Raw genomic sequence first — 288,358 nt, forward strand, 5'->3', positions numbered from 1 at the left:
TTACTTCATTGATATTATACTGGTCACATGAGGCCAGCCTTGGTTCATTGTGCAAAGTGACTACACACTACACACAGGCATGTAGTCCGGCAGTCGGAGATCCTTGGACGTCATCCTAGAGGCTGGCCACTGCATGCACGGTCGTCGTCTACACTTGAGGGGATAAGCTCATAATTTGGGTGAAAGGGAAGCATGGAGAATTCTCTTTTTCATCAAACAAGGAAGCAGGAACTGATTTCAAGAGTTCCTTGGATGAGAGGGAGGGAGTGAAGGGAAGAACATGAGACTTTCATGTCCCCCTGTAGCACACGAGAGAACATAAAAGCTAATGAAATGTGTAGGAAGCTGTTCTGAGAAGCACGGAAAGGATATACCAAGGAGGAATTGCTTCTTTTCTCTTTCTTATTGTTGTTAGTCACCAAATCATGTCTGACTCTTTTGAGACCCTATGGATTATAGCCTGCCAGGCTCCTCTGTCTGTGTTTCCCAGGCAAGAATATTGGTGTGGGTTGTCATTTCCTTCTCCAAAAGATCTTTACAACCCAGGAATTGGACCTGCATCTCCTGCATTACAGGCAGTTTTGTTTTGTTTTTTTTTAAAAAACCACTGAGCAACCAGGGAAGCCCTTTCTCTTTCTACTCTGTTTTAGCTATTTTTCATTCATTTCATTTTATCCACATTGCTATGGGAATGTCTGTTCCTTTGATTCTAATCACTGGATGGACTTTATTGCACATGTCCAACAGTTTTATGTCTCTCTTCTCCCAAGGATAAATACCCAGGTTGCCAGAGAAGTTTCTGAGGGAGAAAAGGCATTAGCAAGAAGCATCTCAGATGGACTGACAGCAACAATACCTTTCTTTATCCTTCCAAGATTATGGCGTGCAACCACATGTGTGTGAGGCAACAGGGGTTGGAAATGTTCTTTCCTCCATAAACATTTGAGCCAGGTTCAGTGCTAGGCATCGTGGGAGATGCAAAGATGATTGAGACACAGTCCCTGACCTCAGGAAACTTCTGGTTTAAAGACAAAGCTGATCAGCAGACAGCTAATTCTAGTACAAAATTAAAAACAAGCAGAAGTCAACAGAAGGGATACCCAGTAATTCTGACCAGGGGGTCAGAGAAGGATTCATGAAAGATGGAGCCTGAAGGAGTCTTGAAGAGTAGGCTATCCATGGGTGGAGGGAGGTGATGGGGGAACTAAGTGAGCAAAGAGTGCCCCTGGGGAACAGCTCAGGGAAGGGCACAGAGTCCTGAGTGGCTGCAGGGCATGGGTGGAGGTGTGGAGGACTGTGGATGGGGAGGAGTCTGGCAAGATGAGATGGACCAGATCCTGGGTGCCATGCAGGGAGCCTGAATCATTGGGCAATGATTCAGCAAGGGGAAGGAAGTGGAGCTTCCTGAGAAAGGAAATGCTGTGATCACAATCATGCAGAAAGAAGAGAATCATGCAGAAAGAAGAGAATTCAAGATACACTGAGACCAAAATGCATATTACTGGCTGGAGAAAGGACGGTTATTTTCATTTTCCCCTTTTGGGTCACCTGCGGTTGCTAATTTTCCTACAGTGAGTGTGGATTCTTGGTAAATTTTAAAATAGAACACATAATATAATTTTTATATGGTTAAATGCAAATGGGGTGAAGGAAGGAGGCCAATGAGAAGGATGTTCTGTAGTTGAAAGGAGAAAAGATGGAGGTGGGGCTGACCGGAGAGGGGCGGGGCTGGGAGGGGCCTTTGGGGCGGGGCTGGTCTGTGGGGCGGGGCTGCGAGGGGTGGGCCTTTGGGGCGGGGCTTCGAGGGGCGGGGCTGTGAGGGCGGGGCTAGCAGAGCAGGAAGGAACGCTGTCTTTCCCACGTTTTTTCCAACGTGTCCTTTGTAGGCTGGGCTTTGCTCCAGGAGGTGGATGGAGAAACAGGTCGGTAGTAGGGGGACAGAAGGATGAAAAGGGGGGTATCTTTTAGACTACCGGCGATTTGTGTAAGTTGTAGATGGCATCACTGACTCAATGGGCGTGAGCCTGAGTGAACTCCGGGAGTTGGTGATGGACAGGGAGGCCTGGCGTGCTGCAATTCATGGGGTCACAAAGAGTCGGACACGACTGAACGACTGAACTGAACTGAATTGAAGCTGAGGAAAAGGAGCATCTGGAGAATGAGATACAAAATGGCAGAGACAATTTAGTGCCTCAGAGGCAGGATCCTAGAGCAAATTAGAGTGAATAAGGTCAGTTTCCCAAGTGCAGTGTGAATGTGTGTGTGTGTGTGTGTGTATCTCTTAGAGAGGATACATATGAATCAGAGAATATAGGAATAAGAGACTGTGTCATTATGAATTTTGGATTTGAATACGCATGTATAGCAATCCCCGAAAATAAAGATTTGAATAGCATGTAGAGCAATCCCTGAAAATAAAGATTTGAGCCGTTTATTTCCTGCCATTTATAAAAGTGGCAAGGGCTATTCAGGAAGGGGAAAAAATATACAACACATCCAATAAACAAAGCAATTGAGGACATGTAGGTGGCTCTCTAATTTTGTTCATAAGAGCAGGAAATAGTGCAGAAAATCGGGCAGGAGAACAGGTACGCAGGAAAATGTACTGGCCCGAGGCTGCTCGACGAAAGGCGGCCAGTGTGCACGGCGCAGGTGTGGAGACCACGCGCTGGGCAGAGAGAACGCCTCAGAGGCTGGTTGGCACACGGGCAGGTATGCTCACAGCTCCTGGTGGAGTTGGCATTGACGAATGTGCGGCCCACACTCCCGAGATGCTCTTCGTCCCTTTCAAGGTTGCCTGTTTTGAAGAATTTGTATTTGGCCAGAGTTAAATAAACTGGTTTGCTTGGGATTTCCGTCCTGCCTGAGGGAGGTGCAGTTCCCCAGCCCGGAGAGGGACCGGTGGAAGAGGAGGGTCCCAGAGCCATTTCTCACCGTCATGCCGGGAAGAGCCACAGACCCTCTGAGGCCTGGGAGAGATGAGGCCCCCAGGACAGGAGCCTTGGGCCACTCCGCCTGTCCATCAGGCTGAGCTAATGACCCGTCAGGCCTGCCCCTCTGGTTTGCTTGCCTCGTCTCGCTTCCTTCTTAATCAAGACGAGACTCCCGCAGTGGTGTCTTGATGTCAACAAACCAATTTGTGACTTGATTAACCCAGACGGACAAGTGTGTCCTTTTCGCTCCTCTCCTCTTTAGCAGGTTTGGACTCGTCTACGGCGTTTCTCTCCATGTGGAAGGCAGTGCCTGCCTGTGGCTGCGTGGCTTTGCTTTTCCTCATGTTTCTCTTACTCACTTCCCATTCTAGACTCCCAGGGCAAGGGACTCATTCCAGGAATTCCACGGAGATTGGACCCACTTTGGCCTTCCCTGGTGGCTCGGCTGGTAAAGAATCCGCCTGCAATGTGGGAGACCTGGGTTCGATCCCTGGGTTGGGAAGACCCCCTGGAGAAGGGAAAGGCTACCCCCTCCAGTGTTCTAGCCTGGAGAGTTCCGTGGACTGTATAGTCCATGGGGTCGCAGAGAATCGGCCAGGACTGAGTGGCTTTCACTTTCACTTTCACCCACTTCCTTCTGTCCTCTAGGTCACATACAAAGTTGGAAACCCCACCACCATTAAAAAAGAAAAAAATCATCCCAATACCTGATTTTTCCAGGTGATAAGGTGTGTGGCTAAAATTAGATGCTGTGATTTATCAAGAGAATAACCACCTGGTGATGCGTTCATTTCACCGAAGTCCTGTCAAACCGTCTATCTCTGTACATGAACCTCTCATACCTGAGCAGGCCTGTGAGTGGCTGATACAGAAACTAGTAACTCACCGGCCTGTCTCCGAAATTCCCGGAGGAAAAGAAGGCTTTTGCAGCTAAAAGGGACACAAAATGGAGAAGATAAAGCTTCTGTACCAACGCATGGTAAAACGTCAGTGCAAGTTTTTGTTTGCTTGTCCTTTGAAACTCGGTCCCTAAAGTCTTCTTTCCTTCACGTGTGCCACTTCCACCAGGCTGCCACCATCCCATCCCCAGGTACCACCCAAAACTCAAAGAAGGGCCCTGAGCAGATCCCAGCAAGGGTTCTCTGGATATCTGTAACATAAAAAATCAGATTTGTATTGGATGGGAGGGGAGTGTGGGGGAGAATGGATACATGTATACATATGGCTGAGTCCCCTTGCTGTTCAACTGAAACTATCATTGTGAATAGACAATGCAAATAAAAAATTTAAATAAAATCCCCCCAAATTAGAATTTGTCTGACTCTTCTGTTTGCAGCTGTGACACATGACCATGAACTTGGTGGCTTGAACAATGCAAATCTCTAATCTCAGAGTTAGTGCTGAGGGCCAGAAGTCGGGCATGGATTTCACTGGTCTAACCTCACAGGGCTGCATGACTCTCTGAAGACTCCAGGCAAAAATCTGTTTCCTTGCCTTCTCCACTTTCCAGAGGCTGCTCAGATTCCTTGGATTGTGGGCACCTTCCTCCAACCTCAAAGTCAGCAAAGGTAAGTGGAGGCCTTCCTACATCCCCTGACCCTGCCCTCTTCTACTTCAAAGAACCCTCATGATAATATTGGTCCCTCAGGGGCAACCCAGGCTAACCTCCCTATTTTGCGGTCAACCCATTAGCAACCTATCTCAGTCTGCAGCATTTACTTTCCTCTGCCATGTAACTAACATTCACAGAATCCAAGGATTAGAACTCTTTTCAACGTCATTATTCTCCCTATCATAGAACTCCTGTTTCTTTCTTTCTTTTTTTTCACTTGTGCTATCTATCTCGCTCTTGGCTCAAAATAGTAATAGAAACAGCAAAGTGAAGTCTTAAAACAGGTTCCCGAAACAGATGAATGCTCACATTTCAGCTCTGCCTGCTGATTTGGGGCCAATTTCTAACCTCTCTCTAAACCTGTTCCTCATCTGTAAAGTGAGGAGAATGCAATCTCCTACAGAAATTAGTGCAAAAATGGGATGATGTTGGCAAAGCTTTAGCATAATGGTTAGCGTGTATTATGTACTCCATGAAAGTAAGTTAGATTTTTTAAGGAGCGAAACGGAGTAAGTGGGGAAGAGACAAGAGACAGTGTAACCCGGGTCTCTGTAGCCCCATCCTCCTGGTTTGCTCCCAGTTGGCCTCATCGGATGGAAAAGAGTTCAGCTGTCATTTTGGGGATGCCTCCCTTCCTCACTCTCCACGCCATACAGGCCAGGAGCTCCAGCCGTGGCACTGGCCCACGGATCCACGGGGGTCATGCCTTAGTGGAAGTGGCCGAGACCCCACTCCACCTGCCCTTGGTCCCTGGCCAAGGACAGCAGGATCCACACCCTCAGCTCCAGGAGGTGTGCCTATTAGATTAGCGAGAAAGTCAGCGGTTTCCAGGAACAATTAGGCCTGACTCTGCCCTTGCTAGAGGGAGGAGGACAGAAAGTTTAGCTGGACCTTCCCCACCAGTTGGGTGATGGTGGCGGTGGTGGCAATCAAGGCAGAGGGGGCCCAGAGCACCCAGTGCAGAGCTGCGAAGTGTGGCCTCCATGAAGCCACCGTTACCTACTGCGCTGACAGACCCAAAAAAGTGTTGACATACAGTGTTGATGAGGATGTGCGCGAACGAGCAATGTACTCTTTGGGAATGTAATGAAACATTAAAAAGATTAAAAATACATACACATTTAAAAATAAAAAATAAACACATATACATACCTTCTTGTTCAGCAATCCAAATTTGAGGGGATCTAATCTTCTGTGGGGGAGCCTGGTGGGCTGCCGTCTATGGGGTCACACAGAGTCGGACACGACTGAAGCAATTTAGCAGCAGCAGCAGCTGCAATCTGCTGTGTGGATCACAATAAACTGTGGAAAATTCTGAAAGAGCTGGGAATACCAGGCCACCTGACCTGCCTCTTGAGAAATCTGTATGCAGGTCAGGAAGCAACAGTTAGAACTGGACATGGAACAACAGACTGGTTCCAAAAGGGAAAAAGAGTACGTCAGGGCTGTATATTGTCACCCTGCTTATTTAACTTCTATGCAGAGTACATCATGAGAAACGCTGGGCTGGAAGAAGCTCAAGCTGGAATCAAGATTGCCGGGAGAAATATCAATAACCTCAGATGTGCAGATGACACCACCCTTATGGCAGAAAGTGAAGAGGAACTCAAAAGCCTCTTGATGAAAGTGAAAGAGGAGAGTGAAAACATTGGCTTAAAGCTCAGCATTCAGAAAACGAAGATCATGGCATCTGGTCCCATCACTTCATGGGAAATAGATGGGGAAACAGTGGAAACAGTGGCAGACTTAATTTTTGGGGGCTCCAAAATCACTGCAGATGGTGATTGCAGCCATGAAATTAAAAGACGCTTACTCCTTGGAAGAAAAGTTATGACCAATCTAGATAGCATATTCAAAAGCAGAGACATTACTTTGCCAACAAAGGTTTGTCTAGTCAAGGCTATGGTTTTTCCTGTGTTCATGTATGGATGTGAGAGTTGGACTGTGAAGAAATCTGAGCATAGAAGAATTGATGCTTTTGAACTGTGGTGTTGGAGAAGACTCTTGAGAGTCCCTTGGACTGCAAGGAGATGCAACCAGTCCATTCTAAAGGAGATCAGCCCTGGGATTTCTTTGGAAGGAATGATGCTAAAGCTGAAACTCCAGTACTTTGGCCACCTCATGTGAAGAGTTGACTCACTGGAAAAGACTCTGATGCTGGGAGGGATTGGGGGCAGGAGGAGAAGGGGACGACAGAGGATGAGATGGCTGGATGGCATCACCGACTCGATGGACATGAGTTTGAGTGAACTCTGGGAGATGGTGATGGACAGGGAGGCCTGGTGTGCTGTGACTCGTGGGGTTGCAAAGAGTCGGGCACGACTGAGTGACTGAACTGAACTGAACTGAATCTACTGAAGAAATAAAAATACTGGTAAGCAACATTGTTTCAACAGGAATCTTTATTACAACAATATTTGTAGGACACACAAATAAAACTGGAAAAGCCTGAATGTCCATTGATGGGTGGAAATAAATTGTAGTATGGTTGTCTAAGAAATATTGTGTAACTATTTAAAAGAAGGAGCTATAGGTTTAGCTGTTGATCTTGAAGGATTAGTAGAAGAGAAGTATATCATAATTCTGTAAAAGTGAAAAAAAAGCCCACCCTCCATATGAGTATATGTCAGGATGTGTTTTCACGAGCTGGGGAGAGGTGTATGAGAATATACTTGTTAACATTAGTGCAGGGTGGGTTAATATTCTTGGCTCTGTGTAGCACTGTATTACATGGCTGATTACAAGGAATGATTCCTTTTTCTGGTTTAATTTTGAGAGAGTGGTTTAATATAAATGGCGGGGGGCAGGAGTGGGGAGAGAAGCTGTGGGGGAGGCTTCTGGAGCAGACCCTTTAGTGTTGCAAGAACTAGGGACCCCAGATTGAGGGTTGGAAAGCAGTGAGGTCAGGGGGCTGGCCTGGGCTCCCATGCCAGGTGGGGCGGGGTAGGGTCTAGGGACACAGATCCTGTCCAGAGGCTGACAATTCAGGAAACTTATCTAGAGCTTCCTAAGAAGACCAGAGCAGGCTGGAGCACTGGGTACCCTGTAGCAAGAGGAAATTAAGCTGCTGGCCTATAAAGGAAGGGGCTTCTCAGGTGGCTCAGTGGAAAAGAACATGCCTGCCAATGCAGGAGGCGTGAGTTGGATCCCTGGGTTGAGAAGATCCCCTGGAGAAGGAAATGGCAACCCACTCCAGTATTCTTGCCTGGGAAATCCTGTGAACAGAGGAGCCTGGTGGGCAACAGTCCACGAAGTCACAAAGCATTGGACATGACTGAGCGCACGCGCGCGCGCGCGCGCGCACACACACACACACACACACACACACACAGCGCTATAAAGGAAAGGTGCCTCACAGTATTAAAGGCCGTAATGAAGCTCTCCACTCCAGATTATTTTAAAGAATTCATTAAGACCATGGGGTCAAGCCTGTGTGGAGGCAGGAGTAAACCAAGAATAATAACGTCTAACAGTAGGTAAGAGGCGTGTAGCAGGAAAGTGCTTCATCTACGTCATCACATTTGAGACAAAGTACAACCTCATGAGGCAGGTATGACCATCCCCAAGGAAACTGAGGTCTGGAGGGGTTGAGGAATCCAGCCTTGGTTATGTGGTTGGTGACAGGTCTTCTGGCTCCCTGAAGGCATGTCCTTCCAGGGTGAGAATCTGGATGCAGGGTTTACACTCCTCCTTCTCCCTGTCCTTCCTTCCCTGAACCGGGGCTGAGTGGGGGACATTGCCTTAGTCTGGCTAGGCAGCACAGCTCCCGGTTTCTTTCTTTCTTTCTTCCTGGCTCATTCTATTTATTTTTTAAAATTTCCTTCTACTGACGTATAGTTGATTTGTAATGTTGTGTTACTGCCGTACAGTGAAGTGATTCAGACATATCTGTATGCATGTATATACTCATTAGCATATTCTTTCCACAGTGGTTTATCACAGGATCCTGGATATAGTCCCCTGTGCTGTGCAGTGGGACCTCGTTGTTTATCCATCCTGTATGTAATAGTTTGCATCTGCTCATCCCAAACCTCCAGTCCACCTCCCCATCCCACCCCACCCCATCCCACCCCACCCCGCCCTCCCTCCCTCCCTCCTTGGCAATCACAAATCTATTCTCTATCGGCCCAGTTTTTTCCTTCTGGTATTTGGGTTTGGTACCCAGACTGCCATGGTCCCAGGAGATGCTGTTCTTCTCCTTCAGGGAAAGCTCCAAACTACATCATTGCATAGTTCCCTGCCACGCAGGCCTCGGCAGGCATGGACAGCGGCCACCAGTGACTCCTGGGAGAGCAAGTGTGTGCGTGGCTCCCGCCTCCCACTCTGTTTTCACTCGGGGCGAGGGGTGAGGCCACAGTCCTTTGATCTCCTTTGTTGGGAAGGAAGGGAGGGGTGGCCGGGAGCCCCCCTCAGGCCCCTGGGGACAGGGAGGTGGACTGTTCCAGAGTGTGGACCCCTCAGGTGCCCAGCTGGTCCTGCCAGGATGGAGCCCCTTGTGGGGGGCGGGGAGTGGGAGAGAGAGGAGGGCTGAAGACCTTCCGGAAGCAACTCTGCCAGGCTTGGAGGGAGTTTGGGGAGGGAGAAAAGGCTTCTCTGTCTCCTCTATCCATCCATCTGACTCTGGACTCCCGGTGCTTTCGCTCAGCCTGCCCCGCTCCCGCCCCCAAACCCGCCCCCCGCGCGGCCACTCGCCTCTCCCACAAAGAATCCGTCAGAGTGAAAGGATTTCCAGATACACAGAAAGAAAATCTCCGTGGGGAGCCTCGTGCAGATTCGCTTTTCGGAGGGACCTGAATGAGAACAGGCCGCAGGCTCATCTGTAGCCCCGCCTCTGGCCCACAGCTCTGGGGTCTCCAGCCCAAGGCGACTGCCTCTCTCCAGCCCCTCCAGCCCTACTCCTGGGTCAGGCCCCCCGTCTTTCTCCCAGGCCTGAGTCCTCAGTTTGCACGCCCTCGGCCTTCTCCTTCCCTTGCACTTTTCTGCGCCCCCCTATACATCCATCTCCCGAGGGCTCGGGCTGAGCGGGGACTCTGGAGCGGGCCTCTCAGAGGTTTTCCTGAAGATAACCAAGCATCACACTCAGGTGGGCGGACTCCTGTGTCTTGAGTCTACTTGGACAGGGGGTGGAGGGCAGGAGGCCCCTTCCCCTGTCCCAGGTCCTCCAGTGCAGTACCAGGCCCAGGTGGTCCGCACGGTAGACCCCATCCCCTTCCGGCTTGATCGTCACTCCTCACCGCCGCCCCCGCCCCCGCCCCGCCCCTCCGCCTTGGGACTGACTTGCGGCTCACCTTAGTTAATACCTCCCTGAGCTGGGATCAGGGCTTACCGCGATACTGCTTAAAAAAAAAAAAACAAAAACGGTAACACCAGCTAACATATGGAGATGTCATCCTGGTTAAACAAATTACAGTCGAAGACGGCGTGATAATAACTGAACAATCACCGCAGCTAGAAGGAGCGGCCTCTAACCCGCCAGGTGCGCCCCGCGAACCTGGGCTCCATCCAGGAGCACGTGAGGGTGGGCCCGGGGCCTGAGACAGGGCGAGGGAGCCCCTACGCGGCACCCAGCTTTCGGGAGGCTCCCGGGGAAGATCCGAGACAGGCCTCCCTCGAGGGCAGCCCCGCCTGGGAGGCCACAGGAGCACCAGGTCCTGCAGACGAGGGCGACGGAGGACCCTCCCTCCGCCTGGTCTCCTTGCAGACCTCGGAAGAGGTTGATTCCCAGGGGGGAAGCCCGCGCCGTGGCGGGAAGGGGCGCCTTCCGTGTATCCCAGGGGTCTCCGCCCTGCCCTCTCAAGCCTGGGGAGAACGTCGCGTGCGTTTTCCTTTGGCGAGCAAGGGGCCCAGTGGTGCGCGCTGGTTCGCCCCCGTTTTGGGGGCCGGAAGAGGCATGACTAGGAGGGAAAATGTTAAAGCAAGAATGGCCGGTGTAAGCCCTCTTTCTTTCCCTCCCTCCCTCATTAAGTAGATTCGTATTTAAAACAGGCTCAGACATTTTAATTTGAATTCCAGGCGCTGAGCTCAGGTTAGAATCATGCCATTTATACTGAGACCGAAAATTACCATTGAAACTAGAACCAAAGTCTATTTTGCCAAACAACCAGAGTTCCTCGGTGGGTGACCACTGCGCGCAGGCAGCTAGATCTTCTTGGGTTTGGCCTAAGACAAGGGATGGGCAGGAGAGCTGGCGGGTTGGGCAGGCGGCGGGGGAATATGCCCCGGAGGGGCGGGTGCGGCGCGTGCGTGGACCGGCCGCGCTAATAGATGCCGCAGTTCAGAATCCTCGCAGCTTCCCAGCGCTCGGGGCGCAGGGGCGCATGTGTTGCTGGAATTCAATCCGTGGGGGGAATGCAGATTGCGCTGCGACCCACTGGGTTTGATTTATGAACGGTTACTCCAGCGATTGTTTACACATTGCATTTCAGGGCCCCCGCTCACCCCTTTAGGAACCGGCGCCGGCACCGGCGGCCGCCTCCGCAGCCTCCGTTGCGGTCCGCCAGCTTCCGCACCCCACCCCCCCACCCCCCCCCGGCCACGACCTCCACCCTCACTTTGTCCAGGAAATCCGACTTCGCCGCCCTGGAACCCGGGGACCCACGTTCGGCTCTGCCTCCCGCAGCCTGCTCTCCTCCGGCCGTCCCAGACCCAGGGCTGCTCCGCCGAGTTTACTCGCGGGCCGTTACTTCTCCGTGAGACCAAGCCGGCCAAAAATAGGGGAGGTGGAAGCAGCTCGCCTGCGGGATCGATGGGGCCCTCGCCGTTTCAGCTGAGCTGTCTTATTAATTATGAAAGGACTCGCCCGATCCCTGCCAGGGACCACGCCTCTGGCCCCTCCGCTGGAGCCCTTAATGGTGGTTCCTCTGAGAGCTGCCTTCGGCCACCGCAGAGGAAGCGGCGAATCGCGAGCAGGGCTCGGCCGGCAGGCCGGTGCTCGGGCTTCCGACCCGCGTGGGTCCGCGTGTGCATTCTCAGAGGCGCGCAAGGCCAGCGCCCCCAAACCTCCCCTAGGAAGGACCCCTGCCTTTTGGCTTACAGAAGTAAAATATAGCTTCCCCTTTCTCTTAAGCAAACACGATTTCAGGGAAGTGGCAAGATGTTCTGGTAACCCACGGCTTGAGGACGGTAGGTTATCAGATGGCTGGTGAGCTGGTGAATTTACCACCTGGCATCCTGTGTCCCTTCAGGGAACCCCAAGAGAACTCGCCAAGAAAGTAGGCTTGGGGCAGGAAACAGAGGACACCCCTATTCAAACAATAACTTTTATTTTATACTTCTCTATACTTTGTAGCAAATCTTTTTTTTTTTGCTGAATTTAATTTATAATAAACTTTTTAAATTACATCTCTCTCTCTTTTTAAAATCAAGGCTCTTTTATGTCAAAATCTTTTTTTAACTATATTTTAGATTAACATTTAACATCCCCCCCCTTGTGATCTATACCGTTGGATATTCAGGTATTACTGTATGTGGAACAGCTAAAACAAGAGGGAAAACCAAGGCAGTGGACTTAGAAAGATGCATCAACACGAGCAGGTAAAGCTTAACCTTTCAGTGACGTCAGCAGCGTTGCTTCTGGCAGCCTGTACCTCTGACCCGAGGTTTCCTCAACTCCCTCCCTCTCCCCATCGTAGCCTTGAAACACAAGGCCAACCATCTGTCCTTTCACTTTTCTCGAGGAGAAATGTGCAGTGGAAATGATCAAAACAAGATTCTGTGTTAGAAAGACAGTGAGCGTGAATTATTCACGAGATGCTGCTCTCTTCAATGCATTTCCCTGGCCTTCTCCTCTCCTCTTTCCTGTTAGGAGGAGCCCATCATTGGTCATGTATTCACATGATTAATATAGTAGGCGGCCCAGGGCCGTTCCTGAGATTCTTGTGCCAAAAAAATAAAAATTAAAGAAAAAAAAAGAATGGGGTGGGTTTGCCGTTTTCGTATTTCTGTGTGAAGACGGACTGAAGCTGAGGTCCGAGTTTTGGCTGTGCTCGCTTGCTCACTGATCGGTAACATTTGGCAAATGAAACACAAGGAACCAAACGAAATCAGAAAGAGAATCAGGATTTCCCACAATTCCCATATGAGTGTTTTCAGCATCACAGAGAATCACAACGTCCCCAAAGAACGTATGGATCTTCCTCTCGGTTTCCGGGAGCATGGCGTGAGTGCGGGCGCGCGCGAGGGGAGCCGACCCGGCGCTCAGAAGGAAAGCCAGGTCGCTAAAGCTGCCGAGAGAGACACCAGGAGCACGGGCAGCGCAGGGAGCAGGGGCCCCGCCGCCCCGTTGCCGCCGCCGCAGAGTTCGAATAAGCTGCCTTGGATGTTGAGATTTTTGGATTCTTTTCTCAGTTTATCCCACATATCTTTCGCCCCTTCTTGGCAATCCGTAAGGGCCGTGACCGTGCAGCTGTGGAAATCCTCCCAGTATCTGGCGAGGAACAGAACAGAGCAGAAGGAGGTTCACTGTGGGCGCGGACAGGACCCCGGGCCTGCGCCCCCGCGAGTGTCCCCCTCGCGGCCCGGCCAAGCTCCCGGCGACCCTCCTCTCTGCAGCCCGGGGCGCCCCGTCTCTCTGCCCCTTACCCCCTCCCCCGGGACCTCGTCCCGTCCGGGGAGCCGCTGTCCAAGGTGGGGCCGCCCCTTCCCGGTCGGGTTCCGCGCCCACGGCGCCGCGCTGGCACCTGGGCCTGCGCTGACAGATTGCCGGCCTCGGCGGGCACAGCTAGGAAAACAGCGCTAAGCCGCGCAAGCTGCCGCCCATTAATGCCTCTTGGCTTGCAGGACGGCCGGCCGGCGCGGCGCGCGGCCCTCCCCGCGGCTCCGCGCCCCCCTCCCCTCGCCCTTCCTTCCCCTCCCTCCATCTCCAAGCCGCCGCGCCCGCTCGCCTCGGCCTTCCGTCTCCTCCGCTCCGCCTTTTGTCTCCCGCTTTCCTCGTCTCCCTTCTCTCCCCTTCTTTGTCTTCGTCCTTTTTCCTCCCCTCGGGTTTCCCCCCGGGTCCCTTCGTCGCACCCTCCTCTTCCTCGCTCGCTTCGGTCCTTCGCGGCCCCTCGCCTCACCCTCCCGGCTCGGATCCGGTGCGGAGACGGCCGCCCGCCTCTGCCTCCCCGGAGTCGGTGAGTGCCAGCGCCCGTGCCCCCGGGCCGGCTCCCTCTCTTCCTCCAGCTTCCTTAACCCCTAGAGCTCAGGCCCTGCGCCCCGGGTCCCTGCTCTCCCCGACCCCTCACCCCCAGGCCTTTCCGCGGCCCTGGACCCCCGCGACCTTCGGGAGGTGGTGCCAGCCCCCCGCCCCCAGGCGCAGGGCCCGTGGCCAGCGTAGAGCCCGCCGCGCCTGCCTTCGAGGGGCCGGGCTCCCAGTCCTCCCTGCTCGCCTCTTCCGGAGCCCGTGCCTTCCTCCGCCGCTCTATCCTCCCGGGCTCGGCTTCTAGCCCCGCCCCCACAACCTTCATCCAACTTGTCCTTTTTTTTTTTTATTGCCCCCCTTTTCCTCTGAAAACCCAAAATAGATCTCCAGACTAAATATAATTCCAACCCGTGATCGATTCCTGGGCCGCTGTCTCCTTTCGGGGCTGGGTCGATCCGTGCCGTCTTGCTAACTCCGGTCTGGCTCCCCCTTCCCCAGGGCCCTTGGTGTCAGGTCACCAGCGAGGGCCCTCCACGAAATCTGTGCGTTCTTTCCTCCTCTCCCTCCTTTCTGCTCACCGGCCTGGACTGTAAGCACGCTGAAGGCAGGCTTTGTCCTGGTTTCCAACTCCCACCCCGTCTTCTGGCTGACAGTCAAGTTATAAAGGCCTGTTGGACTGCCTCGAGCTCCGACTGCTTTCTAATGACCTCCGTGAGTCTCTGATTTATGAGGACTGCAGGGCCTGGGGCACAGGCCTTCCAAGTTCCTCAATTTGTAATAAATACTGAGATTTAGAGAAATGGAGAGGCGGCAGGACAGCTCTCTGCATAATTACACCTCCCAAAGGACGTTTCAATCTCTCCTTTCTTTATGCATGCCCAGATAGGGACCAGGTCTTCCTGGAAGAAAGATTGGTCAGGGGAGGACAGAATCCAGGTGGGTCTGAGAGGAGGTGGGCTTCCCTGGTGACTCAGATAGTAAAGAATCCGCCTGCAATGTGGGAGACCTGGGTTTGATCTCCAGGTTGGGAAGATCCCCTGGAGGAGGGCTTGGCAACCCACTCCAGTATTTTTGCCTGGAGAATCCCCACGGACAGAGGAGCCTGGCGGGCTGTAGTCCATGGAGTTGCAGAGTCGGACACGGCTGAGCGACTAAGCACCAGCACTGAGAGGAGGCGGCCTTCAGTGCCACCAACAGAGTGGCAGTCTCGGCCCATCTGTGGTCTGCCACCTCTGGGAGGGCCCCGCCCCCCGCCCCATTTCCATTTTCCTGGTAAGAAACCAACAGCTTGGAATAAGTAAATTCTGGCAAATGATGGAGGAACTGAGAGCTGATCTCTGTTTACGCTTTTGCCCATCTTTACAGGTACTTTCTTCCCTGTCATCAGACATTTAGGACTAAAGCAGGTGGGTGTGCATTCCAGACCCAGCCTTTTGTCCCTTTCCTGATAGGAAAGTAGCAGCCACTTGGCTGCTGTGGCTTCTGGTGGACACCAGGGTATTGAAGAAAGCGTGTAGCAAAATTCACTCCCATTGAACTACTCAGTGCTTAACAAATAACATGCCACCCCCAAGGAATTAGGGAGAGAGGAAGGACTTGAGAGTGTACAAAGGAGGGTGCAGAAAGTGGTCACTGCAACCTACGGGAAACAAGGAACACCTTTTACCTGGGCTTTACGGGAAGGGCTGTGATGGGGGTGGGAAGGGTTACAACTGTTTTGAAAAATAAAATGAAAGTGTGTGTGCATGTGTCTTGCAGAAAAGATGGGGGTATTTCTAAGGTCTGCCTTAGCTGAGATGTGACTGACCCTCCACAGTACTCTGCTACCCTTATTTGCCATTGGGAGCTGTGCTTTCTAGCCAGGCTCTGGGCAAACACCCCTGGGCCTTGTTGGGCCCTTAGCTGCCCTGGGCTGGGGACACCTTGCAGATGCAGGAAGTGGGGGGATAAGCGAGGAGGATAGCTACCCTAAAGCTCCAAATTGGCTATAAACTCCACAGAGATGGTTACTGGACATTTGGGCAAAGCCATCTGCACAAAATAAAATATTCTTTCAGTTTCTCTTCGAAAGAGAAAGAGGGATCTGCACTCACTTGCTGCCAGTGAAGTTTCTTGGCCTGTGCCAGAGGGGAATTTTATTAGAGGAAGGGGACAAAATAGGGGAGTTCCTTTCCTTTTAGGCAAACCTGATAGAACTACCTAAAACGCCCCTCAAGCCAAACCAACTGTTCTGGTTGAGGTGCTCCTTCCCGCAGCAGGAGAGGAAGAGGAAGAGGGAGAGGGAGAGGAAGAGGAAGAGGGAGAGGAAGAGGAAGAGGAAGAGGGAGAGGGAGAGGAAGAGGGAGAGGAAGAGGAAGAGGGAGAAGAAGAGGGAGAGGGAGAGGAAGAGGAAGAGGAAGAGGGAGAGGGCCTCAAAGCCTGGAGAGGGGCTGCCAGCAGCTCTCGGAGGTGCCCCCTTGCCCCTGGGTCTGGAGGTTCCAGGGTGCGGGTTGCGCGGGCCTCTGTACGCACGGTCAGGGTGCGGAGCGTGGGACTGAGCCCCAAGGAAAGGATCTTCCTCTGCCCATTCCAGGCCACAGGGTCCCCTTGGGCAGGGCAGGCCCCAGCCAAGGCCTGAGGGTGGGAGGCGAGGTGCCCTCCCACCTCCACAGTGCGCCCCCCAGCACCGAAACCTCGCGCAACAGAGAGGACACTTACGTGCACACGGTCTTGATGTTCGTCTTGTCGTCCAGGCCCTGCGGGTAGTTGGCCATGCTGTCGCCCAGCTTGAGCAAACAGTCTGAAAAGCCCTTAAAGACTGCATCGCACTTGCCCGCTGCTCTCACGGCCTGCACCAGGTACGCTGCGGGGAGCAGGGGACACTGGTCAGCGGTGCCACCACCCGGCCCCGGAGCCCCGCAGCCTGCCCCCCAGGACCCAGTGAGCATCGCCCCATCCAGCCGTGTCCAGTGGTGCCCAGGTTCGGGGCGCACCAGGGCCAAAGGTGAATGAACGGTGGGGCCCGAGAACGACCGAGCTGCACGCAACCCAGCGTCTTCTGCAGGTGGCCTATGTGCGCGCGTGTGGGGTTGGGGGAGTCCAGGCCTTTCCTATTTCCTACCGTGCGACCCCTGCCTGCATCGCTCTCCGCATCTTTTTCGGTTTCCTTCGCTCTGTCATCTCACCTCCCCCGCCTTTTTATTTCTTTCTCCTGGCTCTCTGCTTCGCTTCCCCAACACACCCTTAGCCGGCCCATCAAGGCTCTCGAAGGCTTCCCTTTTGTGAGGTGATGGAGGGGTGTGACGGCACAGTGCAGGGGTGAGGAAGGGGCTGGGAGGCTCAGAGCTGGGCGCAGCGGAGGGCCACGTCTGTGAACAATCCCTGGGCTTGGGGCCCGCTGCTTAGTGGGCGCTGGGCAAACACTGCTGAACGAATAAACAAATTCTCCGGAAGCCCCCAGCATCCACTGACTTGGATTGTTTCGTTATAACAGGGATTGTCTACCGTGGAGTTCCTAGTGAGGTCCTCGTCAGCAAGCCCTACACCCCTAGACTGGGAGGGGGAAGGGTGGTCCCGGGCAGTTAGGGCCTGCAGGGTCAGGATGTGTCCGAGCTACTGACCCTGGGTCACCTCCCCGGAGGCCAGATCCCCGAGGCCTGTCCCTTGCTTCCCTCTGCCTTGCTCAGCTCCTCGGGAAAAACCAGCCCGGCTCCGCCAGCTAGCGACGAGGCGCGACCCTTCCTCTTCAAGCCCCAGCTCTGCAGCTGGGGGCCGGGTTGGCTGCCGCCAGGGGATCTCGGCCTCTGGCTCGCGGCTCCCTCCAGAGGGGCCGGGGTCGCAGCCGGGGCGGTGGCAGCAGGTGGAGGAGGAAACCCAGGGGACACCGAGTCCTTGATGCTGGTCTCAGGTCGGCCAAGCCCCGAGGCACGGGACCCGAGAGATGGGCTCCGGGCGGCGGCTGCACTGCCGAGGCCCTTTCTCTCCATCCCAAGGCACGAACCGAGCTGAAGATGCCTAAGCCAGCGGCCAAAAGCACCCTGGGCGCCAGGAGTGCGCAGGCGAAGCGCAGATCTGCGCTGCCGGGCGAGGGAAGGGGAGAGAGGGGCCTCCAGGGTCCAGGCCCTGAGCGCCCGCCGCTTCCAGGCGGCGTTCAGGGCGCCACGGCTCGCGTGTGCCTCCCGGGAGGAACGGACACCTCACCGCCCCCAGCCGCCGGTCCTTGGGCCAGGAGCAGGCAAGTGGGAAGGTGACCGAACCCGCAGAGGCCTCCGAGAGCACACCATTTGCAAACTGCTGCAGGGAGAGCGGGGCGGGCCTTAAGCTTTCTAATCCGGAACGGGAAGCTCGGGCCGATACGTCAACCTTCGTCAATCTCCCGGTCCCCTCACGAAATAGCAAGAGCCCTTGGACTGCAGTATCAGCTAGAACACTGAGCTAGAATGAAAGAATAAACGAATTTTTGTTCTAACAGAACGAGGGCGGATGAAATGAGCCCTGCGCGGCGTCCCGTGTAAACCACACCGCAAGCGCTGCTTTGCAGCGAGTAAAGGAAATAAAATACAGTCCATCCTCTCTCCCCGGACCCCAATCTCTTCTCACCTTCACCCCTAAAACTTGGTGGCGAAAAAGCAGCACCTAAGATGCACTGACAATATTTTAAAGGGGAATTGGGTTCTCCGGGGTCGGGGAGCGGGCTGGGGGGACGCGGGAAGCGCTTCTGCCGTGGTATGTTTTCAGGGGCTGCTGGAAAACCTTCCACATCGCGCATGTGTGTGTGCGCGTGCGTGTAAAATAAGTCGTGAAAATTTCTGTCTTTTGCAACTCGGACTCCTCAGTCTCTAGTTGGCTGGGGAGGCCGGGGGCTTGCCCCCGGGCGCGTTTGGAAGGCTCCTGCAGCGGGGCAGATCTCAGTCCGGGCGACCCTGGCTGTCCTTCCTGAGCCCTGCTTCATCGAGGCTCGGGCGGGTGACCTGGGCTACTTCCCTGTCCTCCACCGTGTCCGTGTCTTGTGCCATCTCCTTCCGTTCATTCATTTGTTCGACCTCTCATTCATTCCAAACTTCCTCCCGCCTAGTCTTCATTCGCCTTCACCACCCCTCCACCTCCCCCTCTTTGCCCAACCCCCATTTTTCTTGCCAAATGTCAGTGATTTGGGACAGCTCCCAGCCATGAATTAATAAAGATCGCGCCTCCGGTTCGGGAAAGGGCAGGCATTCGGGAACAAACACGCTCAATTTCAATTCCACAGCCAACAAATGGTCATTTCCCGGCTGAGGTTAATGTGTTTCAAGCGTATTTCACATGCACAGTCTCTGTGTTTTTTACCCCGTTCAAAGTAAGGTTATTTCTCACAGGGAATGCAGAGTCCCAAACCTTTGCTGATTACAAGCCCTATATCAAAAACAACTGCTGTCTCCTGCTCTGTAAAAATCTGCAGTCATTGCAAAAACCACATCCACTTATTTCCAAGATCTAAGGGATTTGTTGCAATCAGAAATGTTCTTTATTTATTGCACCTCTTTGCATGAATGTCAAAGATTCAAAACATCAAATCATTTCTTGGAATTAAAGGAAATGCCGCCGACATCCTGCCTCTGTACACTCTAAAATCCCTAAAATGTTCATGCAAAAAGGAAAATCAGATTCTGAAAATCCTGTCAAATGCATAAAAACCTATTGCAAAGAATCCATGTTAATGTCTAGATAACTCCAAAGCCTGTTTGTTCCACATTTCTCATGAAGAAAAATGTTATTCATTTCATCTCTTGCCCCAACCAAACCAATTCCCTAAAGCACCCCCCTCCCGCAATACTGCAAGGATTTGTCTGCAAAGAATGCTACAGTCTCAAATGATAGGAGCCAACAATTCCCTCCTCTCCAGAAAACCCATTTGAAGAGTTTCTATTTTTTCTGTTGTCCATTCTATTAATAATCTGCTTCACTTTCACTTTGAGGCTACATTAATTAATGCTCTGACCCAGCAACAGAGAAGGGAGTTTTCTCGTGTTCCCTTCCATTACGCCTTCTTTATTTTGGATGGAAAAAAAATATGAACTTTCAAAAGCCCCAACGACAGTGGAACTAGGACTCAAGATTCCTTAACATAAAATGGGGACTATATAAATCCATCCATAATCAATCCCAAACTAGCAAAAATTACAAACACCCAACACCACATATTGCAAACACTTCTTAACCCTTTCCCGTATATAACATACAGATGCCTGTGTGGAAAAGAAGAGGCAAACGTGCATAGAAAATTATATCCATATATATTTAGCTGAACTCAAGCTCCTTAATGATAAGCGTATTAAAAGATATACTCTGGGGTTCCCTATCATTCTCAATTTGCCCCCCAGCCCTGTCTGAGGTGCCCGGTGTGAACGCTGCAGTTAGGATATGGGGTGGGGGGGGGCGGCGGGAGAATGACAAAGTTCTAAATGCAGCAGTCTGAGCCCCAGAATATCTTTGCATTCTGCACATAAACTTTCCAGTTCTAGCTACCTAGCCATCTTGTTCCTGCATTCACCTTTCGACCCTTCAAAATAAAGCCTTGCAGCATGGCAGGGAGCAGTGCATTTCCCCAAAGCGCACCAAACCTGGAGCACCCAAGAGAAAGAAGCAAATACGGACGTGCGCTTTGTAAAAAGAGAGGAAAGCCCCTCCAGAAAACAGCCCGCCGCACACACTTCCTGGCGAACATTTGGAGTCTCTTCTCTTTTTTTAGCAAAACCAACCCGGGACGCGCCAATCCCTAGGAGCCATGCCCCCATCCCCGGGGGTTTGCCGGCTTCTCCGCACCCCCGGGCGACCGCGGGCCAGTCGGTCCCCCCGGGTGCCTCGGGCCCTGCCGCCCGCCGCCCTCCTCCAGCCCGGCCCGCCGTCCACTTACCTATTTGCACCGCGAGGATCAGTGAAATATATCTGCCGTTCAACTTAAGTCCCATCCTACGTTTAGTCAAACCATTTGCGACCGCAGACCTTTAAATAGTTAGTTTGGAGAACGCGGGGGAAAGCTGAAAAATAGGCATTGCCAACAAGTTCCAGGAGCGACGGAGACTTTATGCACGGGGAAGGCAGAGGGAGGAGAGAAAGAGAGGGAGCGAGGAAGGGAGAGAAAGAGAGAGAGAGAGGCCGAGGGAGGGGGAGAGCTGGGAATGGTTCACTCCATTAGGAGGGGGCGGAGGAAGTACAGCCTCACGCCCACGAGCCGGCCTGACGTGGGGGATGACACGAAACGATTTTTTTTTTTTTTAAATAAAGACACCTTGGTAGAGAATCGCCATTTATAGTCATCAGAAGCTCGAATTAATCAGTTATCTCCAATTAATGCGCTGTCCGAAGAGTTCTCGCCTCTCGGGGGTGGGGTGGGGGGGACCACTTCCCCAGCTCGGCGGCCACCCCCGCCTCCTCGCTGTTCCCGGGGCCCCCCCAACCCCGCCCCCTCTCTGCGCAGAAGCGGGGCTCCCTCTCCCCTCCCCGCCTGCAGCCGGGTAGTCCTGGCGCGCCCACTCGATTGTTTCAGCCCGCTCCTCCACCAGCTCCTGGGCGAATCCAGCCCCCTCCCTACGTTGCAGCGGGGTTCAGAGGAGCAGGAGCTGGAGGGGAAAACAGCTCAGCTCTAAGAACCTGACACCCCCACCTGCCCCCTGCGCTGGCCTGCTCGCGTTCTCCAACCCTGCGGCTGGGCTCAGGGGCACGGCCTGGAGCGCGTGAGCGCACACTCACGCACACACACGCGCGTGCCCGCGAACCCAGCGGAGCGCCCCAGACCCTCCCGCACGCAGGGCCCGGAGCGCGCGCACACGGCGGGGCCCCGGGGTTTACTCTTCACCCTCGGGGCCCCTTAAATGTGCACCGCGTGCCCTCCGTGATGCCCGCGCGGGCAAGAGGCTGCTTCTAGAGACTCGGCATCACCTATCTTGGGGAGCGGGGAGAGCCGGCAGGAAGGAGCTCTGCAAAGGCGACTGTCGGATCAAGGGATTTACTAACTCTCAGACCTTTGGGAAATTTCCGAGGCGATCACTAGTGTGAGGGGTTCCTTCAGATCCTGATGCGCCTCTTGAGGTTTTTTTTGTTGTTATTGGGCCGCACAAACACGCGCACACGTACCTCACGTACGCACACGCACACCCGGATCCACACACACCTGCACTGTTTTGGTGCTCGGGCGCAAACCCTTGTAGACGCAGCCTTCTCTGCAACCAAGCGCTTCTGCAGCTGCGCCTGTGCTCCTGAGAGGTGCTGCTACCCAGCAGCGTGAGTTAAGGATGAGAAAGGAACAGAGCTATTTTCTTCCTAAACGCCGTTAAGCTTTGGTTTCCTTCCCTTTCTCTGCACCAAGAGAAGCCTAAACTCTAGCTTCTTTCATCACATGCTAAGGAAGCAGTCGGCCAACTTTAAGCGCATGAAGAGAAAAAAGAAATGAAAACGACCCCTTAAATCTCCCTAAATTACAGGAGAAAACGAGATGTTAAGTGAGCAGTATCTATGCAAGTGGTTAAAGTGACATCGAGTCGAATTCACTTTCCCCTGGAGCCGCGCCATCGGCGCTCTCGTCTCTTCGGGGATGCAGAGACGGGGAAAGGGGAAGAAGGGGCGAAAGGGGAGCACGGGGCCTGACTGCGGCACTGTGTGACCCGCACCCGCCGGATCCCGGACCCAGAGGTGGGGGCCTGGGGGCGGGGCCCCGTATCCCACCCTCCCTGACATCTCCAGGCCTACGGTCTGGGCGGCCGGGCGGTGGGGTCGGGGCTGCGCGCCTTTCCAGCGTCCCGGGGCCGTGTGGTCGCCCCGGGTGTTTCCTTTCCCTGCTCAGGGAAGGCGCCTGGAGGAGCCGAAAACGTGGGCGGCGGGGGGCGGGGCGGGGGCTGGTGGCGAGAGGGGGGTGTCCCTGGGACCCGCCCCCCACGCCCTCCAATGGCGAGGCGAGAGGTTGGCCCGATGGGTGGGGCCTCGGGGGAGCCGCCGCAGGCCCCGCCCACGGCTCCGCCCCACCCCCGGGGCCCCACGCGCGCGCCCCGGCCCCGCTTGGCCCAGACTTGGGGCTCCCGCGCCCAGCCCAGATTGCTGCGGGGCCCGCTGTTGGGGGCGGCGGGAAAAGGATGTATTTGTCCTCAACGTCCTTGCCTTTTTTCCTGTCCACCCACTCAGGAGCTTCCAAGAGTGCCCTGGGATTTCCCCCACCCTGCCCCCTGTCATCCGAACTTGGGGCACTGGGGGCGTACGAGCAGGCAGAGCTGAAGGCCTAAATAAAGCAGAGTGAAGTCGGGGGTGCGGGGGTGCGGGAGGTCTGCGCATGCGCACAGCCGCCAGCGTCAGGTGGGCGCGTGCTGAGGGGGGAGGGGCGCCGCCCCTGGGACCCCCGCAGGCCTTCTCTCCACTTTCGTCCACTTGCAGCCCAGCGTCCCCTCGCTGCTGTGGGTCGTTTGGAAAGTGAGAGTAGAGTCAGTACCACGCATAAATGATATGGGGTGAATGGCTGAAAGCAGATGCTGGTTTTTTTTTTTTTTTAATTATTTTTATTTTTAAAAGTCCAGGTCGTTCTGCAATTGGTACTGCTTTCGAGGTTGTTTTCCCCTAATCCCTTAGTTAAAGGATAATGAAATTCCTAGTTACCAACGCATGCTGGCTTTTTGCGAACATTGCGGGCAAAACCCATGGTTGAAGGTGGACTTGGAGAAAGTTTCCTCCTTTCTTTTTTTAATTTGAAACGTCCACTCCACACCATACTTGAGGCGAAAGAGCAGTGGACTAGAGTGGGAAGACGCAGGGAACCAGGCCTGTGTCGTCAGTGCTGTGATGACCGACCCTTGTCGGCCCCCCACCCCCGCTTCTCTGAGTTGCGGTCTGGTGATCTGAAAAACAGAGGAGATCGGACTAGGTGATCTCCAAGATGGTTTTCACCTTCGGGTTTTGTGAACAGGAGGTTTTCCAAAATACTCTGGAGGTGCCGCCCAAGGAATAAACGATGCTAGTTCCAGGCGTCTTCTTGCAGAGGACATGTTTCCTTTTGATAAATCATTTCATTTAAACTTAAAGAAACAAATACTATTCAGGATAAGAGAAAAAAAAGTCAGTGGTGCTGTTTGGATCTACATATCAAATTGAACCAGAGGTACCCCTGGAAGTTGGTCTGCATAATTAAGATGTGAATATACAAAACTCCTTGTCCCCAAGTCTACCAGGAAGAGACCATGGTCTCTAAGTCTGGTTGGCACTGCCTTTCTTTCTCAGTTGCTGGTTCTGAAGCCCCCGTCTCAGCGACAGGCAGTGTTCCACATACATGTAGGCGCCTGATGAGGGTTCGTGTGTTCTTGCATTGGCAACAGGGCAAAACATGGAGCAGTCCATTTCCCAACTCTCTCTACCAATCCATCGTAAGTGGGCCTTCAAGATGCTGCCACTTAAAACAACAAAAAAAAGCCTTTGAAATTATTTGCAAGAGCAATTGCCAGGGCTAACGAGGAAATTCTACCTTTTCTTGGGTCAGAAAAAAACCCACTGCTATACTAAAATGGATTGGTCTAACAATACATGCCACTCATAAATTTAGTCTGTCATATTTATGCTGTTTGTTGTTGCTTAGTCGCTAAGTCATGTCTGACTCTTTTGCAACCCTGTGGACTGTAGCCCGTCTCTGTCCATGGTATTTGTCTGTAGGCTCCTCTGTCCATGGGATTGATTCTCCAGGCAAGAATACTGGAGTGGGTTGCCATTCCCTTCTCCAGAGGATCTTCCTGACCCAGGGACTGAACCCCTGGTCTCCTGCATTAGCAGGTGGATTCTTTACCACTGAGCCACCAAGGAAGCTTTGTCATTTTTATACCTTCAACTAAAGTCCCTAATTAAAATACAACTATGAATGTATCGAAATAGGAAAAGGAGTACGTCAAGGCTGTATATTGTCACCCTGCTTATTTAACTTCTATGCAGAGTACATCATGAGAAACGCTGGGCTGGAAGAAGCACAAGCTGGAATCAAGCTTGCCGGGAGAAATATCAATAACCTCAGATATGCAGATGACACCACCCTTATGGCAGAAAGTGAAGAGGAACTCAAAAACCTCTTGATGAAAGTGAAAGTGGAGAGTGAAAAAGTTGGCTTAAAGCTCAACATTCAGAAAACAAAGATCATGGCATCTGGTCCCATCACTTCATGGGAAATAGATGGGGAAACAGTGTCAGGCTTTATTTTTTGGGGCTCCAAAATCACTGCAGATGGTGATTGCAGCCATGAAATTAAAAGACGCTTACTCCGTGGAAGGAAAGTTATGACCAACCTAGATAGCATATTCAAAAGCAGAGACATTACTTTGCCAACAAGGTTCGTCTAGTCAAGGCTATGGTTTTTCCTGTGGTCATGTATGGATGTGAGAAGTGGACTGTGAAGAAGGCTGAGCGCCGAAGAATTGATGCTTTTGAACTGTGGTGTTGGAGAGGACTCTTGAGAGTCCCTTGGACTGCAAGGAGATCCAACCAGTCCATTCTAAAGGAGATCAGCCCTGGGATTTCTTTGGAAGGACTGATGCTAAAGCTGAAACTCCAGTACTTTGGCCACCTCATACAAAGAGCTGACTCATTGGAAAAGACTCTGATGCTGGAAGGGATTGGGGGCAGGAGGAGAAGGGGATGACAGAGGATGAGATGGCTGGATGGCATCACTGACTCATTGGACGTGAGTCTGAGTGAACTCCGGGAGTTGGTGATGGACAGGGAGGCCTGGCGTGCTGCGATTCATGGGGTCGGTCACAAAGAGTCAGACACGACTGAGCGACTGAACTGAACCGAACTGATGAATGTATATGTCTTTTTTATTCAAAACGTCGACACCTACACCATATTGAAATATGCATATGAATTAAGAGGGGGAGGGAATTTTTGCAGTCTTCTGTTGCTAGGGGTCCTAATAAAAATCAGCTTTGAGAGGCTTGACTCTCCCTTTGCATCTACTGCTTGGTAAGGTGTTTTTTCATGTTTGATCACCACTTTAAAGTTAGTTGAAACTTCTAGGGCTTAAATATATGACCGGCTGAAGAAATTTGACTTTAGTGCAGAAATCTGAATCCCAAGAGCAAATGTTATGTTTGAAATGTATGCGTGTGATTAGCTTCATACTTAATAAGACATTTTATTTTTAAAAATCAACATTTTTATTATGAAATATACACACAGAGCCATGCACAAAACAAAGATGCAGAGGTCACAAAACAAAGGTGTGCCTGATCACAAATCGAATTATCTATGTGGTCCCCATTGACACCGAAACAGTACAGACAACCAAAATGCAAGCTGTCTTCCTAGGTACGATCCTAAGTCAAAAAAGTCAGAGACATTGTTGGGACAGTTAGCAACATTTGACTGCGGTTTGTGAATTGGACATCAGTTGGTACTGATGTTGACTTCCCAGTTGGAGAGTTGCGTGGTGATCACGGACAAGATCGTCCTCGCTTTGGGGGGTTCACGCTCTGGAGTACTTAGGGGAGATGAGACATCATATCTGTAGCTTGTTCTCTTAAGGTTCAGAAAAGGAATAGCGATAATGGGGATGAATAGACAGTCGTGGAAGAACACAGCGAAGTGTTAAACCCAGGGAATCTTTGGATGAAGGCATGTGGGAGCTTTTTGTAATGCTCTGGCAATTTTTCTTTATGTCTAAAGTTATTTCAAATTAGTTATTTAAAAAATCTATTCTAGATGGTTTAAGGACTTGAATAGTCTCCACCCCAATCTTTTAAAACTAAATGAAATATATAGATGAAAATTCTTAAATTTTTATTTATTTATTTAGCTGCATCAGGATCATAAGTTGCAGCATCTGAACTCTTAGTTGGAGCAAGTGAGATCTAATTCCCTGACCAGGGGTCAAACCTGTGCCCCCTGCACTGGAAGCGTGGGGTCTTAACCACTGGACCATCAGGAAAGTCGCTCTTAAACCTTAAATAAGCATACAAAGCATGACCTGGAAGAGATTAATACATTTGACCATAATAAATGAAAAACTTTTGTTCACAAAGTAACACCTTAAAGGAAATGAAAGGATACATTACCAAAATCATCAAGATTGGTATCAAGAACTAAAGAATTCCTTAAACCAGTTTTTCAAAGCCTGCGTGCGCTCACGTGCACGCGTGCACACACACACACACACCCCTTGAAATAAAACTGAGCAAAGGACATGAAAAGGCATTTCACAGAAGAGGAAGCCTGTATGGTTTATCGCAGGAATGTAAGCCAAACTGGCTTAATGTCCAGAGTGCTCAGTGTCTCTGGGCCTTTGGCCTCCTGAGAGCCCTTCCTTCTGGGATGACCTCACCCTGGTCCATCTGATGTTTTCTCACCACCGCACTTAAAAGAGGGGTTGCACCTCAGAAATGAGGGGCCTTCTTCTCAGCGAGTCTTCTTGGGGAGTGACAGAGTGTGACCCGTTCCATCCCCGGGGGATGTCAGCCTGGTTTGCCTGGCTGGCCAGGTGACTCTTCCTCAAATTCATTGCTCCCAATTTGTAACTGGTGAGTGTTTTGGGGGAAGCATTCTCAGAATACGTGGACTTCCTAGCCCTTCTCATGACTGCACAGGAAGGCCCTAGTGTCCACTGACCACTCCTGTCTAAGTCAGCCACCTGAGTGGTGGTCGGCAAATGGTGGGTCTCTATTTTCCTCATTTCTTCTACACTTGCTACTTGACGTTCTACAGTAGGAAGAGCTCCTTCCTTCCCTTCTTTCCTTGCACACTTTCTTTCCTCCTTCTTTCCTTTCTTCCCTCCTTCCCTCCCTCCTTCCTTATTTCCTTCAGTGGAATATGCTTTGGCTCCATTAATTTCTTTTACGTCTGGAGGAATGGTTGCAAGTGACAATTACAAGGTAGTTATTTGTCGTCAGAGAGTGAACGCTCCACCTGCCCGTCAGGACCTTGTGCCCAACACGAGAAAGGTCAGCTCTTTTCCCCAAGGCCTCTGGCTGTCACCTCTCCTCCTCTTAAAGTATTATCTGATTTTTAAAAACTGTGTTCAATTAATTCATCTGTTTAGAGTGTCATTTTACCAGATGCATATTTTTGCCAACTGTGCTTTTGAACAATGTGATTTCGTCAAGGGTTCAAACATGGAGACAGCCCTGACCTGGAGGCAAGGCTGGCTGCAAATGTCATCCGTTATTTTGTGAGCTCACTGGAGGGGTGCTTGGCTGGCAGCCTGCACAAGCATCCTCTCCTCGTCTCCATCCTGGTGAGAGGCTCCAGGACGCTGTTTATGAGCACACTTTTGGATAGACTTCCTTTCCGCTTGTGGGTATAAAGAGGCTCCTGGCGATAAGCTTTTCGACGTCAATCCGTCTCGCCCTGACAAACCAGCAAATCCAGCCTCATGGGTTTCAACCAGTAAGTTCCTGATGATCGTGAATCATTTATTAACAGAGTGGAAATGATCACACTGCAGGTCACTCTTGGAGTCAGACAGATCGACGTGGGATTTGCATTCTGGCTTCCTTCCTGAACTTATTTGCTGTAAAAATATGGTCCAGTAATTTACTTCCTTAGCTTCAGTTTCCTTATCTTTAAAATGGGTGTAAAAATATTGACCAGATGGGAGTTGTTGAGAAGAAAGCGCAGTGTTGTATTTAACCAGCTCACTGTGGGGAAGCGGGGCATGGAACCTTTTCTGCCTCCTGGGCTCCTGTTTTCAGACCATAGAGAGGGATCTTACCCTCCTCCCTTGGCAGGGGTGTGGTTTGGGGGGGGGGCGCGGATGCTCTGGAGTGGCACTGCGTCTCAATCTCCTCCTAGTTCTTCAGCGCCTGTTTTCCTGGAGTCACTTCTCCCGCGTGGCTCTAGTCACTGTGCTGTCTGTCACCTCTTACGCTGGACGACGGCCTTTGTTTCTAGGAGCCTCTCAAGTTGGTCTGCCTCTGGGAGGCTTGCTGTGTTCGTGGACTTGAAATCTGCTCTGCACTCTTCTTACCCCTCTCTCCTTCCAGAGGCACGTTGGCCCCAGGACCTAATTTGGAGAGGGAAGTGGGAGACCCATTTTACCCTCAAGATTAAGCCATCTTCGCGGCTACAGGGATGTATTGTACAGCACAGGAAATATAGCGAATATTTTGTAATTACTGTAAATAGAGCATAAACTTTAAAAATCGTGTAAAAGTTAAATAAATTTTTAAACAAAGCACTACATGCAGAAAAAAGAGATTATGCCATCTTCTCTACTCAAGTTTGACCTCTACTCAACTTAGAGGTTGGCACCCCACTCCAGTACTCTTGCCTGGAAAGTCCCATGGATGCAGGAGCCTGGTGGGCTGCAGTCCACGGGGTCACTGGGAGTCGGACATGACTGAGTGACTTCACTTTCACTTTTCACTTTCATGCGTTGGAGAAACAAATGGCAACCCACTCCAGTGTTCTTGCCTGGAGGATCCCAGGGACAGTGGAGCCTGGTGGACTGCCATCTATGGGGTCTCGCAGAGTCGGACACGACTGAAGCGACTTAGCAGCAGCAACTTAGAGGTTTGCTCTGAGATGTCAAGCATTTGCTCAGATGGATGAAGCTCTTCTCTGTTTCTCATCAGATTTGTGTTTCTGTGTGTGCTCTGCACAGAACCTCGGGCCAAGGGAGGGGTAACCAAACCCCTGATATGTTACAGATAATCACTGATCAAAGCATCATGTGTGTGTGTGTTAAACACATAACCCTGGGTTAACCTGGACCCCAAGCTTTCTTGAGGGAGACTGAAGAATTTGAATGAGCTTGAAGCAGACAAAGCTGGATTGTAGTTGATAAACCTTTACGTCAAAATGAATAACGCACAGTCTGAGATGGATGTTAAGCTGCTCTGTGGTTGCCTCATTGGGATTATAGGTTGTAAGTTAAATCGTGTTCTTCCAGAGAGATGTGTTGAAGTCTTAACCCCAGGACCTCAGAATGGGATCTTATTTATAGAGGTAATCAAGTTAAAGTGAGGTGGTTAGTGTGGGCCTTATTCTAATACCATCCTACCTTTATAGAAGGGAAAATTTAAATACAGCGACCGGCACGCCCAGAAAGAAGACGGTTTGAAGACAGCCATGCGACGATGGAGTCAGGATTAGATGTGACATCTTTAAAACAAGGAATTCCAAAGATTTCTGGAAAAACCTCCCGAAGCTACCACAGTCTGCCTCACAGACCCTTCCTCAGAAGGAACCACCCTGATGACACCATGAGCTTATGCTTCCAGCTTCCAGAGTGTTGAGACAATGAATCTCTGTCTTTCAAGCCACCCAGTCGGTGGCACTTGGTTATGGCAGCCTTAGCAAACTAACCCACAGGACCAGACCACACTGGTGGCGGTGGGGTGTTTCGCTAGAGGGAACAGAATTTGGGGCAGAATCAGCCTTGGATCAGCAGGTGAGGTGGGCCTTAGCCTGAGCTGAAGGAAGGGCTTCCCACCTTCTCTGGGACCAGAGGTCCACTGGGCGGAGATGCTGAGGCCTGGGGAAGCCTGGAGGGCTTCCTCTCCTGGTGGAAGTCCATCGGCTGCTCTGGCCGCAGGAACAGCTGGAGCCAGACAGAGCCCATGACAGTAGCTGGCGGGGCCATGGTTGCATATTGTTTTCTGTCTTGTATTTCCCTTCCATAACTCCTGATCCTAGGAGGGTGTCACAAGAGTCTACAGCTGTGTTGTGAGATACGATGCTCTACATCCAGGATGAAGGAGACAAGAGGTGCCCAGGAGGTACCACGAGAGGCACAATTGCTGTCCTGGGGCCCCGGCAGGCCCCTGGACGGGGTTTGAACAGGCAAGTTTGAAGGCCTTGTCCCTGGCCCATTGGGGGGTGGCCTTTTGGGAAATGCTCAGAAATATCTGGGGGAACTTTTTGAGGATGGATAATTCACAGCAAGAAATCTTGCCACATTTGAAGTGAATATAACTGGTAGTGGCGGTTTAGTCACTCAGTTGCTTTTGACTCTTTGCAACCTTCTGGACTGTAGCCCACCAGGCTCCTCCGTCCATGGGATTCTCCAGGCAAGAATACTGGAGTGGGTTGCCATTTCCTTCTCCAGGGGAACTTCCTGACCCAGGAATTGAACCTGGGTCTCCTGTATTTTAGGGAGTCTCCTGCACTGCAGGTGGATTCTTTACTGACTGAGCCACCAGGAAAGCCCGTATATAAATGGGACATATTCAGTTGAATGAGGGCATGTCGCGTGTCTTTGCTCAAATGATGTCCAAGGAGAATGATTACAGGCTTAAACTTCTATTATTCTAATTAAACAAAGCTGCCACCGAGCAGTGACTAGATTCTGCAGGTGAAGGAGGGCCACCTTCAGACCCTCAGGCAAGGAGGTCGGAGCCAGTCGAGGGTGGCTGCTCAGGAGCAGGAATCACTGGCCACTGTGAGGAGTGACAGCTGGCCGCACGTGCAGGAGGCCCAGTTTTCGCGTCTAAAAAATCCTTGGGGGCCGGTGGTGGTGGGGAGCTGGGTGATTTCTAAGATTCTTTCCAGCACTATAATTTCAAGCTTCTGGGAGGACAGAACTAGTAGATATCAGACCGAGAATCTGAGGCTATTCAATTTGAGGACAAACCACCCAAAACAGTAAAAGCCCAAAAGAGTATAAACATCCGTGGGTAAAGTCAGAGAGCCCTGGGGCTTCCCTGGTGGTGCAGTGGGTAAGAATCTGCCTGCCAGTGCAGAGGACACGGGGGCTCAGTCCCTGGTCCGGGACCCCCCACATGCCGCAGAGTGAGTAAGCGCGTGTGCCACAAAGAATCTGCCTGCCAGTGCAGAGGACACGGGGGTTCAATCCCTGGTCCGGGACCCCCCACATGCCTCAGAGTGAGTAAGTGCGTGTGCCACAACTCCTGAGCCCTAGTGCTGCAACTTCTCAAGTCCGTGCGCTTAGATCCTGCTGATTCTCCAGAAACAAGAGAAGCCACCACCTTGAGAAGCCCAAACACTGCAGAGAAGAGCGGCCCCTGCTCACAGCACCCAGAGCAAGCCCGCGTGGCAACAAAGACCCAGCCCAGCCAGAAGTAACTAAATAATGAAATAAAAAGTTATTTAAAAATATTTTCTGCTAAAAAAAAAAAATCACAGAGCCTTTACAGAGCATCTTCTATAAGACAGCTGCCCTCCAGGTGTAACAGGGGAGCAAAACGGACCTGGTTTCCAACCGCAGGTCTCTTAGGGTTTAGAAAGACACAGGCAAACACACTGAGGAATAATTCCAAGCTGTGAAAGGAGCTCACACTCCTGGTGTGGGAAAGAAGCAGTCACAGAAGGAACCTACTCTACACTGGGGAATGTATCAGTCCCCTAGGGCTGCGGTAAAAAACTACCACAAGCTTGGTGGATTAAAAGGACACACGTCTGTTGGCTCACGGTTCTGGAAGCTGGAGGCCTAACGTCACGGTGTCACGGGGCCATGCTCCCTCTAAGCCGAGAGCAGGTCCTTCCATGAGCTCTCCTGGCTCCCAGCGGTTGCGGCATCGTTGGCAGGCCTTGGCCGGTAGCTCCCCTCCACCTCTGTCTTCACGTGGTAGTCCTCCCTCTGTGTTGTCAAATCTCTCTTTTTTTATAAGGACTCTCATCATTAGATTTAGCAACCACCCTAATCCAGCACGAGGGCTACCCTGGTGGCTTAGATGGCAAAGAATCCACCTGCAGTGCAGGAGACCAGGGTTCGATCCCTGGATCAGGAAGATCCCCTGGAGAAGGGAAAGGCTCCAGTATTCTTGCCTGGAGAATCCCATGGACAGAGGAGCCTGGCGGGCTACAGTCCACGGGTTTGCAAAGAGTCAGACACAACTGAGTGACTAACTCTGACCCAGCACCACCTCATCTTATCTTGATTATATCTGCAAAGGCCGAATTTCCGCATCCATGAGTATCTGGGTTAGGACTTGAACAAACCCTTTCTTGAGACACTTCAGCGATCAAGGATGTTTTCTCTGAGGAGTTGATATTTAGGTTGAGACCTGAAAGAGAGACAGTGACAGCTGGGCAAAGAACCAGGATAGAAAATAGAACTTGAGGCAGGAAAGAGCTTGCATGTGTGAGTCTCGGTGAATCCAGCCGGGGAAGGTGGAGTAAAGTGAGGAGACAGCGGTACAAGGTGAGTTTGGACAGAGGTTGTGGCCATGTAGGCCACCTTCAGGAATTTGGATTTTATTCCAGACGTCCTGCGAAGCCACTGCAGGGTTTCAAAGGAGGGGAGTGTCCCAGGAGGGTGAGGTGGTGACCTGGTCTGGACAGGACCTGGTCTGTGCATCATAGAGTGAAAGGGGCCAGGAGGAGTGGGGACTCGGTGCAGGCAGCTCTCAAGGTGGCAGGTGAGACAAGATGGAAAGAAATGGATCCATTCTTGAGACTTTAGGAGAGCGAATCAACAGGATGGATCTGTATGGATTGACTTCTGATATAGGTCCTTGTCCAGAGGCATAAAGTGAGATTTTAGTGACTTGCACATAGGTTAAGTTAGGTCATCAACTTGACTTATAAAAATTAAGTAGTAGCCACATTAGAGCTTGAGTCCAATGCCTTTTACTTACTGTTGACAGAAGATGGTCTTGGGCCATCTCAGATGGTTTGACCTGAAACAATCTTTGTGTATATTCTGCACAGTGTGTGAATAGCGGGGATAGGTCACATGACCACCTAGAGCTCCAGTTGCTCTTGCAAAGTCAGGAAGCTGGCAGCAAAGGGGCTTGCAGACTTGCCTGGTCCAATGATCTGGAATTGAACACAGCATGCCCTTCAGAGAGACTGCTCTCGGGTCCCCCAGTCTGCCACTGGGTTCTGATATATAGCCAATGTTGTTGTTGTTCAGCCGCTGAGCTGCATCTGACCCTTTTACGATCCCATGGCCTATGGCCCGCCAGGCTCCTCCATCCATGGGATTTCCCTGGCAAGAATGCTGGAGTGGGTGGCCACTTCCTTCTCCAGGGGGTCTTCTCAATCCAGGGACAGAACCGGTATCTCCTGCACTAGAGGCAGATTCTCTACTGATGAGCCACCAGGGAAGCCCGTGCATCTTATGTCCTTCTCTTATTACCTCCCTGGCCTCTCTGGGGCTTGAGTTTGCTCCCCTGCCGATTATAATGTACAGAGTGGTTTTGCTTTGTGTGGCCCTTTGTGAGCTTGTATGGCAGTGGGCGGGTGGGTGATAGAGTATTTGGGATTCAGGCTCAACGTCTTCCTCTCTAGAGATGTTGTAAACTTGATGAGAAGCATGACAAATCCAGAAATTGGTCTGACTGATTCTCACATGAAGATTCAAGGACTGAATCTGATGACTCTCTTGCTTCTCCAGGTTGTAGTCCTCCCCCCAGTGCTATCTGGAATTGGTCATGCCAGCCTTTCAAATCACCAAGGACAGTAGACACATCGCCTTCTGTTTAAGAAAGCAGGCAAATGTATAATATATTTTGAGGGGATTTTCACAAACATAATGAAATCTTAAAAAAGAAAGCTTGTTTTCAACTCCAGTTTTCAAGGAGATTAATCTTTGTAGAACATGTTTTTTTTCCCGAGTATTATTGGAAAGAAGGCATTTCAGTAATTATAAGTGCCTTAGAAAATTAACTTGGACATCTCCCCCATGAACTGATTACTAAATTATGAAACCACGAGGGACTGCACATTGCTTAAAAGTTCAGCATGGGAACAAATGGCTTCTTAGCAAAGGCCACCCAAGGTCTAACATTTATTTCTTTGGAAATACGTCTAAAGCTGACGTGAGATGATCTCTTACCAGGCTTTTACAAGCATGCTGGCTGCATAGATAAGTGGGCTTTCATTCACAGGTGAGCAGCTAAAAGGGAATTCTTGTTTCTGCTCATGAAGAAATAACGACCATCTCCAGGAAAGTCGCAGAAAGGAAATCGGTGTTTCCTCTTACATGTCCTCCAAACAACAATAAAATATTTACCAGCTGCCAAATAAAAGGACAGATTATTCTTTAGATTCTGAGAACCTCACCGAGCTTTCCTCCCTGTACCCTTTGGCTTAATTGTTTAGTGTCTTGTCACATAACAGGATAAAAATGTTCCAGATACATATGACAGAGTGTTCCTAGTTCAAATATGCCTTGAATCGAGCCTGAAGTTGAGGTGACATTTATAGTCTCCATGAAATGAAGGCAAAAGTTGGAAGAAGTTGGAAGGTACTTGTTATTAATGTGTGTGTCTCAGTTTGGTTAGAAGCAGAACTCCTTCCTAATATTTATGTTGGAAGACAGGATCCGTCTGGTTGGAGTCCCTTACGTTTCTCAAGGAGTAACACGGACAGAAGGTGGAGATGGTATGACTTGCCCAGCGGTTTATCTAAGTGTCTTTCATTCTTTAAAAGCCAAGGAGTTGTTGACGATTCTGTTTCCAGCCTGAGTTGGTTTTAAGGAAAGGTTTTTCCTCCCTCCTTCCTCCTTACCTTCCTCCCGTGTTCTCTCCCTCCTCCTTCCCTTGCCTCCTTCCTTCCTTTAATATAATGCTTGAGTTTTATTATATTAAATACACACATAAATGAATGAATAAATACCAGCTACTGGGAAGACTCCCTATAACCTAGAAAGTTGTCTTTAGTAATACGTCATTAAATTCGGCAGCCGAAGAATAATTTATAATGGAGTTGACCAGTCAGTGAAGGTGCCACCTCAGGTTAGGCAGGGAAGAGAACATTCTTGGACTTGTCAGTGAAAAGTCGGTGTTCGCTTGACATTCAACTCAAAAGACCCACTTTGAGTGGCCAGAGATTCCCTCTCCTGCCTGTGGCATTCCTGTCTGAGTCCAGGCACCTACCCCGGCACGTTTCACTGGTCTCTCCCAACCACCATCACCCCATCTGCCGTCTGGAGGGCCAAAGAGATGATTTTGCATCAGTCTACAACCCCCGCCCCAACCAGTGCCAGAAAGTCGCTTGCACCCTAGGCGAGCTGCTAAGGCAGCGTGCAGTGTGGGTTTCCTGGGTCTTGGGTTTTCCATCACATCACATTGAATTTAACTGAATAAGAGAGATGGTCTGTTTTCTCTTGGATCCTGCCCACCGGTCACAGAATGGCCTTTGAAATGCTGCCGTCAAGCCATCTAGCACACCCTCAGAGTAGATTAGGGGTGGAGGGAGAAAAGGGGTGGTGAGCGCCGTGAGCCTTGCTCTTTTCCAGAGCTGAAGACAGACGGGGTTTACCTCCCCTTGGCAGTGTAGGTGTATGGATGTGTGGGACTCTTAAGCGATGTTTGGGGGTGTTGGGGAAGCCTGGTAAATGAGACTCAAGTTCACTCTTGTCTCTATTAACCAAAAGTGGACATGTATGCCTGCTAGCCTGAAAGCATGGACATCAGACTCAGCCCCACTACTGAGCATTTGCTCAGAGGCCATTATGAAACAACTGGAAAACGAGTGCACACCCCCTAGTCTGGGGGAGGAAGGCTGCTCGGACAACTTGTATTTACTGCACTCCTTTTTTTTCTGCACTTCACCTACTGCCCAGAATTTTTGATGTGTAGGAAAATGATGCTCTTTTCTTTCCTCCTTTTGGTGATGCTTAAGACTGACGTTTTACATTTTTTAAACTTTTCTGATTACTGGCAAAAATTAGCCATTAACAGGAGAAAGGGTGTAATTTAGATGATACAGAGTGTTTAATTCAGAAGAGAGAAAGCTCACAGTAGGCCCTTGGAGTTGGAAAGACCTTCTTCTCCAGATTTTTGTCTCCTCTCTTGCCACTTGCTGGATAAGATGCTTATCCTTTGGGCCCCAAAGTCGTCCCGGCTCATGACACCCCTCCACTTGCCGCATTTTGTAATGAGTGTAGGTAGGGTGACTGGACATCGTGATTTGTCCAGCACAGTCCTGATTTCTGTCTGCTATTCCAGAATAATTATAAACGGGTCTCCCTTTTACGTCCCAAGGTCCAAGTTAGTTTATAGATATCACTGAAATATAAACTGAGCACAACATAATCCAGGGTTTTTATGCCGTTGCAGTCAAATAAACATGATCTAGTAACTAAAAGTAATTTAAAATGTTTCTTGTGTCTCAGGAGGAACATGGAAGACTATCTGAATTGCAATCTACCACGACATTCTTCCGAAGTCACTCTCCCCTCTTCCCTAAGTGCCCCCAGGACAGTGCCTGCTCTAAAAATTTGCAAACAAAACAGCCCGGCTTTCCTAACACAAACGTGCACCTTTTATTTTATCTTCTCTCTCCCTCTCCATCTGTGTGGTTTCCCTTTTCTTTCTCCGTTCCCTTAATTCTGCTTCATGAAGCTGCCGAATGCAATGTGGCAAAGGGAGAACTCTCTTTCCTGGGTGAGGCGGGGTAAGATTCCTAACCGGCCAGAGCTGTCTTGAGCAGCTGGAAGTGAGAGGAGGGAAGGCTGAGAAATCTCGTCCGCGACTAGAGGTCGTCTCTGTCACAAGTTCTCTGAGAGGCTGGCTGAGTTCTGCATCCGTGCTCGGCACAGAGAGCTACTCGGGATGTATTTGATTTGTTGAAGTAGATCAAGGAGGACTTTACCTGGCTTTGAAGGAAGAGCAATATTTGAGTGGGGGTGGAGGCGGTAGGAAGAATTCCAGGGAAATAAGCATTAGGGTGTGTGGGGTTGCGGTTCATGTGTCGTGTGGTGGGATGTGACAAGATGAGAGATGGCATTGGATGCTCACGGGTGGTAAAGTGGAGAAGTCCATGGGCTCAGACAGCTCCGGAAGTGCTTTGGAAGTCTGGGGGAGAGCGGTGCTGCAGAGAGCCAGGTTAGGCTCACGAGCTAGGGCAAGACAAGGTGGAAATCATAGCTCAGATTAATCTGCCAGTTTCTTTTGGGGGTAGTTACTATGTTTGTCCTTTGGATGGCAAGGAGGCCAAACCAGTAGATCCTAAAGGAAACTAACCCTGAATATTCATTGGACGGACTGTTGCTGAAGCTGAAGCTCCAATCCTTTGGCCACCTGATGTGAAGAACCAACTCATTGGAAAAGACCCTGATGCTGGGAAAGATGTGAAGAACCAGCTTTTTGGAAAAGACCCTGACGCTGGGAAAGATTGAGGGCAGGAGGAGAAGGGGGTGACAGAGGATGAGATGGTTAGATAGTATCACCAACTCAAAGGAGATGAATTTGAGCAAACTGCAGAAGATAATGGAGGACAGAGGACCCTGGTGTGCTGCAGTCCATGGGGTCGCAAAGAGTTGGACACAACTTAGCAACTGAAGAACAACAACAGTTACTGTGTTTGGTACATTGGATTGCATTGTAATGGATAAAGACGAAAGTGAAAAGTGAAAGGGAAGTGGCTCAGTCATGTCTGACTCTTCACAACCCCATGAACTACAGCCTACCAGGCTCCTCCATCCACGGGATTTTCCAGGCAAGAGTACTGGAGTGGGGTGCCATCACCTTCTCCGAGCACATAGAAGGAACTCTATAAATGATGGTTAACACCATCACCGTCATCCTCATTGTCATCATCATCATCATCATAATCATTTTGATTATTGGGAAAGTTTTGAGGTAGGGAGACATGCTGGTGGATTAAGACAGGTGTTGTGGAAGGAAACAGGGGAGCTTCTCTGGGAAGAAAGGAGGCTCTGTGCATAAGGGCAGAGTAGTAGCAGAGGAGGAGATACTTTCCTCAGTGCCCCTTGGGTAAAGTTAGGACAGAAACTTATTTGTGCTCAGCATTAAAGATGTCCTCATATTCCAAGTGCCAACCATTAAAGAGACTGTGTCTCAAGGAAGTGAGCTCCTGGTGTCTGAAGAGACAAGCGAAATCCGGATGATCACCCGCCTGGGATGTTGTTGTTGTTCAGCTGCTCAGTCGTGTCCGACTCTTTGCAACTCCGTGGACTGCAGCATGCCAGGCTTCCCCGTCCTCTACCATCTTCCGGAATTTGCTCAAACTCATGTCTGTTGAGTTCATGATGCCAGCCTACCATCTCATTCTCTGTTGCCTTCTCCTCCTGCCCCAAGTCTTTCCCAGCATCAGGCTCTTCACATCAGGTGGCCAAAGTATTGGTGCTTCAGCTTCAGCCTCAGTCCTTCCAATGGTGGGAATGTTACAGGGGCTTTAATAAGCATGTGGAAGAGAGGAGTCATTTCCTTTGAGATCCTTCCTGCTGAAAGATTGAGGATTTGTACACCTTTAGAGCATGGGCCAAGTTAGTAGCAAATAAAATGGCACAGAGAGGTCGTGGTCTGCACCAGTGGTTCTCAATTGTGGGCCCTTTCATCCCCAGGGAACACTTAGCGATGGCTGGAGACGTTTTGGATCATTAAAACTCAGGGGAAGCTGCTATTGGCATCTAGTGAGTAGAGGTCAGGGAAGCTGTTAAACGCTATAATGCACAGGTCAGCCTCCCTCCAACAAAGGACTATCTGGCTCCAGTTTCGCTATTGGCGAGGTTGAGGAATGCTGGCCTGTAGTTTAACTTCTGTTGAAGAGTGGTGAGCGTTGCTGAATGGATAAACGCTGACTCTCATTCACCGGGTAGTATTTTCCTAAGTAATGAGCCAGAAATGCTGCCAAATATGCCCTTTCTGTTGTGGTTTTCACACACATCTCAAAGGTCCTTCTTTTTTCTTCAAAGCTTCTTTGAAGTCAGTGAAACTGGTTAAGAAATGCAGTGGGCGATAAGGACAAATGCTCTGTAAGAACTTGTTTGAAACTTAATTCTGGCTCCCATCCAGGAGGCTCTGTGGAGTGCAGTCTTGTATTCATCATACTTTCTGGAGGGTAAATGACTTCCCTGAAGGCTGAAGATGAATAAAGAAGGTTCAGGTTTCACAGATTTTTTTCTTGGTAACCTGGTCACTTCTTCATTTTGTACAAGGCTTACAAATGGCTGTGGTGACCATAGGTCCAGATTTGGTGGAAACAGTCATGGTTTGCCCATAATGTATTGGCGTGATTATTAATAGTACCTTTTTTTAAATCAACAAAAGTGTCCTGGTTTAGATAATAAATTAATATTAATATTATAAACGTAATATTAGTTAACCAATGGGTATTTTAACCATGCATCCACACCATTTTAAATAATATGCATTACTCAACTTTAGTGCTACCAGTTTAAAAATAACTCCTCAATAATGAGTAGTTTGATTATCACCATCATCATGATACCTACTTTGAATTACTTGTCTCAAATAGTGATGACCTCTGTCCTTCCAGCCACATTCCAGCCCACTTCCTGCTGTGATCCACTACCCACATGTATGACTTGCTTGGGCAGACCATGGACCCAGAATCAGTGGCCACTGGGGAAGGTAAGTCACTTGCAGAAGGCCAGCTGATCTTGCTCTGATCAACCCAGGAACATGTTTCTATAAGACACACATCCCTTCTCTAAGCTGTTAAGCAAATCCTTTCTAAATCGTGACCTCTCTGCATTAATTTTAAATCCGCTTTTGTTTTTTATGTCCACTTCTCAGCTCCATTTCCTAAACCACTGGCTCTTCCTCAACTCTGATTTCCAAAGAGCTGGTTCTGAAATGCAGTTTCATCGGTTTCCTGAAGAAGGTAGAAATGATGGATCCGATCAGGCAAATCTGTGTTTAACAAACGCAGTGCACAGAGTCTCCGCAGCGAAAACCTAAACAGAGAGTGATTTCTGCTCCGTGAAGCTTTCTGGCCAGAAAGACCACAAACCCCCTTCTACTCATCTAAGAGTGTATCTTTCCGGCATTGTTCTGTCCTATATTGTACTTCCGTCAGCTCTCTGGGGGAGAGGAATGCTTGTTCAGCAGGTGCTATGTATGTAAATTGCCAAATGCATTCACATTGCTGTATAAATAATGAACATTCCTGCATTCACAGACACTTTGATAGCAACAGTGATAATATATCTCCCTTATTTTAGCAAAAAAAAAAAAAAAAAAAAACCAAAACCATGTAGGTGAGAGTTTTACCTTGCTTCAGCATATAAGACATATTGGGCTGGCACAGGACCTTATTTTTCTCTGTCAAAACTCTTAGTGGAGCAGCCCATGAAACTGTTATCGAAAGGTGTGGGGTCTGCCTGCTCATTGCTCAAAAACCAATAAGCAGACCAAGCTGGTGGAAAGGAAACTGGCTTTATTTCAGATGCTGGCAACTGGGGTGGGGGACATCTGTCCCAGGGCCGACTGCCCCCACTCTGGCCACCACTGGGGCAAGAACATTTAGACACGGAGTCGGGGTACACGCAGAAACAGCACAGTCGTCTCTGCCGGTCGTCGGTGGTCTGCCGAGTCATCGTGGTTGTTTCAGGTTCAGTTACTCTCCAGGTCCACTGTCCATTTGTTCCATCTTTGAGGCCCGTTCTCAGAATTGTAGCAGCTCATGTCAGGGCTACAGTCTGGTCATCGTAGTTAACGTCTCCTTTTGATGTTTTAGTATCCATATGACAGCTCATAGGATATGGCTCTGACTATTATCTATAGCCCTTGAGAAGGAGCTAAATGTCCTTGTTTATGCTTAATGACTTGGAGAAGGCAATGGCACCCCACTCCAGTACTCTTGCCTGGAAAATCCCATGGATGGAGGAGCCTGGTAGGCTGCAGTCCATGGGGTCGCTAAGGGTTGGACACGACTGAGCGACTTCACTTTCCCTTTTCACTTTCATGCATTGGAGAAGGAAATGGCAACCCACTCCAGTGTTCTTGCCTGTAGAATCCTAGGGGCGGGGGAACCAAGTGGGCTGCCGTCTATGGGGTCGCACAGAGTTGGCCATGACTGAAGCGACTTAGCAGCAGCAGCATGCTTAATGACTACATTATTATTATTTGGTCTCCTTTGACTGTTTTCCCTTGTTTCTGCATTTCTTATTACTCTGATTAAGCTTATTCTTTGACTAAAGCTTTCCATAGACAAAAGGCAGGCAAAGGACGTTGAGGGGGCAAGGACCACAGGGTCCTGCTCTTTTTCGAGACTGCTCCTAAAATATGCCAATTGCTTAGAATGCGAAGTTCACTGGGCTCCATCTGAGCACAACCCATCCCCCTCCCAGTTGACTCTGCACTGTGGGATTCCCAGGTTAAGTTATCAGGGCGCTTCTTTTCCTGTGCCTTCCCCCTGCCCTCCCAGCCTAACGCGTTGCAGCACCTGTGTGGTCAGAAGCACGGACTTGCGGATCTGCTAGGAAACCAGACCTCCAGCTGTGTGGCCGCCGGCGAGTCCGCTCGTCTCTGCGGGTCCCGTACGCCCCACCGTTGTTGTCTAGTCGCTCAGTCGTGTCCCACTCTTTTCTATCGCGTGCGCTGTACCCGCCAGGCTCCTGCGTCCATGAGATTCTCCAGGCAAGAACACTGGAGTGGGTTGCCATTCCCTCCTTCAGGGGATCTTCCTGACCCAGGGATTGAACTCGGATCTCATGCATTGGCAGGCAGATTCTTTACCATGAGTCACCTGCTGCTGCTGCTGCTGTTAAGTCACTTCAGTCGTGTCTCTGTGCGACCCCATAGACAGCAGCCCACTAGGCTCCTCTGTCCCTGGGATTCTCCAGGGAAGAATACTGGACTGGGTTGTCATTTCCTTCTCCAATGCATGAAAGTGAAAAGTGAAAGTGAAGTCACCTGGGAAGCCCTCAAATGCTTTAGGCAAAAAAAAAAAGCTCATCTGATAGGGCCATTGTGGCAGTTACATGACAGTGTGTGTGTATGTCTCTAGCACCTGGAACAGAGTAACACAGAATAAGGCAGCGATTCTTCTCCTTTTCTGCCTCCTTCTTTCGTGTTGTTGTTGTCAGGTTTATTGAAAATATTACAGCACAGCTGCTGCTGCTGCTGCTAAGTCGCTTCAGTCGTGTCCGACTCTGTGTGACCCCATAGACGGCAGCCCACCCGGCTCCGCCGTCCTTGGGATTCTCCAGGCAAGAACACTGGAGTGGGTTGCCATTTCCTTTTCCAATGCATGAAAGTGAAAAGTGAAAGGGAAGTCGCTCAGTCGTATCAGACTCTTAGCGACCCCAAGGACTGCAGCCCACCAGGCTCCTCCATCCATGGGATTTTCCAGGCAAGAGTACTGGAGTGGGGTGCCATCACAGCACAGCAGAAAGACTCAGGCAGTTCCATGTGGTGTTTTGAGATTCATCCCACCTGTAGGCCAACTGACCTGCAGGTTGGACAGACTGCCCAAGTCCAAGGGCTTCAACGTTAGTGTCAGGACCTACGTCAGTGATTTCTTAATCCCGGGCTAGGGCCTCAGGCGTAATCGTCGCTCCTCTGTCCGGCCCCTCCTGCAGCTCGATGGAGACCCCTCTCACTGGGCTCTCTGAACCTGCGTCATCAGAGGTGGCTGTAGCCCATGCTCTTGCAGCAGAGCTTCTTGATGGAAATAATGGTGATCTCCTTGCACACGTGCTTGTTGGTGTGGAAGCCGTCGCTCAGGTGCGTGCAGTACTCCTCAGTGATAACCCCGGCTGACTTCTTCCCGGTGTTGTCGGAACGCAGCCCGTGTAGGCGGGTCCCTGGTACAAGAGCAAGGCGGCCATTCTCCCCTGTAGGTGCCCCCGCATCCTTGCCATCACACATCTCCAAGTCAACAGTCATCATCTGTTCCCATGGCCACCCTCCCAAGAGACGGCAAGCAACTTAGGGCAGGGGCAAGGCTTCTTCATCTCTACAGCTCCACACTCAGCTTAGAAGATAGTAGGCACTCAGTACATATTTTCTGAATCAATAAACTCAGGGAAGAACTTGACAGCTTCCAAGGGTAGCAGTTTATTGTTACCCGGTCTTCCTACTTAAAAAAAATCCCTCATAAGATTCCCAACTGGAAAGTGGTGTGGCTCTCCCGTGAGTTTGAGCACAGGGCTCATGCTGGCCTTGGGAGGACGGTCCCTCTGTCCCCACAGCCCCGGAGGAGATTGGTGGCAGCCCCTCTGGCGCGGAGGCATTGGGGCTCTGCCCAGGTCATGGTACCTGGCAGGGCCTCCAGCCCCTGTCGTCTGCTGATGGCCACGGCTACAGCCTCGTCTGGAGCCTTCCCTCCACTGACAGGAGCCCCTTGTCCACAGATTAGGGACAGCATGTCCACCCTCCCTGCCAACTAACCTGCTGCTGCCAATGACTGGCTGATGCTACTGTTGTTCAGTTGCCAAGTCGTATCTGACTCTTGGCATGCCAGGCTTCCCTGTCCTTCACTATCTCCTGGAGTTTGCTCAAATTCATGTCCACTGAGTCAGTGAAGCTATCTAACCATCTCATCCTCTGCTGCCCTCTTCTCCTGCCCTCTGTCTTTCCCAGCATCAGGGTCTTTTCCAAGGAGTCGGGTCTTTGCATCAGATGGCCCAAGTGCCTCAGCAACAGTCCTTTCAGTGAATATGCAGGGTTGGTTTTCTTTAGCATTGACTGGTTTGATCTCCTTGCTGTCCAAGGACTCTCGAGATACAGGGATGCAAAAGCATGGTGCCTTTGGGATCATAATTATGTGAAAACCAAGTCTGATTGATGGCATTGTAGATCTGGTCAGTTATAAGACTGTCAATGAGGGGGTTGTACGGCTCAGTCTTCAATCAATACACATATAACAGGATAGAATCAAAGCCTTTCTGAAGAGTTTTTCTTTTTTTAATTTAATTTTTTTCTCATGAAGCATGTGAGATCTTAGTTCCCCTGTCAGGGATCAAAACCAAACCGCCTGCCTTGGAAGCAGAGAGTCTTAACCACTGGACCACCAGGGAAGACCCCAGAGCTTGTTTATAAGGGGCCTGTCCAGTGAGAGTCTTCAGACCCTTTGCAACTTTTGGCAGGTTCCCACTGCTTTTTTTAGTACTTTGTTCACATTTGTAAAAGATAGGTCATATTTTAGTATTTCAGATTTGAAGCTTATTAGACTTATCAAAATTTACCAGTTTATGGCAAAGGATCAAAATGAATTTCCTGTGTATGTTTAATAATTCTTGACATTTGATAGGGAAAAGCTTATTATCAAAAAGTAGTCTTAAAGACCTAATTCCAGAATGCCAAAATGTTCTAATTGCATCACTGATAGAAGTACAGGTTAACTTATTTGTGGAACTAGCTGTTTTCCAGAATGCTTAAAATAAAGCATCCTGATAGTATAAAGAAGACAGAACTGATCTTCCAAGGACCATATTCAAGTCTAACAAAACTAAACTGAATGTATCTTCCCTCTGACCATGTCAAGATTTTGTCATGCTTCAAGTTGGAAATTTTGAACATTTGTTAACTTCCCATTAGAGATATGTAGGAAAAAACCCCTAATAATAGAGATTGTTTACTTATCACGATGGAGAGCTTGAGGGCAACACGTAAGCTAAGTTGACTTGGTTTGCACGTTGTCCAGAAGTTTCCAGAAATGGGTCCTGTGACCACACACAGCATCTTCACTCACAAAAAGGTCCGTGTGGGTGGTGTTGGAAATGGTATTAAAGATCATTTATTCTATTCACTTATTTTATTTTTCAGAGGAAGAAACTGGGGACTGGGAAATGGAGTGGTCACAATTGTAGTTGGCCCTCAACTTCAAGGGTGTGAGTCAACTTCTAGGTGGAGTTTTTCCAGTAGTAAACACCGTGTGCAATACCGTGTGGTCTGGGGTTGCTAGAGTCTGTGGGTGCTGAGCTGTGGATACCAGGGCCTTCTAGAAGGTGCATGCAGAGTTCTGACAGCATGGGGGGTCGGCGCCTCTAAGCTTGGCAGTGTTCAAAGGTCAACTGTATACATTTAAAAAACGTGTAGCAGCTCCTTTCACTGTGCCCTTGAGCTGGAAAGGCTGCCGCGGCCCCTTGCCGCCAGTCGTCCTGCACTGGTCAGCCTGAGAACGAGCCAGAGGGGGCAGCAGGGTATGAGGGCAGCGAGGGGCATGTTTTTGCCCGTCTCTGCAGCTGGAGGGAGCAGCTGTTCTGCAGTCATGGCCAATGAGAGGGGAAGTGGGCTGTGACCTGACCTGCTGGCAGGGAGCCCCCTCCCCCTGCACCCCAGCACCCCGGGCTGGTTCTGGATATTCTAGGGCCACCTGTGGCTGCTGGTGTTTCCATTAGCCCATACGAGGCCGGAAGTGGTCTGCAGTAGAGGGAGAAGCTTGTGCATGGGTCACGAACCCCTCCGGGAGGTGTGGGGGTGTCACATTTTCCCCTCCTTTCAGTCTCAGGGGAGCCTATCATTATTTCAGAAATAAGGAAATGAGGAAAAGGTGCAGAATTGGGGTTTTTAAGGGGGCCCTGTGCAAGGAAACTGGGCATCTTGAGTGACTCCAAGTGGATGTTCAAACCGACTGAAGACTTGAAGAGGTGGGGACCAAAGCCGGGTGGGATTCACCGGACCCTGTGGGTGGACCCTGAGCAGAACATGGGCACTGGAGCATCACTGTACCGAGTCATAGACCACCAGGCGCTGCTCAGACCTCCAGCGCAGCCCACACCAATGATCAAATTATTTTGGAGGACTCAGAACATTCAGGGATTATTGACAAAGCCGGGCGAGGCAAGGCGATGAAGACAGAGGAAGACAAAACTGAAGGCCAGTGTGGTTGTGTGTGCAGACTGGATCCTAAACTTGCCGCACCCCCCTCCCCGTCCCCCCCCCACACACCGTTTGCTTTTGCTATCTGTAGAGCTGCTGACCGAAGTGCATCTATCAGGAGATCTGAGATACTGCAGAGAAGCAGTCTCCAATGGCTCTGGCACCAGGGACGGTTTTGTGGAAGACAATTTTGCCATGGACTGGGGAGGGGGTGCGATGGCTTGGGGATGATCCAAGCACATTGCATGTATTATACACTTTATTTCTATTATTATTGCATCAGCTGCACCTCAGATCATCAGGCATTAGATGGCGGAGGTTGGGGACCCCTGCTACAGAGGGCTGTTCAAACAGGCAACACGTGTGTCACAGGGGAGCTGAAAGGAAGGGCAAAAGAGTAACCGATAAATAAATAACCCCCAAGCAAAGAAACAAATTCCCCCGTCACCACTGCTTGAAATGGCCTCATTTTTAAAAACAACAAACACAGACGTGAAAAAACAAAACAAACTCTTCCTGTGCCATTTTTCTCTCAGGAGCGCTAAGCAGCTGGAGGAGATGGAAAATAGATTGTGTTGGTAACAAAACAATTGCCCATGACATTTTCAGGAGGAATGGAATATTAGCTGAGATATGATAGAGACGGTGGTGAGAAAACAGTGCTTAACGTCTTACGTTTATTTCATAAACTTACTTTTAATCCCAGCAGAATGCTCAGTTGATTTAGTCATGTCTGACTCTTTGTGACTCCCATGGACTGTAGTCCATCAGGCTTCTCTGTCCGTGGGGATTTCTTGGCAAGAATATTGGAGTGGGTTGTCATCCCCTCTTCCAGGAGATCTTCCAAGGATCGAACTCGCACCTTCTGCATTGCAGGCAGATCCTTTACTGCTAAGCCACTGGGGAAGCCCTATACCAGCAGGCAGAGATTTAACAAAAATGGCTCTACCCTTCCTAAGCTCTGAAGTCATCCTGCTTAGGATTTACGGCTATTGGTGATCAGGACGATCACTGTTGCCACTGTGGGTATTTGGACGGGAGGCAGGTGGCACATGGACCCATGGTGCCTTTTCCCCAAGTCTACAGGGAGCTGTTCCACCACCAGATTCATAACTAAGGTCAGATCAAGGGCTCCCTCTGGGCACAAGCCTCCAGTCTCTGTAGGCAAAAACCCAATGTGTGTGTAGTCCTTTAGAGGATCTTTAAAGCAACTGCTTTGATGCTGCAATGTTGGCATTATGACCATATATTGATGGAGGGAAAAGAACTGTAGAATTTCAGCTTTCCAGAAGTCAGTCATGGAACTGGTACCAAGGTCAAGATGCCAGATGTGTAGCTTTGACCTCTGCTTGTTAGACTAGCAGTTCTGAACCCCCTCCCCTTCTCGGCTGTGTATATGTGATGGCGATGGCACGCATTGCCATGTATCCTTCTGGATCTTGATGAATCCCCACAGAATGTTGCAGAGAAGTAAAGCAAATGACATCACGTTTCTATGGCCTTCGTAAAATGTGTTGTATAAGCATGTGAGTAATGAATCAGTCTTTTCAAGATCTCAAAACTTGTCCTTTTACAAAGAAAATATGGCTTATCTAATTTTGAAAACAGGACTGAATTTCTAAAAAGAGACTTTAAGCTTCCAGATTGTCTCACTCCGTAAGTAATTTTAACAAAATAGAAAGTATGTGTCATTAAAGAATAAGAACAAGTAAGAATTATTTCATGCAAAAGTTGCCTGAGAATTTATTAATTTTCAGAATGCTCTTATGATGATGATGTCACTGACCATTTCATTCATTTCATCGTTTGTCTGCCTTTGACTCTGAAATAAGAGCTGGCGTGTGGCTGGCCAGAGTGCGGGTGGGACACTTCTCCCTGGTGTGCTCTGAAGAGGTGGGCGCAACTGTCAAGCCTGTTTCTTTACCTACAGCTGCATCCCTTCCTCCTCAGGCCAACAGAAAAACCTAACAGCATGAACTGTGAAACTGCAGCCTGGAAGCACCACAAAACTGCAGAATCTAAATGCATTTTATATGGGATTAAATGTTGTCTTTATTACAAAACATGGTACATGTTTATTGTATAATCTAAGGACAGTATATAATGAAGAAAAATGATTCCCCCCTACAGAAACACATCCACAAAGAAAACACAATTAACAGTTTGGAGACTCTCAGATATATACTATATACTATGTAATAGCATATACCATAAAATATAATATGCAGCATATAAAATATAACATATACTATACATTACCTATCATATAACATATAATACATTATACATTATCTATCTCTCTAAATCTTTTTTTCCAATGGGATCATCCTGTTCAGTTCAGTTCAGTCGCTCAGTCATGTCCGACTCTTCGACCCATGGACTGCAGCACGCCAGGCTTCCCTGTCCATCACCAGCTCCTGGAGCCTGCTCAAATTCATGTCCATTGAGTTGGTAATGCCATCCAACCATCTCATCCTCTGTGGTCCCCTTCTCCCACCCTCAATCTTTCCCAGCATCAGGGTCTTTTCAAATGAGTCAGCCCTTTGCATCAAGTGGCCAAAGTATTGGAGTTTCAGCTTCAGCATCAGTCCTTCCAATGAACATTCAGGACTGATCTCCTTTAGGATGGACTGGTTGGATCTTTTCGCTGTCCAAGGGACTCTCAAGAGTCTTATCCAAAAGTAACCTGCTTTTAAAACTTGGAATCAGTACGAATCAGTCTCTGTATCAATATATACAGAGCTACCACATCCTTTGACTCAGCTCCAAGCACAGCAGTTTGAGAGGAGGCCACAGCGGCAGGTGGGGACCAGCTCCCACAGGGCCTGGTAGCACGTCTGGATTCTACTCTAAGAACAATGAGAAGCCACAGGAGGAATTCAATCAGAGGAGGCACAGGATCAGATCTACATTCCTAAAGCTGAGGGCCACCATGTGAAGACTGCGTGGACAGAAGACAAGAAGGAATCTGGGGAATGAATGGGGCTCCGGGTGTTTCCACAGCTTAGACCAGCTGTTCCTTGCTGATTTGAAATGCAAAAATGCCTATCTGAACTCAAGTTCTCTAAGGCTCTGAGCGTTGTTTGGTTTATTTTTTAGAGAATGCATTGTTTGTACATTTTGCTTGTGTTTTTTCCTTCTCTTCAGGTGTTTATTTTTCCTCTTCTTTAGTATAGAGAGATTCATGCATATTGAGTTAAACTCTTTGTCATCCAGGGGATGTTTTCTCTTCTGCCATTTGTTTATTCAATTTGTTTATAATATGTTATGAAAATATTTTTTCATGCATTTACTTCTCTAATTTTTGAGATGAGCAATACACTGATGGAATTCAAAAATTAAAAACAAAGTGAAATTGTAGAGTGAAAAATCTTTCTCCCGGTCCTGTCATCCCCTATTCAGAACCTATTCACAACTCCCCAGTTGTGACAGATACTATTATTAGTACCTTAAGTATTTTTCCAGAGTTTATTTTTGTGTATAGAAATGAATGGGCTTCCTGGGTGATACAGTGATAAGAATCCACCTGACAATGCAGGAGATGCAGGTTTGATCCTGGGTGGAGGAGGAAATGGCAACCCACTCCAGTATTCTTGCCTAGATCCCAAGGACAGAGAAGGGCTATAGTTCATTGGGTTGCAAAGAGTCAGACATGACTAAGTGACTTAGCACACATAGAACCAAACAAATATAGATAATAGAGATGTCTATTTTCCTCTTTTTATACACAAATGGTAGTAAGTTATATACATTATTCTGTACCTTTTTTTTTTAAATTAACAGTACATCTTGGAGTTCTTTCCATACCAGTACATAGAACCTTAAAGCTGCAGAGTGTCTTGGTGAGAAAAGATTTCCATCTTTTAGAATTATAAAAATAACTTCTCATATTTTGAGAGTTTTAACTTTTGTATTTGTATATTTAATGTCTGGAAATTATTTTTGCAGAGGATTGAATTTAACATTATTTCTTTCTCAAAAGGAGATCCAGTGGTACCAACAGGGCTTATTGAATAATCCATCCTTTTTTCACTGATTTGAAATGCCATCTTTACTCTATAATAAATTCTTATAAATGACCGTGTCTCTTTCCAAAATCTCTGCTCTATTTCACTGATTGATTTGTCTAGGCCAAAACAGCACAGCACCATTCTAATTTCTCCAATATTGCAATGTATTTTGTTAACTGGTAATTCAAATATTCTTTCTTCTTAATTCTTTTCCAAAAATTTCTCCTCATTTTATCTTTTATTTTATAGGTGAACTTTATAACTAATTGGTCCAGTTCAAAAAATCTAGTTAAATATTGATTGGAGTTGTATTACATTTATAGATACATTTGTGGAAAAATCTTTAAATGGTGACATCCCATTTGGAGCATAAAATGTCTCTTTATTGATTAAGCTCTTCTATATTTTTCCCTCATAGGTCTTTTCTACTTCTTAAGTTAATTTCTAGATATTATATATATCTATATATATATATAGATATATATCTATATTGCTGCTACTAAGATGGCTGCCTCCCTTTCTCATAATATTACCCAAATGATAATTTGTGGATTAGTATTTGTCTCTGATTTTTAAGAATTTATCTATTTTTGTTTTTCTGATTGCTTTTAACATGGAAAATTCCAAACATTCACAGAACCCAAGTGGCTCAAAGTATAAAGACTCCACCTGCCATACAAGAGATGCAGGAGACGTGGGTTTGATCCCTGGGTCGGGAAGATCCCCTGGAGAAGGGCATGGCAACCCACTCCAGTATTCTTGCCTGGAGAATCCCATGGACAGAGCATCCTGGTGGTCTACAGTCCATGGGGTCGCAAACAGTGAAACACGACTGAAGTGACTTAGCACACATGCAATTTCAACACGTGGTGATTATCTGGTGTTTTTTAATCTATAGGTTCACCCCCACTTCTTTTTTTGTTTGTTCCTGTTGACAAATTCACCCCCTTTTCTATAGAGTTCCCTGTATGTTGATTTTTATGTTTGAATCCAATGGTGTCATTTACCATGTTCCTCTGTTGCCTGTATCCCTTCCAGTCCCATCATCAAGGTCTCATGAGTCATTTTTGGTTGATTGTAGCTCATTGTCCTGTGTGTTTCTAGGGAGGGATCATGGGAAACATACCAGAGTTCCCAAATGTGCACAACAGCTTCTCTGCAGACTTTATGCTTGAAGGCCAGTGTGAATGAGGGCAAGTTCTTGGTGGCTGTGGTGCGTTCTTCTGTTCTGAGGCTGGTGGACACTGTCCCCTCCCTCTGCGTCCTTCCACACAGTTGCTGATGCCACGTGGATCTTGAGGGCCCTATGTGTTCCCAGTGGCTCCTGCTGGAGGTTCTTGGGGGTATCATATCATCTAGTTTTGTTGCAGACGTTATCACTGTCTTCTTCGTTATGTGATCCTTGTTTCTCTTTTTCTGTGGTGGTGGGGAGGTGGGATTCAGGGAGATTTAAAAAGCTCTATAATCACCTCTACTCAACAATTTGCCAAAACATGTGACTTTAAAAAGTTTTTTCCAGCTAGCCTTTATGATTCTTCTAGGTGGAAAGTCATACCATCTGTTTTTCATTGTCTTCCGAAGACTTTGTTCTTGTTCTCACATTGTTCCTCTGTTGATCTTGTTTCATCTTCCCAACTTCCCAAGTCTCACTGTGGGTTCCATCTGGACTCTTTCAGAAGTTGTGTCCATCACTGCTTTAGTTCAGCTTTGGAGGGAGCCAATTGTCTCCATGACTCAGATGTTTGAGTTTTAAAGATTATCATCTAGGTTGGCAAGTTTTGGAAGATGGCATGTTCTCTGTCAGTAGTTATGGGGACGACTGTCTGTTTCCCAAAGGGCTTCCTTCCCTTCCACATGCCCAGCAGTGGCAGGCAGCACCTTGAGCCTGAGGTTGGCGTCTCCCTCAGATGTAGGGGCTGTGAGAGCAGCTGGGAGCTGCTTTCCTTTGGGGCATACCAGCAAGGACCAGCAGGTGAGAGATGGCCTCCTGGATGAGATGGTAATTAGAGGACCTCATGTGAAAGTATTATTGGAGGCAATTACAATGGTCGCTGACCATTAGTTATACTCCATTTTGACTCAATAGTTATTTCTCCAATGTCACTCTTTTCTCTCTTTTTTGAGCAATTTGAAGGGAATATGTATGGGAGTAGTGGCATTAGAGATGCATACACGCACACACACGGTAATTTATAAACATGGCCAATATACAAGGCAAATTACTTAAAAACCCAACTACTTCAATAATCAAAATCACAGCATCTTGCATGAACATAAGTGATTTCATACAACACAGTGCACTTCCCATAACACATTTTATGCGTTGTGTTGCAACACATTGACATAAATGCCATCAATTAAAGAACGCTTGAGATTCTTCTGTGGAACTTGGGTCTAGTCAACATTAAGTAAAAGTTATAAGTGTTATACCTCATGACTGACTTATCTAACAGCTTGCTAGTTGGTTTGCTTTGAATTTGATCAAATATGATTAATCACTAAATCCTCTTTATTCATGCTATGCATGCAAAGTTGAACTAGGAGGAAATATCTTTATGGCTTTTGTGCCATCTTTGTGACTTAGTGACTTTTGTGGGGAGGACACTTTTAAGGACAGAGCTCATTTTAAATGAATCTATTACAATGAATGACAATCAAGTTTATTCTCTGTAAAATTAGGAAAGACCTAGTTAAGGCTTTTGGCTGTAGAAATTCTCTCAGCTTTAACTTGGTGTTATAACCTCGAATTATGATCCACATTAGTTAGAGTATTTAGAGGCCACGGTGGAAATCGGATCTAAAAATAGCTTAGTAGGTGTTCTCAAAGCCAAGTGGGAGATTATTTCACAGGCAAAGGCAGAGGAGGGGAGTGTACCCGTGCTGCTTCTAGATAAACTGATTTTCCAGTGACCCATGAGAAGGACACATTCTGACCATCAGCTCTTTCTCTGGAAAGGCTGCTGAAATGAGGACACTTTATTTGCTTTTTAACCAGACAGCATGCCAAGCGCCGTTAAAGATGGTTCTGCTCCTGAATCATTAAAGGGCAGTGGAGAAGCAGCCGTGAAATATGCCGTTTGCTGACATTCCATAGCACTGCCCTTCAAGGCAGCTGCCAACGGCAAGCAGCTGCCTCTCACATTCCCCTGCCACTTCCTCGCTTTGCTGAAAGAGGTCAGCTCTGTTTCCTCATTAACGATCTTTCTTCTGGCTGGACATCTGGATCCACAGTCCTCGTGTATCCTAATTCAATATTTTCTTGGCTTCATAAATGACATGGTGGACAGCTTGGGCAACCTATGGCAAGAAGCATCTTTAGTTTGGTCCCAGTGACTCGGCCCCAGCGAGTTAAGGTGAGAGATCCAGCCCACGTGATGCAAGAATCGCTGTACTTTTCCACTGAGCTGAGTCGGAGGAGTGCTCTGGAGGACACGGAGAGAAGGAAGGTGAGGGAACAGAGGGCAGCTATGTGTCCCTGCTTCCCCAAGCCTGCGCACCTTTGGCAAAAGTCAAGCACTTAAAGATGAAGAATAAACAGAGGGCCTTCCTTTCGGTTGTAGCAAAATCTGACGTTCTAGAGTTAGAAGATTTCATGTAGAGGGATTTCCTCTAGATTAGGGATTTCCTCTAATTCCCTCTAGAGGGATTACCAGGCAACTTGGTAAACATAAGTAAATAAATTTGAGATTGAAAATTCCCATCCTAAATGGGATGAATTTATTTGGGTTGAATGACAGGCATAGACCCTGGAAAAGACCCTGATGCTGGGAAAGACTGAGGGCAGGAGGAGAAAGGGGCAACAGAGGATGAGATGGTTGGATGGCATCACCAACTCGATGGACATGAGTCTGAGCAAACTCTGGGAAATAGTGAAACACAGGGAAGCCTGGCGTGCTGCAGTCCATGGGATTGCAAAGAGCTGGACATGACTGAGTGACTGAACAACAACAAACAGAAATATAACATCCAAGAAGGCATTAGATGTCCTCAAAAAACAAACCCTGAGTTGGCCTGGGGTCTGCTTGGACCATGGTGACCAGCAGCCAGGTTCTGGGACACTCTGGGGCAGAGGCTTCTTCTGGGGTAGGTGTGAGGGCTTCTACACTGCAGGAGAGTCTAGAAGGAGACTGAGAGATGCTGGGATGGACGTTCCCCGGACCACTGCTCCCCTCTGGATGGGGTTTGGAATCTCTACCACTAGAGACACATGCTCTTGACTTAGCTAACATCTTCTTAGGCTGTCATTATTGACATGTGAGTGAGTTAGATTTTTATCCTGGAAGATGTTTTTGTGGGGTTGGGGGTCGGGGATCAGAATTGGAGAGGGTTCAGATGAAGGACAGGGGCAAGGCTGAGGGGCACAGATGATGCAGAGGAGGGGATGGGCACCATGAGACAAGGAAAGGGTGCCCAATACGAGTGAGTTCAATGCTCTAAGTAAACTCCTTTTTTATCAGTTTGCTTATGGGTAGCCTTGGTGAGAATCCAAAATAAGATTTGCTTGAACAATTGTGTAAGAAACTGTGATGATCTGTAACCCACACGTGGGTCTAAGAGAATGCGTGCATGCTCAGTTGTGTCTGACTCTTTGTGACCTCATGGACTGTAGCCCTCCAGGTTCCTCTGTCCGTGGGATCTTCCAGGCAAGAATATTGGAGTGGGTTGCCATTCCCTTCTCCAGGGGATCTTCCTGACCCAGGGATCAAACCCGTATCTCCTGCATTGGCAGGCTGATTCTTTACCACTTGAGCCTGAGAGATGTTGGGGACAAAAGGAGATCACCACACATCTCAGACACTCCAGGATGATTCAACATCTTAATTCTCCTGGCTTGACGTCTCTGTCACCACTGAGGCATCTCAGAAACACTGCCGTTTCAGTTTCTGAGTATGTTCTAAGGCCCTGGGGCCCCAAGTGTGGCCTGTGGGCCCACAGCACAGGCCTCACTGAGAAGCCTGTTGGAGACGCTCAGGCCCCATCCCAGACCTAGTGAGTGCATGTAAACAAGACCCCCTGCTTTCCAGAGCGCCTCTCAGGGAGGGCTGCATGGACATGACTTGTCAGAGTAGGACTGGGTAACCTTTGTAGAGAGATCCAGAGGCAGTTGTAATTCTCACTACCAGAGTTGAACTCCTTCCTGACATGGCCCTGAGCGGGCTCTGGCTGATGTGGTTCATTTAGGCTACATCTGGCCTCCCTGGTAGAGGGATTAAGAGCTTCAGAAGGGAAACAACATCACAATGTATCCGCTATGGAGACTCCTTAGTGCTTGGATAAAGATACTTCCCTCTAAATCCCGGAGCAAACCCAAATACTTGTTTCATTTGTGATGTTTTTGTTCAGGAGCAGAAAAATGACTGGGCGCATTTGGCAGCTGGGAGGTCCTAGCCCAGCCCAGCAATGACTCACAGCCCCCTTTCCCAGCCAGAACAGCTGGGAACTGACCCTTCCACTGGCTCCCTTGATGATGCCGATGACTTTAGGTGAGTGCCTATCAGGGTCCCATGACAGTCTACTGCAGAACTTAATATGAAGTGCAGAACCTTTTCATAAACATATCAGGATTTCCTTGTACCTCAAAAAATCACAACACACCTTGTGTCTTTAAGATCTTAGTAACTCAGTCCGTTTCATCATTTAACACTGAAGAAGAAAAAAAAAGGTTGATCAGGTAAGCATTGTGGTCAATATCATAAACAATACCTTGAAAGATTACATCTTGCCTTTCAAGAAGCTACTATTTTGGTTTGAGCTTTTTATTTTGTTTTGAGGGTATAGCCAACTAACAATGCTGTGATAGTTTCAGGAGAACAGTGAAGGGACTCAGCCATATATATACATGTATGCATTCTCCTCCAAACCCCTCTGTCATCCAGGAGGCCACATAACACTGAGGAGAGTTCCCTGTGCTGTACAGCAGGTCCTTGTTGGTTACCCATTTTAAATACTGCAGTGTGTACATGTCCATCTGAAATTCCCTAACTATCCCTTCCCCGATGGCAACCATCAGTTCGTTCTCTAAGACTGTGAGTCTCTTTCTGTCTTGAAAGTAAGTTCATGTGTATAATTTCTTTTTAGATTTCACATATAAGGGATGTCATATTTCTCCTTTCTGTCTGACTTACTTCACTCAGTATAACACTCTCTAGGTCCATCTGTGTTGCTGCAAATGGCATTATTTCATTCTTTTTAATGGCTGAGTAATAATATATATATGTGTGTGCACACACCACATCGTCTTTACCATTCTGCTGTCAACAGACAGTTAGGTGGCTTCCATGCCTTAGCTCTTGTAAACAGCGCTGCAATGAGCATTGACATGCATGTATCCTTTCGGGTCATCTTTTTCTCCAGATACAGGCCCAGGAGTGGGATTGCTGGGTCATATGGTAGCCCGATTTTTAGTTTTTAAAGGAACCTCCATCCTGTTCTCCATGGTGGCTGTACCAATTTACATTCCCACCAACAGTGTAAGAGAGTTCCTTTCCCTCCACACGCTCTTCAGCATTTACTGTTTGTGAGTTTTCTGATGATAACCATTCTGGCTGGTGTGATGTCTCATTTAGTTCTGATTTGCATTTCTGTAATAATTAGCAACTTGAAGGTCTTTTCATGAACCTATTGGCCATCTGTATGATTTTCAAGAAGCTATTATGGTTTAAATTGAGGAACCACCTGGGAGAAGAAAAGAACTTAGTGTATCTGAGTTTTGCCCCCAAGTAGTTGGACTCACAGTGTTTAAATTCAAAGTGGGTGAAGCTCTTAAGATGAAGACTTTCTCACCAAGAGGAGGAAGATACGAGTCAAGGAACCGTCCACCTGAGCCGGGACACCCTGTGGTCAGAGAGGTCATCTTTCTGGGTTGTCCTGGACACACCAGGCTTGTGTGTGCTATACTGGAGTAATAATTATGAGGCCCATCTCTTCTTTCTACCAACTTGGGATGGACCTTAAATTTTTTAATAGCCATAATTGATTTAGTCACATTTCCAAAGACTTTTAACGGAAATGCTTTAATAAAGAAAACAGATTTGTAGTGAGAAAATGACTCATGTCCAAGCTGGGATGATGCTGAGTGCTAGGATGCTTCAGATTATATGACCAGAATGTATATAGATATTTTGAGTATTGTCTGTGTTTCAAATATAAATTAAAATTTACTAAATTTTAGACTTATAAAATTGCGAGTTTTGTAGCTTTTGAAAGTCTCAGTGGTCATTTCTACATGGTTTATAAGATAGTCACTCTTTGACCCACATGGTCCTTCATGAGCTGGTCCTGCCTACCAGTCCAGTCTAATTTCCGGGAACTCCTTCTCAGAAGAGGGCGTGCTTTATTCTCTGAGGCTTTGTGTGGGGCTCTTCTCTCCTCTGAAGGGAGTTTATTTCCCTAACAATCTGCTCAGCTGATCGTCCTTTCTTCCAGTCTCTTCTCATGCTAACCCTCGGTGAAGCCTCACTTGGAAACCTCCATTCTTTGATGTGGCCCCAGCACTTTGATGCGTTTGTGGAGTACGTGGGCAGTGTGCCCTCAAGCCCAGAGTGCCACGCTGTACAAGCGCGATCCAGGGAGAGGGGGACGGAGTGAGGAAGACGGAAAGAAGGGAAAGGCGAAGGAAGGAAGGGAAGAAGGAAGGGGTAACACAGGTATAGAGTCAACAGGTGATCAAGAGAAAAGCTGGATTGGGAGGTAAATTTATATGAAGCTGAGATTTCTCTCTAGTTCTAAGTCCATATTTATCCCCCCTGTCTTTTCCTCAGTGTTACTTGCTATAAACCTTCAAGGAAAGCCTGTGACGTCTTGTGCACTTTTTCAGGGACATTATCCGGTGGGAAGGACCCACGTGCTTTCTTCCTCTGCAGCACTGCCGGGAGAGGACTCTGGTCAGAAGGAATAGGTGGAGACAGTTTTAAGGAAGGAGCAGAAAACCCAGTTCCTGAAACTGGTGCATAAAATAAAAGGGGCTAGTCGAGGGCTCAGAAGGTTTCAGGGGTGTCTACATGCTCGTGCATACCGTCATAAGGTTGAATCTCAAACTAATTGCTACATTTATTATAACACTGCTTATGTAAGGACAAAAATGAGTCCGAGAGGGTTCTTATTCCACGAGGATCTCATTAAAAGATGGATGCTCGTAAGCAGAAGGTCTTAAGATGTCCGTGCATTTGGCTAACTGTACGTTTCCTCACTCCCCGAGACAGTGTTTCTAACGTGTGGTCCAGGGACTGCTTGTACCAGAGTCACCTGGGCTGCTTGCTAAAATGCAGAGTCTTGGGTGTTTCTTCAGACTCACTGAACCAGAGTGAGGGGGCAGCTTTGGACTTTCCCGGGGCAGCTGTGGACTCCAGATTTTTCCACCGGTCCACCAGGGGATCCCTATACTCATGGGAAGGTGAGAACACAACCCTGGGAGGGGGTCGTGGCCTGTCCTCACTGTTTCTGACCTTGGACAGAACTGAGTTTCCTAGGAGAGTAAACACTTTGATGTGATGGCTGGAGTAAAGCTAAAAATAACCCATGTGGCTGCCTGAGCCTCCCTGGGAAGCCTGGGTGGGTAGGGGGCAACCTCACCACCAGCCATGGATCTTCTTTTGGGCCCAGTCTTCTCCTCTGTGTTACTAACAGGTCCTCTCCCATGTTTCTGAGCATCAGAGGTTGAAAGCTATCTACTTGGCGGTGGTGGCGGTGTTCAGTCGATAAGTCGTGTCCGACTCTGCGACCCCATGGACTGACGCACGCCAGGCTCCCCTTTCCTTCACTATCTCCTGGAGTCTGCTTAAATTCATGCCCACTGAGTCAGTGATGGACATCTTTTCCTCTGCCATGCCTTTCTCCTTTGCCTTCAATCTTTCCCAGAGTGGTATCTTTTCTTTAAATGTCCTGCATCTAGTTTTCCAGCTAGCTTATTCTGGCTGGGTTTTGAACTTCCATAACAAGCTCTGTCCAGCTTCTGAATATCTGCAGAGGGTTAACCGTATGGAGCTTTGCCCCCGGTGGCCAGGAGATGAGATTCAGGTCAGGACAAGGGTCTCCTCCAGAAAAGGAAATGTTGGCAGTGGAGACTCTTATAGGGCAATTGTAGCCCCTGTGTTTTAAGAATCCTTCTACATCCAGCTGGTCCTCAATGTTGCATGCATGTTAAATTGTGGAGTTTTTGAAACTATTCTTATTTTAAAATAATCTTTCTGTGATTTTTAATGATTTCCCACAAACTTCTAAACCCATCATTAGTCTCAATTTTCAAAAATCCATATAAGAGATTGGATTGCTAGTTTTGAGGAGCAGATGTGTCTTACCATGGGGTCTCTGTGCTACTCAAGAACAAATTATTCAAAATTATGATTTCTGTATTATTTAAGCTGTCTGGATAATGTTGCTTTTAAACCAGTACTTCTCAATTTGCCTAATGTCTTGAGTTGTTCAACTTTTAAAAACATTTATTTTTTTCCACGTTTTAGAGTCTATTCCAGTAGAAGTCATTACAGAATATTGAGTAGAGTTCCCCGTGCTATGCAGTGGGTCCTGTTATCTGTTTTATATTTTGTAGTGTGTATATGTGGAGAAGGCGATGGCACCCCACTCCAGTACTCTTGCCTGGAAAATCCCATGGATGGAGGAGCCTGGTGGGCTGCAGTCCATGGGGTCGCTAAGAGTCGAACACGACTGAGCAACTTCACTTTCACTTTTCACTTTCATGCATTGGAGAAGGAAATGGCAGCCCACTCCAGTGTTCTTGCCTGGAGAATCCCAGGGACAGGGGAGCCTGGTGGGCTGCCGTCTATGGGGTCGCACAGAGTCAGACACGACTGAAGCGACTTAGCAGCAGCAGCAGCAGCAGTGTGTATATGCCCATCCCAACCTCCTGTTTACCCCTCCCCACCATCCAGCATTTTGGACATGGACACTGTGCTTGAACCCCTCTCTGTCTGGTTCTTAAAGTTACATCTGATTAGTTCAAGTAGCACACACTAAAGAAAGCTTGTATTTGGTTTGAGACTCACAGAGCCTGGATTATCTGCTTAGGTGACTCAAATCAATTATCAGATTTTCCCTGGCTTTGTCTTGTGCACTGTTCTGTAGACGTCAGAGAGAGTGACCCAAATACACCTTTAGCATGAATTTGAATACCCTTTGTGAACCTAAGGCGTTGGGACACAAAGCCTGGTCAGCAAGCATCGTTAAGACAAGCAGCATGTGAAAAGGCAGTTTTCTTGTTGCTAGTATAAGCCAGGGAGGAACTGCCAGACATGAAGAATCACTAACATTAGGGTTTATATTCTGGTGTTGATAGTCACTTGGAGGAAAAGTTACATTAACCATTTCAAGGGAGGGGTTAACCTAGTTGAATTTGATCCAGTAGAGGGCACTGTATCTCTGTCCTTATGTATATACATTTACGTGAATATTATATACTATTAAATATGCCCTATATTGCAATAATGTAAGATAATATGGGGCATATATGTATATTTTACATTCCTTTAAGAACCTCTTTCCCCAAAGGATGAGAGACTGCTAAGACATGAAAACATGGCTTGTAGATGAGTGGTACATGGTGAAGCATTTAAATGAAAAGCGGGCACTGCAGTACTGTATGTATCTTTACCATCCTTATTAACGCACTTCTGGAGTCATATATTTTTTCCTTTTAGAATCACTGTTTTTCTTGATTCTGGCTTTTAAGGGAAGGGATGACTACATTTTCTTTATCTTCAAGGAGAAGGTTAATTTCTTGAAAACGACTTCATGGCTGAACATGTCAGGATAACTGCTGATTTTAAGCTTTGTTTTTCGCTTGTTGCGGCCCTTAGAGCGGTCAGTCTGGGCGCAGGCGCGGGAGGTCCGCGGTGCAGCGCTCCCCGGCTTGTGCGCAGTGCAGGTGCGCTGACAGGTGCTGGCGAGGCCCCGGAAGACATCGCAGGGAGATGCTGCGGCGGAAGAACGCCCCCCGCCCCTGCTCAGGCTCTTTGTCTTGGCGATCCCTGCTCCCCCCTCCTCCTTTCCAATCATTCCTGTTCAAATGCGCAGGCTGCCCAGCAAGTTGAAACAGCCAGAGTACTCCGCCCAGCCAAGCAGCTCCTTAGAGTTGAGGACTGGCTTGTAAAAGCAGGGCAAGAAGGCTTTGCAGTGCTGGGCTCATTTAGCAGCAGGCAGCACGGAAGGGAACGGTCCTTTCTCTCCAGTTAACCTGGAACAGGCGTTATTGCTCGCCCGGTGGTAAACATTATGGTTTCTGGAGAATAGGATTCTGAATTTCAGCCCCACTGGAAAATGAAGATGTCTTCTGTCTTTGTTAAAGGCGAGCTTGCTTTTTAATTCTTCAGGAAGAGTTTGCTAGAGAAATCTGCTGCTGCAGAAAGGGCTATCCATTGTGACAGTGTCCTAAAGTGTAACAAGATACAGGAAAATATTGGATGTCACCGATCTTGATATGTGTTGAGGGATATTTTGTCGCCAAAATTCTCCTGGCCAGAGGGCATTGAGGGAAGGCCTGGGAGAGACAGGAAAGATGCAGGCTGGACTCCATGGAATGCTAGATATTCCAGAAAGTCTGCAGAAGGGCACTCTCCTTCTTGGAAAACTGCCAGCTTTTAAAAGAAGCATCCCCCCTCGTTTCTTCTTACTTTATAAGGAATAAAGCTTCGATTAGTTACCAGTATACTTTTTCTTCCCGTTTTATTGAGATACAGTTGACATACAGCACTCTGTAAGGCTCACAGCAACATGATTTGACTTATGAACATCGTGAAATAATTACCATGATGTGTCTAGTGAACATCCATGACCTTATGTAGATAAAAAAAGAAAAATTTTTTTCTTGTGATAAGAACTTAGAATTTACTCTTAACCACCTTCATGTATAACATACAGCAGAGTTAATCGTCCTAATCACGATGTGTATTATATCCCTAGTAATTATTTATCTTACAGCTGGAAGTTTGTACCCTTTGACCACCTTCATCCAGTTCCCCTTCCCCCACCCCCTACTTTTGGCCACCGCAAATCTGATCTCTTTTCCTATGAGTTTGTTTGGGTTTTTTTTTAAGTTTAATGGATTGACCTATAACACTGTTAGTTCCCGGTGCACAACATAGTGATTTGATATTTCTGTACATTACAAAATGATCACCAAGACAAGTCTAGTTACCATCTGTCACCATGCAAACACATTATATTGTTATTGACTATTTCCCCCCGTGCTGTACATTCCATCCTGTGACTCATTTATTTTGTAAGCTACAAATATATTTTTAACTAATGCCATTAATATCCATTTAAATACAGAGGCTCTGGGCAAATAAATATTTGCTAAATGAGTGAGCTCTGGTAACACAGGACTAGAGAAATAAGATCATTTTCCTACCTCTGTGCCTTTGGTGCTGTTTCTGTGGCCTTAAGGGACCTCCCCCCTTGACCAAGCCAGGTTCAGTCCTATTTATCTTTCTACATCACACTTATAAGAGGTTATTTTAAAAGACAACAACCCCGTGTTGGCTAAAGTTGTGTGTGGTGAAAAAGGCACGTTGCCAGCTACTGGACAGAATGTACCTGGTCTTGTATTCTTGCTCAGCCACTCGGTCATGTGTGACTCTGTGAGATTCCATGGACGGTAGCTCTCCAAGCTCCTCTGTCCATGGGATTTCCCAGGCAAGAATACCAGAGTGGGTTGCCATTTCCTACTCTAGGGGATTTCCCCAGGTTTTACCTTTCTGAAAAAAAATCAGTATGAGCAAGGAAGTACCCTTAAATAAACTTATTGTACCAAGAAGCACAGACAAAGATTTAGGTACCAGTGAATTAACTGAAATGCTAGTTTTATAATGGGTTTTGGCTGGACTCCACCTAGACTAGGAAATGAGTGGAGCTTGGCCCAAGTAAGCAAGCCCTGTCTTGGTGTCTATTTAGCATCTGATGAAATGGAAATTGAGAGATTTTTCTGAAGGAGCAGTGTGCATAGAATTAAAGAAAGTCATCATGAAAAATTTCAAACACACACAGAAGTAGAGTAATAGAATAAACTTCCATATATCTCTCACCCAGATTTAACAACTCTCAGAATTTTGCAACTTTTGTGCCTATTCCTTCATGTTTTTGCTGAAGTATCTTCAAGCAAATCCCATTTATCATGCCATTTCTCCCAGCGCAAACTTAATATCTTTCATATTTTATTGAGCTTTCATATTATTTACCTTTGTATAGCCTTATTATAAACCATTTGGCAATATCTATCAAGACAGAAATTCATATGTCCTTCGAACAGCAATTCTACTTCCAGAAACTTCTTTGGAAGAAGTACTCATGTGCGTAAGAAACATATGTACATCTTTTTGTTCACTGCAGCATTATTTGTAATAGTGAAAAATAAAAAGTGTTCATTAGTGACTACTCCATGCTATGGAGTAATGCTAAGCAATCATTAAAAAGAACGAGTAGGCCTGCATGTCCTGGCTTAGAATGATCTCCAAGAGTTATAGATAGATGGGAAAAAATAAAGAAAAAAGAACTTAGCTCTTCAATGTAACTTCTAATTTTCAAATTTTGTTTTTGATGTCTCAAAACATTCTTAATAGAGTAGTAGTAGCTATATTATATGCCCAAAATAATAAAAAATAATAATTTGCTCTGCTGAATGCCTTTCATCTCTAGATTTCAAAGAGCATATATTATCATACCATTGAAGCCTTAATAGACTAAATATTTATTATATGCACAAGATAAGATCATTTAAAAATTTGAAACTAGACTATTAATTTTATAAAGGGATTTTTGAACCAAAATCTATCTAATCTTTCAGAATTTTTTGAGGGTTAGATAATTTCATCCACTGCAATATTTTCCCTAAAGTCCTCAGAGACTATATACTTTTTACAAAGGACTTTAATTTTGCCTAGCATTATGGCTAACTTTTAAGTGACTACACTAGAATAATTTCTTCTGCTAAACATTTTAAGATTATTAGCATAGTGAAATCCAGATGCCATATTATACCTACTGGGAGGAAATGATATTTAGTTAGGTAGGTAGGTTAGGTATTTAGTTAGGTAGGTATTTAGTTAGTTAGGTAGGTAGATAGTTAGGTAACTAACACTTGGAAGGAGACAAACAATCTCTGTTCTCTAGGTAATTGTCATGTAACTAAAGGAAGTCATCATGAAGTATGTAGGAAATTTTGTGAAACAGTTTGATTTAAAAGAGAAAGAAATGGGAAAAGATGCAATCATCTTGATTTTTGTTGTTGTTGTTCACTCATTAAGTCGTATACATCTCATTGCAATCCCATGCTGCTGCTGCTAAGTCACTTCAGTCGTGTCCGACTCTGTGCGACCCCATAGACAGCAGCCCACCAGGCTCCCCCGTCCCTGGAGGGCAAGAACACTGGAGTGGGTTGCCATTTCCTTCTCCAATGCATGAAAGTGAAAAGTGAAAGTGAAGTTGCTCAGTCGTGTTCGACTCTTAGCGACCCCATGGACTGCAGCCTACCAGGCTCCTCTGCCCATGGGATTTTCCAGGCAAGAGTACTGGAGTGGGGTGCCATCACCTTCTCCGATTCTAATTCCTGCTGCTGCTGCTGCTAAGTCGCTTCAGTCATGTCCGACTCTGTGGGACCCCATAGACGGCAGCCCACCAGGCTCCCTTGTCCCTGGGATTCTCCAGGCAAGAACACTGGAGTGGGTTGCCATTTCCTTCTCCCAGGTATGAAAGTGAAAAGTGAAAGTGAAGTCACTCAGTCGTGTCCGACCCCTAGTGACCCCATGGACTGCAGCCTTCCAGGCTCCTCCTTCCATGGGATTTTCCAGGCAAGAGTACTGGAGTGGGGTGCCATTGCCTTCTCTGTGCAACCCCATGGACTGCAGCATACCAGGCTTCTCTGTCCCTCATTATCTCCCAGAGTTTGTTCAGACTCGTGTTCATTGAATCGGTGACGCCATCCAGCCATCTCATCCTCTGTTGTCCCCTTCTCCTCCTGCCTTCAATCTTTCCCAGAATCAGGGTCTTTTCCAATGAGTCGGCTCTTCGCATCAGGTGGCCAAGGTATTGCAGCTTCAGCTTCAGTATCAGTCCTTCCAATGAATATTCAGGATTGATTTCTTTAGGATTGACAATCTTGATTAATCACCTTTGAACAGATAAAACTAAATATTTTAACTAGACACCCAGAACTTCTGATAATAAGAAAGGAAAAAACCACTAGATTGCTATTATTATGAGAGAGAAACTAACAGTTTTGGAATGAATATAAATTTGAACCAATCTGTCCTTCACTGAAAGTCGTATTGAACAGTCCCTTCCTTAATGCGTCATGTGAAACACTATCAACCTGAAAAGTGCAGAACCCTAATGAAAGTTCCGTTTACACCTGAGTGGGACTCAGTGCTCAAGAGTGAGAGCAGCGTTATCAGAAAGAGTTAAGAAACTCTCAACCTAGTAATAACACAGGCTGATAATAACTCTGTGACACTTCCATGAGTGATTTGTATAGAATAATACTGGCACCACATACATCAGAATATACTAACAATATTGTCCATATTAAGTTTAGTTTTATAGCTTCTCGAGTCTCTAGCTTTTGAAACCATTTGGAGTGTCCCCTTTTGACTTTTCTAGGCTCAAAAACTGCTTATATAGTTTGGGAATTTTACTTCTTAAACATTTGAAAAACTTAATTGTCAAACATTCTGAGTCTGAAGTCTTTTGAGGAGATGCTTCCTTTTCCCAGATATCCCCAAAGCTCCTAAGTTATGCTGGTTTCGACGTCTTCTTGTGCCATTTTGGCAGCTTTCATTTTTTGCATAAAGTGGTTTATTTTGTTGTGATTTTAATTTTTTAAGCAAAAATTCTACATTGTGCTCCATTATACTTTTAGTCTCTTCCGTACCTCTGTTTTGTGTTTATTTATTTACAGTTTTGTTGGGGTTTTTTTTTGACACTTTCGCAGAATTTTTATTTAAATATAAGTAAGGGATAGTGAGGCTTCCCTGGTGGCTCAGAGGGTAAAGAGTCTGCCTGAAATGCGGGAGACCCAGCTTTGATCCCTGTGTTGGGAAGATCCCCTGGAGAAGGAAATGGCACCCCACTCCAGTACTCTTGCCTGGAAAATCCCATGGACAGAGGAGCCTGGAGGGCTCCAGTTCATAGGGATGCAAAGAGTCAGACACAACTGAGCGACTTCACTTTCTCTCACCTTTCAAGGGATAGTGCAAATACCTGGGCAGGTATCCCTGGGTTGTTGGATTATGAATGAGTCCTTCTTTGCTCATATTTTCAATGCATTATGAATGCATTAATTTTTTTCAGACTTCACATTTTATTAGCCCCCTTTCAAATTAAAAAGGGAAGTCCCAGACTTTGAAATGATTGCTTTGGAGATTCATTCAATCATTTTATATGATAAAGCTATGCACTCCGCCTATTATCCTGGGCACTTTTCTCTTGTCAGAGGTGTGGATTTTCACGGAACTGAAATTCTTCAGTAAACTTTACTTGTATCAGATTTGAGCAGTTCCTCATGAGACTGGCATGAGGGAAAAGTGCTCCAGACCCCAGGAGCCAGCCTGTGCTTCTGCAACATTCTCTTAGAGGTGGCCTCTCGTGGAGTCTCCTTCAAGAGTTCCTTTCAACTACATTTAGAAATATTATCATTATCCATTATTATTTATTATCCATTTCATTAACTCTATCTTCATAATGGTCATAATTATTATTTTACATATACAAAGAGGGTTTTTTAATTAAATGGCTATATCATTAAATTCTAGAACTTGAATTAGTACCTTTGCAAATCTGCGTATTCACTTCTCAAGAACCGATAGTTTTTTCATGTCTTTTACTATTTTGTGCAAGTGTGCTCAGTTGTCTCTGACTCTTTGTGACCCTGTAGCCTCCCAGGCTCCTCTGTCCATGGCATCGTCCCACAAGAAAACTGGAGCGGGTTACTATTGCCTCCTCCAGGGGATTTCCCCTACCCAGGGATCGAACCTGCTTATTTAATGTATATTTTTTCTTGCTGCTGCTAAGTCACTTCAGTCGTGTCCGACTCTGTGCGACCCCATAGAGGGAAGCCCACCAGGCTTCCCCGTCCCTGGGATTCTCCAGGCAAGAACACTGGAGTGGGTTGCCATTTCCTTCTCCAATGCATGAAAGTGAAAAGTGAAAGTGAAGTCGCTCAGTTGTGTCTGACTTCTAGCAACCCCATGGACTGCAGCCTGCCAGGCTCCTCCATCCATGGGGTTTTCCAGGCAAGAATGCTGGAGTGTGGTGCCATTGCCTTCTCCGATATTCTTTCTTAGATAATCTATTATCTTATATGCTTGGGAGTTCTAAACCTACTGTCTATGTCTGCTGACTCTTGGCCATGATGAATTACTTTCTCATCAGCTTTGTAACTTTTATGTGGACTTATTTTATTTGGACTTTTTTCCCTGTGAAACACCCCGTGGTCTGGACTATGGATGCACCCTTCCAGAGTGATTTTTGGTTTTGGCTCTGGCATAACTTGAGGGGTATCTGTATCCCAAGATGAATTTTGTCTTATTATATCTTGGTTTGGCCTGAGGTTCTGACCACAAGAGTAGTGAAACTGGAGTCTTGTGTGGTACTCAAGGTTGGGTTTTAGAAATCTCAGAGAAGACTTTTTTTTTTCAGTTGGAACCCGTTATGTGCAAACAAGTTTTATTTTCCTGTTCTAATTCACACTTTAACTGAGGCTGCAAATCTTCAAAAGCTCTAACTCAGGCAAAAGAAGTTGAATCCAACAGTTAGGGGTGGTGTGCAAGAGCAAAGATAAGTAAATGGAAAACACAGGGTTAAACGTGGTCTGTCTCCACCACAATAGCGATATCAGACGTGTCTCGGTGGCGGGATACGGTCGTCGGCTATCACTCTGTCTACCGAATGTTAACTGAAGGTCATTACCAAGCAGTGAGGCTGGACACTGGAATACAACACATAAAGGCTGAAAAGGAAGAAGGAAACTGTTATTTTTGTTTTTTGCTGATAACAAATTTCTATGAAAATTCAAGAAACTCTACAGGTAAACTCTGGGAACTCATAAAAGCATTTGGCAAAGTTGTTAGATATTGATCAATATACAGAAATCAATAGTGTTCTTCAACAGCTCTACCAACTGATTGACAATGTGAATTTAAGAAAGACAACATTTACCTATTATCCCAAACTGTAAGGCTACCAGGATACAACTCCAAAACATATGACATTGTCATGCAGAACATGAAAAACATTTACTATAAGACATAAAGGAAGGTATAAATAAATGTCAGAACACAGTACATCTCTGGGTGAAAAGATAATGTTGCAGGAGCTTTAATTCTTCCCAATTTATAAATTCAATATAATTCCAATAAAAATCTAACTCAACAATAAAACTCTCTTAAATTATTTGTGAAATTCAATATGCTTTTCCTAAAATTCATGTGAGAAAGTAAAGAGTTAAGAACAGTAATTTTTTTTTTTTGAAAAGCAGTAGCATCAGTGGTAAAAGTGAAAGCAGAAGCTGAGAAAGGAGGATGGAGAAGCAAGAGAAATGGAGATGCTATATGACCATAATAATTAACATGGACACAAGGCTTCCCTGGCGGCCCAGTGGTGAAGACGTCCCCTTCCAAGGCAAGGGGTGCAGGTTCGATCCCTGGTGGGGGAACCAAGATCCCACATGCCTCGGGGCCAAAAAGCCAAAGCATAAAGCAGAAGCAGTATTGTAGCAAATTCAATAAAGACCTCAAAAAAAAAAAAAGGTTCACATCAAAAGACTCTTTAAAAAAATAAAATGGACAGTTATGTAAGGGGGTGTCTTGAGACAAAACAATCTAGAAACAGGCACACAGGTATTAGGTAACTTAAAGGACAAAGATGGTATTACAAATCACTGGGAGAAAAGATGGATCCTTAATACATGGCATAGCTACCATGGATTACTTATATGAAAAACGATGCAATTAGATTTTAACTCCTTACCAGGCAGAAAAACTACACAGAAAAAAAAAAAAATTCCTTGTGGGTTAAAGACCTATTGTGAAAAATAAGCTGTAAGCCTTCTAGAAAGAAACCCAAGATGTCTGTTATTTTTAGTACTTTTCTATAAGCTTAAGATATTTCATAGTTACACATTATTTAAGAAAGAAGTAAGTAAACCAGATATTTGGAGAATTACACTATTTGTGGGGGGAGGTTTCAGAAAATTTAAGGGGCAAAATATTTATGATGACCATAAAATAAACATTTTCCAATTTCTCTTGATTTAAATGGCCCTGAAGGCCAACCCGAATATTCTGGACTGCCAAAGAATATTACTTGGCTTCACTAACTCCCTATAAAATGGAGGAAAATAAAGCCTGCAGTGCAGGGCTGTGTCTTTTATGCCTTTTATGATCTTTATAGCCAGGTCTTTTATGGAGAGAGGAAAAGAACCCAACTCAAATTTCCTTCAGCAAATAGAGGAAGTTTGGCTCACGGAGCTGGGAGGTTCAGGGGTCATGAGAGCAAACCCATGCAGGGCCAGACATTGGTCTGAGGGCGTCACACCCGTCTACCCACTTAAGCCTCATGACAACCGCAGTGAAATGGGTTCTGTTCCTGCTCTCATTTTGCAGATGAGCAAAGGGACGCAGAGAAGTAAACAGATCGTTGAGTGATAACTTGTGTCTTCATGGCCATGGCCTAGAAAGGAGCTGGGAAACACAGTTCTAATACAAATTTCCATATATTTGTTCAAGGGTGTGCAGGGTTATCTGTCGTTCCAAGTCTATGAAACCCTCAAGGTCTGAATTGCTCAATAACACTTTGGAATGTTTGGAGAAGATTCCAAAGAAGGGCTAAACGTTTAACCTGGTTTGATCCAGAGCAAACAGAGAGACTGCCTATCTGGAGGAAAGAACCCACGGGAAATGGGCAGGATGGCCTCTGGGTCACATAGCGGTCTGGAGCGTACTCTGTGGTTAGGGAGCCCACCTCAAGTTTATGAGCAGAGGCTAATACTAAAACAGCGAAAAAAGCCTGGTGGGCATTTTAAGTGATAAGCCCAGGAAATGAAAGGTGGAAAAGCTGACGGCAGGGCCAGCAGTTAGAGCACTGTGTGGTGCCTGAGGATGACCCTGGATAAAGTTAGACCAGCTCAGAAGCACAGGATCGTGGCCATAAAAGTAACAAGAAGAGACAGAGGAGGAGGGTATCATCATAGAACAACCAAACTGCACCTGATGACACGGTGGCGCAGGACAGCAGGCCCAGGGAGGGGCAGTTCTGCAGGTTCAGGCCAGGCGATGGAGAGAGTGATGCCACTGGAAAGACGAGTTCCAATAAATAACAGGTTCTAGGGGGAAAAGGCCAGAATTCAATTTTAGACAAGTTGAATTCGAGATGATGGATAAGAAACTGTATCAGTTAGGATTCTTCCTTGGAAGCAACCAAAATCAATTCTGACTTAAGTGGCCAAGGAACTTTCCAGAGTAGGTTTGGGTAGTTTTCGGAGTCTTCAGGAGATCTACAGAACCAGGCTGAGGGCCACCCTGGGACAACGCCCCAATTCAGGGTCCCTGTGGCACTGCCGCTGAGCCCTGCGGGTCACTGACGCTGGGTTCTGCTTTCCTTAGTCTCTTTGCCACCGTTTCAGTCACTAGTGTGGCCTGCTTCTCAGCCCCTACCTCCCTACACCCCAGGCTCCTAACTCAAGGGCAGCTGGGAGAGCAAGCATCTGGGTTTTCCAGCTTAAGTGGATGTAGCCTCTGTCCCCTACTGAAGCTCATTAGGTCTTGCAAGTTTCCCAAGGTATTAATAGGAAAAGAGTCATATGCTAGAAACCAAGAGAGCAAACAGGTACAAGTTCCTATAAGGCAGTGGTCCTCAATCTTTTGGGCAGCAGGGAATAGTTTTACGGAAGACAAATTTTCCGCGGGTAGGAGATGTTCAGGGGATGCAAGCAATGGGGAGTGATGGGGAGTGGCAGATGAAGCTTCACTTGCTTGCCCACAGCTCCTCTCCTGCTGTGCACCCCCATTCCTAACAAGCTGGAGACTGGCACCAGTCCATGGCAGACTGGGGGTTGAGGACCCCTGCTATAAGGGGTTCAATAAGTTTGGACTGGAGCTCAGGGGAGAGGCTAGGGTTAGTGATATAGCACTGGGTTTTTCCCCAGAGTAGAGCATCTTGGGCATGATGTATTAGATAGATAGAAGAAAGAAAGAAAGCTGAGCATGGAAAAATTGATGCTTTTGAACTGTGGTATTGGAGAAGACTCTTGAGCATCCCTTGGACTGCAAGGAGATCCAACCAGTCCTGAGCATTCATTGGAAGGACAGATGCTGAAGCTGAAACTCCAATACTTTGGCCACCTGATGCAAAGAACTGACTCATTGGAAAAGACCCTGATGCTGGGAAAGATTGAGAGCAGGAGGAGAAGGGGATGACAGAGGATGAGATGGTTGGATGGCATCACTGACTCAATGGACCTGAGTTTAAGTAAACTCTGGGAGTTGGTGATGGACAGGGAGGCCTGGCGTGCTGCAGTCCCTGGGGTCACAAAGAGTCGGACACGACTGAGTGACTGAACTGAACTGAACTGAGATAGATATATGATAGATAAATAGATAGATGATAGATAACTAGATAGATGGATGATAGATAGAAAATAGATGATAAATAGATGATAGGTAGATAGATGGTAGATAGAAGATGGCTGAGAACTGAAACTTGGAGAAACTTTGGAGGTGGCTGGAGGAGGGAGAAAAAGAGGTATCAGCTAAGTTGGAAAATTCATCAAAGGGAGAGAGAGCCTCTGTGGAGTGGAGTGTGCTAAGCAAGTGTGGCACAAGGTGATAACCACCGCTCCCTGGGAAAATATCCAAATCTTTTCTAAAGATGTCAGAGTTGGCTATCCCAGCCATTGAAACAGCTACAGAGAAGTAGTGAGTGGGTGGGAAAGAAAGAAGTAAGGGAGTGTGGTCAGCCCATTAGTCAGCCCTATTGCGTACACATTGCACAATCCCAGACCATGCTATTTGTGCTGTAAAATGATTCACATGGAGAGCCCGGCTCTGGAGTGCTGCTTAGAATTAGCTTTATGCACTTTCCTGAATTCTTAATGGTTTTTGGCCAGGGCCTGGGCAATGAGGGGGCAGCCTCTATCAATATATGTGATCTCTGGTTAAGTATAGAACTTCTGCATGAGCTTCTGCTGATGTCTGCCTGTTGGTAAACCCTGATCGTGGCTTGTTGGAGGCTGGTTCCCAGGGGAGGCACCTGACATGCAGTCAGGCGGATGGACTTCTTCAGGGTCCAAGGAACTGGGTCTAGTTCTCCTGGATTCTGGTTGAGTCAGAAATTTCATTTGAACCCAAGATGTGGCAGTTAGCTGTGCTCTCTGGAATGGGCCAGAAAGGGGATGAGGTCCTGGGGACAGATTTCGATCCTCTAGGGGTTTTCTGTTCATAGGACAGAGGGTGTGTCTGGGTCTGAGGTTTGGCCAGGATTTTGACCCTTAACTTGATATTTGAAGACTGTTCCTCTAACAAAAGTGGACTAAAATCTTTCTGTTATCTAAGAGGACCTGGAGAGGTGCTGAGTCCTGCAGGAGATTTCATCCAGGGGCCAGGAACACACTGCTGCTGCTGCTAAGTCGCTTCAGTCGTGTCTGACTCTGTGCGACCCCATAGACGGCAGCCCACCAGACTCCCCCGTCCCTGGGATTCTCCAGGCAAGAACACTGGAGTGGGTTGCCATTGCCTTCTCCAATGCATGAAAGTGAAAAGTGAAAGTGAAGTTGCTCAGTCGTGTCCGACTCTTCCTGACCCCATGGACTGCAGCCTACCAGGCTCCTCTGCCCATGGGATTTTCCAGGCAAGAGTACTGGAGTGGGTTGCCATTGCCTTCTCCGAGGAACACACTAGCCCAGGGTTAGATTTGAGCTGCCCTTCAAGGCAAAGTGGGAGAAGGAAATGCCTACCCACTCCAGTACCCTTGCCTGGAAAATCCCATGGACAGAGGAGCCTGGCAGGCTGCAGTCCATGGGGTCGCTAAGAGTCGGGCACGACTGAGCAACTAGCACTTACGCCTACTAACTTAAAGGCACGGTGGGAGGAAGAATACGGTTTTCTGAGGGGACCCTATAAAAGTGCCACTGGCTGAGACAAGTGGTTGCCACGGACTCCTCAAGGGCGGGCAGCATGTCAGAGTCAGCTTTCTATTCTTCATTGCCAGAAGGGAGAGCTCTTTTTCTAAAATTATTTAATGTGTTTATTCAGCTGGGGTCTTAGCTGCAGAGCTCAAGGGCTCAGTAGCTGTGGCGTGAGGGCTTCGTTGCCTCTCGACACGTGGGGTCTTAGTGTCCGGGCCAGGGCTGGGACGCATGTCCCCTGCGTTGCGTGGCAGATTCTCTACCACTGAGCCACCAGGGAAGTCCCGAGAGTGGGTAGTTCTTGAGGGGAAGATCTCGTGGCTGAGCCCCGGGCTTTGCATGGAGCGTGTAGGGGGCACAGAGAATGCAGCTCCGCTGGGCCCGCGCTCAGACCTGCGGATTCCGCTGGTCTGTTGAGCTTGAGGAGGGGCCTCTTGTAATGGACACACTCTCAGCTGATGCCGATGCTGCTGCTCCGGGGACCACACTCGGAAAACCCTGGCCTAAAGGAAAGAGACCAGGGAGGGAAGGGAGGTTCGTCAATGAATGTGTCCATCCACAGTTTGTGAACTAGCTCGGCCAGTGCTCGTGGCAGCCAGTCGTGTGCTCTGGGCCCGGGACCACCCGTGTACCTGATTTGCTGGGTGACCCGCAGCATTCCTGCCCGGCAGGAGGCAAACGCTCCTCTGTCACCCTCACCTCCATCTTGCGGGGTGGTTTAGGTTTCCTCGCTTGGCCTAGTTCTGGTTGGAATTGAAGCCCTGCTTCATATTTAATAGAGGCTTCTGTTCTCCCTTCATGAAATATATTGATTCTTATAATTGGGCCTTTTTGCTTTCTCCCAAACTACATTACCCGCATTAACAGCTGGCTTAAAATGCCATTAGAAAACCATACGGGCCTTAGTGGAGGAGAAAAAAGGGAAATGCAGCTCGGAGAGCGCCAGCCCTTCCCGTAAGACACTCACGGATGGGGAAGTCGGCAGGGCTGGCTTTTCTGCCTCTCGCTGGCTGCCACCCCCCAGAGCTCTCTATCCAGCAGGCCAGCTGCTTATTCAGCTCTGCTCTACAGACCAGGACAGTCAGGATGCAGTCAGGGAGGGGGTCCCCCTATGTTCTTAGTCTACTCTTGCTAGTGAGACGGCCATCCTGTGAGTCTGGGTGCACATCTGTGTACCACCCTGGGCCTTAGCTCATTGCATTGCAAAGTCAGAAAGGCTACACAGCCCTGTGGAAATTCTCGGGCTCGCAAGTCAGATCTCATTTTAGTAGCTCTCTTGTTATTCAGCCTCCCTGGACTTACTTGTGGTTTAGTCGCTCAGTCGTGTCTGACTCTGCAACCCCATGGACTGTAAACCTGTCAGGCGCGTTTGTTCATGGGATTTCCCAGACAAGAATACTGGAGCAGGTTGCCATTTCCTTTTCCAGGGGATCTTCCCGACCCAGGGATTGAACCCACCTCTCCTGCTTTATGGGCTTCCCTGATAGTTCAGTTGGTAAAGAATCCACCTGTAATGCAGGAGACCCCAGTTTGATTCCTGGGTTGGGAAGATCTGCTGGAGAAGGATAGGCTAGCCATTCCAGTATTCCGGCCTGGAGAATTCCGTGGACTATACAGTCCATGGGGTCCCAGAGAGTCTGACATGACTGAGCGACTTCCACTCCCTCCTGCCTTATAGAAGGTCCCCACTCGCTATCTACTTTGCACACTGTGGTGTATGGACATCAGTCCTACGCTCCTTATTTGTCTGACCCTCACCTTCCCTCCTTGGTGTCCATACGTTTGTTCCCTATGTCTGTGTCTCTATTCCTGCCCTGCAAATAGGTTCATCTATACCATCTTTTCTAGATTCCACATTTATGCATTAATATAAAAGATTTGTTTTTCTCTTTCTGACTTACTTCACTCTGTATGACAGACTCTAGGTCCATCCACATTTCTATAATAAATAAATAAATAATCTTCAAACTAGAAAACAATAAAAGCCCCTGGATGACTCTAAAGTGAAGCCCTGGTTGAGGCCCATCGCTTTAGACCTCTGCTGTCCAGTTTGGGAGCTGGACATGTAGCTGTGGGACAGCTGGTATGTGGCTGGTTGGAACTGAGATGTGCTCTAAGTGCAAAATACACTTCGAATTTTGGAGTAGGAAAGCAAGACTGTAGAATAATATCTCATGGATGAATAAATGGTCAGAGGTCATTCTCAGTGACAGTTTCCCAAGGTTGTAGACACTATGAAATAGGCCCATTCAAATAAATTATAGAGTTTTTGTGAGAAATAAACATGGATTAGCATACCTGTTTGCTGTGTGTGTGTGTTAGTCGCTCAGTCGTGTCTGACTCTTTGCGACCTCATGGACTGTAGCCCACCAGGCTCCTCTGTCCATGGGATTCTCCAGGCAAGAATACTGGAGTGGGTTGCCATGCCCTCCTCCAGGGGATCTTTCTGACCCAGAGATTGAACCCAGGTCTCCTGCATTGCAGGCAGATTCTTTACCATCTGAGCCACCAGGGATAATAAATTTCATATTTAGATAATAAAGATGGTGGCTGTTGCTTTTAGCAAACACATGAAAAGTCAACCTACCGTCTCTATAAGGGGAGAGATTAGGAGTAAAATCAGAGGAACAGCAAGGCTTGATTCCTTAGCACCCTGTCCTGGCAAGAGAGAGGCAAAGGGCCTGCACAGAGACGTGAGAGTCATGCCAAGATGGAAACAGCAGGGCACACGGGTCCTCCTCACCCTCAAGCACCCAGGGGACACTTTGAAAGAAAACCGGGGGGAGTTGACACCCTGAGGCAAAGAGCCTCCACGTTTTCATTTGTCACGAAATAATGGTTGCTTCGGAAGATGCAAACCTAGAGAGCTGCAGAGGTAGTAATAGCACTGAGCCTTCACAACAGCGTTACTGCTTCTGGAGAGTCTAATGCCAACGCTTGGAGCCATTTCGTGAGTCGAAGGATTTAGTCCCGGGGAAAACAATCCCCAACACATGTGAAGTGCATAGTGCGAAATGATCACGCCCCTGGGAGTGAGGAGCTGGCGTGGGGAGCACCAACTCTGTAAGGCTCCGCCCTCGGGGGGCTACTCAGAATGCCTACTAGCGCCCTGCAATTGGATGGAATCTGGGAAACGAGTCTTCCAGTTTCAGCTTTCCCCCGTCCTGATTGTGCCGTGTGAAACGGTGAAGCAGGGCAAGAGCACAGTCTGCATCGTCCCCCATAGCCACGTGCCAGGACACAACACCCTCACGCCACGTACTGTACGTTCCTGGCCAACCCCTGCAGTCCACTTCCAATAGATTTCTGAGCCGCCCTCAGGGTGGGTGCCCTGCTTCCAGCACCCGCAGTGACAGACGTGTCCTCCACGGGTAATGAAAGCAGCAAGGTGATCGGGACTGTCTTCGTAGGAGCTCTTTTGATGAGCAGTCACCATACCAGGGACAGGAGAGATCTGATGGTCTCAAGCCCTAAAGGCATCTCTCCAGCGCGGGGAAAGGTACCTACGATGAATGAATGGCTTCTCCCCTAGAGACTTCTGCCCGCGTGTCTCTTGCTCGTTTTGTGTAAGATCACAGCGTTGCACCTACTGGGTATCCGCGGCGCTTTAATTTCCCAGCTTCAAGACGCCACCCAAACTCGAAGGGCTTTTCACGGACATAATGTTGAGCTTGATTACCTTCCAGCAGTTTTCTCTCCCTTTCCTTGTAGCTAATGGATCAGTGCTGCTCACAAAGCCCAGCTCGTCTAGGGTCAGCTTCCTAATGGAACTGAGTCATAGGATTTCCTTTCATCCTTCTACACCCTTCTGGGAACATCTCTCCTACTTTATAAGTCACCTTCTTGACTCCCTTTGGTTAATTTTAGGAAACTTTTCTCTCCTTCTGAATTCATGGGTCCAGAGGAGGCCAGTGGAGTCCCGCCCATCACTGAATCATTCCTCCGCCTCCCCGACCGTCATGTGTGAAGAAAGAAGTGCTGCATGTAGGTGCCTGTGGGCTGTTCGGCTAAAAAGAGAAGTAAAGGTGAAGCCATGATTCTTCACATTTTCTTTTTCTGCTTATCCTTCTCATTTTTGCATGACTTCTTGCCAAGAAACAAGGTAGACTTGCTTCGATTTTTTTTTTTTTTAGTTATTTCCTTCTTATGATAATTTCTTAACTGATGTGTATAAACTTGAGGGCCAGAGGCTGAAGCAATGACATCTCCAGTCAAACCACACACTCTCATTGCATTTGATGAGCCATCATTGGTCTTCCTGCATCATAAAGAGGTTATTCTGAGGAATTATATGCCAAAAAATTACACAACCTAGAAGAAATGGATAAATTCCTATAAACATACAATCTATCAAGGATGAGTCATAAAGCAACAGAAAACTTGAACAGACCACCAGGAGTTAATAAGAAAAAAAGAGAAGCATATCTTTGCCACTGAACTTTGAAATAGCTTTTCACTCATCTTTTTTATGTCTTTTCTTTCTCTCCATATATGAGACAGAATTATATATAATAGAATCAGAGGGAAATGATCATAAAAGTCAATGAAATTAGGTCCTGTAAGAGGGACTGCAGGCTTCCCAGGTGGCATGAGTGGTAAAGAACCCACTTGCCAGTACAAGAGACACGGAGATGTGGGTTCAATCCCTGGATCCCGAAGATCTCCTGGAGGAGGGGAGGCCATGGCAACCCACTCCAGTATTCTTGCCTGGAGAATCCCATGGACAAAGGAGCCTGGTGGGCTACAGTCCATGAGGTCACAAAGAGTCAGACACGACTGAAATGACTTAGCACACACACAAGATGGACTACATTTCCAGTTCAGTTCAGTTCAGTTCAGTCGCTCATTCGTGTCCGACGCTTTGCTATCCCACGGACTGCAGTACGCCAGGCCTCCCTGTCTATCACCAACTCCCAGAGTTCACCGAAACTCATGTCCATTGAGTTGGTAATGCCATCCAACCATCTCATCCTCTGTCGTCCCCTTCTCCTCCCACCTTCAATGTTTCCCAGCATCAGGGTCTTTTCCAATGAGTCAGTTCTTTGCATCAGGTGGCCAAAGTATTGGAGTTTCAGCTTCAACAGCTCCAGAGAGAAGGACTATTGTCTTTATCTTAATCCCTAAACTTGGGATCCTTTCGGTGACCTCTGAAGCTGAGATGCTTTGGTGTTCACACTGCCCACAGTTTAATTTGGATACCAGAACACCTGACCTGCCTCTTGAGAAACCTATATGCAGGTCAGGAAGCAACAGTTAGAACTAGACATGCAAAAATAGACTGGTTCCAAATAGGAAAAGGAGTATGTCAAGGCTCTATATTGTCACCCTGCTTATTTAACTTCTATGGAGAGTACATCATGAGAAACACTGGGCTGGAAGAAGCACAAGCTGGAATCAAGATTGCCGGGAGAAATATCAATAACCTCAGATATGCAGATGACACCACCCTTATGGCAGAAAGTGAAGAGGAACTCAAAAGCCTCTTGGTGAAAGTGAAAGTGGAGAGTGAAAACGTTGGCTTAAAGTTCAACATTCAGAAAACGAAGATCATGGCATCCGGTCCCATCACTTCATGGGAAATAGATGGGGAAACAGTGGAAACAGTGGCAGACTTTATTTTTCTGGGCTCCAAAATCACTGCAGATGGTGATGGCAGCCATGAAATTAAAAGACGCTTACTCCTTGGAAGGAAAGTTATGACCAACCTAGATGGCATATTCAAAAGCAGAGACATTACTTTGCCAACAAATGTCCGTCTAGTCAAGGCTATGGTTTTTCCTGTGGTCATGTATGGATGTGAGAGTTGGACTGTGAAGAAAGCTGAGCACCGAAGAATTGATGTTTTTGAACTGTAGTGTTGGAGAAGACTCTTGAGAGTCCCTTGGACTGCAAGGAGATCCAACCGGTCCATTCTGAAGGACATCAGCCCTGGGATTTCTTTGGAAGGAATGATGCTAAAGCTGAAACTCCAGTACTTTGGCTACCTCATGTGAAGAGTTGACTCATTGGAAAAGACCCTGATGCTGGGAGGGATTGGGGGCAGGAGGAGAAGGGGACGACAGAGGATGAGATGGCTGGATGGCATCACTGACTCGATGGACATGAGTCTGAGTGAACTCCGGGAGTTGGTGATGGACAGGGAGGCCTGGCGTGCTGCGATTCATGGGGTCACGAAGAGTTGGACACAACTGAGCGACTGAACTGAACTGAAGGATCAGCCGCCGAGAGACCTTCCATCTACTTTCATCATCCTTTCCTAGAATTTGAGCTCTAATGTCGTGTGCACCTGTAAATGAGCCAGAGTAGGGAGGGGATGAGCAGGCAGGCGAGGATGCTGAGGGCCTCCGAGGGCCCATGGGGGAGAGGGGAGAGGGCCACGTGAGCCTGGGGTGGGGTCTGCAGAGGGCCCAGAGTAGTTGTGGGTCAGTTCTCAAGCCCTCCCATCCTTTCTGATGAGTTGGTGCCAAAGCTATAATTTTACTATCAGGAGACATGGTGTCAGCACTGATCTTTTTCAGATCTAACACATTTCGTTTTTTCATAGCATCATTTCTTTTAATTCATATTTCTCTGAGGACGTAGTGGTTCTCATACATGTAAAGCCCTAAGAATTTGGAAGTGATCAACACCTGTATTTCATTCTAAATCGGAGCTCCACGTACCTGGAATGACAGGCTTTTTCTTTCCCGGAAAAATACTTCAGGGGAGGCAAAGAGACACAAGAATGGAGTTTGAACATCACTCTTTTTTGTGGAGCTGGTGTGTTTCCTGTGCCCTGTTAAGATGAGTGACGCAGAAAGTGGGAATCTGATCTTTGCAGAACAGATCATCCTTGTTTTCTGCCCCCTTTGCTGGGACTGTAGATGGTGGGGACTGAACCACTTCGGACCAAGAGCCCAGCCCAGCGCCGCAGCATGGGAGACTCTTTACCGCCCCCTGGTGGATGAAGTAAGAGGAACATGGTCTCTAAGGGCTAAGGATGAAGAACCGACAAATGGGTTAACTGGTCCCCGGGTTGAGGCTGGGACGCTGGGAGGAGGGGCATTATGGGGTGGACGGGGCGCAAGGAAGTAGGGGGTAAAGTGGGTCCCTCCCTTGTTGGGCCCAGGTCCTTCACAGTCGTGTTCACTCCTTTGGCCTTCCACTTTGGCATACCCTTCCTATCCCAGGGTCCCCGGCATGGCTCACGTCAAAGGATGGGTTCCTCTCCCAGTTAACCCATGCGGGATAAGCCTCCAGCTCGTCACACACGGTCCAGCTGTCTTGCTCCCGACAGCATCGCCTCCCAGGCCTGTCTTCCCACTCCCAGCCACCTCGCAGCTTATCCGTCTTCTGGATGGTGGTTGGCTAGGGGAGTCAATGAGCTTTCCAATGAATTCATGTCTCTCTCTATATATGCAGTGTTTCTTGAAAATTTGATCTCTTCCAACCTTCTGATATAATTGTCATTTTTGGAGCCTAGATTACTCATTGCTGAGTCCTGAACATATCTTTGCTTCCAGATCTTTATTTACCTGCTTTTATAATATCCCATTGATGTTAACTGGAAGGCAATTGACATTAAAAATTGGACCTCGGGTGCTGTGGAAAAGCCTGGGATTCCAGCTAATAAATTGGTAAACCTCTCTCTTTTTTGGCACTTTTACCCTCTTTCATTACTGGCAGGCAGTCCAAGAGTGTATTGTCTTTATCTGATAAAAAGCATTGGCTAGAACAGTGTCCCGATGAGGCTCAAGTTATGGGCTAAGAATGAAGTAGTGACATTTTTATCTATGGACACACTGCTACACACAATGCATATAACTATCTCGGTCACAGGAAGGACAATGGCACAGTGAGTGTTTCAGAGTAGTTTATGGGGAAAGTCAGGTGCTACATCAAACACAGATCTTATAATATAGATGCTTAGATTTGGAACTAACTTTAGAAATTGCAGGGCTTCCCTAGTGGCTGAAACAGTAAAGAATCCGCCTGCAATGCAGGAGACCCGGGTTCAGTCTCTGGGTTAGGAAGATCCCCTGGAGAAGGGAATAGCAATCCATTCTAGTATTCTTGCCTGGAGAATCCCATGGACACAGCAGCCTGGCAGGCTACAGCCCGTGGGGTTGCAGTCAGATCCTACTGAGCGATATCACTTTCACGTTTTAGTAATCACCTTATCTATTCTCATGTCTAGTTTAGGACCTCATGCAACTCTTCCTGGTTGGTGGTCTGGCTACCCAACCTCCACTTTGGGGACCAAGTTGAGGACTCACTTCCTTGCCTGGTTGTTTGGTCCATGGTGGGAAATTGTATTTTAGGGAAGGAAGTGGAAACCCACTCCAGTATTCTTGCCTGGAAAACCCCATGGACAGAGGAGCCTGGTGAGCTATAGTCCATGGGGTCACAAGAAGTTGGACACGACTGAGCAACTGAACATGTTCAGCCCATGGGGCCTCATTTTGAGACAGAAAGCAAAAGCTCATCTTTTTCTTGCTTCTGTAACCATCATGTCTGAATTCCCTAAACCCAGCCTCATCCTGAACTCCAGCAGCGGAAGGCACTGTAGGGCGACTGATACTTTCCAGAGTTGTTTCAAGTCACTTTGGCAGTAAGAGGAAGAGGGAATGGGGCTATTTCTGACTCTCTGATTATTGTCTTGAAGGCGCTTGTGTACGGGAAAATGGGAGGCGGTTTCTGGGAAAACTAGGTTAGGGCAACTCAGGTTTGAATGCTTCAGATGCTTCATTCCCAGGAAGAGCAGACAGACAACAGGCTATGCTCAAACAGGCTGTGTCCAACGGCCGAGTTCTAAGCCCTGCTCCCTTTGATGTTATTTTGGCTTAATGCTTAGGTCAACTCCAGAAGGTGAAATGGCGAGAAGCAAACGGACTGCCTGGAGACAAAGCACGTTAGGATTTTACTGGCAGGAAAAATGAATAGGAGTAACAGAGATGAGAGGGGAGCCCGAACCCTGAGTATCAGGGAGGGTAGCTCTGCCTCCTTCCTCTGCTGGGTGGCCATTGTCGTCATTCATTCATTCAACAATGCTTATTGACAGATTATTCTGAACGAGGTACACAGCGATGTATGCCACGGAGTCACAGAGCTCCTTTTATAAGATGAAAGTGGACGATTGCCTAGATGGGATCTATTTTAATCATTTGAAACTGTTAGTCATTTTTGGCAAAGGAAATCGTCGTGATGGGTCAGCCAGATACTACAGCGTCTTTCAACATTTGGTAGAAATTGTCAAGGAAGCCATGCCAAGGCACAACAGAGATGGAGAGAGAGAAAAATCTACTTTAAGCTTAAAGGTTATTCTTTTCCCACGTGTTAACATATGGTCTGCCATGCGATCTCTACTGTATCTGTTGCCTTCTGTGTACAATGACGTGAACCCCAATTGAGGTGGCCCAAATATTAACTGTGAAGGATGTTGGTTTTCCAGGTTATTTTCTAAGCTCTGTCTGCAATGTGAGATTGAAGTGAAAATAGCAACTCCCCTGTCTCTGGCATCCAGATCTTGCCTTTGCAGCTAGAGAAGGAGATGAGTGAGCAGGTTAAAGGTGCTCATTTGAGGGATTTCCCTGGTGGTCCAGTGGTTCATGCTTCTACTGCAGGGGGTGTGGGTTCAATCCCTGGTCAGGGAACTAATATCCTGCGTGCTGCATGGTATGGCCAAAGAAAGTTAAAAAAAAAAAAAAGATGTTCATTTGGGTCTGATCAGATAGTGCTCTGTCAAGAAGTAAATCTGGAAGCTTGAAGTCTTCCGTTAAGCAGGAAAAAATAAAAAAAACAAAAAAAAAAACCTAAAAAGCTGAGTTAGAATGTAAGAAGTATTCATGGACAGCTTCTTAGGCCAAATAAAAAAGACAGCATGAAACCAAAAACCTTGTGTATTCCAGACCCTGTGACTCCACCTGGCAGTTCTAAGAATAGTTGTTTTTTTTTTTTATCATAAATTATAGCATTAGATGGTCCCAGTGATCCTTACTTTCCAATAGTTACGTTCTGTGGGATTCCCTCCCCTTGACCTTCGGCTGGACCCAGTGAATTGCTTTCTACAGATGTGACAGAAATGGTGGGTGTCTCTTCAGAGGTTAGGTTCCAAGGAGAGTCAGACTTCTGCCTTGCTCTCTCGTGTTCTCATCACTGTGGAAGCCAGACGTCCAGGTGTGAGCCTCCCTGCAGATGGCCCAACGTAATGAGGAGCCAAGGGAGGCCAATGGCCAGCTAGGAACTAAGGTCCGCAGGCTGGCGTCTGTGAGGGGCGCCCACACGAGCTCGAAACCAGAGCCTCTGGGCTGAGTCTTCGGATAAGACCTGAGCCCTGGCCGACTTTGACGGCAGCCGGTCCTGAGCCGAAGCGCCCAGCTAAGCCTTGCCTGCCTGCTGAAGTTATATGGTTCTGTGACTGCTGTGGGCATTTTTGAGCACTCATCTTTTGGTGAATATACGCATCCTGTCTCTGCTCAATACGTACCTGTGGATGGAATTGCCGGCTCACGGCGTGTATTCAGATTCAGGAGACGCTGCCCAAAGCTTTCCAAGGGGCCAGCGGTGCCCAGGGCCAGGCTCTCGTCTCACTGTTTCGGCAGGACTCTGCTGCATGTCGGTTCAGTGCAGGGCCAGGTGTGCCGTGAGATTTTAATGGCATTTTTTATTAATAGTGATACTAATGGGAAGAATAATAACAGCAAAGGTAACCTTTTGCATACCTAATTATCTGATGTTTTAATTTTCAAAAAGCAATATATTTCCAGGGCTTCATTATGCATTATCACTTTATGTGTAGTTAACACTAATAGAACAAAATATTAAGCACTGCTGAGAATGCAGAGGTGCTATGGCTGTCCTTAAATTAGATTTCTTAGGGGATAACCAGGATTAACGGAGAGAACTGGTTGAAGTAGAACACTTTTATATTATGCTTTCAATATTTAGGCTATTTAAGTGAGCTTGGGCTTTTTTTTTTTTAAGCTTAAATTTCCCAGATAATGGCCTTCATTTTCTGCTTAACACTGCTAGTCAGGAGATCCTGGAAGCCTATTGTTTCTCATCACAGAGAGCACTGTTCTCACATTATACCTGTTTTTCAATTTTATATCAGTAATAACATTTTGTTGATCTATATGAGTTTTTAGCATTGTATACTCGATAAAGCTAATTGGGATATTATCGAAGATATCTAGCATTTCTTTTAATGATCTGCGTAAAAGCAGATTTCTTTATTAGAGTCATATTTTGTGGATTCACAAGCCAAGAAAAAGAATTACACTCATGAGCACAGCCTTAATAAAAGCAGTGCACAGAAAATAAAGTTTGGCAGCGGTGGTCAAACACTGCGGGCACTTCAGCCTGGACAGGCCTCATCCGAGCACCGAAACACTTGGTGGGCGTGTGAACCTGTCACTGAACAGTCCCCGGGCGAGGGGACTGCCCTGGTGGTCCAGTGGTAAGACTTCACCTTCCAATGCAGGGGGTGTGAGTTTGATCCCCGGTTGGGGTGCCTTGTGGCCAAAAAGCCGAAACAGAAAACAGAAGCAATATTGTAACAAATTCTATAAAGACTTAAAAAAAAAAAAAACAACCCTGCAAAACATAGATGTTCAAATTCTAAATACGGCAATGTAAGCCATGAGAAACTAGCCCCAGAAAACAGTAAAGGAGAGGTAAATGATAAAATATCACTAAAATATCACTAAAAGCAGGAGCACATTAAAAGTCAAAGTGTCGGTCATGTCGGACTCTTTGTGACCCTTTGGGCTGCAGCCTGTCCGGTTCCTCGGTCCATGGGATTTTTTTGGGCAAGAATACTGGAGTGGATTTCCCCATTTCCTTCTCCAGGGGACTCTTTCCAACCTAGGGATTGAAACTGCGTCTCCTGTGTCTCCTGAACTGGAGGCAGATTCTTACCCATTGAGCCATCAGGGAAGCCCCTCCACAAAATGTAAAGGATAAGCAAATGATAAAAAATCATCAAAAGTAGGAGACTAAGCATGTCATTATGGTAGGAAAATATTCAAAATCCATATTAATGCCATGGTTTGTAACATAAGGGCATGCTCTGATAAGTTTAGGAATCTTTTCTGGGGAAAGGTATACACAGAGATGCAGCGACGTCCTCTGCTTTCTGAGGAAGTGGTCGTGTGGGGCTGGGGAACGCGGCTAGGACCTCCCGGACTGTCCCACCAGGGACCCTGAGGAGTCACCTGCATATGGCTGGGTTTTGGATGGTGCTTTGATGCAAGATTCTGCACAAAAACCCGGCACACAGCTATGGTGCAAAGGCCTTTGCAAACAAGAGTCTGGGCAGGAGGAAGGCTACCCATTATGACCACTGATGGAGTCCTCAGGACACAGCTCTGGAAGGCAAGAACGGTCCAGAGCCACTTCCATCAGCTGTGGCAAGAGAGGGACATTCCTTTCTTCATGGATAATTTCCAGCTCATCTTGGACCAGATACTCCAGGTTTTAAGCCGTTACTGGACTTAAACCTGTAACAGTGGCCACAAATATAGCTGGAGAAGGAAATGGCAACCCTCTCCAGTATTCTTGCCTGGAAAATTCCATGGGCAGAGGAGCCTGGCTGTAAATGGTGGGACAAGACTGAGAAACTAAGCACATAGCTAACAGAAAAATGAGTTACTTTATTCCACGTAGTTAGAGATAAATCAGTATAGATCTGTGGGCAAATCAAGGCATTTTTGAATGTTCAAGGGGAAAAAATGGCATGTAGTTTCATGATCAGGCTATTAACTGTCCCTGGTGCTTCATGGGAAAGATGGGTTAGGGGATGATAGGGAACTGATGTCTCTTTGATGTTCTCCGTGGAATCATCTTATTTCCCAAATTTTTGAGAAAGAGCAACGCCATCCTCACCGTCGTGACTTCTCTCTCAACTTCAAGTTATCCCTAATGGCATCCAACCAAATGCTGATGGGATGAGGGTGAGGAAGGGCCTAGAAAACCATAGCTTGAAAGTCCAGGTCACCTGCAATGCAGCATCACATAAGCAGAGCACTTAGTCCAACAGTCCAACAGTCCAACAGTCTCAGAAAGGAGAGCAATCAACGCTCTTCCTGCTGGAAGGAAATGCTCGGTGCTAGAACTTCATCTTTTCTACCTGAAAATTGTGTAGAGTTGCACAGTGTGTTGTTAACAACCTCTGTATATTTGAAGAGATCTAGCATGTGTCCTCCCAGGTCTAATAGGTTAAATATTGCCGATTCCTTTAACTCTTCCTTTTAGGATATGATGCCTTTGTTTTCATGTCTAAGGCTTCGGTGGAAGGACCTGGAAGCTGAATCCAGCTAGGACGGTTGACAGAAACATCTGCTTGTGGCTTCTCCAGTTCGGCAGTCCCAAAGAAGCTGAGCTTTTATACAGAAGCTCACGACTTCTGTGGAAAGGATTTCAAGAGACAATGAGTGAAAGCTGCCCATCTCCCTGGGTCTGAGAACCGATAGAGCTCTTACTACCACATTCCATTGGTCAGAGCACCAGAGAGCTAGCCTAGAATCAAGGGAAGAGAAGGAAAGATGACCAGCTTTAATGAAAGAAGCGACAGTGATCTTATGGCTATTCATAGTCCACTGCCTTAACATAAGAAATTCTAAGTCTGATTGTAATTTTTATCATGCAATACTTTCTACTGTCCAAACTTGCTCAAACCAGAAAGAAGAGGAAAAGAACCCTTTCTTGGGTGTTCTAGGCACATGCTTTGGTAATAGGAAGTACTCATTAGTACTCCTTACTTTTGAATTAGTTTTGGGGTGGTAAAACATTGCTTAGATAATTACTGAAGTCCTAGAACCATGATTAGCTTGAAAATTAACGGGAGTTCATGAATTGTATTAGCAGCACGCTTACCAACCATCTTCTAAAAACGTCCATTGTCTTTAAAGCTAAAAAATGCTCCCGAGCTCTTGACAAGAGGTAAACACAGTCTCCTAGGAACTTTTCTTGTTGCAACTGAGGTGCTTTGTCTTTCTTCTCACTTATTTATGTGTTGTGGGTTTCTTGTTTTCGTGCTTCTGAAGAGATTTACAAAGGCAAAACCAAGTCCAAATGAGGTGGAGAGCTTTGCCGGTAAGAGAGAGATGAGCACAGCGCTAGGAGTAAGCTCCTGGGTCTTTAGCAGTCCCTGCCCATGGTAGTCAGATTCTCAAAGTTGAGTTTCTGGGAGCTTGTCTGTGCCCCACTGGTATCTGTTTCTGTGATAGATGGCTCCCCTGACCTGCTTCCTCTCCCATTTTATCTCCTGGGAACTTGTTGTTAGATCACTGAGTTGTGTCCAACTCTTTGTGACCCCATGGGCTGCAGCTCACCAGGCTTCCCTGTCCTTCACTATCTCCGGAGCTTGCTTAAATTCATGTCCATCGCGTCAGTGATACTATCTAACCATCTCATCATCTGCTGCCCCCTTCTCCTCCTGCCTTCAATCTTTCCCAGCATCAGGGTCTTTTCCAAAGAGTCAGTTCTTCACATCAGGTGGTCAAGGCACTGGAGCTTTGGCTTAAGCATCAGTCCTTCCAATGAATATTCAGGACTGATTTCCTTTAGGATTAATTGCTTTGATCTCCTTGCAGGCCAAGGGACTCTCAGGAGTCTTCTCCTGGGCCATAAAACATTTCATTTCCCATCCCTGAACCAACCATAGGCCTACCCTGATCATCTATCCTGAGACTCAACCCCTGAGTTAGGCACACTACCCCACACTCTCTTGTCCCTCCCGGATCTGCCTGTAGTTTTCAGTTCTGGATCCAGTTTTTAAATCAGCAGCCACTTTTAGCCTTTCTCCACCATACAGCCTAGAAGAAACAAATTCTTGTTCCTGGAAGTGCTCCAGCTCTGACTCATACCTGCACTTCTGTGGCTAAAGTCTCCATAGATACTTTCAATGAATGATCCCACGAATCATTCTGATGGGGAATACGAAGAGCCGCCCCTCCTTGCTGAATACTCACCATCTCCTCAGGCCACATCAACTGCAGTTGCCCAGGAGGGCTGGCCTTTCTCTCCCTACGCGAGCTCGTCTCTGTCAGATGTTCTCCCCCTTACCTCCCAGTCTCTTCTTCAAGATGCACCTTAAATCTTCCCTCCAGTATGCTTGGAGAATTACGAGGGGCTTTTCCAGGCATCTTTTTCTTTTTATTTCCATGGTACTCTGGACATACTTCTATTAACATACCTATCCCCATCTAATTGCAGATTTATAAATACATACTTTATGCATACTTTATTTATATATCTGGCTCTGCGTCTGGCTTGTGAACAGGGAGCATAGACTTTTTATCTTTGAATCTCTACTATGATGCTTAATGGCCAATAAATACTTGCTGAATTCATGCTTGCATACAATCATTAATTAATGAATAATGGATGGTTAAACAAATGGCTGGAATAAAGGATGGATAGATGGTTGGAAGGCTGGCTGGATATTGAGAGAATGGAGGGGGTAGAAAAGCTGAATAAGTGATTGTGTGGACTATTACTTTTTAAAAATAACATTGGAAGGATATTCATAAATGATGAACTTATATGTGGAATTTTATGACTTTTGATTGCCAGTGAGTCTAGCACAAACTCCACTTTCCCTCATATTCTTATCATAAATTTGTGTATTTTTTGTTACTATACTGCACCTATACTGATACTATATATATAGTATAGTATATACTGTACTATACTGTGGAAAATTCTGAAAGAGATGGGAATACCAGACCACCTGATCTGCCTCTTGAGAAATTTGTATGCAGGTCAGGAAGCAACAGTTAGAACTGGACATGGAACAACAGACTGGTTCCAAATAGGAAAAGGAGTACGTCAAGGCTGTATATTGTCATCCTGCTTATTTAACTTACATACAGAGTACATCATGAGAAACACTGGGCTGGAAGAAGCACAAGCTGGAATCAAGATTGCCGGGAGAAATATCAATAACCTCAGATATGCAGATGACACCACCCTTATGGCAGAAAGTGAAGAGGAACTCAAAAGCCTCTTGATGAAAGTGAAAGAGGAGAGTGAAAAAGTTGGCTTAAAGCTCAACATTCAGAAAACGAAGATCATGGCATCCGGTCCCATCACTTCATGGGAAATAGATGGGGAAACAGTGGAAACAGTCTCAGACTTTATTTTTTTGGGCTCCAAAATCACTGCAGATGGTGACTGCAGCCATGAAATTAAAAGACGCTTACTCCTTGGAAGGAGAGTTATGACCAATCTAGATAGCATATTCAAAAGCAGAGACATTACTTTGCCAACAAAGGTTTGTCTAGTCAAGGCCATGGTTTTTCCTGTGGTCATGTATGGATGTGAGAGTTAGGACTGTGAAGAAGGCTGAGTGCCGAAGAATTGATGCTTTTGAACTGTGGTGTTGGAGAAGACTCTTGAGAGTCCCTTGGACTGCAAGGAGATCCAACCAGTCCATTCTGAAGGAGATTAGCCCTGGGATTTCTTTGGAAGGAATGATGCTGAAGCCGAAACTCCAGTACTTTGGCCACCTCATACGAAGAGTCGACTCATTGGAAAAGACTCTGATGCTGGGAGGGATTGAGGGCAGGAGGAGAAGGGGATGACAGAGGATGAGATGGCTGGATGGCATCACTGACTCGATGGACGTGAGTCTGAGTGAACTCCGGGAGTTGGTGATGGACAGGGAGGCCTGGCGTGCTGTGATTCATGGGGTCGCAAAGAGTCGGACACGACTGAGCGATTGAACTGAACTGAACTGAACTGAACTGATACTACACCTCGTCAAAGAGTCTTGAAAATAAAATGAAAGTTGCTCAGTCGTGTCCAACTCTTTGTGACCTCATGGACTCTACAGTCCATGGAATTCTCCAGGCCAGAATACAGGAGTGGGTAGCCTTTCCCTTCTCCAGGGGATCTTCCAACCCAGGGATCAAACCCAGTTCTCCCGTATTGCAGGCAGATTCTTTACCAGTTGAGCCACAAGGGAAGCTCTCGAAGAGTCTTGAGTTGGTTTTAATTCAGCATTCTTTAATCTGAGAGACATAATGAGATTTAAAGAATGCACAGCAAAGCAGAGATTGACTTCACTTTCAACTCCTACCCACTTGATTTACCCTGATGTGTGGCTACGAGGTCCCTTTAGTTTCTTCATCAAAGGTTGGAAATGATTATTTATGTTAAAGGGTTGATAGAGTAAAATTATTTGAAATACTCATATTTATACAGTCTCTTTCATCTCTTCCTCTCTTGCTCAACTGTCATATCTCTCTATCATCTGTCTATATATCTATCTATTATCTATCTCTTTGCATGTGTTGTTATGTCTTGCTTGAAATATCCCCAGAAGAACCTTGTGGAAATAAAAGTATTGTTACCCCTCTTTAGTCATCAAAGATTAACACCTATAAACACAAATGAGGATTTGTTCAAAGCATAGAGGGCCTGCACAGGTGAAAACTGGACTTCAGAGTCTCTGCTGCTGCCTGGGAAGTTGCTGTTTCTTGTTGTTCGGTCACTCAGTCGTGTCCGATTCTTTTTGACCCGATGGATGTCGCCCGCCAGGCTCCTCTGTCCATGGGATTCTCCAGGCAAGAATCCCAGAGTGGATTGCCCTTTCCTTTTCCAGGGGATCTTCCTGATCCAGGGAGTGAACCTGAGCCTTCTGCACCTCCTGCATTGGCAGGTGGCTTCTTTACCACTGAGCCAGCGTGGAAGCCCACGTTGTTTGTTACCAGTGCTAAACTATGATTTTTTAGAGCCATGGCATTATAGCACAGTCTAGAGTCTCAGCTGTCAACGGGGGTGGGCTGACTCGAACGTAGGTAGAATAGGTTTTATTCTGAATGCCAAGTCCATATCAGTTTGTAACAGCTGGTTAGAGTTCTTCGTGGAGAAGGATTGTGAGGCCCTAAGATGCAGTTGCTCAGTGATGTCAGCCATGAATATAGGACCTCCTATACATATTTTTCATATAGTTTCCATCTCTGTTCTAAGACCACAAAAGGTGTTCATCATGATAGGTGTTCATGCTGGCTTGTCCACTGAGTCATCATAATGATTCATGAGATTACTCATGAAAAAAGTGTCTGCAGAGATTTTGAAGTTTCTGGAAGCTGATTTTTGAACCAACCTTCCTCCTTAGTTGAGTGAGGTTAATAAAATGTAGAGAGAGCCACGAGGAAGGCTAACTGTAATGTCATTGCCCATTTGAGTTATTTTCCCTCAAGGAGAGATGCTTGTTTCACTCTCCAGGGTGAACCTCCTGCTGCCAAGGAAGGGTGGTTTCTCAAGCAGCTGTGGTTAGTAGTATACTGTATTGAAAAGCAAAAGCCTTCACTTCTGTACAGGTGCAAATACAATCAGATTAGCTTTATTTTAAGCTTTGATTACATTCTAGTTAATAAGAATATACTACAGTAAGCCAGTTTAACAGTCCAGAAAAATGCATTTCATTTTAGAACTGAGTATTGGAAGCCCTGGCAAATGCTGGGAGATTACTTAGTAGAGTTAGGTATGAGGCGTCTGTGAAGGGGACTGGCTAACCCTCATGGATTCCAGTGCCGAAGGCTCCGGAACCATCTCAAAGGCCTAGAAATGTGGTTGTAGAGACCATATATAATTCCATTCTGGCGTTCCCCCTGGTTCCTTCTCACTATTAATCTTTTCTTTCTTCTGCTAAGAATCACAATTTACTGACCTAAATCACACTCTAGGCATATCAATTTGGTAATTTGGACAAAAAAATCAGCCTTGCAGATAAATCTTTGGTCGCCTTGCCTGTTGGAACCTTAGAGCCGAATTCCAGTGCTATCCGTGTCCTCTGTCATCGGCTGCACAGAAGCAGTGGCTGTTTGCAGGGTGGAGTCTGTATCAGCTTCTAGTACTTGTGTGCTGAGCTGAGGTCTCAACGTGGGTGACGTGAAGCAAGAGAGAAGTAGTGGCTGCCCTTCCACATCTGGTCACTAAATCTGCCAGCTTCTCCAACTTGTTGGGTTTATTCTGTCTCTAAAACTGTACCTGGACCTGGGTCATTGTGCCAAAGAGATGCTTCCAGGGAGACAGGTGAAGTATAATCACTAATAAAGGAGGTTAATTCCTCATCCCCACTGTCCTAAGTCTGTCTGGTTAATTTCTAATACTACAGCTCCCAAAGGGTTAAAGTTAGGGCCATTGGTTCCTCCCGTTTGGGCCATGGTGTGACGCCTCCTAAAAAAGGCACTATAAAACTACATTATTTAATAGATCTGAGTATTGCACCTGCTTTCTTATCTCGTCTTCGGGGATTAAGTTCCCCGCAAATGCAATTTGTTAATATGGAGTCACCTCTTCTCACTACGTAAATCTGTGAAATTTGGCAGGCGGTCGCTTTGCCGCAGGTGCAAGATGGAAGACCTTTCTCTGGCTTTGCCAAGAAGAAAAATGATGCTGCACTCAATTCCTGGGGAAAATATTCTGATATGGAGGCTAAAACCTGATTCCAAGAAAGGGGAATAGAATTCTAGGGCCCAAATCATGTCCTTCCCTCCCATTTGGGGAGTATGTGATCCCCAAAAGGCTGAGTAGGGGGATGAGAAGCCCTGTTTTACATGAGGCCACGTATTGAGCAAATCCCCAGGCAAGGGAAGTCCTCTGATGTTGGAGCTGCAGCCATTTGAGATGATAAATGATGACTTTTACTCTTATGAGCTCCGAGAGCCTAATTAGGGCTTAATTAAAGCTAATGCTCAGAATCCTTTGGAAGGTGGGGTGATTAAAAACTACCTTGCGCATTGAATAGCCGCACTGAAAAGCGTGCCTTTGAAATACATGCCGTCACCACGCTGGGACCCTAGCCAGTCCTGTCCAGGGCTTCACAGCTAAGTTAAAGCAAGAGCTGACTATTTTTGCATTAGAACTTCCTCAGCCAAGACTACAAGAGGCCAGGTGCCTGGGTCCAGCTTGGCCCCCCGTGCATCTACATCGAAGGTCGTCTCTGAATCTGCAAGTCCAGCTCGCCGTACACGTGCCTCAGGGAGTCGCTGGTCAGGCTGGCGATCAGCTTCCTCGGGCCGGAGACCCAGGGCCGACACAGCTCTTCCCACTGCACGGTGGAGTTGGGCCGGATTTCCCTGAAAGGATGGAAGAGGCAGGAAAGGTTTTATGCCCCAGAGAGGCAGATCACATTTCCCACTGTGATGGTCTGGGTCACCAGCGCTCTTTCTCTCAGTTGATGGTGATTGGAAGACAGAAGGGCCTGGTCGGCCGGTTTCCCAGTCACCACCCGATCAGGGCTCCTATCCGAGGCTCGGTCAGCCACAGCCCCTTGGGTCATGGTTCCTTCCACTTGGATGCATCAGCCTGCCTCCTGGTGGACATGGCCCATGCCGAGAACCCCCAGGCCTCCGCAATAGCCTCATGAACATGACTGATCTATCCCAGCTCATGTGGGGGCTAAAGGTCCCTCCTGGGATCAGACTTCTATCTGAATCCGCAGCTTCCTATACTGAGGTCGTGATGCTCTTCACTCGTTCTGGCCAATCCCCTTGGGACAGACCTGTTCTTAGGCTCGGGATCTGGAGCATCGCCCTGCCCGCCCTGTTATTCACGACCCTGCCTCACCCAGTGTGGGTCAGTTGCCCACGCACCTTGCTGCTGTGTGTTTGTCATCTGTCGCCGGTGACCTGGGAAATGCCTCTGAGGCTTGGGGGCGTCTCTCTCTGGGGCTCCTCTAGGCATTGGTTTTGAGAATCTTGGTGTCTCCATTAATCTGGCATTTGTTCTTTAGAAATGTGGCTATATACATGATCTCACTGAGTTACAGAAAAGCCATATTATGTGACCAGTGCACACCTATAGCCTACATATGGGAGAATTTTTCAAACTCGGTAAATTGATTTTATGATTGAAGCTTTGAAACACACCAACCTCACCATGGGCTTCTTCACCTGTAAACGGTGGGCACTGTGAAATATCGAAGAGGATGTGGAGAGGGCGAGTGAGCTGGTACTCATGTTGCACTTGGAACGATGGCAAGATATGGCTAAATGCCACATATTAGATATATGCTGCTGCTGCCGTGTAATTACTGTTTTATTATTTACCATCAGCTTTGGTCATCGTTTGCAATGCCTGAACTCTTTGTAACATAACTGAGGATGGTTCTTCCTGCCTAGATGCAGAGAAACAGTTCTCTACCCTTAACTGAAATAGTCGTTTCAATACGATACAGGTTTTTAGATATTTGTTTCTCAAGAGCAAACCCTGATTCATTCATTCCCTTTTCCTTTGCTTCCCCTCAGTGATCCATCAGGAACATTTTGTGAAATAGCTATCTGGTTTAAGGATCTGGCCGACAGCCATAGAAGGAAGGTAACTCCCTCAGACAGAAACTGTACCCCCGAGCTTTACTTCATTGAATGAATTGTTGAACGTTAGTCACTCAGTCGTGTGCAACTCTTTGCGACCCCGTGGACTGTAGCCCGCCAGGCTCCTCTGTCCGTGGGATTTCCCAGGCAAGAATAGTGGAGTGGGTTCATTATTTGCTCTAATTCATCAGCTCACCCCCATAATGGTATTCATCCATGTATCCATGCCCGATCATGAGTATCATCCAAGATATGCACAAAGAGACACATCCGTGTCGAAGTATGCATTTTTTCTACAGATAAAGGCCTGCACGCAGAAAGAAAAGCATCATCTCCCCGTCTGGGTGAGTGGAGTAATACTGGAAGAGCTCTGTATTCCCAGGGATAGGTGTGGTGATAAATGATTCTCAGTAATGTGCTGAGCTATCAGGATGTGCTGGCCATTTATCATCCTGAACGCAGGCGGGCTTAGGGGATTATGATTACAGTAAGCTGCAACTTTCTGTGCTCGTCCTCCATGTGTCCAGCCCCCTGTCCTACTTGAGAGACTCAAAATCTCAAACAACAGCCCAAAGTTGGGGAACTTTTCCCTTAAGATAACTTACTGAACCTGATCATTTTTTAAAGAGAAAAAATATATGCATCTGGAAGAGGAATTATTTGATGTTCTGGAATTATCAAGAGCAGAAACTTGACAGCTGTAGGTCTCAGGGGGCAGCACCACTGAGCATCCAAGGACGGCAGGAGGAAGCACAGAGAGAGCGGTAAGGTGAATCGTCTCAGAGTAGAGTCAGCTGTGCTAAGTGGGCCACGGACATGGCACCACCTATTCCCTGTTCAGCTCCCTGCTCGCCAGCACCCGCCTACCAGAGCCTCTGCTTGGAGCTCCAGATTCCCTGCCGCCTAGGGCCCTGGCAGGTGTGTGGATGCCGAGTGGAGTGGGCATTCCTTTGACTATTTAAGGTGTGTATCTGAGAAAAGAATACAGCCCCGTGAAGGGTTCTGGTTGGTCCCAAAGAATTGCACTTGAAGAGTCCAAGTTGTTACATGGACCTGCCACTCTTTGATCGGGTTTTCACAGGACAGGGTACACAGCTGTGTATCAGTCATCTGACAAGATGGACGTGGGTGCTGGCTGGCTCCTGTCTTGCTTGTGAAGGTGTGAGGAGGAGGAATCAGGAGGAAACAGGGAAAGCAGTGGTCTCCCTAAAGTCCCAAGCCCAGCCTGGATCATAAAACACTTCCTGTGTTAACTTATTTCCAATTCCTGGCAGTCTCTGAGAAACAGAGCTTCCCTTGCTTTGCAGAGATCCACCCTCTGGACCTGTACCCCCACGAGAGACTGTGGACCGGGCTCTGTTACTGATGTGCTGGAGATCTGTGTGTTGAAGCGATTACTGATGGAGCCTAAGGCAGAGTGTGGGTGGGACACTGCCTTGCGTCCACCATGTAGGGAATGGCCTCCTCCGTCCTTGCCCCAATTCAGCTCCTTTTACCCTTCCCCAATGTCAGGTACTAACCATAAGCAATGCACCTGGATTTCCCAGGTGGCTCAGTAAGAAGAAAGAATCTCAAAAAAAAAAAAAGAAGAAGAAAGAATCTGCCTGCCAACGCAGGAGACCCAGGAGACAGGGATTAGACTGCTGGGGTGGGAAGATCCCCTGGAGGAGGGCATGGCTACCCCCTCCAGTATTCTTGCCTGGAAAGTCCCATGGAAGAGGAGCCTGGTGGGCCACAGTCCATGGGGTGGCGAAGAGTCAGACACGACTGAGCACACATACACACCTAACGCCCCTGGACACTCAGCCCTCCGAGTCGTGTGTCTCCCCAGTGCTGGGTCTTTGCTTGGTGTGGGGAGTCACCTTTTCCTCTAATGCACAGGTTGCCTCTTTCCTTGCATTGGCTTGAGACCAAGGTGGGATTATTGCACAGCCACGGTGTCAAGGTGGCAGGAGGTTCTGGTACCCTCAGATGAAGCTTGTGGGGTTACTGTTGGAGGAGGAAAAATTGGCTCCAGCAGGGGGCTGCTTTGAAGAAGAAACGTGTTTCACTTCTCCTGAGCGATTCTTGCATCTGAGTCGAGTGGGAAGGTGTGAGAACGGGTGAGCGAGACTGTCGTTTCTGACGAAAGTGGGGCACGCTCCTCTGACCTCTTCCGCTAGCTGGAGTTGATTTCTAATTTAATTCCTTTTTTTTTTTTTTTTTTTCCCGGGAGCTTCCCTATTAGCATAGAAGTGTTATATTTTGTGCTTGTGTGTTTTTGTTTTTTTTTTATTAAAGCACTCAAACTATTTTCTCTGTTGTTTCTTGCATCTGCCAGCATCAGGCCCTTCTTAAATGCTCAGATGCAGAAGCTGTGAGAGCTGGGTTTCGACGGAAATGCCGTCTTCAGGGGGCACGTCGTCTTAAAGACGTCTCAGAGAGGGTGAAGGAGGGCCTTGCTCTTGTCTTACAGACTCAGAGTCCTCCACAAAGGGTGCTGGGGAAATTCCTAACATATCTGGGTCACAAGGCAGTTTCCACATACCTCCCCCTCTTTCTCTGTGTCTTAGAAGGTCACCCCACAGGAAATACGCTGGGCTGATTGATGCTGACAGGGTCTTATTTGCGGTAGAAATGAAAGTGATAAACCTCCGAGATTGGGATCCATTCTGGGTGTCACACTTTAAGAGGAGCCCTGACAAATTGGAGGATGTGGGCGAGGGAGGGAGTTGAAACCGCATTAGGGGTGAGGGGAATGAAGCTGGGGAGGAGTAGGGAAGACGCGGGAAGATCAGACAGCGGTTTGCAGACATTTGCAAGCCATCAGGTGGGAGACAAATGTACCTTCTTCTCTGTACGGGTCCAGGTGACAGACTAGGTCCACTGGTGGGACTGAAAGGTGGAATTGTTTTCTAGCCACCAGAACTATCTGACCATGGAGTGGGCTGTCTTGTCTGTGACACTCTTTGTCACTAGAAGTCACAGAAGCTGAGAGCTGTAAGCACAGTCTGATGGTGTGAGGTGAGCCAAAAGCAGACCTTCAAGCAACAAGCCGGGGGCAGCTGTTGGTCCCCTAAATAGGAAACCAAGTCTAGAACTTTCTGCTGTTGTTCAGTTGATAAGTCGTGTCCGACTCTTTGTGACCTCATGGACTGCAGCAGGCCAGGCTCCTCTGTCCTCCACTCTCTCCTGGAGTTTGCTCAAATTCATGTCCATTGAGTTGGTGATGCTATCTAATCATCTCATCCTCTGCCGCCCCTGTCTCCTTTTGCCTTCAATCTTTCCCAGCATCAGGGTCTTTCCCGGCATCAGAACTCTCTAGGCTCACCTTTTTTTTTCCTCCTGAAAGCAACAGTTCTAGACAGTGCTCGGATTGGTAAGATCTTGGAGTAGGGTTGGAAAGAAAGGATTCCTGCCAGGGTCCTAACTCATGACACCTGACTCATAGTGGGTACCCTGTAAATACTAGAAGAACAAGGCAGTTTGCAAAACTCTTGACTTTGGGGATCTGGAATCAGCCAGCCTACTTCTGGATGCAGGCTTTTTTCTACACACTGTACAACTTGGGACAAACCAGTCAGTCTCTCAAAGCTTCAGATTTCTCCACTGCCAAAGGGAGCTAATAATAGTACCCATCCCATTAGAGTGGTTTTAAGAATTGATGGTGCTGGTCAAACCAACACCCCAAGCCCCAGAGACTTGTAAATAAGGAGGTAGCAGCTTCTCAGACATGTTTACCGGAGGCTAGATGTGAGTTAGGAAAAGATGGAGAAAGATGAACTTCCCACAGTCCTACCCCAGGTCCCCACCTCCCCCAGTGCTCACCGGAACATCTTCCTCAAGGGTTTCGTCACTCCAGGACCATCCAGGCGGATCCAGACATTGCGAAGCGTCTCTTTTAAAGGATTGGTGAACTCAACCATCACCACCATGTCGGAACCCACGACCTGAGCACCACGGACCTGAGGAGTGAGTTGGAGGAGAAAGAAGCATGTTAGCTGCACACAAAGCCTCTTTCTGCACCCTTGTATCTTTACCCATCTTTGCTTTTCCTTCTGTTTTACAGCGTGGCCATTTTTTGGCAAAGGAGCCAATGTGATGAGGATATTGCTTTGACTGGGGGATACTTGTTGAGAAAAAGATGGAAAATTGCTAATTAGAATCACAGTCTTTTCCTCATTATGAAAACCACCCTAATTAGAGTTCAGGTTATCAACCTCAGCCACTGGCTGTTCCCAGCAGCAGGAGGTGGAAGTGCATTCAGGGTAGCAACAGCTTTCCGCGGCCAGGGAGGACAGGTGGACTCTGCTCCTGGAAAGGATTCAGGTTTCCTGCCAGGACAGAAGGGATCCCTGAGTTCAAGAGGAAGAAAACACTCCTGGAGGTACTTGAGAAAGAAATACATCCAAGGAGGGAGTCCTCGTCATTGAAGAAGAGGAATCTGAATGCTAAAATAGGCAAAAAAAGACTTTTCCTCCCCAGTCTGGATATCTGAAGCTAGAAGGCTGTTTGGGGTGAGTTTACGTATCACAAGCCTCAGATGTACTGGGTGTGTTCCAGACATGTACGCGCTGCTATATTCAAAATGGAGAACCAACAAGGACCTACGGTATAGCACCGGGAACTCAATGCTATGTGGCGGCCTGGATGGGAGGGGAGTTTGGGGGAGAATGGATGCATGTACATACATGTATGTACATACATGTCATGTACATGTATGGCTGAGAGTCCCTTCACTGCTCACCTGAAAGCATCACAACATTGTTAACTGGCTACATGTCAATACAGAATAAAAAGTTTAAAAAGAAGCAGCATTGGGTATGCGGCAAAGCGGCCAGAGTTCAATGACAGCTTCATGCCTTACTAGCTGTGAGGTCTTGTAAGGTCTCAACCTTTCTGAGACTCAGTTTTCTGAAACAAGGTGGATGTTCCTATGGGGTAATCATTGTAGAACACTATTATTAGGGTTGCTGTTAGTATTATTTTGGTTCTTATGCTGTTCACAATGTATAATGCTGCACACTTGGGACTATCTGCTTTCCCAATACAGACACCAGGTGCTAGGAAATGGCTAGGAGCATTTGTTTGTTGGTTTTGGGGCTTGGTATGCCAGACGGATGGATCTGTGCAAACTCTAAATTACTGGGGAACAAGATAATAAAACTAGTCCTTCCCTCCTAGGAAAGGATCAGGATGAGACAATACGTATAAAGCAGCTAACACAATGCATGGCTCAAGACATCACAGGCTCAACTACATCATTTGGATTAGCAATACTTGGGGTATTTTCATTTACTCACTTCGTTTTAGCCCACTTTCAACTCCAGCATCTAGCTGGTGTCCAGTAAATATGTGCTATATTAAATAGACTGCTTAAAAAGGAAATGTATTGGTTGTTTGAGTTTTCCATGTAGCAACCCAGCCATTATACTACATTATTTTTTTAAGCAGTGTATAACATCAGATCAGATCAGATCAGTTGCTCAGTCGTGTCCGACTCTTTGTGACCCCATGAATTGCAGCACGCCAGGCCTCCCTGTCCATCACCAACGCCCGGAGTTCACTCAGACTCACGTCCATCGAGTCAGTGATGCCATCCAGCCATCTCATCCTCTGTTGTCCCCTTCTCCTCCTGCCCCCAATCCCTCCCAGCATCAGAGTCTTTTCCAATGAGTCGACTCTTCGCATGAGGTGGCCAAAGTACTGGAAGTTCAGCTTTAGCATCATTCCTTCCAAAGAACACCCAGGGCTGATCTCCTTTAGAATGGACTGGTTGGCTCTCCTTGCAGTCCAAGGGACTCTCAAGAGTCTTCTCCAACACCACAGTTCAAAAGCATCAATTCTTTGGCACTCAGCCTTCTTCACAGTCTAACTCTCACATCCATACATGACAACAGGAAAAACCATAGCCTTGACTAGACGAACCTTTGTTGGCAAAGTAATGTCTCTGCTTTTGAATATGCTATCTAGGTTGGTCTAACTTTCCTTCCAAGGAGTAAGCGTCTTTTAATTTCATGGCTGCAGTCACCATCTGTAGTGATTTTGGAGCCCAGAAAAATAAAGTCTGACACTGTTTCCACTGTTTCCCCATCTATTTCCCATGAAGTGGTGGGACCGGATGCCATGATCTTCGTTTTCTGAATGTTGAGCTTTAAGCCAACTTTTTCACTCTCCACTTTCACTTTCACCAAGAGGCTTTTGAGTTCCTCTTCACTTTCTGCCATAAGGGTGGTGTCATCTGCATATCTGAGGTTATTGATATTTCTCCCAGCAATCTTGATTCCAGTTTGTGTTTCTTCCAGTCCAGCATTTCTCATGATGTACTCTGCATAGAAGTTAAATAAACAGGGTGACAATATACAGCCTTGACGAACTCCTTTTCCTATTTGGAACCAGTCTGTTGTTCCATGTTCAGTTCTAACTGTTGCTTCCTGACCTGCATACAGATTTCTCAAGAGGCAGATCAGGTGGTCTGGTATTCCCATCTCTTTCAGAATTTTCCACAGTTTATTGTGATCCACACAGTCAAAGGCTTTGGCATAGTCAATAAAGCAGAAATAGATGTTTTTCTGGAACTCTCTTGCTTTTTTGATGATCCAGCGGATGCTGGCAATTTGATCTCTGGTTCCTCTGCCTTTTCTAAAACCAGCTTGAACATCAGGAAGTTCACGGTTCACATATTGCTGAAGCCTGGCTTGGAGAATTTTGAGCATTACTTTACTAGCGTGTGAGATGAGTGCAATTATGCGGTAGTTTGAGCATTCTTTGGCATTGCCTTTCTTTGGGATTGGAATGAAAACTGATCTTTTCCAGTCCTGTGGCCACAATGAGCCTTGCTAGAACAGAGAGAAAAAGGAGGGACTTTGCCCCAAGAAGATTCTCCCTTATTGACTCTGCTGCTGCTGCTGCTAAGTCGCTTCAGTCGTGTTCAACTCCGTGCGACCCCATAGATGGCAGCCCACTAGGCTTCTCTGTCCCTGGGATTCTCCAGGCAAGAATACTGGAGTGGGTTTCCATTTCCTTCTCCAATGCATGAAAGTGAAAAGTGAAAGTGAAGTCACTCAGTCTAGTGAGTAGTAATAGTGAAAGTGTTAGTCGTTCAGTCATGTACGACTCTTCTGTGACCCCGTGGACTGTAGCCTGCCAGGCTCCTCTGTCCATGGAAATTCTCAGGCAAGGATCCTGGAGTGGGTTGCCATTCCTTTCTCCAGGGGATCTTCCCAACCCAGGGATTGAACCTGGGAGACTCTAGAGTGAAGGGTAAAACCTTATGACTTTACTCTTTGGGACGCATTGATAACTAAAACCATAACTAAAAATCTATAAGAAAAAGGAAAATTGTAGCCAATTGTCCATGGTTATTACTGTCAAATCTCGACCCCCTAAGGTGGGATGGGTGGAGAGCTGGAAAGAGGAGTCAGGGGTGGAGCGGGCGTGGATGACGGTGGAGAGGACAGCAGGCGGTGTCACCTACGAAGCAAGGACTGTGTGCCAAGCAGTGTCTCCTCAGTGGTCCTCAACCTGGCGTGCACAGCAGAATGCAAAGCTGGTCACATCTGGGGATGCTGAACCTGTAGATATGGATTTTGGTCTCTGCAGGAGTCCTGGAGCCAATCCCCATGGTACACAAGGGATGGATGTATAAAAGTGCATTATTGGAATACTTTACATAGAATCTTTGGTTTAATTCTCAAGTTCATCCAACATATTTTTCCTAAGGAAAAAAAAAAAATCTCAGAACACTTTTTGGTTTCTAAAAATAGAGGATAAAGATAACATTTACAAAAGCTGTCTAAATTGAAGCAAGTAGAACTGCTTCAGAGACACTACTGGCGAAAGCATTTGCTATGATCACTTTGATTTTGGAGGAAAAATATTTTGGAGCCATCTGCTTTCTTCATGGCTTTCTATTGCAATTACAGGAACCTTAGAAAAACCTGATAGCAGCTACTGACCTTTCCTTCTACAGACAAACACAGTGACCAATGCAGGATGCATACACACCTTGCATGTGGCTTCAGGGGGTTCATTCAGGCCAGGACGCCTGTGGCCCTCAGGGGCCTGGTGGTTAAGGATCCTTTACATACGGATAGGCTAGCTCTACAGGAAGACCCTTCTGCTGTGGAAAGTGGGTCACAGGTGACTGATGGCAGAGATACGGGGATTTACTATTTGAAAGATTGGCCCGGTGTCTGGGCCTTCAGAGACGGGCTGTAGGTGTGAGTATGATTAGGATATGAAGTCTTAGATACTTTCATGTATTGTGCCTAATCAGTTTGCTCCTAGATATGGTCTCTGTTACTAGCCGCTGGAGGGGTACATAAATAAGTACTTCTCAGCCCTCCTTAATACTGGAGCAGGGAGCAGGCTGCGATGAAAGGAGGGGCCCTTCTCAGATTGTGGAGAGTTTCTTCTGCAATTAACAAAGATCCAGCATCCCTTTCCTGACATTTGTCTCCTGCCCCTGGAGTTTAAACGTCCTTGGCCTGACTGCTGAGAAGACAATGAAATTTAGAAACTCAAACCAAACTGAACATTAAAAACCCAACATTCAACATCACCGTCTTCTGCTTAAGCAATATTTCCTCCTCCTTTTGAGGAAAATGGAGAATATACGTAGGATCTTCATAGTATGTGTTGGTTTACACGATGCGCCATGCACAGCGTATACTCACTGAACAGACGACCAGCCGTTACTTGGACCAGGGGACAGGATGAAACATACGTCATCCTCAGGGACAGCAAACACTTCTGCGCTCCGATTTTCCCCAATATTCCATTTAAAGTATTTCCGTTTTTTTTATGTTGACATAAAATATGATACTTTTTCAAGTTAAATACCATTCACCAATATTGACATACTGAGTCCTTCTTTTCTTTTTTTCATGATAAAGATCAATATTCTGATTCTTTGGTAAACAAGAAAAGTTACTAACACACACACACACATACACACACAAACTTTTGGGAAAGAACTACTTTTTAAGATCTCTTCCATGGAGTATATGCTTTATAATATATATATAGCTATATTCAAAATCAAAACTTAAATGAAGGAAAAGTTTGACAAAGAATGAGCTTAGTTGTCAATATAATTCACATGATTTATTAGTTCACCTCACAGTGCTTATTTCAGGGGCTGCCAGTCATGTCTTCTGTGACTTATCACTGGAAAATGAACTTTTCCCTCCTCCCACTATGGGGAGCATTATCACTGCTGGTAACGAGCGGTTGCTTGTTTGTGAATCATACTCACCAACACCACCACGGCTGTTTCTCTCTAGCCCAGCTGAATTGGCATAGACTAAATAATGCAAATGGTTTTACAACAGTCAGCCACGGCTCCAAGACTGTCCAGTATGGTATCTGCCAGCCCCATGGGGCTATTTAAATGTTTAAATGAATTTAAATTAAATTAAGTAAAAACTCAGTTCCTCACTTGTACGAGCCGCAGTTCAAGTACTCAGCAGCTACATGTGTCCAGTGGCTCTCGTACTGAACGGTGCGTATTTAGGGTATTCCAGTAATTAGGGAACATCCTACTGGGCTTCCCTTGTAGCTCAGTTGGTAAAGAATCTGCCTACAAGGCAGGAGACCCAGGTTCGATTCTTGGGTTGGGAAGATCTCCTGGAGAAGGAAATGGCAACCCACTCCAGTGTTCTTGCCTGGAGAATCCCATGGACTGCAGCCTGCCAGGTCCTCTGCCCATGGGATCGCAAGAGTTGGACACAACTTAGCGAGTACCACCACCACCTCCTCCTGGACAATGGTGATGTAAGGGATTTACTTACATTAACTCATTTAATCCTCACAACCCTATGAAGTAGATGAGGAAAGTGAGGCCCAGAGTGAGCTGTTCCAGGTCACACGGCAAGTGGGGGAAGGGAGACCACAGACAGCCTGGTGCCAGAGTCCCCGCCTCCCGCCCTCAGCGCCGACCCTGACTAGTAATGACAGGGACAGCAGGTCACGGCGCGTTCAGTGTCCGCACAGTGATGCAGGCGCCCTGCTCACCGCTTCGCTCCCTTCATCTTGGGTGATCCTCCATGGACTTGGCGGTGGGCAGTAACATCATCCTCATTCTACTGACACGTAATGAAACATTGAAGATAAACAAAATGCCCACATTACAGACCCTGGATGTCGGCAGGATCCAGATAGGAATCTAGGTCTTTCTGACTCCAGGGCATTCATCTTTAAACGCTGCACACCCTGTCATCTCTGACAGCAGAGAGGCAAAAATAGTAACTTCCTTTTTCGCTGAAAGGAGTCTATTTCCTGAAATCCACTGAAGAGTCATCTGCAGTATTAGCTTGTGCCGTCGCTGAACGACCAGTGGAGCTCAGTGACTACAACTTGGTCCTGAACTAAATTTGAAAACATGTATACAACTCAACTCCTTCTTTCCGACTTTACAGGGAAAGAATCAGATCTCTATGCCAGAGTCAAACGTGGCAAGGTAACCCTGGGGCTCTGACACAGCTGTCTTACTTGACGATAACAGTCTTCTCTAAGTGGGGTAAAGAGAGAGTTATCGTTTCAAAGAAGGTCTAGTAGCTCAAGCACAGCGTGATCATATGACGAGGTAGACGAGATTCGTTATCCTTGATGTTCTACTTTGCCTGTGTGTTTGTTTTTAAGAATAGAAAATAGCAAGTAGGAATGCAGAGGGAACAGGTCTGAGGCAGCCCAATTACCCGTGACTCTCACTTTCCTTCCCACACCTACGCCGAGAGGGAGGTGGAGAGGCACGCCTCACAGTGGAGCCCTCGGGGTGCGCGCTCCTGGCCGTGGGGTGCCGACGGCCTGATCCTCCGGGACCGGCAGAGGATGGAGAGAGACGCAGCTACCTGAGCAGGTGAAGCCACGGCTGGTCTGGACCCTCCCGGGTCCCAGAATAGTGATCAATCAGAATATTGATCTGGGCTTCACCTGCTCGGAGCCCGTCAGGATGGGCCCTCACGTGGACTTTGATCTCTCTCTACAGGGGGTTCAGGGTAGTGCTGAGGAGACCCCTGCCAGGGATGAGCCAGAGACAGTGACCACAGTGGGCAAGCTGAGGGGAAGGCGGGCTGCCCCCAGCATCTGAAGCCCGGTGGCCACCGCTGTGTGTCCCTGGGCCAGTCACTTGACTTCTCTGGGCCTCGGTTTCTTACGAGGATCCTGGGAGGATTCCGCCTGATACCTTGTGCGGCACAGCATCCGAAATGCAGCCTTTCTTGACTCTAAATGTTGTGGAGGTTCAAAGGGAGACCGCGCTGCCGGGGTGACCAGGAGAACTTTCTCATCTGCACGTTCCCCCGTGGGGAGTGACGTGGGTTTGGGTTCTCAGGGGCTGAAGCTGAGAAGCACACGGGAGAGAAGCCAGCAGCTTCCACCAGCGCCTTCCAAAGAGACGCGGGGAAGCCCATCCCAGCCGCCTCGCCCTGCCGCCCACTGCAGGGCCATGGACTCGGCAGGGCTGCGTCCTGGTGACCGGGACCCATACTGACAGAGTCGCGGAGAAACCTTGGGAGGCTGGGAGGGGAGAAGGTTTAGGGTTTGGGGTTGGGAATAACTGGAGCTCAGAATTTTGCTCTTGTTTTTTTTTTTTTTTTTCTTTTTTTGTCTTGATGGAAATTTCTAGGTATTTGGGCTCTCACAAGCAAAAGAGACACTGATGTATAGAACAGTCTTATGGACTCTGTGAGAGAGGGAGAGGGTGGGAAGATTTGGGAGAATGGCATTGAAACATGTAAAATATCATGTATGAAACGAAAAAAAAAAAAAAAAAAGAACAAAGTGAAACCGCAGTTGAGTCTCACAATTTGCCTGGTGGCCGTCCAGCATCTGGGGGACACTTGTTAGTCCTCAGGGGGCTCCCCAGTTTGGACAAAGGTTATGAACTGGGATGTCGGGGTGTCAGCCTCAGCAGCCACCACGGCCCCCAGACCCCCCCAGCTCTTCTCTGGTTACAATCGGGGCTTCCTGGAGCGCCGGCAGGAGGCAGGCGAGGAGGATGCTACAGGTGACCTTAGGTGAGTGGTGGGCCCCAGGGGGAGCACAAGGGTTGTTAAGAGAAGCCAAGAAAGCATCTTGATTCAGGAGCCATCTGGGCGAGCAGCCAGCCCCGAGCTTCTGTGCTTGTTAGGAGAGGGAGCCCCGCTCCCCTGGCAAACGTGTTCCTCATTCACAGGAGGAAACAGGTTCTGCTGGTGTTTGAGGATGTTCTACAGCAGCTGCAGGACACTCCTACGAGATGGACGCTCCTACGAGATGGACGCTCCTACGAGATGATCCTAAGGAGGCGGTGGGACCTGAGCTGTTTTCAATGGCACTGGCAGGGGTTTGTTTCCCAGATACTGAGAGGAGGTCTTAGTAGGAGGTCTGAGATGTGTGACCACCTCTCCTCACCCACCCCCCTCCCCAAGGCTCCTCCAGGCTCTTCGGGACGGGCCTCCCTCTCAGGACGGTCCCACAGGGAACCGCGCACATGCTCAACACCCAGGGCACAGGTCCGATGCTGCCAGGTGAGCATTGCCTTCCCTCTAGCCCGTGGGCCCTGCTGCCTGGAGTACTTCTCTGTGCAGGATCCCAGTGCAGAGAGGATGGGGCGGGGCAGGAGTGGACTCTTGCCTGCAAACACCAGGTCCTGGGCCAGGCTGAGTGCTCGGACACAGCATACATTCAGTCCCCAACAATGCGTTGTTTTACACATGATTACAATTAATAACGGGGCGAGTATTACGATTGTTGTTCAGTCGCTCAGTCGTGTCAGATTCTTGGCGACCCCAGGGACTGTAGCCCGCCAAGCTCCTCTGTCCATGGGATTTCCCAGGCAAGAATACTGGAGTGGGTTGCCGTTTCCACCTCCAGCGGATCTTCCCAGGGATCAAACCTACGTCTCCTACCTTGGCAGGTGGGTTCTTTACCACTGGGCCAGCCCATTGGGCATTCACCATGACAGAGGTACTATGTTCAGTTCTTTGTGAGAGTTATTTCTATTATCTCTCCCAGTAGCCTATAGGTCAGCGATATTACTGGACCATTGTACAGCCGAGGTGTTGAGGAACTGACCCAAAGCTGCCCAGGTAGGATGAGGAACCCAGGGGGCCCGGCCATCCAAGCCCCTGTGCTCTGGGGCTTCTCTACAAAAGGTGTTCTTGCTCTGGTTGACCTGGGTGAGGACATGAACCTTGGGACCCTTCTCTGCTCTCTGAGACTGGGGGGAAAGCCTCTGGCATAGTGGTCCAGGTCCCACACCAGCCTCTACCCTGTGGGCCAGCTGAATCCCTGTGTTGTCCTCTCCTCTCCCCCAAATAGCCCTTCATTAACCATCAAGATCATCAGGGCTTCCCTGGTGGCTCAGCTGGTAGAGAATCCGCCTGTAATGCGGGAGACCTGGGTTCGATCCCTGGGTTGGGAAGATCCCCCAGAGAAGGGAAAGGCTACCCACTCCAGTGTTCTGGCCTGGAGAATTCCCTGGACTGTATAGTCAGTCCATAGGGTCACAAATAGTTGGACATGACTGAGTGACTTTCATTTCAACCATCAAAATGCTGAAGAATCTTTTCCTGACTTAAAGCCTCTTACAACAATCAACACATGGGAAGGCAGAGAAAAATTCTACATCCAATTTTAATAAAATATACTTTTCTCATCAAAATATTTTGATAGCCTGGGAAAAGAGATATGTGCTCATTAAAGTTTAATGACTGTCTCTCCTGCCGTTTTCCATATGAGGCTCACACACTGTGACTCACGCATGGTGGGTGCAGGGAACAGTTAACTGGGAGCACAATTTAACCCAGTTCCCATCTCTGTGGTCACAGGAGACATGCGAGATATGGTCACATGTGAGATGGGGTTCTTAGGCGGCAAGGACGTGTCCACTGGCCTGAGCACTTTGGTTGACTTGATGTGGATCCAGACAGGTGGGCCCCATCGTGGTCCAGGTTGGTCTCTATTCACTCCAGAAAGGAGGGGGAGGCCAAGAACAGCTGCAAACTCGCACTCAGGCAGCTCCAGCCCTGAGGCTGAGCCAGGGTGCCCAGAAGACAGAGCTCTGGGCGCAGGCTTGAAGGGAAAAGAGAAAGGCAGGAGTCTCTGGGACCTCAGCCAGGCAGCCCGTTTCTGCAGTCAGGGCCTCTCACAGCTCAGGGACCCCTGGTGGCTTTCAGGGCGCCAGGCACCTCATCCAGGAGCACCTCTTTACCTGCTCCCGCTGAGCTCATCCTCAGGGCTAATGTGGTCAGTGAGGTTAGTGGTTAGGGAACCACGTACATGATCAGGCTCCTGCCTCCTTTCCTGAACACACCTGAACAGAGGCCAGGCTTTCTCTCTCTCTCCTGCTCGAGTCCAGCCAAGTGGCCCTGTTGTTGCTGTTTAGTCACTCAGTCGTGTCCAATGCTTTGCAACCCTATGGACCGTAGCCCTCCAGGCTCCTCTGTCCATGGGATTCTCCAGGCAAGAATACTGGAGTGGGTTGCCACACCCTCCTCCAGGGAATCTTCCTGACCCAGGGATTGAACCTGTTTCTCCTGCATTGGCAGGTGGATTTTTCACCACTGAGCCACTGGGGAAGTCCTACCTCTAAATAAATTTCCTCTAAGAACTGCATTCCTGATGTGCTTATAGAGATAAAAGACAAAACAAAAATAAGGACAAGCCCCCCCTGCAGCTCTTGGTCAACTATACCATCCTGGCCCAGGTCACTCGAGCTGGAGGAGAAGGGATTTGGGTTCTGCCCCTGGGGAATTGAGCTGCCGTCTAAGTACACTCGGAAGACGACTCACCAATAATCCTTCAATTAATAATGTCTAAGAGATGAAAGTTATCAGCTTCCTTTATATACCCAGTTTATTATCAGCGGTGCAATTAAATTCTATTTTGTGCTGCGGTTTGAGCACTTCCCATCTGGGAAGCCTCTCTCCTGAGCCCTCCATGGGGACAAGCTGTCGGTGCCTAATTAGGTGAGCACGCGGGCCTTGCCTCTGGTGGGCAAGGTTCGGAGGTGGAGTTCTGAACAGGAGTGGGAAGGGAAGCCTCCCCGACCCCTGGGAGGGGCCTGCAGGGGACCGTGTGGCTTCTGAGAGAGCTCGCAAGGAGGGGGGTGCCCCGTGTGTGGTGAGCAGGCCCCGGTCACAGCGCCCCTGAGTTTCTGTTCTCAGGGGAGTGGCGGCGTCTCTGGAGGACCCCCAACACCACCCCTCCATTTTGTATATTCTCCTGCTCTGCCTGCAGAGCCTGCAGTCCTCATTTCTGTTCTGTGTCTTCAGGCCTCTGGTGGGATGCTGCTGTGATGGGCCCAGAAGAAGGGGCTGAGGTGGAAGAACCAAGGAGGTATCAGGATTCCAGCCTTTCTAGAAAAGGAGGGTCCAGGGTTCTCTGCCTCTGGGGGCCCAAGTTTCAGCCTAGTGGCACCCATCGCAGGGTAGCCCTCGGATAGATTACCATGCACAGGGCATGGACACAGGGAAGGCTGCCATTCTGAGCGCTGCAGTGACCAGCTTTACAAGTGACTCAGAGCAGGAATTTGTAAGACACGGGGCTTCATTGCCCCTCCCTGCCTGCCCCCTCTAAAGGCTTTAAAATACGGGTGACTCTAAGACTTTAATTACCCACCACATTAGAGGAATGTGCCTTGATTTGTGCTCATCACTCTTAATCGCTTGGGAAAGTCTCTGAGCCCTGGACAAGGCTGACATGAGATGTCACGCCCAAGGACCCAGCTGGAGGCCCAGGCTTCTGCTCCCAGGGCAGGATGGGTCTCCGGGATGTGGGTGCTGAAGCTGCTGATGCTCCTGAGATGTGGGAACAACAGGCCGCCACATTTATGTCTCCTCCCACCCGTGCCCAGCGCCCCTCTGCCAAGTGCCTTTAAGTCATCTGGGCAGAGGTTTCCGCTGAGACAGACATTAAATGGTGAAAATGGAGAGGCAAATGTTACAGCTACCGGTGGGACTTCCCTGGCGGCCCAGTGGTGGAGAGTCTGCACTTCCAATGCAGGAGCTGTGGGTTTGAACTAAGATCCCACATGCCATGTGGCAAGGCCAAAACCACACATAAATAAAATAAATAAAAATAAAAGAAAAAGGGACTAAGAGCTAAATTAAAAATTATTTTAAAAAATGAACTACTAGCCAAACAGGCAATACATGGGAAAGTCAGAAGAGCGGTTGTCCTGGTGATGGGGGAGTAATTGACGGGAAGAGGCGTGAGGGAGCTTCCTAGGGAGCTGTGTGGTGAAATACTCTGTGTCTGCCTCTGGCCGGTGGTGGCCAGGTGTATCACACACGAAACGCCGTGGTCGCCAGGCTGACGTTTCGGTCTGTGCATTCTGCTGTACGCAGCGAGCACTCCATGGGCAGCAGCACATGTGGGAGTGGATCCAGGCAGCTGCTGTCTGAGGCCACGCCTGACCCACTTGATTCTGGAGACACTGAGTTCTATCTGTACCCTTTACACATCTCCATCTTCCTCCACAAGTGTGTTTATACCCACAGGTTATATTTATATCTGCAGCCACATCTATATATTTAAATCTGGAGAGGAGAGATAAGTGTTACATGTGCACATCTATTTATAGGGCAGTTCACTTCTTTCAAAGAACAGGAGGATCCTAGTTCCTTTTCTCTGCAGGGGGAGCAGGACACAAGACACACGCTCGCACACGCACATTCACAAGCACTAAGGCCGGGGGCCTCAGCAGCAGCCTCGCCTTCCTGCTCGGCTGAGATACAGCAACTGACCTTGATGATGACCTTGGGGACCGTCAGCGCAATGGACTTCTGCTTGGCCAGAACGTCTTTGGTCTCGTTGACTCGAGCCGTGACAAAGAAGTGCAGGAAGGCCTGCTCCAGCAGCTGGCCCATGTACTCGCCCGCTCCGATCAGCACCTCCTCTCTCTTGACTGGAGAGAAGAAACACAAACGTGCCAGTGTCAGAACCGGGGAGGAGATGCTCCCTGCTTCCCCGTGGGCCCTGTCTTCTCCCCGTTGGCACAGCCTCCACCAGGGGAGGGCGAGCGGAACACAGAGTCCATCAGGGACAAGGAGCACTCCGGCTTCTGGGGTAAAGAACGTGCTGGAAATGGAACACTCAGTCAAGCCTTCCTAGAGAAAACGTGTCCCATTTTCCCAGCAGTGTTTTTGCTCTTGTATTAATAAAACGCAGCATGACAAAGAGGTTTAAAACCAAGGACCGGAAGGCTTTAGCTGCGGCTGCTTGGACCTGTGCACAAACAGCTCCGGGACAGCAGTTGGGGCGGGGATGCCCACGGCCCTGGTGCCCAGCGCCCTCCTGAGACAGGAAACGTCTCACGGCAGCCACGGGCCACGCTTCAGCGCAGCTGCTGACTACTTGAACATTTTCCTTGTTTCCTTGGCACCACACTTTTTCTCCAACTCTTGCCATTCCAACCTAATTTGAGTTTTCTATTTAAGAGAAAGAAGCGGTGGAAACCTATTTCACACACACGTTCAACTGTCTCCCACCCCCTCTGCTATCTGCAACTTAAAAGACCTCTGTGCCAAATGTGTGTGAGCTCTTGGGGATAAGCCAGGGAGGATGGCATCTGCATCTGGACAGCGGGGTGCCGGGAGCCAGCGTGAGGAACTCCGCCCGTGGCAAAGGTCATGAGGAAGGAGGCTCGGCATACGAAAAGGTGGGATCGAGCCTCAGGAGTCCCCCTGGGTATTCTCGAGCATCTATCCCCAAAACCAGAGTTTGCCTACTTTACTGCTTTGTGCTTTCACCTACACTTCTGACTTTACGGGGGGCTGTCCCCCACCACCTCTCTCTGAAAAAGAGTTAACTTACAGCTCCAGTTAATAAAGTTCCTGGGCGTGACAAGACTGTTTAAACTGTCTAAATACAGATTCCCTTGAGCAGTTAAAAGATTGATTAGAAATTGTATTGGTGAAGGGTTTTTCACTTGTTGGGCCAATGTTTGCTCCTAAGTTTCCATATCCCTTACCTGCTGTGTCCCTGGGAGTGTATTGATTAATATAATTGGTGTATAGGAATGTACATAGTAGCTTTAATGTTTGTAACCTTGGACCCTTGAGTTAATTCTTTTCTTGTTACAGCCCACCACACCTTTGCCCTATAGGAATGCAACTTTATCTAATGCTTTCGGAGGGTGGCTCCTGACTTTAGAATAATCACCTTTAGAGAAAAATAAGTTTTAAGAAAGGATCTTAAAATGTTGACAGGCCCCCTGGCCAGAAGATGATGTAAATCACCTAAACTTTTTCATATGATAAGTTTGGAGGAAGAAAGCCTGGCTTACTACATGACTCTACCCCTTCCCCCATTATCCTCTATGCATAACTTAGGTATAAAAACTACTTTGGAAAATAAAGTGTGGGCTTTGTTCACCAAAACTTGGTCTCCCCATGTCGTTCTTTCTCTCACCTTCTGGCTGAATTTCCATTTGGGGCGTGGAGGCTTGTCAAGCCAACTAATTATGCCTGGGCTTCTAAGATCTGACTGGGGAGGCCTTAGTGTCTCCTCTCCTTCGGGAGAACGGGAGGACGCCTGCGGCCTATGTTGGTGACGTAAATTCCTAGCCTTGGAATTTTATTAGCTTTCCATGTAAACCAAGTTATTCAGCCTCTTTTCTCCACTGAATTTCCTCACTGAGCTATCCTTATTTAACCACTCTTTATATCCTTAATTAACGTTTAATTAAGCAATTGTTTCCTGATCCTCACTGACGCTGTCCCCGCTTCAAATTCCCTGGATCCACTGAGGCTGGACCCCGGCGGTGGGGAGTTGGTCCCGGCTCCCCTGCGCTCACCATCTGGGCCGAGGAGGGGGCTTCTGTCCTGTGGCTCTGACTGCTGTGGTGGGCTTCTGCCTGCTGCCCTGCCCACTTCCTCTCACTCTCGTTTCCAGAGCACAGGATTTCAGGGGGCCAAGGGCCGTTGTCCTGCAGGCCAAGCCCGCGCTGGGCAGAGCCAGTGCCCCTGCTGTGTGGTCAGCCACCAGGGCACGGGGCACTCATGCCTCCTTCCCCCTGCACGGAGTTGAATGTCTCCGCCATAGCTGGCCTGCTCACTGTCTGCTTTTGGCCAAAGAGTCCTCCACTCAGTGGAAGTTGTCAAAGGAAACAATCCCCAAGTGGAGAGTGTTGTACGTGCATGTCTGCATTATGTATATACGTGCATGTCTCTAGTATATATGTGTGTGAATCTTCTCATTGGCCCCCCGTTGTGAGCGGGTGAACTGGACCTGGGGCCGGAAGGCTGTGTGGGGTGAGCACCGATCAGGGCACAGGGAGGCCTCCTGCCTTGCGGGCGCCCAGGTGATGGAGCGCCAGGCTGTGCCTACCAGCTGCTTCAAGATCTCTACACAGAGGACTGGGTGTTGAGACGGCCCGGTCTTGGCTCCACCTTGAAGTCACTGGGGGACATTTAAGAACCTACCCTGCTGGATCTCACCCCAGACCAACTCAATCAGAGTCTTGGAGGTTTGGGGTCTAGGTCTTGTTTGACCACTCTGTAGCTGACCCTTATGTACAGCGGGCCTGAGAAGCACTGCTTGACCCCCAGAGGGCCCTTCACCCGCTGGAATCAGCCCTCTAAGAACCTCAGTTCAGTGGAAGGTTGGGCCCTCCCAACCCAGGTCCCTGCAGCTAGGCTGTGGCCTGCAGACTAGCAGGAGCTCTGCCGCCTGGGAGCTGGTTGCAGATACTGGTTGTTGGCCCCGCCCTCGTCTAGGGAATCAGAATCTACATTTGAATACAATGATGAGATGATGCATATTCTAGGCTGAAAGGCTCCTGAAGTCCCAGGAGGGGTTCTACAGGAGATGGGGTGGTGTTAGGGCAGACCTGAGTGGACTTGGATGGTCTCAGTTTTGAAACTGAAAGTCCTGTCCCCGGAACATGTGCAGTTCCTGGTGAAATGGGAAGGATGGTCTTCTGGACCAGTGGTTGTCAATGGTGTGTGTGTTGGGGGGCGCGTTTTGACCCCAGGGAATGTTTGATAATGACTGGAGACCTTTTAGGGTGTCACCGCTGGGTGGGAGATGCTGGTATCTCCTGCGTAGAGGCCAGGTGCTTAGCTGCTCATGTTCAGTGTCCGACTCTTTGCAACCCCACAGACTGTAGCCCGCCAGGCTCCTCTGTCCATGGGATTTCCCAGGTGAGAATACTGGAGTGGGTTGTCATGCCTTCTTTAGGGGATCTTCCTGACCCAGGGATCGAACCTGTGTCTCCTGCATTGGCAGGTGGGTTCTTTACCATCTGAGCCACCAGGGAAGCCCATCTATGCTGGTAAACATCCTACCACTCACCCAACAGCCCCGCAACAATGGTCAGGCCTGAAAGAGAACAGTGCCTGGGCTGGGAGTCAGCCATGGGCTACACAGAGTTATTAGAAGGTACTGGTCTGCCCTGGACAAGCACTCAACAACTCAGCCTGCTTCCTGGAGCCGTCCTATCCTACTGAGGGCTGCCTTTTGAATCCGTGATCTTGCCTTGACTTTGACCCTCGAATTCTGCCTTTTTGGGTGACACACACCTATTGCGTTCTTTGCATCTGAGCATGGACCCTGCTTCCCCCATGGCTCCCAGAGCAGTGACTTGTCCAGAAGACTAAAACTCTGTCCCTCAATTGGAGACAATCTCAGAGGAGCACGTGCGACCTGTGGCCAGATGGGCCAGATGGGGTGGCAAAGTGAGCGGCCTTCAACATGCATTTTGCCTCTAGCAGCCTCCCATAATAACAGTAATAATAATGCATATCCTCTGGTATTTCTAGAGGGCCATGTTTGACCACGGGGATGTCTAGGGCTGCTGAGATGTGCCTGACAACTTTACAGAGACTTGCTCTACCTTGATCCTGTTGGCCTCGGGTCTCTTTATTCTCTGAGGTGGAATATCCTCTAAATCTTAGAACTGAAGAAACTGGGCTGTGTTTCTGAGCCCCAGAGACCAGGCTCCTAAAATAGTACGTTATGTAAGTGCTGTGTTTTGCCACTGTACAAGAAATTGTTCTAGATAAAGTTTATTAAATGTGGCAAGAGAAAGAAGAATAGGTTTTCATTCTCTGAGTGGTGGAGCTGGGATCCTGCCAGCACCATTGACGGTGTCTGGGGAAAGCCAAGGGAGACACAGGCAGGGGCTGCCTTGTCTCTTTTTCCAAAAATGCAAAGAAAACTAAATATAGCCGAGTGGAAGGCATAGCACCCTGGAAGACACTGAAAGGTTTAAGTTATTCACATCTTCCCAGCTGATTCTAGCTCACACATCCCCTTTAATCATCAATCTGGAAAATATGCTCCTGTTTGACTTGGAAAACTTTCTCTGCAACAGACCCTCCGACAATAGACCCTGACCTGCTTGATCAAGGTCTAGAATCCTGTGGCTTTTTGCAGTACACTGCAATGTATTTTCAGTTGCAACGGGCAGTTTATTGCATGCAGTTAGTGCCACCTGCTTGCAGGGTAAAGCAAAAAACAGTCTCCAATTCCCTTCAGGTTATTCAGGACAAGCCTAGGGTGGGCTGAGTGGTGGGAGCTGTGTTGACACTGAGTCGGGCCCCACCTCCCAGGGTGGATGACTGAGATGGCTAAGGTCTCATGCCGTTCTAGTCTGCTAGCTCAGGTGAGCTCATGCTTTTGCTGGATCAGGGAGAGGAGGGGAAGAAGTCTGAGATGGAACTCTAGTGGTCAGGAGAGGATGGTGTACAGTTCCTAGTCTGGGGGATTGAGGGGCTGCGGGACCCCAGGTAACAGGAACTAGCCCCCTTAGGGCCCAAGGATGCCTGGAGCTGGCTCACCACCCCTACCTGAATGGCATGAGGCTTCTGGTACCCACTTTACTTCTAACTGCTACGTGTGGCCTTAAACACGTCAGCTCACCCTTTCTGGTCTCAGTTTCCCCAAGTGTGAACATGTTGAAAGGTAGCATGTACTGACAGCCTACCCACGGGAAGCCTTCCGTATATATTATCTCGTTTAGTTTCCTCCACAGCCTCCTTCTCTCAGGTCGCACACCCAACCGGTCAGCCGGTCCTGAGAGCTCGGCCTTCCGAACACGCCCAGACCGGACGGCTCACTATCGCAAGAGCGTCGTAACTTCTCCGAAAGCTCAGCTCCATGGCCCCCATGGTCTGTTCTCAACACCGCAGCCAGAGTGATCTTTCAAACCCAAGTCGGACCAGGGCACGCTTGTGCTCACAACCCCCTCGTGGCCCTGCAGCTCGCTGGAATCAGAACAAAGTCCTCACAGAGTCCTCTAGGCTTGTCCTGGCCGGTACCCCCATCCTTCTCTAGACGCCTTTGTTTCTGACCCTGGCCCCCTTGCTGCTCATGAACACGTCGCACAAGCCCTGGCCTCAGGGCCTTCCCTCTTTTTTTTTTTTCTTCTGGCTGGAAAGCTCTTTCCCTTCTGTTAGTTTTCCGTGAAACGTCACCCTGTCAGAGAGGTTTTCCCTGGCCACCCCGCCCCTTACCGGCGCCTCTTGTCTTCCTTACCCTGCTTCGTGTTTTCCTATTCCACGCAGAGCCGTGTATATTCGCTTGTTCAGTTGTTTCCTGCCCAGCCCCCATCTTTCCTCCAGGAGACCATCAACTCCATGAGCAACTCTGCTGTGTCTCTAGCACAAAATAATATCTGGAGTCGTAGGCACTAAATAAAGGCTTGTGTGTGTGTGAGGGGGTGGATCAACAGTCTAGTGGTGTGTGCGGTGTTCTTCCCACATCCTGGAGGGAGCAGACCCCCCGTCAACTTACAGGACAAGGGCTCCAGGGTCACTTCGAAGGTCTCGTTCTTGAATTCCGCCTTGGAGACCCCGGTGTAGAAGCTGATGTTTCCGGAGAGGTAGGCTGCGACAGTGTAGCGGGTGGAGCCGTTGTTCCGGAAGGTGATGATGACCTTCAAGTCCCTGCCCAGCACGGCGTTCTCCACCTCGAAGTTCATGCGGACATCAGACCTCGATTTGAGGACGCCCTCTGTGTTGAGGGCCTTTTTGGCCCCATACATCAGGGCGGTTTCCAGGGCCAGCCTCTCTTCTTCTTGACCTAGGAGAGGTGCAGAGATGAGGACAAAGGCACGCCAGCCACCCACGAGAAAGTCACCCTAATGAACAGAGGGCTGTGGGTGCACATGTGGGACTTGCTGGGTTGCCTCTGCAAGCCACACGGCTTCCCTTTATGGGCATCTTCACCATCCTATGTTATGGATTCTGCAAAGTCAAGTTCCCGGAGAGTCAACCTGCCCAGGCTGCTGGGTTCGATCTACCTGAACAGGGGTTGCTCCAGAGCTTCCTCTACAGGTTGTTTTTCCACAGCCACTGTTTCAGGGCTCATCAGGCAGAACTGACAAAACCTAACTCTCTCACACTGTGGAATCCATTTGCTTCCCTCCCAGATTCCTAGCCACGCCGCTGGAGGACTTGCATCTTGCCTCTCACCGTCTACAACGTGAGTTTTCTCCCATTCGTGGGTCTGCCTGGCGAGATCTCTCTTCCTCGCATCTCCTTCCATCTGGGCTTGCCCCACGTGCTCCCGCTGACCCGCCCCCTGGCCGATACTGCCCACCCCGCTCTCCTTTCTCTGCTGTCACGTGCCTCCATCAGGGTGCAGAGGTCATGCTCCCCGGGCAGCACCCGGCTCATACAGTCAGCTCAGTGAGAACAAGCCTCCCCTGCAGAAGGCTAAGAGGTCACGTCCCCACAGGGAGCTATGCTGTGGTGTCTCCTGGGTGCCCACAGCTTTCACTAACCTGGCCAAGGTTCTGAGATGGAGCCCAACTGTGGCAAGACTTGATTACTTTTATTTTAAGGCTATTTTTTTTTAATGTGGACCCCTTTTAAAGTCTTTATTGAATTTCTTACAATATTGCTTCTGTTTAATTAATTAATGTTTAATCAAAAATCTGTTTTGATTTTTGGTCCCGAGGCATGTGAGATCTCAGCTCCCTGACCAAGGATCGAACCCTCACCCCTGCATTGGAAGGCAGAGTCTTAACCCACTGGACCACCAGGGACATCTTGAGAATTATTTACTTTCACATAAGGTTTCCCAAACTCATATGACACTGAACACATCTTTTTTGAGGGACACCTTTTGGTATCTGGTGGGAGAGTTTGAGACGTGTGTGCTGTTTTTAGGAAAATGTCTTAAGTAGGGTTTCCAAAGTGGTGGTGGTGGGAGAGATGGGAAGAAAGTGAGAGATGGAAGAATCAAAAAGTGACTCTATGCACATGGGGAGCTGAGAAGGTACAAGTCGGGGCTCAGAGCCTGCTGCTGGTGACTCTCGGCTGGGCTGACCCTCCTCAATAGTCTTTACTGTCTGACTTCCTCTGGATGTATCTTAGTGCATGTGTGACACAGAGGCAAATTCTTTGGCTTGTAGAAACTCATCCTGAGTCTTCCCTGCTGGCTCAGTGGATAAGAATTCACATGCCAGTGCAGAAGACGTGAGTTCGATCCCTGGGTTAGGAGGATTCCACATGCCTTGGAGCAACTAAGCCTATGTGCCACAACTGCTGAATCCATGAGCCTAGAGCCTCCGCTTCAGAACAGGAGAAGCCACAACTAAGAGAGGAGCCCCTGCTCTCTGCAACTAGAGAAAGCTGTGCCCAGCAATGAAGATGCAGTAAATATATAAATAATATAAACCTACAAAAAACAAACAAACAAAAAGCTAGTCCTGCCAGTGGCTAGCAAAAGAAGAATCACTTTGAAATAAAAATGCTGACTTTTATAGTTACATTAATTTTTAAGCTGTTTTCTCCCACTTTACTTAACAACGAAATGCAACAGAGATGAAGAGGTCAATGATGATAACAGTTATCATTAAGAGCTAACTCTGTGATAGGTAGCAGAGACAGCACTTTGCTGACAAAGATCCGTCTAGTCAAAGCTACGGTTTTTCCAGTAGTCATGTATGGATGTGAGAGCTGGGCCATGAAGAAGCTGAGTGTTGAAGAATTGATGCTTTTGAACTGTGGTGTTGGAGAAGACTCTTGAGAGTTCCTTGGACTGCAAGGAGATCAAATCAGTCAATCCTAAAGGAGATCAACTCTGAATATTCACTGGAAGGACCAATGCTGAAGCTGAAGCTCCAACCCCTTGGCCACCTGATGTGAAGAGCCAACTCATTGGAAAAGACCCTGATGCTGGGAAAGATTGAGGGCAGGAGGAGAAGGGGACAACAGAGGGTGAGATGGTTGGATGGCATCACCAACTCGATGGGCATGAGCTTGAGCAAACTCCGGGAGATGGTGAGGGACAGGGAGGTCTGCATGCTGCAGTCCGTGGGGTCACAAAGAGTCAGGCACGACTTAGTGCCTGTGACGGGTGTCGTGGCAAGTGCATGTTGTGCACTATCTCATCTAATCCTCAGAACGACTCTGCAGAGCAGGCGCTATCACTGCCATCGGTTTCCTTGTGTGGCAGGGTTGGTAGGTGGTTTAGAGGTAGGACGTGCATAAGAATTGGAAGCTTCCAGGACCTTTCAGAGACAGAGAAAATGCCAGCAGGTGTTGCCAACCAAGTGAATGTGTATTTCTCTCCGTGTGTGTGTGTGTGTGTGTATTAGCAATTTCCCTGCTTGTCAAGACTACAAGAATGAGCCAGAAACAACTGGTCCAGGACAAGCATTGGCTAGGCCACATGTTTACAATCGATTAGAGGGAGATAATTCTGAAGGGAAGGGGGGGCTGTGGCAAGCAAAGTGCAGTGAAATATTTTAGCAGAAAGCATCTGGCAGAGAGCTCCCCAAGACAGAGAGCATTAATGATTATCGCTTTGGACGGGCACCAAATACGCATTTAGGCAGGATGCAGGAGGTGAACACCAGCAGTGGGAGCATGGTCATGGGCAGAGGGAGGTGCCTCCATGGGCAAAGGCTGAGCTGACCGAGTAGGGGAGGGGCGGTGGAAGCTTCTGGCACCAGGAGGGACTTCACTGTGGGTCACGGATGGAGGAAGCTCTGGCTTCTTTCTGGGGACCAGCTCATCCCCATGAGCAGCGAGGCAGGCTGGGGTTGCCAGGAAGCGCAGGCCCAGGGAGGAGGCAGGAGCCACAGGGCCTCCCCAGTTGGGCAGAACGCCTGCTCTCTGCAGTTCTGTTCTGTGCTCTGATGTCATACATAAGCAGGGCCATGAACTGGGGGCTGAGGGAATGATTTAAAGCCAGGTCACATTTCCTACAGCTCCTCTGTGGCTCAGAACCAAGGTCAAAACCACCTTCTCATGACCTGGGTGTCATGAGAGTCCCCTTTATGTCTGACGAAGCCTCTTCTCATCGTTTGGATCTTAGCTCAAATGTCAGCTTCTCAGGGTGTCCCCCAGTTCCATGACCCTGGTCCCCTCACTCTCACTAACACATGACCTGGTCGTCTCATCTCTCACTAACAATGACCTGGTCCCCTCGTCTCTCACTAACACATGACCTGGTCTTCTTTCCTTTTCCCAGTACTTGTTGCTTTGTGACAACAAGGAAGGGGAGGGGCAGCGTGGAGCAGGGGATTAACAAGTCCAAACCGTTATGTGTAAAATAAGCTACAAGGATATACGTACAACACAAGGAATATAGTCCACTGCTGACGTCCTCCATGCTCCCCAGGCATCTGTTCATGACCCCTGTCCTGGGCACCCACCACCCGGCAAGCTGAGGGCTCACTGCCTGCCCGTCTCTCCCTTAGATGGCGAGGCAGGGCTGTGGGAGTCTCCGGGTGGACAGTGTTGGGAATGCGGCGGGTGGCTAACAGCAAGTTGTTGCAAGGATGAATGAATGCATGAGTGGATGTTGCAGCCGGTTTCTTTCACTTCTTTCGTGGGCTGCTTTTCCTTTCCAAACCTTTTCGCCTGACACTCTATCACAAAAGGGCATTGTTCATCTGTTCTGTTTCACTGTGTTTATGTTTTTTAAAAACACTCTTTTTAGAAAAAAAAAGTCAAAAAGAAAAGAAATCTTTTGTATCTGTTGTGCAGTGAATGATAAGCCAACGGAAGAGAAGAACTAACCACTTCAGGAGCACAGCACAGCTTCACTGCTTCAGGTGACACAGATCCTGAATTTCTAATGCTATGCAGAAGAGTTCTCAGTTCAGCAAACTTTCTCTTTATAGTGCAAATTGCTTTTGTAAACAAGAGTAGGGAGCCAATCTAAAATATTTAAAACGCATTCTGCACTCAGCATTTCAGGAATACTGATGAATATTTAGGTGTATGCTAATTACTCTTCATTTTATATCCATTCACTAAAATAAATGCCATTCCTAAGAAACTCTGGTGGTGAATCATTTGTAACATATATTCCATGTCCCCATCAAGACCCCCAAGCTCCTTCACCTCCTGTCCACGACCGACCTTGGGGAACCTCCACTCCAGCCTCTGGGTGCTCGGAGCCTGGTGCATTCGTAATGCCTTGTTGTTCAATTGCTAAGTCATGTCAACTCTTTTGCAACCCCATGGACTGTGGCCCGCCACGCTCCCTTGTCCATGAGATTTTCCAGGCAAGAATACTGGCGTGGGTTGCCATTTCCTTCTCCAGGAGATCTTCCTGATCCAGGGATCGAACCCGAGTCACCTGCATTGTGGGTGGATTCTTTATCTGCAGGACCCTAAACACACTTGCTGCTTCACACCCCATGCCTTTATCATGTTCCCATCTTCTAGAAGCCTGAGTCCAGCTTCCTTTAACTGAGGTCTGTGACTTCTCTGATCGGGCTTTGCTTTTTCTGAATCTCCTGGTTGGACTGAGCGTCCCTTTTCGTTTTCAAAGCCCCTTCAGCAGAATGAACCTATTCCTTGGCCAGAAACAGAAAGTGGGTCCTTCTCACTGTGGGGATGCCCAGCACCAAACTAGCTTCAGGCGGACAGTAGACACTCAGCAGTGACTGAGATGGGGCTGAACCCAGCAGCGCTGCGTGAAACACTCCACACTCCAAAGGTGAACAAAACCACCTCAGCGTTGTTTTATGGTTGAAGCAGGACTTCAACCTAATTGGCCTGAATCAGTGAAGTTGTCATGTCCTATTCATTTTATATTATCTACCTCCATTTATATTCCCTATACTTCCTATCAAGGAATTTCCAAGTCAATGGAACAAAGCATATGAAAAAAGCTCGCAAGGTTCTAAACAAATGTGAGGGCTTCCCAGGTGGCTCAGTGGTAAAGAATCTGCCTGCCAATGCAGGAGACATGGGTTCCATCCCTGGGTCGGGAAGATCCCCTGGAGAAGGAAATGGCTACTCACTCCAGTCTTCTTGCCTGGAGAATCCCATGGACAGAGGACTCTGGTGGGCTACAGTCCACGGGGTTGCAAAGAGACATGACTTAGCGACTAAACAACATCAAGAGCAAACAACTGTGAATAGTTATTTAAAATTCATCATTGAACTAAAATTACATTAGTTATGTAATGTTTTCTATTAAGATTAAAATTAAGATTCTTTCATATTTTTATGAATAAGAACACATTCTATATTCTGTTAAAATAGATGCGACTTTAAACCAATTATTTCAGAAGCCATGTAAAGGGGAATTCTGCTCAAAGCAAACAAACAAGTAAAACTAAAACGAAATGGAGAATTGTGGGTGTGAGGCGTAGCTGCTCGAGTTCTAACTTTCGGATGCCACAGAAGGCCACGCCTCCTCCGGAACGTGTTTCACGGTGACGGTGACTTTCAGTGACACGGACAGAGGGACCCTCATGCGACTGCAGCCGCTTACCTTCCTGGAATTTGTAGGTGTCCGTGATGTCCTTTATGCCATCTCCTCCAATTTCTTTGGTCACAATTAATTTCCCAATGTGGGTGGTATCAAGGGCTTCAACCACATGAGTGCCATCTTTCTTAGCTGTAATGTAAACAAGGTCACTGTTGACCTAAAAACAGGAGAGGAGGCCGTTAGCTATCGTCAAATGTCCTTGTCCCCAAAATCTCTAACTCAGAATAGTGTAGCGTCTAAGAGCCTGCAGATGACATTATCCACCGTGCTGTCATTCAAGCACCAACCATTTCTTTCATTCCTTTTTCTTGCTGGCAAATTCTACCTCCTAAGGCAGAACGGAAAGCACCCTGTCTATTACTCTCTTCCTCAGGCTTCTTTTAAGCTGACAGTAACAGAGTGACCTACTTCTAGAGAGAAGAGGCAGTATGCTGGGTGGCTTCTGGGAAATATTTTTTTTCCAGGTATATGCATATGCTCAAACCCATCAAGATGTATACACTAAATGTCTGCATTCTGAATATCAATTTTACCCCATTAAAGCTTAAAATAATTAAATAAATGGAGAGAAGGAAGCCCGTGATAGGCAGAGAGACCAGCAGCTACAATGCATGGGATCAACTGCAGAGAACGTGGGCTCTGATCTTGGGTGTGCGCTGTTAGAAAGTACACGCCGTATCCTCGGAACCTCATTCCTGCTTCCAGAAAATGAAAATAATTACACTTGCTCTGCCAGTTTCGTAGGAACACTTTGGGTCTGAGCGAGGTAAAATCTATGTGGATATGATTCTCACTTAGATTAGTAAACATCAAAATCAAGTAAAATGCAACAATCATTACCAGGTGCTGGGAAAACTTGATGAGGTTAAAGGTAAGGTTTAAGAGGGCAACTTTTCTCTACTTTCTCACAAATATCTGAATTTACAAGAAGTCTGACTTCTGCTCAGGGGAAGGTAAGCAATCAACATTTATTGACCCATAATGTTTCAGGACGTTTTAAATGATTTAATTTAAACCCCACCACAACAATCCTGTGAGTAGGTACTATTATCTCTGTTTTATATACGAGGCACTACGAGTCAGAGGGTCAGCAGAGTGTTTGTGCTCACAGGGTGGGGAGGTGGTGGAGAAGAAGTGCAGACGTGGGCAGGTGCAGGCCCACAGCACACGCCCCGACTCTTTCCCTGGGTGGGCATCGCACAGGCCCTGATCTTCACCCAGGGTGGTCTGAACACACAGCCTGACCTTCCTGCTGGGTGGCCCATATCTGTTCGCTGGATTATCACAGGACACCGCCTCTCCTGCCTGACCCCCAAGGACCACCGTACCACGCAGTGGGGGGTCCCAGGCTGGGGTCCGGGTGGTCCTGCACTGCCTCAGATTTCTGAGGATGAAGGCATGGGCCCTGCTCCTCTGTGTGGTGCCCAGGGCTTGGTGGTACTCGGGACATGGTGTGAAAGCTAAATGTTGAATCAGGAATCAGGACGGGAGCAGACAGAGCAGACACCTGAGTAGTATTTCTCATTTTGGGCAAAAACGTTGAAGGAAAGTTTCAGTGAGCTTCCTGAGAGCTTCAAGGTCCCCCTGGAGGAGGCCATGCAGGCACAGACCGCTCCCTCCTCCGTGCAAGCGACAGCAAAAATGACGACAAAGCCCTTCTTAATAAACAGCCCTCACGGCCGCTTCCAGTTTTCCAGGGAGACAAGGCTGCACGTGCAAGTGGCTAGATCCTTGTCTTCCCTTGAGCAAAGCTTAGGAAATTTTTCATTGTTGTTCAGTCGCTAAGTCATGTCCAACTCTTTGTGACCCCATGGACTGCAACACACCAGGCTTCCCCGTCTTCCACCATCTCTTGCTTGCCTTCAAACGTTCCCAGCATCGGGGTCTTTTCCAATGAGCAGGCTCTTCCCATCAAGCAGTCAAAGTATTGGAGCTTCAGCTTCAGCATCAGTCCTTCCAATGAATATTCGGGGTTGATTTCCTTTGGGATTGACTGGCTTAATCTCCTTGCTGTTCAAGGGACTCTCAAGAGTCTTCTCCAGCACCACAGTTCAAAAGCATCAATTTTTTGGTGCTCAGCCTTCTTTATAGTCCAACTTTCACATTTGTACATGACTATGGGAAAAATCATAGCTTTGACTATATGTACCTTTGTCAGCAATGTGATGTCTCTGCCTTTTAATACACTGTCTGTAAAAAGCCTATGTCATAGTTTTCCTCCCAAGGAACAAGCATCTTTTAATTTTGTGGCTGAAGTCATGGTCAGCAGTGATTATATCAGCTGAAACCTCAGGCCGGCCCACCACACTGTCCCTTGTGGGAAGAGGAGAGGAGAAACACACACACGAAGTGACTTCTGCACATGTAGGGAGGGGGTGGGTTGGAGGGAAAGGATTCTTTCCAGGAGACATGTGCAAGCTTTCTTCTCAGTTTTAGCCACTAGAGTGGTGGCTCTCCATCCTGACTGCATATGAGAAGCACCGAGGAGCCTAGAAAGTTTGTCCAAGACCAGTTGCATCTCCATGGTAGGACAGTCACAAGTGGAAGAAATATTGGACCTAGGCTGTGTGATTTCGGGCAAGTTACTGAACGTCTCTGAGCCTGGGTTTAATTATACCTTCCTTGCAAGGTTGGCAAGTAGACCAGAACCACCTGTGAATGTCCTATGTTTAATTTCTTCTGAGTGGAAAGGATTCTTAGAGACCATCTAGTCCTGCACATAGATTTGAAGGGCGATGGTCACACAACACAGGCACTTCCAAAGTGGAGTGGGGAATAATGGGAGAGCTTTCCTGGTGGCTCAGATGGTAAAGCATCTGCGTGCAATGCAGGAGACCTGGGTTCGATTCCTGGGTCAGGAAGATCCCCTGGAGAAGGAAATGGTTACCCACTCCAGTATTCTTGCCTGGAAAATTCCATGGACAGAGGAGCCTGGCAGGCTCTATATCTATATCTATATATCTATATCTATCAGCCTGGGGTCTGAAAGAGTCAGACATGACTGAGTGACTAACACCTGACTTTCCTAGTAGGAGGAGCAGTGTGTGTAAGACCAATACGAGGATGTATTTGGATGTTTCAGCACCCCGGGGGGCTCAGCTAGGGTGGGCCGGGTCCTCAGGCTAGAGGGCCCCTCTGCAAACCCCCGCCTGTGCCCACGGACTGTAAACGTGTGTCACTGTTCACCGCTCACGGTGGAGGCCCTTGTTTTCAGGACCCAGGACAGAGTCTGCTCTGTTTGTTCCCAAGTGGAGGTGGCTGCATCACAGGTGGTGCAGGGAAGGCGGTGCTGCTCCCACGGCTCACGGGTTTGGGGGCAGTGGATGCCTGCCTGTCTGGGAGCCTTCCTGGCACAACGCCGGACGTCCACCCTGTGCTTGCCTTCCTTCATCCCGTAGGGGCTCCTGTGTGTGTGCCCCGCGGCTGCATAAGTGAGCTCATCTCGCACCAGGACTGCCCGTGCGTGAAGGTGCCATCTGGCCCCCGTCTCGCTGAGATCCTCTTCTCAGCAGTGCATCGTGCACACGCTCTTGCTTCTATTATTCACTCATGTATTTACTGGTGGCTTCTGTGTGCCAGGACCTGCTTTCAGCGATGAGAGTCCAGCAGACCCTATCTCCGAGGAACTTATGTTATAGAAGGGAGGGAAATGATAACACTAAGTCAGAGAAGAACAGAAACAGCGGGATGGGTAGGGATGCTTCATGTGGGAGATGCGGGGAGTGGAGGTCTCTTTATGGAGGTGGGCTGAGCAGAGACCTGGATGCAGCGAGGGTGAAAAACATGCAAAGAGAGGTAGAGGGGGGGACAAGAGCTTTCATGGCCAAAGGAACGGTCTGTGTAAAGACTGACAAAAGAATGTGTTCGATGTTTCCAGAAGAGCACGGGGGTCTATGTGGCCGTAGAGAAACGAGCAAGGGATGGGGGCGGAGGGTCAACCAGGGGCCAGATCACACAGAATCTTGAAAAGATTTATGCTTAATTGTAAAGGTGATGGGCATTCAAAGGTTTGGGGCAGGGGAGTGGCATGTTTTTATTTACATTTTAGAGGGTAATTCTGGCTGCTCTGTGGAGAGTAAACTGGAGAGGGGCAAGCAAGGAGGAAGAAATGACTTAGGACATGATGTCCCAGATCTCAGAGCTGTGCAGAGCTCAGAGGGTCATGATGGAGGCACAGGCATGCCTGGATCTGGGATAATTGGAAGGTATTTCTGGCAAAATGCTTAGGGGAGGTTAGAAAGAGAAACCAAGATTATTCCAGAGTTTTATATGTGATTTGAATGAACGGGTGAATTATTTTGAGATATCCCCAAATGGACTGCATCTAATAACTGGTAGAGAAATAAACAATCTTGGACTGAGACCAAAGAATTGGCAGAGGAGCTGGTGGGCAGTTTGAGTCCAGAGAACTGCCAGCCCCAGACTATGGAGGGTGCGGCTGCTGGAGCCATGGGGCGGCGACGGTGACCCCAAGGGGCCCGTCACTTCTGCTGCGAGAACCAGCTCAGTGCCAGGAGGGAAGGTGTGTCTGTGTGTGAGACAGTGTGTCTGTGTGTGAGTGTGAGTGTGTGAGAGAGTATATATCAATGCGTCTGTGTGTGTGTGTGAGTGTGTGAGAAAGTGTGTGTGTCTGTGTGAGAGTGTGTGAGTGTGTGTAAGAGAGTATTGTGAATGTGTCTGTGTGTGTAAGTGTGTGAGCATGTGAATGTGTGTGAGAGTATGTGTGAGTGTGTGTGTGTATGTATCTGTGTAAGTGTGTATGTGAGAGTGTGTCTGTGTGTGTGTGTGATAGAGTGTGTGAGTGTGTGTGTATGTGTGTGTGAGAAACTGTATGTGTCTGTGTATGTGAGAGAGTATGTGTGAATGTGTCTCTGTGTGTGAGTGGGTGTGTGAGAGAGTGTGTCTGTGGGTGTGTGAGAGTGTGTCTTTGTGTGTGTGTGTGTCTGTGTGTGAGTGTGTGTAAGTGTGTTAGCATGTGAATGTGTGTGAGAGAGTACGTGTGTGTATATGTGTAAGTGTGTTAGTGTGTGTGAGAGTGTGTCTGTGTGAGTGTGTGTGTCAGTAACTGTGTGTGAGAGTATGTGTGAATGTCTCTGTGTGTGAGTGTGTGTGAGAGAGTGTGTGTCTGTGTGTGTGTGTGTCTGTGTCTGTGTGAGAATGTGTGACTGTGAGTGTGTGAATGTGTGTGTGTGTAAGTGTGTGAGCATGTGAATGTGTGTGAGTATATGTGAGTGTGTGAGAGTATGAGTGTGTGTGTGAGAGAGAGCATGTGTGTGTGTATGTGAGTGTGTGTGTGTGTGAGAGTATGTGTGTCTGTGTGTGTGAGTATGTATGAGTGTGTGAGAGTATGTATGTGTGCGTGTGAGTGTGTGTCTGTGTGTGTGAGTGTGTGTAGGTGTGTAAGCATATAAATGTGTGAAAGTATGTGTAAGTGTGTCTGTGTGTGTCTGTGAGTGTAAGTACGCAAGCATGTGAATGTGTATGAGTATGTGTGTATGTGTGAGAGTATGTGTGTGTGTGTGTGTGAGTGTGTGAGCATGTGAATGTGTGTGTGTGTCTGTGAGTGTGTGTGTGAGAGTATGTGTGTCTGTGTGTATCTGTGTGTGTGTGAGTGTGTGAATGTGTCTGTGTGTGTAAGTGTGCAAGCATGTGAATGTGTGTGAGAAAGTATGTGTGTGTGTATGTGTGAATGTGTCTCTGTGTGTGTGTGTCTGTTGTGTGTGTGTGAATGTGTCTCTGTGTGTGTGTGTGTAAGTGTGTGAGCATGAATGTGTGAGTGTGTGTGTGTGTGAGAGTATGTGTGAGTGTGTCTGTGTATGAGTGTGTGTGTGTCTGTGTGTGTGTCTGTGAGAGTGTGTGAATGTGTGAATGTCTGTGAGTGTTCATAGTGTGTGAGCATGTGAATGTGTGAAAGTATGTGTGTGTCTGTGAGTGTGTGTGAGTGTAAGTGTGCGAGCATGTGAATTGTGTGAGTGTGAGTGTGAGAGAGTATGTGTGAGTGTGTGCGTGTGAGAGAGTATGTGTGAGTGTGTGTGTGTGTGTGTGAGTGTGTGTGAGTTTGGCAGGATGATGTGAAGGGGACAACAGTTAGAAGAAGCTGAGACAGAAGAGAAGCAGCAGCTCCTGAGTGCTTAGTGACCCGGGAACCGGGAAGGGAACTCCAGACGCTGAGACCTCTTCTCTCTTTGGGAACCTCCAGAGCAGGCCGAAGCAGCCCACTGCTGGGCTGAGGGCAAGAGGATGGAGGAGGGCAGAGAAAGAAGCCCAGATCCCAGGAAGGAATCTGGAGATGGGAAAAGCGCAGCGGTGGGCGCTTCCTGTGCACAGCTCTCGTCTCGGCTTCTGCTTTCACTCAGAGAGGAAACCAAAAGCCAGTCCGCGAGCATGAGGCCTGATCCGGCCCGGAAATGAGTCAAGAGTGACCAAGAAAGTCAGCCTGCTGGGAGGCGAGAGCAGGCACGTTCCGGCTGACGTAGCGGGGGTGGCGGGAAGCAGGCTGACGTAGCAAGGAGGCGGGAAGAGACGAGCACAGTGGTCTGGGACCTGAGCCATGCAGGCGCTCATTAAAGTCACAGACAACGCCCCCCATGGAGCCCTGCTTCAGGACCCTTGAGAAGAAAGCGTGCTCACTCCTCACGTACTTTTAAGCCATTGGAGCATCTTTTACAAAGGGCTCAGCCCCAGAGCCCAGCCCAAACCAAAGCAACAAATCCCATGCTCTGTCAGACAAGTCTGCATCGAGTGGCAGAGGAGTCGTTACCATCTGCGGTCCCGATGACACTCACAACACCCCGATCTGTATTTAATAACAGCGGAAAGCGTTTGCATTAGCAGCTATTAGGCGTTTTCCTCCTGGAGGGAGTCTGTTCCTCTCTCCTCCGCGGCAACAAAGCATAATAAAACTACAAAAGCAAGGCTTGGTGAGTTTTAGAATGATTTTCCATTAAGAAGTCCTCGTGGCATCAGAAACGATCAGATGGCAGTTGGGGAGGAACACACAAATCTTGAAATCTCAAAATGAAATCCAGCAGGTGAAAATTCCAAATACAGTCTGCCTGTTCTCCCAAGGCTTCTAGAAACTGCGACGGCAGGTACAGCGGAGGAGGCATTGTCCCTTTCATGTAACTCACGTGTTCGGTCTTGGGGTCTGCGTGTTTATTCTTATTTTATTTCTGAGACATTTCCCAAGCTGGCCTTCTCCTCTGCCTGTCGTCCTTCAACTGGTTCAGGAGAGGAGTGAAGTCACAGCCGCCCCGGGGCTTCCGCCCAGAGGCCTTCCCCTCCAGCCTGGGCTGAACAGGCTCCGTTCCTTTTCCTTCCCCTTGGGAAGCCTCTCGTGTCCACTCTCAGGTCAGAACATCCCACGTCTTGGTTCTTCAGCTGTCATCATCTGACACCTCCCAACACATCCCTGTTCGTGAGCCTCGGTGGTTTTCATTTTTATTTATTCATTGTGTATGTTTTCTTGGCCATGCTGCAGGGCATGTGGGATCTTAGCTGCCTGACCAAGGATCAGACTCACACCCCCTCGCACTGGAAGCTCCGAGTCTTAACCACTGGACTGCCAGGCAAGCTCCTGAACAGTTTTTAATTGTCTGCACGTACCTTTTGGAAGCTCAAGTTTTCTCCTCTGTCTGAAGTTCATCCCTTCCTCTGGCTTTTTTTTTTTTTTTTTTTTCTTACCTCTTTCGCCTGAATACTGTCTTGTCTGCTCGTGCTCAGTCACTCAGTTTTGTGACCCCATGGACTGTAAAGCCCACCACGCTCCTCTGTCCATGAGATTTCCCAGGCAAGAATACTGGCGTGGGTTGCCATTTCCTTCTCCAGAGGCTCTTCCTGACCCAGGGATCGAACCCATATCTCCTGCATTGCAGGTGGATACCACTGAGCTCCCAGGAAAGCTGAATAACTACTAGTCATGCGTCCAGACTCGGTTAGGGCTCCACTCCCTCCAGGGAGTATCCCCGGCCCTCCCCTCCGTGGGCTCCGTGATGCTCCGCTGGACCTGCTGTGGCCGTCGCACAGCTGTGCCCGTGTCTATTCCCAGCCACCCTCTCTCCCAGGACAGGGTCTGGTGGCCTCTGCTGTCCTGCCGCAGCCTGAGCTCATAGCTCTCGATTAACAAAATGCCAGTCATTTATCACCTACATCACTCGTTTGACCTTTGGTTCCATAGCAACACTTGCATCGTTGTTTTTTAAATGCTGCTGTGTTTATGTACTACTACCTCCATCTGGAATCAAGTTTCTTAAGGACTCGGGCTTCTGAATTCCCACAGTGCTAGATGCATGCTAATAATACATACGTATTCATTCTGGAACAGTAGCAGAATGTGGTGGTTACTAGCGTGAGGTTGGGTGCCTACGTGTGTGTTCCTTCGCTCAGTCGCTTCTGACTTTTTGCGACCCTATGGACTGTAGCCCACCAGGCTCCTCTGTCCATGGAGTTTTCCAGGCAAGAATACTGGATGGGTTGCCACCTGCTTCTCCAGGGGATCTTCCCACCCCAAGGATTGAACCTGGTGCTCGCTCACCTGGCTTTAAATCTTACCACTAGTCTTTATTGGTTAGATGATCATGGAAAGGTTCTTTAATCACTGTTTGCCTCACTTTTCTTTTCTGTAAAATGGGAAGAATTACAACACCCATTTTAAAGGGTTGCTGAGAGCATCAAATGGTAGGCAAAGTGATTACCTAGTGATAGACATTATTTCACCGCGTTTACTGGTGAAATCATACCCGGGGTAAGTCCCGCCTGTCAACCTCTCTTGTTTCTCTGCTCCTCCCCCTTGCCCCCAGCAGCCTCCCACCTGGCCTTCTCCATTACCTGGTACTTCTTACATTTACTCTGACTTTCAGGGCTCCTTTTGGAGCACCGTTGAACTGCCCTCTTTGCTTCTAGCCTACACCCAGTTCTTCCAGAATTTCAGCCTCTTCCCAAAGTGTCCCCAGCCACCTATCAGTGAGCTGTGTTCCACATCTGTTTTCTCCCATCCGTACTGTAACAGCTTACTCAGTCCCCTCTGGTAGAGGATGGCTTGGAATAGCAGGAAATGGACTGGAGTTCCCGGACTAAGATTACAGTTGGGGTGTGTTTGGATTTTATGCTGTGTGGGCCACTGGGCTAGTCTCAGTGCAGTAGGGCACTCTCCCGTGTCAGTTCATGGATGGTCTCCACCAATTTTTAGTTGAGTGATTCACTTAGTCACTTAATTTCTTGGGAGCAGTTGGTACCTACTTCCTGGGTACAGAGACCTAAGCTAAGGTGACTAGAGCAATTGCTTTCAGGCGGGGAAATCTCAGAGCATCAAGGGAAGAAAAATGTTAAGTAAGAGCTGCCTTTAGCATGTAGCACCCGGAGGTTGGAACCATGTCTGCCATGTTTAACTTTGTAAACATGAAGCACACACCATGTTCCTGGGAAATTGAGACCCAACAGCCCAGTGCCTTATTCTCTGATGAGTTCAGAGCTTGGGGAGGAAGGAGGCTCTTTCCCGCAGCTCTCCACTTACCTCTGCAAAAACGAAGGGTGAGTCAAACTGGAAGCAGACGTGGCCGTGCTTGATGGCTTGAACAGAGGCGGGGCCGCACCGATACATCCCTGGACCACACAGAGGAAGGAGAGTGTGAGTTCCCCATCTTTGGGTCTTTCCAGTTACAGAACTGGTCTGCATACAGGTCACAGCCCTGAGCGGGCTGTAGGGGCAACCGCTCCTCAAGGTCATCATCAATGCGGCCCCAGTTCTTTCCACGGCCAGAGAGGGTGTCACCCACATGCGCCATCAACAGGGAGGGACATGGTGGAAATACTTCTGCAAGCCCCAAACCAAAGTCGTGAAAAGAGCAAAGGGCACACCATTCCTGCATCTACTCTTCCAACTATAAACAGCCTCGAGCGTGTGGGGGCCGAGCTGTGGGCTGACGCAGGGCTCATCCTGTTACAAGTGGCATCTGGAATGCTGGAAACGGTGACATGTCCCAGGACTTGTGGTGCTTATTTGTTTTCATTTTTGGACATTGTGGACATATGTCAAGTTTAACCGGAGAATCTGGACACTAGCCACGCCACACGGACCGCGTGCTTTTGGGAAGTTAGCAGGCCCACGCTGACTTTTACAAAATATTTTGAATTTTAGTCAGCTCTCTCTCTTGTTACTAAGAGGCTAGCTGTCATTAGTCACTCAGATACCTCGTCATGACATATAATCCAGAACACCAGGAAGTATTGAACTTTCTCTCAAAACCCAGTATTGTAATAATGTTCCCTCATGAGTATGTAATGAATGTTTGTGTATATCTGGATATGCACACATCAATATCTTTTTTTAAAGAAAGAAATGGAAAATTCCATTTGAGCCTCATTTGAGGACTATAACCCAGGAAGGTCATCTCAGCTCTAAGAACTGTCCCATCCACTAGAGGCCAGGACACAGTTATGTAAGTTTTTTGAGACAGAGGGCTGTACATCAAAGGATGTATTATTAACACTTCATGCATTCCAGATCTAATTGCCAATTCATCAATATCTTACATCAATACCTGGGGAAATAAAAATAATGTCCCAGAGCGCTGGTTCTTACCATCACATTAAAGAAGGACAGTGGAGGCTATGTCCCAGAGCACTGGTTCTTACCATCACATTAAAGGACAGTGGAGGCTATGTCCCAGAGCACTGGTTCTTACCATCACATTAAAGGACAGTGGAGGCTTATGAAGAATCTGGGGGTGAGGGGGCATCATAGCTGCCACTACTTGGCCAGGTTTGCAAGTTAGAAGATGAGTATTCACATACTCAAGCTTTGAAAGAAATCACACAACCTGGAAAGAAATCAGGTTCTGAAAAGATAGCAATTTAAAGAACGATCCGTAATTAGTTTCTGAGTTCTTTATTTTCTTCACCGCTTTCTATCTTAGCACTGCGTGTCGGGCAGGGCTGAAATATACTTTATAGCCAAGTGAAAGTGCTTACAGAGATAGTTTTCCTCTTGTCTTCAAAACTGCTGATCAAAGCAATAGTCGATGAATTATATATGTTAAGTTTTATGCTTTTTTCTCCCCCCTAAAAGTTACAAAGTAATCAGAGTAAAGACAGCCATTGAAATGAAATTAAACCCGACTGGCGGGCAGTCGAAGCTGTGCGTGTCCAGGAAGCACACGGCTGGTGCTGGTTCCCACCAGGCGGGCGCGCTTCCCACACATCAGATGCAATCATAAAAGCAAAGTATAAAGATCAGGAATATAAAGAGAGGATGCGGCTTTACCATCGCTGTTTTCCTGGGGGGTGCTGTCCACGACTTGCCAACCTCCAAACCCAACGGGAAGGTCCGGCCTTGTCATCCAGGCTTCATTCCAGCAGTGGTAGTTCCTTAGAAAACACCACCCAGGCGAGTTAGACTTCCCGTCAATCAGTGCTCCAGGAAATCAAAGAGGGACCAAAATTCCTGTGGATATGCTATCTATAAAGAAATTGGAAATCCCAGCAAGAATACTGGGATGGGTTGCCATTTCTTTCTTTCTTTCTTTTTTTAATTATTTTTTTTACTGAAGGATAATTGCTGTACTAGTTGCCATTTCTTCCTCCAGGGGATCTTCCCAACCCAGGGATCAAACCCGTGTCTCTTTCGTCTCCTGCATTGCAGGCGGGTTCTTTACCACGGAGCCACCAGGGAAGCCTATAAATTATTGGAATGGCTTAAGCTAAATGGAAGCCTCCCAGAGACATACAGAGGATCTGGACGCAAGTTTCCTGGGCAGGTCCATTTCCACTGGTACCCCCGGGGGGCACTTGCATGGTGGCACATGGCTCTCCCCCCAGCTTTAAGGCCACCCAGAGAGGGTCTAATCAATCTAATCAATGCCTTAACAGTTTCAATCTTACCCATTGCCTGCTGCCTAGTGAAACAGAATTTACTATGGCCTCAAGGGATATGGTAGAGAAGACAAGTTAATTAAAATCGAAACACATATATCTTTGAATTCCATATACATGTATATATATATTAGACTTATAAAAAGCACAGCCTTTTGTAACAATTAAGCAATAAAATGCTTTTCTTTATGGGCTTAGACTATCGGCCTAGAAACTATAACATTGTGGTGAATTTCCATTTCCTGTCCAATAAGAAAAAAAGGTTGCCGAGGTGCGTGTCTCTCTACGTTTTGTCAAAGGTGAGCGACCCATGAGCTCAGGGCCCTGCAAGACTTTCAGACTTAGCATGGGACCCATGAAGCGAGGACACGGGATAAACTATCATCAGGATTCGCATGATTATGTCCTTGGGAAGACCTGAAATTATACGACGCTACGGGAACAAATGAGAGCACATTAACCTGTCACACCACAGCAGATATTCAGATAGTAATAGCAGTTTAGCGGTGGCGTGAGGCAATTACAGCCATCTCTGTTTATAGCACTGATGAATTTCAGATCCGGCTACCAGCCTTCCTATCCTCAGTGTCCTTCAACGTCAGGGATTCGTGCACGTTCCCATGCCTCTCCAAGTCCTGCTCATCTTTGATTGACTCAGCTCAGAAGCATTTATTTAACTATGCATCACCCACCGTGCACTGGCTTCCCAGGTGGAGCTAGTGGTAAAGAATCCTGCTGCCAATGCAGCAAACACAAAAGACCCTGGTCCGATCCCTGGGTTAAGAAGAACCTGCACCAGTATTCTTGCCTGAGGAATCCCATGGACAGAGGGACCTGGCTGGCTAGAGTCCATGGGGTCACAGAGTCGGACACGACTGAGCGACTGAACACATGCGTGCGTGCACACACACACATCCTGCACCAGGCACCATGCTGGACCCCCACCCTGATCAAAGCACAGGTTCCTGTCCGTAAGGAACCCCACGATCAAGGAGGACAGACAAACACAGAAACCAACTGTTAGAGCATTTCATAGGTTCTCTATGAAGCTTAAGGCACTTGGAACAAGACCTGGCGTAGGATGAGCGCTCAAACATGGTAACTCTCTGACTTTAACAATAATTGACTGAGGGGAAGTTCAGGTGGGGTCAATGGGGTCTTAGTGGGGAAGCCCTGGGTGCAGGAGGGACAACTTCATGGCCGAAGTGATGCTTGAACTGAGTCCCCCAGACAAATGAGAGCTCTGCAGGTCAAAAAAGGACTAAGAACCAAGTTGTGGAGGCATGGAGTGTTTGGCAACCTGTATGCTGTTCGTTGTGGTGGATGGGTAGCATGTTTGCGTATCTGGGGGAAGAAGGGTTGGCAGGTAGCGGTGGGCAGTGCATGACAAGACTGACAAGTACACACAGCACTTCCTGTGCGCCCAGCACTGTTTTAAAGCCTCTGTGTACACGAGCACACCTGATGTACCCAGCATGCCAGGAGAAAGGTGCTGTTATTATTAACCCCTGTTTACAAGGCGGGAAACGGAAGCACAGAGAGGTTAAGAATCTTGCCTGAGGTCACACAGCGAGTTAGAGCAACAGGATCCACACTTTGAAGCACTGAGCTATGGTTTGGTGAGAATGAGATTGCGAGATCCTTTTATCCCAAGTTAAATATTTGGGATTTATCCTTAGATCAGTTACATCTGCAAGTCTGTACTTGAGAGAGCTGGGTGAGGACTGGGGACTGAGCTTCCCATTACTGTAGAGAAGGAGAGGAACCGTCAGGAAGGGACTGCATGTGAGGAAGCTTCCCAGTTTCTAGGGAGAGTGATGGTTCCATTTACCAAGACCCCTGGAGGAGGAAGAGAAGATTTGTGTTGGGGGCGGGGGCGGGGTGCTAGGTGGGTGACAGGTTCGTTTGGGAGATGATGGACTCGGCCTGTGAGAAACCCTAAGGATGAAACCCAAGAGGCATCTTTATACACACAGGTGACACTCGGGATTTGACAAGGAGGGAGCCACTGGTGTCTTTACTGTTGACGGAGGGGAGTGAGGAGGAAAAGGCCAGGTGGGGAGGGTGTGGGTGGGGAGATGCGCTGAGATGAGTTCTACCCCAAGAGTGATTCGGGTTGTAAGTGGAAGACGAGAAGACAGGCCAGTGCCTGGAGAACAATGCAACACAGGAAGATTGTTCTGATTATTTTTGCATTAGGAGAGAGTGTCGTGTCTACGGAGGAGGAGCCAGTGGGGAGAGAGAGAGCGAGAGTAAGGCAGAATGAAGGGAGAGATGGAACCAAAAGAGGCTCAGATACCAAAGGCGCAGGGGGCGTAGGTCAAGAGCAGCGCCGTGGACAAATACAGGGAGCGCATCACTGCCTGCCGGGGAGGGACGCACAGATGGAGGTCGCAGTCCCGGTGTGGGGTGTCGGGCGGGGGCCTGGGGTCAGCTCTCACCTGAGAGCCCCTGTCTTTGCTCCGAAGCTGGAAGGAAGGTCACCGTGATCACATATTAAACAACGCGAGCCTCCGTCCAGATGGTGAAGGTTACACCAGCAGGCCGAGAATGAGCAGAAAAAGCAGCAAGGAAGTGTTTGCGATCCTGCGTCCCTCACAGCCTGCAGCATTTAGCAAGCAGGCTCTCCCCAGCACCGCCCTAGGTTAATAGGCCCCAGACCTCCTTCTTTAAACTCAAATACCAGGGCCAGGTTAGCCTTGAACAAGATAAGTGTTGTTCTCAAACCTCAGGTAAAGACTTTGCCTTGAGGATTTTCTTTCTTTTCAAATAACCAGGAAACAGGGGAAAAGTTTCTCTTCTCTGAGTAAAATATTTAATTAGCTACTCAACATCTCTTCCAGTTTCAGGACGGAAGGCGGAAGTTTAAGGTGTATTTAAGGTGGAAGAGTTTAATAAGAGGCCAGGGACTTGTAGCAGTGGCCGAGGTAAAGATACCTTGCTATGTTCCGGAGGTGCTGGGCCTTGGTCAGCAGGCGGCAACGCTAGTAGCTGGGCTCCCAGAGTGGACACGGGCAGGCGGCAGGGCTGCACCCTCTGCAGCCGCAGGGCTTGTCCCACCACGCCTCTTTCTCTGCTCAGGAATGGCCAGAGGAAACGCAACCTGGGCCACCACGCCATGATGGTCCCCTTTTTGTCTGGGTGGTCAGTATTTCTGGGTACATGTGCCTGCCTTTTACATCTGAAGTTCCTCTGTGAAAGGAACTAATATTTACAGACATGGCCGAATTCCATTTACCTCTATCCAGGTTGGAAATAGATATGCTTCCTAGAAAGTCTTTTTTTTTTTTTTTTTTTTTAAATTTAGAGCTTTTTAACCTAGATCTCTATCTAGATGAATACACCTTTCAGTTTCATCATGCGCTCTCAGAGTGCTGGATTCATTCTGGGGCTGCCGCTTGCCTGTTCACCATCACGTTCCCGGCACCAGATCTGGCCCTTAGCAGCTGCTTACCAGGTACTGTTTTCTTGAAAGGCAAGAGGATCTCTCAGCAAGGCAGGCATAATTAAATCTTTGTTTGTTTTTAAGATTCACGGTTTTGTATTTTCTCAAAGCCTTCACTTGGAACCCGACTTCCCACTATACTATCGAAATATGCAGTGTCCTTTTAAAGTTAAAAAGATTATAAACCTTCTCTGTGAACTAATATCCGTGTTACATCTTTCTAAAGAAGCAGTGTAGATGTTAACATAAAGCCCCTGTTTTGTTGGGAATTATTTAATCAAATTGAAAAGGACTTCTTTGGGCAGATAATAATGGAAGTGAGAAGTGAAAAGCACATCGTTTCTTTATGTCACTTCCTGTATGTTTCCTGCAGTGGCAGCTAGTAATTTCTAGAACTCCTTTCAAGGATGCTATCAATAATGATTCAGTGGTATATGTGCAAAGGACGCAGAGGTCTTCCCCTGAGGCAGAACCTCACCAGCAAAGCAGCACTGTGCCCTGCTGGAGGACCCTGGAAGGGACAGCACGGCATTGGCTGAGTTTATCCTCTGATTTGGTAAATCCCTTTCCTTAGAATTGAAATAATCATGCAGAAATAATCACAGGAAATAATCATGCAGATGCAAAGACATGTATACAAGGATGTTCATCTGTCCATAATTTTTAAGAAGGAAAATCAGAAACCATCCAATATGCAATTAACTATTTTAAATCACAAAGTAGAATACTCTCCAGCCTTAAAAATCTGATCTGTATTTATTAGGTAGGAAAAAAATAACCAGGGCATATCCATTTTAAAAATCACACTACAGAACAAAGAAAAGTGTTCACTGTGGATGTCCATTTGTGTGGAAGGCAGAGTTTCAATGAGCCCCACTCTTGTATGAATCCCTCCCCCTTGAATATGGGTGATGTCTATGAATCAGATGGGTTGTCACTCCTGGGCTTATGTTACTTTACCTGGCAAAGAGGATTTTGCAGATGTAATTAAGCTAATTAATCTGCTGATTTTGAGTTAATTAAAAAGGAGATTATCATGTGGACCTGACCTAATCACGTGAGCCTTTAAATCTGGGTCTAGAGGTCTGAGACAGAGCAAACCAGAGATCTGAAGCAGCAAATACGTTCCCCTGCTGGCCTGGAAGAAAATGGCAGCTTCCGCGAGTTCTGCAGTGGGAAGGAGCTGGATTCTTCCAGAAATCAGCGTGAACTTGGAAGAGAGCACTGGGCATCAGAGGGGCCCATAGTCACCACCTTGATCGCCACCGTTTGAGACCCTAAGCAGACGACCAGCTACACTGTGCCCAAACTCCTCACCTACAGAGCCTGCTGGATAATACATGTGTGCCGCTCTAGCTGCCAAGGTTCTGGCAATTTGTTATGCAACAATAAAAAATGAATACAGTGCACAAAGGGACCTGTTAAAGAATGCTTAACAAAATGTTGCAAATATTCTGAATAGCTAGAAAGGGGATGACTCTTATTTTTATACTTTCTTCTGCAACATTTGAAATTTTTGTAATAAATATATACAGAAAAAAAAAAACATTTAAGAGAAGTACATTTTATTAAAGAAGAAAGAGCACAGTTCAGAATCTGTCCTGGTTCCAACTGGCTAAGGTCACATCTAGAGTGACAAGAGCTCATGGGAGGGTGCAGAAGTGGACCAAAAAGACAGCTGAGACCAAGATGGGCTTCTGAGCTCTGCATGCTGTTTGTTCGAATGGAGTGAATCATTTAAGCAAGGTGTCCTTTACTGCCTTTAACTTGGCTAACTGCTTAAACATTCCACAGGGTCATCTTTTCTGCAATCTGTGCAGAGAGGTTTCCTTCCCTAAAAAGAAGGAGATGTGGGATTGCGATTCTTTTCTGCAGCTTTATTAGGGCTCAAGGGAGAGCACAAATAAGATCGGGAGAAAGCCCTGGAAGAGCTGTCTTGGACCGACTTCAAATGTAAACCAAGTACTCGAATTCATTTGAAAAATGGCAGGGGGGTGGAAAAAGCTACTGGTCTGTCTTGCAAACTACTTGTGTTTGTAGGAGACAGGTGTACCCTCGTCTCTTCCCTGGTGGCTCAAACTGTGAAGAATCTGCCTGCAACGTGGGACACCCAGGTTCAGTCTCTGGGTTGGGAAGATGCCCTGGAGGAGGGCATTGCAGCCCACTCCAGTATTCTTGCCTGGAGAGTACCATGAGTCCATGGGATTGCAAAGAGTCGGACAGGACTTAGGGAATAACACACACGCCGCCCTCTGGCCCTGCTGATACACTCCCAACACAGGCAGCGACACTGGTGGCTGTAATGGCAGCATGTCTTGGACTTGCTGACATCTGGGCTTCCCAATAATGAAGGCGTGGGGTGCGCTGGGGCTTGTGGGAGAGAAGTAGAGACAAGCTGGTGGACTCTGAGGCTTGTCTACAAGACATTCCAAAGCAGAGATAAGGGTCTGGACCAAGAAAGTCCTTGTCAGTTGGGAAAGGTAATGAAGCCAGACAACAGAGGGGAGTTATTCAGAGGAAGGGGCATGCTTCAGGGATCGTCTGTGGAGCTGGGGGAACCGCGCTTCTTCAAATGCAGCTATTCATGCTTAGGGGATGCTGGAGTGCTGAAACCAAGAGGGGCATTTTGAGTTTCTCTGGGGTCTTGTCCACCAAAGGCTCCCAAAGGTCCAACTGGGTGGAGGTCAAGCCAATATCCCCAGGAGGAACAAATCGCCCATCAAGAAAAGAGAGAAGTAATGAAGGTGTTTGTTTTTGCTTGTTTTACACAGGGAAGGAATCCTACAATGCTCATGAAGAAGCTGCAGTTTAAGCACCATCTGATGTAGCATGAAGTAAAGTGAAAGTCACTCTGTCGTGTCCGACTCTTTGCTACCCCATGGACTGTGCAGTCCATGAAATTCTCCAGGCCAGAATACTGGAGTGGGTAGCCTTTCCCTTCTCCAGGGGATCTTCCCAACCCAGAGATGGAACCCGGGTCTCCTGCATCGCAGGCAGATTTTTTACCAGCTGAGCCACCAGGGAACCCTTAATGTAGCATGAGAGACCCCAGTCAAGGGGGCTGAGGATGGCATGGCCTTGGGGATGTGCTGTAACTCCCAAAACGAAATTATGAAGTGCATTTATAGTAAGGGTGATAATTAAAATAGTTAATAATTGCTCAGACACAGACATAAGCCAGTTGGAAGCTGCAACCGATCAGAATGTTGTTGTTGTTGTTCAGTCACTAAGTTATGTCCAACTCTCTGTGCCCCATGGACTGCAGGATGCTAGGTCTCCCTGTCCTCCACTGTCTCCTGAGAATCTGATCACTGGAAAAGACCCTGATGCTGGGAAAGATTGAAGGCAAAAGGAGAAGAGGGCAGCAGAAGATGAGATGGTTAGATAGCATCACCAACTCAATGGAAGTGAACTTGAACCAATCAGAAAGTTGGTATGGTCTAAACACTGGTACGGTCCTCCCAGGCTCTCCTGGATAAATGCCAGCCTAGATGTATTCAGTTACACATACAGTATGCTAATACTTAGCAAGTTTGCTTCTGCTTACAACTTTTCCTGGAAATGTGTTTTGCCTAAGTCCTGAAAGTATATAGCCTTTCCCCTCTCTTCTCAAGATTACCTTCTCAATCCCAGGTATTGAGATCTTGAATATTTATGGAGAGAATTTTACAGCAGCTTTATTAGCAACGATTTTTAGGACATTAGGAGATAATCATGTAAAATTTATTTTTTCTCCTCTTGTGATAGTTTTCCCTCTTTTGATTATCTGTTTTATTTTTTAACTGTGGCACCAGAAATGGAAGAGACCAAATGATACCTCCCAAATGTTCAGGAGGTAGACACCACCCACTCAGGAGCCACATCTGACATGACTACTTCGCAGGAGGTCCTCTGTCATTGTGCTGAATTCCCCCTGCTGGATTCACTGTGACAGTATGACCCTGGACGCCTTTACCGCTCTCTTGAATAGCAAATTATCAATTAATATTCCTGCCGAAAATGGAGAAGAGATTGGATTTTGAGAATAATTTTAATATCCAAAAAGCTTTTTATAATAAATTCTGACCAAGCTTATCCATAATTATTGAGAGGAGTTTTAAAAAATACAGCCAACTCAAAATTACTTTTTTCCATTACACAGCTGTTTATGAGTATGCTATACTGAAAACTCTTATTTATATGAAGTTTTTCAAGAGGTCTTATTAATTATCAAAAGAAATTAAATTTCATTCAGTGTAGCTTAGGTGGTACATATTGTATTAGCTTTTAATTATTTGAAAACTGGTAACCTTTGGTTTCTGTATAAGATGACTCTCTTAAGCAGAATTTATGACTAATCAAGACATGACATTTTTCTTGTTGTGAAAGATACCTTAGTACTTTCTACGTGGTTTATCAGATGCTTCCGTCTTCTTCTTTCACTCTAATCTCATGAGAAGTATTTGTGATGATCTCTCATTTTTTACCTCCCAAAGTCCCTCTTTGTCACTCTTACGTGGGACCTGAGTAGAACAAGTATTTGGGAGATAACTTTGGAGACATTATTGCTGCAGGACTAGGATAGAAATATGAAAGGAAGGGGGGGAGAGTCCTGTGCAGTGATTTTCAACCTTCAAAAATTAGTGTCCCTTCGTAGTTTTAAAACAAATGTTTCGTAACACCCCATTTATTGTACTGAAACGAAGTCCACCGATTTCTATACACAATTCCTAAAAGATAATATAATGCCTTATAATGTACAGAAGACTTGATGAAATAAAAAATACATAATATAATTTGTATTTCAGCAGATGTATGTCAGGAAGATGATATTAGATCCCAAACTATTCCTGTGCTGTGCTTACTTGCTCAGTCATGTCCGATTCTTTGTGATTACATGGCCTACATGCAGCCCGCCAGGCTCCTCTATTCATGGAATTCTCCAGGCAAAAATGCCATACGAGTTGCCATGCCCTCCTACAAACTATTCCTACAGAACGTAAAACCCTCCGGGGGTCTGGTATGCCCCAAATTTCTAACTACTTGTATAGTGGTTAAAAGTGTGCTCTGGAGAAAAACTCCCAGAATGGCAAAGGAAGGGCTCCCAAAAATCTACTCCTTCATGAAAATAGTGAGAATCCTAACAAACATGATCAAAACCAATTTCTCCAGAACTCTGGAAATGAACCAAAGATTTGCAACAATATAAGGAGGATTTACTCAACAAAAACAAAACAATCTCAGTAAGAACTGCGAGCTTGGGGGCCTGTTAATTTCCCTTATTTCTACTCCTCTCTCTGTAGCTCCATGGTAGTCTTGAAAATGAACAACCTTACAACCACGGTGGCTATAAAAACATGCAGCTTATCAAAGAACAAAGAAGAGAAAATGGGCTTGGCACTCCCTAAACTTCAGCAAATGAATTATCACTATTAACCCATTTGGCAGCCCTTTGAAAGCAATGTCTAACCAAACAGGGAATATCAATGAGGAGATAGAAATTATGGATAGGAATCAAACAGAATTTCTGGAGCTGAAAAGTATAATGGCTGGAATAAAAATTTCAAAAATTCACTAAAGGGTCTCCAAAGCAGATTTGAGCAGGTAGAAAGAGTAAAGAACTGGTGAACTTGAAGAGAAGTTAACTGAAATGATCTAGTCTGAAAAACAGAAGAAATACATGAAGAAAAATGAACAGAGCCCTGAGGCACGTGGGACACACACATAATGGGCCTCTCTGAAGGAAACGAAAGAGGGAAAAGAAGCAGAAAGAGTATTTGAAGAATAGCTGATAACTTTTCCAAATTTGATGATAGATAGTAATATACACACCTTAGAAGTTAAAAGACCCAAAGAGAATGAATTCAAAGGGATATGTACCTAAATGCCTCATAGTCAAACTGTCAAAAGCTGAAGACAAACAGACGGTTCGGAATACAGCACACGAAAGAGTGATTTATTATGTACCATGGATTACCAATAGAATTAAACATGATTTCCAATCAGAAATCATGAAGCTAAAGGCTGATGACCATGGTTAAGTTACTGTGCCTCGATTTGTTCCTCTAGAAGTGGGGACAATAACAGCTATTACCTTATTGGGTTGTCAAAAGGATTAAATGAGTTAATAGCGATACATGTCACCCACTTAGCTTAAGTCCTGGCACAAAGAAAGCGTTCCCTAAGCAGGAGCTATTTTGATTCTTGGAGGTGGCAGATAAGTTTCTCAATCCTTCCTTCAAGACTTTGGAGTGGATTCACAGCATATATTCTTAGGTCTCTAATGACAGCTCTCACGATCTAGCTCCAGGTAATTTTCCCAAAAATAATTTGGCTGACAAGAGTATGCTTAACTCGATAAGTTATTTGAAAATAAATGTCTTTGGTAGCTGTTCAAGTTTGGTAACTTGGATACATCACAAGATAATTTTGTGAACTCTAAGCATCGTAAACAGTTTGGCTTATATTCAGAATTTTTCTTCTGTTTTTCTTGGAATTCATTTTTGGATAATTCTTTTTGCGTATCATGATTAAAACTCAACTACAATATAACATGTGAAAGTCCAACTATTAGAACACACTGAGCTTCTAAAAACAACATGCAAAGTGGATCAGTCTGCAGAGATTTTCTTTTTCTTTTTTAAAAATTTGATTTTATTTTTTAGCCATGTAACATGTGGGATTTAGTTCCCCAAACAGGGGTCAAAACCAGACTTACTTACAGAAAGAGACTCACAGACTTAGACAGCAAATTTATGGTTGTCGGGGGAAGGATGGGGGAAAGAGATAGGGAGTCTGGGATGGACAGGTACATGCTGTATTTAGACTGGATAACCGACTGGAATTATACAGCAATAGGAACTGTGCTCAGTGTTATGTGGCAGCCTAGGTGGGCGGGAAGCTGGGGGGATGCATTTACATACACGGCTGGATTCCTTCACTGTGCACCTGAGGCTGTCTCAACCTTGTAAAGCTATACCTCAATGCAAAGTAAAAAGTATTTTTTTTAAAGTGTATCAGTCTGAACATCAAAAATGCACCTATGATGGGCACACCAGCATAAGCACAAGACCGCAATGAGACTAGGCTCTGTGGGGTGTGACATCCAGGGCTGGCTCCCCAGCATGCAAGCTGCTGAATTTCTGCTCTTAAACTTGCTTAGAAAGAGCTTTATTTATAGATTCGACACTATCCATTGCAGTAGAGGTGTTTTTTTTTTTTTTTTCTTTTTTGCATTTGAAGTGAAAAACAAACAATAACAACTGTGCTCTTTCCAAAAAGTACTGAGCGAAGTTAGGATTTTTTTATTTTTTAAGAAGCAGATGCATTGAGACCAGCCAAAGAATTACAGAAATTTTCTGTGGCATGCTTGATTTCTGTGTCTTTTTTTCCTGGGGAGCCAGTTTGCAGAGCAGCACCTGCACGTGGGTGAGTGGAGCCCAGCCTGGCCTGTGCAGATGAGCAGGGTTCCTGTGGCAGAAACCACTGACCGAGGGAAGAAAGGCCTGGCTAGAAGAACAGTGACGTTCATTTAAAAAGTATTCATTTTGGAGCTGGTGGCGGCGGAGGTTTAATTGCTAAGTCCCGTCTGAATCTTGTGACCCCATGGATGGTAGCCCACCAGGCTCTTCTGTCCATGGAATTTTCCAGGCTAGAATACTGGAGGTGACCCTATACCTTGTTAAATTCAAAGTCATATGAGAAAATTAAGGCCCAGAGAATTCAAGCAACTTGCCCAAAGTCACTCAGCTAATTGGTGGCAGAGCTAATCATATTGCCTTGAATCATGGAGAGAAAGAGAGGAAAGAAAATTATAAGAGAAGTTTGACTTGATCTGGTGTTTTTCCATGAGATCCTAAGGAAAAGCAAAATAAAACTATACTTTCTTTCCACGTGAGTCACTGACTAGTTCTTAGATTGTCCCAACTTTGAGCTGAAATTGATAAATACAAATTTGCTAACTCACAATTCTTTTAAAAAGTTAAATTGAGAAAGCCAGTTTCATCAAACCTGCTTAATTTCAAATGAAAAGGCAATAAAGGAAAGACTCTTGCTAATGTTTTAGCATTCATCATCTTTCCAGTCATCTTTAATATCATGAGATGCTTAACCTCTGAGCTATGCCATTTTCTACATCTGACAGCTGGTCCATCAGCTGGCCTCTGGGAAGCAGATGGGTGGGCTCATGGGCCTAGGTGAGCACACAGGTACACAGACCCTTCTCTTCGCATCCCGAGGGCATGAATAGCTCGTGCTTTAACCAACCCCACCTGGAACTCACTGTTTAGAGATGAAGACCTTCCCCCAGGAATGTGAGTAGAATGGAAGGGGACGCCTGAGGCAGAGGCTCAGATGGGCTGGAAGGAGTCCCAGGGTCTAGAAAGCTGTTGTCTCCAAGAGGGCCTCTGGACACCGGTGACTGTTGGGATCTCTGCAACTCCGAGTGAGGGGTGAGCTAGTCTTAAAGGAGCTAGCACCTGGGGTTAGACAGTGCCTGGCAGGTGGAGAAGTGGGAGAGGTGCTGATGGTAAAGGCAACCCACCCCCGTCCCCAGAGAGTAGTGAGTCCATCAGTCTCTCATGAATGTGCAGCCTTGGGGGCATTCGCCCCTTCGGGGGCAAATGGGTCAGAGGTTCTTGAGATTGTCCATGAAAGAGTGGTGAGGGGCTGGACATATGGAGAGTGAGTTTCAATTTTCAACAACCATAGTCATAATATATGTGTGCATACGTGTTCAGTTGCTTCAGTCGTGTCTGACTTTTTACAACCCTATGGACAGCAACCCGCCAGGCTCCTCTGTCCACGGGATTCTCCAGGCAAGAATACTGGAGTGGGTTGCCATTCCCTCCTCAAGGGGCTCTTCCTGACCCAGGGATCAAACCTGTCTCTTGTGGCCCCTGCACTGCAGGCGATGTCTTTACCTACTGAGCCACCTTCTACTCCTTCCCACTTGACCCTGAAGCAAATTGATCTCCGGTTGTCTCACATTAGCCCCTGAGACTTTTACCTTGAGTTTCAACTGTGGGTCAAGGGCATTTCCTGGGCATTTCATCTTTGAAGAGCACGACCGGAAGACTGCAAGGGGACAACAGCTTTGTCCACTGACCATGTGAACACCTTCTCCTCCACCCCTGGGTTTAGGATGGAAGCCCCTTCCCTCCGTCTCCAGGACTCCTGGCTCACGCTGCCACCCACCTCACATTTCTAGTGTGTACTGTGTGTGGTTGTCTTGCTGGTGAACACCTGACGGAGCGCCTTGAGGGCAGCGACCTGATTAACTCCCCCTGAATCCTTAGCATCTGACATTTGGTCGTATTCGTGTATAATAACATTTGTGGAATGGATTCAATGAGATTAATCAGCTAAATGAGTACTTAAAATGTTTTCCAACCAGTTCCATGCCCTGCACTGTGTTGGCAAAGCAAAAGTAAAATATCCCAGACATGGTTCCCCTGCTGAGGGCTACATTCTGATGGAGACAAGTCTAGAGGTGGGCAAAGACCCTTTACCCAGAATCATCCTGTCTGACCACTTCCTCTCCAGCAGTGGGACACTGGATCACACTTCCATTTGGAAGGAGAGGAGCCTCCTACTGAAATGCCTTTCATGACCCTAATCAGCACCACCATCCCTTTCTTTTAAAATTGTTTCATTTTGATGTTTGGCAAAACTAATACAATTATGTAAAGTTTAAAAATAAAATAAAATTAAAAAAAAAAAAGAAAAGGAAAAAATAAATAAATAAATAAAATTGTTTCCATTTCCGATACATGTATATGTATGGCCGAGTCCCTTTGCTGTTCCCCTGAAACTGCCACAACATTGTTTGTTAATCAACTATACCTCAAAAGAAAATAAAAAGTTTTTTTTACAAAAGTGGCATCATGTAATTACCTCAAATCCATGAGAACTGATTGGAAGCCAAACTATTATACATTCACCCTTTACTATGTTGGAGCCCTAATTCCCGTAAAAAAATTGTTTCCATTTATACTGTGACTGCGGTATGATGAGGTGAGCAAGCTGAGCTCGTTCAGGATGTGGACAAATGGTCACTTTACTCCTGCCCAGCGTGAGCCCCTCGTCCCTGCTCACTGCCTGGATTGCAGCCGGATGTGGCACCAGCATCTTCATTAAGCTGTCCTCGGTGATACATGGATGCCTTCCCCCAGAGCTTAGGCATAATTCCGACCCATCTACACACTGGGGGCAGGGGGCTTAAACCGCTTCTTCCAGGATATGTTACCTTGCCTTGGCCCTCCCGGAATTTCATTTGTGAGCCAAGGTCCAATTACTCCGCCCAGCTGTGCCCTTGTAAGGGCCCCTCCCTCTCCTGAATCCCCAAGAAGCCCACTCTTCCCTCCGGGGCATCAAGAGGAAGTCCACTCAGTGCCAAACTGCTGCCCCTGGCGAGCTGAGGCTCTCTGGGAGGGGGATCCCCACGCAGGGACCTAGGCTGGCAGAGCAGGAAGCCGGCAGGTGAGCGGTCAGCGCTGGGTGGTCTGCGGGGGTAAACGAGCCCAGGGAAAGCCCGACTGCAGCCCTCTTGGCTCTGAACCGCACAACACGCCTTCACACCGGTCTTCCACTCTCCCTCTGACCCCCCATCTGGGCGTATTTCTACTTCGGGCATGTGGGACTCGACAGCCACGGAGAAGAGTCAGCTGGACCAGCTGGACCAGCTGGACCCTGATTCGCCACCATCAGCACCTCGGTGGTGGAGAGATGGTGGAGGCGCTGAGAAAACCAGGCAGTCATTCTCGTGGTCGCCGTTAGAAAGAGGGCGCGGGGCAACGGACAAACCTGCAGCCTGTCTGAGAGGAGCCGGAGGAGGGAAGCGAGGCTGGCGGCTCGGGGTGGCCGACGGCTGCGAGACCCCCACTCGGAAGTCCATCGGGCCGCATGCGGCGCGCCCTGCAGCCCTGGCCTCTCGGGGTCGGCGGGCCGCGGGCTCCTCCCTGCCTGGGCTCTGCCTCTGTCAGCCTCCTGCCCCCACCCTTCCCCGGCTTGCCGACCCTGCAGGTGGGCCCTGCTTCTCACCAGCGGGCCATCGCCAGTCCCATCGGCAGGCGCCCGCCGAGCCCTGTGGGGAGCACTTTACTTGCCTCGCTACATTGTCGTTTAATCGGTAACTACTAAGTTAGGCTCAGTCTACGGATGAGGAAGCTCAGCGAGGTGAAGCTGTCTTCTCAAGGTCCCGTGGCTGGTGACTGCCCATGTCAGAGCTTGACTCAGGGGTGACCATGGTGACCCCGTGCTGGTGGACGTGTCCAGGGACCGTCTCCACCAGCCTCCTCGACCAAAGAGGGTCTCAGAAATACTTCTGGCTTTCCAGAACGTTTATCACTTCTAGGGTTCACTGGTGTTTGTACTGAGGAGGCAGTTTCTGGCTTTCATTTAAAAAAAAAAAAAAAAAACACAAAAAACCTAGAGTGACAGAAATAGCAAGTCATCATAGAACACTGGGCACCCCGTCTTCCTGGCTACTTCAGTGTGCCCAGGTCAATGGCAACATATTGCCTCCACGAAATTCCAGCTGTGCGACTAGTAATGAACGCAGTCACAGCAGCTAACTCTCATTAAGCACCTGTTATGCTTGGAAATGTTGTCAGCGCCACCCTAGGGGGCAAGAGAGACACAGAGAGGGTGTGCGGTGCCCAAGGTCACACAGCCTGACCCAGGGCTGACTGGACCCCTTTAATCCCTGCACTCCACAATCTGGCATGTTCCGAGCTGGGTGAGCAGCAGCCGTTCAGTTAGTCAGACTGTGAGCCAAGCAGAGGGGAGACGGGGAGACTGGGGTGGTGGTCTGCTCGTGGAGGAGGCGGGAGGGTCCCAGACCAGAGAACATGGTCCCATGGTAGTGGCATCTTCGGGGACGACAATGAAGGAGCGAAAAGCCCAGGAACACCCGGGCTTCCCAGGAGGAGCTAGTGGTAAAGAATCCGCCTGCCTGAGCAGAAGACGCAAGAGGTGCGGGTTCGACCCCTGGGTCGGGAACATCCCCTGGAGTAGGAAATGGTAACCCACTCCAGTATTCTCGTCTGGGAAATCCCACGGATACAGAGTCTCTGAAGAGTCTGACACAGCTGAGCACAGTGAAGGAACAAGAGTGGGAGAAACTGGGAAAGGAATTCGGATCAGAGAGCTGAAAGAGGAAAGGGCTACCAAGGAAAGGTCTGTCAGCTTCATGCTTTTGTATCAGTTGAACAAGGGGTGTCGTGAGGTTATTTGTTAGGTGCCTGTGGGGATTTATGGTGGGGAGGCATTTGGGTTAAAGAATTGGAAGGAATAATTCTAAGCTGCAGTTGGCTACAAGGGCATTGAGTGGTGTGTGTGTGTGTGTGTAGAGAGAGAGTAAGGAAGAGATAAGCAGTGCAGAATGCCAAATAATCGGCGTATAATTGCTTTACAAGGTTTTGTTAGTTTGTGCTCTCCAGGAAGTGGATCAGCACTCTGTGTGCCTACTTCCCCTCCCTCGGGGGCCTCCCGCCCCCTAGGTCATCACGGAGCCCAGAGCTGAGGCCCCTGCGTTGTACAGCAGCTCCCCACCAGCCACCTGCGTTCCACGTGGTCGCGTATACTTGCCAGCGCCCCTCTCCCAGCTCGGCCCTCACCCGTGTCCATGGTCTTTTCTCCAGCACTGTCCCTATGCTTGCTCTGCGAGTAGGTTCATCTCGACCATTTTTCTGCCATGTTCAAATGCCACAGCAGCTTTGGGGGTGGCTATTTGGGTCTGGTTTTTTTTTTGTTTTTTGTTTTTGTCATTCCGTATACACGCAGGGCTGCTCTACTGGGATTCCAAGGGCTTAAATGGTGCTTTCAATTGCCGTTCAGTTTACAGAGGAGAGCTTTTGTCTTGACTATAGTCTCCAGCTTGTCATTGCTCAGCTCGCTCCCTTCAAGTGAACTGCAGTGTTTTTTTAATTCATACGAGCATTTTGCCACTAGTTCAGCAATTTTGCTTCTTTTCTCATTCTCAAATGAGCGTCTGCTGGGACTGCTGAGTGAATTCTGCCCTGCATCTGCGCTCCATTCCTGTGACATGGGGGAGTTAAGACACTTCTAACTTTTAATTTCTTCTAAAATGAGCTTCCAACTTCCTCCCATGCCCACTCGGATGTTTTCACTGCTGACAGTGTTTTAGCTTTATTACTTATAAAGAACAGCTCTAGGAGACATCTTTTTGGCTTGGAAATTCCACTGAGTTCATGCCTGGCAGTTTCCCTCCATACAGACCTTTGTGAATACCCTTTACATCTGGATTCTTGGGATTCCCCCCCCCCATCTTTTTAGAATACTGTTTTGGAGTGAGTGGGTCCCCGTGGATAAAGGAAATTTCTTTGGAATCCTAAACTCCTTGCAGCCAGCTTATGATACAGCTCTTCAGGGCAGTGAAAACACCATAGGGCTGGTACTTGGTAATAATTCTGACTTTATTTCCACTTCTATCTCTGAATAAAAGATGAGGTCACAGATCAGGAGAACCATATCTTTACATGCAAAGGGCAATCCTATTTATATTGCAAAGGCCAAAAACAAAAAGGTTGTGGTTAAGGGTCAGATCAGAGAAGGCAATGGCACCCCACTCCAGTACTCTTGCCTGGAAAATCCCATGGTTGGAGGAGCCTGGTAGGCTGCAGTCCATGGGGTCGCAAAGAGTCGGACATTGCTGAGCGACTTCATTTTCACTTTTCACTTTCATGCATTGGAGAAGGAAATGGCAACCCACTCCAGTGTTCTTGCCTGGAGAATCTCAGGGATGGGGGAGTCTGGTGGGCTGCCGTCTATGGGGTTGCACAGAGTCGGACACGACTGAAGCGACTCAGCAGCAGAAGGGTCAGATGCTCTTGGTTTTATTCTTAGCTTACCAGATGTGTGACCTTGAGAAAAGTATTTTAAGCTCTCTGTGCCTCAGTTTGCTCAGCTGTAAATGGAATGGTAATAAACTCCTGTCTGATTAAACCTAAAAGGATTAGATAAGCTTATGTACACACAGAGACTGGTACACAGTAAGTGCTTAATAAACGTTGGCTGTGTTACTCTTACCGTAGAGAACACAGGGCTTCTGTGTCTCTGCCGTTCACCATAATAGTCATGCGCTAAGCTAGAACTGTTGGAGGAGGAAATGGCAACCCACTCCATTGTTCTTGCCTGGAGAATCCCATGGACAGAGGAGCCTGGTGGGCTGCAGTCCATGGGGTCGCACAGAGTCGGACATGACTGAAGCGACTTAGCAGCAGTAGCAGCAAGCTAGAACTGTGGGGCTGCAGAAGACTCTTGAGAGCCCCTTGGACTGCAAGGAGATCCAACCAGTCCATCCTAAAGAAGATCAACCCTGAATGTTCATGGGTTGATGCTGATGCTGAAGCTGAAGCTCCAATATTTTGGCCACCTGATAAGAAGAACTGACTCCTTGGAAAAGACCCTGATGCTGGGAAAGATCGAAGGCAACAGGAGAAGGGGGTAACAGAGGATGAGAGGGTTAGGTAGCATCACTGACTTGATGGACACGAGTTTGGGCAAACTCCGGGAAGTAGTGATGGACAGAGCAGCCTGGTGTGCTGGGGTTGCAAAGAGTTGGACACGACTCAGTGGCTGAACAGCAACAACAACAAAAGCTAGAGAAGAACTGGTATAGGCTCTGGCCACTAAAGCTGTGGCCTCTTCCAGGAGTTGCTGCTGTAATGGGGTGATCGATCTTTATTACTAGAAGCCCAAACTGCTGTTCAGTAACATTTCTCATTCATTAGCTAAAAACAGTCTCTGACAATCAGACATTTGTGCCTATGGTATTGAATAGTCCTTAAAATAGAACAGAAAGAAACATCAGACTGACTCTGTCTGGTGGTAAATGTGTTATGCACTTCAATTTGATATCAGCCTGTGCCCTTGCAAATCAAACTCACCACACGGAATCCTTGGTGAGTTTGGAGTTCACGTTCCCGTCTTCTTCCAAGAATATGTCCAGTTGCAAGTTGGCATCATTGTCATGGGCTGAGAAATAGTTGGTGACGACTCGCGCTGGTATCCCCAGGCATCGCAAAACTGCAGGAAAGAAGGATGGGCCACAATTAAACAGATTGCCAAGATCTATAAACATAGAGTGAGCAATCCCTTCTCAGAAGGGACTTTCTTCTTGACCAACATGGACACGTTGTTCTCAGGTGTCCAAAGCCAAAAGGGGCCTGTCGTCAAGGATCAGAGAAGCAGACAGAAGCCTTTCTGGGGACTGGTGGGCGCCAAATGATACCAGTGGGAATGGAATCCCAGTAACAGGGTTCCAGTTGTTTAGTTGCTAATCACATGATCATCAAAGTAGGATTATTTTAATTTAGCTAATGGCCTGTGTTTCTGAAAATAAAAATTTAAAAACCCCAGCTAATAGGAAATCAGGAATTTACCAAGCAGACCCTCAGTGTGGTTTGTTTTCCTGGGTGGAACTTGCTCTTGTGGCACTTGGTGGAGGTGACACCACAGATTCCTTTTAATTGCTAGATAATAAATTACCTGGAGGCATCTCTTGCCATATGTACCTATTGATCAAACTTAATCCAATGCCCTTCCTGGCTCCCAGGACGCCAGACATCAGTGCTCATTGAAAATAATTCAGCTGACAATTTTAAGATTAATGACTTGCCTTTTTTTTTCCCCCTCTCAGAATTGTTTAGCATTTTTAACCAAAGACTATCCACCCCCTTCAATAGAACAAGCTTGGAAGTCCAAACACGAGTCTGGTAGACTCAAGGGTCCTCATTAAATGACTTCATCTTCACACCCCAAATCACACTGATGGCAACCGCCACCTGCCTCCCACTCCCATCTTCCTCTCTTGATTTACAACCCTGACACACACTGCAGTTTCACCAACAAAACGATTGGCACTCTAGCTCTATTCCTACCTTAGCACCAATTCATGTGATCACAGAGTGAGATTTGTCCCAGAGTCTGCTGAACTCATAATTTTAAGCCAGATGCAGCTTGATACGGGGCACCAGGACCTCCTCCCCTCCAAATTCCCTTTTCATGTTTATCCTCATGGTGGCATCCCTACACTGGGCCTCTGCCTTATCACCAGAGTCGGTTTTCAGGAATAGATCTGATGATCCTTTTATACAGAAGGCATACTTGGGTGGAGGGCTTCCCAGGTGGCTCAGTGGTAAAGAGTCTGCCTGCAAAGCAGGAGGCTCACGTTTGATCCCTGAGTCAGGAAGATCCCATGGAATGGCTGCCCTCTCCAGTATTCTTCCCTGGAGAATCCCATGAACAGAGGAGCCTAGCGGGTTACAGTCCATGGGGTCGCAAAAGAGTCAAACATGACTTAGCAACTAAACAACAGCAACAATACGTGGATGGAAGTTGTTGACTATTTTATCTGTTTCTGAACCTAAAGAATCACACTGGGATAGTGAAACTGCAGGCATCAAGGGGACGTGGGAAGTGCTTTGTGTTTTCCTGGGAACATTTCATCAGAGAGGCTGTCTCCGCCAAGCCCCTGGCACACAATCTTGGCTTGGGAGCCATGGAAGAGGGGGCCTTCCTCCCAACTGTCAGCTTTCCTAAAGTTCAGGCTTCCATGGGGAACTCCACAGACCAGGCTTCCTAGGACACTGATACCTTGGCTCCACTGCCCTTCATTGCTCCCAGGAAATACATGTTCCTGTAGCTCTTAAGTATATGGGAATGGCTAAGAAAATAATCCTACTCAGTTTGATGCCATAGAGAAAACAACATGCAACACAACACTTATGATTTCTTCCCATGTGGACCTCTGACTGACTCTCAGATGGTCACAACTTTGAGCTGAAACTGACAGTCTTCCTGATCATTTATAAAAAATTATTTCATCCTGGCTTCCAGCCTTCAGACTCTCCTTGATTTTTCTGATTAAAAAACATGCTAACTGGATAAAGCAGTCTTTATTAGTGAGTAAGCAGACAGGACACTTTGACTTGAGTTTCATGTCTTTCTTGTAGGGTCTGGCAATGGCATGAGAATGATTATCATTACCAATGATGAAGACATACTGAAATAAACGTATTTTTTAAAAACTATTCACTGAATTAACAATAACATTGTCTGGGCCGGGACAGGCAAATGCCATATTGGAAAATAATGCATGAGGTGGAAGAGAATGGTTCTGTTCCCATGTGTTTTCCTCTACGGTTTGGATGTTGGGTAGATTAAAGGCAAGAGGGGATGCCAGGGAGTAAAGATCGTTCATTAAGTTCTGGTGTCTAATTGCTCAGGGGCATTGAGACTCATATATAAGAATTGAGATAAGCCCGCCCACCACCCACCCTCCACAGCTAGGGTAAAACCTAAGTGGGCATGTTTACAAAATTCTCAGGGATACACAGTAAGCAAATAAGCGTATTTATAAACCTTCTGAATAACAAATAAGTCTACATCTTATTATTTACTATTTTAAATTTTGCTAATTTAACTTTTTAAAATGTGGAGGTTACTAATAAAAATTGTATATCCTTCTCCCACACCCTTTCCTGGCCCCAAGACTCTCCATTTTGCTGAGGGTTGAATGAAGGATTATGTAGGAAATTGTCTCTCATTCTTTCTATAAAGGTTCTGCAGTCAAAGAGAAATTATGAGCCTACTGGCCCCGTACGATTTAACTATGCATTGACTACATCCCAGAGTAGCCATCCACAGATTCTATAGATCCAACAGAGATCGCTAGGTCCCTTCACCAGGTGATAGACTAAATGTCTTGAGGTGACATTTCCTTTACATTAAAAAAATGTTTACTCAACTGGATACTTACATGTATTAAAGACACCAGCAAAAACCCAGCACTGACCATAGCGGACTGGTTTCTGAGAACTCTTGTATTCTAGGAGGATGTCAACACTTCCGGTCCAAGCTGATGGGGGAACACCATAAGCGTAGACATTGTCCCAGGAGCCAGCAATGACGCCTTCGTCGTCCTTGGCATTGATCTAAAGGAGATCATGACAGGTGAGAAGGAGCCCAAGTCCTTCAGAAGAGTCCTCTCCAGACTCTGACTCTGGGCAACCTAAGGCTTCCAGTGCCTTCTGTGTTCCTGCACGATGAAGAGTTCTACTTCTGTTCAGTTCACTGCTACTTATCGGGAAAGTGGTGTGATGACTAAGTGTGTGAGGGTGAACCAGATGGCCAAGGCCGCCTCTTAAACAGTGTATGATTCTGGTGAGGTGGTGCTGAGTAGCAGGCAGGAAGAGTTATCATGGCTTCTCAAGCACTTGGGTCCTTGGTCTGGGTGGAACTGTGCTGGAGAATGTGTGAGGAAAAGAGGAAGAAGACTTACAAAAGAAGATGGCTCAAGGAGGGATCTTGTCTTGATAGAAGGAAAGCTAAAAATTGACAAATGATGTTAGATGTTAGCATGGGGGCCCAAAGTCTGATGGTCTAATGAGGTTCGACTTTGATGATGAGTAGCTGACTCTAATAAACTGAAAAAATATGTAGATGCTGTCATAGGAACCATTAAGAGTTAACAAGAAATTAGATTCCCATGGGTACCTTGCAGAGCTTGTTTTTTAAAAAAATTGCATGAACAGAAGTATTTTCTTTATAATTGTTTAAGGTGATTATAAAATTTTGTTAACATATATTTCCAGTTACATTAAGGACCTGGGGTATTATAGTTTAAATATAAGGGAGATGTAAGCAAAGAATGGCAATCTTGAATATTTGGGAAAAACTTGCTACACACTCAGACGACAGTCATTTGGTAGCTGCTGCTGCTCCTGCTGCTAAGTCGCTTCAGTCATGTCCGAGTGAGACCCCATGGGATTCTCCAGGCAAGAACACTGGAGTGGGTTGCCATTTCTTTCTCCAATGCATGAAAGTGAAAAGTGAAAGTGAAGTCGCTCAGTCGTGTCCGACCCTCAGCGACCCCATGGACTGCAGCCTTCCAGGCTCCTCCGTCCATGGGATTTTCCAGGCAAGAGTACTGGAGTGGGGTGCCATTGCCTTCTCCACATTTGGTAGCAGGAGACCTCAAGTGCAGGGAAAAAAATGTTTTATGTTTAGATGATAAAACTGGGGCCAGGAATGAACAGTTTCAAGGCATCCTGTCAGTTTCTTGGGGGTCACTGCTGAGTGTTAACGTCTCTTGCTGTAACTTGCATCATGTTTAATTACAGTCAGAGAATGTCTAGGTGGGGAGCACTAAGAGTTTTTCCAGAAACTGATGCCCCTTTAACAATGCTTGTATGTTGACATGACATACACACTCATTGAGGAGCCTTGCTCCTCAATGTGTGGTCGATGGACCAGCAGCAATGGTGTGCCCGGAGTTTATTGGAAATGCAGACTCTCAGGCCCCTCCCTAGGCCTGTTGAATCAGAAACTGCAGTTTAACAAAATCCCCAGGTGATCTGTGTGCACATGAGTTTGAGAAGCATAGGTTCAGATTATACTGATGAGACTTTAGTAAACAAAGTGGAACATATGATTAAAGCAGGTGCATTCAGATTATGAAAATCATAGAAGAGATACTAAAATATGATGAGTTTTTATGTGTTCCTGGCCTTGCCAATTACCAGCTCAGCCTCAGCACTTCCCCAGACCGCTTTTTTAGGCTTACTGAGTTTAGATTTATAAGCGTTTATTCCCCAGTGGGTCGTGAGCATATTGAGAACACAGATAAAAATCGATGCCTTTCTGACTTCTAACAAGTATTGGCAACGAGCAGGTGTTCAATAGTTGTGGAATAATCCGTTGTATATCCAACAAGCATGTAGGCATTGTGCATCTGAATAAGACTAAGATCTTCTCTGTGGAAGGAGATGGAAGAGGAACCCATCAAGCAGAAGGAAAGGTTCCTAATGCAGAAAGACGTCCAGGGAGAGTGGACTCCCAACAGAGGGAGTCATCAGCTTTCTTAGATTGGAGGGTGGTGGTGGCTGCGGTGAGCCGGGGAGAGAGCATGACATGAAAGCCAGGTCTTGAGAGGCTGAGGTTCAGCAAAGGTTATCTACATGGAAGAAAGAGTTTGGATAATTGCTTGGTACCATGAAGAACTATGACAAGTTCAGGGACCTGCAACAAGAATTATGTAAGCAGGCAATATTGGAGGAAGTAGAAAGCACTAGAAGAAAACGCTTAAGAAGTGCAAGCACACGCAACTTCTACTGTTTTTCCCTTTTGATTCTGTACAGTTGGGTTAACGTGAAGGGAAATACCCAGCCACCAGACTCCTCGGTGGCTCAGTCAGTAAAGAATCTGCCTTCAATGGAGGAGACCAGGGTTTGATCCCTGGGTCAGGAAGATCCCCTGGAGAAAGAAATAGCAATCCACTGCAGTATTCCTGCCTGGGAAATCCCATAGACATCATATTTTAGAGGAGCCTGGTGGGCTACAGTCCATGGGGCCACAAAAAGTTGGACACGACTAAGAGTCTAAACCATCACAAATACCCAGTTAATTTGTTTAATATACAAAAAAATTTAGTCTTTAGACCCAACTAATTGCAAACTCATGCCTTTGACATTAACTTTGACTTTATCCTGTAAGTCCATGAAATGACTGGCATGCAGCAGCGTTTAGCTGACAATTTTGGTTCTATTCATGATCAATAACTCTCCTTGCAGTTGAATTGATTATCTAAATCTGCATCTATTATAGTGAAGCCTGAAGAGTGCTGTGATGTAGCTTGATATTTGTAAGTGGATCCAGCTTTAACTCACATTACCAGTTATTTATCCTTATCATTAATAAATAGAATAGGGCAATGAATCTCAGAGGTAAAAGTTCCTAAACTAAGGTTCTGATGACTGACTTTCAAATAGCCATTAATTCAAAGTATTATTTATAGCCTATAGCTGAGACCAGTCAGCCAAAAGGAAGAGAAAGAAAAGGAGCTCTCTCCTCTACAGTCCTTTTAATTGTTGATGCTGAGCTGTTCCCCCATTCTAGACAAATCACACTTCTCATTTATTAGCATTTGGCCAGATTAGCTACTGTTTTCTAATTAGGAAATTGATTTCTAGGGAGCCCAGATACTGAAAGAGATAAGTCTTAAGTGACGTGTAAAGGGGTAAAGTCATGTTCTCCTCCTGAGACAACAAGATTGGCTTGGGGGGCAGGTCAAGGGCATGTTGGTCCCTTTTCCTGCCACAGCTGACTGTTGACACCCTACCACGAGCTCAGAGTCGGACGAACGGCAGAATGAAATGTCTTGGTCCTGCATCACTGGTGGTCAAGGAGACAAGATGAGCCCAGAACTTTGGACATTATTCAGCCTCAGCAAGGGTTTACTAAATTGTCCTCTCATAATACCTACGATGTCGGAAAAAATTTAAAGACCAGACCCTTCGAAAGTCACTATCAGCAGCCTCAGTGGCAGGACATAATTCAGGGACATTTCAAAAGCTGGTCCAAGAAAAGACGAAGGTTTAGAGGTGGACAGAGGGGCAGCATGGCTCAGCTTCAGCACCAGGACTTCAGAAGCCTAACTGTCAAGTCAACAAAATCCTGAAACTATACATTTGCATTTCAAAATCTGGAAAGAAGCAAGCTGAATTAGAATGCAGATTTTTTTTTTTCCTTGTTCTGGTGGGATTCATGGAAATAACAGCTGTGTAGAAAGGGGTGGAAAAGGGTCTACAGCCCTAAAAAGGTAAGAGTCTGGGACTACAGTGGGGAAATAATGGAAATCCGGAGTCATCCCCTCTTGGGAACGAGATCTGCCTCCAGGTAGGTGGAGTGGATTCTGGAATGAGACATTTAACAGGATCCTCAAAGAAAGAGCAGAGACCAATAATGCCCTTTTCTGTTCCAATCTGTCTCAGGGTACAAAAGGGTAGAATGAAATACACTGGCCTCAAACAGTCATTCAGAGGTGAATCAAACTAGTCTTGGACTGGAGAGTCAAGATTTTATCTACAGTTATTAATTACAGCAAATAGAACACTTGGAGAAGAGTTTTGCAAGTATGATTTTTTTTTTAATTTTTATCTTTAAATTTTTCTTGATTGTTTGAATTCTTTTTTAGAGAGCATTATTATCTTTTTAACCAAAAATTATAATAGATTTTTCATTAAAAAAAAAAAACTGGAAGCAGATATGCCAATATGCTGTGCTCAATTCTTGCAATAAGAATACACATAATTGCTATTTTCTTCTTTAAACATGTTTAGAATTTTCTCAAATATTTACCTGAGAGGAGAGAATAGTTAAAATTCCTTTTGTGCCCAGCAGGGTGGGCTGCCTCTCTGAATTCAGGCTTAGGTCCATTGCATTTTGCATAATTACTATTTTTTCTGCTTCTTTTTAAATATGTAAAGGTATTTTCTTGTCCTGTGAGCACATTTTATATGGCTTTGATAAGGTGACTTTTCTCTGTTATAAACCTATTATATTCTGTTAAATTTCACTGTTGAAGTTATGTTCTCATAAAGGGTAAGATTTCTGTAATTCTTGCAGAATGTAATTTTATACCTGATTTTGCCTGTAATCGTTTTTCGAAGACCATTGGATATAAATTTTGGACAACTTGAGCTAGTTTCAAAGGCAGAGAGTTAAATTTGGGAGGGAGAAGAGCTCTTCCTTGAAGAAGAACCCATGCAGCCTTTGTGAACAGCGCCCACGTACAGCCTGGTGAAGGTCAGTCTTAATTGTGGGCGGAGGTTGTACAGTGTGTGTCTAACTGCGTCCGTGACGCTCCAGGGTTCCAGTCACTTTGGAAAATGGACAGATTCTTATAAAGCGAAACATATACATGCCCTATGATTTAGACATGCCTGCTTTAACCGCTTATCTCAGAAATACAAAAATATACGTACACAAAGGGACTTGTTCAAGAGTCTTCTTAATAGCTTAATTCACAACAGTCCCAAATTGGAAGCATCCCAAGTGTCCATCCACAGGTGAATGGATGACAGATTGGGATATCGAGCTTGGTGAAACACTGCTCAGCAATACCAAGGAACAAGCTGAGGCATGTGTAAGAACAGACTGAGGAAAGAACACCAGCCCCAAATAGTGCCTGGGGTATAAACCCGTTATGTGAAGTTTAAGAACAGGCAAATCTAATCTATTCTAAGAAATCAGGATCGTAGTTGTTTCTGGGGATGTGGGTTGACTACAAGAGAGCACAAGGGAAATTTCTGGGCTGTTGGTAATGTCTAAATTTGGGTTGGGGTGGTGATTATCCAAATCAAAGCTCATTGAATTTTACATTTAATATCCATATGTTTCATTGCATGTAAGTTTTAATTCAACAACAACGACATCAACAAACCACAGGAACTAACCCTAACCTCTGCCGTGAAGCACACAACCACGATTCAAATGTGCTTTCCTTTGTATATTTGACACAAGCTCTGACAAGAGCAGGGCTTCCCAGGTGGCTCAGTGGGTAAAGAACCCACCTGCAATGCAGGAGATGTGGGTTCGATCCCTGGCTTGGAAGATCCCCTGGAGGAGGAGATGGCAACCCACTCCAGCATTCTTGCCTGGAGAACCCCATGGACAGAGGAGCCTGGTGGGCTACAGCCCATGGGGTCCCAAAGAGTCAGACACGACTAAAGTGAGCGAGCACGCATGCACCCACTGACAGGAGTGGGTAATGAGACTCATTTTTCATGAAAGTCATTACAACTAGAGATTATTAATCTTGTCTTCCTTAGTAACTAAGGATCCTTATTTGGTCCAAACGTATTTTACTAATTGACAATCATGAAAGAATAACAAAAGGTGGACCGAGAGAGACAGAGATACTGAGATTTTAAGCTGTCCAAGCATTGCTTCTTTTTCATTGCTTGTCCACTGCTGCGTGGTGCAGGGCTGGTATGCAGAACAGGCCTCCCAAAGTGTCTGAACAAAAGCGTGGATGGGTGAATGAATGGGTGCATGGATGGATGAGTGGGAAAGGGAAAGAGTAGAGCAGGAAGCAGATGGGAAAGGATGTCAAGAGACAGGAGAGGGGAAGGAGGGAGGGCAGGAAGGGATGCAGAGTGTGTGCCCTGAGAGGGCCTCTCCAAAGGGGGATGCTGGCTTTGCCACACTTCTGTTCGCCCCTCCAGGGGGTGTCTGTCCCAAGAGACCAGAGCAGCCCCCACTGCAGAGCTCGGAAGGGCCGCTGAAAAGCGTCCCCGTGTTTCAGAAACAGCCGATGTGATTACAAAATAGATGCAGCGTTGAGACCTCATTCCAGGAAGCAATTCAGGGAAAGCAGACATTTAGATTGACTGTGATCATCACATTCGAGAGATGGCTTATAATAAATGTCTGTTTTTCTCCCCAAATATGGGGAGCCCGAGCATAAGAAATGCAACCTTAATAACGGAGAGACCAAGCTGTTTGCGGACAAATGGAAACTTCATTACATTGCTGGCTTTTATCATAGGAGGGAAAAAAAATGATGTCTGAACAGTTCATTGTCTCATCAACCTCCTCCACCCCAGGCTGAGAGCGAAGGACTGAAAAAGACAGGACTTGTAAAAGGATGGCATCTGTATCCAAGGAGCTCACGTGACGCAGGCAGAGGACAGGCAGAGGACAGACACAGGGGCGTGCAGCGGCATCTGTGGAGGGGTGGGGTCCGGGACCCTGAGATCCTTTCGTTTGACCAGCGACCTTGGACAAGTCATTTGACGTCCCGCTACTCCTGCTCTTCGTCTGCACATCAGTTACTTACAAAATGGATACAATTTCTCAAAACTGGCTATGAAAACAATTTCTGTTAGGTAAATTCAAATTTTCTACTGGCTTCCAGTATATTTGTCAATTGTTTCAAGTTCTTCAATAAACAGAAACGTAAATCCCTGGTGAATGCGTGCATGCTCAGTTGTGTCCCACTCTTTCGACTCCACGGACTGTAGCCCGCCAGGCTCCTCTGTCCATGGGATTTCCCAGACAAGACTACTGAAGTCGGTAGCCATGCCCTCCTCCAGAGGATCTTCCCCACCCAGGACCGAACCTTTGTTTCCTACATGACAGACACATGTTTTTACCCACTGAGCCACCCGGGAAGCCCCTGAATGATGTGGCATTATCCTTAGTTTGAAATGTACTGGACATGGTCTTGACTCTGTACTCCCCCGTTCATCACTGGATTCCCTTGGCTATTCCTGAACCACAGGCAGGCCTCCTGCGCTTGTGGGTACCTTGAATCCAACTTTAAGAGTTAAATAAACTCTGACTAGAGTTAGAATTTCACCCTGTTGGACTACAATCAGGTTTTTCATGACTCCAAGCTGGTAGATTCTCCAAAGCTGCCACCTCGGGAGCTCCTGGCTGAGCTGCGTCGCCTTTGGAAAGGTCGTCGAGTGCACCCGAGGCCTCTAGCTCTTCCTGCTCTCCCTGAGTGAGGGATGCCATTCTTGGCATCCCTGGGCACAAATTGCAGAGAGAGAAAACAACACTTTAAGAAAACAGGGTCAGAGCTCCAGAAACTCTGGATCGGAGCAGAAATCCATTGAGAATCCTACATCTGGCAGTGGTCACCAGCCTGGAAATTTTAACTTAGGCATCTGGAAGACTCTGCGGGTGTGTGAGACACTGCCATTCTTCTCAGCACCAAAGGGAGCTGTATCCTGACCTTCACAAAGGTGCTACTGAGTCTAATGGGAATGGTACCACTCCCATTAGAAGTTTTGATTGGCAGTTAGATAAATCTCTGACACAAGAATGGGGAAACAAGGTATTTTTAATAATCCTGGTGGGGTTTTTTTTTTTGATAGATGAAATTTTTCCAAATATAAGATTCATATGGGGAAATGTGAAGAAGCTCCTCAAGGGGAAATGGCTGAGGATAAGGACCCTGGAGCACCCATGTCCTCATATTTCTCCAGGACAGTTCACCCCAGGAAAAGGATTTTAGCTGCTTATAAACCAAAGGAGCAGTTATATAGTGCTTTAACATTTTAATTTTTTTAAATAAAACTTTTAGAAAGCTGCATTGTGGCTGGTCCATATATATATGACCAGGGACTAGACTTCATGTATTTACTTGTGATTCGAAAGTTCATTTGAGGTAGCTGCATGGAATTCCCAATCCAAGTGAATTTGTAAATGTAGTCTGAATACTTGAAATAGTTTGCTGCATGAAAAGGTTTGCTGAATGTGAAGCTTTCCATGAGATGGCCGTGCAAACAACTGGGGAAGAATTAAGCAGGGTTTTGCAGTAGCTTTTTGTGGAGCTGCTGAGCAAAATATCAAAGTAGTAATGTTGTGACTGTCTTTTTCATGCTTGGAAGGGGAAAAAAAGAAAAAAACTGTCGAAGTACTGGGACAAGATGAAGAGGAAGAAAGATGGACAGAGTGAAAAGTAGCTTTATTTACAGTTTATCTGTGAGACCACGTAAGCTTGGGGATCAGAAGCCCTGAAGTCCATTTCGTCTCCAAGGTCTACGGTCATTTATCTTGTGTTGGGCTCTGGGAAACTCCAGGACCTGCTCCACTTGTGGGCAGTTTGATTTAGTAGCTGGGGTTCAAGTATTTTTTTTTATAACACTAAAGAGTATACTGAACATCGATTGGCTAAAAAAAAAAAAAAGTCCAATCTTGAGTTAGTTCCCAAAAGGCACAGCTAGAATAAGGTATTAATGGGGATTAATGATGGCATTGTGGTTCGATATTAGCAAAAGTCCAGGGTCAAAAATAAATGTGTACACCTCAAGGGAAGCAGGCAAGTCCAGGCTGGCAACAGTACAAAGACTGGAATTTAAAAATACCTAACTAGTATATTGATACTTTTTCTTCTCTCTCCTTCCAGATTTTCCTCTTAATGTCACCTTAAAAAAAAAATTGCAGTTGAATCAAGTAAGTCCCCAGAGAAGAAAGTTTCCTTCTGACTACGTTTTCCTGCAGTGCTTTTGGTGATGGCTATTTGGGTATAATTCCCACCATGAAAAAAGGGTTTTTATGAATAATCCTTTGGCTTATCATTGCTATGGGTCTTGGTTAATCATTCTGCCTTTTCACTCTATGTCCCAACACTTGTCAGGATACTGCTTTGTCCTGGGAAAACTGTGAGCAAAGCTTCAGGGGTTTGCTTTCTCCTACAACCCTATGCTTATTTCATCAGAGACTTTGGTATACTCTGTTGACAAGTTCTACTTACAAGTCTGTCTTTTCTATTGGACTGTTAGCTCTGTGGAGGCAGAAACTATTTTGCTTACAATTGTAATTAGACTTAAGGTGATGCTAGTGGTACAGAACCCGCCTGCTAATGCAGGAGATGACGTAAGAGACACTGATTTGATCCTTGGGTTTGGGAAGATCCCCTGGAGGAGGAAATGACAACTCACTCCAGTGTTCTTGCCTGGAGAATCCCATGGACAGGGGCGCCTGGTGGGCTACAGTCCATAGAGTCACAAAGAGTTGGATATGACGAAACAACTTAGCATGCATGGAATCTGAATGCATGGAATCTGGGTGCAGGTCAAGAAGCAACAGTTAGAACTGGACATGGAACAACAGACTGGTTCCAGGTCCGGAAAGGAGTATGTCAAGGCTATATATTGTCATGCTGCTTATTTAACTTATATGCAGGGTACATCATGAGAAATGCTGGGCTGGAAGAAGCACAAGCTGGAATCAAGATTGCCAGGAGAAATACCATAACCTCAGATATGCACATGACACAACCCTTATGGCAGACAGCAGAGAAGAAAAGAGCCTCTTGATGAAAGTCAAAGAGCAAAGTGAAAAAGTTGGCTTAAAACTCAACATTCAGAAAACGAAGATCATGGCATCTGGTCCCATCACTTCATGGCAAATAGATGGGGAAACAATGGAAAAAGTGACAGACTTTATTTTCTTGGGCTCCAAAATCACTGCAGATGGCGACTGCAGCCATGAAATTAAAAGACACTTGCTCGTTGGAAGAAAAGCTATGACCAACCTAGACAGCATATTAAAAAGCAGAGACATTACTTTGCCAACAAAGGTTCATCTAGTCAAGGCTATGGTTTTTCCAGTGGTCATGTATGGATGTGAGAGTTGGACTATAAAGAAAGCTGAGCACCGAAGAATTGATGCTTTTGAACTGTGGTGTTGGAGAAGACTCTTGAGAGTCCTTTGGACAACAAGGAGATCCAATCAGTCCATCCTAAAGGAAATCAGTCCTGAGTATTCATTGGAAGGACTGATGCTAAAACTGAAACTCCAATACTTTGGCCACCTGACACAAAGAACCAACTCATTTGAAAAGACCATGATGCTGGGAAAGATTGAAGGCAGGAGGAGAAGGGGACAATGGAGGATGAGATGCTTGGATGGCATCACCGACTCAATGGACATGAGTTTAAACTCTGGGAGTTGGTGATGGACAGGGAAGCCTGGCGTGCTGTAGTCCATGGGGTCACAAAGAGTTGGACAAGACTGAGTGACTGAACTGAACCGAAATGAACCTAGACTGGAGATTCTCAATAAATAATTGTTGAATGAATGAGTTCATATTGAGTGCTTTCCCACCATCAACGTCTTTACAGCAATTACTCCTCCCATCACCAAGCCACAGCACCACCATCATCCCTATTATCAGCATCACCTCCGTCATGGCATCACAACCACCTGTGCCACCATCAAACCGCGTTTGGTACCTAGTCTTCTTCAGGAACTCTTTCCCAGGGGCTCAATGCCTCTGGCTATTTGGGATTCTCTGATTTATGCCTATCTTCGCTTATCCCTTACTTCAAACTTCACCTCTTCCAGAACCCATTCCCTTGGGCCCTTCTTTTCTAGGAGATAGCTACATAACTTGATGTAGGAATTGTGTGATCGGTGTGAGTGTGTTGGTGCTCGCCCCCTAAGGTCTAATATGACTTGAGAGCAAGGACAATATCTAACTCCATTTCAGCCACTTACTGGCCATGTGACCTTGAATGACATCATTTCCAAGGGCCTTCACTCCTTTACCTACAAGACCCCCGGAGAGTCCTCCAGATCTCATGTACTGGTTCTATGTGCATTTTGACACAGATCTCCTGTTAATAAGTCTCAGCTCAAAGGAGCAAACCTGCGAGGACTTCCACAGGGAATGTGAGCAGTGTCTGCCGGCATGGTGGCTACGGCTGGGGCAGCGCGCCTCCCTGGAGAGCTCTGCCCATAGCTGCTATCAGATCCAGTTACTCATGGGGCAGAAACAGGCAGGCCCAGGGCCCACCCAGCAGTTAAGGAGCAGGCTATTTTCCTTTCCCCCAGGACCCTGCAGTTCTTGTCACGAGGCGCAGCATACCTGTTTTGATAATCTGACCCGGGCTCAGATTCCATCTCAGGCCATGTGTGGGTGCTAAGTTGCTTCAATCATTTCCAACTCTTTGCAAAGTTATGGAGTGTATCCTGCCAGGCTCCTCTGTCCATGGGATTCTCTAGGCAAGGGTACTGGAGTGGGTTGCCATTTCCTTCTCCAGGGTCTTCTTCCTGACCCAGTGATTGAACCCAGGTCTCCTGCATTGCAGGCAGACTCTTTGCCATTTGAGCTGTCTTTAGGTTGGCCATGGCAGGTTACTTCTCAGTAATTCAGGGCCAAGGATGGAATAATTTATTAGTGGGTGTGAGCAAAATAAGTTTTCAGATGGCACAAAACATTCTTCTAAAATTTTGCTGGCACATTTCCTGGCTATTGTCTTGGTGGGGACGGTCACATCAGATACGAGGTGGAAAGCAAACAGCCATCAAACAAGGTAATTTAAAGGAGGAAGTGTAATTTGGGGCAAGTTTCTTCTGTTTTCCCCTAATCTCTTAAAAACAATTTCCTCCCTTGAATCAATCTGCAGTGTAGCTTTGGTAAAATGCCCCACTCAGTAGTTAGAAAAGCCTAAATAAAAGTTCACTTATGTAAGGTTACAGATCTCAGGACCAATCCCCAGACAATGAGATCACAGGAGTTTTAAACTTTCTTTCTCCTGGGTAAACCCAGTAGCCCAAGGCTGTCCAGATTGTCATAAACTTTTCCGATTTTCACATCAAAGTGGAGTAACAGCAACTCAAAATAAGAACCAAATAAGATACGGAATGTATAAAGGAGAAAAAATAGAAGAAAAAGGAACACTGTTTTGAAGAAGAGAAGGACGTTCTTGCTGCCACCGGGAATAACAAATGTGATCTGAGGACAGAGACAGAATTCCATTTTAAAGATGAGGTGAGGCCTGCAGAGGTTGAGGACTGGGCCCCGGGTCACACAGGAAGTGGGAGGAAGGGTCAGAACCGAGAGGCCTGATGTGACCTGGGCCAGGCCCCCCCGGGGATGCTGTCTCCCCCTTCTCTTCAGCAGAGAAAGGAAACGCACAGGTTTTGAACAAGGTCGGAAGGTAGATCATCCACGCAGGCCAGAAGAAAGGGCCGTAACCATTGCACAGGCAGGGAGACTGAGCCTCGGAGGGGCTTGGGGCCGTGACTTAGACCTCAGAGGCCATTTGGAAATATCAAAAGACCTTCTTGGTTGTCACAACTTGTGAGGGAGGTGCTCCTGACATCTCTGGGGTAGAAGCCAGGGATGCTCCTAAACGTCCTCTGGTGTGTAGGGCAGCCCCCACCACAAGGAACCACCAAGGGGGACTTCCTTGGTGGTCCAGTGGCTAAGACTCCCAGCTCCCAATGCAGGGGGCCTGGGTTCAATCCCTGGTCAGGGAACTAGATCCTATATGTCATAGCTAAAAGACCCAAAGTGCCACGACAAAGGTCCAAGATCCTGCATGCCTCAGCTAAGACTTGGCACAGACAAATAAATATTTTTAAAAAGAACCATGCAAGGTAATAAATACCAGGCGATAAAGATTTTTATCTGGGCGCTGTACAGCCAGACTGACACTGTCATTACCATCGTCATCATTAGAAAGACCCAAGTTATTTATAATCTGTGCTTAGATCGCACTGAGCACCCATCTCCTTTCCGCAGATTCCTGGCTCGTCTTCAGTGCCAGCCTTGGCCGTGACCACAGGGAGCAAATCTGTCTCTGGGGCCCCCGTCATCTGTTCTTGCCTCTACCCTCCTCAGGGGCCCAGCCAGCACCGGGCCGCTCATCCACTCCGTCCTGGCAATAGCTGATCCCAGGAAATTTCTGCCTGCCATCACTTTCATCTTGGCATGAACTGTGGCCAGTGTGTTATCCCTCCCAGAGAGTTTGCATATCATGATGCATCTGGTTCCAAAATGTGTTTCCTATAAAAAGAATTTCCTGCCTCTGACCAAGCTGGGGAGAGGGTTGAGAAGTTTGAAATTGACCACACACAGCTCCCTCTGTTCTTCCGGTGGACGGGACCAACTCCCTAGAAAACATCTGCTCAAAAACGGGCCCATCTGCTCGGACCCAGGGTTCTGGCTAAACTCAAGCAACTTCACAACACTTTCTTTCTGGGCTCCCTAAATACGTCTTCTCATATTTTAAGGCAAATCTTTACTGAGAAATTTGAGGGGGTTTTGTTTTATTTATTTATTTTTCTTTCAGTCTTTGCCTAACTTCCCTCAGCAATTTCATGATAGATTTCCAGGACCTGTGAACAGGAGACAAGCTCCCAGAGTGACCAGAAAACAATTGATTTCTTGGGAAAGTTTCATGGTTTTTGTTGATTTTTAGAGGCTCAATGCTTTAATTTCTAAAATCACTATAACTGAATGGATTTTGGAGCTCTTCTAAGGATTAAAGGAGATCAGATCAGATCAGATCAGTCGCTCAGTCGTGTCCGACTCTTTGCTACCCCATGAATCGCAGCACGCCAGGCCTCCCTGTCCATCACCAACTCCCAGAGTTCACTGAGACTCACATGCATCGAGTCAGTGATGCCATCCAGCCATCTCATCCTCTGTCATCCCCTTCTCCTCTTGCCCCCAATCCCTCCCAGCATCAGAGTCTTTTCCAATGAGTCAACTCTTCGCATGAGGTGGCCAAAGGACTGGAGTTTCAGCTTTAGCATCAATCCTTCCAAAGAAATCTCAGGGCTGATCTCCTTCAGAATGGACTGGTTGGATCTCCTTGCAGTCCAAGGGACTCTCAAGAGTCTTCTCCAACACCACAGTTCAAAAGCATCAATTCTTCGGCGCTCAGCCTTCTTCACAGTCCTACTCTCACATCCATACATGACCACAGGAAAAACCATAGCCTTGACTAGACGAACCTTTGTTGGCAAAGTAATGTCTCTGCTTTTGAATATGCTATCTAGGTTGGTCATAACTTTCCTTCCAATGAGTAACTGTCTTTTAATTTCATGGCTGCAGTCACCATCTGTAGTGATTTTGGAGCCCAGAAAAATAAAGTCTGCCACTGTTTCCACTGTTTCCCCATCTATTTCCCATGAAGTGATGGGACCGGATGCCATGATCTTGGTTTTCTGAATGTTGAGCTTTAAGCCAACTTTTTCACTCTCCGCTTTCACTTTCATCAAGAGGCTTTTTAGTTGTAAAACGATTTTGAAAACTATCAAACATCCATTTTGTGAATGTAAACAATGGTGGTGGTGAAGAAAAAGATACTGCCTAGAGTGGGGGTGGGGGGCGGTGTTCTCCCCTAACACCCAAGGCCTCCGCCTCCAGAAGGAAAACCAAACCAAACCCTCAAATAGATCCTGCCTAGTTCTCTACCTTGTAAGTGGGTTATAGATCTTCAAAGTCAGAACTTCATCGGCCTTTTATGATTAGTAACATTGCACGGCAGTTTGCATTAGGATGGAGGTGCTTCGTTCAAGACTCAGCTTTCACTTGCCCAGGTGCCACCATAGGAAGTACCGGGTTCGTTGCTTCCTGTTCACCTCCCGCTCGCTTTGCTTGTGTTAGGCAGTGATCTCTACACTCGTAAAAATACACATGATGTGTGAAGCTCGGGCTGGTGAGCATCATTTCAGAGTGCTTAAGGAATTCATTTATATCCAACCACTGCCAGTAACTGCTTCCTTTCTCACTGCAAAACTGTCAGGGTAACTTCAAAGAAGAAAAAGGGGCTCTTATCTGTGAATCAGGAAAAACAGTGACCGAAGGTCTCATGTATGTTGTTATAAATAGTTATTAAAAAGAAATTCCTGAATTCTTTAGAATTCATTGTCTTTCCACTTGTATATTTTATGTCACAGACATAAACTAACAACAAAAAAAAACTGCCTTTAGATGTTCGTTTTTACCTTTCTTTCCTCTTTAAGTTCCACTTTTCTTAAATTTACACATAGCCTAGTTGTTAATTTAACAATCTTTGTTCTTGAGTGCTAACCAGAAATTGCATTTCCTATTATTTTCAATCTAATATTTTTATAAAATTGATATTTGATTTTATTTCACTCAAATCAGACTCAAAGATAGCAGTCTTTCAGAGAGATATTTTAAAAAATAAAACTTGAGGAAATTGGGGGCCTGCCCTGGTGGTTCAGTGGTTAAGATTTTGCCTTCCAGGGCAGGGGGTGTGGGTTTAGTCCTCGGTCGCGGAACTGAGATCTCATGGCCACAAAACGAAAACATAAACCAGAAGCAATATACTAACAAATTCAATGAAGACTTTAAAAATGGTCCACATAAAAAAAGTCTTTAAAGAAGAACTTAAGAAAATTGGTAGCAAAAGGAGTATTTTTTGCTTAGTCTTTGATTGAATGAAGTAGCAACAGCACCTAGCTTGGTGTTTTTTTCAGGAATGTTCTGCTTATATTTGGGCTTCCCAGGTAGTTCAGTGGGTGCAGGAAACACAGGAGATGCAAGTTCGATCCTGGGTCGGGAAGATCCCCTGGAGGAGGGCATGGCAACCCACTCCAGTATTCCTGCCTGGAGAATCCCATGGACAGAGGAGCCTGACGGGCTATAGTCCGTAGTGTCGCAAACAGTGGGACAGGACTGAAGCGACTGAGCGCACGTGCACACGCTGCTTGTGTCTGACACACGTGACTCGCTTTCATGCACCATGGGCGGGATATGTGTGTCCCACACGTCAGTACAGTCCAGGGCTGCCCAGGACCTAGACAACACATTCAATCCGCCGCCCACCCCGGACTCCCAGCCTCCTGGCCCATGAGAGTAGTGTCTCCTCCCTCAGGAAGCGGTTCCAGTGCAGGGTCTGTGTGTTCTCAAAGATGCTTCAGGATCTCCTGCCGAGACCAGCAAGGAAGGTGGAAAATGCCAAGGTCTGGAGTCAGCCAACCTGGGATCCAGCTGAGGACTGAGGCTTCGTCACTGCCAAACTGTCAGCACACCGCTTTCTAACTTGCAAAATGGCATGAGGAACGCCAGCCCTTCCCCCCTATCTCATGCGTTTACTCTGAAGAATCAACACCCATTTCATAAACTGTCAATGCACAGCCCTATGGTGGGGTATCGTTGGAATAGAATTAGCGTTAGTCATTTATTTCTTCACTCTTACTGTGGGTGTGAATGGAGATAAATTAGGCTTTACAGTGTGTGTGTGTGTGTGTGTGTGTGTGTTTTGCTGTTTCTTGGTGTTTGACCAATCGATTGATTGATCAATTGATTACAGTTACTGACATTTCGTCATGGTCCCTCTCACTCCCCAGGCCAAGATGCTTAAGAATAAGTGGGCTGTACTATCATGTCACCTATTAGCATTTGTCTGAAGCCAAAACCACATACAGTACTGAGACAAGAATTTAGTTTCATGGCATATGACAAGCTCGGGGAATTACAGACTCTTCCAAGGAAAACTTTATTGAGTGTAAGTCACCATTTCAACAGCTCTTACTGAACTGACACCCACATGGAGGCAAATGACATATCTAGTCGATTTTAGTCATCAGTAGTTGTTCTTACCATGGCAGACCCAACACGGCTGACTTTGATGGGATTCCCTCTGCCGGTAAGGTCCATATTCGCTTTGTCCATCACAAACAGGCAAGCGTCAAGGATGCTATCCTCAAACTATTTGGGGGAAAAAAAATGAGAAACTACTTAATGTCCAATCTGCAAATAAGACATTCATTCTCTGCCAAAAAATAAAATGAGACCACAGCCTAATGTTTAGAAATGTGTATTTCCTGTATGGAAATCACTCATGATCTTTAGCGTGAAATATTTAAGGTGGAAGGAAAGAGACAGCTTCTTTTATCTTTCAGTAAAATGGATAAGAACTTAAAAGCTAGCTAGAACTATAAATAGAACTACTCTCGAGCTGCTGTGCTCAAGGATCATGAACTGGGACTTCCCTGGCAATCCAGTGAGTAAAACTCCATGCTTCCAGTGTAAAGGGTGCAAGTTCAACCCCTGTGAGGAACTAATATCTCACATGCCAGGCTGTGGGGCCAAAAAAAAGGGGAATAGAATCAAGAACTGGCTTGATGTTCTTTAGAAAATTGTAGGGTTCATTGTAGGGTTAATTCAGAGGATCTCTCCTATATCTTGATTCTTGGGATATTAGGCAGTGGGATGAACCATTCACTGGGATGAACCATAGTCAGGCCAGAGTCTCAAGACCTCAAAAGTAATATGAGTGCTTGTGCGTCTCAGAAATAAATGGCTCTCAGGTCCAGCACTTAAGTCTGCAGCGCGTGCACCAGGAAAAGCTGGAGACCTCACGCAGCGAGCCTCTGCCTACGGTTCCCTCTCTCCTGAGACGAGGGGGACTCCAGGGTCAGAGAGGTCAGGAAGGTTTAGAGAAAGATTATACTATCAAGTCTGGTAGTCAGTTCAATTTCTTAGAAAGAACTAACTACACAGAACACCAGAATTTTCCAAAAAAGGAGCAAAGGCAAAAATAGTTTTTTAAAATGGTAAAATTGGAAGATGATACCCATACTGCACCTCACTGTACAGGAAATTTCCCTGAATACAGAAACCTTGTATGTTATCCACCCAAGTGGTCAGGACAGACACCACTGTCTTCATGGCTGATTACCATGTAATTCTCGATTAAAATCCAATTAGAATAACCAACTCGGTGTATCCTAAACTGACGTGACGGCTGCAGGAACGGGTAATCGCACTAGCTCTCCAGTACGTAAAGAACTCGTTACTCTGGTTCGTGTGAGGCAGCGTCTTTCAGCTGTGTCTGTGGGGCATGACAGCGGTCAACAGGAATGGTAAAGACATCGTCAGAGAGCTAGTTACACTGCCTCATTGCAAACTGCTGGCCTGGCTGGTTGACTGGGCTGAAATACCCAAATTAATGGACTCTGAATGAGAGCAGAGATAAGCGGCAAGTGTGCTCCGGGGCGTCTATCTGTGCTGGCAAAGGGCCCCCATCATGCTTGGCACCCTTTCCCAGGCCTCCTTGCTACCCAACTGTATGAGTTTTTGTTCCTTGTTAGTTCTGTCTCTCTGTTGTCACACTGGGGGTGTAAATAGAATCACATCTAAAGGTTAGGAATTATTAGGGACCTAAGGCAAAGACATCAGACAATAAGCGATGGTCACAGGTTGTATGTCACTCAGGAAGTGGAGGGCTTGGAACTGGGGAGCCAGGCAAGGATCCCAAAACAGGGGAAGGACATTGATCCTTATCCTGGTGGGACGTCAGAAATGCAGGTGGGCAAAGCTGAATAGTGGGTGTGTGATTCTCAAGAGTTCGTTAGAACCAACCAGGATGGAGAGCCTGCTCAGGTGGCATTAGTGGTATAGAACCAGTCTGCCTAAGCAGGAGACATAGGAGACACAGGTTTGATCCCTGGATCAGGAGAACCCCCTGGAGTAGCAAATGGCAGCTCAGTATTCTTGCCTGGAGGAGCCTGGTGGGCTACAGTCCATGGGGTCACGAAGAGAAGGACGTGATTGAGCACAGCACAACAACAGCAGGAAAGCAGGTTGGATACCAGAATCTGAGCTCATGGAATTTCACTGTTCTGGAGTGCCAAAGCATTTCTCACTGGAATGCCATGCCAACCACACAGGCTCCGATCTCTGTAACATTGTAATAACCGGAAATACGTGATTTCAGCTGATAAATTATGTAGGTGACCTTCTAAGTCTGCACCCAGGCTGTCTTAGAGCCTCAGATCCTGAAAAGCAGGAAACTGTGCTTGTCCAGTATTGACACACACCACCCTGCAGTGATACACAGAACTGAAAACATGAGTGAAGATGCCCTTGACAATGACAAATGTTAAGTGGCTCACCTGACCATAGCTCCAGCTTCTGCTCTTGATGTCATTGAAGTCTCCATAAAAAATAACCCCGATGTCATTCAGGACGTACTCTTCTCTTTCTTTTTCATTATCCAGGTACACAGCATCCTCTGCATTGGAATTTAAACATAATGACTATTAACCAAACCAGAAAGTTTCTATACACTTGAAAGTTTATTCTGATCATAAATTGCAATTACTCAACCAAATGGGAAAAAGGCTTTTGTTTCACTAAAGGTAGCTCATTTCACAATATGTAATTTTAACAATGGTGAACAGAAGTGGCCAAGATCAGTCTGTAAACAATGACATTTGTCATAAAATGCTGACAAGTGTTGGCTCTCTAAGTTCCAAGTAGCACAATTAAATTGATAAGTCTCATGAAACATTTTAGGATTCTGGTGCATCAGTGGTTTCAGAATCAGAATTCTATAATGCAGATAAAAATCTGTAACACGGATCAAAAAACTAATTTCCAAAGTATTAACGTTAAAAGAATTAGAGATGATTTTATAACAAGTCTGGACATATTAGCAGGCTGGAGCATCGTGGGTCATGCCTGGTTTGTGGCCCATTGGGGAGAAGAGGGAGGCTGGGCATTGTCTCCTTTCAAGGAACAATCTTGGTGCACATGTTGGTAAGAGTGTGTCCAATTGGCCTCTCTGATCATCTTCCTCCATTGCAAGGACTTTTCTTATCTTTTTTTAAAACAATTAGTTTGTTGATTTTTGGCTGTGCTGGGTCTCCATTGCTGTGTGGGCTTCTCTCTAGTTGTAGAGAGCGGGTGCCTCTCTCTAGATGTGATCAGAGGGCTTCTCAGTGCGGTGGCTTCTCTTGTGGTGCCTCCTGGGCTCTAGGGCACAGGCTCAATAGGTGTGGCTCCTGGCCTTAGCTGCTCAGCAGCAAGTGGATTCCTTCTGGATCAAGGATCGAACCCATGTCTCCTGCATTAGCAGGTGGATTCTTTACCACTGAGCCACCAGGACGCCCACAAGGACTCTTCTTGCCTGAGGCTCTAATCTCAGGAAAACCTTGCTCCCCATCTGCCTACTGAGGCATCAGTCTGGTACTTATTCCCAGGCCAGGCATGAAAGCAGCAAAAGCATCTTTAACACACAGGGGACCACACAGGTCTAAGTTCCACTCAGGTCAGTATGCAGCCTTGGCAATGGTCAGTTTCAGTTCTGAGCGGGGACGTGGCTCATCACATTTCTCTGGCCCAGGTCGTCCTTGCCATTCTGCTACTTTATCAGGGATCTTTCCTTCCCATTTCCTGGTAAGGCTTTTAACCATCCCTCTGGAGTTGTTGTTGCTCAGTTGCTCAGTCGTGTCTGACTCTCTCTGACCCCATGGACCACAGCACGCCAGGCTTCCCTGTTTTCACTATCTCCAGGAGTTTGCTCAAACTCATGCCCATTGAGATGGTGATGCCATCCAATCACCTCATCCTCTGTTGACCCCTTCACCTCCTGCCTTCAAACTTTCCCAGCATCAGGGTCTTTTCCAATGAGTCAGCTCTTTGCACCGATGGCCAAAGTATTGGAGCTTCAGTTTCAGTGTTAGTCCTTCCAATGAATATTCAAGGTTGCACATTAGAATCATTGGGGTAGATTTAAAAACTGTAGATTCCTGAGTTGAACTCTAGATCAATCGGATCAGAATCTCTGGGAGCGGGAGTGAGATTGAGGCATCAGGGTTTTAAAAAGTGAATTAATTAACTAATGAGTTAATTTTAAGCTCTCCAGTGAGTCTGATATGCAGCCACAGTTGAGAACAAATGTCCCAGTCCCTGATGTTCACAGAATGGTGGAAAGACCAGCAGCGTCAGCACCACCTGGAACCTTGTGAGGAATGCAGTTTCAGGCCCCAGCTCAGACCCAGTCAGAATCTGCATATTAACGAGGTCCCCAGGGACCTGTGTATATATTAAACTTTGCCCCGTGCTGCTCCATCCGACCAGCTTGGACCCCATTCTGGGCCGTATTATAACTTTGATCAAATCTTCTGGAGATTTCATGGTCTGGTTTGTACTCCAGCACTTTCTTGTAACTTCCTTTCTGTTCTTTGCCTCTTGGATACCTTTGCCTGGTCTCATGAACTGTTAATACACGCATGCACTGACACACACATACACACATTTACATATTTACGACTGTCCAACAAACTGCACACATTTGAAGTATATGACTTCACAACCGAAATAATAAACATATGCACACGTGTGTGCTAAGTTGCTTCAGTTGTGTCTTACTCTTTGTGATCCAATGGACTGTAGCTGTCCAGGCTCCTCTGTCCAAGGGATTTTCCAGGCAAGAATACTGGAGTGGGTTGCCAGGCCCTTCTCCAGGGGATCCTCCCAATCTGGGGATTGAACCACTGTCTCTTATGTCTCCTGCATCGACAGGTGGGTTCCTTACCACTAGCAGCACCTGGGAAGCCCAACAAACATATATGTCACCCCAGAAGTTTCCTTGTTCCTCTCTGTAATTCTTCCCTCCCAATCCTGTCTCAGACCTCCCACCCCTCCCAGGGAACCGTAACTCTGCTTTTTGTTATCAGTGTGCTTACTTCTTCTATTGATCTATTAAATGGTAGATCTTTCCTTTTTCTCTTTGGGACTCAAGAGAAAGAAGAACTTATTGAATAAGTAAATTTAATAAGGCCATTCCTGGTGGTTCAGTGGTAAAGAATCCACCTGCCAATGCAGAAGACTTGGTTTCAATCCCTGAGTTGGGAAGATCCCCTGGAGGAGGAAATAGCAACCCTCTCTAGTATTCTTGCCTGGAAAATCCCATGGACAGTGGAGCCTGGAGGGCTATAGTTCATGGGGTTGCAAAGAGATACGACTTTGTGACTAGATGGCAGCAGCAAATTTAATTAAAAAAAAAGCATATTAAAAAAGTCTTTAAACAGCGTAATTTATTCATTTATAGCTTGCCAGGATAAATGAAAAGAACTTTCATCTTAAAATGCTATGGGGAACCTATTATGTCAATGTAGATATTTTGTAAAATAACCTTTAAACTGTAAATTGACACGTGTTTGGTCAGGTTGTGTCAAGTTTAATTTGATTTTTTTCTCCTTTTTCATCTGAAAACTACTTTAGCAATAATTAATTCCATGATTACCACATTCTGCCATTAAAGGATGTTTGTTAGTACCCTAACACTGCAAAAGTCTTGATGAGTATGAACTCATTCTATCCATCCTTGTCAATTAAGCTATTTCTTTCTTGACAAATAAACCCTTTGAAACTTTCAGCCAGAAATAAGTCTCAGAACTATTTATGAGTAGAGTTTGTATGAAATAGAAGATGTTTAGATTTGGTAATGGCTTTCCCAAGCTGACCTCTCTCGAGCAAGATGCCTTTTCAGTGCGTTTCTTTTGTTAGACGAAACTTCTCCTGAGATAGTTTTGTAACACACATTTTTTTTGTATTTTTGTCATTTGAAAAAGTTGTAGTGCAGCTGGTCTGCAATTAAGTCACAAATTTAAAGCTATTGCTGCCTTTGTAAGTCAAAATATAGGTGATTTTGTCCTGGTATATTGTCATTCCATCTGCTACTGGACCTAGAATCCCGTGGATCTTCCAGCTACCATTCATTTCTTCACAGTCCACAAATGAAGAATAGGAACTTCAGTGAATGCATCTATTAATCTTGTAGCGGGGTGAAACTCATTCCACCAGAATTATTTTCTAATTTTTCACTAAAATGATTGATACAGATTGAGGACATATCACTCTGAAATTGGAAGACATTCCCACTTAAGGCTCCAAAGTGCCTTACTCAGCTGAGTTTCAGGTTACTACTCATAATTTTATTCACTCATTGGAGAATTTGATTCATTTAAATGTTGGAGATGGCCATTTTAAACTACTGTTGAATATCTCTGTTTTGGGAAGTTACAGAAAGAAAATAAGAAAGAATATATATGAAGGGAGAGGCTGATTATTTTTCCCATACAGTTGTGCTTTTGATAAATTAATTTTTGCATTCACTGCTTCCCCGGTGGCTCAGACTGTAAAGAATCTGCCTGCTATGCAAGAGACCTGGGTTCAATTCCTGAGTTGGGAAGATCCCCTGGAGAAGGGAATGGCTCCCCACTCCAGTATACTTGCCTGGAGAATCCCATAGACAGAGGAGCCTGGCAGGCTACAAAGAGTCAGCCATGACTGAGCAACTAACACTATGATTTTTCACCAGCAAACATTATTATTAACAGATTTTCCTATTTCCATCAAAAACTTAAATCCATTGTAAGAAAATATAAAATAAAAGGATTTTAGCAAAAAAAAAAAAAAGAGAGAGAGTATAAAAACTCATGATGCATTTTCTCTTTAAAGAATCACAATTTTTTAGTTCTGTCCACTGAAAAGAACTGGAAAAAACAGCCAATGTAATAGCAGCAAGTGCCCTTGAGCCTGATTATGATCTCTGAGTACCATTCTCCTCCTCTCCCCTCCCCATTAAAAGGTATCTGGGCTCCCTAAGAAAAATGATCGGAGGTCTGGGTCAGGAAATGTACAAGGCTAGCCTGAAATGCTTCTTCCTGCCAGAAAACAAGAAGGCTGTTAAAGATTCTAGGCCTCATGACCAAAAAATCAGAAATCAACTTAAAGAAACTCCCACTGGACAAGAATGGGACAATTAAAATACCAAAAATAGTAGTCACTGCAAAAGATTAGGATACATGAATATTTTAATATTTATAGTTTCAAGGTGATTTTAAAAATGTATTGGTCACCGTTGTAGGGTGCTACAAATCAACCCATTATTCTTAGAACTTAGAAATAAGGAAAGAGCCGCATATCTAGACTTGCTTATATGAATACTACCTCAAGGCACCGAAATCATTGATGCTAATAAATGCAAAAGTGAGTGTGAGATGAGACTATCGCCGTCTTGCAATCCCTAATGAACTGATGGATCCAGGCTAAAACCATTTTTAAAAGGCTAATGGGGAACTCCATACTGGATGGATGAGAGCGATAACTCTGATGCCACTGGTAAATCTGAACATCACAAAAAAAATCAACAAGCAGACACTGAGTTTCCTGATAGGATGAATGCACCAGGAAACACACAGCATCTGACTTAAGAAGTAGATGCTTCTTCAGTGCTCTCTCCACACCTGCTCCAAAGAAAAAGGAAATGATTCACTTATAGATGAATCTGAATGAGTCTCCTGTCATGTCTGACTCTTTGCAACCCCATGGCCAGAATACTGGAGTGGGTTGCCTTTTCCTTCTCCAGGGGATCCTCCCAACCCAGGGATCGAACCCAGGTCTCCCACATTGCAGGCAGATTCTTTACTGTTTGAGCCACCAGGGAAGCCTCTAAGTAGAACTAACAGCTTAATAGAAAATATAGGGGTTAGAGAAACATGATACCCATGCAAATATTTGCTATCTTTTGTCTTTTTGGTGATGGCCATTCTAACAGCTGTGAGACAATATGTCATTATGGTTTTAATTTGCATTTCTGTAACGACTGTGGTGATGCTGGTTTAGCTGCTCAGTCGCGTCCTCCTCTTTTGCGACCCCGTGGACTGCAGCCCCCCAGGCTCCTCTGTCCATGGGATTTCCCAGCAAGAAAATTGGAGTTGGTGGCCATCTGCTCCTCCAGGGGATCTTCCCCACCCAGGGGTTGAACTGGTGTCTCCTGCGCTGGCAGGCGAATTCTTTACCACTGAGCCACCAGGGAAGCCCCCTTTATATATATACATATGTGTATATTTTCAAGAATAGTGTATTCAATTAACGGTCAATTAAATATAAAACTTGGCTTCCCTGGTGGCTCAGATGGTAAAGAGTCTGCCTGCATTGCAGGAGACCTGAGTTCGATCCCTGGGTTGGGAAGATCCCCTGGAGAAAGAAATAGCAACCCACTCCAGTATTCTTGCCTGCAAAAATCCCATGGATGGAGGAGCCTGGCAGGCTACAGTCCATGGGGTTGAAAAGAGTCAGACACGACTGAGTGACTTCACTCACTCTCACAAAAATAAAACTATACAAAAATACATTAAATGGATGGAAGGGCACCAAAATGGTAACAGTGACTTGTAAATCTCTGAGTTCTTTTTATGCTTTCATTATTTTTTGTGCCTGTAATAAGACTTTCATCATGAGGGAAAAAAAAAGTTATTTTTAAAAATACGGTTGCATTTACATGAAACTACCTGTTTAAGAAGAGCTTAACAAGTTCAGGGTTTTTTTGCATTACTTTTTCTTCAAGAACAATATGGTGTGCTCTTTTTATTATCAATGTCCTTATCATCAGTAGATGTCTTTATACAATTATAACTCTTCCCCCTTCTTTAAGTCTCCTACTCGGTCCTTCCAGCACGGGCGGGATGCAGCCTCGTTCTGTAGTGTCCTATGGATGCTGCAGTGACATGCCCCACTCCACTGACTCTGTTGTGTGATTTCATTATTTCTGGAACAAGTATGTGGACCGTGTTTACTCCATGCCAGGAACTTTCTAATGTGGTGCAAAAACAGACTTATTAAAACTCATAGTAAGGACTTTCCTGGTTGCTCAGTGGTAAAGAATCCACCTGCCAATGCAGGAGACGTGAGTTCAGTCCCTGATCCAGGAAGATCCCATGGGCCTCAGGCCTCGGAGTGGCTAAGACTGTGCACCCCAACGACGGGGCCTGTGCTTCAGAGCCCAGGAGCTGAAACGAGAGAAGCCGCTCCCCGAGAAGCCCACATACCTCCAGGAGGAGTGAGCCCCGCTCTCCACAGCTAGGGAAAAGCCTGAGCAGCAGCAAAGACCCAGCAGGGCCAAATAAATAAATACGTAAAATTGTTTCTTTAAAAACACCTCATATTATCTCCCAGAGGAAGGCACTGTATTTTCCCCACATTACAGATGAGGAAACTGAGGAAGAGAGAAGAAAAGTATCTTTCCCAAGGTCATTGTGCAGCTGAGAGGTGAAGCCAGGGTTTGAATACCAAGCTGCCCCCCAAATAGACTATGACACTGAGTCCAAGGGATCCAGTCACTGTCTACACAGCGCCCGGCGCACTGCGCCTGAGAACACGGCAAAATAAATGCCAACCTCTAGAATGAGAGACGGGGATGGATGTCCAGGGCTCGGAGAGTGAAAGAGAAGTCCAAGAAAATGAAGGATTTACTTTTGGGCTCTGGCTTATTGTTGATGAGAAGTCATAAATTTAGGTGGCAAGTCATAAATAGGAAGGAGTTCTGTAGCTTGAGTGTAGCCCACCCATTTCCTTCCAGCCGCTGAATTAAAACTCACCTCAAAACAGGCAGTCATACTCATGACTCCACAACAAGGAAGGGGGATCAAATGCGGAGCCTCGATTTTCATTTTAAATTTATTTATGATTTTAAAGGAAGATTGAATGTGGAAAGCAGAGCTTTCTTCCCTCTCTTTTTATTCAGATCTGTCACTTTAAAATATAGTTGTCCAAAGCTAGGATTAAAAAAAAAATCTCATCACCATGGAAACTCCGGAAAACTCTCTGTGTTTGATAGGCTGACAAAAACAGGAAAACTCAATCATTTGCCTCTTGAGATGTTGTTGGTTTCGGGGGGTGTTGTTTTTGTTTGTTTAAAAAAATTTTTTTTATTAGTTTGAAAGGCGTAGTGAGGTTTTCTAGATCCGATGATGGAGGTGGGAAGAGATTGGTTCTGCACTTTAGTAAAATGAAGGATACTATTATTTTATTAAAAGAAAAAACAAGCTGACAAGCAATTCTCTGTTCTAGTCAACCAACAATCTGAACTGTGAGAAAGTAGAGTGTGTGTGTGTGTGTGTGTGTGTGTGCGCACAAGCGTGGGGACTACACTTCTCAACTGTGTGAGAGCTGATAGAAGAAACCAGGTCCAGAGGGCTGCAGAGTTGGGATGGCGGCACCACGGACCTGCTGACAACCTCCTGATCCTAAGCGACCTCTGGCCAACAACCAGCAACCAACAGTGAAACCCAAGGGAAAGACGGCGCCGCTGCTGAGTGTGTAACGCCTCCATGCACTTTACCCAGAGCAGACCTTCAGCGTGCCTTGTGAACCACCTCTCCTCCTGGGTGACACCGGGAGGCAAGGGGTGAAGAAGAACGGCCTCCTTGATTTTATAATTCCTCCAGTGGGAGGAGTAGGGAAGCTAAGAAAAGCAAATTGTGAGCTGAGAACTGCTAGGACTCACTTCTAGGGCTGATTTCTGGCCCCTGTGGAAATTACCACTGGCCTCCCCACCCAGAGAAAGTAAGAATGTATAACAAACTTGTAAAAATGAATGCTAAGCCTATTGATTTTAGTATCTGTTTAACCTCAGAAGGCGAAGGAGGGCTATTCATCACCACCTGGGCTGAAAATTTCCTTTTGGTTATTTTCATGCGATTTTAAAGTTAAAGCAAGCCCCATTTCTAAGGTCGTTAAAGTCAAGCCTGGCAAAGGAATCAGAGAAAACTGTGGAGCTAGAATGCTCTCCCATATTTTATCTCCAAAGAGACTCTTGAACAGCTTAAGTCACAGTCTGGTTCTGTTTGAGATCCTTTAGAAGCAATGGTGATTTGACCTCATCAAAAAGGCGAAATGTCTCACCTTTTTGGTAAAAGGAGAGATTTTGAGTAAAGAATTAGAAACAACTTTTGGGGTTTTCCCGGTGGTTCAGATGGTAAAGAATCTGCCTTCAATGCGGGAGACCCAGGTTCAATCCCTGGGTTGGAATGATCTCCTGGAGAAGGGAATGGCAATTCCCTTCCAGTATTCTTGCCTGGGAAATCCCTTGGACAGAGGAGCCTGGCGGGCTGTAGTCCACAGGGTCGAAAACGATTGGACACAACTGAGTGACTGACACTTTTTACTCCCCTCCCCTTTATACAAAAGCTGAGTGCCACTAAATAAAGAGGTAAGACCTTCCGGTGGGTGTCATCAGCGCTCCGGGGAGTGACCCTCTCTGTGGAGCACTTGTGACTCCAGATTGGTGTCATCATGATATGTTTTTCCATCTCAAGTACATCATATGGGGTGGTGACCCCTGAGGCTGTGCTCTAGGCAGATGATTCCCACCTATGGGATCTGGGAAACACTGGCGTATATTTACTGCTCAGATTGCTCAGTCATGTCCGACTTGGCGACCCCATGGACTATAGCCTGCCAAGCTCCTCTGTCCATGGCATTCTCTAGGCAAGAATACTAGAGTGGGTTGCCATTTCCTACTCCAGGGGATCTTCCTGACCCAGGGATTGAACTCAAATCTTTTGGGTCTCCTGCACCGGCAGGATTCTTTACCACTGTCCCACCTGGGCTCAATCACTAAGTTGTGTCTGACTCTTTGCGACCCCATGGACAATAGCCCACCAGGCTCCTCTGTCCATGGGATTCTAGAGGCAAGAATACTGGAGTGGGTTGCCATCAAACTCACATCTCTTATGTCTCCTGCATTGGCAGGTGGGTTCTTTACCACTGAGCCACCAGGAAAGCCCCTGGAGTATAGTCAGGACTGGCATTTCCAGCATCTGCGCTTTATTTCTGGAAGGGTCCAGAGCCACCGTCTTCCTAAAACGGTTCAATTCAACCTCCCTAGGGGCATGCCTTTGTGCCTGTGAACTCTGGAATGAAACCAGCCCAGGAGACACTGGCAAGCGATTTCTCAACTGTTGGGTCTATTCCCTGCAAAGACACTGCATCATATCACAGCTCAGGCCAGCTTGGGAAGTTTAGTTGATTTGTGCTATATTTCCAGTTTTGCTGGTTAAGGACTTTTTAGTGTAAAGTATCTTTAGAAGACAGACTATTATTCATGAAGCAATTCTACAAAGAATAATGTCAGATATTCTTTACTTAGCACATATTCTCAAAAGGAGCCTGTGCCCTTGTTGGGATGTTTAAATTTTTTCTTTTTTTGCAAATAAAACTTGTTTGATCTTTTAGCTATCAACCTGGTTTTGTTTTTATTTATTTATTTTTAACAGTAGGCTTTTCCAGTGTTGATTAGAACATCATAGATGTTTCCCAGCTGGCATCTACTTCCTGTTTCTCTTATTCCACAATACCGGGTACCAGTGGTTCTGGTTCTGAAAATAAAAGAGCCTGTTGTTGTTCAGTTGCTCAGTTGTGTCTGACTCTTTGAGACCCCATGGACCACAGCACACCAGGCTCTCCTGTCCTTCACTATCTCCCAGAGTTTGTTCAGACTCATGTCCGCTGAGTCAGCTGATGCCACCCAACCATCTCATCCTCTGTCTCCCCCTTCTTCTCCTGCCCTCAATCTTTCCCTGCATCAGGGTATCCATGTTTTAGCCCCAGCTTGTTTCCTGATTTTCTGGATGACCTTGAAAATTTTATGTAATACCACAGAGTCTGATTTTTCTTTTGAAATATGAAGCTGATAATCCCCTCCCTGGCTCTTGGAGTGGCAGTTATCAATTCAGTTCAGCAAACACTCACAAGCCTTACCGCTGTGCCATGTTAGACTGAAAGAGAGAAGGGTCCTGCTTTCTGAAACACAGAATGCAGGAAGACACCAGCTTTGAGCATCCTTTGAAGGTATGTAGGAGGAAGGGTGAAGACGGAGGGGACGTATGTATACTTATGGCTGATCCACTTTGTTGTACGACAGAAACCAACACAGCATTGTAAAGCAATTGTACTCCAATGATAAAAAAAAAAAAATGACCCACCCAGCTAAGGAATTATAAATGCTCCCTCCAGAAAGAGCTTCAGACCTTGAATCTGGGGTCATCTATGTGCCACTGAAAATAAAGTCTATTGTGAGCTCCCTGGGTTCCCTTCTGATTGATGCCACACCGAATAACACTCACCTGCTGTAAGGATGAATGGGGCTCTACTGATTCAGACACTTGCGAGAGAGATATGCTATTTCATTAAATACAAGGTCTGATTGCATAAGGGCTTCAAATTGTCACATAAGCTCTATTAACACTTCCTTGAAATTCAGTTAGCCAAGTATCTGACTGCTATTGTGCACACGCACTGTTCTAGGGGCTGCACGGGGTGCAAAGGTAACCCGCTAACGCATTCCCCCCACTCCCCAGCGAGGCCGGTGCCCCTACTGCATGTTCTTGTTCTGCCACGACTCCTTTCCGTGCTTTTCAGCGTTGAAATTCATGGTTATTAGCAGCTCATTTGTGAAACCGTCGCCAGATGCTCTTTGAGGACGAAGATTGTCTTTTTCACGAACATATTCCCAGTGCCTACTTCAGCCTTGATCCTTAATATGTGTGAATGAATAAATAACAGTGCTGGAGTACCCATGGGTAATTATGCTGTCATGAGCATTGTGGGAGATATACTATTACTATTTGTGGATTGATGAATGAAGGGCTCTAGCCTGAGGGTGTAAATTCTGGTCTGGGCTCAACGGTCTCCAAGAGGAAGGGGTGTTGGTCATGGTTACCCTGGGAATACCAGGCCTGGTACATCACTCCATTCTGTACTGAAGGGTCTAAAAGACCATGTATAATTATGAAACAAATAAGAATGAATGTCAAAATACTATACAATTTGTTCATATTAATTACTTCCTATTAAAAGCATCCAGATAGTAGAAATTGATTTCTTTACACTAAATTTAATTGATTTCTCTGTTTAAAGGAAAATGCCAAAGTCAGAGTGAATAAAAAGTTAGAGGGACTTCTTTGGTGGTTCAGTGGTTGGGATTCCAAGCTGCCAAAGCAGGGAGCACAGCTTCAATCCCTGGTCAGGAAAGTAAGGTTCCACATGCTGTGCAGTGTGGCCAAAGGTAAAAAATAAATAAAGAAACAAGGAAAGAAATCAATCACTTGGGGGAAACGTTAGAAATACCAGATGCTAGTTCAGCATCAGATGCTAAAAGAGAGAGACGTCTACACACACACACCACGACCCATGTCCCCCATGTACTGTATATGACTTTGACTTCCTTCAAATGGTGAGTATGGGGTGACACAGCTTATCTGTGGTGATAGGTGCGGTGAACCTAGAACGCGTTTACTTGGAATGATTAAATCAATGCAGCAAACATTTATTAAACATTAAGTATCTACCAGACCACGGAGCCACCTGACAATGCAGGAGACACAAGAGATGCAGGCTTGATCCCTGGATCGGCAAGATCCCCTGGAGAAGGAAATGGCAACCCACTCCAGTATTCTTGCCTGGACAATCCCAGGGACGGAGGAGGCTGGTGGGCTACAGTCCATGGGGTCACAAAGAGTTGGCATGACTAAGTGACTGAGCAAGCGTGTGTGTACCAGATACTGTGCTAGGATGAAGTCTGGATGAATTAAGGTGTCATCAGTGATGGGGAATGAGGTGGGAAATGTGGTTAAGACAAGACGAGCCCCATGAAAATGACTGATGCCCTATCAAAGAGAGCTGTCAAATGTTGCCCCGAGGACTAAGCATAAGCTGGGACGTTGACATCTTTCAGGGTACACGATCTGGCATGAATTCTAGATGACCAATCTGGAAAGGTTTGAACTGAAACAGGAAAATGCGTTCAACAGTTCAGAGTTCCTGAGCAGTCAGACAGGTGAGAGGACTTCACACTGAGTGCCCCACTCACTCTTGCTGCCTCTGTGGGTTCGGTTGTCTCTCCAGCACCCAGAGAAGGGCTCCTTTCTGGGATGGATCTGAAGCCTGGTTAGCACAATCAAATTAAAAAGCTAACCAATAATTCTCCCTCCACCCACCCCTGGCCTCAGTAACGTGGTATGACTATTGATCTCCACTAATGATTTAGTGATTAAGGAGGATAAATTGCCTATGAATGCAAAGCAAGCTAAAGGCCCCCAGCCACACAGCAGAACCTTCTTTATCAATCAGTGCTGTACTTGCCTGCGTAATTTTCAGCCCAGTGTCCTGAGTCACCTTGGACTTCACTTCCATGGCTCGTGTGTGGTATTTGCAGCATCTTGCCCACCTGGCTTTATTTGGACAATTTCTGACTTCCTCTTGTATAATCTTTTCCAGTTGGGCAGTGGTCTCTTTCTGAATCTCCTCTATAGTTGCCAGACCATATCTCCGTGAGCCCCGTGTTATCACGTGTGTTATGTTCTGTGTTAGTGCACACGCAAGCAGAACACTGGGGACTGTGAAGCTACAGCGTATCTGGTTGTGTGTGGGGTTCATTATACAGCACCCATGTTGGACTGTGCTTTGGGTTCTAGGCTGGGGAAACCACAGGCTGTTACCATCAACCTTGAACCTTGTCTCATAGATAAGGATTAGTGGGTATAGGAGGACGGAGGTGGCAGGTGGGGAGCGTAGGATTAGCTCGAATACTGGAATAGGTCCTTCAAATAAAGGGTCAGGAGGATCCAGGTTTATGTTAACCCGAGCAGAAAACCTTGTTCACTGATTACCTGTGTGTAAGTTCATATCCACCCCGAATCAAGTCAACTCCCACGTTCAAAACCAGCGCTAATATAGACTCATCTTGGAACATATTGGAGAGCGATGTATATGGGACAGGACGGTGTGCGAAATCTTTGGTCTTCTGTCAGCTTTTATATGTTCCGTTACTTTACTCCCTAAGATCTAAAAGTGGGCTCTCCCCCGAGGGTGACTGCAATGTTTGTATCTGCCTCTGAAACTTCAGACCAGCCTCACACCAAGTGTGGAGGCAGAAACACGGAAGGGCAGAGATGGGGACAGGGAAAAGTACTGTGTGTGATGGAGTTCTTAAATTGGATTGGTAGAGAAATTCTTGGACTTGACTAAGTTTATTTGAATATAACTAGATTAAGCTTCTGCAGCAGCCAGAAGGAAAGACTCAAAATAGCAGTAGAGATTAAGCTGAATTATATTAAAGTTACATGTTTGCATATCCAGCGCTATGATTTATAAAGTTTGCACCCACTGTGCATTTAAACAAATTTACAGAATTCATTAGACTTATGCTTTCTGTACTTGAATTAAGGAGATAAAAGTTAGTTTCACTACAGACAAGGTCAACTTTATTTTATTTTTCTGAAGCCAGATTATGAATCTTAATAGTTTTTTAATTTAATTATATTCGCTGTACAATATTATATAAATTAGAAGTGTACATATATGATATAATAATTCATGATTTTTAAAGATTATACTCCATTTATGCTGCTACTGCTGCTGCTGCTAAGTCGCGTCAGTCGTGTCCGACTCTGTGCGACCCCGTAGACGGCAGCCCACCAGGCTCCCCCGTCCCTGGGATTCTCCAGGCAAGAACACTGGAGTGGGTTGCCATTTCCTTCTCCAGTGCATGAAAGTGAGAAGTGAAAGTGAAGTCGCTCAGTCATGTCTGACTCTTAGCGACCCCATGGACTGTGGCCCACCAGGGTCCTCGGTCCATGGGATTTTCCAGGCAAGAGTACTGGAGTGGGGTGCCACTGCCTTCTCTGACTCCATTTATAGTTATTATAAAGTATTGGCTATGTTTCTTGTGCTGTACAATACATCCTTGTAGCTTATTATACCTAATTGTTTGTACCTCTTAATTCCCTACCCCTATTTTGCCCTCCCTTATTCCCTTTCCCCACTAGTAATCATTAGTTTGTTCTCTGAGAGCCTGCTTGTTTTTTATATATTCACTAGTTTGTTATATTTTTTAGATTCCACATATAAGTGATATACAGTATTTGGCTTTTTCTTTTCGACTTCTTTCATTTGGCATAATGCCTTCCAAGTCCATCCATGTTTCTGCAAGTGGTAAAATCATGTTTTTTTGTGGCTGCATAGTATTCCATCATATCCACCTGGAGAAGGGAATGGATACCCACTCCAGTATTCTTGCTAGAGAATTTCATGGACAGAGGAGTATGGTGGGCTACAATCCACAGAGTCACAAAGAATCGAACACAATTGAGTGACTGACACCTAGTATATTTATATGTCTTATCTTCTGGATCCTATCAATTTTGAAAGTCAAGGCAAAGAAGCCCATTTTGTTAATAGAGCAATAACATACACAGAGGTAACACCATCAGCATATTAACTTCACAATTAACTAATTGTGCAATTTTATGCAATCTTCAATTATTTCTTGAAGTAAATTTATAGCAGCATTAACTTCAAGTTATAGCCTCATACACTGAAAGCAAATTTTGCATCATCTTCTGTCCTTAAAACATGGAAAGTGGGTGTAGGAAGGAACATGTCTTCTAGCATAATTTTGCTATTGACCCAAAAAGAGATGCATTAGAAATATATGAACTATTTTTGTAGTGAGATAATAAATACCAGGCCCTTACCTTCGCACCAAGGGTTGAAGAGAATGTATGTGTCCGTTTCCGGGTTTCGGCTGGTGCGGATGACCCCATAGGGGGTCCAGACAGCCACGTACATGCGGAACTTCCCCACAATGCAGTCTGCAGAAGACTGGACAGACAGCCGGACAGACCTGTCCTCTCTCATGACCACCTTCGCCCCCCACTTGCCACTCTGCAGCTCAGGGACCAAAGGGACTGGAATGTAGGTTCCCTTATTCTCCTGGGGGTAGCGACCTACGGGAAGAAAGAAGAAACACAGCCTTGAGATTTCACAAGCTACCTTTGTTCTCTGTTACCTTAATAGCTGAAGGTGGAAATAATTCATTAGACTTGAAATAGTAAAACTTGGGTTTGAATTTCACTTTTGCTGCCAACTTGCTGTCTGATGGCAGTTAGTTTTCAGAACCTTTTGAAGGTCATATTCGTCTGGTCATTCTTTTTTAAAAAAGAATGACAGTATTTACAAAGATTTTTGTTGGTTGGTCAATGCACTCAAATAAGGTGTAGAAATACTAATCTTGGATGCAAAAACAAAACAGAGCTTACAGGGTGATGTGAAGTCATCAGTACCAGAAATTCTGCTCTCTGAAGACTTAGAATGGCTTTTTTAGGGACATAAGGGCTCCCCAGGTGGGTCTAGTGGTAAAGAACCTGCCTGCCAGAGCAGGAGACATAAGAGACCCAGGTTCAGTCCCGGGGTTGGGAAGATCCCCTGCAGGAGGGCACGGCAGCCCACGCCAGTGTTCTTGCCTGGAGAGTCCCGTGGACAGAGGAGCCTGGCGGGCTGCAGTCCATGGGGCTGGACACAGCCAGACATGACTGAAGTGAATTAACATGCATAAGGGGTACAAGGCAAGTGTTTTTGTGTATTTTGAATGCAATTTCATTATTTGTCATACTACCTAATACAGCTCCATTTATAAGTTGTCCATATGTAATTAATTTTCCATTTAACTGAAACACGTTTACTGCCAATGTCGTATTTAGTAAATTTAGGCTTATGTCTTGGGCAAGAATTCAGGCTCCAGAAGCAAATTGTCTAGGTTTGAATCTTGGCTATGCTACTTATTACCCTTGCAATCTCTGGCAAATTAAAAGAAGGTGTGATGGCATGGGTTGGGAGGGAGGCTTAAGAGGAAGGGGAGATATATGTGTGTGTGTGTATATACATATACATATATATATATAGTACTCCTAGCGCAAAGTTACCTGTTATTCCAGGTATCTCTTGACTTCCTACTTTGCATTCCAGTCATGTCCAACTGTTTGCAACCCCATGAACTGTAGCCCACCAGACTCCTCTGTCCATGGGAACTAACACCAAAAAAAAAAAAAAAAAAGATATCCTTTTCATCATAGGGGATTGGAATGCAAAAGTAGGAAGTCAAGCAAGAGATACCTGGAGTAACAGGCAAGTTTGGCCTTGGAGTACAAAATGAAGCAGGGCATAGGCTAATAGAGTTTTGCAAAGAGAATGTACTGGTCATAGCAAACACCCTCTTCCAACAACAGAAGAGATGATTCTACGCACGGACATCACCAGACGGTCAATACAGAAATCAGATCGATTATGTTCTTTTCAGCTGCAGATGGAGAACTCTATTCAGTCAGCAAAAACAAGACTGGGAGTTGACTGTGGCTCAGATTATGAACTCCTTATTGCAAAATTCAGACTTAAATCTAAAAAAGTAGGGAAACTACTAGACCATTCAGGTATGACCTAAATCCCTTACGGTTATACAGTGGAAGTGACAAGTAGATTCAAGGGATTAGATCTGATAGAGTGCCTGAAGAACTATGGTTGGATTCTTGTCATTGTACAGGAGGCAGTGATCAAAACTATCCCCCAAAACAAAGAAATTCAAAAAGGCAAAATGGTTGTCTGAGGAGGCCTTATAAATAGCTGAGAAAAGAAGAGAAGTAAAAGGCAAAGGATAAAAGGAAATACATATCCATTTGAATGCAGAGCTCCAAAGAATAGCAAGGAGAGATAAGAAAGCCTTCCTCAGTGATCGATGCAGAGAAACAGAAGAAAACAATAGAATGGGAAAGACTAGAGATCTCTTCAAGAAAATTAGAGATACCAAGAGAATATTTCATGCAAAAATGGGCACAATAAAGGACAGAAATCGTATGGACCTAACAGAAGCAGAAGATATTAAGAAGAGGTGGCAAGAATACACAGAAGAACTATACAAAAAAGATCTTCATGACCCAGATAACCATGATGGTGTGATCACTCATCTAGAGCCAAACATCCTGAAATGCAATGTCTAGTGGGCCTTGCTGCTGCTGCTGCTAAGTCTCTTCAGTCGTGTCCGACTCTGTACGACCCCATAGACGGCAGCCCACCAGGCTCCCCTGTCCCCGGGATTCTCCAGGCAAGAACACTGGAGTGGGTTGCCATTTCCTTCTCCAATGCATGAAAGTGAAAAGTGAAAGTGAAGTCGCTCAGTCGTGTCCCACTCTTAGCGACCCCATGGACTGCAGCCTACCAGGCTCCTCCATCCATAGGATTTTCCAGGCAAGAGTACTGGACTGGGGTGCCATTGCCTTCTCCAGTGGGCCTTAGGAAGCATCACTATGGACAAAGCTAGAGAAGGTGATGGAAGTCCAGTTGAGCTATTTCAAATCCTGAAAGATGATGCTGTGAAAGTGCTGCACTCAATATGTCAGCAAATTTGAAAAACTCAGCAGTGGCCACAGGACTGGAAAAGATCAGTTTTCATTCCAATCCCAAAGAAAGGCAATGCCGAAGAATGTTTAAATGACCACACAATTGCACTCATCTCGGGACAGGGGAGCCTGGTGAACTGCCGTCTGTCTATAGGGTCACACAGAGTCGGACACCACTGAAGTGACTTAGCAGCAGCAGCAGCATGCTAGCAAAGTAATGCTCAAAATTCTCCAAGCTTGGCTTCAACAGTACGTGAATCAAGAACTTCCAGATGTTCAAGCAGGATTTAGAAAAGGCAGAGGAACCAGAGATCAAATTGCCAACATCTGCTGGATTGTAGAAAAAGCAAGAGAGTTCCAGAAAGACATCTACTTCTGCTTTATTGATTATGCCAAAGCCTTTGACTGTGAGGATCACAACAAACTGTGGAAAATTCTTAAAGTGATGGGATAACCAGACCACCTTACCTGCCTCCTGAGAAATCTGTATGCAGGTCAAGAAGCAACAGTTAGAACTAGATATGGAACAACAGACTGGTTCCAAATTGGGAAAGGGGTATGACAAGGCTGTATATTGTCACCCTGCTTATTTAACTTATATGCAGAGTAGGTCATGTGAAATGCCAGGCTGGATGAAGCACAAGCTGGAATCAAGACTGTCAGGAGAAATATCAATAACCTTATATATGCAGATGATATCACCCTTACGGCAGAAAGCAAAGAAGAACTAAAGAGCCTCTTGATGAAAGTGAAAGAGGAGAGTGAAAAAGCTGGCTTAAAATGCAACATTCAGAAAACTAAGATTATGGCATCCAGTCCCATCACTTCATGGCCAATAGATGGGGAAACAGTGGCTGACTTTATTTTCTTGGGCTCCAAAATCACTGCAGATGGTGATTGCAGCCATGAAAATTAAAAGACGCTTGCTCCTTGAAAGAAAAGCTATGACCAACCTAGACCTCATATTAAAAAGCAGAGACATAACTTTGCCAACCAAGGTCCATCTAGTCGAGGCTATGGTTTTTCCAGTAGTCATGTATGGATGTGAGAGTTGGACTGTAAAGAAAGCTGAGCGCTAAAGAATTGATGCTTTTGAACTGTGATGCTGGAGAAGACTCTTGAGAGTCCCTTGGACTGCAAGGAGATCAAACCAGTCAATCCTAAAGGAAATCAGTCCTGAATATTCATTGGAAGGATTGATGCTGAAGCTGAAGCTGCAATACTTTAGCCACCTGATGCAAAGAACTGACTTGTTGGAAAAGACCCTGATGCTTGGAAAGATTGAAGACAGGAAGAGAAGGGATCAACAAAGGATGAGATGGTTGGATGACATCACTGACTGGATGGACATGAGTTTGAGCAATCTCTGGCAGTTGGTGATGGACAGGGAAGCCTGGCATGCTGCAGTCCATGGAGTTGCAAAGGGTCAGACAGGACTGTACACCGAACTGAACTGATATATATATACTTATGGCTGATTTGTGTTGTATGGCAGAAACTAACACCGCCCTTTAAAGCAATTATCCTCTAATTAAAAAGTAAAATAATCACAATAAATTACATGACCTTTACAAATCTCTATTTTCCTCTTTTTCTCTGTCATTAAATGAGAATACTACTACTCCTCAATGGTGAAATAAAATAAAATATTACATGTAAGATACTTTGTACATAATTTCTCATATATAACAAATTTTTAGCAATTATTTCAATAGAAAATTAAACATCAGAGCATTTTACCACATGTCCAGGCTTATCAAACTTTATGTATAAGCTATCTCAGAGCAAAGCTTTTTTCTCTTTATTGTTGCCATTTTGGACCAAATGCCTACTTCATGATCAACATCAAAACTAAATTTTACCGATGGGTTCTTGGAAAAACAGTCTTTGCCGTGTATTCAACCTCACAGCATTCTTTAACTCTTTAGCTTCCAGTTCAATGTATAGTCTGGTTTACCAAATAGTCAAATACCTAGGTATTTTAAACTGGAGCAAATGTTTAATTTACAAAATGTTTCATTTACCAAAATGCATCGGACATTCAATTCTAGATGTGGAGAAAATTACAAATCAGGCTAACATGTCTGAAAATTATTTTGATTGTAAGCAGAAGAAACTTACTGAAAACTTCAATTGTTTTACATAAACCAGGTAGAGAATTCTACATTAAAACAAATAAAAACAATGCTTCTTTTTGGCTTCTCCAATTACTGGGATCTTTAAAGGATTCTTTGGTAGATACATTGCTGCAGACAGCATCCTAAGGAGGTAGCTGCATAAGTCGCCACTGTGTAATTCAGTGAGATGCTTAATCTTAATGTAAATAAATGCATACAGCACAAGCCAGGGAGAAGAGTAGAACCTTGGTGCTTTGCTGTTGTAGGAGTATCTATTTATCAACACCCTGAATAAATATCATCACAAATCCAATAAAGCTTTGAAAATGGTTTTCTGCCAAGGTATGACAGTTGTCTAGGTGGTATTCTTGGGAATACACGGGGCTCAGCTTCTGGGAAGCTTGGACATGACCCACCTGTCAAAGCTGATTGTCCCAGAGGTCCCCATACTTCCTGTATATGCTCCTTTCTATACAAGCTCAGCCCCGGGGAATAGGCTGCCCTTTCTCTGTTGCTCTTGGAGACCCCATTGGTGCTGGAGTGTGGAAATCGAATGCAATCTTGCCAGCTAAACAGGGCCATAATTCATTTATTCCAGTGACTCCTGGCAGCTGTTGCCACTAAATACTGACTTGGATTTAGAATACCAGTATTAAATATGACACAAGTTTGGTAAAAATAAACTTTCGGAGAGAAAATCTATGTCATAATGAGAGACTTAGATTTTTTTTTAAAAGATGAAAGGCATTTTCAAATGAATTATATAAGCAGCCTCCTTTAAGAACAGCAAAAAGAAACTATGAGAGTGTACCTAAAGCTATGGGCTTCCCAGGTGGCTCAGTGGTAAAGAATCTGCCTGTCAAGGCAGGAGAAGATTCCCTGGAGAAGGAATGGCAACCCACTCCAGTATTATTGCCTGGAAAACCCCATGAATAGAGGAGCCTGGTGGGCTACAGTCCATGGAGTCACAAAAGAGTCAGACATGACTTAGCGACCCAAGAATAACAACAATGTAAAGCTATGTGCTGTGAGCTTCAGCTGCATCTTTGTACTAACATCCACTATTGTTTAGGAGTATTGAAATACCAATGATCACTCATTTCCATTATTATACTTCAAGCTATAATTGCAAAGACTCCTGTTAAATTTTACCTAGCAAATTCAAGTTATTAAAAAAAATGTGAAGGAAAAGGAGAGCCATGTTTGTTCACGCTGGCCTTGAACCCAGTCATGATTTAATCTAAAGCCTAGTTTGTTTGAAGCTCTCTTCTTCCTGCAACAGTACTGCCTACTCTGTGCTAAGCACGAACAGCATCATTAAACAAAGCAGATTCCTGTCCTCGCTGAGCTTACAGTCTACGGACGAGCCATGGATGCGCTGCCTAGGATCCTCCTCTTGCTGCTTCCTCCCCAGAGCGGCAGCGAGGGGAGTCATTGCCATCGTCCTCATCTGACAAATCAGGAAACGAACGCACAATGAGATGAAGCCACTTGACCAGGGCGATGCAATGAGACCTGGGGTTGAGATTTGAACCCAGTTTGGCTTGAGTCCTTACAGTAAAAATTTCTCAATCTCTGCCTTAGAGAATTTTGTATTCTATTGAATGTGGGTCAGTGGCAAAGCATCTGCCTGCTGATGCAAGGGACACAGCTTTGATGCCGGGTCTGGACGAATCCCCTGGAGAAGGAAATGCAGCTCACTCCAGTATTCTTGCCTGGGAAATCCCATGGACAGAGGAGCCTAGCAGGCTACGGTCCAGGAGGTCCTAAGAGTCAGACACGACCTAGCAACTAAAGCACCACCTGTGTCTAAGACTTGGGGCTAAGAAGAAAATACGATCACCTCAGTTTTCCTTCAAAGAGAAATATGTTATCAAACCAGGAACAAACATCTACACTGCGATTGGGTCAGCATTTCATTTCGTTAAAACCGTCTAGTTAAATGTCTCAGTCTCAGAGTGCTGAAGACACAGGAAGGTGGTTATAACTTTTTATTGGTTTCACTGGACTCAGCTAAAATGTTCAATTTCAGTTTTGTAAAAGGTGTTTCGTGGTGCCAAGGCACTTCACACAGAGATGGAAATAGTGTGATAGAAATGAAGCTTTATTTCCTGGGGTCCCTGTGAGGAAATTTTTACAGAGGGGCAACTGAGGTCCCGTGAGGTTATCACGCCCGAGACCTCTGTATCACCAGGCGATGGACACGGGGCACGGGCTGAGATCTTTGGGCTGGAAGTCCGTTCTCTTTTCGCTGCAGGTCTCTGCTTCTGTGGAGGTGGTGGGGAGGGTGCTGGAGGGATTAAGATGAAGGAAGCCAAGAGAAGAGTAAAACTGGAAGATTTGAAGGGACTGGAGGCGGAAGGACAGCTGACGGTGTGCATGGTGGACTGCAGAGATGTGAGGCGGAAGTGTGAATCCAAGGGCTTAGTAACTGGTGGCGAGAAAGAAGACCTGGTAGATGGGGGCTTCCGGAAAGGGTCTCTGGGCTGCAGCGGACGTGGGTTTAGAAGGTTTTAAGGGGACGTCAGTGGCAGAAGGAAGAAAGGAGACGTGTGAGGAGCTCTGCAACTTGGGTCAAGCCGGGTGGCATCAGACCAGCACGTGGAGACAAATGGGGAACAGAGAGCAATTCCATTCATTCCAATGGGAGAGGAAAGAACCCTGATTTACAGGCCTTTTCACATGCGCTGCATGCAAAAGCTGATTATTCATGTAAGACCTGGCTTGTCGATAGTACCGCAGGGTCTTCTCGGCTGCTCCCTTATACCATGTTTAATTCTGAGTGTAATGATTTCAATGACAGCGCTGGGGAAGAATTTTCCATGATTGAACCGCGAGCGAGGAAGTTGTGACAGAGTAGTATTTCATTTCGCTAAATAGCCCTCTCACCTCCAGGAGGTAGCACGTTTAAGAGACCACAATCAGCCTACGCTCCTGAACACCCATCCGTCAACACCCCTGACTGCCCGCCAGCCTCCCTCGGCCAAATCTGGGTGCGAAATTCGGCCCTCCAAAGGTGACCACCATGCACACGTTTGCTAAAAGTGAATAATGCCTGGATAGATGTTTTGTTTTTACAAAGCTGTGTAACTTTCATGTTAAAAAAGAATCTAGGCAAGAAAAATAGAAGCAGGAAATATAATACCCCAGAAAGGATTCTCATTTTGTTTTTAATAACACAGTTTTGCAATTGAACCACTTACTAACCATGAAAAAAATATAATTACCAATTGCATTCCTTCACACTTAACTAAAATTGGTGTCAAATTCTCAAGTGATCTAGAAATTAACATATGGTCTTAGTTTAAACGTTTATTTACACCTGTAAATCATTTTTGAGGCCACACGAGTACTACTTGCAAGGCAAAATTGGCCAGAACTATATGCCTGTACTCACATATAACCTGACTCTCTCTTTATGTGTAGCATATACGTGTGAATACAGAGAAACACACCTGCCTTAACACCGCACTGCTTGGAACCAGGAGAAAGAGGATGAAAATATTTCATTCCTTTATGATTTTATTCTTTACCAACTTTGGCTCAAAGGGCCTGAGCTTGTTGCATGGCCTCTTTCTTTTCATCCACATGGTGGGCGAGAGAAATCCACCCCCAGCTCAAAGTCAGCCCTCTTTGACTTTGGGGGAGATTTTGTCTCAATCATTCATTTTCTAGATCTGGGAACACACATGCAAAGCCCTGCATAGGTAGAACCCCACAGAGCAATGTGCTGCACTAAAAAATTAATGTTTTGGAAAGTGGATGGCTTGGAATATATTTACATTTAAATAAAACATCCTATGTGGTGATGAGTCCCAGGTAGTTGAGGAAGCCCACTCATTCACCTGCAGCACGGTTGGTGTGGTTGAATGAGGTTGCTAATATAATTATTCTGACTTCGCCTCACTCTGACCTAGAGCCTGGGAGGACACAGCAGGGAGAAAGAGGCGGTACCGGTAATTGAAGTAGGTACACGTCAGTCACTTTCCCTGGTGCTCTGAAATGAAGACCCATGAGCCTCAGGGCACCCCTGTTTCTCATCTCTTGGGCACATCATCTATAAGTCAAGTGGCCACAGCTGACGGTTCTTCCTGTGCTGTATTTAATAATAATACTTCTGATCATGAGAGTTTTAATTTATCACCAGGAAATCCCAAATAAAACTTTTCCTCCTTATGAACTTAAATACCTCTTTTTCTTATTAAACTGAGCTGAAGGTGTTATTTTATTGTCTTTTTAACTCCTTAGAATATCCCTGTGCCTTGTACTGAGTAGGTGCCCAGTAAATGTCACTGGAGAGAACTGAGTACTTTGCAGATACCAGGTCCCATTAAGAGCATCACACAGGCCTTAGAAGCCCTGGAACAAGACGCCTGTGGCCACCAGTTGTCAATTCCATGCGCCCCTCACAAGAAACAAACGTTCATGGTTCTAAACTTTTTCCTTCGAGGGATGTTTTCCGTTCATGTATAAATACACTGCAGGCTGAGCTCTGACTCCACACCACCACAGACTTTTTTAACAGTGAATTCTTATAAGAGGATTGTCCCTAATATCTCCAGCTGAGAAGGTAAATTTCATGATGTTAATTCATTTTTCCATTTGATTCATTTGTTTTTCCCAGGAAACACCTTTCGTGTTCAAAATCATCCATCTCTTTCCAAAGGGGCCCTGGAAGTATTACCATGACAGCATGATCCATGTGGCAAGGCTGGAGCAGTGAGCGCGGCAGCCTGGGGAAGGGAAGCAAGCCTCGTGTTAACAGTCTTAGAATGGAACGAGAATGCATGGGGCAAGGCCGAATATGTCCCTGAATAACTTTTAGAAACACCAGTTACTAACTACAAAGACAAAGCAACAGCACCAGAAAAGAAACATCAAAAATGGCAAAAAAAAAAAAAAATAATAATAATAATAATCTTGGATGATGACAATTAAGACGAGAGAAACACAAACGTTCAACAGAGAATCATTCATTAAGGACCTTGGAACCTATGCTTTCTATTTAATACCTTGCCAGTGGGGTGTGTGTCTGTGTGTGTGTGTGTGTGTGTATACACATATATATGTTGTTATTTAGTTGCTTAGTTGCGCCTGGCTCTTTGTGACCCCATGGACTGCAGCACACTAGGCCTCCCTGTCCATCACCAGCTCCCAGAGTTTGCTCAAACTCATGTTCATTGCCAGTGATGCTATCCAACCATCTCTGTCACCCCTTTCTGCTCCTGCCTTCAATCTTTCCCAGCATCAGGGTCTTTCCCAATGAGTCAGCTCTTCGCATCAGGTGACCAAAGTATTGGAGTTTCAGCTTCAGCATCAGTCCTTTTAATGAATATTCAGGAATGATTTTTTTAGGATTGACTGGTTTGATTTCCTTGCTGTCCAAGAGACTCTCCACAGTTGGAAAGCATCAATTCTTCAGCACTCAGCCTTCTTTATGGTCCAATTCTCACATGTATATTATTTCCTATCTGTATTTATTTATTTGGATGTTTCCTAAAGGAAGAAAACTTCCTGGAGGTGCTAATTCTGTGGCTCTCAGTTCAGTTCAGTCACTCAGTCCTCTCTGACTCTTTGCAACCCCATGGACTGTAGCATGCCACGCTTCCCTGTCCAGCAAACCAGAGAAGCAAGGGGAATCTTCTTGAGGACAGGAACTGACTTTTGTTCTAACTTTGCACATCCAGTGCCTTGTATCATCTTGGAACATAGCAAGCTTAATAAGTCTGGTAATTTCTTGATAGTTATATTCTTTAAGGTGTCTTATCTACCTCATTCCACTTTCAGTCTTTACTAAGACTCTTAAACTATTTTTGGAGTAAGGTGTAATTCTGTGAAATATACGTGAAACCAGCACTGGGCAAGGCTCTTGGAGTGATTCAGAAAAATAACAAGGCCACGCCCAATGAGGACCAGCATTACGAAGTACACACCATAGATGACCCACCAAGGTCATGATCTGGACATAAGAAGGCAGAGGCCGGCCCAGGGTGTTGCCAACAGCACAGAGAGGAAGAAAGGACATGGGGCAAAATTCAAAGGGCACATGGACAACATGGAGAGAGGATCATCTCTTTGTTGGTGAAACAAGACTGACTCCTTCAACAAAATTGCTTACATTTTAAGTGCGCCCCCAGCATGCTAAGCTGTAGTTAGGATCACCCACCACAAGGAAGCGGGTGTGGCGAGGACTTCTATAAAACAGATCTTCACAGATGCCGGCTGTGACAGAGACCCAGAAGTGGTGGTGGTGGGTTATTCCTTAAGTCGTGTCTGACGTTTGTGACCCCATGGACTGTAGCCCACCAGGCTCCTCTGTTCATGGGATTTCCCAGGCAAGAATACTAGAGCGGGTTGGCATTTCCTTCTCCAGGAGATCTTCCCAACCCAGGGACTGAACCTGGGTCTCCTGTATTGCAGGCAGTCTCCTGCACTGCAGGCAGGTTCTTTACCAACTGGGCCCCCTGGGAAGCCCTGAACCCTAAGAAGGAAGCAGCTAAAGGTGCTACAGAGTCGCCCCTCACTCCAACTGTTATGGAACAATTTCAGCTCATCTCCCTGGTTCTGCCATCCTCAAGCTGGGCTCCAGAAGCCCAAGGAAGGTTTGGAGGTGGGTTGTGGTGGGAAGCACACTTTGGAGTGACAGTAAGAATCACTGACCAGATGCCTGGCCAGGCATAAGCTCAGGTTCTTATCGTTTCTCAGCCAGCTTCAGGAAGCAAGCCATGAGGAAGTCTCTCTGATAGGACCCGAATCTCCTCAGCAAATCCCAGTTCTGTGAAGCTAAAGTTCTGTTTGTTTGCACTATATCCATCACGCAGGCAGCCTGAGGCTTAAGGGTCTTAGCAGATTTAAGAAGCAATGTCATTAGCCAACAAAGACAAGATCAAAAGTTTAGCTGAAAAGCCAAACAGAACTCTGATAAAATTTTCACTAAAACAGTTGGTTCTTGTTAATAATTTAATGGCAACAATAATAGGAATAAGAGCAAATCATTGGTAATTCTAAACAAAATACGTGCCTGTCTTTGGAATGCAAATATGCATGTGACACATAACAAGAAGTGTTAAATGATGTCCCATCTCCAGAGAGTAAACCAATTGTTGGTAGAGCGAAAATCAACACGGAAAGCTTCTAAGAAATAAGAGGCAGTCTTATTATTGGTATTAGTCTGCAGGAGGATATCAGCAATACGTGCTCAATAAACACTTATTTAAAGACGTATTTACTAATTCTTAGTATAAGCAACAGAGAAGGCGATGGCACCCCACTCCAGTACCCTTGCCTGGAAAATCCCATGGGTGGAGGAGTCTGGTGGGCTGCAGTCCATGGGGTCGCTAAGAGTCAGAGACGACTGAGCGACGTCACTTTCACTTTTCACTGTCATGCATTGGAGAAGGAAATGGCAACCCACTCCAGTGTTCTTGCCTGGAGAATCCCAGGGACAGGGGAGCCTGGTGGGCTGCCGTCTATTGGTTGCACAGAGTCGGACACGACTGAAGCAACTTAGCAGCAGCAGCAGCAGCAGTATAAGCAAAGTCATGTCACTTAACTTGATGGTGATAAGGGTGAGTATATAAGATGTATATGATATACTCTGTCCTCAGTGAGTTCGTAACCAAATATCCAAGTTGAGACTGTAATTCAAGTCAGAAGACTAATGCGAGACTAATAAACCAGAGCAGTGGATTGCTACTGGAGCCAAGGATGATTTTATTAAAGACATAACAACAAAGAAAGGGCCAAAAGGATGAAAGAGTGCCATGCATGTGGTATTTTATTAGTTCATGCCTGTATTTATGTGTGGATGCTCATTTGCTTACAATAGATGTTTGTAGTTGCTTTATGAACTGATCACTGATTACATGGAAAGGCATCCTGAAATGTCCTATACTCAAGCCAAGTTTCCACAATGCTTGCTTGTGTGTGTCCACGCTCAGTCACTCAGTCGTGTCTGACTCCTTGTGACCACATAGACTGCAGTCCACCAGGCACCTCTGTCCCTGGGATTTTCCAGGCAAGAATACTGGAGTGGGTTGCCATTTTCTCCCCAAGGGATCTTCCCAACCCAGGGATCTAACCTGAGTCTCCTGCGTTTCCTGCTTTGGCAGGAAGATTCTTTACCACTGAGCTACCGAGGAAATCCCAGTGGATATACATCAACTACCTGAGTGACCATGTAGAAGGCCTTGTTTCAACACACAGACATAAAGGAATCACACCCACTTGCCCCAGCCAGGGACTCCTTGTGGGCAAAGGAGATTGTTCTTGATATTTCCCCAAGGCTTTAAGGAGTATTTCAAGTTTCCTTGATTTTCTCCAGTAAACTTTTTAAATCAGTAAAACTCCACCGATTTGCCTAACATCTTTTTAAATAGAGATAATTGTAGAGTACCTCTTTATTTGTGGACTGAAGTTGTACGATTTGGTCTTCATGAATGACACCAAGCCCAGTCCTTTGGAAAATGGCACAGTGAGGGAATTTCATCTTAAACACCTCTCACCGCTCTAAGACTCCAAATTCAGAGCATGTACTCTGCAGTTTGACACTGTTTGCTGTGTGACCGAAGGATCCTCACTTTGGTGCCTCCTCTGGGCGTCCCTTCCCCGGCTGCACATCAGCCATGTGGCACCCTCTAAAAAAGCCATTTGTCTGCTTATTCTAAGGGAACTGATATCAGCTAACAATTAATAGCAAGAGTCTAATAAATCATTCTTCTTAAAATTTTAATATCTGATAAGACATTGTACTTCCTCTCATGTCCATACTTACTCTTTATAGGAAATAATTCCCTAGCATCTTACATGAATAAGTAGTCATAGATGAATTCCATTCGTTGCATCAGTTTGGAGAGGGGATGGATTCCTTTCTTCACTTCTCATTCAGTGGGGTCAGCTGAGGCCTTTGCTGGTACTACTTGAAGCTCAGCTTCTTTCTCTGCCTAATTCTGCTCCCTTCACAAAAGTTAATCCCAAGATTACTCTCTAGTCAACTTATTGTCTGCTAATTTCAAAATCTCCTGTCTGGGGGAACCCAGCTACTATAGACAGAATATTTGTATTCAGACACGACTGAGCGACTTCACTTTCACACTTTCCACAAAATTTATATGTTGTAGACACAAACACTTCACTTATACACACTGCTAGAATATTGTGCTAAATACAGCTTCATGGTAGCTTATAGAAACTCAATACTAGTATTATAGCACTTTAAACAGCCCGCTACAAGTCCCACATATTTGGAGGTGGGGCCTTTGAGGGGTGACTAGGTTATGAGGGTGGAGTTCTCATGAGTGGGACTGGTGTGCCTATAAAGGAGACCCTAGAGAGACCCCCCAAACCTTTCTCATGTCAGTACACAGTGAGAAGACAGCTGGCTGTGAACCCGTAAGCAGGTCCTCAGCCGCATACTAAATCTGTCAGTGCCTTGATTTTGACTTCCCAGACTCCAGAACCGTGAGAGGTTTGTTTATAAGGACCTAGTCTGTGGTATTTTGCTCCAGCAGCCAGAACAGACCAGGACACTGACCTAGAACTCTGCCATAAACAAGTAATCAACATTCATGCCACCAGTAAGGAGATCTACAAAACATTACGTGCAACTGGGTAGGATTCACCAAGAAGATCACGGCACGACTTCTGTGACATTGCTGTCCAAGGCACATAACCTGACTGCAATCACAGGGAAGCATCAGGCAAAGAGACCCAAACTGGGAGTAGCTGTAAGAAATCAATGCATTACGGTCTTCAAAGGTATCAAGGAACTGGAGTCAAAGAAAGACTATAGACGTGTTCCAAATTGAAGAAAACTAGAGACAAGCCATGACAACAAAATGCAGCATACGGTTTTGGACTGGATCCTCCTGCTATAAAGGATGTTATTAGGACAACTGGTGACACCCAGATGGGGTCTGAAGACTAGATGATCCTAACACATCAATTACAATGTCTTGATTTTGGTGGTTATACAGGAGAATGTCTTTGTCCATAAGAAATACACATTGAAGTATTCAAAGAATTCAATGATGATGGAACATTGGGTTGAAAACTCTGAAGTGGCTCTGGAAGAAAAACAGAAATTCTCTGTATCACTTTTGTAAATTTTCTGTAAAATGGAGTTTCTTTCAAAATTAAAAAAAAAAAGTTTTAAACAGCAAACAACAGGGCAACATGGGTGGCCATCATTTGTACAATTATCTTGTATATATACATTCTCCTTTTAAACTTTTAAATTTTATATTAGAGCTTAGTATCCCCTTTAAAAAAAAAAAAAAAGAAAACGTCACTGATGTAGGTCTTTAAGTTTCTTAAGATGAGCAGTGCTTTTTGAGCTTTCTGTCTTTGGACACCAGTGTTAACTCTTCAAAAGTCTATACTAAGGGGAGGCCTTCTCGGTGCCTCACACTAGGCAACCTCCCGTCTCTCCAAGGGCAGGATATGACTTGACCTTTCAAGAAGCAACGGGTGCAAGAGGATATAGGACCGATATGGGGCAAAATGTCGAGGAATTCAACTCCTTGCGTAGTAACGCAAACGGAACCCACGTTTGAAGAAATCGATATGGCGGTGACTACCCAGTAAATCCTTGAAGCAGGGATGACTGCGCTCCCCCAAGGCCAGGTTCCCCGAGCCGTAAAAGCCTAGGGACATGAGGCAGAGCAGAAAGAGACTTCCTTCTAACCTCCGAAGATGACTACTTTATGTTGTGCCCTAAATTATCAGGACTGTGATTTCTTTCTTGAAATTTTACCATGATGGTTATAAACACAAATGCTGTCTTTGTGAATCATCTTTATTTTTAAAATTTGGCTAACACTCCACTCAAGTGTCTTTGACATGTTTAAAGCAATTTGTTTCACAAATATGAAAGTTAGAAAAGATTGAGATGATGGAAAGGAAGTAATGGAGACTGTGTCATTTTCTATCACTTGGAAATATGCTGCACAAATAAAAAAAAAAAAAGCTGCCTGATGGAAAATGCCAGCCTAGCTGTCTCTCCCCTGCTCCACTGCCATCATTTTAGTCAGAGAAGGGCTGTTTTTGTCTTGTTAATTGCTTCAGAATATCAGGGGCTCTTGTCTACTCTGTGCACCAATTTTTCCAGTGAACTTACAGTGTATACAGCAACCTAACTTTGAGATGTTGGACTTCAAATGCAGCTTGTCCCTTTGGGAGCAGGTTATGGGGCTGAGAGGGAAAGCTAGTTTGTCTCCATACTTTTCCGGTCAAGGAAATATCACAGTAGTTCTTGCCAGTCCCGATGGAAGCATGGCACCTTCACTGGAAGAGCTGAGAGCATTGAGCTGACGGCTGCTTTCCCAAAGAATCCTGCACACGTGTTTCTCCCCAGGTCAAACCATAGCATGAAGTGCCGCACACACTCCCTTTAGCTGTTTGTCTGCAAGAAGCGTCAGGCCCCAAAGATCCTCCTTCTCTGAGGTCTTAGTCTGTGGGGGATGCTGTAACAAAATGCCACTGGCTGGGTGGCTTAAGTAACAGACATTTGTCTCTCACAGCTCGGAGGCTGGGAAGTACAAGATGAGGGTGTGGGCAGGCTGGGCTCCTGGTGAGAGCTCTCTTTCCGGCTGGCCTCCTACTTGCTGGTCCCCACGTGGTGGGCAGAGCAAGCGCCGCTCTCTCTCCCTCCTCTTAGTGTGTTAGTGTGTGCGTGCGTGTGTGTGTCAGTTCTGTCTGACTCTTTGCAACCCCATAGACTGCAGCCCGCCAGGCTCCTCTGCACGTGGGATCTCTCAGGCACAAATACTGGAGTGGGCTTCCATTTCCTCCTCTAGGGGATATTCGCAACCCAGGGATTGAACCTGCGTCTCCTGCATTGGCAGGTGGGTTCTTTACCACTGAGCCACCTGGGAAGCCTCCTTCCTCCTCTTAAAAGCATACAAATCCCATCATGGAGCCATATTCTTATGACCTCATCTAAACCCAATTATTCTCCAAAGGTGCCACCTCCAAATACCAACACATGTGAATTTGGTGGAGGGCAGGGAAGACAAAAACATTCAATGCATATCAGTGTCTCCCCCTTCTCCATCCCCTCTCCCTTACTAAAGGCCTTTCAGCTGTCCTGCCAGGGTCATACCTTAACCCAGCCCCTCCTACCGAGTCTGTTTCCCCAGGGAGGAACCAGTGGAATTCAGATCCTGATTACTGGCTGGTCCTAGTATCCCCAACTGGATGCTGGACCTAAGCTCTTAAAAGGTCTCAGAAGCATACAGGGCCCACTGAATGGGAAGCCAACCCATCCCCTCTCCAAACTGTAGGTAATGAATGGAATTTAACTATGGCAATTTATTCATTTGAGGTGTTAGGGAATTATTTCCATAAGGAGTAATTGTGGAGGTGAAAGCAAATGCAATTAGTCATATCAGATATTAAAATTTAAGCAAGAATGAATTAATTAGAATCTTGTCATTAGCTGTTAGCCCTGGAGAAGGGAATGGCAACCCTCTTCAGCATTCCTGCCTGGAGAATACTTGGAGGAGCCTGGTGGGCAACAGTCCATGGGGTCGAGAGGAGTCGGACACAATCGAAGTGACAATACGCACGCATTAGCTGTTAGCTAAGACCAGTCCCCGAATAAGCTGTCAAAGGTTTTTTAAGGGGTGCAGGGTGGAGATGCTCAGTGTCACCAGGGAAGGTAGGTCCGGAGGATGTCCCAGCATCAGTGTGTCTGAGCCACTCAGTGGGCAACGCAAAATTCTTGATACATTTGAAGACCACTGTGTCAGTTTCCTCATCTGATGACGTCAGTTATGACTGTAACTATTACCTACGTCTGAGAATGACCTCGGACCTGGTTTCCAGGCTGGTTCAGCCACTCCAATTGGACTCTGGCTCATTTATCCCCCTATTTGCTCCAAGTTTCTTTTAGTGCCCACCCTGTCGCCCAGGGCATCTGATTGAACACTCAGCTAATTCTACCCATCTTATTAACAGTCTACACATTACTTCCCCGAACTGTGAAGCTGGTTTCACAGTTCAAAGTGTGAGAGTCTCTAGATTAGCAGGAAAGCAGAGTAATACATCTCTTCTCTCCCCTCTCCCCACAGGCGTTTTTGGTGAATAGATAAAGGGGGTGGGTATCATTTCTTGATCTCCCGAGTGCCGAGACCTGTACCATTTGTCGAGCCCCCTTTAAACTGTTCTCGAAAATGAATGGTGACTTAATTGCATTTGATCATGTTAATGAGATTCTGATCTTTGACAAAAGCTAGGTTTTCAGGGCTCGTGACATGATGAAATGGGCTGTTGAGGAAGGAGGGTGACTCTGCTGTGGAGAGATGCAGAGGCCGCCTCCACAGCCGCAGAGGACCTGAGGGCTGAATCCCAGCCAGCGAAGACTGGTTCCATAAGGCAGGCGCATCCCTCGCAGTCCTGCCAGCATGGGTCTCCCATACCGCTGCTGTCTCCATATCACTTCAGTAACCTCAAGAGTGAGCAGGGCTCAAACCCCAACATAACGGGGAGGTCTGACTCAGTTAAGGATTCCTTTTCATTAGAAACATGTGGGGACTTCCCCAGCAATGCAGTGGTTAAGACTCCCCCTTCCAGGGCAAGGGGTGCAGGTTCTATCCCAGTCAGGGAGCTAAGATCTGACATGCCTCGTGGCCAAAAATCCAATACATAAAATAAAAGCAAAATTGTAACAAATTCCATAAAGACTTTAAAAAATAGTCCACATGAAATTTTTTTTAAATAAAAAAAGAATATGTGTACATCAGCAGAACAATAAGCTCTATGCACACTTCCAGTCCCTCTTGTGAAACTGCCAATGCCTCAGGACCCCCTCCTTAGGGACTCTTGCCTGGTCCTGAGACCTTACTTTTCAACTCCATCCTGGGTCCCTCCTGACTGTCCAGCCGACCAGCATCTATGACATACTTCTGGTAGATAAAGGTACAGCCCAGCTCTAGAACACGTACTGTACAGTTATATTCACTAACTCTTTGTAGAATTCTCATCCCAGCTCTAGCCAGCTCTTTACAGATGGGAATAGCATCTTAAATCCTGCTTCGCATGGTGCCAGATACAGCAGAGGTTTCTGCATCAGAAACTCACTGGACCAGACATGAGATGAGGCCTTAAAAAAGGCACTTTAACAGACTTGGAAAGGAGGTCGACACAAAACTGAAGAAGCTCCCACAGGACAGCAAAGACCCAGGGCTACGGCAAGCTTCAGCCCGAGACAGGACCGTGTGTGTAGAGCATCCAGCCCGGCTCCCTGAAGCGTGAAGAAACACCTCCAGACAGACAGAGATTGCTGCTCCCACCTCCTGAGGGCAATAGCTCCCGTTACTCTCCTAACTAAAGGAGAAATACCAAAATGTTCACCCCCAGGACACTGTACACACGTACAGAGAGACAGCAAGAGCAAGAGAGAAAAGGAAATGGAAGTGAGAGAAATGATAAGAAAGGGTAGAAAAGATCAGAGAGGCTGAGACGATGAGAAGAAAGCTTTTCTTATCTAAAGAATAACGAACAGAGGTGTAGCTATTTATGGGTTGTCTTACGGTCCCCTGATACCCATTTGGCTCTGGCTGCTGTTAAGCAGGACTTCATAAAGGTTATACTTCCTTACGGGCTGCTGTGAAGACTGAGCTTTCCCATGCAGACTGGGCTTCCCTGGGGGCTCAGATGGTAAAGACTCTGCCTGCATGCAAGTGACTCAGGCTTGATCCTTGGGTTGGAAAAATCCCCTGGAGAAGGAAATGGCAACCCACTCCAGTATTCTTGCCTGGAGAATTCCCTGGACAGAGGATTCTGGCGGGCTCCAGTCCATGGAGGTACAAAAAATCAGACACAACTGAGCAACTAACACTTTCACTTTTCCTATAGCTGCAATATTCAAAATAAGGCTGATAACTGGGTCATCTTATTAGCAACCGACTATCACTAAGGAGCTCCAAGAGCTTTCCAGTTATTCCCTCATTAGCTCTTACAACACGCTCAAGGAGAACAAGAGGGTGTGGATTATGAATAATTAGTCCACTTTCATCCTTTCTTTAGTGGGTTTTAATTTCAGTTGGTTGCTCTCTCTTTTCACAGACTGGAGACTGAAGAGCAAGGTATGGCAGTGGGCACATTCGTTTTTGTTACATTTTTTTCATGCACTTTTGTCAGCCCTAACTTCACAAACTACAAGAGTTTCTTAGGATTTCTGTGGAAAACCAGGGAGGCTCATGCTGTTCAATCCCTGAGTTCAGATCACCCATGCTGGAAGAGGACAGTTTCAATGATGTGGGTGCTAATTAGCCAAGGCTGTGAATTCTCATAAGTGAGAGAGGTTAATGTTAAGACACAACAGAGAGGAATAGAGAGAGAAACAGAGGAGCAAAGGGGAAGACAAAGTAGAGGAATGAAAAGGAGACAGGGAAAGGAGGGAGGGAGGGAGTCAGGCGTCTGTGAGGTTTCTCATCTCAGCATCCGTGGTCCTTTGTATGTGTGCCCCTGAGTACCCTGGATGCCATGAGACGCACAGACAGTGCTGGTTCCCTCCAGACACGAAGGTTTGCTGAGAATCTCAAGCTCTGTAGGATGGGACTGGGTCACAACGCAGGGGGCTCCCTGTAGGTCTCTGACACCAGAATGCAGATGGCAATCCATCCTACTTTGAGACTAAACAGCCTCTGTCACTTCAGCTAGAACTGCGGGCAAACGATTCTGGGTGGAACTTGGTCTATAAACCAGGGTTCCCGTTTGACTAATTAAGCAGTCAGCACGGATGCTGCAGACACTGGAGAGTTTCGTTTAGAGGTTCAGGGACTGTTCCCTTTCCTTTGCTATCAGGAGAGAGAGGACAGAGCCCAGTGGCCTCCTCTCGGCCTTTCTGACAGCCTTTCCCGTTTTGTTGCAGCGTTTCATCGGAGAACCAAGCCCAAGGCGGCTGGTTCTGGCTAAGGTCACAAAGGGCTCACCGTAAAGCGGAGAGGTGGGAGCCTTCTCTTCCATTGTCCTCCCTTCAGACCCCAAATCGGGTGGGGCATCACAGAGGGCATATTTAGAGTTAAAACAGAGAAGTGGATCTCACAGAAAACGGCTAAAAGAGTCAGGCCAGTCTGACGTCTCAGCAAACGTCTCCACTTATAGGTGGACAGTCAAGGAGATGAGAGCAAAATAAATGGATTAATCCACCAAACAGCAGAACTAGGAGTGATTTCACCCCTTTCTTGCAAGCTTGGCGCAGAGTGTCTGTCCTCTTTTAGAGGGCCAAGGTGGACCACCCACCGGGCCAAGGTTCTCATGGTCTTGCGGGGAGGGGGCGCAGGGGGCCTCCCCACCACTGTGCTGCCCCACACGAACCCTTCACTCCCTGTGAACTCCGGTGTCCAGATGTCCAGCAAGGTTTGCTCCTATCCACCCTGCTTCTCAGTTGTGCTGTGAGAATGAAAATGCTCTTTCATGGACATTATCTCCTGCAATCCATGAGGAACTGTCTCAAGTATTATAATCCCTGTTTGCCTTGAGGAAATGGCCACCCAGGGGGTCGAGTGAGACCATCAGGGCTCCACGTGGCGTAACGGGGATTCTGACTCCAAAGCTCTCCCTGTCCTCTGGGCTACTTCCCAGCCCTTTTATCAAAGGAGCTGTCACCCCCGAAATGACTCTGAAGGGCCAGGCTCTGCTTCCTCTGACCAAAGGGCATCACTTGACTGTCGTAGCTGTTTTTAAGTCGCTCAGTCGTGGCCCACTCTGTGACCCCACGGACTAGCCCGCCAGGCTCCTCTGTCCATGGAATTTTCCAGGCAAGAATCCTGAAGTAGGCTGCCATTTCTTTCTTGAGGAGATCTTCCCAACCCAGGGATCAAACCCTCATCTCCTGCCTTGGCAAGGGGATTCTTGACCGCTGAGCCACCCAGACTTTACTATTCAAGACTTGACTATGCAAAGAAAAAAAAACCAATTTACTATAGGAAAAGTCATTGGTGCATCACACATTCACCTTGGCATCTGTTAGTAAGATTGTCCCCTTGAGTCTCTTACTTATGTCCCTGACAATGACCTCACATCTCCAATTTATCTTCCCTACTCTGCCACAGTAATCTAGAAATTAGAAACTTAGATTTTTTAATACTTGGCTTAATACTCTTCCATAGAGATTTATCTGGGTCTACAAGGTTGTCAATATACTTCCAAGGCTTTTTTCTACACTGACCTTTCCCATTCCACTGGGTCAGCCTCTATTTATCCTTTGATTGTTGATGTTCAGTCACTGAGTCGTGTCTGACTCTTTGTGACCCCATGGACTGTAGCACACCAAGCTTCCCTGTCCTTTGCTATCTCCCAGAGTTTGCTCAAACGCATGTCCATTGAGTCGGTGATGCCATCCAACCATCTCATCCTCTGTTGTCCCTTTCTCCTCCTGCCTTCAATCTTTCCCAGCATCACGGTCTTTTCCAGTGAGTCAGCTCTTCATGTCAGGTGGCCAAAGTTTTGGAGTTTCCGCTTCAGCATCAGTCCTTCCATGAATATTCAGGGTTGATTTCCTTTAAGATTGACTGGTTGGATCTCCTTGCAGTCCAAAGAACTCTCAAGGGTCCTCTCTAACACCACAGTTCAAAAGCATCAATTGTTCAGTGCTCAGCCTTCTCTATGGTCCAATTCTCATATCCATATATGACTACTAGAAAAACCATAGCATTGACAATACAAATCTTTGTCAGCAATGTGATGTCTCTGTTTTAATACACTGTCTGGGTTTGTCATAGCTGTTCTTTCAACGAGTAAGCATCTTTTAATTTTGTTTCATTTCCTTTGATATCCAGCTCAAATAGCACTTTCAGGGCATCTCCTCCAACTAGCCACACAATCTCTGTCTCCCAAGGTGCTTTCCAGGCATCTTGCCCAAGAGGCTGGCATTGAACCCCACCTCTAGTGTTCATGCTGTCCTCTCCAGACTCTTCAAGGGCAAAGTATAAACATGTCTTACTACTCTAATCCCAGTATAATGCTTTGCACATGCAAGGTTATCAATAAGGGTTCAATAAACACATTCAAAAGGAAAGCAAATTGGCTTCATGATAAAAGAAGCCAAAATAAAGCGTGGAAAGTAAATATATAAATATGAAAAAGGAAAGTAATCATTTTTGAAAAGTTACTGAATATTAATGCCAAATTGACAGAGTTATTTTAATGTTGGCACAAAATCTAAAGTGTCGAAAAGAAAAAGAAATAGATATTCTGCTAAGTTGCCAGAGCACACTGACTACAAACCCATCTAACCATCTTCCTCAGTATTCTACAGAATAAAGGTTATTTTCACCGTAGTTCAGCATTTCCTGGAGTTCTGCATTTTACTAAAGGGTATTATAAAAATAAAAATATGATGGAGTAGTGTTTGGAGCCAAACAATGTTGGGAAAGTTAAGCTAAAGAAGATGCTTGCTTTCTTTGACTATGTGTCTCCTCAGAGCCTGTGATACACTGATGTGTGTTGGAGTTCTCCAAGAAGAGCCATGAGATACAGTGTGACCCAAATGCATTTGACCACAGAACCTTTTTTTTTTTTCTTTTTCAAAGAACATCTCACACGACAGGTATTCATACAGAGCACACTCTGGGAAATAGTGTCCTAGATTCTCAGCCGCCGTTATTAGTCACTTCACAGAGGTGCTTGAGAAAGAACATGCTGACCATCCACGCAGTAACACGCGGCAGCAAACATCTGAAATGACATCCCATATCAGTGTTGCCTTAAAATGATGGAACAGGTAACCCATTCTCATCAAAATGCCTCATAAAATATTGGGAAGAGCATAGGCTAGGGAACTTTTCTCCACATCTTACCAGCTATGTGATTTGGGGCAAAACATTTCTCAGCAGAGAAACTGAGTATGTCCAGCCCCACCAAAGCTGGTGATATCTCCTAAACTGTCTGAACCCCAAGTCCATGGGGACATGTAGTCTTAAAGGACTTGGGTGATGCCCTCTGATATGAGAAATGGTCCTTTGCCTCCCTAAGTTCGTGCAGCACCTGCTCACCTCCTAGGTCTTTGAGAAAGATGAGATCATCAGGCATGATAATCAGCTTTCTGTCTCTCTACCAAATATAGTAACAGCCACCCCCAATCTCTTTTCCAACATCCTCAGAAGATAAGGAATTCTTCTGCCAATCAGCCCTTCAACCAAGCCACTTCAAGATGTTTCTACTTTTTCCAGCATTCTCCAGAATCTTTAGGACTCTTTCTCTACTGGTTCTGTCTCTTCTGCCTATATGCAAGTTCAAGTACCTTCAATCCTAAAACAGACACCCAAGACAAAATACCCCACCTCTTACCCACAGTCTTCTCTAGATATTATCTAAATTATCTTCTTCTCTTCCAAAAACATCAAACAATTTCCTCTTTAAGCACCCGATTTTTTTTTTTTTCAGGTTTAGTGATACAGCACTTCCTTGGTGTCCCTTCAACCTATCTAATCACATGGTCTCTGTCTCCTCCAGGGGTGCCAGCTCCTGGACTGACTCCTTAAAAATTATTTTACCCCAGAATTTGAGCCTCTGTCCATTTCTCCCTTGATTTACTTTTTCTAAATGATCTATGTATGAATGATATCCACATTTCCATATATCAACCCAAACTTTTCCCCTAAGCTTCCGGTTCATATATGGGATCATCCATTGGACATATTTTACCTGGAAGTCCCTTTAGTATTACTACTTCACACTCAGCAGGAACAAACAGAATCTCACTTACACGTCTACTGTTTCGGTGGCACAGGTCCTGTGCATTGTGATTAGGGGAGAATGCCTGGGTTCGCATTACAGCCCCAGCACTTTGCAGGTGTGACGCTGAATAAGTCCCTTAATCTCTGAGAAGACAGAGATGAGCACCATCCGGGGCAGCACCCTTGCCCAGGACCTGAGCCTGTAAGCGAGTTGTCAGTGGGAGTCACTAGCATCAGTATTATTTCCCACTCAGGTTTTCTCTCCTGAATTTCCTCCATCTCTTATCTCATTTGGGCTTCCCAAGTGGCAGTAATGGTAAAGAGCCTGCCTGCCAGTGCAGGAAATATAAGAGGCTTTGGTCCATAGGATCATAAACAGTCAGACACAACTGAAGCGACTTGGCATGCAAGCACTTATCTCTCTCCTTCGGGGATGCCAGCACCTGTCATCAGCAGCATGCAGGCCAGCAACCCAGGAGCCGTATCTGACTACCTCCCTCTCACTCCACCCAGACTACCAATCACAAGCCAGTAGGTTTCTGTCCCCGACACATCTCCCAAGTCCCACCTTCCTCTCCGACTCTTCAACCAGTGCCCGAATTCAGGCTCTCGCCCTCTCTCCTTTGAGCACCTCCTCTCCAGTCTCAAATCCCCTAAGAGTCCTTCAAGTCACTCCCATCCTGAATACACATCAGTCTGACACTCTTGATGACTTAAGATAAAACTCACAGGTTTCCCGGGTGGCTCAGTGGTAAAGAATCTGCCTGCCAAGCAGGAGACACAGGTTCAGTTCCCAGGTTGGGAATATCCCCTGGAGAAGGAAATGGCAACCCACTCCAGTATTCTTGCCTGGAAAATCCCACGGACAGAGGAGCCTGGTGGGCTACAGTCCATGGGGTTGCAAAGAAGTGGATATGACTGAGCACACACACACTCAAGATGAGGGACTTTCCTGGTGGTCCAGTGGCTAAGACTCTGTGCTCCCAATGCAGGGGGACCAGGTTTAGCCCCTGGCCACGGACAGAGGAGCCTGGAGGGCTACAGTCCATAGGGTCACAAAGAGTTGGACATGCTGAAATGACTGAGCATGCACACACAGGGAACTAGATCCCATCTGCACTCAAATAAATAAACAAATATATGTTTTTTTTAATAAAAAAAGAAATAGATGAAATAGAAATATTGAAGTGTAGAGATTATTTCAGTGTTTTAATGGGACTAATAACAGAATATGTGCAGTGCCTAGGGTCCCATTCTTGCTCGGGCACGTGATGACCATGACCATGAATGACCTCCGTCATTGTCCTCAGGAAAGGCTGCACTTTTAGACTCTTGGGCTGAAGGGACTTCCAGCAAACACCCCTGGGCATCTACAGCAGCCAAGCTTAGTTGTCTCTGAGACTAGTTTCACAGCTCTTCTTACAGGGAAGGGTAGAACATGAGCCATAAAAAGCTTGCTGGGGCTCCGGGGGAAACTGCTGTTCTGATAAGATGAATAGGCTTTTTGGACACCATCCTTCCCCTCTTCTTTCTGCAGGGCCCAGAAATATGAAGCCTGGAGCTGTGAGAGCTGTGGAGGGGCTAAAAAGGTCAAGAGAGCGTCCAAGGTGCTGGCCTCAATGCCCCTGTGTGCCTGTGACTGGACTCCAGGGAGAAAGAAATGTGCCCGAGAACCTCACAGTCAATCTGGAGGGCTCACTGGGAAGGGTAAACTTTTTGTTTTGAGGAGGGAGAGCTGGAGAGGAAGAGAGCTGCAAATTCTCTCCTCAAAAAACACCGATACAGTATACTAACACATATATATGGAATTTAGAAAGATGGTAACGATGACCCTATATGCGAGACAGCAAAAGAGAAACAGATGTATAGAATAGTCTCTTGGACTCCGTGGGAGAAGGCAAGGGCGGGATGATTTGAGAGAATAGCATTGAAACATGTATATTATCATATGTGAAACAGATCGCCAGTCCAGGTTCGATGCATGAGACAGGGTGCTCAGGGCTGGTGCATTGGGATGACCCTGAGGGATGGGATGGGGAGGGAGGTGGGAGGGGGTTCAGGATGGAGAACACATGTACACCCATGGCTGATTCATGTCAATGTATGGCAAAAAACACCACAATATTGTAAAGTAATTAGCCTCCAATTAAAATATATAAGTTTAAAAAAATTCTCTCCTCGGAATGACTCTGTCTCAAAGAAGTCTCAAAAAATTAGGGACCCCGAGCTGAAGTCACAGCATATTAACACCACACGCTCTTCCCAGGTTTTCACAGCTCCAGCTCCAGACTAACAAAGCCTATAATTAGTGCTCTGCCCCATCAGTCCTGGGTGTTCATTGGAAGGACTGATGCTGAGGTTGAAACTCCAATACTTTGGCCACCTGATGCAAAGAGCTGACTCATTGGAAAAGACCCTGATGTTGGGAAAGAGTGAGGGCAGGAGGAGAAGGGGACAACAGAGGATGAGATGGTTGGATGACATCACCGACTCAATGGACATGGGTTTGGGTGAACTCTAGGAGTTGGTGATGGACAAGGAGGCCTGGCGTGCTGTGGTTCATGGGGTCGCAAAGAGTCGGACACAACTGAGCGACTGAACTGAACTGAACTGAACCCCTGCCTTCCATGATGTCTGGTGGCTGCAGGCTCAGAGGTGGAGAGAGGGAAAAGGCCCCATAGATGACCGGGCACATGTTCCACACATACCCGCCTCCTCCAGGTCACTAACACCTCCCATGTGACTCAGAGATGGTGTGCACCACCAGCCTCTAATGAACGAGCTATCAAGCTCTGAGCACAAGCGAGGGAAGCGCTGGCCCAGGAAAAGCAGCAGCTCCATGCTCACCTCCTTTCTCTGCTTGGGGAAGCCAGCATGCAATGGGTTAAATCTGGGACCATCCGAGAGGCTATTTAATTAAATATTTTAAAAAAAGAAACTCAATTTGAAGGCAGAATCACTTATAAATAAATCCCATGACCCTAGGTTCTTAGGACAGCCACAGAAGAAATCTCCAGGGTATTAAGGCAACCCAGCTCAGCTTATATAAAGTCACAGGGAAAGAAAAAGCAGCAATAACAAAGAAGTGCAAACTGGAAGCACATATGTGTGGTTATTTTCTCTGTATTTTTAATAAGACAATAGGTCTGTCTATGCAATAGTTACACTCTTTGAAATAGTATATAAATTGATCTTTGTTGATAAATCTGTTTTGAACACTCTAAGATAAATATTTGAAGACTCTTATGAGTCCCATATTTTTTATGAAGTATTCTCTTTTCTGTTTTTTAAATCACTTTGTCACATTCTAGGTTTCTTGAAATTGAAGTACACTTGCATATACAAACCTGTGCACTGAATTGCATTTCTGATTCATATTCAATACTTGTGTCTTCTTATTATAGCAATTATTTTTTTTAATTGAAGTAGAGTTGATTTGCAATACTGTGGGAGTTACAGGTATACTGTGAGTGACTCACTGTCTTTGCAGAAGATACTCTATCAAATATTATTACAAGAGCGCGGGTATAATCCCCTCTGCTAGACCTCGCTGCTTGCCTAGTTTATACGTAGCAGTTTGTTAATCCCATGCCCTTTGTTTGTCTCTCTTCCCTCTTCTCTCTCCTCTTTGGTAACCACAAGGTTTTCTTTTTTTCCATGACTCTGTTTTGCATATACATTCATCTTATTTTCTAGATTCTATATATAAGTAATATTATACAGTATTTGTCTTTGTCTGACATTTAACTAAGCATAATATTCTCTAGGTCCATCTATGTTGCTTCAAATGGTAGTATTTCATTCTTTTTATGGCTGAGTAATATTCCACCATCATACACACACACACACACACAATCATGTTAATTCTCTCATTTGTTGATGGGCACTGGGGTTGCTTCCACATCTTGCCTATTGTATACAAATAGTGCTGCTGTGAGCCCTGGTGAGTGTGTATCTTTTTAAGTTAGTGTTTTCAAGCGGTTGAGGGTTATATATTCAGGAGTTGAACTGCTGGATCACTTGGTAGTATTCGTTTCAAAAATCTTTTTAAGGAAGCTCCATACTGTTTTCCACAGTGGGTGCACCAACATACGTTCTCACCAACAGTGTCAGAGGGCACCCTTTTCTCTACATCCTCTTCAACACTTATTTGCAGATTTTTGATGATGGCCATCGTGATAGATACAGGACAATACTTCACGGTGGTTCTGATTTGCATTTCTCTAATAAGCAGGGCTGCTGAGCTTCTTTTCATGTGCCTATTGACCATCTCTATGTTTTCTTTGGAAAATGTCTGTTCAAGTCTTTTTACCCATTTTTGATTGAAGTCAATGCTTTTTCTTGACATTGACTTATGTGAGATGTACTGTTTTTTAAAACGCGCAGATTTTCATCTCAAAGGTAAATGTGCTATGCTTCCTCCCCCTCACCTTTCTGCTGAAGGAACAAATGTAGCACTGTGTCTTTTTTTTTGTAAAAAGACAAGACTGAGTGCTTACTGCAGTGGATGCTGTGGTCTGCTGCCCAGACTGTCTGCGCTTAGGACGGAGTCATCCTTGTCCCCGATGCTGGGGGCGCTGGCGGCTCATGACCCTCAGGGGTTTACCCTCAGCCATAGAGACTCGGCTAACCAAGCACCCCTCCCTGGGGGTAGCTTATGGTCAATGACAGTCCATGCTAGAATATAAAGGGCCTATGCCCTTGCCTCAAGACTGGCCAACCCTGAAGGCACAGTCCGGCTCCAGCGGGCACAGTGGGACCCCCTGACGCCTTTGCTCAGCGGAGCTCAGCTCCTCTCTCTGTCTGACACTGACCCCTGCACCCCTGCTCAGATGGTGACCCTGAGACCGTGCCCCAGAAATCTCGTTTCACACAGCTCTCCTTCTCAGAGTCTGTGTCCTAGAAACCTGATCTAAGACAGTCATCTTATTCTTCCTGAGACCTTCATTATTATAATTCTTTTATGAGTGATGTGGGAGAAGATCTGAGACCTCAGACATGTCCAGTTTAGGGACCAAGCTTCCCTATCATCCCCTCACTGCCCGAAATATTTGGCTGTAAAGATGAAGGCAAAAAAATCCCCATTAAGTTGAAACAAAACTGGATATTTATTGACATGTGTGGAGTGATCCTTTTATTATAAATGTGTCAAGGAGGTTTTAATCATATCTAGTCCACACAAGCATGCACAGTTCAGTTCAGTTCAGTCGCTCAGTCGTGTCCAACTCTTTGCGACCCCGTGAATCGCAGCACGCCAGGCCTCCCTGTCCATCACCAACTCCCGGAGTTCACCCAGACTCACGTCCATCGAGTCGGTGATGCCATCCAGCCAAGCATGCACACATACACACAAAAGAAACTGAATGAACTTAAGGAAAGAAACAAAAGTAAATTTTATCCATATTTCAAAACATTGTTTAAAAATTAGCTGTGGATTCTTCTCTCACCTGAAGTACTCGTTATTAAAAAATATTAACAATAAAAGTCTACTCCCTAAATGTAATTAAACTGTGTTATTTCACTTTGCCTAACACACGAGAATGGTTAAATTAGTTTTCCCTTTTCTCATTGCACAATTGGGATAACAAACAATTCTGTGTAGAACTCAATCGCCACACTGATATTTTTTATTCTGATTCAGGGATCTCTTTTCTTCTCTCCCCCTTCTTTTCTCTCTTTAAACAATTTCCCCACATTTATGTGCGAATTCATGTTGTAAGCTCAAGTAAGCACAAACCATATTCCTCAAGTGATCAGCAGTCTTAGATTTTTTTCCCTAGGGCAGTATGCATTTTTAGTTGTGATTTTAATACTTTTAATTATATTTATTCCTACAGATCAGTGATTTTACATCAATGACTCCATATTGTGCTCACTTTCCCCCCTCCTTTTCCTACTTGGCTCCCTTTCCTTTTGCTTCTCTTGCCTTTATTTTGGCCATATTTCCACCATGGACCCCACATCAACACCAATGTGTGTGCTTCATAATTTTTTTCTGAGCTCACAGTACTTTACTGATCTGCACGCATGCACATTTGCACACACATATGTAGACTTTGCGTACACACGTCCATATTTTGTTTTCTCACCACCTCTCTTGAAGTCATCTGGTTTAGGTCGAATTCACAATCCGTTATGTGACTATGTCACGGTATTTCCAGCCCTTCCACTACTGAAAGTTGCTTACTCTTAGGATGTTTTTATCACCATACACAATGCTGCAGTAAATAATGCCCACTTTTTAAAAGTGGATTTTAAGATTTTAAATATCACTGGTATAGATTTCTAAGGGTGAAATTGCAGGGTCAAAGGACATATGTCTTTTTAATATGAACAGATATGCCAAATTGTTTTCAGGTTATTAAGTTGCATATATATCAGCAATGTGTGTTTTTCTCTACATCCATTAACATTTTATGCCAACTGGGCTCACTTTTATTATACCAGATCTTTGCCTGACTAGGCAAATGATATATTGATGTTTGGCATTGTATCAGACCCGCCTTAGCGTGTAGAGTGGTACAGGGACTGTATGTGATTAATCCCAGTTCTAGCCAACTGTTAAAGTATGATTCCAGGAAATACACCTGTACCACTTTGCAATTATAAGCCATGGTATCATGACTGTCATGAGCAGAGCTTGCACATGGCACTCACCAATGACATACTCCACCCTGAAGAGATCCCTGCTGGGGTCGTAGGGACGATTGAAGTCGATCTGAATGTAGAAAGACTGTCCTCTACGAACAATCAGCTTGTTGTTGCTGTATTTGTCGGTGCGGTGATCCACTTTGTTGCTATCCCACCTCTCCTTGAACAGGTGAACATTCGTAACATTAAGGTAGTCTGTACACAAAGAAAACAATCAAGGAAAACATTGAGTAATTTTGGTTTAAACACACACTCAGACAAACAAGATTATTTTTCCCAAAGATGCGAGGTAATAGGTTTATTAGATAAAACTCTATACAGGGGGCTGGTAGATCTCAGAATCGGTCTCTTGTGACATCCTTGCATTCAAAGAAGATTTTTAAAAAGCCTTTTCCCCTTCTGACCGCACTTCAGATCCCACTTCAGGTGTAAGAGGGCAGTGACGGTGATGCCTGGCATACAGGTCTAGATACAGAGAAACCAGGACTCAAGCCAAAGCTTCACGTCCAAGTCTCACATTGGTGTTCATCCAGTCAGCTGCTTCCCACAATGACTACAGCGTCTCTACGGTGGAAAAAGCAGGGAATAGCAGGTTTCCATTTTTTATCTTTAAAAGGGGAGGGATCAAATCTGACAAAGCTTCCAAGGGATGTTCTAAGGACAGATCAGATCAGTCTCTCAGTCGTGTCCGACTCTTTGCGACCCCATGAATCGCAGCATGCCAGGCCTCCCTGTCCATCACCAACTCCCGGAGTTCACTCAGACTCATGTCCATCGAGTCAGTGATGCCATCCAGCCATCTTATCCTCTGTCGTCCCCTTCTCCTCCTGCCCCCAATCCCTCCCAGCATCAGAGTCTTTTCCAATGAGTCAACTCTTTGTATGAGGTGGCCAAAGTACTGGAGTTTCAGCTTTAGCATCATTCCTTCCAAAGAAATCCCAGGGCTGATCTCCTTCAGAATGGACTGGTTGGATCTCCTTGCAGTCCAAGTAGACCATTAATCCAAAATTCTCCTCTTATTCAGGAAGGGTAAACCTCCTTTTCCATAATTCTAAAAGGAGATCTTGTCCTTCAAAAGCAGGAAACAGAGGGAACAGGTGTAGGGGAAGCATGTTAGTGTTTCTGTGAGGGAGGTAGGATTGTTTCCACATTGAACAGGCAGAAACAAGCTTCGCATTTGCCTGGCTACCAACCGACCAATCTGGAAGAAACCCTGGTGTGATGCCAAAATCTTCAGGTTTTTCCTCTGATGTGTGGAATCGGGAGTGTAAATGTCAGTTATATATTTATCTGAGACATGATAACACTGGATGAAAGTTAGATCTCCTTTAGGTTTTTTTCCCCCATTTTGTCTGCAACGATTATTGATGTGATGGTAACTCCAGTTACCCAACTACAGTGCAGTTTAGAAGATCTAGTCTAAATATGGGCTTCCCTTGTGGCTCAGTGGTAAAGAATCTGCCTGCACAGCAGAAGACCTGGGTCCAATCCCTGGGTTGGGAAGATCCCCCTAGAGAAGGGAATGGATACCCACTCCAGTGTTCTTGCCTGGAGAATTCCATGGACAGAGAAGCCTGGCAGGCTATAGCCCACGGGATCTAAAAATAGAGTTCTGTGTATGCATTTGGGGTTCTAAAGGGCCACAGGGGAGAGAAAATTGGGTGAGGGGTAGGAGAAGGTGTCCTGCCATCTTGACTTGCCTCTCTTTTCCTGACCATGGGAGGAGGGAGTCCTGCCATCTTGACTTCTCTCTCTTTTCCTGACCATGCCAGCTGCATGGTTTGTGCTCACTCAGTGTAGACAGAGTGCTGGGGCTTCAACCCTGTAAGACTCAGTGGCTTCCTTTGCTTTTACACAGGAGTCTTGAGCAGGATGTCTGGTCCCCTCTGAGCTCATTTTGTCTCATAGGCAAAACAGAGAAATTGGGTTCATTAAGATACTCTATAGTTCTGAAGTCTAGGAGTCCCCGAAACACCTGGGATTAATTCAAAGTCCAGGTAATCCTGAGTTTGATCTCAGCTCTCATCATTACTTAGGTCAGGGAGGTTACCTCTCAGAAGCTGAGTTTTCTCACCTTTAAAACAAAGACACTAATTTCTTGAGAATGTCTACGAAGATTCATCGTCCTCACAGGAGAATGACGTTATGCCTGGGACCAGAGGCTTCTTTGTGGCTCACCAACTATGAACTGTGATGGAGTTATTTTGTATTTCGCGTGGTGTGGTCCTCAGCGAGCTATTCTGTGACACTAAGGCACAGGGAAAGCCCAAGCTGCAGTTCTGCGTTTGCAGCATCTCAGAACCCTGCTCTAGGGCATGGGCCCCGGAAGTGCGGTTTCGTTCCTTTAGGAGGCTGTGGGCTGAAGACGTCTATTTCTACACCTCTCTCTTCCAAGCTGCCTTCCCCCTAAGTTCTCTGGTCTTATTATGGCCACAATCCCCAGTGTAAAACTAGCTTCAGAAAGAGCTGAAGAATCATGAATGTCCCACTTGAGAAGGACCTCGGGAACCAACTCATTTGGCCCTCTTTCTTAGCATCTTGACTTTTAATAATGGTTTTTTTTTTTTTTATGTCTAAAAATCTAATTCCTCAGAGAAGAGTTTAACCTCTCTCCATTCATCAGCACCAGTGGAAGGAATATACTGATGTTGCAGCATCAGACTCTCAGAGGGCAGAGGTATTGCTAGGCCATCTGGTAGCCCTGCTGTATGAAACACCTCCATGAAAACCCTCATACTTAGGCTTTTAGTCTCCATCTGAACAGGGAACCCACTATCATATAAAGCAAACAGTTTATTTTTATATAATCCAGTTATTTGAAAAATCCTTATAAAATGAACTGACATCTGCTTCCTTATAATTTTTGTAACCATAGATTCTGGCTCTAACTTCTGCATAAATATAGAATATGTTCTATTCGTTTCATCTGGCACTCTTTCTGTATATAAAGACTACTGTGAGTGTTCCTCTGAGTAAAGCATTCTCTAAGCCTTCAGTGTTCTTTAAGAAATTATTTCTAGACCTTTTACCTGCTCTGACATATATATGCCCCATTTTATGAAATTCTCTCTTGTAGTGTTTTTGCTAGAATTAACTACATCTTTGGTTAGGGTTTTTCCAGTGAAAACCAATGAGGCCACTGCATCTTCCAAAATAAATTTCTGTGATTTCAGTCCAAAATACCATTAGTGTTTTGGATACTCTTATTGTTGATTTACATTAAGCATGTGGTGAAGCAAAACTTTAAAAATACATTCTGATGTCACTTCCGTCAGTAGTCGATTAAAACTCAGATTCCTATAAGTCACTTACTTGTGTTGTTATTTAACCATTTCTATCAATGCAATTTTTTTTTCTTTTTAGCCTAATTTTAGGGCCTTACTTGTTTCACATTAAATTTTTTCTTATTGTATTAGGTTAATTGTTCCAAATTCTTAAGCTAATTTTAGACCCTAAGTGTATATTTAATTCTTTACCATCTTAGCCACCCAGAAGGCGGCCACTGTAGGAGACATAAGAGATGCAGGTTCTTCCCTGGGCCGGAAGATCCCCTGGAGGAGGGGATGCAACCCACTCCAGTACTCTTGCCTGGAGAGTCCCATGGACAGAGCAGAGGAGCCTGGCAGTCCGTGGGTAGCAAAGAGTCAGGCACAACTGAAGTTACTTAGCATGCAGGCATATATATTCAATACATTTAATGTCCTTCCTAACTTCTTGTCCTCCAGGAGTTTAACAGAATGCAATTTTACGCTGTCAGTCAAGACATGGATATAGATACATTAGGTCACTGCTAAACAAATACAAATGCACAGTGGTAGATACGGGACAGTGAACAGGTAATTATGATCTGTGTCATGAAAAAGCAAAACGCTCTGATAAATGAAAGGAATGGTGAGTGGGGGAGGGTTTCTGGCCAGGAGCCCCTAACACAGACTGTGGGGGACTCAGGAAGCTTTCTGGAGGAACTGAGGTATAAGTAGGGGTCAGAAAGTCGAGGGAGTTTTCCAGATAGAAAGAGAGGTGGGAGAGAAAGGAGGATGAGAGGAGACTGAGGGGAGAGAGTGTGTGGTTTACTTTGAAAGTGGAAAGGTGGAGACGTCCCAGATGGTCTAGCAGCTAAGACTCCACGCTCCCAATGCAGGGCCCCAGGTGAAATCCCTGGGGGAACTAGATCCTGCATGCGGCAACGGAGATCTTGCATGGTCAAAATCAATGTCTTTTTGAAACCAAGCTGGAAAGTGATTGGTTGACTGGAGGGTTGCAATGCGACCACTGTGGACGAGAAGGCAGCAAGCCTTGAAGTCCCTGTCAAGGAGTTTGGACTCTTAACTGCACTGGGAATCCAGTGAAGAACCTGAGCTAGCAAATGAATATGGTTAGATGGATGCAGAGACAAACGGAAACCACCTCCTTTGGTGACAGAGAAGAAAACAGATTGGAGGGGGGCGGTGCTGGAGGCAGAAAGGTCGGCTGGCAGGCTGTCGGGGCGGCCTTCCAGGTGAGGTGGGGAGAGTCCAGTCTACCTGTAGAGTGACACCTGATCCCAGAGCACCGCCAGGATCTGCTCAGCGCTTGCCACCCCTCCCTGCATGATGACCTGCCCCTAAAAATGAGTGGTTTCCCGAGCAGCTCTGCCTGTGTGGAAAAACAAAGCCAGAGAGAGATGCAAGTCCTTCTTTGCTATCAGGCTCTGGGTGGCTCTCGTTCTCATTGCAAATGAAAACCCTGGCTTTCCAGTTCCGCACCCCAGTCTGGAGAACCTGGTTAGTGTCTAGTGAGTCTGACTGAAGTCAGTTCATCCTTGTATAGCATCATGAAGTTCTAGTTCTATTGGATGTACATGGGGGATTGAAGGAATAGCCAGGGTTAAATCCGTTTGGGAAGTGCTGATTTAACCAGAGTTAATCAGGATTCTTGAGCTTCCCTGGTGGCTCAGTGGCAAACAATTCACCTGCCAATGCAGAAGACATGTGTTCAATCCTTTGGTCGGGAAGATCACCTGGAGGAGGACATGGGAACCCACTCCAGTATTCTTGCCTGGAGAATCCCAGGGACAGAGGAGCCTGGTGGGCTACAGTCCATAGGGTCGTAAAGACTCAGACAAGACCGAAACGACTTAGCACGCACACACACAATCAGGGTTCTTGCAATATCTGTGAGGGACTGTTGCAGGCTGCTGCGCACTGCGAATCTCCTGCAGATAGACTCTTTCCGAAGTTGAATGGCCATGGGAAGTGTTTTTGTGTGAGTGGAGGATTTTTCAGAATATGTTTTGGGAGATACATCACTAGTTGTGCAACTCTGAGAAGTTATTTAATCTGAGTCCAGTTTTCTCATTTTTAGAAAGGCAATGAAATGCCTCATAGTGTTGGTGTGAGCACTAAATGAAAAAGAAAAAGCACATATAAAACACTTTAGCACAGTATCTGGCACATAATAAAATCTTGAAATTATTATTATATTGTTATTAGTATACTCGGAGAAGCAGAATAGCACAGTGGATAAGAGCATGGATTCTGGACCCAGACTGCCTGGACCCAGGTCTCAGTTCTGACACAGACTATCTCTGTGACTTTGGACAAGTTACATAGACCTGTGCCTCCGTTTTCTCATCTGCAGAATGATGGCGGTGAGGAGATTCAATAAGACGATGCTCCTCAGCAGACAGGCCTGCCTTTCTTATCTTGAATTTCTATATGTGGAGGGAGTCATTTTCTCTTCCAGATTTTCAGAATATGTTTTTCTTCTTAAAAATGTCTATTATCATCAGCCACTTAGTATCACCGTAATATAGGTGATTTTATCTAGGGGTCTGTAAGCCCTTTAAGGACCGGACTATGTCTTAATCATCTTGTTACTGAGCCTGAAAACCTGAAGTCACTCAGTCCTGTCCGACTCTTTGAAACCCCATGGACTACAGAGTCCACGGAATTCTCCAGGCCAGGATACTGGAGTGGGTAGCCTTTCGCTTCTCCAGGGGATCTTCCCAACCCAGGGATAGAACCCAGGTCTCCCGCATTGCAGGCAGATTCTTTACCAGTTGAGCCACAGGGGAAGCCCTACTGAACCTGGGGTAATATTTTAAAATTTCATAGCAAATATTCCACTTTTCACTTTAAACCAATGTAATAATACCTAAAAATCTGAAACCAGGAGCTGGCTACTCATTTTAAAATAGATCATTCCATTTATCATAGTATTAACCATATGAGTGTTTTAAATGTCATTTATCAGACAGTTTCATTCTCACAATATTCAGGATGATATATAAATACTGCTAAAGATAATGCAGGGGTTTTGAAACAGGAAGCCTCCAGACCAGCAGTCTTGTTTCAGATTGGAATAAAAATGCCCTGTCTTCACAGCTCACTTAGACCACTCGTTACAAAGGGTAAAAACAAGTGCGAATGAACTCCTTTGCGTCTGCAAAACTTCAGCTCCCAACCCCACCATCGTAGTTTTATACCTTTTTCACGGTGAAAACAAGTATATACACTAAATGTATGCTAAGAGATACATGAAGAGTTTGTTTTAAAGTAATGTAGCCTACATTGTTGTGTACTTGACAATGTTGAATTCAAAACATGTCGTTTTTAAAAAATATTGTCCTTTCTAAACGATCTTTATCTTTTCTATTACAATATCACTCTAAGTCAATGCCTTCAGAAAGAAAGAAAAAAAATTATAGGGAATCACAGTGGTACCCTACATGGGAAAAAATGAAGTCAATGGTAAGTAAAATTTTCCTATACAATCTCTTAAAAGTTCATGCTAAAATCATTGAAACTAAGAGAAACCTTCCATTTAAAAAATAAAACGACTAAGCTGCTGCTGCTGCTGCTAAGTCGCTTCAGTCGTGTCCAACTCTGTGTGACCCCATGGACGGCAGCCCACCAGGCTCTCCTGTCCCTGGGATTCTCCAGGCAAGAACACTGGAGTGGGTTGCCATTTCCTTCTCCAATGCATGAAAGTGAAAAGGGAAAGTGAAGTCGCTCAGTCGTGTCCGACTCTTAGTGACCCCATGGACTGCAGCCCACCAGGCTCCTCCATCCATGGGATTTTCCAGGCAAGAGTACTGGAGTGGGGTGCCATTACTAAGCTATGGAAGATTAAATGCTCCACTGAAAAGTTGAGAGTTTAAAGAAATAATTTTCTAGACTGTAGTCAGATGTGTATGACGTGCAGAAGGGCAATGAGCAGGAGAATTTTGTTTAGAAGAAGAAGTGGTAGACATGTTGCTCTCTCTCCAGTGTAATCTCCTAATCGGTGGCAGATTTTAGTTTCTTGGACTCAAATATCACCGTGGATGGTGAAATTAAAAGCTGCTTGCTCCTTGGAAGAAAAGCTTTGACCAACCAACACAGCATATTAAAAGACAGAGACATCACTTTGCCAACATAGGTCCATATAGTCAAAGCTATGGTTTTTCCAGTAGTCATGTATGGATGTGAGAGCTGGACCATAAAGAAGGCTGAGCACGAAAGAATTGATGCTTTTAAACTGGGGTGCTGGAGAAAACTCATGAGAGTCCCTCAGACAGCAAGGAGATCCAACCAGTCAATCCTAAAGGAAATCAGTCCTGAATATTCATTGGAAGGACTGATTCTGAAGCTCCAATACTTTGGCCACCTGATGCGAAGAGCCAACTCATTGGAAAAGATCCTGATGCTGGGAAACATTGAGGGCAGGAGGAGAAGGAGATGATAGAGAATAAGATGGTTGGATGGCATCACCAACTCAAAGGACATGAGTTTGAACCAACTCCAGGAGATAGTGAAGGACAGGGAAGCCTGGCGTGCTGCAGTCCATGGGTTGCAGAGAGTCAAACATGACTTAGCAACTGAACATCAGCAATCTATAGATTTACTAAGGGTTACCCCAAGTCTTGGAGAAGGAGATGAGGCCCCCAGCACCAGTGAATGAACCCCTTTTCTTTTACTGCTCACAGCTGGTCACCCACAGACCAATCAAGTATTTTTTTCTTTTAATACCTCATAATTGCAAGGACTCTGCAGATGGTTGTCTGCAGATATGAACACAGGTTGTCATAAGATATCAAGAAAGTGGTATATTTTTCTTGAACCTTTTTCTTGGTATTGCTCCTTCGCATGTAGCAGGGCCTCCGTAAACATTTATTAAGCTGGCATATTGATTCTTGCTTTGCTTACTGGCTTAACAAGACACAGTTTAGATTGAAGGAAACTTCTCGTCACCTAGGCTCCATTCACCACAAACAGGAAATGAATTTGCTTCTCCCTCGCCCACTTACTGGCAGAATGGAGCAACTCATTGCTAAGCCACGTGTTTTTTTTGTCTTTTAGAGAGATATTGTAGCTGGAAACTTGGCAGCTTTCTCTTTCAAAGTGACAGCTTTCAAAAAGTCTACCTAACACAATTTAGCCTAATTCCCAAACATCAGAAAATGGACTGCTAAAAAAAAAAATCTCTCCTCATGAGCCAGCTGCCTCCCTGTCCTCCTACCCTTCTCCTAATAAGAAAAAATTGGATTAAAAGTAGATTATTTTCTCCTTAGTTTGTAAAAATATTCTTCAGAGAATGATTATACCTGTCACAGATGGAACCCTTAAATAAGTTAAGTGTTTAGGTTCATATTCTAGGAATTCCCTAGCGAACTGAGTTCTCCATGCAATCTCTGATAATATTATTACCAAACGATAGGTATAAATACTGTCTATGAGGAGGTAGGTCTCTTTATTGTTAAAACAGCAGGATAAAGTTTCCTTTCTCATATTCCTTTTGAATACCCAGAATTTTAAACCATCATTCATTAGAATCATTAAAAACATTTTCTTAAACAGCTTGTTTTTTAACTGTGGCTATTAATATTAAAATGTCCTGTACTCTGAGGGACTTCCCCAGTGGTTAAGACTGCATGCTTCCAATGTAGGGGACATGGGTTCAATCCCTGGTTGGGGAACTAAGATCTCACATGCCGTGTGGCATGGCCAAAAAAAAGAAAAGAAAAGAAAGATGCCCTGTATCCTGAATGTGTAAGACACGCTCAGCAGAAGCTAGAATGAGAAAACTGAGTCTAATGCTCTCTCCAGGGACTAAACCCCTCTGGTCTGTTTCTCCTCTGGCCTGAAGTATCTCAATAGTCCCCAAATGTGCCTCCTTCTCCCCATTTTCTCAACATTAGCATTTTTTTAATAAACATAATTCTGATCGTGTCACTTGCTAATTAGAATCCTTGGCAAGTGTCCTGTGTCTGGAGGAGGAAAGGTAAGGTCTTCAAAGCCTGTTAGAATGTGATTCTGGCTTATTTTTCCCAGGTGCCTCTCCCCTCTATTGTCCTCACTACTTAACATACACTGTTCCCTCTGCTATAAATGCCCTTCCACGCACTCGTCTGCCCGGAACGCTCTTACTCATCTTCTAAGCCCTAACGCAGGTGTCCATCGCTCATGAAGCGCTCCTCAACCTCTTCCCCAGTCCACTGACACCACTGGCCACTCCTCTCACCTGTTTGTTTCAACCACTAGGTGGACAGTTGCTTGAGGCCAGGGGTTGACTTGTTCATTTTTGTGTCCCCAGAGAGATCTTGGCATAGTTCCTGACACAATCATTGAACATTTTCCCACAAATCAAGAGGAGAAGTGTGAACTGGTTCTACACAGCATCATCTCTTAATCGTACACTGAAGGTCTTTTTTATTCTTTCAGTAATCTTGAACCCAGAGAGGTTTCCTCTGCACGAAGGAGAGATGACCTACTAGTCAATTAGTTAATTTAGTTCTGACGTGGAGGGAGGGGCAGGGAGGGGGGAGATGATCAGAAAGGCACAGACCCCATTAGCCTGAAAATACCAGATCCTGCCTGCATTTGATTTTCTTTTTTTTATAGATTGAGCTTGCTTTCCAGTTTGAATTCAAATTGCATTAGACCTGTCAAATGAGAAGTATAATTACTGCTGCAAATGATCCCTATTGCTGCCAACAGAGAGTTGAACCAGAACAAGAATACAAGCTTATCTTCCAGAACATTAGATCTCTTGCTGAAATAACCTTTGAGACCGGGAAAGCTGTGGAGCGATTTTCAAAAACACCAAATGAGCACGCAGCACAGCCTATTAGAAATAGATGCAAATCCAAACAAGCTGAGGGGATTTTCAGATATTTCTCTCAGCTGCAATTGAGTTCAAAGGGGAGCCATAAAGGATCCCTAAAAACACCAGAGAACATCAAACACCACCACGGCCTGGGCTCCACTGTCAGCTCAAATATCTCAGTGTTTCTTACAGCGCATGCTGCCATATGGGAGGAACCTTATGTTTGTTTTGAAATACAGGCAAAAATCATTCTTAACCAAATATGCACTGAAGCCCTGCATTAAAAGTGTTGTTGTTTAGTCGCTTGGTCGTACCTGACTGTTTTTGCAGCCCCATGGACTGTAGCCCACCAGGCTCCTCTTTTCAGGGGATTTCCCAGGCAAGAATACTGGAGTGGGTTGTCATTTCCTTCTCCAGGGGATCTTCCAGACCCAAAGACTGAACTCACATCTTCCGCATTGGTAGATGGATTCTTTACTGCTGAGCTACCTGGGAATCCCTATTAAAGGTATTACATACACTTAGTATATATTGTCTACATCTGCTGCCACAAGACTATGCAAAGGGAAAAATCTGGCATTTCTCCCCTTTTCCTCCTCTTGCCTCTCCGCCCTTCTCAGTCCATCTCACAAGAGCAGTTTGCTAAAGGGACAGTTTGGAAAACTTCATGAAGCCAATGAAGAGAGTGAGGCTTAGGACTTTGTTATCCTAGAGGCGCAGACCCTGATGCTGGGAAAGATTGAGGGCAGGAGGAGAAGGGGTCAGCAGAGGATGAGACGGTTGGATGGCATCACTGATTCAATGGACATGAGTTTGAGCAAACTCCGGGAGATAGCGAAGGACAGAGAAGCCGGGCATGCTGCAGTCCATGGGGTCACAAAGAGTCGGACACGACTGAGCGCCTAAACAACAACAGTCCTGGAAGCAGTCATTCTCAGATGGGATCGAGAAGACACAAGTCCTCCACCGGTGGCCGAGAAACCTACAAGAAGCTGGCACTTAAACCCACGTGACCAGGTCTTAGCAGGGACTCAGGGGAAAGTAGACATATTTAGTCCCAGAAAACCCACTTTTAGTACAATTAAACAGACTTTTGAAATATGAAGGATATTGGGAACTGGCCCTCCTTGATCAGACGAGATATATATATATATATGTATGTGTGTGTATATATATATATATATATTCTTTTTTTTTTTTCTGTTCGACTCATCTGGGACTTACTTCTATGTCTCCTGGGCCCACAGGTCCCTCCTCAGTGCATGCAGCACTTAGCTCATCTGTAGTGCTACTAAATGGATACATGTTTATGAAATCAGAAACCTGTTATTAATAAGAAGGTTACAATGACTCTGGGACTGGTGAGTCATTCAGTTCTCAAGGGACTGACTGTTCACTGGACACACCCCCCCATACCAGGGCCTGTCATAAGTATCCCAGAATGTCACCCGGGCTGTGGACACATCTGACTGCCAAGCAAATAATGACTGATCTTTCCAAATAAGTCAGTTCAAAACAACTCCCCACCCCTGCCTCCAAAAATAAGCAACCAAAAAATTACTATTTCTAGATTTTTAAAAAATTGAACTACCCACTCAACTTCTCTGGCAATTTTCTTATTGGCAACATTTTGTTGCATTTTTGATATCTGAGGGTTGCAGGCTACACACATTACCCTTAGATCAAGGTTCCCATGTGTGGGTCCCAGACTTTGCAGAGGTGTGATAATCTACATCTTCTGAATCAGTGAGCACGAATTAATCAAGACTCGCACAGCCACTGGTCATTGAGCCTCATGACAACTGTGAAGTGGATACTCCTCCATTCTGCTGATGGGAAAACTGAGGTTCTGGTCGTTTTCATGACATGTCCCATGGCCCAAAAGTGAGCAAGTGGAAGATGTTGGACAGGACCCTGGGTCTTCTGAGTCCTGGACCAGGGGACACTTTGTGACACCTCACTGTCTCCGTGGCATCTCGCACTTCTTCTGTACCCCTTTCACTTTCTGCTCCCCCAGCCCACTTCTTCCAGCACCTTGCCCCCTCTCCTGAGTTCCAGAGTCTTCTCTGCAGGAGGGGAATTTTGCTAGAAAACGGAAACAAGATAACTTCTTTGGTTACACCAAGATAACTTGGTTGGTAATTCAACATCTGCACGCTTTCCAATTTTATCTGCATTTAAAAAGAAGAAAGAAGGAAGGAAAGAGAAAGGAAGGAAAGAAGGAAGGAAGGCTCCTAGACTCAGCAGTGAGGATGTGACAAGTGCTTGCTTTGGTCTCAGTCTCCCAACCTATAACACTGCGATTTAGATGAGCTGATTAGCAAGTCCTTTTAAATTCAGTTCTGTGGCTCTAACGGTGGCATTTTGGAGTGTGCAGCACCTGGAAGGGAGACAGGGCTCAGAACTCCAGGTTAACACCCTGTCTCGGCCCCTGGACTCAGCTGAAGATGCCCTTCAGTTCTGTGAACCCAAGCTCCCAGTCTGGATGGAGCCCCACGGGTAGTCCTGGGGTTTCTCTCCATCTTCACAATTAGATATCACATCATCTGGACGTGATACTAACACAATCAAACCTGCCATCATGCCCAGCTATTCTCCAACTTGCTGGGTTTGTTCATAACCAGCATTGTCCTTGCCCTTCTCTTTCAACCTCTGGTCTCTTTTGGGCCGAGCAGGTTAACCACACCCCACAGGGTGATTGTGGACACCTCCTCTAGAAGGGGGTGTTCACTCCCCGGGGAAACCAAGAGCCCCTTCAGGAGCAAAAGGGGGTTTGGGTCCCTGCATGTTCCCTGCGGGTTTCTGCTCAGGGACGTGAGTCTGAGCGTCCCTGCTGTTCCCGAGGGAACGGTGTCTGTGTCACCAAGCCACCACTGGCACCCGGGCCCCGTGACAGCGGCCAGGGCTGGGAGGGGGTCAGAGCGGCTGCTGCTCCCAGAGCAGGTCCCTCCGGACGGGCAGAGGTGAGAGTAAGGGGTGCAGTCGCCTGCACCAGGGGCCCCCGTCCCTGTTACGGCAGACCCCAGCCTCTCTCTCCAGTGAGACGCACAGCGGTGGACACGCGGCCCAGGGTAGGAAGGAGGCGGGAACCAGACAATCGAAATGGCCATGGGGTTTTGGAAGTGGAAACTTCCAGCAAGAGAACATTCTTGGAAACAGACCAGTAGGGCAGCAAGAGGCCTCACCAATGGCCTGCTTCGCAGAGCTGGCCTCCTTGGCATTGCTGCTCTGGTGGTCTAGTCACTCCGTCGTGTCTGACTCTTTTGTGACCCCATGGACTGTAGCCCACCAGGCTCCTCTGTCCATGGGATTCTCCAGGCAAGAATACTGGAGTGGGTTGCCATTTCCTTCCCCAGGGGATCTTCCCGACCCAGGGATCAAACCCTCCTCCCTTGCATTGGCAGGGTGATTCATTACCACTGAGCCACCAGGGAAGCTCTTGACATTACAAAGCGATGAAGTAGCAGAACTGGGATACAAATCCTGATCTTTGGTGCTTTTACCACTCAAGAGAGGGTTTTGGAGGCTCTTCCTTAAACCAGAGTCTGGCAGGGGGCCGGCCACTTTGGTGGGAGCTCGGTGGAGACAGAGGGGGCTGACCCAGCACCCTGGGGGCCAAGGGAGGTGCCCATACCTTGTGGGTTGAAGCCCCGGGGCACCAGGCCCTGCAGCTCCACAGTGGGGGGATCGTTCTCTGCTGCATTGGAGGTGTTGGGGGGGATGGCTCTCCTGCCTCCGAAAGCGGTCCCTGAGGACTCCGACATTCTCAGCCTCACAGGTTCCTTGAGGAGAGAAAAGGAGACACAGACAGGAACGTGAAGCCAGTTACTTTCGCGACAAGGATTCAGAAGTGGAGAAACAGATGTATCTGTCCGTGACGGCTCTTGAGCAACTCATTTTGAGTTTTGCATAAATAAACCCTGAGATGTGGCAGGAAGGATAGGTCTAATGACAGAGAACAGCTCCCCAGGGATCTCGGGGGGGATTTCATGTTTGTGAAAACACAGGGAAAGCAGAAGAAAGAGGGCTTATTTGGAGAAATGAAAGCTGTAAAAGATTTTGGAGAGCACGATCTTTTACTCATTCCCCCAAAGGGTATCTCTTGGAAGAAACGTTTATGCAGGTATCTCTGCCCATTTTCTATAGACTGGTGAGGTGTCCTCACTGGAAGAATAAACTCATACACTCACGTCCAAATAAGTGGCATTCTTTCAAACATTCATGCCTGCAAGTTAATGCAGCCAGTGTTTATCGAGAGTCCCCTCTGTGCCAGGCTGTGGTTTGGCCAGTTGGGATGCGCAGAGAACCATACAGAAAGATGCTTGCCCTCAAAGTTGGAGCCTAGGGATGGTTACATTCGAGACCGACATGGTACAGCAGTGAAGCCGGGAGGGTGTGAGAACGTGGTGGCCACTGCTTTGGAGCCGGGACCCCAGGGAGCAGGACGAGGGAGAGGAGAGTTTGGGAAGGTAAAGGGGAGGCGCCTGCGATATTAGAGAGCACTATAAATAGCCGGTTCGCTAAAAGGACTCCCTCCACGGGGCTAACACTGCCCTTGCCCCAAGCCTGCTTCCCCTTCCTTCCGAATCTGTGCGGACAAACGCCCAGTTTAAACACCACACCTCCCCATCGGGGTCCAGTCGGCACTTGTTGACCAAGGGGCCAAATGAAGGGAGACCTTGTCTCCAGCTTTTGGGTTACCCAGTCAGGACTCTGGGTTCTCTGGCTGTTTCCAAAAGCCAGGCACACCCTCTGAAGATGAAGAGCAGCCTTATGGAGGCTCCAGGGAAGGGTGTGAGAAGGTGGGAGGGGAGGGGAGGACCGGGGTCGGGGATAAGCTGTCCAGGGGCTGGCTGAGCAAAGACTGCGCGCTGGAGGCCCCAGCCCCTTCCCGGGGCGTTGGAGTTTGGAAGGAGACAGCAGTGTTTGGAAGTGCCAAGTCTGAGCTGGGGCCCGTAAATACCTGCAGTCCTATTTACAGTGTCTTGTGGGTTACCCGGTGGGGGAGAGGAGAGAGAAGAATTAACAGACGCAGGCAGGACAGAGGCATCCTCTGGTGGGGAGCAGCCGAGGGGGCTGCAAGGTGGCTGAGGGCCGGTGAGGGCGGGGGTGGGGTGCTGAGCAGTAGCTCCTGGGGAGAGACGACCAGAGGCTGGGGACCCCCAAGTGGCTGCCAGGTGAGAGAGGCCGGTGCAGGCCGGGCTGGGTGGGTGCAGGTGGGCACAGGCCCCGCCTCCTTGCCAGGTCCGGGGGGCGGGGGAGGTGCTCAAGTTCGGCTCTGCCTGCCTCTGGGGAGACCTGAGGAGAGCTAAGCCTTGGACCCAAGTTGCAGCAGGATGCTGTTCTTACCTGGCCCTCCTCCACCCTCCCCGACCCCTCCGCCTCCCCGCCATTTGCATCCCCTTTCCTTAGTCTGCTCCCCTGTCTGTTGAGGGGGAGACCCCAGAGGCCGTTTTCAGCCAGCAGCGCCTTTAGGAAAGCTTCCCAGGACGGCTACCTGAGAGAGGCCCTAGTTTAGAAGCCGGCGGGGCTGAGTGGATGCAGAGTTAGGGGCGAAGAACCAAGTGGAGCAGCCGGGCTGCCTCCGTCCCGGCCCCCTGCTCTCTGAGCACCACCCGAGCATAGTCCGGGAGACCCAGGGGCGGGGGCGGACCGAGGAGGCGGCGGCCCGGGACCCCCGCGTGCAGGGCTGCGGGATGCCGGCAGGAGGGGCGGCGGGCGGCTTACCTGCGCTCCCTCCCGAGGTGCCCCAGCGCGGGCCGGCTCTGGGCGTCTCTGGGGTACTTCCTCAAAAGGACATAGGACCGACAAGAAAGTTGGTTCTTAAATAACTTCCTAAGAGCGCGCCCCCCTCCCGTCCCACAGCGATTTCTCCTCCCACTGCCTGACAGCTGGAGCCAGCGGGCTCTCTGAGACTCTCTTGACCCCGCCGTCCTGCCGTCACTCCGGCATTGCCTCCCTGCGCCCCTTCTCCCCGGTCCTGCTTCTCACCTCCCCCACCTACAATCTGCCGCCCCCTCCCCGGCCACTGGGAGCGGAGGGCCCTCAGGGCTGGGCAGACCGCACCCCGGCCCTTAGGTCAGAGGGTTGGGGGGAAGGGTCTCCCCACTCAAGGGGACAGTTTTGCCCTCCAGAATTCCAAGCTTGGCTGGCCAGGACAGCAGTGACGACGCAGCATGTGTAAAACTGAAGGAGCAAACATTGGCGCCCCCGGCCCACCACCCACCCACCACCCACCACCCACCACCCAACATCAAGCTTTCCTGTGGTGGCAGAGGGTGGGGGCTGCCAGCCAGAAGGAAGATGAGAACACCCTGAAGAGTGCCACAAAGATGAGAAAATAACACTTGTTGGTTTGTTTCGTGTTTTCTTTTTTTTTTTTTTTTCCTGAAAACTATTTTGGTTTCTTTTGAAATGATGGGGAAAAAAAGAAAAGAAACATTTCCCTCTAAAAGTTTCCATGTATTTCCCTCCAAGTCTTCATGTCTTGCTGCTGCTGCTGCAAAGTCGCTTCAGTCGTGTCCGACTCTGTGCAACACCATAGACGGCAGCCCACCAGGCTCCCCCGTCCCTGGGATTCTCCAGGCAAGAACACTGGAGTGGGTTGCCATTTTCTTCTCCAATGCATGAAAGTGAAAAGTGAAAGTGAAGTGGCTCAGTTAAGTGTCCGACTCTTTGTGATCCCATGGACTACAGCCTACCAGGCTCCTCCGTCCATGGGAATTTCCAGGCAAGAGTACTGGAGTGTGCTAACTATTGCCAATAATGGCAGGTGTGAACTGAACAACTTCCACTCATGAGTATTTTAGCTTTTCCTAAAAATTAATGTCATCTTTACCTCATTAGCAGGGAGGTGAATATTTAACTTGCCAATAATTAAGATATCAGTCCTGAATATTCATTGGAAGGACTGATGTTGAAGCTGAAACTCCAATACTTTGGCCACCTGATGAGAAGAACTGATTCATTGGAAAAGACCCTGATACTGGGAAAGATTGAAGGTGGGAGGAGAAGGGGACGACAGAGGATGAGATGGTTGGATGGCATCATCGACTCAATGGACATGAGTTTGAGTAAACTCCGGGAGTTGGTGATGGATAGGGAAGCCTGGCGCGCTGCAGTCCATAGGGTCTCAAAGAGTTGGACACAACTGAGCGACTGAACTGAACTGAAGATATTTTGGGGTGTGTGTGTGTGTGTGTGTGTGTGTGTGTGTGTAGGTGAGGAGGTCATCAGCTGCACTTGTAGTTTTCAGTCCAATCGGTCTTTAGGAGTTATATTTGCAGTCTACTCTAGTCAATGGGAGATTCGATTTGTGATTGACTGGTTGCAAGACTCTTGAGAGTCCCTTGGACTGCAAGGAGATCCACCCAGTCCATCCTAAAGGAAATCAGTTTAGTCCTGAATATTCATTGGAAGGACTGATGTTAAAGCTGAAACTCCAATACTTTGGCCACCTGATTCAAAGAACTGACTCATTGGAAAAGACCTTGATGCTGGGAAAGATTGAAGGCTGGAGGAGAAGGGGACGACAGAGAATGAGATGGTTGGATGGCATCATCGACTCAATGGACATGAGTTTGAGTAAACTCGGGGAGTTGGTGATGGACAGGGAGGCCTGGTGTGCTGTAGTCCATGGGGTCGCAAAGAGTTGGACACGACTGAGCGACTAAACTGAATTGTGTATGTGAATATATATATATATGGGTGTCTATTTTTTTTTAAAAAATTATTTTGTATTGGGGTATTTTATTGTTTTTTATTTTGTATTGGAGCTATTGTTATGTCTGATAAACAATGTTGGGATAGTTTCAGGTGGACAGCAAAGAGACTCAGCTATATATATATACATGTATTCTTTCTTCACCCCCCACCCCCAATCCAGGCTGCCACATGACACTGAGCAGAGTTCCCTATGCCGTTCATGAGGTTGCTTATCCATTTTAAATACAGCAGTGTGTACCTGTCCATCCCAAACTCCCCAACTATCATATGGGTATCTTTCTAAACGAAGCAAATGAAAACCCTGCCAACACAAGGAAGCTGTCAGGGGAGTGGGTCAGAGAAGGATCTGAGATGAAGTGAGACAATGAATGCACAGTGAATGCCCGCTCTCTTTGGAAGCCTGCATCCAGCAGGTAGGTCGAAGGGCCCACCTCCCTGGGCACCTCATTGGACTCCTCTGATGAGGCCTGAGGATGCCAGCCCGTGTGACTCGGTTCACGGCAGTCTCTTGAAGGGCCCCACAGCTTCCTGATGTGGATGTCGACGAGGGCACACGCCAACATCTGCTTGGGGATGAAGCGAAGCACCAGAACCAAGCCTGAGGGTGATTCTGAAGTGAGCAACGTAGAGACAAACTAACCGCGGAGACTGGAAGAAGAGCTTCCGACGAGGTCGGGCCGGAAGTGGAGACGGACGTGACGTCGTGCAGGTCCGCGCTGCAGCAGAGTTTCTGGACCAGCTCGATGAAGCTCTGAAGCGAGCCGGAGGCCAGCGCGCCACCGCACGTGTGGGCGCTAAGACGCCACCCGAGAATGGAGCGCGCTCTCCTTTCCTCGATGCTCACTCTGCGATTTCTGCAGTGAGGTTTGCAGGTAACTGCGCCAGAGTCCTCCCTGTGAACGCGAGTCTTCTCGGTGCGGCTTTCCTATCACGATGGCAGCTAGAAGTTGTGAAAGTAGCGTCTGAAACAGTAGCTGTACCATATGGACCCATATAATGATCCACCAGAAATAGTTCCCAAAACTCATTTTAACCTAAATAAAAGCACTTTATATGTATGTGTTTATATATATATATATATATATATATATATATACACACACACACACAAATATATATATATGATTCACTGTCAATAAATTCAAATATTGTGACTTACTTAGAACATTAGAGGTCTTGAGTGGTCCACCCTACCTCCTGTACTCTGTGTACAATGTTAGTAATAACCTAGAATCACTCTGAAAAGAAGACCTCTAACCGTTAGACTGTAACAGCCGTGATGTATTTTACAGTCCTGGAGTCGTGGCTCCCAGGCTCTAGAGCTCAGGCTCAGTAGTTGTGGGGCCTGGGCTTAGCTGCTCTGCAGTATGTGGGGTCTTCCTGGACCAGGGATCAAGCTTGCATCTCCTGCATTGGCAAGTGGATTCTTTACCCCTGAGCCAGCAGCGAAGCCCCAACCTCACCTGTTCTAAGTTCCCTCGAGCGTGGGTCCCATCCTGCTCCTGGAAGACACCGCCGCCCGAGTCCATGTCCTCTGAGTGGTGACAGTCGCCTGCCCAGGCTTCAGGGCAGCGAGTAAGGGACACGCAGTGAGCTGGCCAGCCCGCACCTGGGGGAGGCTGTCCCTGGGGTGGGGGGCCTCAACCCACCCTTGTCAGCCAATAAACTAGTTTTTATTGGGTGTCCGTATGGGCCAGGGGTTTGCTCAAAGCCACTGGGGATTCTGAGGGGAACCGGAGCGGGACTGTCATTTCCCTCAAGGGCTTCTGAAGTGAAAAAGGGAAAGCCACTCAGTCATGTCTGACTGTTTGTGACCCCGTGGACTATATAGTCCATGGAATTCTCCAGGCCAGAATACTGGAGTGGGTTGCCTTTCTCTTCTCCAGGGGATCTTCCCAACCCAGAGGACGAACCCCAGTCTCCTGCACTGCAGGCGGATTCTCTACTAGCTGAGCCACAAGGGAAGCCCAAGAATACTGGAGTGAGTAGCCAATTCCTTCTCCAGTGGATCTTCCTAACCCAGGAATCGAACCGGGGTCTCCTGCACTGCAGGCAGATTCTTTACCAACTGAGCTATGAGAGAAGTCAAGGCTCATGCTCAGCCCCTAAACTCACCAGTTTAAGAGCAGCATTTACCCTGAGTCCTGGACCCTTCAACCCGGATACTCCCTCCCCCGAGAGCTCTTTCCCATGGGTCAGCCTCATGGAATCTGGCTCATTTCTGCTCATCTTCTGGACCCTTAGGCACACAGAGTAGATTAGAACAGCCTGTTATGCTGAGCACCCTGGGCCAAGTACCACCTTGCCTCCAACCTCTCTTCCCATTTCTTCTTTTCTAACTGAAAAATGCCTTTCAGCACAGGCAAGAAGCATGACAGAAGAACGTTCCAGCCTAACAAATGCTAACGGAAAATGCTCTTCGCCCCTGGGTCTTGGCGATCAAAGTGCACGGCCCGTGTTGACTAGCTGCAGTTTAGCTGCTCTCTATTTTACCCTGCATTAAATTTTTATGAACCCTCTCTGGGGCCCAGGGGACCCATAATTGGCTTTTAGTTCTTTATTCTGCACTGTCCTGTCTAATTGCTGAGATGGTTTCTTGATAAGACTCACATTTTAAGGAGGTTCTGATGTATTTACTAGCCGTCTCATCTGAAGGCCGCCTCACATCTGTGTGCGGAATTTTAATGTTTTCCCTTTGGAGGGGAGAAGGAATTATTGGGCGATTAATATATTTTGCTTTATTAAAAAATCAGTTTTCCACACCAATATCATAACATAGAAAGTGCTGCCAATAACAGACCTCAGGCTCTAGTCTCTGATTTCAATGTGATTCTTAAGATGAGCAGGAAATCTGTGCAACAGAGGCCAGGCCTGTTTAAAATGCAGTTTGCTTGGGACTTCCCTGGTTAGCACTCTGGGCTCCCAATGCTGGGGGCGCAGGTGTAATCCCTGCTCCAGGGAACTAAGGCCCCCACAAGCTGAATGGCATGTGGCCGAAAACAAACAAACAAAGTAAATAATAAATAAACTGAGGCCTGGGAATGAAACGTGCATCTGTGGGTGGGTGACCTGAAGTCTGTTGACCTGACGGATGCCTTCAGCTCCCTCAGCGGCAGCTCTGGTTGTCTCTGCATCTTTTCAAGCAACCAGCCAGCAGCTCTCACAATCTGGCCCTGAATCCCTTCTGCTGTTCCCTGCCCCCATCTCGTGCCACCAAAGCTTCCCATGGGCAATTTAGAACACACCGTCATGAAAAAGGGGCTTCCTAGATGGCACCATGGTAGAGAATCTACCTGGCAGTGCGGGAGACTCAGGTTCAATTTCTGGGCTGGGAAGATCCCCTGGAGTAGGGAAAGGCAACCCCACTCCAGTATTCCTGCCTGGAAAATCCCATGGAGAGAGGAGCCTGGTGGGCTACAGTCCACGGGGTCCCCAAGAGTCGGACATGACTGAGCAACTGATCACTCGCATGCACGCACTTGATGTAAAAAGGAGAGGCTTTGAAGAGTCGCTGGTTGCCAAGGGTCTACACACTGGCTAGCGCTACCGTTTCTTTCTCTAATTTCAGACGTCCTTTTCTTACCCGCTTCATACGCTTTCTGAAAGGTAAGGCGGAAAAGCCCTGGTCATCTGGCCTGCCTTCCTTTCGGTGAAGCTCCAAGGCACACAGGGACCTGCCTCTGCAGCTGGTCCTCTCCTGATGGTGATTGTAGCTGCAGACTGTGCAGCCTGCAGGCAAGGTCCTCCTGAAAGAGAACTTCACATTCTTGACGTCTCCAGCGGGTTTCAACTGCGTACAGAGTCCAGATTTGGCAGAAGTGGGTATTTTGGGGAGAAAGACCTCATTTGGAGCAGTTTTGCCTTGCTGACACCACTCCCCCATTTCCTGACTGCTCCCTGGGGTGCGTGGACCTTAGGTGTCTGGAGATGCCCCCTTCTCAGGCAGTGACAGCTCGAAGGCACTGGGACTTCATCCCCTTGAGTCTTTTGATCCAGTCTCTGGTGAAGACAAGTCCTCTCCAAGGTCATTAGCCTGCTTTCTCTGCAAGCACCTCCCCTCCAGTGGGCAGCCTCAGCACCACTAAGTCTGAATTTGCTGGTATTTAACTCGTTTATCACAGATCATGAAAGCCTCTGCTGTGTGAAGACTCTCAAGTGTGTGAAGGTGGGATGCCTGTGGAGGGACTGCCCATGAAGGTGTGTTTTCAGGGCAAGGAGCTGTGGTTCAACTGCATTTGTTCCGTCCTTGAAGACAAAAGGCAGAGCTTCTATTTGAAGCTTTGGTTCATTCAGAAGGAAGCGGTCAATTTGGTTCTGCACATATTCACTGAACACTTCCTGTGACCTGTGAGCAGTGCCAGAAGCTGGAGAGCAGCACCTCCCCGACTGCCGTGTGCACGAGAGAGGCCCAGAGGGACTCAGAACGGACAGGTAGGGGCACGTCCCACCGGTTTGCATTTCTCCAAGCTGCCGGTGTGGTCTGCAGACCCTGTTAGACAGGCGCTGCTCTAAGAGACCATTCAATGAACGTGCAGGGTTCTGGGGGAAGACATTCAAACATGTTCAGATTAGAGAACATGAACAACCAATTATACAGACTTGGACAATCCAAGTCCCCAAAGGCACTCTAGAGACGGGACGCCAAGCACCTCCCGGAGGTAAGAGAATACGGTGGCCTAAAGGTGTCAGATGGAGACGGCGATGGCACCCCACTCCAGTACTCTTGTCTGGGAAATCCCATGGATGGAGAGGCCTGGTGGGCTGCGGTCCATGGAGTCGAACAGAGTCGGACACGACTGAGCGACTTCATTTTCACTTTCCTGCATTGGAGAAGGAAATAGCAACCCACTCCAGTGTTCTTGCCTGGAGAATCCAAGGGATGGGAGAGCCTGGTGGACTTCCGTCTATGGGGTCGCACAGAGTTGGACACAACTGAAGCAACTTAGCAGCAGCAGCAGCAAAGGTGTCAGACAAGGGGCCTCTAGTCTTAGAGGTGGCAGGGTTTTGAGAAAGGGCATAATATGGATGGATGGAGAAGAGAGGGAAAGGCTTTCCAGAAGAGGAGGATAAAGGTGATAATTAATGATAATAAAGGTGATGATTTAATGAGGAGCTTGCACAGAGAGCTGATGAGGTTAGTTTTGCAGGGTTCACAGTTTCTGCAGAAATAAATAAAGACCAACCAAATGAGAGCAGAGTGGGTCATTTGTTTTGAGCTTGCTATGGCAAGGGAGTCAGCCCCCATCACTTGGGCTTTTCCAGAGCCTCAGAGGCAGGCGGAGGAGTGAGACAGCTGTGGAGTGGAGGCTTCAGGTGAGCCCTGCTGGGGGGCTATGGGCATGAGGGAGCTGCAGATGGCCAGTTAGAAGCGTGGCATCCTAGGTGACTTGCTAGGGATGCATATCTATTTTTCTGTGTTTACTCCTAAGCTGGTGAGTGTTAGAGGGCGTTCAGTCATGTTTGGCTCTTCACAACCCCATGGACTGTAGCCCCTCAGTCTCCTCTGCCCATTGGATTTTTCAGGCAAGAATACTGGACTGGGTTGCCATTTCCTCCTCAAGAGGAATCTTCCCAACCCAGGAATCAAACCCAAGTCTCCTTCATTGGCAGGTGGATTCTTTACCACTGAGCCACCAGGGAAGCCCCCTAAGCTGGAAGTGGGGACAAAAATTAGTGATGCTAAGACTTCCCTGGTAGTCCAGTGGTTAAGAATCTGCCTTCTAATACAGGGGACGCACGTTCCCTGTATTAGAACTAAGGGAACTAAGATCCCACATGCTGCAGAGCAACAAAGCCCGAGTTCTAGACCCCACATACCACGACGAAAGAGTCCATGTGCCCAACTACTGAGGCCATGTGCCTACATGTGGCAGCTAAGACCCGATGCAGTCGAATAAAGTACTTGAGTATCTTTGACAAAGAAACATTATTAAAAATTAGAGAAGCTGCCTCTAATTAAGTCCTGACCGCTTGGGGCTGATAGTCACGGAAGCCCTTGTTTGACTTCCTGGATTGCTCCTCAAGATGGCCATCAGACTTCCTGCAGGTCTGACTCCCAGCCACTGCCTTCCTGGGCAGGTCCCTGCAGATAAGGGGCTGGTTTCCTGGGCAGGTTGCTGCTGGTCGTGGCTCAGAGCTCTATTTTTATGTGTGGTCTGGCCATTGCCTGTTCACATATTCAGTCTCTTGTTTCTGTTTTAGACTCTAGGGCTTTGTGGATGGTCCTGATGTCATCCACCCCTTCATTTTTTTCCCCCCTGTTCCTGTTTTATGAATATGGGCTTCTATCCTCAATCCACTTGGGTGGTGACTTTTGGGAGTCCCTTTCCTTTTGTTCTGAGCACTCAGGAGCCCTCTCTATGTTCTGTTCATGCTATAATCCCCAAGGCTGATTGCCCCCAAGTAAAGCCCAATTCTTGGGCTGCATTGCTGCTCATAGAGTGAAAGCTATGGGCTTCCCAGGTGATGCTAGTGGTAAAGAACCTGCCTGCTAATGCAGGAGCATAATAGGTGCGGGTTCGATTCCTGGGACGGGAAAATCCACTGGAGGAGGAAATGGCAAACCACTCCAGTATCCTTGCCTGGGAAATCCCATGGACAAGGGAGCCTGGCGGGCGACAGTCCATGGGGTTGCAACGAGAGTTGGACACGACTGTAGCGACTTAGCGCACGCACACATGAGGCTTGTCTCTGCAGAGATGACTGGGCTGCTGGGGTGGCATCAGGGACTAAAGGTCACGGTTCTCTCCTTGATCTCGTGGGAAAAGACATTCAGGTTCTCTTTGCAGAAGCTCCTGGGCCTCCAGACAGAGGGGAGTCCCACAGATTTCTGTAGGGTGGTTGTGGCCACAGGCCCATGCCTCTGCTCATAGGAGGAAATGACAGTCCCACAGGCAGGTCCTCTGCTGCCCAAGCCAACATCCTACAGTTCTGCAGGCCCCAGACAACCACGAGGTCACCTGCTTTCCCGGCAACCACGGCAGTGCCCCGCAGACACCACGCTGGGGCTTTTTGGGAGTTCCCTCTGCTCTCACCATCTGTGGGCAGATGCTTTGGCCTCAGAGTTAGGCTGTCACTTTATATCTTGCAGCAGAGACGCCCTTCCTTCAGGTTTCTTGACTAGCTCTTTGATGATGGTACACAGCATCTTAACTCTGGGAGATAATGGAGGACAGAGGAGCCTGGCAGGCTACAGTCGATAGGGTCTCAGAGTCAAACACAACTTAGGAACTCACCAGCAACAACAGCATAACACGTTAGCCACCAGCCTGCTTCTGCAGGCAGCTCCATCATTGTTCTTTATCCCATTGCCTTTTGCTCCCTGAAACCCCCGCTGTGGCTCTAGGCTTTCCAGTGGACTGTAACTCCTAATTAAATTATCTAAGTGAAAGTCAATTGTTGGTACATCCTTTCTTTTTTCTCTCTCAGTTGCTTATTTGCAGCACTTAGACTCAGTTTCATGGAAAAATTCAACAGGTAAATCCATCAGATATTAGATTAATCCAGTAAAGAAAAATGGCCCTAGGGACTCACCATAAAGTACTTTAGCATTTAGAAAATCCATAGCAAAGATTTATTCTTCACTATGAACATAGATATTTTCAAAATAAATAATACATCTGGAAACTAGGGCTTTTCAGCTTTGACTTCAGACGTGTTGAGTATGTTTGGACATAGGTTTTTTTTTTCAGGGGAAAACTATTTTTGCGTTTGTTCCATAAGAGATGAAAAGGTATGGTATAGAAGTAATGATTCTGTGATATATATTGAAATAGAGATTCCTAGCTATTCCTCAATACGCATTTTCCCTTTCTTCTGCAGTAATTAAATCTCCAACTTTTATCTAAAGCATCCTATTTCCCAACTTTTCTTGCAGCTGGTTATGTCCAGGTGACTGAACCCTGGCCCATGAGAAGTAAATGCAGATGTGTGTGAAGTACTTTTGTGTGAGTCCTTAAAGGTGCAATGTACCTTTTCTTGCTCTAGCTTCCTTTTTGCTGGATGGAACGTGAACGTGATGGCTGGAGCCAAAGCAGCCTCATGAATCACAAAGTGGAAGCCTTCAAGGTGGCGAATAAAGCTGCCAAATTAGAAACAGTCTGAGCTCCCGTGGCTCCTGCTCCAGCCCTGGAGCACCTACTCAGACACTTAAAGTGAGAGTAAAATGAACAAGTGTCCAGTTTAAAGTGCTGTTATTGTTATTTTTTTAATCACTTGCAGCCAAACCTAATCCTAGCTCATACATACACTGAAATAATAAAAAGCAAGAAACAAATCGGCATTTTCCTTAGAAGGATGGCAGGAGCATTAATGCTATCTATGTAAGACTGTTCTCGCCTTTGTCAGACTAAATCAACCCAGAAGCATATTCACTGGAGTTGCAGAGAGTAAGTCCTCATGCTGCTGCTGCTGCTGCGTCCAGTCGTGTCGGACTCTTTGGGACCCCATGGACTGTAGCCCAACAGGCTTCTCTGTCCATGGGATTTCCCAGGCAAGAATACTGCAGTGGGTTGCCATTTCCTTCTCCAGAGGAGGTCATCACACTCATAGGCTTTAGTGATAGACACCCACAGGACGATACAGGTATTTGCCAAGAATAAAGTCAAGTCATATTAAATATGTGACGCGGTCACAGCACCAAGAAAACCTCAGGTTAGAAATGATAGAAGGATGAGTTCTCTTTAAAACAAACAAACAACAGCAAAAACAGAACAGGGTTAACATAAAATACTTGGATGGTAAATGCCAGGCTTCACCATTTCAATCTCAGATACCTTCAGGGACAAGCAGGTAATATAAATGTGGTGTGATTTAAGACTGCTGGAGTGGAGGAATTCATACTCAAAGCGTGAGAATCCATGCTCTGCCTAAAGGCACTCAGGTTTCTCTAAAACATGTTTTTGTTTAGTTGCTAAGTGGAGTCTGAGTCTTTTGCGACCCCATGGACTGTGGCCCACCAGGCTCCTCTGCTCATAACATTTATCAGGCAAAAATATTGCACTGGGTTGCCATTATTCCTCCATGGGATCTTCCTGAGCCAGCAATAAAGCTCTCGTCTCCTGCATTGTAGGTGGATTCTTTACCACTGAGCCACCAGGGAGGCCCTCTCTAAAACATGCTCTGGTCAAATAACAGGTCTGTGGGTTGATCCTACAGCTGGGCCAACAGGTGTGTGCTTGTGTGCCAGGTCACTTCAGTCATGTCTGACTCTTCACGACCCTGCGAGCCGTAGCCCGCCAGCTTCCTCTGCCTGCGGGATCCTCCAGGCAAGAATACTGGAGTGAGTTGCCGTGCCCTCCTCCAGGGGATCTTCCTGGCCCAGGGATTGAGCCCATGTCTCTTCTGTCTCCTGCATTGGCAGGCGAGTTCTTTACCGCTAGTGCCACCAGGGAAGCCCCAGGTGTGTGCTGGTGAATTGCAATCATTATTTGCATCTGGTTATGATAGATTCTGGGCTTCCCTGGTGGCTCAGGTAGGATAGAATCTGCCTGCAATGAAGGAAACCCAGGTTCGATCCCTGGGTCTGGAAGATCCCTTGGAGAAGGGAATGGCAACCCCTTCCAGTATTCTTGCCTGAGAATTCCATGGACAGAGGGTCCATGGGGTTGCAAAGAGTCAGACGCTACTGAGTGGCTAACACGTTACTCTCATGGTAGATTTCATTCTTGGGGCAAGACACGATCTTAGGCTTCAAGGACTTTGTAGTTGAGGGGAAGAAAGCAAGATTTCCATCTGTATGATGATTCCACCTGAAATGTCTCCCTAGAATGAGGAGCTATCATTTGGGAAGGTTATCTTTGAGATTAACCTGAAATGTGGAGGCTGAAGGAGTGACCACATCAGAAGCCAAACCCCGAGTTCCAGACAAACAAAAGACAGGCACAGTCAGGGCTGGAACCAGGGATACCTAATTTCAAGAACTAAAGTTTCAAATCCAAACAGCAAGCCATCAGGTTTTCCCATCCTTTCCCAGCTTTTCTGAAATATAATTGATGTACAATATCATGTAAGTTTCTGGAGAAGGAAATGGCAACCCACTCCAGTATTCCTGCCTGGCGAATCGTAAGTTTAAAGTATACAAAGTGATAAGTCATCAGTCTTTGAAGCATAGGACAAGGAGTAACCTGAATAAGAAACAGAATTAATTTTTTTAAGTGAGGCGAAGTGAAATTAATGTCTGGTGTGTTATATACCAAAATCCGGAAGGATAATAGCTAGAAATGATATGCTGATTGTCATTCCTCCCATCCGTCTACTCAAAAATAGAAGGCTCAAAATAATGACATAAAATCAGAATTTACAACAAAGCCTCATGCTGATGATCTTCTTGGTTCAAGTCCCCTTTAATTTAAATCAGTGATGTGTGTGGGTTTGATCCCTTCGTCAGGGAGTTAAGATCCCACATGTCTCAAAGCCAAGAAACCAAAACTTAAAACAGAAGCAATATTGTAACAAATTCAATAAAGACTTTAAATACGATCCGCATCAAAAAATCTTTAAAAAAATAAAAATAAGTCAGTGATGTGATCTTGGAAATTATTAGCAATGCATCTGGTCCCTTCACTCTCTAACTACTGGCCAGTACACAGCATTATCGCACAGACTGTTGTTAAGACAGTCTAGATCCACTCCTCACACGAGAAAACAGACAACAGTTCAGAAAATTAAAATGCTTTTTCCTTTTTCCAGTCATAGTACTCAAATTAACATTACCTAGCTAGAAAAAAAATAGTTTAATTTACCATAGTTAAGAGCTAGAGTATAGGAAGATACTATAAGAGAGACCGTATACTAAAAAAGAGGAATGGGTCACACGTCTTAGGCTCCATCCTTACGGGCCCTCTTCACTATCGGTCCATCTTTGCTCAGGTGAAGGGAAAGAGCATGCATGAAAAATTGCCAAAGAAGCTCATACACAGGAGTCAGCATGCTGACACCTAAAAGGCGGAAACACGGCTCCATCGGTCTGATTTCCCACATCTGCATCGTGAGCCAGATGAAGGAACAAACTGACTTCTGAAAGGTCACTGATTTTGAAATTCCTAGGACAGAAATGCTTCCAACTGGGAGTAAATCCACCAGTCACTGATGTGTGGCAGGCTAATCCACTTTATGGCCTTCATCAAATATTTAGAGCTGGTACGGTACTCAGTGGAAAAACATAGAGGATAAGCAAGGAATATTTAGTGCCTAGGGTTTAAATATGCACAAGCTAGACACTTTATTAAAACATCAGAGCTATTTTTCTTTGAAAACAAGAACCGCTTAGTGGGATGTGAGAAACAGAATTCATGAAACTATATATCCATCCATCCTAAAGGAAGTCAGTTCCGAATATTCACTGGAGGGACTGATGCTGAAGCTGAAGCTCCAATACTTTGGGCACCTGATGCAAAGAACTGACTCAGAAAAGACCCTGATGCTGGGAAAGATTGAAGGCGGGAGGAGATGGGGACGACAGAGGATGAGATGGTTGGATGGCATCACCGACTCAATGGACATGAGTTTGAGCAAGCTCCGGGAGTTGATGATGGACAGGGAAGCCTGGCATGCTGCAGTCCATGGGGTTACAAAGAGTCAGACATGACTGAACGACTGAACAACAACTCTTTTTGAGATTCTTTTCCAATAAAGGTCATGACAGTGTATTGAGTAGAGGTCCTTGTGCTCTGCAGTCAGTTATCTATTTTATATATAGTAGTGTGGGGATAAATTGGGAGACTGATGTACACACACCTTCCTGATTCTTCAGGGTTTCTTACTCTGAGGTCACCTGCTATCTGGTGGATTCATAAATGGAATAAAACTGTTAAATATTTGTACAATTTTCTGGAGAGAGAGTCTGACTCTAAAGGGGCTCTTGACACCCCTCTGACCTGCTTGCCCGTGCAGAGAGAGCAATCCACTGTGCGGTTTGCATACTGAACCTCTTCCATGCATGGGTTTATGAAGGCATGTATATTTAATGACACTTTTATGAAAATAAGACAAATGAATAAACTGGGGTGGCATAACCACAAAATTCTGTGCCATGGCTTCAGAGTGTGCCCACGCCTTTTCCATTCACCTTGCTAGTACAGGGGGGACTGGGCACAAGATTTGGGAACTTTATAGCAAACCTTTCACCTTCATGGGAGAAAAAAGTAAACGTGTGTCTTACTTTACCTGGGTCAGTCAAGGAAGATGGCAGATTTGAATTTCACGTGGAGATGGCTAAGTGAAGAGGGTGTATGACTTAAAACAAAGCTTGGAAGATACAAAATGTCAACTGGGAATTTAGCTCCTTCTGTCATGAAACACATCAGGCTTCTGTGCAAGATACGTTTTTTATAAACTGAAAGCAAGCTCTCTTAATTTTTCAGTGATGATGGACACGATGCCATCTCTGTTCCTCCTTCAACCTTTGCTTTGCTTTTTCTTTAGAAACTAGGTCACTCGTAAAAATATAGTAGGATAGACCCGCATCTGTACTTTGCAAACAAATAAGGAAATTAGCTTGTTTTATATCAACTGTACTTTTCAAGACAGAAGGTGTACATTAAATAACAAATCTTAACTGAATTTTAAAAAATGTAATTTTTGTAGAGGTAAATTTAGATAATGATTAATTACAGATTTTAAAATTCATTTGGAAAGTCTTATATCTTGATAGAGACGTTTGCAAATATGCACAGTGGGTTAGCATCAATAAATTAAGCACTAAACAGTTAAAACCATCTTCCCTCTTCACTGTCAGTCATTAGCTACCAAAAGCTTTAGCAGGTCACTCTGAGTGCCTCTCCATGGTCACCCCTGACGTTTTCTGACTTGCTTCCCAGAACTCAGGACCAAGGAACATCTGGTGCCACATTTATGATTTATCATCACACAAACCAAAGACGATGAGAGTGCCCATGTGAAAGAAGTGCGTTGTGAACACGTTTAGTTCCAGTGATAATCAGTATTTGATCCCTGCTGTTAACCTTTCAAAGATTTTCCACCAGTGAATAATATGAAATCACACTTAAGTAGCACTTTTTCATCTACAGGCCCCTTTTCTTTTTAACTCTTTATTGTATATTGGAGAATAGCCAGTTAACAGTGTTGTGATGGTTTCAGGTGGACAGCAAGGGGCCTCAGCCATATATATCCATGTAGCCATTATCCCCTAAACTTCCCTCCCATCCAGGCTGCCCCATAACATTGATCAGCGTTCCCTGTGCTGTACGGTAGGTCCTGGTTGGTTCAGTTCGGTTCAGTTCAGTTCAGTCGCTCAGTCGTGTCCGACTCTTTGCGACCCCATGAATCACAGCACGCCAGGCCTCCCTGTCCATCACCATCTCCTGGAGTTCACTCAGACTCACATCCATCGAGTAGGTGATGCCATCCAACCATCTCATCCTCTGTCGTCCCCTTCTCCTCCTGCCCCCAATCCCTCCCAGCGTCAGACTCTTTTCCAATGAGTCAACACTTTGCATGAGGTGGCCAAAGTACTGGAGTTTCAGCTTTAGCATCATTCCTTCCAAAGAAATCCCAGGGCTGATCTCCTTCAGAATGGACTGGTTGGATCTCCTTGCAGTCCAAGGGACTCTCAAGAGTCTTCTCCAACACTGTTGGTTATATATATTTAAATACAGCAGTGTGTACGTGTCCATCCCTTACTCCCTACTATCCCTTCCCCTTATCCTTCCCCCTGGCAACCGTAAGTTTGTTCTCTAAGTCTGTGAGTACTAAACACCCTTTCCTGTGTATTATTTGTCATTGTAAAGAATTCTGTAAGATAGAAAGGACAAAGACTCACACCCATATTTTTTCAGATGAGAAAATCTAAGCTCAGAAAGTTAAAGGGATCTGACTAGGCAGCACAGCTAATAACGAGTAACACTAGAGGGTTTTCAGTTCTCTTTTCACCGTACCTCAATGTAACTTCTATTTAATGCCTGTTATTGATCTTACAACCATCTTTTCATGTAATTAGGTAAGATATTACAATGAATTTCATAATTAAACCAATTCTGTAATTAGAATGTAGTCTCTGGTTAGGTAGTAATTTCTTCAAGAAGCACTTCTGAATTCTAAAAATAATAGAAATGGTGTCTGATTTGAGTTCTCTGTAGATAGTATGTTTGCAGACTGCAAGGCCAAAGAAATAAAGAAAGCCAACAATGTAGGAGAGTATCCAGATAATCCTTAGGCTGCATTTTGTGCTCAGTAACTATAAGAAATTAAAATAAAATTTTAAATGGCCCTAATGACAAGACTCTAAAGAAATTAAGTATACACTGCTCCTTAGCACATATTTTCAAAGATTTTGATCAAGAGTCTATATTGATTAAAAAAAATTTTTTTTTATTATTTTTTTTTACTTTACAATATTGTATTGGCTTTGCCATACTTTGTTAGATTATTCCAGGGAAATACATTTTGGGTAGTGATAGGTAAACATGTTCTCAAAATGGCTCAGATTTTACCTCTTTGGTGGCTCAGTGGTAAAGAATCCACCTGCTGTGCAGGAGTTTGATCCCTGGGTCAGGATGATTCCTTGGAGAGGGAATGACGATTCACTCCAGTACTCTTGCTTGGGAAATCCCACAGGCAGAGGCGCCTCACAGGCTCCTGTCTACGGAGCCGTGAAAGACTGGATGCAGCTTAGCTCGTAAACAACACAACGAGCACCACAAAGTGTGTTCAAACAATCACTCTCTGGTCTGGTGATTGCGGTACCTGGAATACAGAACTCTCTGAGAATGTATTCTTTGCATTTGTATCCATTAAGTTTATGAAATTTGTGAATTTCATATTTGCTGAACTTTTAACTTCTCATCTTCAAACCACTGGCTTGGCTAAAAATTGCTGCAGATAATTAAGTGTCCTGTGCAGCGCAGTGCTGGAGGAGGTCTGCTAAACACGCGTGCCAGACGCATTTCGCCATTTCACCTCCTGCTCTACCACGGGGTTAGGGTTAGGGACAAATAATATTTCTCACTTGCTTCTGTCTCTACTCTGACTCAGATGAAGACTGTGAAAAAAAAAAAAAAACGCCTTCAGGGCACTGCTTTCCGTAGGGGCTCTGCCAATCTTAATCACAATTTTTAGCAATTTTTTAGAAATTGAGAGTCATATTGATACGGGTTCTTTCCCCCTCACAAGGTTTGTGTCTTAAAGGAATCAGAGATGACAGGGGCAGAATTTAAGAAGCAATAGTTTGCTACTGATTGTTGCTGTTTATTTGCCTAGTGGGGTTCAGTTCTTTGCAACCCCGTGGATGTAGCCCATCAGGCTCCTCTGTCCATAGGATTTCCCAAGCAAGAATACTGGAGTGGACTGCCATTCCCCTCTCCAGAAGATCTTCCTGACCCAAGGATCGAACCTGCATTTCCTTCTTGGCAGTTGAGTTCTTTACCCCTGAGCCCAGACAGTAAAGAATCTGCCTGCAGTGCAGGAGACCCAGGTTCTATCCCTAGTCCAGGAAGATCCTCTGTAGAAGGGAATGCCAGTCCATTCCAGTATTCTTGCCTGGAGAATACCATGGACAGAGAGGAACCTGGTGGGCTACATTCTGGGGGCCACAAAGAGCCAGACAAGACTGAGTGACTAATACTACACTACGCAAGGGAAGCCCTTTATTACTGAACATAGTAATAATCTTTAAGTGTCTGTACATCCACTTGTGGTCCAGACAAACTTCCATCTAGTATCTCCTTGATGGTTAAAGGACCCTGGAAGCTAAGCGCAGTCCTCATCAGCATTTCTGATCCTTTGAGTTACTGGAGAATCCTCTCCTCGTTGTTTCTCTTCTATTTCTGCATATGTATGTGATAACAAGCAGGACCCTATGGGGTGTCCTGGGAACAAAAGCCTTTGTGTGTACCCCATTTCTTGATTACAGCAAATGGGATTCACTCAGACTCCATTGACCTTCCTTGAGTCCAAGGAGCAAGTTCAAATGGATGCTAATTTGGGGAGGGAGAGGATGTGGAGACTAGGGGAGGGCAGTGAAAAGAAATACTAGTGCGGCTTTGGGAAGTGTCTCGTTCCCCTTCAAGGGATACATGTACCAATATCTTTGAGCTGTTTTCAGACACTGACCCCCCATCAGGTGGAAGAAGCTAGCTGTATGCTGTTCACAAGCCTGTAGACCCCGGACCAGTGGAACCAGAAGGCTGGGGATGCTGACTCCTATCTACCTCTCCACCAACCCATCAGAACAGTGTCCATGAGCTGATCACACCCTCTCTGAACTGTTCCTATGGAACTCCTCACTGCCTCCTGCGGGCTCGGACACACAGTTCTGACGGCATTACTTGCTGTGGCGTCCTTGGCCTTGCAAAGCAATAAAGCTACTCTTTTCTACTTCACCCCCAAACTCTGTTTCTGAGAATTCAGTGTTGAGGTACTAAGGCTGGATTTGGCTGCAAACGCTGCATTCACCAAATATGCAGTTGGCCCAGAGTAGTTTTTGTGAGAATAAAGGGTTGTTTAGTGAGGGTCTCTTGGCCTCTAGCTTACTTCATTGCTACCAGCACAGGACTAAAACAAACTGTTTAACAAAGCAGTCACGGACTTTAAGTGATTTAAGGATTTAAACGATTGCTCAACCAGCTCATCGAATGATCTAACAGAGCCTCACAGAGCAAACTACCCTTGCACAACCCTTTACTACTAGCTGGCCATTAAAAAAGGAACAGCCGCACAGACACGCCCCCAGTAGCATCAGCTCTCGAATGATGAAAGTGGAAAATCAGTAACTTTACAGTGAAGAAATCTGGTGGACACCCCCTTCATCAAGGGATCAAAGTAAAGTCCAGAAATAAATCAACACCATACACCTCCTAACATGATACTCTGAGAACACGTCAGCTTTGGGGGTATTGCTGCCAAAATAGACCTCCTTGTGAGGCAACTTGAAACAAGCTCAAACTGAAGGACACGGCCCGTCTTTCAGAACTGTCAAGGTCGTGTTTCCCGTACGTCCCGGCCCCACAGATGAGAGCGTTCCCGATTACCAAGCCTCTGTAGCAGAGCCTGCATGCCGTGGGCTCCTTCCATCCGCACTCACGTCTGACTGGTCCCACGCATGCTTTTGGGAAAGGACTTCAGTTGACTGCGGTATGTACAGAAGTGCTTGAGGACACTCGTCCACTCCTGGGCAAATCACATGTGGCCTAAGCGAGAAGAGGCAATCACCTGGTCTCTGGGCTCTTAAAAGGGAGTTGCAGTCTGAGATTTTCCTGGAATAATAAGTAGGCTGAGAAGTGACTGTGATTTCTAGTATAGTACTTCAGATAGGCTGAAAATGGGAAGATACTTCAGAATACGTTTCCCTTGAAAGAAAATCCCCAAATGGACATGAATTGGTCCATTCATTTCCAGAAGTAAAAAAAAGTGCTAAGATTCACCTTGGGAACAGCAAATCAAATAGAATGAAATGCCACAACGGCCCTTTTGCAAAGCCCTTTCCCCAAGAGCATTTGGATAGGAATGGGTGGGGCAACAGGCCGTTAGTCCAGGCATCTGCAATGAAATTAAAAGAGAACTGAAACCTGTGAGGTTTCCCCTCCCTAGTCAGCTTTCTGCCTTTCCTTGAATCTTTTTTCTAGACCCAGAAGGTCTTGTAAATCTGGCAGCTGTCACAAAATACCATCTGTCCTAAAAAAATGGTGCAGAGGTGGCTGTAACTCAGGGGATTTTTCCAAACGCTGTCAGCACGCATTTCCACTGGTACAGGAGCACGCTGATGTTGCTGACAGCAAAGCAAAGATCCTACTCAGTAAATCCCGAAGGTTGCACTTACAAGGGAACAGGTGCAGTTTCGTGTATGGCTGGGGTGATGGCTACTGGCCTGCGAGGAGGGGAGGGTCCACACAGTCCATCAGGCAGGAGAGAAGAGGAGCGAGATGCATGCGGGTTGCATAAGGTGGGCAAAGAGTTGGCCCTGTGAAAATCCATCTATGTCTGTTTTGTGTAAGGACTAGTCGTACTAGGCAACTGGTCTACCAGCTGAGTGCTGCTCCCGCCCCCAGCTGGGCTGACATTTAAATGCGAATTCAGTGGCAGATTCCAAACTGTCCTCATAAGCCCTCTTTAAAGTCAGCCAAGCATTAGAGGGAACCCTTTTAACCTCATTCTGCCATCATCCATCCATAAGAGGTTTTTTCCAAGTTGCAGGGGAAGCCATCTACCTATACTTAGGAAAAACCTCAAGGGGCTGATTCTTTCAGGTGGGTAGGCAGGACGTGGGTCTGCAGCCTGGATTTTGCAAGAGTCAGAGCTCCGTGATTGCTCATATTCTCCCTGCAGAGCTGTGTCTGCAAGGACTGTCTCTCTGAGATCAGCCCCAGTGCTTCTGTAACCAAGCCCCTGGACGCTGCTCAGAGCTGGTATCAGGACCACCGCAGACTTGCTGATGAATAATTCAAACCTGCTGCGCATGCAGTGGACGTGCCCCAAACAAGCAGCACGAGCCCCTGATTCCACCAGGTGTTTCAGAGAAGCTGGAGAGACGCCTCTGGAAGCTAAACCTCAGCTAGGCAAGGCCAGCTGCTCACAGATGAGAAAAGCACAGATATATGTGCCGAGGAGACACCCACACACCATACCTCCACCTCACACGCCACACACATCCTACACACACCCACACACACACACCCCCACCCCCACCTCACACACCTCACACACCCTACACACACCCACACACACACACCCACACACACACACACACACACCTCATACACCTCACACACCCTAAACACACCCACACACACACACACCATACCTCCACCACACACGCCACACATCCTACACACACACACACACACACCATACTTCCACCACACACGCCACACATCCTACACACACCCCCACACACACACACCATACCTCCACCACACACGCCACACATCCTACACACACCCACACACACACACACCATACCTCCACCACACACGCCACACATCCTACACACACACACACACACACCATACTTCCACCACACACGCCACACATCCTACACACACCCCCACACACACACACCATACCTCCACCACACACGCCACACATCCTACACACACCCACACACACACACACCATACCTCCACCACACACGCCACACATCCTACACACACCCACACACACACACACCCCCACCCCTCCACCTCACACACCTCACACACCCTACACACATCACACACACACATATCATATACATATGCACTCACACCACACACATCCCAGACCACATTCACACACATCCTACACACATTTCACACACACCCACACCATACCTCCACCACACACACCACATACGTCCCAGACCACATCCACACACTTCCTACACACACATCACATACACACACACACGCACAACATACATCTGCCTCACATACTATATACACCATACACACACATCACACACACACATACAACATACCTCCACCACACACACCACACACATCCTGCACACACATCACATACCTACACACACACCATACCTCCACCTCACACACACCATACCTCCACCTCACACACTGCACACATCCCAGACCACATCCACACACATTCTACACACACACCACATACACACACACACACAACATACATCTACCGCACATACTATATACACCATACACACACATCACACACACACACCTCCACACACCACACACATCCTACACACACACACGGACCCCCACACCTCCACCTCACACACCACACACACCCTTTTCAGTCCCACAGAGCGCCCCAGGCGGCAGCAGCGATGCTTGAGCCCTTCTCTCTCACACACGAGGCGGCTTGTATCGCACTTCTGGAAAGCTGTCTTAGCTGCGGCTGACGCCTGCAGGCGTCAGCGTCCCAGGGCCCTTCTGCACCGAAGGGGCCAGGTTACCTCTGGGTTGGGAGCAGAGCCGCCTGCAGAAGCTGCCTGCGAACACCGTCAGTCTGAGGCTCACTTCGCGCTGTGCGCTGAGCCCTTCCGGGTGTGAGCCCGACTGAAAGGAGGGCAGTGCCCTGCTTGTGGGAAAGGCATGTGGTCTGCAAGAGCTGGAGGCATTTAGGCCTTGTGTCTAGGCAAGTGCTTTGTCCCTTAGCTCTGGTTGTGTCCACCAAGTGGCTAGTGGTGCTCCTCCGTAAGATAGTAACCAGCCAAAGCGTCCTGTGCCGTGCCGTGCTAACTCACTTCAGCTGCGTCCAACTCTGTGCCACCCTGTGAAAGAGAGCCCGCCAGGCTCCTCTGTCCATGGGACTCTCCATGCAAGAACACTGGAGAGGGTTGCCATGTCGTTCTCCAGGGCATCTTCCCGACTCAGGAATCGAACCAGTGTCTTACGTGTAACCTGCATTGGCAGACGGGTTCCTTACCACTAGTGCCACCTGGGACGGGAATGCAGAGATCTCTGTTGTTACACTGGATCCTGCATTTCATGTAAAAATAAAGTTTATATATCTATGTATGGATATATGTATGAATATGTAAAGTTTATATATATATATATGAATAATCAGGGTTGATTTCCTTTAGGATTGACTGGTTTGATCTCCTTGAACTCCAAGGGACTCTCAAGAGTCTTCTCCAAGACTGAAGTTCAAAAGCATCAATTCTTCCGTGCTCAGCATTCTGTTAATTGTGATGCAATTTATATGAAAGTGTATGGAAAGTCATATGAAATCTACTTCCTCAAGATTTCGTTTCAGTTCAGTTCCATCACTCAGTCATGTCCGGCTCTTTGCAAGCCCATGGGCTGCAGCACACCAGGCTTCCCTGTCCATCATCAGCTCCCAGAGCTTGCTCAAATTTGTGTCCATTGAATCGGTGATATCATCCAACCATCTCATCTTCTGTTATCCCCTTTTTCTCCTGCCTTTAATCTTTTCCAGGATCAGGGTTTTTCCCAATGAGTCAGCTCTTCGCATCAGATGGCTAAAGTATTGGAGTTTCAGCTTCAGCATCAGTCCTTCCAATGAATATTCAGGACTGATTTCCTTTAGGACTGACTGGTTTGATCTCCCTGCAGTCCAAGGGACTCTCAAGAATCTTCTTCAACACCACAGTTCAAAAGCAAGTTCAAGTCTTTGGTGCTCAGCTTTCTTTATGGTCCAACTTTCACATCCATACATGACTACTGGAAAAACCATAGCTTTGACTATGCATACATTGTCAGCAAAGTAATGCCTCTGCTTGTTAATATGCTGTCTAGGTTTGTCATAGCTTTTCTTCCAAGGAGCAAGTGCCTTTTAATTTCATGGCTGCAGCACCATCTGCAATGATTTTGGAGCCTAAGAAAATAAAGTCTCTCATTGTTTCCCCATCTATTTATCATGAAGTGATGGGACTGGATGCCATGATCTTAGTTTTCTGAATATTGAGTTTTATGCCAGTTTTTTCACTCTCCTCTTACACTTTCATCAAGAGGTTCTTCAGTTCCTCTTTGCTTTCTGCCATAAGGGTGGTGTCATCTGCATATCTGAGGTTACTGATATTTCTCCCTGCAATCTTAATTCCACCTTGTGCTTCATCCAGCCTGGCATTTCGCATGATGAATACTGCATATGAATTAAATAAGCAGGGTGACAATATACAGCCTTATCATACTCCTTTCCCAATTTGGAACCAGTCTATTGTTCCTTGCCCAGTTCTAACTGCTGCTTCTTGACCTGCATACAGATTTCTCAGGAGGCGGGTCAGGTGAGGCATTCCCATCTCTTTAACAATTTTCCACAGTTTGTTGTGCTCCACACAGCCAAAGGCTTTAGTGTAGTTAATGAAGCAGAAGTAAATGTTTTTCTAGAATTCTCTTGCTTTTTGCTATGATCCAACGGATGTTGACAATTTGATTTCTGGTTCCTCTGCCTTTTCTGAATCCAGCTTGAACATCTGGATTTTCTCAGTCCATGTACTGTTGAAACTTAGCTTGGAGAATTTTGAGCATTATTTTGCTAGTGTGTGAGGTAAGTGCAATTTTGTGGCAGTTTGAACATTCTTTGGCATTGCCTTTCTTTGGGATTGGAATGAAAACTGACCTTTCCCAGTCTTGTGGCCACTGCTGAGTTTAGAAGATATTAAGAAGAGGTGGCAAGAATACACAGAAGAACTATACAAAAAAATTTCTTAATGACCCAGATAATCACAATGGTGTGATTACTCACCTAGAGTCAGACATTCTGGAGTGCAAAGTAAAGTGGGCCTTGGGAAGTATCACTATGAACAAAGCTAGCGGAGGTGATGGAATTCCAGCTGAGCTATTTCAAATCCTGAAAGATGATGCTGTTAAAGTGCCTCACTTGATGTGCAAGATTTCATTTAAGCTATACATTTATTTACCTCAGGTAAAAATAGAAATGGTCTAATTCAGTTTTAAAATGTTGCCAAATAGTGCAAAGACATCACTTTGCTGACTACGGTCCATGTAGTCAAAGCTATGGTTTTTCCAGTAGTCATGTACGGTTGTGAGAGTTGGACCATAAAGAAGGCTGAGCACCAAAGAATCGATCTTTTTATACTGTAATGCTAAGACGACTCTTGAGAGTCCCTTGGACTGCAAGGAGATGCAACCAGTCCATCCTAAAGAAATCCACACTGAATACCCGTTGGAAGGACTGATGCTGAAGCTGAAGCTCCAATACTTTGGCCACCTGTGTGAATAGCTGGCTCATAGGAAAAGGCCCTGATGCTGGGAAAGACTGAAGGCAGGAGGAGAAGAGGGTGACAGAGGATGAGATGGTTGGATAGCATCACGGACTCAATGGACATGAGCTTGAGCAAACTCCAGGAGAAGGTGAAGGACAGGGAAGCCTGGTGTGCTATAGTCCATGGGGTCTCCAAGAGTTGGACACAACTTAGTGACTGAAGAACAACAGCAGCAACAATAGCCCTTTGGGGATTGTGATATGCAATGTAAATAAAGTTGCATTTGTGATATCGTAACTGAAATAAAAATATCCAAAGTGTCAAAACCATGGCATTACTTTTGTCATCTAATTCCTACAGAGTGTTTTCTGACTGTATACCTCTCTGAAATAAAATTTCCCCTGCTTTCTTTCAACTAAAATTCAAGTGCTGGGGAATCCTATATGCAGTGTAGTTTAGCAGTTTGGAAAGACGTTGGATATTTAAAATGTGTCTTTTCTTCTGAAGCTGTGAGCGCCTCGAGATGACGTTGGTGTGTGCAGATCCACCCTCTGGTAACTCAGAGCCGGCTTTGCGAAGCTCTTCATCTTTCACGTGCAGAGCCGCTTGTTAACAGTGCCGACAAGTGACGATTACAGTGAATTCAGACCAAGAGGTGTCGCAAGTCAGAGGAAAAGTGCTTTGGCAAGAATCACTCAGTGGAAGCAATCAAGACGGCTCTCAGCTGCAAATGTCAGTCCCCACCTCGACTAGGTCTCCGCTGAGCAGGTAGGGGTCCTCCTTACCTTGAGCCTCTGAGCAACTGGAAGCCTGACTAATATTTATTATTCATGAGACGTGGAGTCAGTGCATCTCAGACATTTGCGAGCTTTGCGGTGGTTAATGAGGTGGGGGAAGTGATCTGTTCCCTGGTGCTCCCCCCCTCCCCCACGGTGTTTATTTGAATGCGTGATCATTAGACGACACCAGTCTCTCTGGCACTCGGTGCCCCCACAGTGCATTATACCCTGGAGAATGTGAAAACACTTTAATTAACAACAGGAGTGGGCAGGCCTGCTGGGCGCCTTCTGTTACCATCTTCAGGCCTGGAAAGTCAGCACTCAGTCGTCACCCCCACCATTGTTATTACCAATGTAAAAGAAAGCAGTAGGCAACAATTTCATTTAAAATTGATTTGGAGAGACCACTAAATATATTTCTCTTTATTGCTTCCTCTGGGAAGATTTATTAGTAATCAACATCACGTCAACGCATACGGATCCACTAGCACACTTAAAAACACACACACACATGTGCTTAAGACTTGATATTCTTCTGTATTCCACATCCTCTGCAAACAGCACAACACTCTGGGCTGTACAGATGGATAATAGGCAAACTGGCTTAGAATATGCATTCATTCGAAGGTGCCAATTTCTATCAGTCAATTAGATATATGATTTGATTCACTAATTTAAATAAAGTGCTGGCAAATTCCTAGCACACCATGTAGCTGAGAGAAGATAAACTTCTGCTGTTGACTTGCTGGTTTTTAAATGTTAGGTTTGTGACTTTTTCCTGAACTGGTCATGTTTAAGGTGGTGTCATACCCGACCAAGATTCCCTGCCACGTCCACTGTTCAAAGCCAAGCTTGTTGGATTGTTGAATCTTCCAGGACTGGTTGGCTGCCGTGTGTGGACGTGGATGTGAGCAGAGCTGGCTGTGGGCAGGTGTGCAGGCTGACCCTGGGTGTTGACCCCACGGCTCAGTCTCTAGGCTGGCTTCTTAGAAAATTGTTATTCTTCGGCAGGAGCTCTGGTTTGACCCGGATTCAGAATTCACTTAAAGAAGACTTAAGTATCGTATCACTCCATCAATTAAGTATTTATTGAGCATCCACTGATGTCCCTCATCCACACTGGTTCCCAAAACAGTGAGCAACCCAGACGGAGCAGAGAGCCTGAGACGCATTCAGAGAGGATCAAACACTCGTATGTGGGGTTGGGATGCTAACCTTCTCGAAAGCACACTGTTCTTGCAGGCATATTGGAGAAGTTTTATTTTTGCTTTTTAGGGTAGCTAGTAGGAGTGGATGGAGAAGGAAAAGGCAACCCACTCCAGTGTTATTGCCTGGAGAATCCCAGGGATGGGGGAGCCTGGTGGGCTGCCATCTATGGGGTCGCATAGAGTCAGACACGACTGAAGCGACTTAGCAGCAGCAGCAGCAGCAGTAGGAGTGGAATGGATGGCGATCTAAGAAGACTTTCTTATTAAAAAAAAAAAGAATAAACAATATTTTAGAACAGTTTTAGATTTATAGAAAAAGTGTGAAAGTACAGAGAATTCCCATATGCCTTGTATCTAGCTTCCTCTATTATTAACATCTTACATTGGAATAGTACATGTGTTACAATTGATGAATCAATCTTGATGCATCATTATTCATCAGAATCGATATTTTATTTGAATTTCCTTAGTTTTTGCCTCTGGTCCTTTTCCTGTGCCGGGATTCTATTCGAGATACCGCATTGCATTTAGCCCTCCCGTCTCCTTAGTCTCCTCTGGGCTGTAACAGTCTCTCAATCTGAGCAATACTGATCAGGTATCTGATAAATTAAATTGGGATTTGTCTGATGATTTTCTCATGATCAGACAGGGATTACGAGTTTTGAAGAGAAAGACCACAGAGGTCAAGTGTCATCTTCCCTATATATCAGCACAGCTTCTCATAGAGCCCATATGTTTTCCTCCACCAGTAGGCTATGACCTAAAAATACTTGAGGCCCTTCTGGCAAAAATAGTTCTGCAAGGGATCAGTCACTGCCACAAGCTCCCCAGTCCACTTCTTGGACTAAAGCTGGAGTCTTATTTCACTTCGTTTGTTTATGAATCCTAATATTTATCCTGCAGGCTGCTCTTTTCCTAGAAAACATCTTTCATTATAAACCTTAAATATTCAGGATGCACAGAGGTTGTTGACTCTCATACGAAGAATATAGTTTCAAACTCATTCTAGAAAATCAAGTACATCTTAGCCTACTTGTGTCAACTGAAAAAAGATGCACAGCATGAGTGTTGCGAGTTGTGCTACATTGGGGGCAAAATGAAGACTTCAGCCGGGAGACAGCACCGCAGATATTTCTGAGAAACTGCTCCAAAGAGGTACTGGGGGAAGGCCAACACATAGGTTTTGGTGAAGGGGGCATTCAGTGCAATCAAGCACTTGGTTTACAAGAGGTTTTCTGCTAGGCATGAGGAGATATCATGGTTGCTTTTCCAGATATGAGGAGATGCAAGAATTGGGATCATGAAGTCAGTTCCTGAAAACTTCTATCTAAAGACCTGTCCCACCAGTTTCCCTGGAGCGCAGGGTGCCTCACTCTCCACCCTGAACTGCCTTCAGCGCATGTCGAAGGTCAACAGCCTCAGCAGCACGGGATCCAGTCTCTGCAGAGGCAGAAGGCAGATGCCCTTCGCAAGTGCCTATTGGAGTTGACTCCTGATACCAAGCAGGACCCTGTGGGGTTCCTGGATACAAAAGCCGGTCTGCATCCCCCATTTCTTGTTTATAGGAAACAGCCTCCTTGACCTTCCCTGAGTTCCATCAGACAGGTTCAAACAGTTGCTAATTAGACAAGGAAGGTGGCACTAGACAAGGGAGGAAGAGTCAAGAGAAACAATAGTGAAACCCTGGGGTAGAGTCCTGGTTCCCGCCCCCCTCCCAAGGGACACACACAACAATCTCTTTGAGATGTTTTGCAGACTCTGACAGTCCCATCAGGTGGGAGAAGTTAGCTGTATGCTGCCCACGAGCCTGTAGACCCCAGACCAGTGGAACCAGAAGGGTGGTGATGCTGAATCCCACTTACGTCATCACCAACCAATCAGAAGAGTGTCCACGAGCTGATCACGCCCTCTTTGAACCATTCCTGTAGAACACCGCACTGCCTCCTCCAGGCTGGGATACACAGTTTTGAGGGCATTAGCTGCCGTGGCCCCCTTGGCCTTGCAAAGCAATAAAGCTGTTCTTCTCTACTTCACCCAAAACTGTGCCTTTGAGAATTAATTTGGTGTTGGGGTACAGAGGCCAGATTTGGCTTCATACTCATGTGTGAAGATTCTTGACATTTCAGTGTTTTAAGAAAAAGCTGCTGAACATTGACATTTGACTTGTTAGTGGTCTTGCATTTTCAGATGTCTCTGTCACAGCTGAGTAGTTATAGGTACAATTTTTCTTTAACAAAACTCCTGGGGCTGGGTGGGAGCACAGGTATTTAATGAGCATCTCCTCTGCATATTGTACCCAATTTAATAACCACAGTAGCCCCCACAAGTCAGGTATAATCATATGCATTTTACGCATGAGGAAGCATTCTGGGACACCAGGTCACAAGACTGATAAATGATGAGCCAGAAAGCTTGAATGGCCCATTATTTCTGTGATACGACCCACACCTGCTGGAGTTGAGAAGTCTATGTACTCAGGGAAGGTGTTCCCCTTAGAGGTGCAAGACTTCTGCCTTGGAGAATTTCCAGGCTTCAAGAATCTTCTAGAAAAATGTATGTTTTTTATTCTTTCTGGCCTTGTCATAGCCTTTGCACAAAAAAACCCTTACACTTCTTCACTTGATTTATGTTTATACAATCATTCTTGTTCCTTTTTTGATAATAATGTTAAAATAAATGTCTTTATTATATTTTCTCACAAAAATATACAGGACATTCCCAGAAAGCCAGGTGAGGGTGACTTTGATAATAAAGTGGACTAGAAAAATACTTCATTGTAATCAATAACTGATCAATATGAAAATAGTTACAACAGTGTGACAAAGCAGTTTCTTTCTATAATACGTAAGGAGCGCAAATGACTTTATGAGAAAAAGAGCAATCCAATGGAATCCTGAGCAAAGCTCATGAGTAGACAGTTTTCAAATGAAGCAAAAATGGCTAGTAAATATATGGAAAGACATTCAGCCTCTTTACTAATCAAATAAATGCAAATTTAAACAACAGTATGGTTTTGACATATCAAATTGGCAAAGATTTAATATGTTAATACCCAGAGTTGGCAAGAATGTGAAAAGGAACAACTTTTAGTGATACCTATTATAGCTTTAACGTATGTTTCCTTCAAGCCAAAAATTCCACTTACAGAAATTTTTCCTTTAGAAATATTTGTCTGAGTGTGCAAAGATATGTTTCCCAGGATGTTAAATGTCATTGTTTACAAATTACATAAAAGAGAAAGCAACTGAAATGTTAATTAATCGAGGTTTGTTGAAATAAATTACAGCACACACATACGGTGGAAAGCTATGCAATCATTAAAAAAGATAAAATGGGGTCCTGTACGTCCACATTAGATGGCTTTACTACGTATTTTCACGCCTCTTTTGCATGTAGCCATGGAGGAGCTTTGTAAGAAAGAGAATCCTAAACGCAGCATGCTGTCAACTGAGAAAAAAAAAAAGCACAACCTTAAAATTGAGAGTTGTGTTTTATCTGGCAGAAGTTTTTTCTGACTTCAAGCCCAGAGGCAGCATCTCAACTAACCCTCAGAAAACTGCTCCAGGGAGGTGAAGGGGGTGGGGCAAGACACAGAGGAGTTTTGTAAGAAAGGGTAGGTGATCTCACAGTCAAAGGTTATTGTTAATGAAAGAAAACTAGAAATCTCAAGTTAAAGAATTTAGCACTTTGCTATGTATCAGTTCAGTTCAGTTCAGTCACTCAGTCGTGTCCAACTTTTTGCGACCCCATGAATCACAGCACACCAGGCCTCCCTGTCCATCACCATCTCCCGGAGTTCACTCAGACTCACGTCCATTGAGTCAGTGATGCCATCCAGCCATCTCATCCTCTGTCGACCCCTTCTCCTCCTGCCCCCAATCCCTCCCAGCATCAGAGTCTTTTCCAATGAGTCAACTGTTCGCATGAGGTAGCCAAAGTACTGGAGTTTCAGCTTTAGCATCATTCCTTCCAAAGAACACCCAGGGCTGATCTCCTTCAGAATGGACTGGTTGGATCTCCTTGCAGTCTAAGGGACTCTCAAGAGTCGTCTCCAACACCACAGTTCAAAAGCATCAATTCTTTGGCGCTCAGCCCTCTTCACAGTCCAACTCTCACATCCATACATGACCATGGGAAAAAACCATAGCCTTGACTAGATGGACCTTTGTTGGAAAAGTAATGTCTCTGCTCTTCAATATGCTATCTAGGTTGGTCATAACTTTCTTTCCAAGGAGTAAGCATCTTTTAATTTCATGGCTGCAATCACCATCTGGAGTGATTTTGGAGCCCAGAAAAATAAAGTCTGACACTGTTTCCACTGTTTCCCCATCTATTTCCCATGAAGTGATGGGACCGAATGCCATGATCTTCGTTTTCTGAATGTTGAGCTTTAAGCCAACTTTTTCACTCTCCTCTTTCATCAAGAGGCTTTTTAGTTCCTCTTCACTTTCTGCCATAAGGGTGGTGTCATCTGCATATCTGAGGTTATTGATATTTCTCCTGGCAATCTTGATTCCAGCTTGTGCTTCTTCCAGCCCAGCGATTCTCATGATGTACTCTGCATAGATGCAAAAGTCTGGCTACTGACATCATTTCTTTGACATGCATTTCTGCTCTGGGGCCAGCAACCTGTGTTTTCACGTCCTGATCTCCCTCAGGACTCGCCGCTCATCTTTGGAGGCGGCTGCAGGCGCTGATGGCCCTGACGGCCTTTGTTCACCAATACGTGGGGAGTATTCCATTTCTCTACGCGCTTAGTTCTTTGCGTAAAGCTGTGAAGTCATCTGCGAGCAGATCAGAGATTTAAAAAAATATCTGGCAGTAGAGTGAGGGTGTTATGACCAGAAAGCTCAGAAATTCATTGAAAACACATTGGATTGAAGTCATTTGTATTTACCATCTGTGGTGACTCCAGGAAATATCAAAAGCAAAGAAGTTATATGAAATAGGTCTTTAAATATGGAGATTGCATTAATTGAATGGTTACTAAACTGATTTCTTTACCACATACTGAATACTATATAGTAAAAATATGCAAATATTATATAAAATGCTCCTGTATGATTCAACTTTAAATAATTGCTCTTCAGCTCTAACCTGTTTGAAAAAAAATGTTGGTCTGAAGTGTTTCCTGAGGCTATGTCCCTAGATAGTCAAAGCACTTCGTATAAGTTCCTGTGCCTGATACAGAGGGAGACTGGACATAATGAGAAGTCGGAGTTTGGAGCAGAGAAAGGGTTATTACTGGGCCATGGAAGTAGACAAGTGGCTCAGGCCCTAAAAAACCTCAAGCTCCCCAATGGGTTTTGGTAAAGCACCTTTAAAAGCCAGAGGAGGGAGGGCTGGTCGCAGGGTATGTGATCAGCTTGTGCACAATTCTCTGGTTGGCTGATGGTGAGGTAGTGGGTGGCGTCACAGGGCGAACTGTATCAGTCCTTAGGCTCCAGGAGACCTGGGGCTCTGTGCTCAGGGTCATCAAGTAGTTAACATCTTCTGTTTGGTGGGATGTTTTTTACGTCTGCAAAACAGCTCAAGAAATGTGCATCAAACATTATTATCTAGGTACTTCAGAGAGGAGCTAAAGCAGAGGATATGGAGGAAAGTCTGTCCCAGGAAAGCCCCTTAGGGTCCTGAAAGTGTTAGTCGCTCAGTCGTGTAAGACTGTTTGCAACCCATGGATGGTATCCCGCCAAGCTCCTCTGTCCATGGGATTCTTCAGGCAAGAATACTGGAGTGGGTTGCCATTTCCTTCTCCAGGGGATCTTCCCGATCCAGGGCTCAAACCTAGATCTCCTTCATTGCAGTCAGATTCTTTACCATCTGAGCCACCTGTTAGGTGACCACAGGGTCCTGCTGTGCTACGAATGCTTGTTTAAAGACAGGCTTATCACAGCTTCGCTCAAATAATTTGCTCCTCTAGAAATATTTTGGTCATGTCACACTGATGAAAGTAAAGATCTGAAAGCAATGACTCCAGTCAAAGACGGAAACATGTCGTCTGGAAAAGCCCTGGATGACAGAACATGAGAATTAAGGCATGTGGGCAGTGTGGAGCTGACCAAGACTTTCAGCAGAAAAAGAAACTTCTGGTGTCCAGAGTGGAGGTTGTCCTCTTGATGTCTATGACATTTCAACATCCTTGCTTTTGCCTCAAATCTTCTGAGATAAACTTATAGCAATAATACCCCTGGATTTTCTCACATAGGTCTAGGGCTTTGAGTATACCATGCATCTTACTGATGCTCAGCCTAATTTGCGACCAGAAGAGAGTGATTCCAGTCACTTCTAATGTAAAAGGCTAAGACCTCAGTTTAGTTCAGTCGCTCAGTCATGTCTGACTCTTTGCTATCCCATGACTGCAGCATGCCAGGCTTCCCTGTCACTCACCAACTCCTGGAGCTTACTCAAACTCATGTCCATCGTGTTGGTGATGCCGTCCAACCATCTCATCCTCTGTCATCCCATTCTCCTCCCACCTTCAAACTTTCCCAGCATCAGGGTCTTTTCCAGTGAGCTGGTTCTTGGCATCAGGTGGCCAAAGTATTGGAGCTTCAGTTTAGCATCAATCCTTCCAATGAATATTCAAGACTGATTTCCTTTAGGATGGACTAGTTGGATCTCCTTACAGTCCAAGGGACTCTCAAGAGTCTTCTCCAACATCACAGTTCAAAAGCATCAATTCTTTGGCACTCAGCTTTCTTTATGGTCCAACTCTCACATCCGTTAAGTGACTACCAGAAAAACCAAAGTTTTGACTAGATGGACCTTTGTTGACAAAGTAATGTCTCTGCTTTTTAATAAGCTGTATAGGTTGGTCAGAGCTTTTCTTCCAAGGAGCAAGCGTGTTTTAATTTCATGGCTGCAATCACCATCTGCAGTGATTTTGGAGCCCCCAAAAATAAAGTCTCTCATTGTTTCCATTGTTTCCCCATCTATTTGCCATGAAGTGATGGGACTGGATGCCATGATCTTAGTTTTGTGAATGTTGAGTTTTAAGCTAACTTTTTCACTCTCCTCTTTCATTTTCATCAAGAGGCTCTTTAGTTCTTCTTCACTTTCTGCCATAAGGGTGGAGCCATCTGCATATCTAAGGTTATTGATATTTCTCCCAGCAATCTTGATTGTAGTTTGTGCTTCATCCAGCCCAGCATCTTGCATGAAGCAATCTGCATATAAGTTAAATAAGCAGGGTTACAGTATACAGCCTTGACATGCTCCTTTCCTGATTTAGAACCAGTCTGTTGTTCCATGTCCAATTCTAACTGTTGCTTCCTGACCTGCATACATATTTCTCAGGAGGCAGATCAGGTGGTCTGGTATTCCCATCTCTTGAAGAATTTTCCACAGTTTATTGTGATCCACACAGTCAAAGACTTTGGCAAAGTCAATAAAGCAGAAGTAGATATTTTTCTAGAACTCTTGCTTTTTCAATGATCCAACGGATGTTGGTAATTTGATCTCTGGTTCCTCTGCCTTTTCTAAATCCAGCTTGAACATCTGAAATTTCATGGTTCACATACTGTTGAAGCCTGGCTTGGAGAATTTTGAGCATTACTTTACTAGCATGTGAGATGAGTGCAATTGTGCAGTAGTTTGAACATTCTTTGGCATTGCCTTTCTTTGGGATTGGAATGAAGACTGACATTTTCCAATCCTGTGGCCACTGCTGAGTTTTCCAGATTTGCTGGCATAGTGAGTGCAGCACTTTCACAGCATCATATTTTAGGATTTGAAATAGCTCAACTGGAATTCCATCACCTCAACTAGCTTTGTTTGAAGTGATGCTTCCTAAGGTCCACTTGACTTCTCATTCCAGGATGTCTGGCTCTAGGTGAGTGATCACACCATCATGATTATCTGGGTCGTGAAGATCTTTTTTGTACAGTTCTTCTGTGTATTCTTGCCACCTATTCTTAATATCTTCTGCTTCTGTTAGGTCCATACCATTTCTGTCCTTTATTGAGCCCATCTTTGCATGAAATATTTCCTTGGTATCCCTAATTTCCTTGAAGCTATCTCTAGTCTTTTTCAGTCTATTGTTTTCCTCTATTTCTTTGCATTGATCACAGAGGAAGGCTTTCTTATCTCTCCCTGCTATTTTTTGGAACTCTGCATTCAAATGGGTATATCTTTCCTTTTCTCCTTTGCCTTGAGCTTCTCTTCTTTTCTCAGATATTTGTAAGGCCTCCTCAGACAGCCATTTTGCCTTTTTGCATTTCTTTTTCTTGGGGCTAAGAACTGGGTCATAATTATACAGGTCTGGGAAGACATCAGTAGGATACCTGATCATTATCATAAGGATTGACATTGAGTAGAAAATGTGGGCACAGAAATACTTTAATGGGGGCACACAGAAATGCTACCTCAGACAGAAGTCAGTAAAGAGAAACGAACAAGGAATGGAGCAGCGGTAAGTAATAAATCAGGGAAATACGGCAGTCTGGTCGCACCCAGGGAGTGCTCTAACTAGCAGCCAACTCTGGGAATAGTGGCAGGATTTAGCCCCGTCACACACGCAGTCTGCCCTGTGGGCTGCTGTTTATTCACCCTGGTCTTTTGGGTAACCTCTACTCACAAAGGTGGAGCTCAGTGGGACAAGCCATTTTGAGTACATCTCTCAATCTGGTATTCATTTTCAAACTGTTGCATAATATTTACACGGAACAAGCCACACACGTTATAAATGGTAACAAGCAAACCCTCAAAGTCACCAAGACTTGGCTCGGCCTTCAGAAGTTCCCAGTTGAATGAATCACAGTCTCTTTGATCTAACATCTGGATGGCAATCTCGTTAAGGATCTTATCCCACGTACATTCATTTCTCTTTCTCACATCACAAGATCTAGCTTTTGACACACAGGCCAAATCCAGGGGAGAATTTCAGAGTCTAAACTGACAATTTGTGTTTTCTCTCCAAGCATCATTTGTGATTCAGCCTTTTGTTTTTACTCAGCAAAAGACAATTTGTTAACAAATCAGATATCTTTTATTACTGTAGCCCTAATGTATCATGTATTGCTTGGGACATGTTGACAATAAACAGTTAAGGAAGAAATAAGGGAAAGCGGGGAAGTTGTTTATTTGACAGATTTTGGACTTAGTTACCTATTCATATCTTTAATTCTCAGATTTCTGGCAGCATGAGTCAACTAGTTGCCTAGCAAACACCAAAAGTTTCACAGTATTTAAAGAAAGGAAATGGAGTAGTCTTATTTCAACTCGGTAAAATCAACAGGGTCAGACTTTATTTTTTTGAGCTCCAAAATCACTGCAGATGGTGACTGCAGCCATGAAATTAAAAGATGCTTACTCCTTGGAAGGAAAGTTATGACCAACCTAGATAGCATATTCAAAAGCAGAGACATTACTTTGCCAACAAAGGTCTGTATAGTCAAGGCTATGATTTTTCCTGTGGTCATGTATGGATGTGAGAGTTGGACTGTGAAGAAAGCTGAGTGCCCGAAGAATTGATGCTTTTGAACTGTGGTGTTGGAGAAGACTCTTGAGAGTCCCTTGGACTGCAAGGAGATCCAACCAGTCCATTCTGAAGGAGATCAGTCCTGGGTGTTCTTTGGAAGGAATGATGCTAAAGCTGAAACTCCAATACTTTGGCCACCTCATGCGAACAGTTGACTCATTGGAAAAGACTTCTGATGCTGGGAGGGATTGGGGGCAGGAGAAGAAGGGGACGACAGAGGACTAGATGGCTGGATGGCATCACTGACTCGATGGACATGAGTCTGAGTGAACTCCGGGAGATGGTGATGGACAGGGAGGCCTGGCGTGCTGTGATTCATGGGGTCACAAAGAGTTGGACACGACTGAGTGACTGAACTGAACTGAAAACCAAGGGATAGCCACAGTAGAAAGAGGAATAGAACACAACTTCAAGGCTAAGGGTAATGAACTACAACTCCTTGCTTATGAATCCACAAGGGGAGAGATTTAAAATAGAAAGGACTTTTTATAATTATCTTTCTAGCATACCTGTATGTTTCTGAGCAAATCTATCTGTGCATGAGAAGAGGATGTAAGCAACCATTTGTGATATTGTAAAGAATATTTCTGGGTCCCCACCCCTCCATTCTCTAGTGGACTTCTGGCTGCACTTAAGCTCTTCATGGAGAGCTATTGATCATTTTCAACAAGTATTTATTGAGACACCGTGTGGAGTCCTGCCCCAAGGCCACAGACAGAGTCCAGAACCAAGATCAGCTCAGAATTAAGCCCCTTTAGAGTCATTGCCCAAAATCCCCTGACCATCACCAGCCCACCTTCCTGATGCCAAATTAGGCAAAAATGCCCATCCCAGTAGTCACCCTACAGTGCCCTAACCAATCACCTGATGCCAACCTTCCAGCAGAAATTTTCTTTGTCTTGAAGCCATGAAAATTGGCTACTGAGCCATGAAAAGCATTGGCTCTCCCTTCTGTGTCAGGAGGTTTGCCCGCTGTTCTTGCAGTGCCCACGTTATCTCTGCTGTTTGTTCTTAATCAACTCACTCCCTTCTGGAATGCTCTGTGTGTGGAACCTCTTTTCCGACCTGTGCTTAGACTGTTGCCACAAGTAGTACGCGCCTATCATGGTGTGAACATTCAGTTCATGGTGTGAACTCACGGTGCGAGCAGCATCGTCAGCAGTCTTCCCCAAGGAGCTAACGCCCTAGTGCAGGGTTCCGGGTTCTCCTAGGGCTTGGCTTGGCTTGCCCACCTGAGGGCCGGTTCTGCGGGCTCCCAGGACAGCTACTGTTCCCCCCTTCCTGTCCGGTTTGCCTTGGAGATGAGGGCTACCAATGCCTACACATCCAGCCCTGCTGCCAGGGCCCGGAAGGCGCACTGCTGCTCTGAAGGCGCTGGGGGCACACCTGTCAAAGTGGCGAAGGGCCTTGCCTGGCTGCCGTCACCTGAGCACGCTGATGCTACTGCTGCTCATATGGCCCCTCCGCACTTCATTCTGTCTCAGGTCAAAGGTCGCCTTGTCATAGCAGCCCTTGCTGACAACCCTATTTAGAGGACTATTTCTACCACTACTCTCTGGCTGTTTACAGAAGGGGATGTTATTAATATTTATGCCCAGACAACTAATATAAACAAGGACCATCTCAGGCAAACAGAGACCTACGTTCATCCTCATCTGGTGGCTGAGTGGAACAGTTTCAAGAGAGTGGAGTGATAGCGATGAGAACTATACCAGTGAAATTCAATCCCAAAACTCTTGCTCAAATGCTGAATGAAAAATGACCTCTTTTCCCACCTCTTTCTGCTAGGCTTGTAGCTGCTAGAATTGTGAATATGACTGACAAATACTTTGCCATTAACTTGAGGTCAACCAATAAAGGCAACAGAGAACCCTCTATCAAGAGATGGAAATTCCTGATGGTAACATTGAGCACTTGGATCCAGATAAGCCTTAAGCTCATGTTAACTGGAACATCATGACATTTCCCCCCTACCCACTTTAAAAAACTTAAGTTAGATTTCTCAAATTTACAATCCCCAAAAAATCCAGATCAGTCTTTCCCTTATGTAAGTAGATCCTTGTGGACCACAATCCACCAGTCTCCTGGATACATCCAGACATGTCTGGGTGAGGGGTAACCTAGACAGCATATTAAAAAGCAGAGACATTACTTTGCCAACAAAGGTCCATCTATTCAAAGCTATGGTTTTTCCAGTAGTCATGTATGGATGTGAGAGTTGGACCATAAAGAAAACTGCACACTGAAGAATTGATGCTTTTGAACCGTGGTGTTGGAGAAGACTCTTGAGAGTCCCTTGGACTGCAAGGAGATCAAACCAGTCAGTCCTAAAGGAAGTCAGTCCTGAATACTCATTGGAAGGACTGATGCTGAAGCTGAAGCTCCAATACTTTGGCCACCTGATGTAAAAAACTGACTCATTATAAAAGACCCTGATGCTGGGAAAGACTGAAGGCAGGAGGAGAAGGGGACAACAGAGGATGAGATGGTTGGATGGCATCACTGACTCTATGGACATGGGTTTGAGCAAGCTCTGGGAGCTGGTGATGGACGGGAAAGCCTGGCATGCTGCAGTCCATGGGGTCACACGACTGAGCAACTGAACTGAACTGAGCTGAGCTGACCTGAAAGGTAGATTAAACTCAGTCTGCTCTCCCTGTCACACAGGAAGGCTGTTCAAGTCAATGCCTTGCAGAGCATTTACTTATACTAGCATATCAACTGGTGACTAGGATCATATGGTGGATTTCATGTGTTGACAATGAGTTGGTATCGATATTTGAGCAACCTATAAAAATCAATCTGCAAGAAAAGCAATGCCACAGCTACTTCTTTAGAAATTAGCTTTGCTTTTATGAAACACTGGGGGCTCTTCTTGAAATCAATCCAACAACAAAGCTTTGCCTGGGGACTTCCCTGGTGGTTCAGTGGTCCACTGGTTAAGAATTCGCCTGCCAATGTAGGGGACATGGGTTCGATCCCTGGTGTGGGGATGAAGAACCCGCAGGCTGCAGGGCAGCTGAGCGCGTGTGCTGTGACTGCTGACGCCTGTGCGCCTCGAGCCCGCAGCATGAGAGGACAGCACAGCAAGAGGCCTGTGCGCTGCACCTGGGGAGCAGCTCCCGCTCGCCAGGACCAGAGAAGGCCTGCACGCACAGTGAGGACCCAGGGCAGCCAGAAACAAACAAGTGCAAAACAAACCAAAACAAAATGAAAAGCAGAGGTCTTGCCTGTAAAAGTGCTGTCCGCAGAATGGCTGGGCCATCCATCCAGAACCAAACTGAGGTCCATCTCTGTAAAGGAAACGAAGATGTTTTCAAATTCTGTGCTAGTTGCTTTCTCTTCTCTCTTTTTATTTTTTTCTAACCTTCCTTCAAAATCCTGTTTCCTTCCATCAGCAGGCAAGAATAGAACTGGATTTTCACATGGCCTCTCAGGAGTTATCCTACTTAGAGTAAACTTATTTTAAATTTGGGGGGAAAAAAAACAACTCTGGAGCTAGAAGGATACAGAAGAGAGGCTAGAAATGAATAGGAAAAAAATGGCAAGGGCTGAAACCAGCCTGTGGGCTCTCTGTGGCAGAAGGAACATCCCACACAGGTGCCCTGACCCAGTGCCTCTTCAGAACGCACATCCAGACGCAGGACCAGGACTGAGCTGTGCACACAGGAGATTGAATGTGTCCATCCACCCAGCAAGTCTGGGTAAAGTCTCATTCTTGTCAGCAAAGCAATCAGTCCTCACGGTCACTGGAGCGTTGAAACAAGGCAGTTTGGGTGTCACTTGTCTTACTCCCCCATAGTAGCCAAACATGAACCCCTTCCCAACTGAGACAGAACAAACCTCCTTAACTTTCAGTGACCACCTGCTTACATTTTGGAGACAGGCTGAGGAGACAGAGCAATGTGGAGGTGGCATTTAATTTCAAGATCTCCCCACCACTGCCACTCAGCATCGGCAGGCTCCTTTCAAAGAGCACAAATGTTTCCTGAGCATCTACCAGCCACGAGGTGATTTCTGACATGTGACTTCATTGAAACCTCCCACATAGGATTTGCACCAGCCTATCTTGAGGAGGCACAGCTTATAAGGAACACGCGCATATGCTAGAAACGTTGGCGATGGGTAAGAGGTGCAAATGGGTCCACTTGGAGCCAAGAACCAACAGAGCCAATTCCCAATCCCAGGTCCACCACTGCCTTTGCAACGTGACCTCAGCAATACTGTCCTTCAGTTTCCCTTAAAATACGACGCGGAACACTAAGATGATCAGAGGAGTGGTGTTCCTGCCACAAAAGTAGCACTCTAATCTTCTTCATAGAAACGTGTTTCGAAAGACTCGGCCTGATAACTATAGAGGAGGCATTTCACACTCAGACTTACCCAGTGGGGGTGTGGAGGAGGATGTAAATTGATCCCACTGCTCTCGCCATGGAGTTCAATGTTTCCAGATGGTACATTCAATTAGAGTTCTTCTCAGCATCTTAAATGAAACCTATTGAGAAATGATAGTTCATTTTAATAGTGTACACTCTACACGGGGGGACAAGCATATCGACGTGCTATTCCTGACATGCTGGTACTCCTCCGTATATCATGGCATGGGACCAGCCATAACTTCCCCCAGTCAGACTTATACAAGGAAAAAGACAGTGTTATTCTCTGTGGAGTACTGGTTTCTCCCCCTTGAACAGGGTTTCTCTTTCTTGGCTGTACTCACACTTGGTGTTGGATAGTTCTTTATCGTGGGGGCTGTCTTGCTCACTGAAGGCTGTTTATTAGCATCCATGGCCTCTACCTGCTGGGTTCCGTGGCAACCCCTCCCCCAGGTTGAACAACCAAAACCATCTCCAGACATTGCCAGCTGTTTCCTGGGAGTAAAATCACCCCCCAGTTGAGAATCATTGCCTTAGCAGACGGATGTAAGTGGCCTACAGAATGTTTGATGTATAAGGTCTAGAGGGCTGAGTGATCATGTATGTAATCATCCATTTCACAGATGAAGAAATGCCAGAGAAACTGGGCGACTCGCTTCAGGTAACACAGGTAAGCTGCACAGCGAGCATTAGGAACCTGGTCTTATAACAACTCCCTGGTTACCTTATCTAGTCCTTGGGAGTGGTAAAAGAATTATATTCTCCTCTACTGGGTCATATTAAGAAATAGAACAATGGGGCTTCACTGGTGGCTCAGTCAGTAAAAAATCCACCTGCCAATGTTGGAGACAGAGATGTGGGTTTGATCCCTAGGTCGAGAAGATCCCTTGGAGAAGGAAATGGCAACCCAATCCAGTATTCTTGCCTGGAGAATCCCATGGACAGAGGAGCCTGGAGGGCTGTAGTCCATGGGGTTGCAAAGAATAGGACATGACTGAATGACTAAATAATAATAGTATTTTACCACAATTTAAAAGCAAAATAAAAGGAAACAAAAAAGCAGGCTCCTGTTCTCAGAAACTGACTTTATTGGCATATCTCCTATAGTCTCATCAGGAGACAGAATTTGACCCAGATGACTCCAACGAAGGAACTAAAATGAAGGACTGCATCTCTAGCTGTGGACAGGGCTGTTGAGGCATGCAGAGACCAGCGACAGCAGAGGGATGCGACTGCTCCAAGGGCTGGTGAGACAGAGGATGGAGATGGCGCTATCCAAGCTGGTGTGAGCTGGAGTCATGACGAAGCCCAGCTCAAGATGACCGATGTCCACACCTGCTACTGTGGGAATGCAGGACCGGATGGCTTCGGGGCAGTCGTAAACCTGAGATTACGGCTTTCCTCAAGGCAGAAGCAAAGTGAAAGGGAAAGTCCCTCAGTCGCGGCCGACTCTTTGTGACCCCGTGGACTATACAGTCCATGGAATTCTCCAGGCCAGAATACTGCAGTGGGCAGCCTTTCCCTTCTCCAGGGGATCTTCCCCAACCCAGAGATTGAACCCAGGTCTCCCACATTGCAGGCGGATTTTTTACTAGCTGAGCCACAAGGGAAGCCCAAGACTACTGGAGGGGGTAACCTATCCCTTCTCCAGCGGATCTATCCAACCCAGGAATTGAATTGGGGTGTCCTGCATTGCAGGCGATTCTTTACCAACTGAGCTCTCAGAGAAGCAAGGAGACATGTCTAAATGTTGTTGGCTTCAACTTCTCCCCTTGACAAATGTCCAAAAAGGGCCAAGTTAAATAGATAATGTCCCCTTCACATGAGCCGAAGGACCCAGAAAGTTCTCTCATGTTTCATCGCCAAAGGCAGCCACTTCTCATGACCTATGCTGAGAAAACCATCACAGGTGCCATGACACTCATGGTCTCAGGCGTTTCCCAGCCCGGCACATCGGGAGAGGGCTGGCTGCTACTTCGTCTCTCCCTCTCCAGAGCTTTATGAGCCATTATCCTTCGTGACTTCAAGGTGAGATCTCAGCATGCTGTAAAAACTGCTCATTTTCCACTGTTTCTCACATAACAGGCAAATTTATTTCCCTTATAAAACAGGAATTGCAGGTGTAAATGCCACCTACACAGCTATTTCACTGCAGGGGCCACCCCTTGAAAAAGGAGTATCTTATCTGTGGGACAAGTTTTCCGTGGTTTAAACCAAGTTCAAAGAGAAACAGCCACAAATTTAGTTTCCTCTTTCTTTCCTCATTCTTTTTTATTCCGTTTGTTAAATATGTTTTATATTTAAGTCAGCTGTTACTGAGCACATTATTTTTTTCAGCTTTATTGAGTTATAATGCACAAACAAAATTGTACATACCCTTAAATGTACAGTTTGATGATTTGCTATATGTATGCATTATGCAAGGATTCTCAACATTTCAACATGCCATTAACACATCCATCACCTCACATATTCAACTTTGTGTGTGTGTGAGGGAAGACACTCACACACTCTTTTAGCAAATTTTCATTTTACATTACAGTCTATAGTTAGAGTATCTGTGCTAATACTTTGGATTCTCAGAACTTACTTTTTTTTAGTTTGTGTTTTTTCATTTTTACGATGTGTTGGTTTTTGCCATACAGCAACGCAAATCAGCCTTAGTCATACATACATCCCCTGCCTCTAGAGCCGCCTTCCTCTCCCCCAATATGACTTAGCAACCCTGCTACCGGGCATGTGCCCCGAGAAAACCACAATCCTAAAAGACACATGTACCCGCATGTTCATTGCAGCGCTATTTACAATGGCCGGGACATGGAAGCAACCTAGATGTCCATCAACAGACGAGTGGATAGAGAACTTGCTGCCTTAAGGGAAAGTCTGTCCCCTTTTATCAACCTCCCTACTGCTCCCACTCCCAGCCCCGGCACCGCCATTCTATGCTTTGTTACTTTATATTAGACTTCATATTGGGTTCCACCTATAACAGTGTTTGTCTTTGTCTGGCTCATTTCACTTAGCATAATACTTTCCACGTTCACCCACCTTGCTGCCCAAAACAAAATCTACTGGCATATACACTACCTTGTATAAAATAGGTGACTAGCTGGAACCTGCTTGTGCAGCACAGGGAGCTCTGCTCGGCGATCTGCGATGACCTGGGGAGGTGGGATGGGGTGGGAGGGAGGCCCTCAAAGGAGGGGACACGTGTACACACGTGACTGATTCACGCTGTCATACAGCAGAAGCCAACATAGCATTGTAAAGCAATTATATTCCAGTTTAAAAAGCTGAATACTATTCCCTAGTGTACTCACACCACGTTTTATCCATTCATCTGTCAACACAGCCTTAGGTGGCTTCCAAACCTTTGTCAATAATGCTGTAATGAACGCAGGACTGCAGCTATCTCTTTGAAACAGTGACTTTTTTTCTCTCTGGATACACGCCAGGAATGGGATTGATAGATCATGTATTCGTTCTATTTTTAATTTATTGAGGGATTTCCATCCGGCTTTCCAAAATGGTTGTACCAGTTTACCTTCTTACTACCAGGGTACGAGGATTCCATCTTTCTTCACATCTTCCCCAGAATGTCTTATTGCCTGTCTTTTTGATGATCGCATTCTAGCGGGTGAAAAGTGACACCTCACCGTGGTTTTAATTTGCAGTTCTCTGATGATTAGTGATGTCTTGCACCTTTTCTTATACTTGTCCGTTGTCCGTATGACTTTTTTAGAAATATGTCCAGTCAGGTTCTTTGCCCATTTTTAAATTGGATTGTTGATATTTGTGGGTGTTGTGTTTTGAGGTTTTTTTTTCTTCTTTTGCGATTGAGTCCCTTCTGTATTTTGGGCACCGGCTTCTTATCAGATACGTGCTTTGCAAACAGTATGTTCCATTCTGTAGGTTGCCTTTTTATTTTGTGGATGGCTTTCTTCTCTGTGCAGAGCTTTTTAGTTTGAGGTAGTCCCACCTCTTAATTTTTGCTTTTGTTGCCTTTGCTTTTGGTGTCAATTCCAGAAAATCATTGAGGAAGCCCCGTGTGAGGACACAGCAAGAGGGAACCATTGGCAGGTTAAGGAGAGAGGCCTCGGGAGACCCCGACCCTGCCCACACCTTGATCTCAGGCTCGTGACCTCCAGAACCATATGCTCCATTTTTGCTGTTGTTGCTGTTACAGCCCATTTTAGGGCTTTCTTCTTGAATGCCACCCAACAACTTCCACTAGCATCTCACCAGCCAGTACCACATGACCGCCTGTTGAGAGAGGGGCTGAGAAATGAATATTTTACCGAGGTGCTGGGCTGCTCACCCCTCCAACAGAGTTGAGAAGGAGAGGTGGAAAGGAGACTGGATTTAGAGAAAGAGGATCAAATGCAAGGCAGAGAGAAAGCGTTCATCCAGGATGCATTATGAGATGGTTACAGGGGATGTGGGACACGAGCTGCATCCTGAGACAAGGGTGGAGGGAAGGAAAATTTATGTAGGGGGTCCTCAGAGCAAAGACAGAAAGTAGGAGACCATGACTCTTGCAGGAGCCAGCGAGGTCAGGGCTGAGGGTGTGAGGGTGGGTGAGGCGAGGTGCTAGAAGGTCAGCAGGAACACACAAGCTGGGGACGAGCTGGGAGGGTATTGGTTGGCTCAGGTGGTCATAATAAACACTGAGGGGCTTAAACAAGAGAAATGCATCTTTTCACAGTTCTGGACGCTAGGAGTTTGAGATCAAGCTGTCAGCAGGGGTGGTTTCTTCTGAGGCTTCTCTCCTGGCCTTATAGATGGTCTCTTCTCCCTGTCTTCTCACGTGATCTTTCCTCTGTGTGAGTCTGTGTCCTAATTATTGCTTCTTACAGGAGTGTGTGTGCTTAGTCGCTCAGTTGTGTCTGATCTTTGTGACCCCTGGACTGTAGCCTGCCCGGCTCCTCTGTCCATGGGATTTCTCAGTCTAGAATACTGGAATGGGTTGCCATTTCCTCCTCCAGGGGAACTTTCCAACCCAGCCATCAAATCCACATCTCTGATATCTCCTGCATTGGCAGGTAGAGTCTTAACCACTGCACCACCTGGGAAGCCCCCAGTGATACCAAATACCGGCTGAATTCAGGGTCGTGGTTCCCGCCTGGCTTCCAGGACTGTCTCCCTAGTAAGCCAATTCAGGGTCTTCATCCTGCCCTTTTCCGGATTTCAGATGATGTTTGAATGGCTTGCAATCGTTGCCTTCCCCCTTGGCACTCAGGTTTCAGCTGGGCATTTGTGTATAGGCTGCCCTACCTCTTTCAGTGGGAGTGAGAGCATTCTGGGGTTGTCAAGCTCAGATTTGGTGCTAAATTAATTCATCAAGTTTTTCGTCGTTGTTAAATGGACAACACGGCTCTACACAAGGATAATTGCATTCTCAATCTCTGCACAGCCTAGTATAATAGCAATTATCCTCGTGTGACAATTTAAATTTAAATTAATTAAAATTTGTAAAATTAAAATTCAGTTCCTCAGTCACAGTAGCCACGTGTCAGCCACACATGGTTATAGTTACCATGTTGAACAAGTAAACATAGAATATTTCCAGTTTTGTAAAAAATTCTACCAGATTAGTTCTTAAAGAATCACTGAGTCAGTTATTGCATTTCTGCCCTTTGATTGTAAAACATGTGTTTCCCCTGTGGTCCTCCCACCACACGCATGAAGTTGGTCTGATAATGAAAGATCACTGGTTACCAGGTTTGCTTCATTTCCATTAGTGTTTTGGATGCTCTTATCAAGTTGATTCACAAAATAATACACCTGCCGGGTTTTTGACTGGTGTCTTTATTATTTCACCAATATAATTTGCTTGTGTGGTTAATAGAACTTACGTCTAAGCTTTGTTCTATATCCAGCTGCTTGCCAGTTCTTGACATTCATCCATTTCAGTTCATTTCAGTCGCTCAGTCGTGTCCGACTCTTTGAGACCCCATGAACTGCAGCACGCCAGGCCTCCCTGTCCATCACCAACTCCCGGAGCTTGTTCAAGCTCATGTCCATCCAGTCGGTGATACCATCCAACCATCTTATCCTCTGTCGTCCCCTTCCCCTGCCTTCGATCTTTCCCAGCATCAGGGTCTTTTCAAATGAGTCAGTCCTTTGCATCTGGTGGCCAAAGTATTGGAGCTTCAATTTCAGCATCAGTCCTTACAATGAATATTCAGAACTGATTTCCTTTAGGATGGACTGGTTTGATCTCCCTGCAGTCCAAGGGGCTCTCAAGAGTCTTCTCCAACACCACAGTTCAAAAGCATCAATTATTCTGCCCTCAGCTTTCCTTATAGTCCAACTCTCACATCCATACACGACTACTGGAAAAACCATAGCCTTGACTAGATGGACCACTCTTCCTTTATTCAGCAGGCACTCGTGGAGGGTGTGCACCCCGTGCTTATGGAGTGTGATGTACAGACAACCTAAAGTGATGCTGAGGATCTGGACTCCAGTGTCCTCTGTCTGGTTCCATCGCTTTCTAGCTTGGTCTCTCATTTTCTCAGCTGTAGGTAAGAATAATAACATAGACCTCATGGGGTTGTGAAAATTAACTAAGCACCTGCTGTACAGCACAGGGAACTCTACTTAATACTGCATGGTGACCTACATGGGAAGGAAATCCAAAAAAGAGGGGCTACATGTATACTTAAAGCTGATTCACTTCCCTGTACAGCACAAACTAACACAACAATGTAAAGCAACTGTGCCCCAATAAAAAATAAAATAAAAAGATAGAAAGTTAAATGGGCTAACATGTGCAGTTAACGCAAAGGTTATCAGACACTAAACAGTCAGAAACGTTATTTTAATAGTCAGCCTATTTATGTTCATTATCATTACTAAGGGTGGTATTTAGGGTCCAAAAATATGAAAGAATTCCTTTCTGCCTTTATTCTCAGTGCTGTCTTGTCTTTTCTGGCCAATCATTCTACAAAGGAAGTGAAATGGCAGGACCAGGACTGTGGTTGTGTGAAGATGTAGCTTCTTGCTTGGATAACCAATTTGACAGTTTCTGCCACGTGGTGAAATTTCCTGTCCTTTCTTTCACTGCTTTTCCTCCATAGTTAAAGACTATGAGCAAGCTGAAGAGCAGCACACAAGCGAGTAAGAAATCAGATTCAGACAACACTTGCTCTTCTCTTATAAAAGAACAGAGCCTGTTTTAGGACACCAATCTGAGATAGAAGTAATTGAATTTATGTTGCTCCCTCTGTCTCACCCCTTTCTTTTTAAAATGGCTTTCCTTTAGCAAGAATCAAATTGGTGATGAAAAGTAACACCACCTTTATTATCTGGAAGCACTATGGATTTCATCCAGACTCTTTCAAGAATTCCAAGCACATGAAGGGCCAGCTTCTTTCTAAAGTCTATACTCATATGTGTCTGAAAATCAGAATTAATGGAGTGGGTTCACAATGAAGGAATTCCAGTGCACTCAGGGGCTTCCCAGGTGGCTCAGTGGGAAAGAATCTGCCTGCCAATGCAGGAGACCCAAGAGACTTGGGTTCCATCCCTGAGTCAGGAAGATCCCCTGGAGGAGGAAACAGCAACCCACTCTGGTATTCTTGCCTGGAAAATTCCATGGACAGAGGAGACTGGCAGGCGATAGTCCATGGAGTCATAAACAGTTGAACACGATGATTGTGCACACACATACACAGTGCGTTCAGGCGGCCGTCGCTCTCCACCTATTCTTGCCTTCAACCCCAGCAGTGTGGCTTCTGCTCCACCCATCCTGATGAAACTACTCTTTGGACCTTCCCAGGAATATTACAATTTGACTTCTCTTTTACGTTTGCCATTGCTAACCAACTTGAAAATTCGTCTTCTGTATTCACAGCTTTGTTTCTGCTCCTGGCCTTTAGAACTTTCTAGATTGGGTTACAAAGGGATGCTGTCCTGTTAAAATTTAATAGTATTTCAGATACAAGATGTTGATAGTAGGCTAGTCACGTTTTTGGTTGCTGTAAAGCTAAGGAGGTTCCCTAAAGCGATGGATTACACAATAACCACAATGAGAAGTCAGAAGATTGGAACAATAAGCCAATTGCAAAATCTTCATCTTCCCTGCCTCCAAAACAAGGTCCAAATTGAGGATGGGGAGAAAGGGAAGTAGGTAAAAGCAATGTACGATGGTGGGTGAGTTTAATGAGGAAAATTATGTGAGTGAAACTGGGGGTGAGAAGTTTGGGATATAGAACAAGGGAATCTAACTCTTCTCATCAGTTGAGATAATGATTGATCCAGTGGCTAGGAAGCAGCCAGTAAATCAGTGGAGTGCATGCCTGGCACATGCATCTGATGCCAGGCAGTTGTCTCTTTCCTCACTGGCCAGACCAGAGCCACAGCTCCATGGACCCTTCCTGGGCGAGCACTTTGAAATGGACAGTGGCGGAACTTCCCTCGCTGTCAGCGATCAAGACTGCCCCTTCCAATGCAGGGGTGCAGGTTCACTCCCTGGTTGGGGAGGTAAGATCCCACATACTTCATGGCCAAAAAACCAAAACATTAAAAAAAAAAAAAAACAGGAGCAATATTCAATAAAGACTTTAAGAATGGCCCACATTAAAAAAATTAAATTAAAAAAAACATGGATGGGCAAGAAGAGGTCTCAGAGGGAAGCAGCAGGATGGAGAGGATCAGGAAACCCGTGTCATGGAATGCGTGGGGCGTGCCGTCTGTCTGTCCTCACGCCTCCAAGGGCTGTCAGAGGGCCTGGTTTAGTGCCTCTCCAGAGTGGGAAGGCCTGCTGCCCACCTGGAGGGGTCAGGCTGGAATGGAGGTACCACTAAGCCGTCAGATGAAGGTTGAAATGAGTGGCCTGTGGACCAGCTTCCGCCTCTGGCGTGTCTGTATCTTTGATATTTTCAATGAGTTTAGACCGTAAGTTCCACGAGGACAGAGCCTGTAACTGTCTCTGAGCTGGCTGTGACTGTGCCCACTGGAGAAGGCAATGGCACCCCACTCCAGTACTCTTGCCTGGAAAATCCCATGGATGGAGGAGCCTAGTAGGCTGCAGTCCACGGAGTCGCTAAGAGTCAGACACGACTGAGCGACTTCACTTTCACTTTTCACTTTCAAGCATTGGAGAAGGAAATGGCAACCCACTCCAGTGTTCTTGCCTGGAGAATCCCAGGGACGGGGGAGCCTGGTGGGCTGCCATCTATGGGGTCACACAGAGTCGGACACGACTGAAGTGACTTAGCAGTAGCAGTGCCCGCATCTAATGTGGAGCCTGGCACATAGTAAGCACTCACATACAGGTGTGTTGAGTTGAACTGAAGGCTATTTCTCCCCATAAATATGTGTGTTTCTATGCTGAAGCCCTGGAGCCCCTGAGTTTCTCTCTGAGTGGTCCCTCCTTCCAATATTTTGTTCACTGACGATTTCAACCTTCGCTTCTGCACGGGGAAGCTGCCTCCAGGACCGACTCTTCCTGCCAGGCCCATATTTCCAGTTCCAGGCTGGAACTTCTAACTGGAAAGTTCAGTGTCTTCCAACTGCAAAATCGCTAAGCCCAAGCCCCCCGTCTTACCCTCCAGACCAGCCTTCCCTCCAATTTCTCTGTTTCAATAGTTTCACAACCACTTCTGCAGTCTCCTGGCTTCTCGATGATCACGCGTAAGCTGGCACTTGGAATTCTGAACGTGAGATGAACAGGATAGCTTGTGATCAGCCAACAAATAAAGCGTTAACCCAAGCTGGTCAGGGAGGCTTATAAAGACTGAATGTACAGCCTGGTGTATGTACCCAACAGGTGAGGGAGAAGTCAGTTTGGGTCAAATGCAAATTTCTATGTCCATTTAATGAATACATGCATGATTATCACCTTCTCCTCGTCAATAACAAAGAAATGAGATGAAGGCATGCTAGCTCGCTCCATCCAATGTGGGTTTTCACCCCGCTAGTCACCAAGACGTTCTTAAATCCCAGCTCAGTCACTGCTGTTGAAGTGACTAGTCCATCTGGGCACCTAAATGGACTAGATGGTTAATAACTACATGTTGCATAGGTGGAAGTAAATTTATTTTCAGGGAGAGTGAAGTGATGTTGCTGCTGCTGTTGTTGTTTAGCTGCTGAGTTGTGTCTGACTCTTCATGACCCATGAACTACAGCCCGCCAGGCTCTCTGTCCATGGGAATTTTCAGGCAAGAAGACTGGAGTGGGCTGTCATTTCCTTCTCCAGAGGATCTTCCTGACCTGGGGATTGAACCTGTGTCTCTTATGTCTCCTGCATTGGCAGGTGGGTTCTTTACCACTAGTGCCACCTGGGAAGCCCATTTAAAAGGATATTAAGCCT

The 288,358-nt window shown here is 46.4% G+C and overlaps 2 protein-coding genes and 2 long non-coding RNA genes across 5 annotated transcripts; 2 read left to right on the plus strand and 2 right to left on the minus strand.

Annotated features, from left to right (window-relative positions):
- Positions 1-12,144: 12,144 nt before the first annotated feature.
- NRN1 (neuritin 1) lies at positions 12,145-20,943 on the minus strand. Its single transcript, XM_006073145.4, has 3 exons — positions 20,535-20,943; positions 16,361-16,505; positions 12,145-12,970 (listed from the first exon to the last, which is right to left on the minus strand). The coding sequence occupies exons 1-3, from the start codon at positions 20,587-20,589 to the stop codon at positions 12,742-12,744; spliced, it is 429 nt and encodes a 142-aa protein (XP_006073207.1). The 5' UTR covers positions 20,590-20,943; the 3' UTR covers positions 12,145-12,741.
- Positions 13,136-15,070, plus strand: LOC123328767. The gene is made up of 4 exons (XR_006543775.1): positions 13,136-13,655; positions 14,258-14,374; positions 14,745-14,935; positions 15,029-15,070. It is a non-coding gene; the product is annotated as an uncharacterized LOC123328767 (long non-coding RNA).
- A 13,756-nt stretch (positions 20,944-34,699) lies between the features above and the next one.
- On the plus strand, positions 34,700-41,090 carry LOC123328222. Its single transcript, XR_006543027.2, has 3 exons — positions 34,700-34,784; positions 39,785-39,879; positions 40,045-41,090. It is a non-coding gene; the product is annotated as an uncharacterized LOC123328222 (long non-coding RNA).
- Positions 41,091-67,981: 26,891 nt separating this feature from the next.
- F13A1 (coagulation factor XIII A chain) lies at positions 67,982-237,737 on the minus strand. Of its 2 annotated transcripts, XM_025265357.3 has the most exons (16): positions 237,599-237,737; positions 235,506-235,653; positions 221,810-221,998; positions 190,660-190,911; positions 175,447-175,565; positions 173,150-173,257; positions 156,245-156,419; positions 153,372-153,510; positions 134,431-134,534; positions 132,682-132,770; positions 123,174-123,327; positions 117,222-117,509; positions 111,230-111,390; positions 98,325-98,461; positions 70,298-70,413; positions 67,982-68,040 (listed from the first exon to the last, which is right to left on the minus strand). In XM_025265357.3, the coding sequence occupies exons 2-16, from the start codon at positions 235,633-235,635 to the stop codon at positions 67,997-67,999; spliced, it is 2,205 nt and encodes a 734-aa protein (XP_025121142.2). In that variant the 5' UTR covers positions 235,636-235,653; positions 237,599-237,737; the 3' UTR covers positions 67,982-67,996. The 2 variants fall into 2 exon arrangements, with proteins under 2 accessions (XP_025121142.2, XP_025121146.2); XM_025265361.3 differs by lacking the exons at positions 67,982-68,040; positions 70,298-70,413 and adding an exon at positions 91,522-93,281.
- Positions 237,738-288,358: the final 50,621 nt, after the last annotated feature.

This window comes from Bubalus bubalis, chromosome 2 (genome assembly GCF_019923935.1).
Source record: "Bubalus bubalis isolate 160015118507 breed Murrah chromosome 2, NDDB_SH_1, whole genome shotgun sequence".
Taxonomy (NCBI): domain Eukaryota; kingdom Metazoa; phylum Chordata; class Mammalia; order Artiodactyla; family Bovidae; genus Bubalus; species Bubalus bubalis.

Coding starts and splice junctions, on each gene's coding strand:
- NRN1 (XM_006073145.4), bottom strand. CDS start 20,589: ATGGGACTTAAGTTGAACGGCAGATATATTTCACTGATCCTCGCGGTG. Junction 16,506..20,534: donor GATCCTCGCGGTGCAAATAG/GTAAGTGGACGG, acceptor TGCTCCCCGCAG/CGTACCTGGTGCAGGCCGTG. Junction 12,971..16,360: donor AACATCAAGACCGTGTGCAC/GTAAGTGTCCTC, acceptor GTTCCTCGCCAG/ATACTGGGAGGATTTCCACA.
- F13A1 (XM_025265357.3), bottom strand. CDS start 235,635: ATGTCGGAGTCCTCAGGGACCGCTTTCGGAGGCAGGAGAGCCATCCCC. Junction 175,566..190,659: donor CTTCAACCCTTGGTGCGAAG/GTAAGGGCCTGG, acceptor ATTCCAATGCAG/AGGATGCTGTGTACCTGGAT. Junction 123,328..132,681: donor CACCCTTCGTTTTTGCAGAG/GTAAGTGGAGAG, acceptor TCCTGTTTTTAG/GTCAACAGTGACCTTGTTTA.